Source organism: Passer montanus, unplaced genomic scaffold (genome assembly GCF_014805655.1).
Source record: "Passer montanus isolate IOZ18808 unplaced genomic scaffold, ASM1480565v1 scaffold78, whole genome shotgun sequence".
NCBI classification, from domain to species: domain Eukaryota; kingdom Metazoa; phylum Chordata; class Aves; order Passeriformes; family Passeridae; genus Passer; species Passer montanus.
Window position 1 is genome coordinate 1,802,918 of NW_024373034.1, and position 288,358 is coordinate 2,091,275.

General features: G+C 39.5%; 1 protein-coding gene across 4 annotated transcripts; it reads left to right on the forward strand.

The window, feature by feature from the left end:
- Nucleotides 1–19,089: 19,089 nt before the first annotated feature.
- Nucleotides 19,090–211,989, forward strand: FAM135B (family with sequence similarity 135 member B). Of its 4 annotated transcripts, XM_039731508.1 has the most exons (21): nucleotides 26,955–27,269; nucleotides 83,871–83,966; nucleotides 108,795–108,874; nucleotides 142,803–142,942; nucleotides 149,164–149,234; nucleotides 151,143–151,316; nucleotides 162,171–162,297; nucleotides 186,599–186,752; nucleotides 189,400–189,449; nucleotides 191,693–191,848; nucleotides 193,901–193,974; nucleotides 196,558–196,712; nucleotides 197,839–199,221; nucleotides 199,732–199,897; nucleotides 201,673–201,839; nucleotides 203,112–203,203; nucleotides 205,360–205,457; nucleotides 205,762–205,913; nucleotides 206,710–206,820; nucleotides 209,378–209,491; nucleotides 210,821–211,989. In XM_039731508.1, exons 2-21 carry the CDS (start codon nucleotides 83,890–83,892, stop codon nucleotides 211,024–211,026), a joined length of 3,747 nt encoding a protein of 1,248 aa, XP_039587442.1. In that variant the 5' UTR covers nucleotides 26,955–27,269; nucleotides 83,871–83,889; the 3' UTR covers nucleotides 211,027–211,989. The 4 variants fall into 4 exon arrangements, with proteins under 4 accessions (XP_039587440.1, XP_039587442.1, XP_039587439.1 ...); XM_039731506.1 differs by lacking the exon at nucleotides 26,955–27,269 and adding an exon at nucleotides 19,090–19,186 and having other exon boundaries at nucleotides 197,839–199,897; XM_039731505.1 differs by having other exon boundaries at nucleotides 197,839–199,897.
- Nucleotides 211,990–288,358: the final 76,369 nt, after the last annotated feature.

The window sequence follows — 288,358 nt, forward strand, 5'->3', positions numbered from 1 at the left end:
GTCATTGCCACAGCGAATGGTAATTAGGTTTATAAAAGAATGAACAGTTGCTTCAGATAAAAGAATGAGGGCCCTATTTCTCACACTGCCCAGACAAACATCCATCACTGTTCACTCTCAGTGTGACAGCAGGGTCACACATTTCATACAAAGCAAGCAGGGAAGTTTCCACTTGAGAAAATTAAGGTTGAAATACATCCTTGTACTTTTTAGCACAATTGCTAAGTGTCACACAGTTATCCTGTGCTTGCTTTTAAAGCCAGCTGAAATTTCAACTGCAATTACACGAGAACATGAGATTTACTATGACCAGCTCTTTGTAAAATGAATCTCTGACCTGTCTCCAGGTATTAGCCAACTTTTCCCAGTTTAGATCACCAGAGTGCCCAGAATAACTAATTGATTTTTTCCAACTAGACCACATCAGGTGCTCTGTGCACTGTTAAGCAATTAAACACTGATCAAAAATATTTAAAGACACAAAGTTTATAAGAAGTTCCCAAAATTCTCATTTATAGTTGTGATATGGGTTTGTCATTCAAACATGTATTTTTTTTTAGCCAGTTAAATAAGATGTCCCTGCTTTGTAGTACATCATATACTGTCCAGTTTCTTTGACGGTTTTGAGTAGTACACAAATTTTCAAAGTTCACTGTGTTCTTGAACATCTTCTACTGCTGTGGCTCGTTTATGGGGTCAGAGAAGGGTAATGTAATCAAATAAATTTTTGTATCAAAATAATTGCATCAATTCTATTCGTTGTGTCAAAATGCTTTCAACTTTGTGAAGGTCTGCATTTCAAGGGATAATAGAGCATAAAAAGACCTTTCTTTTTCCCATTGAAAACACTAAATAAATAATGACAAGAATGAAAAATACTGCACTACACTCTAACATTATGCAACCAGCATGACTGATGTGATTTATCAGTCTCTTACAACTCCTTTTGCTGCTAAAGGAACTGTTCCATGAAAAATATTCTGTAGAGTAGGAGAGATGTGAGGAGATTTACTTACATCATATTTTTATGACACACATCAATATAGATTCATTAAAATTGCAGAAAAAAAGCCTGCCAGTCACAGAAACCTTCCCTTTGCTTCCTTCCATCCTTATTTTTCACCAAGGTGGGACTTATTTTCCACCACATGGGACTCTGCCCTCTTCCTTTCCTCTGAGCCACTGAGCCCAGAGTTGTATGCCCACAAGGAACTCAACTGTTTTCCTTGCTATACATTTAATATTTAATATGTAACATTCAGTTCCGTGTTCTAACTTAAATTGTTCAATAGACAATGTATTATTCAACAGATGAAACCTAAAATGTTAAATAAGCAGGAATTTCAGAACCATTTATACAAGTGGGCCTGATTACGTAACATTTCCTTGCTTTATTGCAGGCTCATTATCACTTTTAATTCTTTCACTATTTGATTAAGTTTAAAGCAAAGCAGTTTGCCATCCAGGACACTTCTAGCACTGACCTCTTTTCTTCTGTGTAAGTGCAAATGTGCAGTTAGTACTTAGCCCAAGTGCATAATGCATGCAAAATTAATAGATGGGTGAGATTTCCTTGAGTGTTAAAAAACCAGGACAAATGAACGTGCTGGGATTTATCTTCTCCCCTCCATATAGTTTCTTGCAGAGTTCTAGGGGTACTTTTTGCATTAAATAGGGTGGAGGATTCACACCTGCTGGCACATGTGAATTACTTATGCATTCCCAGCTCCTGTTGTTATCTCACAATAAAGTGCAAGCACATACTTTGACTGAGGTGTCTTCAGTGAACCACAGAGAACAAAACTGAATCTAGAGAGAGGCCAAAGAACAGTAGCACAGGTTGTCTGTGTTATATTTGTTGACCAGGCATTTAAATATGAAAAAAAATTTGGTGCCGTTTTACTGAGGTGTTTGGTTGCCTCTGTTCCATTTAAATAAATGGGAATTAAGTGCCAAATTGCTGCTTAAAAGACTGGCTGACAATGGTATCTAAAAACCAAATTATGCCAGGTCTTGGCTAGAGGCATAAAATGCCCTTAAGTTTGCTGACACCTATTCCAAAACAAACCCATTTTTTAGCACAATCACTGGGATAATTTGATGCCTGATAAATAATGCTAACCTTCCTATCTCCCAGTGTGAAACCTAGAGCTGCTATGATAAAATTCCTCGGGAAGGAGGAGACATGGTTGTTAGTACTTATTCTACCCTCCTGCAGTGGTAGAAATTCAATCTAACAATTCCCCTCTGAGATCTGAGAAAGAAGACAAAGTCAAGTTGCATAAAGAGAGGCATTTTTTTTCTTTCTTCAGTCCATGACAAACCTTATCAATTTTGCCTGGGCAAAATCACCATTCCTGGATTACTAGAAATCATCTTGTAAATTTCCAGCCTATTTCTGAACATTATATATCCCATTGATCTTGTGCCAGTATCATACTTAGAGTTAGCTAACTCTTCCACTGTCTTGACATTCAGCCTTTACAAGTATGAGTCACCATATCCTCCCACAACCTTTATATTCCTGTGCCAAGTTGAGATTTTTGTGTATCCTTGTCCACAATGATCATAGTCACCTTTTTAGTTCCTCCTTCCATTTCCCTACTTTTCTGCTGAAAGCAAGTGCTAAACACAATTCCATCTGATGCTACAACCAGGCATTTTTTACAGCTGGATGGGTAATTCCTTACCTGTACTGACCAAATTTGGAATGCTTTGCCATTTGTACCTGCACTGTGTCCACAGATTAATAGAATTTCTTGAGTTCAAAGGGACCCACAAGGATCATGAAGTCCAGCTTGTGGCCCTGTGCAGGGCAGCCTCAAGAGTCACCCCAAGTGTCTGAGTGTGTTCTCCAATACTTGAGCTCTGTCAGGCTTGGGACTGTGGCCACATTTCTGGGGAGCCTTTCAGTGCCCAGCCACCCTCTGGGTGAAGAGCCTTTAACTAATGTCCAGCCTAAACCTGACACAGCTCCATTGCCAACCCCTCAGGTCCTGTCACTCCCCACCAGAGAGGAGAGATCAGTGTCTGTCCCTCTGGTTCTCTTTGTGAGGAACTTTTAGGGTGCACTGAGGCCTCCCCTCAGTCTTCTCCAGGCTGAACAAGCCAAGTGATCTCAGCCACATTTCATACAACTTCCCCTGCAGATCCTTCACTGTCATAGCCTCCTTTAGACACTCTCTAATCCCTTTATATCTTATATTGTGCTGTGGGGAACTCATTCATGGGCTGAGCTCCCACAGAAACAGAAATGGAGCTCCTTAGGGATGAGCTTAAGGTGAGGCACAGCCCATTGGAATGTGCTAACAAAGGAGACCACTAAGATAAGTTAACTTTGGAGAAGAGACAAGTTGTTTATCTCATCTCTGGGGATGCAGTTTTATCCTTATCAGTACATGACTCAGCATGCTTTGCATTTAGGTCATGGGATGGAGTTCTTGTTTTACACACAGACATGTCACAATAATGTCATATGTCACAGACATGTAACAATAATTTGCTGAATTCACACCAAATTCACAGCTTTGGAGAGCCCCAGCAGGAGCATCAGTCCTGCTGCAGCCTGGGGAAAGGCCTGACCTGTACCAGAGAGACAGGAGAGGAGGGAGGAGCAGCCCGGAGAGGCTGGGAGAGAACCATTGCCCCATGCCCACCCTGTCAGGAGTGAAATAGGGAAGGGGGGGGTCTGGAGAAAAGCGGGGTGGAAGGTGTTTTTTTGTGCTTCTTGTCTTTCTATCTCAATACCAGAATATATTTTAATTGTGAGTAAATGAAATTAATTTTCTCCATATAGCCCTGTTTAGCCCATGACAGGATCTGGTGAATGATCTCCCTGTCTTTACCTCAGTCCCTGAACTCTCTCATCACTCTTGCTTTCTCTCCTTGTACCTCTGGGGAGGGGGAGTGGCTGTGCAGCTGGGTGGGTGTTTGGCCCTTTAGCAGGAATAACTGTATTGTCTGGTTCTTTTAAGGCTTCTCGAAGGGCTTTTTTTCAGGATCTCAACATCCATTTTGTATGGTTGAGAGAAGTGTCTTGGCTCTCCAGAAAACAGGATGCACCAAGGCTGTGGTGTGTGCATTCCTGCATGCCTGGGGGAGCCCACTCTGAGCCAGAGGCTGTATAACTTGGGTACATGTGTCTGCACCCCAAATTAGTAAGTCCTGAGAGCCCCTGATGTGTATCAGTTCAGGATTTAGCCCCACTAATGCAGCTGCATATCTCGGTCTAAATACTCAGAGCCTGGCTATTTCTGTTTGCCCTGCCAAGGGGGAAACAAAAGTCTGCAAGACTCATTCTGGGTGACCCTAGACTGAGGCTTGTCAGGAAAAAAAATGTCTTGAAGAATAGCAGATTTGTTTTTTATTTCAGCTTTTAGGAGAAGGCAGCTTCCCAAGACATCTAGGCATGATCTGCATAGCAGTAAATGTTGTGTGTGTGAGGTACTGCAGAGGCTGTATTTGCATTTATGCTGAAAGAGCAGTGCTGCACAAGGAGGTGTGTTTGTAAATAGTTCTGAAGCATCCCTCTGAATTACAGCAGTCTGCCAGGCTCCTGGTGGTGAGAAGAGACATGCTAAGGATGTGCAAAAGAGATAAGCAGGATTGCTTCATCCCAGGTGTGATTCAGAGGTTTATGTGAGGCCATGACTAACTTTTAAAAAATGTGTTCCCACAAGCTGTCCTGAGATGGGAGGAGAATTGTCTCAAATGTTTATAGAGACTGGCTGTTCCTGGCAGCATGAGGGGTGATGATCAGAGGGATGGGGACTTATAAAATAAAGAAAGAAAGATTTTTTTACATGAGCAGATAGTGATAGGACAAGAGGGAACATTTTTTATACTAAAAGAGGAGAGATTTAGATTAGCCATTAGGAAGAAATTCTTTTCTGTGAGGATATTGAGGCCCTGGCACAGATTACCTGGAGAAGCTGTGGATGTTCCATCCCTGGAAGTGTTCAAGGTAAGGCTGGGTGGAATTTTGAGCAAGCTGGGATAGTAGCAGGTGTCCCTGCCCATGGCAGGGGTTTTGAAACTATATGGTCTTTAAGGTCCTTTCCAATCCCAAACCCTTTATTATTTTATGATTCTGTGATAACCCCTCTTACATTTGTAAATATGTGTGTCTCTCCTGCTGTGTGTGTGTGAGCTCTGCCTCTCCACCAGAGGCTACCAATGACTGGAAGTGATAGAAATCTCATCATTTTCACCTGAATGCGGGAAATTTAGTGTGTGGGGTTATAGGAGGGTGGGCATGTAATTGCACAGAGTGTTTACAGGGGAGGAAGAAACAAAGGACAAGACTGTAGTGAGGAAAAGGGCAAAGAAATGAGAGCCAAGCAGGTGAATCTCATTTTCAATGTGCAAACATGTAGCTCTGGATGCTGGTCACTGTAACTCAGATATGCCTGTAGCACTTGAGTATGTGCCAGTTTGGTTTGCTCTAGAGATCATTCTCTGTATAGTAGATATATTATTGCCATGGGTTATTTCCCACTGCTTGCAGTAACAGCTCTTCAATCTTGAAGTATCAATGTGATTTTTCTTTTCATGAAGTTTCCTTTTTGCTTCTCAAGAAATATTAAGGAGAAAATAAAATGTTATGCAATTATGAACAGTAGCAGAGATATTTAAAGTGAAAATAATCTCAAGTTGCTTGTGGAACGAGAAAGAAAAGGTAAAAATTACTAGAAGAAAATTTTTATTTCAGGGACTGAATGATGAGGGATAAACTTGATGGTTTGTTTCTTATCTGCCCTCTAGTGTTCAGGACTCCTTTTCCTCTGGTGCGTGCTCACTTCCAAGGAGTTTTTTGAGCATGGGAAGTACACTGAAAAAAAAGGGCAAAGTGGTTGAGTTCACGGAAAAAAATAATTTCTATTGTCCTTCACCATATGAGTTCAAAGGATTCAGTTTGTTTAATTGATTTGTAAGTAATAAGTAATCAATCTCATCTCCAATCTCATCTCAAATTTCTCAGTTGTTTTTAGAAGCTGACAAAGTCTGTGCAAGTCTGTGAAACTGGAAAGATTGATATAATCAGAGATCATTGTCCTTGTGATTGAAACAGATTTGTTGAACCTTCATTGGAATGTTCTGGGGTAGTTGAAAATGTTAATTTATGGTAATTTGGAGCTTGAAAAATACAAATACAAAAATATTTTAGAAAACATTTTTTTTTAAACTGAGCTGAATCCTTAGAGCCAGCATTGTATTAGTCATCTCAAAATATTTTTGAAGTTTCAAATTCAGGAGAAAAAGAGGTATTACATAAAAAATTATTAACTTATTCTAGGAACCTGGATTGAACCTTAGTTATGCTAAATGTGCACTAAACCTGTGTGTAACAGGATTAGTTCTGTAATACCTAAAGTTATGCTTGCAAAAGCACACACACACACATAAATATCCTGTCAATATGTGATTATGGACTAATTCATAATGTGTGCAATTATACTCACATATTTAATGTCTGTGTGCTTTTGTATAAATTCAGTATATTTAAAGAAAGAATGTATTTGTGGATGAAGAAAGAATGTGTTTGTGGATGTATGTGTGAATGTGTATATATGTATATAATAATGTGCAATTCTAGGTCATTAAAACATATGGAGTGAGGAAACCTGGACTTTTGTATTGGTTTTGGAGCAAAGTGTTTACCTGAGTCTCCCACTCTGGCACTTAAATAATAATATTTAATAATATTTAATTGACTCTCAGCACCTCCTGGAAACCAGGATGTGCAGTGCTGCTCCCTCTGTCCCAGGGGAGACCCTTTAGAGCCAACAGTGCCTTGATGCCCCCTGGCCTGCAGCTTGCCCAGCCAGAGTCACTGTGTGGGATGAACACTGCTTTTGGTCTCCAGGAAAATCCCCTGGAAACTGGGAGGTTTCCAGGGCAGAATTCAGTCTCCCTATGATGAAGTATCTCAAAATTATTATTAGCTCAGTTCTGATATTTTTCATAGCTGCTGCAGAAGGTAGGCTGGTGATGAACTCAGATGTCCTTTGAATGGAATTTTGGAGACCCCCAGTTCTCTGCAGGAGAGAGAACTCTTCTAAGACTGAATTCCTGCCCGGTTTTATTTTCCCCAGGGCTGCAGGGAAGATCCTGCAGCAGGGCTGACCACATCACACAGTCCTGCTGTTCAGGGCCAGTATTGACAAAGCTTCCCTTTTCAGTCTCTGCCTGAGCAGAGTCACTTCCATCTTCTTGTGGGTGACACATCATTATTCTGCACCCATCATGACTGTTCTTTGTGTCACAGCTGTACCTCAGCAGAGGATTTACTAAAGTTCACCCTGAATTGGGTAATGATGGTGCTTGGTGACAGAACAAAGTTAAACAAAATGGTTTCACTTTTTTCTCCATTTCAAACAAAATACAGGTGGTGATACCTGGCCACATTAATGAATGAACCTGCTTTTGCCTGGAAGGAAAAGGTACAGCTGCCTTCTGAGGACTGGGATCCTGGGGGAGCCCCTGTTGTTCCAAACAAGACAGGCAGAGTTGGGATGATCTCTCAAGGGTTTCCCCACCATGTGTCCAGTGACATGCAGCAGGTGGTTGTGATTTCTGTAAGGAGTCAGTGCTTGCTGTGGGTCTGTGCTGTGGCCACTCAAATGTAAGGATTCTCTTAAAATCCAAACACCATGTGCTGGTTTGAGTTGTTCCTGTAGACTGCAGAGGATGGTACTAAAATCTAATTAACACAGAGGGGCTGTTACCATCCCTTGTCCCATGCAAGAAGGGCAAACAAGGGTGTGCTCTGTGGTGAGAACTGGACAAAACAGCAGATAAGGATTCATCTCTTCTCAACAGAGAGGCTGTGAGAAGAACTTCTGCTGCTTTCACCTCAATCTATCCCTCCTTTCTTTTTCATATCTCTCATATCTGGGTGTTGGCAGGGAACTGGGTCATGCAGGCTTTCAAGGCAGAGGGAAATGTTTACTTTTCCCTTTGTGTTGAAGAGATTGAGCCTCTCTCTTGCCCCATTTAATTTCAGAGCTGGGTAATGAAGTCAGTGCTATTGCTGTGTTTGTGACTGGAGAAGAAAGGATAATAAAAAGAATGTGATGTAATGCTCTGATAAATTCCATTATTATCTTTAGCCTCCTTTCCTTTTCCTTTTTATTGGCCTGACATGTACCTGCTGTGCCAATCTGTTAGCCAGGATGTTGTCACTGAGAAGTACACAAACATATAATCTCTGCTTTTCATTTCACAGACTGAGTGCAAGGCAGGCTACTAAGGGAAGGTTTGGAAACCTGGGAAAGTGACTTCTGTAGTGAGACAAGTCACAGGTATCACAGAAAAATACAGTGGGTCTTTAGCTCAGTTCCCTGCAGAGTCAGCTGTGGGGCCAGCTATGATTGCTCAGAGCTTTATCCAGTCCAGTCTTGAAAATTTCCAAGGATGGACACCACACAACCCCTCTGGACATTGTGCTCTGCTGCTTGACTGTCATCAGGGGAAAATGGTTTTAATCTCTTTCATTTAAGTTTGGGCCTGTTTCTGGTTGCCCTGCCATGCACCACCATAAAAAACCTTTTTCCAACTTCTGGATGACCTGTAACAGTCCATCCAAAGCAGGCTGAAGAAACTGATCCTCCATGCTCTCCTTACTTGGAAAGTTCTTCAGATCCCTTCTTCTCAGTGGTCCTCTATGCTCTCCTTCATCCAGATTCTCCTTCTACTGGGGGGACCAAAGCTGGGTTCAGTATTTAGGTGTGCTCTGAAGAGCACTGAGGCAGGGAGGGATAATCTCTTCCCTTTATCTACAGGCTGTAGTCCTGTTGGTACAGCCCTGGAGGTTCACTGTCTCTGCTGCCAAGTCTCACATCCCTCTCACTGTCCAGCAGGGTCCCCTGAGCCCTTTTTGCAGTCCATCAGACTCAGTGTTTCTTCCTTCCTCCCCAGTGCCCTGCACTGAATCAGGGATTCTAAGGGCACAGCAGTAAGAGCCGTGTTTTGCAGTTCTCACTGGTTGCTGGATCTATAGATAACAATATTATGGATGTGTTGAGATGATGTTGCTGTGGGTAGTGCCTCATGCTCCCATCTTCACAGGCTGTGTGGGCTGTGGTGTGTGCACGTGGAGTTTTCTTTTAGCACTTAGGTGGCAGGGAAGACCATAAAACACACTCTGGTGATGGAGCTGTGCCCAGGGTTTTGGCTCTGTTCAAGGCTTGGTTGCTGCTTGCGTGTGTGGGATTCTTTTTTGCTAGGGTGGAATGGGAGAGGGGAAACAAAAAGATGTTTCCTTTCTCTTCCCCAGATCTAGAAATCTGAGAAGGAAAAAGAAAGTGTCCTTTCTGTCACACATACATCCAGTCTTTTCAGTCATTCCCTGGACTCTGACCATGCTAAGTTATATAAGGTGCTCTGCAGCTGTTCCTCAAGAATAACAGGGGCAACACACAGGCAAAATCCTCAACAAAAAGTTTTCTTTTTATTCCCTTTGGAGATAGATAACATATTTTCTTAACATTTTTGGTAAGAGTATGTAGAATGATATTCTGCCTTGACTGAGCACTGAACATGAGTTTTGTTGGTGGGGTTCAGTTCACTGGGAAATCAAACCCCTCTCCTGTCAAGCCTCCAGCTGAGATGCTACTGAACACAAACACCTAAAACCTTCTGTCTTTCATTCATATCTGTCAATATCCTGGCAGTTTGATCTCTGTGTTACAGACATGCCTACATGGCTGGGACATGTAGCAAGTCCATTGTCATCCTCCCAGATCAGCTCCAACTCAACATCTACCCAGTCTTTGTCCTCCCCATTGAGACAAACCATTTGGTGGCTTGTGTTATCACTGACTTCTGCTGTCATTTGCTCAATGAAGGCATTAATAGGAGGAAATGGTTTTGAATTATTTACCTGTGGACTTTGAGATAAATCTTACTGTATGGCAAACCTCTGGAGTCTGCAGTTGTTCTCTGCACCCGTGGTTCACCTCTTTAGATGTGTAGTAGTTCTCACTCAATAATCTTCAAAGTTATCTTCAATATTCAATATCTGTCTCTTCAATAAATAATATGATTTAAGAACAGCGGATGTCTACACAGGTGCTAAGACAGAGTTCCTTGATTTTTTTATCCAGTGTAGTATCTTTCACCTTTATTTGAACTACCACAGACCCAAGAGCATCATATAACTGGCATAGTGCCCTTTATTAAAATCCTTAATGTTGATTTTAAAGTTACAACACATGTATTTCATAACATTGTTTGCCTTTCATTCAAAGAGGAAAGGGTTTTTTGGCATAAACTCTACAAAGTAGGTTGGTTAATTTTTTCTGATTAACTTTTCTAGCCACCCAGAAGACAGATGAGAACTGGTCCCATGTAGCCACAATGTATAGGAATTCAGAAGTCAGTAAGACTGAAGTTCTTTCCAAAGCAATGCAGACATGTCTCAAAAGCGTCATTACTAAGCTCCTTCTTTCTCATGAATGACCTATTTGCTAAAAGCAAATATGAATGTGAGGTAAGGAAGTGTCCACTAACAACCCCTATCATTACCTAGGATGGTGGGAATGCTGAAAATATGCCATTTTGTTGTAAAGAAGTCTGTAGAGTTGTAGTAAAAGGTGAGACTCATCAATCTGGATAATTAATTCTTAATTTGCTTTTCCAGACTTTAAAATACTGTTAAGAGCTTGACTTTTCCCTCATCTTAATCCTTCATATCATTGCACTTCAGCCTTGAGCCAGGGAGGACAAAATGTCTCTAGCAGTTTCTGCTTTCCCATTTAAATGGGCTTTGGGGTGTCGTTGACCTAGAAAGAAAAACAGTGATTGAAAGTTAAAGGTCAGCACTTAGAGCAGCTTTAAATAGGTGTTCAAATCTCAACCATGAAACCTCCCTCACTGCTCAAAGTTCTGGTTTGTCACTCACTTGGGATTTGCCAACTAATTGCCATCATGTGGTTGAATAATTTGTTGCATTCAAGAATATTTTGGAGTCAGAAGACTGCTCCCCTGTCCTTTTCCCACCTATAATATACCCTTCCTCTCGAATATTTAGCTTTTCTGCACCATGGTTTACCTGGGCACAAATGAAGATGGATGTTTCTCCTCTCCTTGCAAGGCTGAAACATTGTGCTTATTGTAAGTAATGCTAGACAAGTGTTTGGTTCTAATATTTTAAAATAATCTTTGGTTCAGATATTTTAAAATAATCTTTATATGCAAACTCCAGTTAGTAGTTAGGTACTACGAGTACTGCCTGCCAGCTGGTATTTTGCATTATAAAAGACATATATATTAAAAAAAAAACTGAAAACCTCTAGGGAAGAATCTTAAACAAACAAGCCCATCTGGCTGTTTAGTGAATTAATATGTATTTTAGGTGGGAGTGATACCAGTGAGTGTTGTTAAGGTTGTCCGGCATTTCTTATAGTAACACTCTAGCTTTTATTGCTTATCATTTTGCTGTATCTTAATTGCTTGGGCTGAAACATTTTATGCAGGGACATCTTCCTTGGACTGAATTAATTTGTGAAAACTGCAGCCAAAATAGTTTAGATATTTCCATAGAGGAATCTAGGAGAAATAATCAGTTTTGCCTATATTAGAAATAGGTCATCTGCTCTTCTTTGGAAGATTGTACTTATGTGCTTAGGAGCAGATACTCCAAAGAGAAAGAAATTGTCTTTCTATTGTGTCCATCTCTCAGAATTTCTATAATAAGACAGCCCATAAACCTTTGAATAAACACAATTTTTGTGTGCTCTGCAGCAGCAAGACATAAACAGCTAAGTTCCTCTGACATGTTGAATGTACTGGATGTTTTCCAGTCTGTGTCAAAACATATTTCTCTGCAACATTCCTTCCTTTTTCTGTGATGATGTAGGTTAGGACAGACCTAAGGTGGGACACAAGGTGGGTGAGCACCACTCAAGGTGAGAGGAAAGCTTGCACTGTGCCCAAACTAAACAGGGGAGGAAGCTGCCCTTATGATGCACAAAATTGGCAGAGGGAAGTCTATGAGGTAACAAGGGGCCTAGGAAGAGACCAAGTGATTTAGGTTTAGGATACTGTAGGTTGACTTGGATGGAGGAGTGTAAGGTGTGACTGTAGATGTATGGCAATAGGTTTGTGTGTGGAAGAAAAAGGAGGTTGTGTATAAAACCAAGGAAGAGGTTAGAAGTTGTTGAACATGGGAACAGAGATCAGGAATCTCTGGAATGCTTGCTGGGAGCTGTGGGGTATGGGACTTGTTCATGATTTCATAGAATGTTTGATGTCAGAAGTCAGTTCTTGAGGTTACATCATCCCTGGTCCTCCCCAAAGCAGGATCAGCTAGAGCAGGATACAGAGGAAAATATTCAACCAAGTTTTGAGTATTTCCAGTGATGGAGACTCCACAACTCTCTGGACAACCTGTTCCAGTGTTCAGGGAGTTCAGCATAGACCAGTAGAAAATCTCAGCTGCTTGTGTGGGTGCCTCTGAAACAGTCCAGGACTTGTTTTCCATGCTCAAAATAGATGGCAGTGGCAGCCCTTTTTCAATAGGAGCATTTAGAAAAATATTGATTGTGATTCTGTGAGGTACTGCAGTAGTGAGCAGTGCTCTGCAGCTCCTAAGACTGCCTGCAAAATGATGTTTTGGGCCTGGGCTGTGTTATTCACAAAATCCTTCTTTTAGTTGTGCTTTTTGGGTTTTGTTGCTGTTGGTTTTGGTTTTGTTGTTGTTTCTTTGAACTTCTAATACTGCAGTAGTTCCCTCAAGTTCCTTCAGATGTTTGTATCATGTTAAACGTCTGAAGTGTGCTTATTTGCTGTTTCCTATCCAGTATGCAATCTTCCCGAGCCCTGAATGAGAGGACTGTAACCTGAGGTTTCCCACTGCCTTCCAGGTAAGGGAAGCACTGGTGGGTAAAAGTAGGTTTTTGATACTTAAAGCAAGGCTGTTTACCTGGCAGGCTGTCTGTAACAAAATGCTGGACTAAAACCGAGTGGTAGAATGGACAAATTATTGAATGGATGGCAGCTGAATGAGGACTCTGTGGCTTGAGGACAGGATAAGTACAAAGACTTGCAAGGAGAGGTATAAACTTTTCTTGGATGCAACTATTTAAACAAGCCAAGTCTTTATGATAATTTTTGTCTTATTCTGTGTGGGTTTTGTGTGAAATACATACTTATTAAAATGATAAATTATACTTTTTCTAGTACTGTAGAGTTTACCTTTAATTCTTCACTATGATATGTGAAAATCCCACATGATTTTAAATGCTGCATGGTTTAAAAAAAACCTGCATTATTTTAAAAACACCTTTATACTGTGGAGCTAACAATATATTATATTTATTGGAATAATAAAATAGTTTGGACATCATCTAGTTCCAAACTTCTTGCCATGGAAAGCAATAACTTTCACTGGATCAAGTTACCCAAAGCCCTTTCACTCTGACTTTGAATGCTTCCAATGATGGGGCATGGGTGGCAGAGTTCTGACTGTTACCAGCTGCATCAAAATAAATATTGATATCTTTTAGTTGAAATTTGTGGTTATATTTTTCTCAAATAGCTGTGTCAAAGGCATCTTTTGATCCCTTCTCCTGTTTTTCTCCTTCTTTTGCTTAACTGCTTCTCTGTTGCATAGCATGAAACTGGATTATGTGAGACTGTGTAATTCACATTAGAGGGTGTTTCAGATCCTGCTATAACAATATGGTGCATTTTCTTCCTAAGAGTCTTGCCATCTGAATGCTCCGAGAGCACACAGAGGATCCAGAAGTAATCAAAGCCTCAAGACTGAGAGTTCTGTTTGTTTTTCTGCGTCACACTTTCCCTTTGGATCTTACCCTTTCCTGAAATTAAAAAGTAGAGAGAAATAGCCCCTGGAAACTGTGTTGCAATCAAAAGGTAGATTCAGCTTCTCAGTTCACTAAAAGAGAAGTTTAACTTTCTCTGTCCATTACCTACAGAGCTGCTGTGTTTCCTGTCTGGAGCACACATTTAGCCCTTCCTTCCTCTCCCCAGCCACGGTGTGACCTGTTACACACCCACCAGGAGCTTTCACAGAGGTTTCCTGCGCAAGCTGTGTCCCAGAGCTCTAGGAAAGCTGTTACAGCCAGGATGAGATCTCTGCCCACAGCCACCTGCGTGCTCCAGGTGGAAGCTGAGGGTTATGGTCTTTCCTTGACACGAGACACATTCACTTCCTTGCTCTGTGTGTGTGTGTTTAAATCACAAACTTGTGCCTCATCATGTAAGGCTTTATGTGCTGATATTGGGGTGTCAGAGGAGTCACAGAATCACAGAGTGTTAACAGGTTGGAAAGGATCTTAAAGATCACCTGGTCCCAACACCCCTACCATGCCAGGGCCACCTCCCACTAGGCCTTTTCCAACCTGTCCTTGAACACTGTCAGGATTGGGGCATCCACAGCCTTCCTGAGCAACCCGGTCCAATGTCTCACCACCCTCACAGCAAAGAATTTCTTCCCAATATCTAACCTAGATTGGCTCTCTTTATACTCATTACTCATTGTCCTGTCACTACAGCTCCTGACAAAGAGTTCCTCTCCTTGTAGGCCCTCTTCATGTAGTGGAAGATTGTTTTGCATTCTCCACACAACCTTCTCTTCTTCAGGCTGAACAGCCCCAACTTTCTTAGCCTGTCTTCACAGGAGAGGTGTTCCAGTCCTCTCGTCAACTTTGTGGCCTCCTCTGGACTTGCTCCAACTGTTCCATGTCCTTCTTATGTTGGAAGCACAAGAACTGGGCTCAGAACTCCAGGTGGGATCTCACAGGAGCAGAGCAGGGGAGCAGAATCGCCTCTTTTGACCTGATAGCCACAGTCCTTTGGATGCTGCTCAGGATTCTGTTGGTTTTTCATCAGCCATCATCCCTAAGTTCTTCTTCTCAGGGCTGCTCTGAATCACTTCTCCACCCAACCTATCGATGTGTCTGGGATTGCCATGACCCAGGTACAGGACTTTGTATTTTGCTTTGTTGAACTACATGAGGTTTGCACAGTCCTACTTCTCCAGCCCGTCCAGGTCCCTCTGGATCCTTCCCTTCCCTCCAGCTTGTGACTGCACCACAGATCTTGGTGTGGTGAGTGAATTTGCTGAGGGTGCCTCTCTCCCACCGTTCATGTCACTGATAAAGCTGTTGAACAGCATCAGCCCCAGTAGTGACCCCTGAGGGGCTCCGCTCATCATTGGTTTCCATGTGAAAAATTTGCTGTTGGCCACAACTCGTTGTGTGCATCATCCAGCCAGTTCCTCACCTACCAAGTGCTCCATCCATCGAATCCATGCCTCTGCAACATGGAGACAAGAATGCTGTGTGGGACAGTGTCAAATACTCTGCAGAAGTCCAGGTGGATGATGTCAGTCACTCTGGCCTATCCTCCAACACTGCAGCCCTGTCATAGAAGGTCACCAAATTGGTCAGGCATGAATAGGCAGCAAGAAGTTTGTAGTTCTAAGCTTATTTCAGTTATTTGAAGATTTTTTTAAATTTAAATTTGTACAATTGCTATTACACTCCACCACTGGTAATGTAGAGTAAAAGACTGAAGTGGAGTCTACAACCTGTAGAAATGTTTACCAGCCCAATTTCGTGCCCTGCAGCATGGACTGGATGCTCCAGTGAACATCTATTAGTTATCCTGCTGCCTAATGGGAATATCTGTTTCAGGTTATTATTAAATAACCCAAAGGCTCCACACAAAGAATCCAGAATGCAAATTTTGCCGCCTATGATGGATACAGGACACTAAGCATGTCCAAGGATGTCTGTGCCATAGGGATTTCAGCCAGTCTGGGAACATTCAGCAGCTCAACAGGCACTGAGGCATCCTCACTGCTGAAACCTCAGTCTGCTGCAGGGCTAAGATGGCATTTCAGAGACATTTCCAGAAGATATGTTTTGATATAAAACTTTGTTGACAGGCATCAGGGCTCAGATGGCTGGTTTGGTGGGATAGTTCTGAACTGGACTTAGAGATGGGATTTACTTTTGCCTCAGGATGTTGTAGATAAATACAGTTAAGTGAGCCCTAGTGTTTTCCTAACTGCAGGGAGAGAAAAAGAGGCATAAGGGAGAATTTACCTGATTTGCTTTAGAAATCTGTGTTAGGCTGAATTGATTTGCCTGTCTTTAGTATTTAAAGCAAAAAGTTAATGGCAGACATGACTAAACATAGGTGCCTGGTACTATCTGAGATGCCCAGAGGGGTCTGTAATTCCTTAGCAGGTCTGCAAGATATAGGTACTATCTTTAAAAATTAATGCTGTGCTTAAAAACATAGCCTTTCCTCTTCACTCTGTCGAATACATCTGTGATGTGTCCTTTATTGAATCATAGCTACTTATGAAATCAGCATGCTTTACATACAGTAACACCACTTATCTCCCCAGTGAACAATTCAAGTCATCAATCCCATCGTGCAGAACCTTCTTGCATGACTGAGGGAAAATGAAACTATTTAAACTTTTTATTTTTTTCCTTAATTTTTTCCCCTGTGCTTTGTTAGACCTTTGTCCTCAAGTGACACAGGTGAGGATGCCCACTCTGCAGGGTGCAGACAGGGAGGTATCAAAGCCATTTGTTTTAGAGGACTCCTCTGCATCTCCATTAAGGTGGATTTTTCCTTAGTGTTGTAGGTCACTAGCAAGAGAATTAAGGTGGGCAATTCATCAGTGGTATAACATAGCCGTGTTGAGCCAAAGAACCTGAAGCTAGAGGACAACTCTCTCCTGCTATTCTCATGTGTCTTCTTTAAATCAGAGATGCAGCTTCCAAAAAAAAAAAGCCCCAGTAAGCAAACTTGGAAAATACAATCTTGCAAACTGGTTACACACACCTCAGAAGGTACATTTTTCAGTACACATCCTGATTTAGCAGAAATAAGATCTGTCTGTGGTCTCAGTGATATATTCAGAATAACCATGGGTTTTGCTATCAGCTGGTTAATCATGGAATGGGTGATTTAGATGTGCTCACCATCATTACTGCAATGAGATCTTCTTGCCCTGCATTCAAAATTATAGCAGGGAATCTCCTGGGTCACACAGGCAGCAAATATTTTTTAGCTCTTGAGAAGGGTTTCAGGACCCTGTCTAATTTTACATGAATTACATTTTTAAAGATTAAAATAGATAACATATTTCTTATTTCTTTTTAGAGTGCTAGAAAGTAAGTAAGCTATTCCATATGATCTCTGAGCAGACATCAAAACTGTTGCCTAAAAGAAGATTAATTAAAAAATCTTCAGGGATATGGTTTGTAAGATACTCGGAGGCTGTGGAATCAGAAGTTACTCCAAGGATGTCTGACAGTGTAGGCTGGCTGGCACTTTTTCCTCCTCAGTCAGGTACTTCCAGTTTCTCCCACAGTCATGAGATATATAGAAAATGATTTTATATGAACCAGATTATGACTCTGCAAATGAACACAGTGTGGAGACACTGTCTTCTAGAATATCTTGAGAAATGCTGCCAACAGCACACCATCAAATCATAGAATTGCTTGGGCTTGAAGGGACCTTAAAGAGCATTTCTTTCCAGCCTCCCTACTAGGGACACCTTCCACTAAACCAAGTTGCTCCAAGCTCAATTCAACCTGGCCTTGAACACTTCTGGGGCTCGTGCACCCACAGCTTCTCTGGGCAACCTGCTCCAGGGCCTCACCACCTTCACAGCAAAGAACTTTTCCCTAATATCTAACCCAAACCTACTCTCTTCAGTTTGACACCACTCCTCCTTGTCCTGTCACTACCTGCTCTTATAAAAAATCGCTGTCCATCTTTTTTTGTAGGTTCCCATCTTCTATAACCATTTATCCAGGTTTGATACTTTAATAGGAAATACCATCCAGTTCATTTTCTTGGTGCCTCGAGCTCATAGATTCATATCGTCTGTAGCATTCAGGTTGCAAGCAGACAGCTGGCAGCAGGAAACAAATCCCTTTAGAAAGTTTCCACCTGTGATTTTTCTTTTTTTTTTCCTTCAGTATTTTCTAGACAGGGTTTCACAATGTCCTGCAAACAGTTCCAGCTCCTGAAAGAACTGTCATAGCTTATGAGCATTACATAGCTTTGCACTGACATTTTAGGATGGAAGTGACATTTGATTGTTGTGACCTTGTTGTGTCTTGTGATGTTCCAGTGCAAAATGAGAGCCTCACAACATTCTTCTTTGATCGATAAATGGCAGCTGAAAGCCTTGATTTCACATGTTTCTCTCAGTTAATACTCCATATTTTGATCATGTGGCAGTCCATTCACCTGAGGTATTTTTCCTTTCTTATTTTCAGATCATTAGACAAAGGCAAATTTCAGCTTGTTTGCTTCATGCATGAAATAATTAGTGTCCTGTTCTGTGTAAGTGAGTTCCTTTCTGGAGGGTTTTTTTCTCACTGTTTGGTGGTTAGAGGCAGTTCTCTCTCACACAAGGAACTCACTTCTAGGGCTATTTCTCTATGCAAAGAAACCTCTACATGATAAAACAGTAACTTTTAAGTCCCAATTTAAAGGCAAAGGGTTGGCCTTTAGTTTAAAAAAGAAAGTTTAAAATTGCATCACAGCAGCAACTTTGAAAGTCATTCCTTCCCTACCTTTGCTGTTTTATTCAGTTTTTTATAAAAATGCAAGAACCTCCTAAAAAAGGAAACTTCTCCCTCCTGGAAGCTGGCGTTTGACCTTTGCAGGGCAGCGAGCTCTCTGCCGACAAGTGCAGAATGCAAACATTTTGGATGCATCACTCCATCTGTTTTCCCAGAGCCCCAAAACCGTGCCAAGGAGTGACCTCCATCCTCCCGGCTGCCTCTTTCCCTAGGGAGAGGGGCTCTGGGGTGACGTCCCTGTGCCTGTACCTCCAGGGCTGCTTGGCAGCCATGGGTTCGAGCAGATCTGGGTGCTGGGGCAGCTGTTGCACTGAGCGGTGCCGCCGCCGAGTTGGGTAACCATGGCAACAGCATCACCGCCAGCATCCTCCTCCTCCTCACTCGGCTCTCCTCCTCCTCGGCATCATCAGGAGCAGCAGCAGCAGCAGCAGCAGCCCTGGCAGGAGCCAGAGCCCGGCAGCCGAGGCTGCAGCCAGCTGCTGCCAACCCCTACCCGCACCGGCACCCGGTCACAGCCCCGGCCCCACTGCTCCCGGGGGCAATAGGGCACAGGGAGCTGAGGGAGCTGCACTGCAGAGGGATCCCAGACAACCCAGGTAAGAGCTGTGGGGCTGCTCACAAACTCCCCGGGATCGATGTGCTGCGTGCCTGGCGTGTGTTTGCGTGCGGGTGCTGGCTGCGAGTTTTCCGGCTCGCTCCTTCCAGCAGCAGTGTGATGACAATTCCAGGCAAGCATGTTTTCCAGCTCATGTTCCCCATCTCTGCCATACTGTCCCTCTCTCTCTCCTCCACCCAGATACATAAGGAATAATAAATAATGTTCTAAAAGGTTGTTGGAAAAGGGGATGGTGGGGGGGCCCAGTGTGAGCAGAGCGGGGAACGGCTGCACTTCTGAAATAAAAGTGGGCAGCAGCAGCGGAGCAAAGGTTGACGTGGTAATTAATAACCCTTAAAGAAAAAAAATTATGCGACAACGGACTTCTGTCTCTACCCACTCTACAAATAAATCTCTCTCATCATATTCAGCAGAGAGCTGTAAAGCGGAGAGGTGTATGAATAGACAAGACTAGAAACCTCACTGTAGTCCAAACTGTCAGATTCACCTTAAGTGCTTTAAAACCAGGCTAAATTATTACATTATCAGTGCAGTCATACTTGAGAATATATGTATGTATAGAATTGCAAAAATACTGCTCTTAAACCTTCATACCTCCTAAGAAATTAAAAAAAAAATATATATCTTAAAGGCATGCATCTGATGGCCACACAGTAAAAGATGGTCAGTTCATTTGTTGTGAGAAAGCATGCAGTGGGTACATTTCAGAAGGTAGGAAGAATAGTTCTGATCCAAAAGCACATGAGGACAGTCCTTGTCATTTTATAAACAGAAGAGATACAAAGCTGTGGAGTGTCCTTGTGCAGGCTAATAGATGTGGATGAGTCTGAGGAGCATGAAGGGAGGGACAATAAGAAGTAAGTTTAAGCCAAGTGTTTAAGCTGTGAGTGTTTGCTGTATAATGACTGCAGAGAGCTCTTTCCACTTCCACAGAACTATTTTTATTTCTTTGTTTGTTTGTTATTGTCAGCAGTAAGGAGAAAGAGATCTGACGCTGCTGCTGTCTCTGTCTCCTTGTCTAAAACCCATTTCTTCCTCTCTGGTGTCCCTTGTCCTCCCTAAATCTTCCTTGTCTGTGTAATGCTGGAAATGCTTCCTAATTCAAACATGGGGAGGGTCTAGGTATGACCCAACAAAATTACTGGAATACTTGTGTGTGTGTGTATATATATATATCTATATATATATCTTTACATGTAGATTAAGAGACACCTGTCTGTTATGTTCAACCTGATTTGAAAATCAGAGTGTTTTTGGTCCTGGTCCTGCATTTTGCTACGTCTGTAGATCCTTCTAAAATCAGCAGGAGATGGAATATAATTTAAGTTTATAGGTACAGAACAGAGGGCAGAATTGCACCCATCTTTTCTCTATGTTTACAAACATTCTCCTCCTGCAAGCTACAGAACACGGAATTTGGGTAGGCAGGACCTCATGTCCAGTTCTTATGCAGAAGTGCTGTAAAAATTACCTGGGAATTATTTTCCATCCCAAGAGAAACTGATAAAGTAAAGGATAGAAAAAGAAAATATAGGCAGCTATTTGGAATCAGTGCTTCGATCTGAAAAATAATTTCTTGAGGAACTTGACCTCATCACAACAGGTCTTCTCTACAAGGGGGTCTTTGATCTATGGTAATGACAGTGCTCGCAGACACCAAGTTTAACTGAAGAGGGTGATTTTGGATACTTATATTAATTAAACTAAAGCACTGTAGGGCTACAGTCCTTAAGAGTCTGGGCACATTACATGGTGTATTTCTGCATGAGATTTGGTGTTTGCTTCAAATCCAGAGAATATTTAAGTCTTGAGAATTCTTTGTAGTAACAGAGAGGGAATAAAAGTGTCTGTCAAAATGCCTGTAAGAGGAGTGTAACCTGATCATGTGTCTGACTCTTAGACACCAGTAACAGAGCCACAATCCTGTTTACATGTGTTGCAGAGATGTACAGTGCATAATCCAGGGGCAGCTCATGAGGCTCAGAGCATTGACCCTCCCATCAGCACAAGCAGATTGAAGGTCAAAGGGCTCTGGGTATTGCACATTAACACTCTGCAAGTATTCCTGCACAGTCCTGCTGTGCTGCTGGAGGTGGGCAGGTGATTATGGAGAAGCCAGAGTTAATACATGGACTTTTGATTGCTACAGGGCTGAAAACTTCTGTTAGAAATGACAATGGGTAAGGCAGGGAAGCTTGATGTTTTCATGAACACTGCTTGGCCATAGAAATCCTCTATGGAGAGCTGTTCATGGAAGGTCAGGGCACTGGGGCTGATATCAGTGGAAGCAGCAAGGATGTTCCCCAACTCAGATATGCAGTATTTAATTCTCAGCGTACCCCAGTCCTGCAGCTCTTTCCATTCCTTAGCCTGGAAAGCTTAGGAGAGATTTTCTTCATTTTGCCTTATGGTTTTTTCTATTATATTTTATTTTATGAGTTTACTAATGGACAGGAACACCGTCTTTCTTTTGTTTTGTGCACGGCTGTTAAGAGCTGCTCCCTCAATGCTCACTTATTGTTCACTAGCACCGTTCTAAGGGGAAAAAAATTATATCTTATGATATAACTAAGCATATTTTAAAATCTTGCTCACTTATTTTCATCAGTCACCTAGTGTGGCTCTCAGAGCTCAGAACAAAAGAAGACTTATATAGTAGTTGCTGTTCTAAAGTCAGCATTTGCCAACAGGTTGAGGCAGGAATTTTGGAAACGCTGCAGCCAGGGTTTGGGTGTTTTTTGTTGCTATTTTTTTTGTTGTTGTTGTTTTTTGTTTTGTTTGTTTGGTTTTTTTAATAAGGAAGAATCTTTTTTCTAGATCCTGCTCTGTAGTAAGCTGAAACAAAAGATGATTTGAAGAAGAATGTTGTATGCTGCCTTTAGCTTAACAATGCTATTAATTTTATTTTGAGCCTATGTGTACACTGCTGTTTATTATTCTATTCAATAATCACACTCTGTTATTTTCTCTCTTACAATATTATATTTTTTTTTCCTTTACACTCTGTTGTGATTGGCTAGGTTCACTGTTTAATAAGACAGACATTTAGCCATGGAAAAGTTTTCCCAGTGAGGAGGGGGACAATGGGATCTTTGCATTAGAACCTGGACACTGCTCTGTCTGTTTGGTTCCCTTAAAATAATGTTCCAATCCATACTTGATACAGAGATAACCTTTTCTTTGTCAATTTTCATCTTCTTGCAGAGTCAGACTGGTCTTGGCAAGCTCTCTTAGGTCTAAATGTTACCCACGATGATGCAATGGGAATCTTTGTGTCCACTGAGCAGATACCCCATCAGCACTCAGGAAGGTTTTAATTCCTTCCTGGCCTACTGGCTCAGGTGGTGCAAGCTTTAGGTCTCTTTGCTCTGTAACTCCTGGGATCCATCACTTTCCTTGCTCATGGTTTGAAACCTTCTTCCCCCACTGGTGAGACAATCTGAGCGTCTGTGCTTCCCCCCAGCACAGCGCAGACAGAAGTGTGTCCACGAGCACAAACAGTGCAGGTGTCTCACTTTGTGTGTGTTTCCTCTGGTCTCCCCTGTACCCAGTTCCCTCCCTTGCATGCTGGTAGTGCCAGACATGCTGCAAGAGCCTCAGGACCTGTGGTGTAGCACGACCTCTGCTAACACTGCTCCAGGAGGGAATGGGCTGAAACCACCTGGGCAGTTGTGGCTGCTGTGCTGATCCTCCTTCAGAAGGTCAGCACCGTGACATGCCTGATCTCAACTTATTGGGAGAGTGAGTCAGAAGCTGGCTTCCTCCAAATGTTCCAAATCCAAGAGGATATGATTTTATTCTCTCTCTAATCCTATTATTAGTGCCTGCAATATTAAGGACTATGTTATTCAGCAGTTTTATTTCTTCCTCGTTCCACTGCTGCAGATGCAACATCCAAACAAAGTGTAAAAGGAAGAATTTCTTAATTTTGTACACTCACATGCTGCTGACATCCACGTGCTGTCCCATATTGAAAGAGAATACCTTTGGAGGGGAGGGGGGAAGCTCTCTCTGGGCCTCCTACAAATCTGCCAGAAATCTCATGGCATTTCTGCTTCTCTCTTGGGTTCAGACATGCCTTGGTATGGATTCTTTGTTTCTGTAGCCACAACACCTCTGACCTAGGTATGTTTCAGTACTAAGATAATTTTCAGTGGTCACAGGGGGACCCACAACATTTACTTCTCTTACTGCACATGAAGTACTGCAGGTAAATGCAATATCCTGATATTCTCTTCCTACCTGTTGTCTTTTCTCATCCTTAGGATCATGGGAATAAGACAACATAAGCAGTACTTTGATCTTTTTCCTAGTATATATACCCACCAAATTCTTGATTTTGTAGTAGTGTACCTAATACACACACATATATATATGTATATATATGTGTGTGTGTGTGTGTGTGTATGTATCTAGTGGTTATATTATCATAATTCCTTTTTCTTTGTTCTTAGCTATGAGGTATTCTCATGATAGATAAGACCTTGTGCACTCTATTGGAATTTAGAGGTGAAACTGCAGATATTAAACAACAGACTTGTACTGAAAATGCATAACAGTGGTGCGACAGTAAATTGATGTTTTTCTTGTTTGCATGTAAACTTCAGACTCTGGTCACTGGCTTTTGAGGATTCACAGTATGCAGCACAATGACAAGTGGAACTTTCTTTTTGTAACTTGGCTTGGTGGGGACTACCTATGCTATTAGGATGCTGATGCCACCATTTAGCAGTCTGGGGAGGACTAGGCTCTTTTTCGGTCCAGTTCTTTGCCCAGGTTTTTTGGGCAAAAAACCTCCCTGTTGTATTGCTGTGCAGACCTGCAGGACTGGGAAGGAATCTGGTTCTGCACCATCTTTAATGTGTAATTTTGGTTTCCCTCATTGTTAACATTGTATTTATTTCTGACACTGGCAAGCACAGTCCCATTACATTTTTATGGCCCTAAAGAATGTGAGTATTATTTGGAGGATGTCGCTTGAGTGAAATGTTGCTTGTATCTTGGTCAATTTTCAACCCATATTGCCAAAACCATTGTGGCAGAAGGAAAAGCAATCCCGTTTTCTTAAAGAACAGGGCAAAAGGACCAGAATTTCCATCCACTGAATCCTGGACAGGAGAGGTGTTTCAGTATGAAAACTTCCATCTCTGTTAAATTATCTCCTCCTTTCCACTCATAGCCTCTTGTTCTGCTCAGTGGCTTTGACTTGACCTCATTGCAGAGAGATGATGCCTATAGATGATGTAACCTCATATTCTTGCTAAATAGGCCCTTGGTTTGTAAGTGTCAGCTTTGAGGTGTCTGCATGAAACCACTGATTTTATTTGCTAAAAATGTCTCCCATTTATTTCAGAGGTGATGGGGCAGAATGGGGCAACACCCACTTTTGGGAGACTGCATCTCTTTGTATGCCACTTTTCTGGATTTGTGTGTTCTAAAAAAAAAATGTGGGTTCTTACTGGCATTTTAGTTTCTGTAGAGAACTCTGGGCTACAGGTTTTGAGCTGGCATTCTGCCAGTACCTGTAGCAAGTGCTCTCCCTCTGTGTGATTGAGCACCTGAGTGCTGCAGGTACTGGCTCACATCTGCACAGCTCTTCTGCACTATTAGGGCCCAACTATCCCACGTCACAGGACACGAGGATCTCTGTGGGACAAGGCAGATGGATTTCATTAGAACTGAGCAGTGTCTGCTGCTGCAAGTATCTCTTCTTACAGAGTACACTGTCCTGCAGGATAAACCTGTTCTACACCCTGCAGTTGCACAGCGCTATATATTTTCTTTTCCTGCCTGTTGTGGTTCAAAATCTCAGCTGAAAATTTATCTTTTCTGTCCGTGCCTCATTGTTTTCTCTCTGTTTCCCTCTCCCTTTGCAGCTGTGTTTAGGCTGAACTGTGTGAGGGTGCAGTTTGCCATGGTAGATGTTAGAGGAAATAAAGTCTCATTGTGTGATGTTCTAGAGTGCTTTGCTCCACAGCCACCCAGCCCTTGCACCACTGGAGGCTGTGGGATGTTTGCCACTGACCTCAGGAACAGCAGGAGTCATCCCCGTGCACAAAAGTCTTTTCAGAAGGAAAGATAATGCACAAGGCTGTGAAGAGGTTGTTGTTTGAGAAAGGCAAAGAAGCCTGAACCCTCTCTGTTGAAAAGCTTTTGTTGGCTGCCATGGATGGATTGAAGTCAAGCTGCTGTTTTAGCCTGGGATGTCACAACTACCTGAACATTCCTTGTCTTTGCTTGGGGAACCAGGCAGCAAAGTCAGGGGCATTGTGAGGCAGAAGAGGGAGAAGGCAGATAGATATTACTTCAACAAGGCTACTCTTTTTTGAAAAAAGTCCATATGAATGAATGGATGAAATGGAGATGAATAATAATTCCAGAAGGTTATGTGAAAAGCCCTTAGATATGTTCTTTCTTTTATGGCGGGGAAGGGAGGAATAGATTTTGGATTGCATCAATTCATTTGGATTGCTTCAATTCTGTTGGATTGCATCAATTCTTTTGTCTGAAGAGGGAAGAAAGATTGTTAGAAAAAAAAAGAAAAAAAAAAAACCAGAAAAAAAAAAACTAGTGAAGAATGATCGTCATACTTCTGCTAATTTTTACTAGCATTGTAAATTAGGCCTTGTTTTGTTTAGGTGCCTTGCATTGGTAGTGGGTGACATTAGTGCATTATTAAACTTGCTGTGCTGAAGAGCTCATTGGTTTAGTGCAGCTAATAATAATACCCTGATGGAGAAACAGAAGGTGGGCTAGCTCAGCATCAGACATGGGAGTGCAGAAATAGTCTCTGCTAGTTGAACTAAAAATACACACCAGCATAACCCTCTTGCCTACAGCAGCACATGCTGAAGGCACTTTGGACGCTGGCAGTGGGGGGAATGGCTTCCCTTTGTTTTTGGCAGCTGCTGGATCTGCAGTGCCCTGTGGTGATTTGTTTGTGTGACTGCCTAACGCTACCAGAGGTGTGCAAGGCCCATCAGAGCAAGTTAATTAATATCCTTGGAAAGTTAATCGTTATCCAGAGTCATAAACAGACTGTGTAGGGTGAAATGGGCTGCATCAGATGACTTGTTAAGCCAGTTTGTCCCAGGGTGGGACTTTGTGATCACCCAACGACACGGGAGTGACCAGCAGCAGCGAGTGAGATGTAACCATGGCTACTCTGCTCCCTGCTCCTGCTTGGGGACAAACAGCAGATGTCAAGATTGCTGCTGAATTATGAGCCCTGGAGTTATTGCTGCACAATGTGGTCAAGGAGATTGATCTGGTTTTTTCCTACCACCTCCTGGGGTTTACCCAGCCTCTCCACTTGGGCTCTACATGGCTGAAATTCATTTCAGTGTGTACACGTTTTTTTGCTGTGAGCTTCAAAATCTCCATGACAATAAGCTAAAAGTGGCATAGATATAGTGGGGATAGGGTACCCTGAAATAGGTTAGTTAGATGAAATTAGGACACATCTAGTGCCAGAATCAGCAGTGCAACATGGATATCTGCTGCATTGTCAGATGGCAGATCAAAGGTGAGGAACGCCTTGTAGATGAATCACAGAATCATAGAACAATTTAAGCTGGAGAAGACCTTTAAGCTCATCAAGTCCAATCCCAACAGTCGAGATGAGGAAAAGTGCTCCCTGAAAGGAGGGAGTTAAATGACTGTGTTGGGCACAAGCGATGAGACATTGTCTCCACATAAAAGATGCAAACACAAAGTGCTGAGACAGTGAAGACAAGAAGCAAGGCCTGGATGCTCTAATTTGAAATTCCTGCATTATGTGTAATAAAACCCAGCTGTGGTGGGACTCCTTCACTTGTTTGAATACTGAGACCTGTGCCTGGGATGGGAATGGACAAGGAGATGGCTGTAGCTGCTTTGGGCACCACCCCTGCAGGTAGGAGGAATACAGGGGCTGCATCATCACTCCTGCCTTGCTTCCCTCCCAAAGTCAGGTGCCTGCTGTCTGTACAAGCACAGGTGCTTCCCCCAGAGCAGAACGTGCCAGGATATTGCATGAAGAAATGTCAGCTAATAGAACTGGTTTTATAAGATCCAACATAGAGGTAAGCCCTTTGCACAATGCAGCTGAGTTGGTTTTGTTTTTTTGTTTTTTTTTTTTGTTTGTTTGTTTGTTTGTTTGTTTGTTTGTTTTTTTTTTGCTTTATTACAACCAGGAGATCCAAGGACATCAATCTCATTTGTGTATCCTCTGGGACTTTTGGAGTTTGAGGGTTTAGCTGGAGACAGAATAGGCAAAGCACAGAGTTTTTTATTTTCTCTTGGAATAGGTGTTTCTTGTTAAGACTTCTCTGACTTGAGGTTACCTTAATAAAGGGAGCACCAGGAATGACAGTTTTCCTTGCCTGTCTTTCTTAGCCAGTCTTAGCTTCTTTCTGGGACTGCTATTGTACTTACTCTCTGATGAAGTGAATAGTAAAAAGCTATTTTTGTTCACAGGATAGTTTTGTAGGATAATTCTGGTTGGAAGGAACATCTATTCCAATCACCTGCTAAAATCAGCGTCACCTGTGGGGTCAGACCAGCCTTCTTAGGGTTTTATCTAGTCCAGCTTTTTATACTTCTATTACAGAAAGTGAATGGCCTCTAAAATTTTCTGAATTGTAAGGACCAGGGTCATCAGGAGCTTTCGGAGAGAGTTCTGAGAGTGAGGCAGGAGGTCTGGCAGCACGTGTAGTGAACATTTCCATGAGGACTTCTGACCATGGAGATATCCAGGGGAAACTGGCAGCAACTCTGAAAGGAGAGTGGTGTGCAGAGGTGAAAATGAACTTATCAAAAGCCTTCTTGCACTGTCAAGGGCAGGTTTATTCCTCAGCATAAGTGGCTTCCTCTGGGGACCTGTGGAGCACTCAGTGCTGGGGGGAAGGTGCTGATGTTTGCAGTGAAGTGGGGCTGGCTTGCCCTGTGTCTGTACATGGCCCATGCCTGTTCTGGGGGATAATGCCTCAGGTCTGTGACTTAATTATTATGTCTGGTTTGGAGACCTTTTACCACACCTGAGATAACTCAAGGCTTACAGGATGGCATTTGGAAGAATCATCTTGTTCAGCAGCAGTAATCACCAATTACTAAGAAAAGATCACCTTACTTAGTTGTTTCCCACTGCTCTCATCTTCCCACCAAACGTTCTGTTTATGAAAGCTTTTCTTTCAGGACCAGTGCCACTGATAATCAGAACCCTCGCATCACAGGAACATTTTAAAAGAGTTTGAGGGCCAATTATATAAATGTTTCCTCTTTTGTAAAACAGCTTGGGACTTGTAAACATATTAAGTCCACATATCTCTAAATAATTCATGATGATGAATTATTTACTTGTGTAAGCTGTGTTTTAAGTAAGGAAATATTTTTTCCTAATATGAGGGAAATAAAGATGTTTTAGATAATTTTGAAAGAAGTAACTGCCTTTTCACTCTTTGCTCTTTTTGTGTTCCAATTGATTTTTCTTATGAGTGTGTTCTTCAGGAGTGGCTGATATCAGGTCTCTAGTGTGTGAAGGTGACTTCCTCAGCACCAAAACTCACAAAACCTTTTGGCAGAATAAGGCTTATCAAAAATCAAGGAGTGCACTTCATGTTGTAGATGTGTGAAGAGCACATGTTAGAACTTAGAATTTTAGAATCATTGTTTATTTTACAGATGAAATTGAGGATGGCAACTTCAATCCATGTAAAGTAAAGGTGAATGCTGTTACTATGGAGTCCTTTGTATGATGCTTTTTGGTTTGAGCCTTATTTATGAGATTATTTTGAATTTTGTCTCTTAGATATATATATATATATATAATATATATTATAACTATATATGTGGATCATTCAGTTGCATTTTTCTTTTCTCTTCCCTTCCTTTTCCTTCCTCAACAACAGACGATTTTGAAGACAGCATGAATGAAACAAAATGTTGGCATGGTCTAGCTGAATTTCCTGACAAGATAAACATTAAGTTAAATGTGAGACATATGCCTTAGTGTGTGACTGTAATTTTATAGGTTCTTTTATATGTTGTGGTTGGCAACAGCATCTCTGTAGCTTATTCTGGCTAGAAAGAACAGTATTTCTTAGTCTTAAGACAGATACATGATTTAAAAATCTTTATATGCTACCAGCTATACTGTGTGAGTGCTGAAGTGTATCTTGGTTATAGGTGCTGTCCATGCCAGTTCATCTCATAATCAAAGATGGTTATTCAACCATGGTGCATTTGTGATGGGGATAATGTTCTCATCAGAAGTCCTCTTTTCTGCCTTCATCCCACCTCTGGAGTTGAACCGCCTGGAGGTGATGCCCCTCTGTTTGCTCCCACTGTGGAATGCAGGCTTGCATTGGGTGAGAATATTTCCTCTGGTGGCTGCACAGGTGCAAAATTAGAAGGATATTGGCTCTAGCTCATCCTGTGAGTCTTTAGTTTGTGCAGCCAGACTATCAGAGGATAAATGCTGTGCCCTTCCCCAGCCCCCTTAATTTTGGAGTATATAATCTTGGAGTAGTTTGAACTGCAATGAAATTTGTTCCTCCTCCCTCACATTTTTACACAAGGATCCCCATGCTGAAATGACATTGATAATTCTTCTATGGTAATGTTCAAACCTAGGAGTGCATTTTGTCTGAGATCCAGATCATGAGTGGAATTTATTTCAGTTTACTTTAGTAGAATCAGCTTCATTCAAAGTAGCTATCAGCTTTCTTTTTGTGGACAGGGCAGAGAAATAGATATTTCTAAGGAGTTACCCAGATAACTCTTTTAAAATGCATGCTTTAGGACAGAAAAATCATGCTCAAGCTTTGCCTTCACTGTCTGAACAGGAGCCTGCACAAATAGTTGAGGAACAGCTATTTATACTGTAGATGGATATCCTTTTATTGAGTGTAAACTTATTTATTATCAAAAACTGGAGCAGGGGACAGACATCCTGAGCCTTATCCCTCTTTTCCAAACACCCTTCATACTTGTCTTCATGGCATAAGTGATCTTTGGTTTTCAATCAATACATTACAATAGGAATGTGTTGATTGGTTTTCAATCAACACATTCCTATTGCCTTTGGCATTCAGGTTTCCAGTCTGTTCTGGCATTTTGCAGGGCAAGACCACATTTCCTGTGATCTGCCACACGTTCCTCTGTGTGATGCCCCACTCTGGACTCCTGGCTGGTTGCTGGACTAGCACAGGGGAAAAATGGTGAAGCATTCCTATCATTGCTTCACATTATGCATACTAGAGGATTTTGGTTCTAAGATATAATCAGGGAATAAATGGCATATTTGGCAAAAATGTAGCTTATTCAGAAGCAGCATTTGGACTTGAAAGATGCAGAGATCCATGAGTCAGCTTGGATAACAGAGGCACTATAACTTAGCCTGGTGCCCAGCTGCAGCAGGACATCACTGGGATGCACAGCTGTTGGGAAGGGTGTTTAGCCTAAGCAGAGCAGCCTCTGCTCCTTGCCCCTGGGAGAGCTGGCTCAGAGACAGCTCATGCACACCTCTGTAGTGGTTCAGAGATGCAGCACCCTTTGTTAGGAAGAGTAATTTAGCACTTTGTGTGGGTGCACTTATGGGAACATACAGATCCTCTTAAAGAAATAGGCACTCTTCTGGTATTTGCAGAGGTTATGGTTCACATTAAGAGAAAAAAACACTAAAACAAAACACATTTAGTGGAGGAAATTTCCATTACTCACCATCAGTTCTTATTTGTACCTTAATGACTTCTTCTGTGTGGGGAAAGGAGTTGAAAGCTGGTTTCCAAAAGGATGAAATATGTCTGGTACCTAGGAAATCAACAAACTTGTGGAACGAATTGCACTTGAAGGTCAAATTCTTACATCTGCTGTTAGAGTGGCAGTAAGAGAGGCTGAGGATGCAAGGACATAGAGCTATTGGAAATTGTCCAAAGGAAGGATGTGAAGATGGTGAAGGACCTGGAGGGGAAGCCACACAAGGAGTAGCTGAGGTCACTGGGCTTGTTCAGGCTGAGGAAGAGGAGGCTGAGAGGAAAGACCTCATTGTAGTCCACACCTTCCTCATGAAAGGAGGATGAGGGGCAGGCACTGATCTCTTCTCTGTGGTGACCAGCAATTAGGCTCAAGAGAACAGCATGAAGCTATCAGGAAGGTTTAGTTTGGATATTAGGAAAAGGGTTTTCACCCAGAGGGTGGTTGGGCTGGAACAGGCTCCCCAGGGCAGTGGTCGCATCACCAAGCCTGACAGAGTTCAAAAAATATTGGGACAATACTCTTAGGCATATGGTAGAATTCTTAGGACATCCTATACAGGGCCAGGAGTTGGACTCTATTATCCTTGTGGGCCTCTTTCAACTCAGGACATTCTATGATTCTGTGCTTCTGTGAGGCTTAGCCATCACTGTCTCTATGAGAACTCTCCTGGAATTTTCCTTTTGTTACTGTAGAGCCTGAACTTCCTGTGTGTGTGGTTGCAGATTTATCCTGCCTCATGCACTGCAAGTCTTCCTGACTCTTGCTGAAGTCAAGGAGAGCAACAGTGTGGTGCCAGGTGAATACCTAAAGCCTGAAGTGTGTAGAATTGAGGAAAAAAAAATCAAGAATCTAGGGACTAAACTAAGCCCCTGGCCCATGGCTGTCTTCCCCCACTCCACAGACAGACCTGTCACCCTGAATGATGTTGGTAAGACAAGGTCACTGTGCCTCTGTCTGCAGCTCCCAAGGGCCTCACAGCAGCACCTCTCACAGCAGCCACTCTCCAGCTGGGAATGTGCAGTGCCAGCCCAGCCTGGGGTGGCCTCACCAGCTGTGGCTGGTGGTGCTGAGGGTGCTGAGATGCTGCTGCTGCAGATGCTGACATGAGCGGCTGTAGCTATCAGTGAAATTTGTGACCTTTCTCCAGCCTGTGATTAGACCTGCTGCACAACTCTGCTGGTGCTGCTGATCATCCAGTTGTTCCTCCCTGTAGTGGATGATATGTTCTGGAGAATTCCAAAAATGTTCACTCCTGCGTCCTCTTAGGCATTGCTGACAATATGTGAAGAAGACAACATAAATGGTTGTTTCCTTCTCTCTACCACTGGGTAATGCTCTGCCCAGTGCCTGCTGGTCACTTGGTTCTGTGGTTGCTCTGGTAGGATCAACAACAGAATCCTAGAACAGTTGGAGCTGGGAGGGACCTCAGAGGTCATCTCATTCCAGCTCCCCTGCCACCTTCCACTAGACCAGATTGCTCAGGATCTGCAGGTCAGGAGGGTGGGTTTTCACCAGAAACCTGAGCTAGTAATTTAAACATTTTCCTGCTTCAGTCTGTAGCACTGGAACTGCTGAGGTAGAAGACAAACTCCTCCTTTTTAATTTTAAGGGCAATATTTATCTTGGTTTGTTTATGAATATTTGTCAAGTCTCAGCACATCTACTGTAAGCCTCAAATCACTGTTGAATGCATCCTTTTTTTTTCAGATCATTGATTTAATGATCAACAAAGTAATAAAGATGGTAGGAAATACAGAATTATTATGCTTAGGTGAGACTTGTGGCACCTTAACAAAGCTGCCTGAAAAAAGATGAAATTCTCTGTTGATGAATACAAAGTAATGTACAATGGAAAGTATTAACTTAAGTGATTCATAGCACTTGCTGGCTTAAAAATAAATTCTGACTACTTGAGAGGAAAGAAAGCCTTCAGAAAACCTTTCTATGTGTATGGATACCTCAGGAAATAAAATCTTCTGTGAATAAATAGAATACTTGGTGTATAAGAACTGGGATGAAGATTATTTGTGAACAGAAAAATTAATCATGCTTTTTTGTTTTCCCTACAGTGAAATATTTGGCATTTAAAAATGTTTTAACTTCAATTAACATGAACCTGTGGGAAGTATTGATCTAGAATTTGTTTAGGGCAAAATATGGAAATTAAGGATCCAGTTGGAAAGTTCAGGGTCTGTTTGTTTTAAAACATTTTTTTAAATGTCAAAATGCAATTGTTTTAGAAAAAGAAGCTATTTACATTAAAAAAATATTAAATGAAAAATGTTGATTCACTGAGACACAGTGTTTCTGATCCATCAAAATATTTTTATTTCTGTCAAAAAGTTTTGTGGGAAATATAGGGCTTTCATTTGGAGTCTGAACACAAACACCCACCCACTTACAGCCTGAAGATTTCTTGCTAGAGGTGCCATGGGTGTGTTCTCCAAAACATTGCAATGCCTCACCAGAAGCGTGGCCTCTGCTAAAGTGCTGCATTTTAATTTGGTCACTGTCTCCCAAGGGTCCACATCACACAGGCAGGAGGCTCCAGAAGGAGGTGACCAGAATTCATACTGGTTTCTGTGCTTTGGATTTCAGTAACATGAATATGTTATTTCAGCTAAGACTTAAGGAAATGCTTGGCTGAAGGGTGAGGTACTCATGTTCTCAGTTTCTGCAAAGTTAATGGAAAAACTTCCTGTTGGATGAGGAAGTTTTTTTTATCCTGGTTTTGTTATCAACAAGGTAGTCCATGTGGCAAGCTGGGTGCAGTTGTTCTTTGCAGAACTAACTGCTGAGTACCTAGAATAACAGAAAGGGAAACAATTTACCTTTGTCTCTTTTATTTTCCTAAATACAGGGGAAATATAGCATTCTGTGAAAGTCAAAAACATTACTTTGAATGTAGATTTAAACAAAAACCCAAAAACCAAAACATTTTTAAACCATGTAGTTTGCAAAAAGCTAAACCAAATCAAACTAAACCAAATAAAATTCCCCAAAACTAGGAAAGAAATATCAAAGGAAAACTTTAAAAAAGAAAATGGGTAAGCAAGGGAAAAGTGCTGCATTTTTAGTTAGAGAATGAGAGGTTGAGTTTAAAATCAGGTTTTAAACAGAAGCTCAGGTCACAGGGGCTGAGAAAATGAACCCTCCTGGTTCATTTTTGTATCATGCAATATCTGAGAGAACTTATAACAAAACATACCTGCTGGGAAACACATTTTTTAACTTTTCATTCTCACAGAATAGCCCAGATTGGAAGAGATGTCCAAAGTTCATTCAGCCCAGCCTTTTGTGGGAAGGGCAGCCAAGAGGGGTTCACGTAGCAACCTGCCCAGTCACATCTGAAAAGCATCCAGAGATGGAGGCTCTACCATGACCATGCAGGGTTATTCCAGGAATGATTATTCTCACTGTAAAAACTTCCTCTTACATAGGGATTAAACCTTTTCTGGTGTAAATTGTTACCATTTCCCCTTTCCTTCTCCGTGCGGCTCCTCATGAAGAAGCACTGTCCTCTTTTGTAGTTACCCAGGAATAGTGACTGCAAACATGTGATGAGATTCCCCCGGAGCTTCTCCTCTGCAGGGAAGAGATCTCCTCCCTCTGTCATGGCTCAGAGGTCAGGTCATGGCACTCCATGGAGCCTCTTCCTTTTTTCTGTGTCTTTCTTGAGCTGTGGGGACCAGAGCTGGACACACTCTGATCACCACTCTCTGAGTGGAGCCTTTTAGCCAATTTCCTGCCCATCTTGCAGACCACCCATCCAGTCTGTATCCTGCCAGTTTGCCCCATAGATGCAGTTTGTCTAATTTGTAATTTCAGGATGTTTTTCAGCTTCTCACTGAAGCCTCTATCATTGGTATTGCAATGTGGTATTTGTCTCCAGTATTCTGAAGTGAAAAGGTGAACTCCAGCATCTATTTCTTGGGTCATAAACCCCTATCCATATGTAGAGATGTTTCTAGGGTTTTATTTTTTTTATGTTTGTTTCTATCAGTACTGAAATTCTTAGGTCATAGTGCACATAACACTAGGGTTTAGTACATGGAACATGTATTCTGTATTTGCTTTTTAAATGTCACAGTGCCTTCCTTGCTAAAAGCACTCAAAAAATCTGGATTTGGTACTGCATTAGGAAAAAAAAAAAGATTAGGAGAAAAAAAAAAAGAAACATTCAACCCAACCTGTTAATTAACTTAGGATTTTTTTAGGCTTTGGGGTTTTTTTTGGTAAAAATTAATGTTCCATTTCTTCAGTGTGTAAGAAATAAGAATGTTGAACTCTATGTGAAAAATGGAGAGGAGAAAATACAAAGGTACTGCAGAATTCCAGGGCTCAGCATATGCACAGAAAAATGAGATACTTGTGACAGTGGAAAACAAAACTAGAAACATTTTTTTTCTCTTCTGTCTGCATGGTGAAATTGTCTTATAAAAAATCAATTATTAGCAATCTCTTCTACAGGGCTCAGAGGAGACCCATCTACATTGCCACAGTAGGTTAAAACATTCAGTGCCTCTCTCAAGAAAAACCCCCACTGTGCCATAATAGGATTTAATATTTTCCATCATCATGTAGCTGTGATTGTAAAAGGTAATTGTTAAAAGCCCCAGTGTTCATGGTGACAGGTTTAGAACAGGAAGGCTAAAGGTAGCAAAGTTCCAATGGGCGTTTTCCTTTCTTTTTTTCTTTCAGCACAGAAACAGCTCTTCACCACTTGTCCTCCCTCTTTCCCCTCTTTGCCAGTATCTTCCATGCCCCCCCCCCCCCCCCCCAAGATCTCATGCAAAATGGAGGCAAGGTTGTTTAAAATACCCCTCAATATAAAGGACTTCTCGTAGTGCTTGGGCCTCTTCTTATCCCCAGGTCCCATAAACAGATTGCTGCAGAAACAAGGGAAATTGTTTCACTTCTCTGAAGTTGTGTTGTGCCATTACTGCTTTGTGTTAATGTGCCCAGGCATAATTCCCGACTGGAACATGTCCTGACTTCAGTGGTGCTTCAGCAGGTTTGTCCTGCCTGTCTCCAATTTCATGGACAAGTGCTGACCATTGCCTCCTGCTGTCTTGCACTCTGCTCTGTCCTTGTCTCTGCTGTCCCTGCATGGGAACCTGCCACATTTCTGTCACAACTCTGAGTCAATCCCAGCAAACTGCCCTGCTGACTGCCAGCTACTGCTCCCAGGGATTTGCCTTTTTCTTTGCCCTTCTTCCAATTAGACAAGAACAAAAATCTGTGATAACTTGTCTCTGGTTTTGGAGGATAGTTCTTCCTTTTCAAAATTAAATCTCCTTCTCCCCTTTCATTCAGTTTGGGAAGGATGTTCTTGAGTTGGGTCTATCCTTGTGCTTTCTTGTGTCTGAGGCTCAGCTCCTTCCCTCTCATGATTGATTTCTCTGTCTCTGTAATCACATTCAGCTCTGGGTGCTGAATAGGTCTGAAGTGCTGCAGAAATAAACATCATATCTTTACTGAAATCTGCAGCCCCTTCATCTTAGGTGTGCTTGAGATTGCTGTATTTTCTGGAAAAAGAAGCTAGATTGTCCATGTTCTTCTTTTCATCCCCTGCCTTCCCTCTCCACACCTGTGTTCCCTACTTTCCAACCTATAAGCAATTTGTGTGTCTCAAAAATCTCATCATCTTTCTCAAGAAAGGCAGCTTTTCCCATCCTTTTCTCTTCTCCTGTAGAGTTCTAACCATGCAGATCCTTTGGACCCAGCAGTGCCCTTGTGGCCAAGAGGGCCAAGGTATCCCGGGGTGCATTAGGAGGGTCATTGATTTCCAGTAGGTTGAGGGATGTGGTCCTGTCCCTCTACTCAGCCCTAGAGAGGGGCATCTGGAGAGCTCTGTCCAATGCTGGGCTCCTCAGAACAAGAGAGACATGGAGCTCCTGGAGAAGGTCCAGTGGAGATAATGAAGGGACTGGAGCATCTCTTATAAGGAAAAGCTGAAGGAGCTGGGGTTGTTCAGCCTTGAGAAGACACAACTGAGAAGGGACCTCATCCCTGTCTGTCAGTGTCTGCAGGGAGGGCTCAGAGCAGGGACCAGGCTCTGCTGGGTGTGCCCAGCAATGGGACAAGAGGAATGGGCAGGAACTGATGCCCAGAAAGTTCCTGGACATCAGGAATAATTTCTTTTCCTGTGCAGTGACCAAGCACTGAGCAGATTGCCCAGAGAGGGTGTGAGGTCTTCCTGAGTGGAGATATTTCAGCACTGTCTGGACACAATCCTGTGCCGGTGCTCTGGGATGACCCTGCTTGAGCAGAGAGGTTTGACCAGATGACCCACTGTGGTTGCTTCCAACCTGACCCATTCTGTGATTATGGGATTGATTCTGTACTGAGGTGGGGACAATTTTGCCAGGTAGGAACATGTTCTTATCTCTGCTGCCAGCTGCCTTCTGAAAAGACCCCATCCTCTTCTAAGCCAAGGAAAGAAGTGAGAGGAAATGGCATTATTTAAAATTGTTCATCTCTAAATGGTCACAACTAATTATGAAGGCTATAGCTACTGTGAGATGAGCTATTAAATGCCTTGAACAGGTTTCTGAAGTCTGTACTAGAATGGGATGAGTCAGAGTTGCACCAGCTGACTGCAAATGAGTGGGTGGGAGGGGAAGAGGCCCTGTACTTTGTTGGCAAGGTAGGAACAAAGAGCTCTCCACAGGCCTGGGATATGGGATGTGATCCGGGGTGAGTTAGGACTGACAGCTCGCAGCAGTAAGATGGAGGCAACAGAGTGCTCGTCAAAGAGGTAAAGCCTGAGCTTTAAAGTTAAATCACACCTTGAAACCATTCTGTTTGAATGAAGGAAGTAGGAGATTAGCAGAGGATTGGTCAGGTTGTGAGATGCCATGTAGGATTTAGTCTCAGCTTCTTGGTCTGACTGCTTGTATGCAGCTCCTTGAACACCAGCATTAGGAAAAAGAATGTGCTGTGATTTGAGTCAAATTAGAAAACACATTCAAGCTTCAGTGTTTAAGATCAATATGATGGAACACAGGTTGGATGTGATTCTGAGTAACCTGGCCTAGTGGAAGGTGTTCCTGCCCATGGCAGGGGGGTGGAAACTGGATGGTCTTTGCAGTCCCTTTCAACTCAAGCCAGTCTATGATTTCAGTGAGTCTACAAAACTGTCTGCATCTGTGGCCTGTTACAGAGGCTCCAGATGCAAAATTGAATTCTGGACCTGGGTTTTTGCCAAAGATTTGGTGAAGTTATGGCAGAGGTTTCTCATTTGCCACCATGATCTTGCAGAGGCCAGAGTTTGTTGTGTCTGATTTGCAGCAGAATTGTGCAGACTTGTTTGAATGAGGATAATATCCAGACCGATAAAACCCCTGAGTGTCCTTTCCCAGACTAATCTCCCTCAGATGCTCCTCACCAGACTTGTGCTCCAGACCCTTCCCCAGCTCTGTTCTCTTCTCTGGACATGCTCCAGCACCTCAATGTCCTTGTCATGAGGGGTGTGACACTGAAAGCAGGATTCAAGGTGTGGCCCCACTGGTGCCCAGTACAGAGGGATGGTCACTGCTTTGGTCCTGTTGGCCACATTATTGCTGATACAAGCAAGTCAGTGCTGCTTATTTGGGAAAAATCACGCTGCCTAGAGCAGGCATGGTGTTTTCTGCTCTCTCTGATGAGATAATGCAGGAGATAACTATTTTTGGCACATCTTGCTTGAGCTTTTGAGATGTCATCTGGCCTTTTGAGGCGTGCAGATCGACTTGCTGCTTTCAGCATGGCATAGGCTAGAAAAATGGGATTCAGACTTGCAGGTCAATAGACAGGGATGGATGGAGAGTCTTGAGCCAAGTTTAGCATGGGGCTAACAATAAATATTGGGGAAACGGGAAACTGTGGACAACTCATGACAGGAGGTTGAAGACATTATGAGAATGTTGTCTTCTTGTAAGAAAAAGCAATCCACACTGACTGATCTAGTTAAAAAAATATTCTAGAGAGGTTAAAACAATTCAGACAGACACATCATCAATAACTGATTATTTGTAGCTAAAATTAGGCCTGGAATTGGCATTTTGTATCTTAATTAAAACAAAGCTATCTTTTTAATATCTTTTGTTTTATCAATGAGCTATGACAACTTTGAGCAGACATTTCCTAGTGAATGTTAATCCCTCAGTCTCTTTTGATTAGTAGATGGGATTACATTAAAATTGATCCTCCTTCTGAGGTCCATTTGTGTGCTCTGTCTCAGTATTGAATTACATGGCTGGCCCTGTGCCAGGCACAGGTTCCCCATCGGGACAATGAAATCACAGCCACAGTGATGCTCATTTGTGTTTTACAGTATGCCATTTATTTATCACAAAATGCTCAGGAGACTTTATGCCTTGGTGAGAAATTATTTAGGCTTCAGATCTCTGTAAAACCTTATTACTCTCTTCAGTTCGCTTTGTACAGAGATGGCTTTTGAAGATAGGAAGGGAAAGGCTAGGGAAGAAAAACAATGTCATATTTAAAATCTAGCTGCAGTAAGTTTTCTTCAGTTGTACAGGCTGTTCTGAGGGAATTGTTGAGTTTCAGCCTGGGAGAAAAGATCACTAGACAAAACATCACTGGTCATGCTCAGTGTTACAGGTTTGGAAGCTTCAGTTTGGAACTGCGTGGATCTCATTAAAAGATGAGTCCCTCTGGCTCATAACTGAGCTTCAGACAGCCAAACCCTGAAAGAAGCTGTTCCTGAATTGTGCTGACCTGTTGCAATTGCTCTCTGAGGGTCCCTGTGAAGCTGGTGGGAGTCGGGTGGAACATGATCCTTACAAAATTCAGGAGCAGAGAAGAACGGCTGTGTCTTTGTTTTCTGTTTCAATGTTCTTTCTTAGTAATTGAGAGTAATTAAAGCTATGAACAATTCTCCCCAGGGGAATTGAAAAAAAAATCCACAAAAAAATAACAGAGAAGAGCTGTTGACAGTCTGAAAAGCTGGACAGCTTTCCATTGAACTCCCTCCCACCTTTTCCATCTGTAGCTCTTGTCATCAGCCAGCAAGCTGGCCAGGAGACAGTGATAGATAAACGGTGAGCAGTCCCCTAAAGTTCCAGATTACATCTTTCTTTTCCTTCCCCTCCATTTCTTCCCTTATATCCTTTAATAGCCAGCTTTTATAAAGGGTGCTGTGTTGCTTGGCTTGTGCTGTTGTGATCTGGAAGATATTTTCCAGCATCTGACTGGTTCACTAGGGAGTTCCATGAGCATTTTGTAAGAGTGTGAACTGATGCCTTAACTGAGCTAGTAAAGCATCATTCTGAGCCTGCCAAGGCTCAAATATGAAGTGGAAAGAGATATATATATAATTTATATATATAAATATAATTTAGGCAGAAAATATAAAACATTATGGGATTCCATACAGTGCTGTAAACAATATTCTGTTCCACTTTGCTTGTGTGATTTGGCATTTTTCACAGAACTAATGCTCTGTGATAGCAGTAAGAAGGATGCTGTGCTTGAGTGGAAATAACGTGGGATGCGAGTGATTGATGTTGCTTGAAATGAGGAATATAAGAGACTCCGGATAGCAGACTAATTATGTAGCTTGTTTATTTTCCAAGGAAGGTCTCATTGCTACAATTGGTGTCGAATGGAGAAGAGGGATCAGTTATTCACTGTCTTGGATCTGTTTATTCTTTCTTCTGCAGGGTCTTTGAATGCCTAGAGATGGGCTGGTAAGGGTTTCAGAGAAAAAGGGATGCACACAGCACATGGTTACATTTTGTAAAAGTGTCACCTTGAATCCACAAACCCACATTGAATTTTTTTTTAAATTGTGATAGCCATACCTAGGTAGATAGTTTATAATTTTTTTATTGTGCTTCAGCATTATTTCTCCTGCAGCATCTCCAAGTTTTCCAAGTACATGAAGCGCTACTCAGCTTTGTGTGCTTCTCAAAACTATACAAAAAATTGAGAGATGAGGCGTAGGTGCTAGAAGTTTATTTTTTTACTGTGATTTTTCCACTCAGGAAAAAGCAGCCTTAATTAGACTGGTTAAGAACTGATAGCAACCTTTATCAAGTGAAGTTGATGATGATAATTCTGTCTTGGAACTATAACACGAACATGAACATATGTAGCTTTATAACATTCTCCTGCCTTTGTAGTGCACTGAGACAAGAAACTTCCAGAGTGAATCTGAAAAAGAAACATAGGATACCTCCAGTAGTATATGACTGAGTGAAAATAAACCAAACCCACTGATTGTTTTCTATACTTCAAATGTCTCCATAATGCTGTGGGGAACATTCATAACCCAGTTTCTTCTGTTTTATGTGGACATTTCCAACATAAGGAATGACTTCTCCATGCTGCTGTTTTCCTGCAGAATCTGGGCATTTCCACCCTATATCTCCAAAGGCACGATGGTGTCATTTGATGTTATGTTATTTTGAGACACTACCTTGTCTTGCTCTGCTCAGGGTAGTCCATTTTATTGTGATAGCTGACCAAAAAATGAGGAATAGTGATTTTTTTTGTCTTTGCATTTTCATAGAGTTTCTTCAGTCTTATGTGGCCAGATCTCTTTGGACAAAGGATTGATTAATATAATTTAATTTCATTTAATTTCATTTTCCTAGCTGTTAGTGGCTTTCTCACAACATAAAAGAGGCTTGTGCTAAGGAAACCAGTTCTATTTTTTGCCTACCTAAACTGCATGCAAGCAGTAAGTTTCTTCTCCATGCAGCAAGCTCCCTACTGTTTTACTGAGCCTTGGAGAGTCTTGGCTTTCCATCTACCCAGGCTCTGTGGCTATGCTCACCATGCTTGTAATACCAGAACCATAATGTTTAACCATAATGCTTCAAATGCTGTTTTCAGCTCAGTGATTTATTTGTGTGATTGGGAAAAGACTGCAGATCTTTTGACTACTTCCACAAAATCAAATAAAGTAGTAGATCTGTATATATTTTGAAAGCAAACTGAGCTGTTGCTTTAATTTGTTTAATTTTGTTAGCGAGGTAACATGTTTTGGGAGCAATCGATCCAGTGGTGCTCGCTCCAGATTTGACAGACAGCATGAAGACTTACCACAAACAAAACAGAGTGATTTGGAAGATGATGTGGGTAGAGAAGTCTAATCCCCTGAAGCTTTGTTTGTATGGATTTAGACATGAGTTTGCACTATTAACCTGTAGTCTCTCTACCCTGGTTGTTGTGCCTTCAAAATCAGGTTAGACTGCAAATGGATTTGAGCTGCTGTGCGCCCATCATGACCTCAGTATCCAGTTTTGCTTGGAAAAGCAGATTTTGTTTTTATAGTTGTTTCAAACTGGTTCACTATATAAACCCTTTGTACACAACCACTGAGACCAGATTTTGCACATGGTACTGAAAGAGAACATAGAAGTCAAGTCATACTGCCTTTAATTTGGCATTTTTTCATCAGTGGAAAGGTACTTTTACTTAATGCTTTTCTAGAGAGACACCATATCAGTTGAGCTCTCTGGTTCAAGGTAAAGAACAGGCTGCTTTCTTCATGATTTCCAGTACACAACAACAAATAATTCCCTCATACTTTTTTTACAGCACCTGAGCTACAGCAATGCTGTTCTTCCTCTGCTGATGGTGCAAATGAAGTTAACTACTGTGGTAAACCAAGCTGATCCCTTTTCAAGTCACTCCTTGCTGCAGCCACTGTCCTCTGTAGATCAATTCAGAATGAGATGACAGAACTATGTGGCAAATTGATTGCCAAAGAGACTAATGGTGTCAGTGAATATGAGACAAAGCAAAAATTTCAGCACCTGCTTCAAAGCAAAAATTCATCCTGATTTGAAATATGACTATATTCCCATGAACATTAAATTTTGAAGAGTTTTCACTAGTTCTGGGTATTTTAAGCTGTTGAAGCTGATCCCCAAGCACAGAAGCAGAGAAACATTTTTCCATACCTGCCTTTCCCATAAAAAGTTGCTGAAGCCCATGGAGAGGGATTACAAAAGCATGAAGTGATAGGCCAAGGGGCAATGGCTTCAAACTGAAATAGAGGAGCTTTGGATTAGATATTAGGAAGAAATTATTCACTGTGAGGGTGGAGAGGCACTGGCACAGGTTGCCCAGAGAAGCTGTGGCTGCCACATCCCTGGAAATACTCAAGGCCAGGTTGGATGAGGTTCTGAGCAACCTGGTCCAGTGGAAGGTGTCTCTGTCCATGGCAGGGGATGAAGAACTGGATGTTTTTAAGGTCCATTCCAAACTTTTCTGTGCATAGCCAATGACTGCAGTCAAACATTTTGTGCCAACAAAGTGGCTTCTTGAGGTAATTAAAAAAAACAAACAAACAACAACAAAAACCAAACTCCTTACTTAAAATCATCTATTGCTGCCTAAACTGAAAAACCCCCCAAAAAACAAAACCCCATGAAAGCTAGTCTCTGTGCTTATTTTGGCTGGGATAGGGTAGTTTTCTTCCTAGTAGCAGGTATAGTCTGAAGACAGAGACCCTCTGATGCCAGGGCAATGTGTTTGTTGCTTTGAATAGGATTTCACCTGTTAGTTTTTTCAGCATTTTACCTGTTAGTTTTCAGAACGAAGCCTTCTCAAGCTTACTGCTGTGTACAGTCAATAGCTGCTGCAAGAACAGTATCCACAGATGGAGGGTGAACAGCTCTGGAGCAATTTCAGAAATGAAATTTTGGTTTTCAGTTTATCAACATTTAGCAATTTCTTAATTATAGTACCCAGCATTTTGAGCTCTTTACCTTTTCAAAGCACTGCACAATTATTAACAAATTAATTGCTGCCTCATTGCCCTGTGAAATATGATGATAGTTATTTGATTATCTGGTTCTCCAGTAAATAAAAATAACCATATTGCTTATAAGACTACATATTGTATATATGTGTATACATAGTAATATATATGGCCTATATATATATAATTCAAAGTTTTACTGAGTGAGGGCACTGAAGCCACTCATTATGAATTTGTTCATTGCAAAGGTTATTCAGTGCCACAGTAAAATTCCTGTATTGCGGCAGATTATTTGGGGAGAACAGAAATAACAAAAGGAAGTTTATCCTGTAAAGGATGCAAAGAATCTTCTTTTTGTCCATATGGAAATCCACTGTGGCAGGAGTGTGAGTTAACAGGCAGAGGATTATAATGTCTGCAAGCTTCTCCTGACAAATGGGAAAAAAAGGATAGAACGGTTTGGGTTGTAATAGACCTTAAACACCATTTATCTCCAGCCCCACTGCCATGGGCAGGGACACCTTCCACTAAGCCAGGTTGCTCAAAGCCCAGTCCAACCTTGCCTTGGACATTTGGACATCCATTTCGCTGGGAAACCTGTTCCAATGTGATGAAATGAATAATGTTTGAAGTATTGCAATTAGTGGGACTATAATTGGGCAGCAGATCTGAACTTTTATTTTTTTGAGAAAGGGGAGCTTCCATTTTGTTGATATTCTTTCTTTACCTTCTATAAATTTAAGTATTTCCCTGAAAGAAACTATGATGTAACATGTAACATTAATTAAACAGTTAACCACATTTATCTCCTTTGCACAGGAGATCATTCTCTGATGGGGGGTGGGGGGAGAAGGGGGTAAAGGGCTGTTTCATAACTAGTAATGGAAATATGGCAATTTAGGGAATTAACATAGTGTAGTGGCTGACGCAAATGTTTTTTCTATTTATAAGACTAAATATGTTCAGCTGTCTGAGCCTTGAGAGCTAAACATTGGGAATGATGGACCCCTAGTGCTAAGGCTGTACAAACAGGCAAGGGGAAGGGTTGCCTGCTGAATGCAAAGAAGGGATCAAAATGACAAAGGAATTGTTCAGATCCTAATACCATTTCAGTTTTTGTGTCCTCTTTAAAAAGCCCACCATTTTTTAAATCCAGGTACAACATATGAAATGTATTTATCATATTTAGATATCCTTAGGGGTCCACTGATAACTTGTCTTAGTCTTTTTGGGGATTCATGTATGTGTTTAGTCTTTGTGAGCAATGATGAAAGTATATTTAGATTCTTGGCATGAAAAGTCAGCTTCTCTGTCCAGTAGGTTTTCTGTGCTTCCTGTAGTCTAATTTGTCCATGCTGATTTGGCTTAATAAAGTGAGGGCATTAGAAATCACCAGTTGTGAATTATGTTGCCATACATCACTGGAAAGAAATATACTTCTGTTTGACTTCTGAAGTACCAGGAGAAAATGACATGTTCGTGTTTGAAGTTTGCCCTCTCTCTCTCTCTTTTTTGTTTTTTTGTTTGTTGCCAATGTTTTGTATAAACCACAGCTTTGAGTTCCAGAGGTTCCTAAGGAAAGTGCATTTTGGTGGTGCCCTCTCCATTTGATGCTGCTCACACAATTTTATTCTTCATGGTGGTGCAATCCTGTATCATGATATTTTCAGACTTCAGCTTTGTTTTTCTTGCATAGTTTATTCGTGCTTATCTTAAGCTCGTGTTTCAGCACTTTGGGAGCCCCAAACAAACTGAAGATGTAAAGTTTGCAAAGGAACAAGGGATAGGTTGTCTTCCCTGACAGAAAAGTACCTGGAGGTTATGGATATTAGTGAATAGCAAATACCTCCCTAGTTTTCACTGCTTTTGAGATTTTGGGCTCTCTGTGTGAGGCTGTTGGTCCTCCTGAAGAGGACTCTTTAACTCCTTAGCCATTTTTTTGTTCACTGCTCTCATTTCTTGGTGAATTTATTCCACTTCATTGGATCATTTGTGCTGTTTTTATTTTTAAAACCAGGTTATTAATCTCTTTATCCAATAGCATGTCCCTGTTCTCCAGACTTTATCTGGAGGTTTTTTTGCTAGAGAGACTGAGTCAATGATTTGGCCACTAAATGTTCATGCCAGATTTGTCTCTTGCCATTGCAATAAAACTGACAGCATGTGTCTGGGTTTTTTGATCTTATTTTTGTTTCTTTTTTTTTTTCTTTAAATGAATTAATATTCCCAGCTGACAAAACCCTCTAGCAAAAAGGATGGTTAACCTGTGAGCCATGTTTGTGCATATGATATTATCTCATTCTGAAGATGTAATTAATATTCTGCTTCATGGGGTTAGGACTAAAGTCCCAAAGGTTTTATTTATACTGTCACTTTAAAATTTAGCATTTAGCATCTCCTTTCAAAAGATTAATGCAGTGTTGTTGACTAAATGGTTCAGTACATCCTTTTTATATAACCCTTTTGCTGGGCTGGATTCCAGATTTTCTTGATTTCATATGGTTTTTTATCTCCTCAAGAGAGATTAATTCTATGTTAATTACCATATTAGGGTCAGCTAAGTTTAAAAAATATGATTTGTGACTTATATAACCTTAAAAGCACTTTACCTGATAACTTTGTTTTTTTAATTTGATGTTTGAATACATTTGGGGAAAAGTTAATAATAATATTTTTTCAATGACATTTTCACATGTTAATATAAAGATCCAGGCTTTTGTGTTTTTGTATTCTGTGGCACTTTGTTTTAGGGGGACTGCCAATACTGATGAGAAGAGAGTAAGTATTAATTCTTCCCTGAAGCTCAGAGACAACCACTGGCAGATTTTCAAACAATAAAGTTCTGCTTTTTGTCCCATCCTACCAGAGCTAGTCAAATTGTATTGATATGACCCAGAGCAGAATTAAGCCATTCTATGCAGATCATTCTTTATTAAAATTTATCACATTTACCCTTTAAAACTGTCTTTCATTCTTTAATATAATTATTTTGTTTTGGTTTATTTGTTTGTGTTAAATCCCTCGCTCTTTGGCTGCGCTGTCAGGAAGAAGCTGTTAAAAATTACAATTGCAGCAAAAGTTAGATCCCAGCACAGATCTGCCTTTGAAGTGATAAACTGACCAGGACCAAGCTGTTTCCCAAAGCAGTCATGCTGTGTGCAATATTTTGTATTTCACAGAGGAGAAATGCAGCTTCCTGTCAGTCTTCAGTTTCCTCACAGGAGAAGGCAGAGGGGCAGGCACTGATCTCTTCTCCCTGGTGACAGTGACAGGACTTGAGAGCGTGACTGGAGCCGTGTCAGAGCAGGTTTAGGTTGAATATTAAGAAAAGTTCTTCCCCCAGAGGGTGGTTGGGCAGTGGAACAGGCTCCCCAGGAGAGGGTCACAGCCCCAAGCCTGCTGGAGTTCAAGGAGCACTGGGACAACACTCTCGGGCACATTGTGGGATTGTTGGGGTGTCCTGTTTAAGGCCAAGAGTTGGATCCAGAGATCCTTGTGGGTCCCTTCCAGCTCTCTTTCTGTGATTCTGTGAAGGCTTAGAACAGAGATAATCCTTGATCAAAGCAATAAAGATTTGGAAAGACTTCCCTTTTCCACCTGTAATCAGTGCTATGCAAATAAAGTCCCAAAAGCATTCAATGAAAGATTTCAGGTCTAGACTAAAATCATGAGGAAAAGTGTGGGTTCACAGTAATTTGCCAAGATCATCAGCCAGGTTTCCACTTTGCCAATTCCAAAGCTCTTTTGTTAAATATGAGCTAAAAAAGACCACTTGTGGCATGAAGTAGGAATTGCTGGTGAGACTTTACTGAAACCAGTTCAATACCTGCAGGCTGCTGAAATACAAATTGCCTTGTGTGCTGGAGGAAAAAGGAAGCATTTGAAATAGCATGAGAAAAACAGTATGTGAAGTAATCTGACAGGATGTGAGGTTTAATTGTAGCCATTGGGTCAAGTGAGTGGTATTGATTCTGTGGATTTAGGGTGTTTTTTTTTGTTTGTGTCTTTTTTGTTTGTTTGGTTTTTTGTTTTGTTTTTGTTTATTTGTTTGTTTGTTGTTTTTTGTTTGTTTGTTTGTTTTTCTGTAAAGAGAGTAAAAACACAAAGAAACTAAAAGAAACTAAAGAAACAAATACAGATCACAACAAAATCACAAGGTTTCCCAGTGTACATTAAATCATCCCTCCACTTGAGACAGGAGCAGGGTGCCAGTCTATTTTGTATTGAACATCTGTGTAGGAGTGGACTGAAATGAAGTTTTGGAAAGGATACAGGGACCCCTGCAATCACAGATTGGAAGCGCTGATCATGGTTGCTTCAGATCCAGCCAAGAGACAAACAGTGGAAAGGTCCAAGACCTGAACAGATAGGTCATGCCATCAAAATTTTTAGTGGCTAGAACATCCACTGCTGTTTAATGAATAAAAATGGTGCTCGTAGTGAGTCTTTGTCTCTTGACCAATTCTTTGTCTCTTGACCACTTCACCCTGGCTGAAGTGACTGAGGAAAACAGGCAGAAGTCATAACAGGAAAATTCTTTTAGAATTCATGGGAGATCTAAATCTTTATGGAGTTTTATTTGGTTGGAAGTAGTGAATAAAAATGGTGCTTGTAGTGAGTCTTTGTCTCTTGACCAATTACCCTGGCTGAAGTGACTGAGGAAAACAGGCAGAAGTCATAACAGGAAAATTCTTTTAGAATTCATGGGAGATCTAAATCTTTATGGAGTTTTATTTGGTTGGAAGTATGGCTGTTTAATTCTTTGAGCAGTTACCTCAAGTAGTATGAAAATCCACTCTATACTCACAGGCAATGAACAGATATTAATTTAATTTCTTCTCAGATGAATTATGAAAATGTGGCATTTCTGTATATATACCCTAGAAACTCCAAATTATACAGAACAGTAAAATATGTATCTTCAGAGACATCTGGCAACCAACCCCATGCATATACATTATATTTTCTGTCCAAGAATATCTGAAACATTTTAGTCTTCAGTAGCATCAGACAGCCACACGACACCTTGGAGATCAGCTAATGATGATGAAAAATGTAGTTTGTTGGACAGCTCTCCTGATCTGTTTGAACTCTATGGAATAAAAGCTCTTACGTGCATAAGAGAGGAATTTTTCAGTGGAATTCCACATTGACCTTCTACAGGCAGCCAAGGGTTGACATAAGTCTCACTGTTCTGTCTGTAAGAAATATTTGCTTTCAATGCTCTTTAATTCAAATAGTGACATGAATGTCTATTAAGGGCAACTTAAATGAAACATTAAAAAAAAAGAAAGTCCAAAGCAAGAAATATTCCCTGTGATTCTGGAACAATAATCACATTTGTGAGATTTATGCTGGTTTTGAACAATTCTTATAGAGAAAGGCAGAGAGTATGGTACTGACAAGGCTTGCTGCAGGAGCCCAGGCTTTAGTAGGGATGTACTTTGATTTCTAACTGATTTTTATTCAATAACTTGTTTTAACATTGTTCATTTTTGTCAGGGTCATTAAACTTGAGGGTGCCCTTTTAAGGGGTTGGATGTGAGTCACTTTTTAAAGGGCTGCTCCCTCAGTGGCAAGTACCAAGGCTTGGTGAAGTGGGAGATGAAACTACAGACTAACAATTGGCTGCAGTTTGAAATATTTTCAGCACATATGACAATAAAACCCGTTCTTAAAACTGCAGTATGCTTTTCAGTATTGACATACATTTGTCGTGTTTATACAAGTCTTTGTTCACCCTGTGTCTATGCTTTGGGGAAACACTTGGGATATTTTCAGACTCTGTGTCTCAGCTGTGGTACAAAACTAATATTATCACTTCTGTCACGGGGATTGCTATCCATGCTTATAAACAACAGGAATATGGTCTTCAAATAATTTAGATTTTGCCATTAGATATCATGGAAAAAGCAACAGGCATGGAAATGACATAAAGAATTCTCCTGCACTCACATTATATAAATCACCATGGGTGTATAATGTTGTGCAGATGTATTTTTGGCTGTATGCACATGTGTTGGTAGAAATATGGTGTGGGAAGTTGTGGCTGCCCCATCTCTGAAGCTATTCAAGGTTGCATGGGGTTGTGTAACGTGGTCTGGTGAAAGGTATCCTTGCCCATGGCAGGGGGCTGGAACAAGATGAGCTTGAAGGTCCCTTCCAACCATTCTGTGACTCTACATTTCTTCCTTTAGTCTGTAGCAAACATACCTTGAATAAGCCTCATCCTCAGCCATTTGTATTCCCATGCCTGTGGTCAGTTCACTAAGGAAATCTTTAAATTCTAATATATCTTCACATCTTACTGTTGGAACCCAGGACATCCTCTGGCTGTTCTGGAGGGCTCGAGCCCCTGGCAGGGGGCTCAGAGACTCTGGCATGAAGCCAAAGACACTTGTGACTTTGATTTTAACTTATGGAGTAAATTACTAGCTTTGTGTGAAGAATTACAAGTCACAAAAGTTTAAGTAGAATAAAAATTAGTTGTTACTGGGTGAAAAGACAGGATTTTAAGGTTTTTAGAATGGGGGTTCAGGTGGCGAGATGGAGGATTTTGGGTGTGACTTGTTCTTTTTCTTTCTTCTTCTTAGTCTCTATGTTTTGGGTGATGCAGGCACTTTTAGACTGGTTTAGAGTAGAGACACTGTCTAACATAGGTGATAGGTATTGGAAAATAATTGTAAATATAATATATGTAGTTCTTAGTATAAAATGTTGACACTAGCCTAAGGGTGGGGAGTGTGCCACAAATTGACCTGCTAGACAGACCTCTGTGAGCCAGGAAAAGAATATAAGAGATAAGAGAAAATAAACAACTTTGAAAACCAGAGCTAAAGAATTCCAACTCCTTCTTTGAGTGCCGGGCTGGGAAAAAGAGACTTTTAACAATCTCGGGGTCATCTTCACCACAGAAACTCTGAGATCTTACTTCAATTTTTAAATACCCAGCTATTCTGCCTCCCTCCTGAGGACTGGAGAAGTAAACACTGCTCCCTATGAAAACATTTAGCTACCTTTTTGTAGTGACAGAATATTCTGGGCTGCTGGCAGGCAGAGAGGAATGAAGATGTTGACTTCACAAAGTGCAACATGTAGATCCCTCCTGTGTGCATTTCTTGCTGCATTAAAGTGTAATAATCCCCTCACTCCACACAGCTGGAACTTTATATGTTTCAAAATATAAGAACTTTATATATTTTAGTGTGGAAATTCCTGGGAAATGGGAGATGGGAGTTGCTTTGTTGCTTTCAGGTGTTGACTGTGTATGGAAAGATTAAGAATTTAATTATGAATTTATCTAAAACAGCATTATATTGGGTACTTCAAATTCAATACAAGCTCCATGATGTTTCATCTCCCATCTTTGTTGGTTAGATGCTTGAATTCATATCTCCAAATTGGCATTCCAGGTTGACACAGTGTCTGGTGCTAGGGCTAAGCTTGGCCTTCCTTTACTAAAATCCTGGTTGAAGCATCAAGAGGGGATTATTGGGTTTGAAGATGCAGATCAGATGCAGTCCATGGCTGAATATTGATTTCTCACATATCAAATGCACTGAAAAGGGAAAGTCTCTTTTTCCTTTTTTTTTTATGACTCATCAAGCTAAGAGGGGGAATTTTCTTGGGGTGGATGGAGAATTTTACCATGGAAAAAGCGGGGAACAACAACTCATTTCTCCTCCTATACAGAGTCCTGTTCACCCAGTTGTGCCATTTGTGTACAGGCCAATAAAGCACAGCTGCTAAGGTCAATTTTCATGTGTACCAGAGCCAAAGAAGGATGATATCTTTCAGATCTTCTTTTTGTAGCTCATGCTGGGCCAGTATTCACATTTCCTGTTGTTTGCTGTTGTGGCTTGTTGGTCTGAGGGTTTTAAAGTGGAGAGCTAGCAATTTTTCTGTAATTTAAAATATAGTGTTCATATGTAAGGGAAAGGTTGAAGGGACTTGAGTCAATTCCTTTAAAATCTTCATTTTTGGTGTGGTGCCTTTATTCTGTCTTACCAGTTTGTCAAGGCTGTGTGTGCAGCCTTCTTTCTCTTTCCCTGGACATGTCCCTGCCCTCTGAAGTCATCCTTTTCCCTGAGAATATTTTCACTATGCTCGTAAGAAAAGTATAAAAGTGCTCTGATCTGAAACTCAAGAAGGGAAGAAAAATCAACTTCTCAAAATTGGATTCTGTCATGTATTATTTTCACATATATTTTTTAATATTTTTGATTTATAATTAGGGAAGTGGTTGTTTATTTTAATCTTTCACGCAGCAATAGAAAAGAAAAAAAAAAGGACTTAAAATTAGAATGCTTTTACTGCAAACATCCAAAATTAACAATATTTTTTTGCCACATTTGTCACTGGCAATAGAAAATTGGTTTCCTTTCCTCTTTAAAGTTTTTTGTTTTGTTTGTTTCCCATGAAACCAGATCTTTTTAGATCTTCAGATGGCAGCTAAACAATAAGGAAACAACAGTAACAGTAGAGCCAGTACCTCACAACAAGGAAACAAAAAGATGCTTCTATAATCCTGTTTGTAGGCTTAAAATGTAAATACAGAAAGTGCTAGAATACTGTGGAGATTTGTAGTCATACAGTTAGTATGTAGTCATACAGGTGTTAGATCACAGAATCACAGAATTTCTAGGGCTGGAAGGAGCCTGTGGAGATCTTCCAGTCCAACCCCCCTGCCAAGGCAGGGTCACCTGAAGCAGGTGACACAGGAACACACCCAGGTGGCTTTAGAATGTTTCCAGAGAATGAGACTCCAAGACCTCCCTGGGCCATCTGCATCTAAATTCACAGATGGGGGAATGATTCACATGTCAGGATGTGCCTTTTCAGTTTTTCCTTTAGCTTTCTTCACTTTTCACTTTTAATAAAAGAAATAAATATCTCTTTGACTTTACTCATTTCTAAAAAAAAAAAATAAAAAATCCCACCTATTTTAAAATAAATTATTTACCTAGGTGTGTAACATTTTTTATATAAATGTTGCACACCTAGGGAAGTAATTTACTAAAAAGTAAATTTGTATATCATAGCTCACAACTATTTTGATAGAGATGAGCCCCATGATGTTTGCGTTATGCAAGAAAAGTCAAGTGCAACACTCTGCTCTGCATTCTATGGCATTTTTAAGAATACTGGAACTTTCCTATCAACACTAACCACTGAACATTAAAATGATGAGATTATTAAAATGACATCATTTTAATGTCCAGTGGTTAGTGTTGATAGGAAGATGCCAATATTCTTAAAAACCCTGGGGGACTTTCTGTCTCCTTATGGATGCTTCCAACTCAGGTAAAATTAACAAACACATTACAAATCTAAAGTTCTGGAGGTCTCCTAAAGCAGTATCAAAATGCATTGCTAGGTGACCTTGGCAGCTGGGGATACGTGTGACAAGTAAATGTTCCTTCTGAAATTTCCAACAGGTGCCATGTGCAGGCACACACCAGGTGGAACAGGAATTTATGCACCATCCTGCTCTTCTGCAGACACCGTAATCTTGTGTGTGTTAGAGCTGATGTAATCCCACATTTGTTATGTAGGTAACTACAAGCTCGTTATAATGAACATCAGTGCCCGTGCTGCGTTTTGAAAATCATATTTTATTTCCTCTATGAGACTAATGGTGATTTATTGACTGCACTAAAACAGCTCATTGGTGGATTTGTTTAGAACAAATGCCAGTTCAACCAACTAAATGACATCAAACTACTAATGGGAAATTTTAACAACAACAGAAAATAGCTTCTATTGTTCCTTTGATTTAGGCTATGAAGCTAGACAAAAAATTCACTGAAACATTATTCTCTTATTCTCTACCACGACTGGTTCTGGCTAACAGTTGTGTTGATATCCTCTTAGCAACAGCGAATAGCTCCTAAATAGGCTTTATCAGTATTTCAGTCCATTCCTGGCACAAAAATTATACAGAGGAATGCAAGTAAATTCTGAATTGGTGAGCTGTTAAAAAAAAAAAAAAGATGCATTACAATATAATTTGTTTAATAGCTTTTTGAAAAAGCAGATGTGCAGATAGCATATTAAGCTAAATTAGATGTTGAAAGAGTGAGGCATTTGCTTGCTTGGTATTTCAGCAATAGAAGCCTTTCAGGTGGGCCATATACTGGTGGTTTCCAGTAATTATTAGTTATTTAGATTATTAGTGACTTGCTGATGTTGAAGTACCAGAGTGCTTCATTTTAATGCACGTTGTTGTGTGGGCATTGGGGCTGATTTCCAGACTGGTTTGGCTTCTACAAATTGCAGTTAATGTGAGCTGCAGGTGTTCAAAGCTCTTTAAAGGAGAGGTGAGCAGAGACAGAAAAACTCTGCTCTGCCTGCACTGCTCTTACAGCTGCAGCCGCCACACCTCCCCTCACATTTAGAGTTAAATAACATCAAAGCTCAAGTGCCATCCATGAGATTTTGGGAATTCTAAATACTCTATTTAGATGGTTTGATCACTAGAGAAGGGTACCCGGAATGGAAATTAATCTCCCTTCTCCCAGGAGAGAAGTTTGCCAGAGCTGTGGAGGGCTTCAAGTTTTAGATTGGCTTTTTATGATTTACTAAAATGGTCCTGTTTTGTATTTAAAAAAATAAACATTAATGACACTGCAGTTAGAGACAATGTGTCTTGAAACCCCTCTAAATTTATTATTTCATTTGAAATAGAATTCTTTCTTCTATTAAAACTTAGAGAAGATAAAAAATCCACTAGTATTTTTAATCCATTGAGATGTATTTTATATCTATTCCTATATGCATTAGGAATGGTGAAGGATAGGTTGACCATTGGAATAACATTTTCATGTAGGTTGATCTTTATATTACCCTGCCAGGAAACTTCCAGTCTTCTCATTCATCCTTCTTTAGACTCTTTGTTCATCTCTTTCACAACACAAATTTTGAGGAGTACCCAGGAGAAAGGTTCTGATCTTTCTGCTGCCTATAGATGGTACAAGTGGAGAAAATAGTAAATTTACAATTACCACATTTAATCTAAGTTTTTGTTACAGAGATAATGCTTTCCTACAATTTAAAACAAAGTTCCGTCAAGTAAGGAAATGAAAGATACTAATCAGTATTTTCAGGTTTCACCTTCTCTCAATATTCCTTAAATTAGGCTTAAAATGTAAATACAGAAAGTGCTAGAATACTGTGGAGACTTTTTTTGGGGCTGACCCAGTCTGTTAATTAGTCCATATTGCTGCAGTGTATAAACACAGGCATGGATTTAAGTTTGCAGCCCTAACAGTCTTTTTCTTTAGTCAGCCCTGCACCAATTTCACCAAGACTTTCAGTCTCATTTCTTCCCCTCCTGCTCTTCCCCCTAACTTTACAGCATGGATGACATGGAAAATATGAGGCAAGGAACAGGAAGTGTCCCTTGGCTTGGGCATCCTGCAGTCCCTCACATTTACAGCCTGATCCCTGCATCTCCCAGGCCAAAGACCCCTGTGCTCCTCTCCATCCTGGCTGCTCTCCACTGCTTTATTTCCCCTCCTGCACCCAGGCCTGCAGGGCTGAGGGGCGCAGAGAGATTCAGGTGGGTCTGTGCCAGCTGTGAGTCTCTCAGCTGGGAGCAGCTCTGTGGAGGTGTTTGCCAGGGCCCTGCTGTGAAAGCTCAGGAAGCTGCAGCACTTCCACCTACTTCCCTCTTGAGACAGCACTTACAGCCTGTCTTACTTGTCTGATTGTTCTCAGGTTCTATTTGGGATGTTGCAGAGTCCTGGAGTGTAAGGAAAGGACATTGAGGAGGTGGACCTGATAGCCTTTGTGTAACACTTGCTGATTGTTTTTATTACAGTTATGACTGATGAGTTATTAATTTAATTCTGCTCTGAAATATTCTTGCTCCTGTAGAAAAGGCCACAGTAGCTGTGCTGTGGAATTTCTCCACAGTTGGTGAGTTTCTCTACAGTTGATGAAATTTCTCTACATATGCCAGCAAATACAACACAAATACCCTTTCCCCTTTTATTCTTCCAGCTGTAACAACACAGATGTGCAGTTTTAAATGTCCTGATTTAGCTGTGTCTCTTGGGAGGGATCGTCTTTATGTAGATTTACAGTCAGGCACCATGACTAGATTCAGCTGTCTGTCAGCAGGTCATGGCTGCAAAGGACTGCAAAGCTTTGTCATATCATTACTAATTTCAGTTGAAAGGCACCCCTAGAGAACTGGCCTATCCCATGCCCAAGGCAGGGAGGCCTTTGAAGATATACTCCGTTGCACAGGCCCATGTCCTGAAGTGTTTTAAAATATCTCTAGAGATTGAGATTCCATGAGCTCTCTGGGCAAGCTACCAAAGTGAAACCCCCCAGAGTATTTCCCTTTCCTGTGATCATAATTTACTTTGCTGTATTTTATGCCTATTGCCACCTAAACTAAATATTTTCATTGATGTTATCATCTTCTACTTGTATATAAGGTGATTCTCTCTTGTTTATGCAGAGTTCTCAATGGACAGAGAAAACTGTTGTAGGGAAGTTCCTTACTGCAGAAAATATGACAGAACTCATACATCAAGGATTTAACCTGCTTTTTGTATAAATCCTGTGTGTTCTGAGCAGCACCTTAGTTAGACTAAAACTGTGCTGGACCTAATATTGGACTGCTTTCAGCATCAGGTGCAGACCATTGGATTTGCCCATATCAATCAAAATAATATAGACCACTATGAGGAGATATTTCAACTGTTGAATGCTCAGTCCTGCCAAACCCATCTAATTCCTCATCTGTGAACCAAGAAAATCCACTAAATGAGCTTGGGGATGTTGATATCAAAATAGCATATGAATAGAAATGCTTAGATAAGCAGACAGGAAAACAAATGAGAAATTACTCTGCAGAGCTGTGTTAGAAGATAAGAAGGCTTTCCTATTAATGGTTAAGATGTGATTCCTTTAATAGAAAGAAGTGTCTGTTTTTGAGGGCTTGCTAGAAATCTTGGGCATTACAGGTTTGGCCCTAATATGTAATTGAGCATAGATCTACTGATTTAATTTCCACTGTTTCAGGCCAGATGAGCATTTTGTTCTTAGGTTATTTTCATTTTCATTTAGTGTCCATTGTGCAATGGTGCCACAGTGACTGAGCAGGCAATAGAATGCTGTACTGGGTTTGTGGGGGTTTGTTTGGTAGCAGGGGGGCTGCAGGGGTGTAGCAGAAGCTTCCTCCATGCCTGACAGAGCCAGCCCCTGGCAGCTCTAAGATGGATCCACAGCTGCCCAAAGATGAGGCCACCAGTGATGGTGGAAGCACCTCAGGGAGAATGTATTTAGAAGTGGAGAAAAATCCTATCTGACTGCAGCCAGAGAGAGGAGTGATACTAATATGTGACAGCAACAGCTCTGGGAACACCAGGGTTGGGGGAGGAAGGGGAAGAGTGCTCCAGGTGCATCCAGGTGCATCCAGGTGCTGGAGCAGAGGTTCCCCTGCAGCTCAAGAGGGGAAAAATTTCCATGGGGAAAATTTTCCATGGGGAAAGAGCAGAGATCCACCTGCAGTTCATGGGAGGTCCCACTCCAGAGCAGGTGGATGTGTCCAAAGGAGGCTGTGAGCATGTGGAGAGCCTGTGCTGGAGCAGGTTTGCTGCCAGAACTTGTGACCCCACAGGGGACTGGACCCATGCTGCAGCATGAAAGATGTGGAAAGGACTCAGGGGAATAGGGTCATGAAGGATGTCTCTCCTGGGAGGGACCCCACATAACAGGAGAAGGGTGTGAGGGGTCCTCTCACTGAGGAGGAAGGAGCAGCCAAAACAACTTGTTCCTTACTGCAGGAACTTCCAAATGACCACAATCCCTATTCCCCCATTCCCCATCCTCCTGCACCAGGGAGAAATTGGAAGCAAAGTTGAACCTGGGAAGAGAGAAAGGGTGGGGGTGAAGGTGTTTTAAGATTTAGGTTTTTTCTTATTATCTTACTCTGATTTGATTTGTAATAAATGAAATTTTTTCCCAAGTCACATCTGTTTTGCTCATGATGGTCACTGGTGAGTGATTTCTCTCTGTCCTTATCTCAACCCACGAGCCTTCCATCTTAATTTCTTCCTGCCCAGCCAGCAGAGGAGGGAAGTGACAATCTGGCTTTGATGTGCCCCTGCATCCAGCCAAGGTCAACACACCACAAATGTGGTGAATAAATATTACAGATCAAGCTGAGGGAAAAAAAATTGTCAAGAAATATTTTCCTATTGGAAAAATGCTGCTTTTATCACAAGAGGTAGTAATATTGCTAGTGATTGTGTTGAAATTGTGATGAAATTGTCATTTGAGAAGGGGAAATAAACAGTAGAACTGAAACCTACTGAAACAGATCAGCAATGGCAAAATAATTTCTTAAAAAAACAGTAACAGGAAAAAATACTCTGTACCTCTCAAAAAAGAAGAAAAACCTTGTTTAAGATTGTTCCGTAGGAAGCTCCTAAATTTGCCATTGATTTTTATTCCAAATCTAACCTTTTTCTCTCATGAATGACTTAATATTGCTTTTGTGGGATTCAGTCTATAAAGAACATGGTCAGAGGTGCTGCTCAAGATCCCCGTTCAGCCATGTCCTTGCATCTGTCACTTTGTCTCTCTGCATCTCTAAATGCACAGAGGAATTTGGACCTGCAGGAGGGGTTGACCAAATGGGTTTCCTTCTTGGAGATGCACACCATGCTTTGTAATTTCACTGAAGGTTTTCCAAGATGCTTTATCATTTATAGAAATAGATTCATAGACTGATTTAACGTAACTTCTAAAAGTCACCCAAAACATGTTGCTTGGAGAATAGCCACCTGCAAAATTAGGTCAGATTGCTCAGGGACATTTCCAGGTGATTTTCAAGTAACTGCATGGATGGAGATCCCACAGCCTCTCTGAACACCAATTCAAATCTCTGATCAAAATATATATATAGGAGTATATAAACACTTCTCTTACATGCTTTTACATTTCAAAATTATATAATTTTGTGTTTTAAATAATATTTTAAACTTACAAATCTATATTTTTCGTCCTGTTTTGCCTTATGTACCAGAAGGTACATATATATTTCTATATCCTATATATATATATATATATATATATATATGTATATATTTAAATATATAGGTACCTTTATATGATATATATATATATTTTTATATATATATAATATAAAGGTACCTATATATTTCTATATCCAATTGCTTCTGAGATCTGGACTTTCAAGAAAAAAACAAAATATTTGGAAATTGATCACATTTTAACTATTTTACCTTTTCTTTGACTTTGTCCTCTCCTTTTTCTTAATCCAGGGTATGGAATTTATCACTAAAAGAATGAATTCTTTAACCAGAAATGTTTCCAGGTGAAATATACAGATAAAAGAAATTTAAAAAAACCCACATCATAAATTCTTTCAGGCTGGACAGTTATTACCATGACAGGTTACTATTTCCCCTTAAATTTTGAACTTTGGCTGAATGATAAAACAAGCAGAACTTTTTAGAAAATCATTGAATCCTTCTTGTTAAGAGCAGTTGGGCATCTTATTGCAGGTTCTTAACAACTTCAGTAAATATTTAAAATGTATTGTTTAAAAATTAATACAGCAGGCATCCCTGGTGAACTGAAATAATTGAGCCTCCAGGCACCCCATCATAATGCAACTAATTAGAATAATATCAGAGAAATGCAGACCAAAGAATAAGCTTCTAATACTGGCTCCATAGGAAATTATAATCCATTGGTTTCTTTGAGGTCCTTTGATCTTTCCTCAGGTGCTGGAAGTACCCAAGCACTCTGAAAACAACAGGCCTGAAATTTTCCTCTGCAATCATCTTCTGTGTATGCTTTTCCTTTTCTTACATGCAACTAGTGGTAGGGCAAAGGGAAATGATCTCATATTGCACCGGGGGGGTTCAGGTGGGATATTAGGAAAAAAATCTTCACTGAAACAGTGTTAAACATTGGAACAGGATCCCCAGGAAAGTGGAGGAGTCATCATCTTGGGAAATGCTCAAAGAATGAGTAGACCTGGCACTCTGCAAAATGGTTTAGGTCTTTTCCACACTGATGATTTTATGAGTATTATCTGTTTTCTGTTGGAAAATTCCATTTCTCCTTTCATTAACTTGGGAATTTTTTCCATTTCACTTGGATGTGATGGTACTTGGTTGAAGGCTGGACTTGATGATCTTGGAGCTCTTTTCCACCCTGATGACTTTATGCGTATTATCTGGTGTTTGTTGGAAAATTCCATTTCTCCTTTCATTAACTTGGGAATTTTTTCCATTTCACTTCCTTTCATAAAAGATAAAACCTCTCCAGATGTGAAGGGTGCTGGGGTTGTGGGTACTACCCATATTAATGCCACAGGTGCCAGTTAATGTCACTGAGGCTTGGGACAGATTTGCCCCACAATCACCACTGCATGAGCAGACACTGTGAGAAGGACAGGTTGTGACTGTGCAGGTGGCACAATAATAACCCTGGTGATCCCAAATACCTGGAGATTGGAGTGAGCTACAATGAGTGAGGTGCACAACCTCACTGAAGCTGGATCTCTTTGCTAATGGCAACATTTTCCCCATAATTCTCAAGTAAGTATCAGGTTATTTTTCTATCTCTTCTCCAAGATGCCCTCAGCTTCAAAATACATATTTTCCATTGCTGGGAACATGCTGGCCCCAATGTTCCACAGAGGGGAGGAGAGCCCTGTGTTGCTCCACTGCCCTGTGCCTCTGAGCAATTAATTCATTAATTCATCACAGAGCAGAGAGAACTCAGACTGATGGCAGTGTCAGCCCACATTCTGTTTATCCTTTCGGCCATAAAAATCCCACTGCTCTGGAGGCACATTATCTACTCTGAGGCTGGATTTCCCTACCCCAATAATTTTTTAATGGCAAAGCCCTGCTGTCTAAGATGACCTTGCCTAATCAAGGACTGGCGTGGAGTAAATACAGCAATAAATATTGCAAAGCCCTGCTAAGATGACCTTGCCTAATCAAGGACTTGGAGTAAATAAAGCAATAAATACTTAATGTAAACAGTCCCAGTGAGGTGACCCATGATGATTTCTTCTGGCTGCCCTATGGAGGTGTGGGTCTCTGCCCTCCTTATGACTTGGAAAAAGTGAGACTCAACCAGCAGAAAGGGCCCTCTGCTTCCCCCAGCTTGTTTAATCAGGATTTCTGCTTCAATTCAGCAGATTTTCCAGTGTAAGATGGGTTGCATTTCTCTGAAAAGCTGATGTCTCTCCTGCCACCCGAAATTCCAGTCCCATCTGTGTTTTTTTCTAGGGTGGCAGCATTCCCTCTGCATGGTCTGTTAAATGTAAGCTGGGTAGTCGGGAGATAACTGAACGTTTGTTATGGCAAATGAGGCAATAAACGTCTGAGGTTATGACGGGCAGAAAAGTCAAGGTATTTATCAAATTGCCATGGGAAATAGCTTTGCCAAGTGTTAAGTAATAAACTTTCAATTATCATCTTTATGCTCCTACTGCAGAATGCTTCTGAGATCAGATTTGCTTCTGGTGGTTCAAATAGGATCAGAGGTGAAGCTGTTTTGCTCTGTGAGCAGAGGTGATGCATGTCCATGGGTGTGCTTATGCACTGTGCCTCTACATCTCCTGGTAGTTTGTTTTTTTCTTTCCTCTTTATTTTGGTACTTTTTCTTTCTGTGCCTGGGGCTTTCCCTGACTCTGGATTAACTGACCTACATGCTGATAGTGAGGATTTTAGGATAATCCACTAAATGGCTCTTTGAAAGGTACTTACCTTTAGATCCTAAAAGATTATTGTGCTTTGTTGTTGTTGTTGTTATCACTGTGGTAGCATCCTCTGCCTGGTATGTACTTCCCAGCTGTATATTGGCTTCTCCACCATATCTTCCTTATGGAATAAGAGAGGATTTCCCCTTCTGCTGACACCTGGTTTGACATGCTCTCTTGTCAAAACACAAGCTGTGCTTAATGTTCAACCTGTCCTTGATTTAAGTAAAAGTCAAGTCAAGCTCAGATGAACTTTTCTGTAGAAGTAAAATTTCTGTGTCAGTTGATGAGCAAAAATGCTCAAGGGAAAAATAATCCTCAATTAGTAGTTAACAAAACGAATTCTCTAAAGTGAGAAGTGGTTGAGGTCACTTGGTTTGTTCAGCCTAGAGAAGATGAGACTGAAGGAACAGCACATCACAAGCTACAGATTCCTCATGAGGGGAAGAGAAGGGTCTGACATTGATCTCTTCTCTCTGGTGACAGTGACAGTACCTGAGGGAATGGCCTGAAATTGTGTCCCAGGAGGTTTAGGTTGAATATAAGGAAAAGGTTCTTCCCCCAGACAGAGGTTGTGCAGTGGAACAGGCTCCCACAGGGCAGTGACCACAGCACCAGCCTAACAGCGCTCAAGAAGTATTTGGACAATGCTCTCAACCACACGGTGAAATTCTTAATGTTGTCCTGTGTAAGACTGTAAGACTGAGAGTTGGACACAATGATCCTTGTGGTCCCTTCCAACATGGGATATTCTAGAATTCTGTGGTTCTATGAGACTCTTTATACATGAACATTCATAAATTTGCTCAGAAGAGGCCACACATGGGCAGTTGCTATTGACAGGTTCCATAGTCCTTTTAGCCAACTTCCAAAATTATCTGAAGCATGGAAATTAATTTTTCTCCACTTCAGAGTTTATACTGTTCCCATCTTATTTTTATACAGTGATGTTGTAATTTTTAAGACCTGCTATATCTGGAATCAGCTGCACCACCTGGCTGCTTAGCCAGCAGTTCACAAACTAGCCTTGTAAAATCAGACTCTTTGAAAACATACTTATTAAAAAGCAGGCTTCCTCACAAGCTTTCTAGTGTACTGAATTCCCACTGCAATCCAATGTGTTCTTTTATACCTCTGAAATGGCTGGTGATTTCAGGGGGAGTCTGTGATATGCTGGTTCTGTAGAATTACAACTCTAACAGCTGTAACATCACTAAAAGGATTATTCCAGAGAAAGGCTGTGTCGTAAATGAGGTGTACAAAGACTGGAACTTGCAGCTGCAGCTTCCTAACTGTGCCTGCTGCCAAAAATGATACTCCCCAGGAAAGTCCTACTCTGTCCTCCTTTATAGTTTTTCTTTCAAAATAGCCAAATTTTAGAAAGTTTAGGAATAAAGGATATGAGTAAGAATTTTTGTTGGTGTCTAAAGTGGTGGAGTTTCAGATGATGAAGTCCTTGACAGATGAATGGCTGCAGTGAGATGTCTGAGGGCTAAAGACACATTCATGCTCATGTCTCCTCTGTCCCTCCATGGGAAGATTTTCCCCACTAGCCAAGGAGAGTAAGGTTGGGAGGTATCTGTGTTCACTTCAGAGTTCTGTTTGTTAGACCACATATTGATGAAAGTGATTTTTTCACTAAAGAAGTGTATTGGAAACTCCAAGCATACATATCTTCTGCAGCTTGTGCTCCAGCAGGCAAACTTCTGTTTGAGGGCTGGGAGTGACAGACAAGGACTGCTAAACTGGTAGAGCCAAAAGAATTTACATTTAGGAGCTGTCAGGCAAGGCATAGGGTGGGACATAGAGTAGTAAATGAGTGTTGACTGTGTTTGAGCCACATATATCTCCACATTGCTCCTTAGGGTGTTTCCTTCAATCCCAAACCCTCCCCCATTCCAGGGTGAAATCACCCCCAGACACTGGGTTTGGAGTGTAGTTTGCACTTTTTCATGTGTTCTAAGCATGCCCAGAAGATGCTTTCTAGACTATAACAATCAAGGGACATGGTCAGAAGGTTGCATGTTTTGAAGTCGCTCTCTCCCATTCCACTGAGAAATGACAACAGAGGTGCTCAGCCCAGCCAAAATTATGTCAGTGGAACCTCATCCTGAATTGCAACTACAAAGAGAGCTCTGATGGTAAAACCTCAGATTTTACCATTGGACTGCTTGCAATGGAAGAAAGCAAGCAAGTAGACACGTTCCTGAGCTTAATTTTAGCATAGTATTGCTATAAATACCCAAGCAGTTCTGGGCTTCTGAATTTAAAATGTTTGAGAAATCTGTGCATTTTTTATTTAAAAAAAAAAAAAAGAATTAAAAAAATCCATAAACAAAATGAAGTGAGGAAATTTCTTTTCATCTGAATGGAAAAGAAGTTGAATCATGCTGATTTTTCTTCACAACAAAAAAAAAAATTCCTTCAGATTTAAGAGTGTTTTGTCAAGTTCCAAGGGTTAATTACATATTGTTACTCTGTCTCTATAAGCCGTATTACAGTTGGTCTCCAAGTGCAGCTCGGTGCTTTCAAGACAGAAATTAATTTTTCTTCTTCAGACAAATAGAAACTAAAAAGGAAAAAATGCATGTTTTGCAAATTATTATCCAAAACAAATTCCAACCCATTTTTTCATCTATATGTCTCATAGTGGATCCATAACACATTTTGAAAAATAGTGGTTCATTTTAAAATTGTGTGGGTTTATATTTTTCTTAATGCTGCTGTAAGGATTTGATTAAGGAAAATGTATTGTTTCAGAGCACAATTTCAAATTGGCATTGAGCTGAAAGGATCAATAATAAATTCCAGCTCAAACTGTGAATCTTCTGATGCTTTTCTAAATGAAATCTACATGTGTCAAGGGTATTTTTATCCCTTTGACACAGAAATCATATTTTTCAGAAGCCTTGACTGCAGAAATAATGGCTTATTATGCAAGAACAGAAAAGAAGAAGATATTTTAAACATACAGTGGGAAATATCTTCCAGTGGTAAGTAGGTACAAACCCCCTTGATCTCAGTCAAACTGCACCAGTATTCACTGCCTGAACACCTGACTGATGAGAGATATTCCTGATGCCATGTTGTGCAGGTTCCATGCTGTTTGATAATTAATGTTCTTTGTACAGTATCAGCCCACAAGCCCATTCAGCTTGACAGGTTCGTGAGAACGCTCTTTGTAATTTTTCAGAGTCATTTGTATCTCCTGATCTTAATAGTGACATGTAGTCATGCAAAAAAAAATTGAAAATAGCCATTTTACTTCTTTGGATGAGAGGGGAAACCTTTTCTGGAGAAAGTTTTATTGATGGCCAAATTTGTAATGTTTCTTAAGTGAGGTGCAAAATTGAAGTTATTTTTTTTATTTTTACAGACAGACTTTTTTTTTTTGGCTTAGCATGGGTATGAAATAAGATTATGTGCAATGAGTAGGTTTCAGCAGAATCATATCATGTGTCTTAGTATATCCTTAATTTGACTATGCAAATGGAAACAAGCTATCCTGAAAAAATAACAAAGAAACCCCTTTCAATTAGTGGGTAAGTTATTGAAATTAGTTCTATCTAAGGGAGAAACAACTGAAAAGAGAGGTAAATGTGAAAGTCTACATTGTGCCAAGGGTGTACCACGTTAAATGTGTTTATCCTGCAAAGATTTTATTTCTGCAGTCCTGAAGTTGCTCTGAAATTTCACAGGTATCATATCAAAGTTCATTTAATGTTCCGGATGTTCAACAGCAAACTTCTATGAGAATTTAGATCATGAAAATAATAATGCTATTCTGGTCTCTCCAGTGTACATAGTGTTGATGAAATCTTAACAGTGACCTCAGATGCAGCTTTGGGTAAGAAGACAGATACAGTAGTTTCTATTTTCTCATTTTTCTGATATCCCCAAATAGCTGTTTAACATTCACAAAACTGTTCTGTTGACACCAGTACACCCAGAATTTTACCCAACATCCTTACTTTTATTGCAGTCAGTATATTCCAGGAATCACTGGGCTATTACTCAGTGTGTGATGTTGTCTTTGCTGCCAAAATTTTATCTCAGAAGACACACAGATGGCCCATTTCTGCATATAAATATGAAGTAAGGAGTGCTGGAGCAACCTAAATCAGGTTCATCCTGGGAGCTGAGTCCTGCAAACAGGACCCTGCCCCAGTCAACACTGACCCTCCTTTGCAGGGTCAGAGTGAGATTCTAGACCAGGGGAAATGTCAGTCCTGGCCCAAGTTTTATTTTCTTGCCTAGCAGGCTGTGTGGTGCTCAGCTGTTATAAACCATGGAACACTCAGGAATTGCTCTGCCATCATCTGTCTCTGCTGTCAGGGTGGAAACACGACTGCATTTTCCTCATGGCACAAGTGTAAATACTTGGGTCTCCTGTCTTCATCTGCTTCACAGTGATGTTTGTTCAAGTGCAGAAGAACAGAGCATTTCACTACTTGCTATTTATGGCCCAATGGAATCATGTGCCTGCCACAGTTGTGTGTACAGTCTGTTTTCCTCATTTTCAGCACTGTGTGAGAATTACATTTCATGGATGTCTGGCTGCTAATAGGAGGATGAAACCAGAAATCCAGGATGAATGTTTCTTCAATACATCAAGTTCACGATTGTGATTAAAACTCCAAAGATGTGTTGAGGCTTTCCCCTTGGTATCACACTATTTTTCTCAGATTTTTAATCTTTTTTTTTTCTTTTACAAAATAGGGATCTTGTGTGAGGCACTAAAAACTGATGTTGGTGATGATAACATGAGTAGGAGAAAATAACCCTCTATATTTTCTTGCCCAGGATGACAGACCATCACTCCTGGGGAAGAAGTGACTTGCTGCTTTGCTGCTTTGTTCCAACAATAATTCACATGTCTTAAACCCAGAGGAGCACCAAAGTGCTCTTCAGTATACATATATCTGATTACTTTCTATCCACTGAGGAAAACAGATATTTTATAGCATCAAAACCGGAAATTGGTCTGAAACAGACTATGTGGCATTGGAAAATTATAAGCAAAAAATGCAGTTGGGACTTAGGTTGGGACTTTCACTTAGGTGAAAGGAACTTCTACCTGTGAGTGGACAGGAATTAGTTTAATAGCATAATTGCTGTTGAATCTGGGATATTTTCTGAGATTATTTAATCTTACCTTTCTATTCCATTCAGCCCTTAGAAATTAGGAAAATATAAATATGATAAAAATTTCATTTAAACATCCAAGAGTTATCAGTGTGATGTCCATACCCGACATCCCTACAAAAAAGTCTTGGATCAATTTTTAAATCTTTATTATTTATTTTTCTGTTTGAGATATAACATCTGCAGGCCAAAGTTGCATTTAGATTCCTAGCAATAGTCTTTTTTCTGATGAGTATATAATTTGCAATTCTAAGTCCTTTTAGGGGATTGTGTTTAGTTGTGTTTTGGAGAGCAGTGAAATCTAGGAATTTAAAATTTAAAGTTCCAAATGAATCCTAAGTGCCTGGAGATATGTGTGGATATCTGGTGTACATCTGAGAGGCAGGTACCTACATCTTGATCAATACCCGTTTTACAGAGGTGGGATTTCTCATCTCTCCTTGAGAAGCTACATCAGGGATAAGCACTGAGATTCTCCTGCTAATCTGTGGAAACAAGTGCTGTGACCCATTTCAGTGTGGGATGGATGTAGAGAAAGGGGTCAGGGGAATCTACTACTTTTTGTTTTTTTGTTTTTTTCCCCCCTTTTGTGGACAAGTAGCTCCTGTGCATGTACCTAAAATAGGTGAGATATGTTTCAGTTTGAGGATGGGATGAATTCCCACATTGAGGCACCTCCATTCTGTTGTTAAGGCACTGTGTGTAGCCATCCAAGTGTTCCATTACTTCTAAAAGAGATGCAGTCAGTAGAGGCTGAATTAGTTCACTTGGGTGGCTATTTCAGGCTGAGTTCAACCACTTTCTAGGTTCTATTTATTTGCAGACTTTAGAGAAAACACTCAGCTCCTAATCATAAATGTGTGTTGTCATTTGAGGGGCTTTAAGATAACTCATATGATATTGAGCTGCTTCTTCCAAAGAAAGCAGGACTCTCCCACATTGTGGGTAAACTGACAGTTGGGAATAATTGTCCTTATTTATATCTTAGGGAGTGTAAAATGACACTAGATATCTATGTTTAGGCTTTAGAATTTCTCTCTAGCTGTTTAATTGCTGTTGAAAATAGAGCTTTAATAATTTCATGTCTGGTGTTATGGGTGAAAATAGTAATACTTTGACACTCTGGCATTTTAGTCTGCAAGACGTCCTAAATTACCCTTTGCCCAAAGTGTCTTACAGAGATATAAGCATTCTCGGGGGGGCAAAATGGGAGAAAAATGCCACTGCTTTATAAAAGGCAACAAAAAGGTCCTGGAGGCCCTCTGTTCTTTGTGTTTTGTTGATTTTCAGATCAAAACTGAAATGTTTGCTTGCACAGCAAGCTAGTGTCTGAAATTCAAATTGAGATACACACATGAAGGTAGCTTCAGCTCATTTCAGCTCTGCAGGCCCATCATCACTTCTACCGTGAGTTCTGGAAATAAAATTATGCCTCTGACAAAAGTCATATTGAATTTTAAAATTGTCTATACCCTCTACAGCAGAGGTAAAATCAGGCCATAGGAAATCTGAGACATTTGCTGAAGTCTGTGAAGCTGCACATAGCACTGAGTGCTCTGATGTTCTCTGTGTTGATTGTATTTTCTAATACAAAACCCAAAACCAATGAGGGTTAAGAATTTGATTGTGGGACACCAGGAATTATTAATCTGTTGCCAAGAACTAGGCTATGAAAATCCCACAGGAACAGAGAAGATTTGTGCTGTTATTTGTACTAAATAAACATTTTCTGAACAGGGATATTCACATGGCAGGGACTTTTATTTAGATGTTGATGTACCTGTTTTTTGTTACAGCTTTCTGGTTAACTTCATTCACTTGACTCCAAGTTCACACCTGTCTTGTTTGGAGATGGGGGGGAAAATCCTCCGCTTGTTTTAATATAGATGATTGATCTGAGCCTGACATTTTTTTAGTTAATTAGTGCCTCTCATAAGCTGAGTCTTCATTCCTATGAGATCATGGATGTTCCCTGTGAGGTATGTAAATACAAGGAGCTCAAAAATTAGCAATGCCAGGATTTGGAGGCTAGTCCTCTATGGAAAATTCAGTTAATTAGGAAATGCTGTCAATAATTTTCAAAATGACATTTTATTTTAAGATGGAAAGAAACAAATAATCCGATAAATTCCCATGTGCCAATAGAAATCTGATTAGTATTGTTTAACATAAAATTTGGGCTGCATCTCAACCTTGTTTGCAAAAGATTCCTTCTATGAATAAGTGTTTAATCCAAAATGCTGTCCCAGATGGAAATTTAGTGATGAAATTTCGTCTTCTCATAGACAACTTCTCTGTTTCTGGTGTTTTGTTCTTAAAGAGCTCCTGGTCAGGAGCACTAGGAACTGTTTTGTTTTAGTTTTTAGCTCAGCAGCTTGGTGTGAGATTGTGGAATTAGTGTTGCACGAGATATTGGAGCGATACATATTTTCCTTTAGATATTCTTGTTCCTGGATGTGCAGTGTATTAGCAAAATGGGAGTAAAAGTAAGAAAATTACACCTTTGCTGGCTGCAAATTTGTCATGGTGTTGAGTTTGTTACTTCATTTTGCTGAGATTATACCACATAATATAGAATGGTCTAATAGAGAACAGTTTAATTTAATTTTTCCCAGACAAAGTTGCATCTTTCCATCTGATTTTTTCTGAAACTTTATTAAAATATCTGGATGCCTAATCTACCTAATCTAGCTAATGTTCTAAAGACATGAGAAAGTGTGCTGAAAAACTTTCTTCATTCCTGGAGTGACAAACCAGGATTTTAGTGTGGGAAAGGCAAGTAACATGAAAAATTACTCCACAACTTTCAAATTTGCAATATTTTGCCTTGGGAAGAATTTTCATTTGGTGATTTCCTAGAATCTTTTCTCATGTTATGTTTATTTGAGTATAAATATTTATATGGGAAGTGTTGGAGATTTACAAAATTGAAATATTTGGTGTGTTCACAGTCTGATTTGGCTGCTGGTTGAAATTGTGTGTCTGCATCACCTAAACCAAAAAGAAATTAAATAAAGCTCCAAGATCACTAGTTTTAAGCTGTACAAACTAGTAAAAGTGATCATAATGGCTATATTGTACAAAAACAACACTCAGTACTGCTATGTGGCAGTGACCAAAAATAAAAATTTAACATCCCTTAGTTTTTCTAAGTATTTCTTCAATAAGGCATAGAGTGTCTCTGTGAGCATAGAGCTTTGACAAAGGAGGTTAAAAAAACCCAAAAAACAATACAACAGGTTGGCCCTTCTTTATTTTGTTTGTCAGGAGCAACAGTCTGACAACAAAATTACAGTATTTCTTCAATAAGGCATAGAGTGCCCTGCGAGCATAGGGCTTTGACAAAGGAGGTTAAAAAAAACCCCAAAAAATTCCAACAGGTTAGCCCTTCTTTATTTTGTTTGTCAGGAGCAATAGTCTGACAACAAAATTAGGAAGGAAGCAGGAGTGGATCTAAGGGGAAGAACTTCACTGCAATGGCATGCAGCTGTGGTACCAGTCCAGCCTTGTCCCCCCAAAGTCTCCAGATTTCTATGCCTGAATGGGGTTTCTTGTATGAATGTCCACATGAAATTTCTTCTACCAGCTACATCAGAAAACTGCTAAGACCAGTTCCTTGCTGGCTTATGTACACCTGCAGTGTGCCATGGACATCCAGTCTGTTCACAGTCACTGCCAGGAAAGCAGAACTTCAGGGGACATGGAGGTGGCACTGGAGGCAGGATGGTGGTATTGGTGCCTCAGTGTATTGTATTTGCAGGGTTCCCAGAGGAAGGAAGGAATGATGAATCTGACTCCATGTTCTTAGAAGGCTAATTTATTATTTTTATTATTTTATGATACTGTATTATATTAAAAAATACTATACTAAAATATACTAAATAATACAGAAAGGATACTTACAGAAGGCTGCAAAGATACTAATGAAAAACTCGTGACTCTTTCCAGAGCCTTGACACTGCTTGGCCTGATTGGCCATTAAGTCAAAGCAATTCACATGAAACCAATGAATCAATCACCTGTTGGATAAACAATCTCCAACCACATTCCAAAGCAGCAAAACACAGGAGAAGCAAATTATATAATATTGTTTTCCTTTCTCTCTGCAGCTTATCAGGTTCCCAGGAGAGGAATCCTGGGCTTTTTTCCAGAAAATATGACTGTGACATCAGTGGCTGCCTTTCTAGAAAGCTCCCTGTCTGTGTTGCCCAAGTTTACCTGGCTGGAAATACTTGGGCACACACAAAAAGTATTTCAGGGGAAAAGCCCCAAGCTGGATATCTCTGTTTTGTTAAAATCTCACCTTCCTCTTCAGATGCTGTTTGATTTACAAGTCAAGTACCTGTGTTAAGCACAAGCTAACACTCAGATGCTGTTGAGAATCAGGAATTTTCCACCATTAGTAGGTTGCCAGCGCCCCCATACTTTAAAAGGAAACCCCTCTCCATGTCCAACAGAACCTCAAAAGCTCACCACAACTTCTGCCAGCCTTTGCCCATTTGAGAAGGGACCTTAGCTTCCTGAGATGACTGAGCAGCATCCTTTTAGCATGACAGGCACAGCTTGAGGGACAGCTGTTCTGCAGCTGGAATAAGAGTCATGGACTTCAGAAAAAAATGCAGCCCTTCTGTGAGGCAAACTTGCTGCACAAAACCTTCTGGAGGAGTTTGCCAAGATGCTGGGCTGAATTTGAGAAAGAAATATATTTCCTGTTGTTTTGATAGACTCTGCTGGCCTTGCTGTATTCAGCAGCTGTACCTCAGGCCCTGTTGTGTTGACTTCATGTCTAGCAGTGGCACAGTTGGCCCTTTCTATTTTTGTCACAGATCAAGCAGTGCCATGACCAATAAGTCAGTCTTTTCTTCTGTTTGTAAACCACTTAATTTAGCTCTTGCTCTATAGGAGAACCTGATGCAGCTATTTATATCAACATGGCCCCAGGCACTTAAAACTAGTCAAAATTCTGATTAGGGCTCTGCATATTTTATTGCCTGTACTTAAACCACACTGCTGTAAAACAGCACCTGTTCCTCCCTTAATTGCATCCCAGTTCAATAGTTACTGCCTATCCAAAGAGCTTTATGATGGAAAATGATCTGCAACTTCTTTACTTACTATTGTAGTCAATGGCCCCTGTAATAAATGTCTGCTTCAAAGTTTGTGTACAATTTGTTAAATATTTTACAACTGAGGACAGTGATGAAAAAATTGTTTTTAACTTTTTTTTTTTTTGTGAGCCTGAAAGTAAATCCATATTGTATTAATTTCAGTATTGCAAATATTCTTTCTTCCAGTAATACCAAGACACTGTTTCTGCTGATGCTGCTCTGATCACCTCTGTCTGTCAAAGTTTTCTCACCAACATCCTTATCTTTTTAGAATCATAGAATGACTTGCATTAGAAGGGACCTTAAAGATCATCCATTCCCACCCTTTTGCTGCAGGCAGGGACGCCTTTCCCTAGACCAGGTTGCTCCAAGCCCCATCCAGCCAGGCCTTGAACACTTCCAGGGACATTTCCTCACCCTGTCCCAGCCTTTGAGCATTTCTGGAGATGGTAATTGAACCACGACTGCTTGTCAGATTTCCAAAGCTCTGAATTCTGTTCCTGTTCAGTGTGTGAGGGTACAACACCTTTTGTGCTGCTCTTTTTTGGTCCAGCACTGCAAACACTCAATTCAATTGCTCCTTACAAACATCAATAGCTCCACTGACTCCACATGAAATATTAACATCTGCTGACAGTGTTTCCTTTCTAGCAACTCAGATAATTTTATTGAATATAAAGGGCTGCATTAAGAGTCTTTAACTTGCTCAAAACTTGTATCAAGAGAACAAAACAACAGAGAACCTGACTTAATATGCACATATTTTCTTGGATCAGCAGAGTTGTCTCTTTTTTACAATATTGTATCTCCCTTATAAGACGTCTTTTGAAGTCTGAAAAGCCAAAAATCCTCACCTGCAATAACCACATTAATTCCCAGACCTTGTATGTCCTGAACACTGCAAGAGGCAGAAGTGGTTTTGATCATTGTCTGATCATAACAGGATCCATGTGCATTAAGTAAGGAGATAATGGAGACTCCATGGCCAGCCTTATCTGTGACATTTCCTATCTCCTAAGTGCTGAGCACCTTTCCATCCAGTGATAATCTGACTGTTGATTCCAGCTGGATTCTTCACATGTATGAAAGAAAGCAAAATGTTTTAAAGAAAAGAAAGGAAAAAATATTGTATCATCAAGTTTTGAGGATTTGCTTTTTTTTCTTTTTCCTCTTTAAGCACATATAAGAATCATAGAATCATTAAGGTTAGAAAAGACCTCCAATATAAGCAAATCCAACATAAGGTAAAAATGTATATATAGAGATACATACATACTACCTCTCTCACCCTTGCCATGAGTGATTCTGCACACACATTCAAAATCCTGTTTATGTGTGGAATTTGGATATGACTGACATTCATCTAACTAGATGTGTACTTAGCTCTCATACATCTGCACCTAGGAAAGTTGCTTTCAGCTCCCTTGGAAACAGCAATGGTGACATGAATGCTGTTGAAGGCATTTTCTCTATCCCTACTGACTACCGTGAGGCTAAAAACACCTCATATATATAAAGACATTTCTAGTTAGTGAGATTAATCTCATGGGCAAGAGTCTGTGATTTAAATTTTTCACAAACAAGGATAATCTAATGCAGTTGATGCGAAATATGTGCCCACTTAGAACATCCTCAGACCATTTGAAGGAGACTATACCTTGTCCAAGAAACTCTGCAGTGAATTTGATCATGCAAAATGCAAAATAAGCATTAAAGGTCTGACAAGGACAGCTGAGTTTACAGCTCAGTTAGACAGTGCCATGAAATTTTTTATGACCAGAAATGGAAATGCAGTCAAAACAGTGCCAAGAAAACATATAACTCAGTAGGCTTTCCCTGTCATAACTGTCACTAGTTTATTAGCTGTGACTAGTTTGTAGCATCAGGCTGATGTTCAAGTCCCTCTGTTTCCTACCTGGATTCTTTGGTGATGTCTCTATTAACAGTTTGTGCTCCAAAGCAGAGAGCTCCTTTACTCATGCATCAGGCTGTCCCATATCTCTTGCAAAAGGATGAATTTCATTCATCTTCTTACCTCTCCTTTGCAGCCCTACAGAACCTGATACAGGACTTTTTACAAGGAGGATCTTGGTCAAGTTCTGGTAACATTCATAAGACAGACAGAATTGACCTATAGCTTTTGCCAAAATTCTGAATATGGCCAAAGATTCTGATAAACTCCCAAAGAATTCATACACACCTATGTCCAAGCAGTTTTGACTTCAGTCAGGTGTGAATTGGAGTAGAACATAAAAAAAAATTATAAAAATAAATTATGGGGGACTTCTGTGAGTACATGAAAATAAAATAAGGTCAGTCCCCTAAAGAGCCCTAATTTCCTGTATGAAACCAACAAAAGAGCCCAGATTGAGAATAATATATCTCCTTTTACAGGGAAGAAGAGCTCAGTCAAATGTGAGAATGATGGATAATTCTGTCTGAGTGTCCTAAATAGGCTTCAAATAACTTGCTGCCTTTTGATGCATTTTGTGTTTCTAAGACTGACAACAGGAAGATCAGAAAAAAAGACTGAGGTGAACAGTGGGAATAAGATGCAAAAACTGCTGAAGATTGAAGATGATGGTGTTCTGAGGAATCTGAAATTTAAGCTCTCAGTTGTGCACAAAATTTTAAAATATTTTTTTCTTTTGAAGGTCATAAAGAAGAAAAATAAGTCAGAGAAGGAACAGGTAGGGAAGGCATGAAGAAGAGAGGATTATATAGCAGTGGGAAGATAGTCCAAGGGAAAGTTTATATTATCTCCTTTTTCCTTCTGTTTTGCTCTTCCTCCTCTTCTGTCTGAATTTCCCCTGCTGCTTCATTTTTTGCACAATACCAACAGCAGGTTATTATTAACTGGTGTAAGCAGATATTGATTTGTGTTGAGCTGAACTCAGCACTGGTGTCCTGACAGGCACGTGCTAACAGAGGAGAAATCGAGGCTGCTCTTCGTTCTTTTTTTTTTTTTGGAATGCTCTGACCTAAATTTGCACAGCTGTGTTCACATTTAATCCTGTGTAATAGCTCAAAGGCTTTATATCTCATAAGAGCAGCCCACTGGCACCTGACATTTATTCTGTCCCTCTTCATTTCTGCCCCAAAATCCTCTGGAACAACCTGGTGTTTTTGGGTTTTTCTCTTAGTAGATTTATTCCTCTAACTAAATACCCTTTAAATGACCAGTTTATGGTAGGTATAATCTAGACTTGCTTCTCAGCCTTCTTGGACCTGGTGACCTGTACAAAATCTCCAGTGTAGATTGGTCTCACAAACAGAATGTGAAAGGAATTGAAGTAAGTTGTTGACTTGTTTTCCTGAGTAATTTTCTTTGGATCCTGTAGTTACAGTCTGTTTTTACCCCATGTGGTCCATATATTTGAAGCTATTGATCTAGAGTGAAAGTTTTCAGATGTGGGGTTCAAGTGGTTTTAATTTTAACACTAATTTTGTTGCTGGAGGTTGAATGGGCATCTACCTCCACTGAACTGATACTGCTGGTATTTTGTGAAATTCAGTTGTAATGGTAAAAGACAAATCACATTGGAGTTTGTAAATGGAGGAAAAAAAACCCCATAAAATAGCACAGCTATTTTCTTATGTGCTCCACTCTGAATACTCTTTGGGTTATGAGTAATTTTTTAAAGTATCTTTTAATATTTGTGTCTCTAACTCATTACATTTCAGTGGTAGCAATCAATGAAGCTTGGGAAAAGTTACTCATGGTGTTGCACTCTGTGAACATATGTCTAATGCATCTGACAAAATTTTGAATATTGATTTTCCTGAGACTATTAAACAGCAAACTTTTTTTTTTTTTTTGCAATATTGGAAGATTATTCTCAGGGCTTGCATCCAAACTGAGTTAGCTCTTTATAGTACAAAAACTAAATTAGTCTTTATAATTTTAAACCCAGCTAAATGATTATGCACTGGATAACAAGCATGTTACACAGATGTGACTGAGCAAGATTATATGCCTTGTATTTGTTTTGTGCCTTGTACCTGTATCACAAATCTTTACTTTGGTTTCAATACTGGAGAAAATATGCAAAGGATTATAGCAGACTGGAAACCTAAAACCCTTATCAAAAGAGCCGCAAGGGATTATCTGTGATGCTATCTCATTCTGTAAATTCTGCTGGGTAATGTTAGGTGGTTGTAAAGATTGGAGACCTTACAAAGGAATCCCTGACACTTCCATGACTAAGAGAGCATTAGAAGGTTCTCATGGAGGAAAGTAACTTGATTTCCAGGGAAGACTTGAGACTGAAGTCTTAATTGTAATACACAGGAGAACAAACAGAAAATCACAAACATGCATTGACTCAAAAGTCTAACAAGACTAACAAGTCTTTGGGCTGAGTTTTACATCATAAAATCATAGAATCATTTAGGTTGGAAAAACTTTGAAGAACATTTAGACCATCTGTGTGTGTACCATGTCTCCTGTGATGGATTTAGCTGGGAGAGAATTAATTTTCTTCACAGTAGCTGCTATGGGGCTGTGTTAGATTTCTGCTGGAAACAGTGTTGATAACACAGGGATGTTTGCATCGCTGCTGAGCAGAGGTTACACTGAGTAAAGGACTTTTCTGCCTTTTACACCACTCCACCAGTGAGGAGGCTGGGGATGCACAAGGGGTTGGGAGGGGACACAGCCAGGACAGCTGACACCAACTGACTAGAGGGAGATGCCAGACTGTATTTCATCCTCCACAGCAGATAAACTCGGGGGAAAGATGTTCTGGGCTGCTGCTCAGGGGCTGGCTGGACACTGGTCAGTTGGTGGTGGGCAATTGTTTTCATTTGCATATTTTTTTCTTTTTTTGGGTATCAACTCTTTTTTTTATTTTGTTTTTCAAAACTCTAATTACTAATGTTTTTTAATAATATTATATTTGAATTACTAACCATTCTTGTCACAACACATGTTTCCTCACTTTTACACTTCCAGGTCTCTTCCCCATATCCTTCTGGGGCTAAGTGAATGAATTGAGTGTGTTTCCTAGTTGCCAGCTGGGGTTAAATTACAACACTTCTTTTTAGCACCTTTGGAGCTCTAAGAACTTGAGATGATAGATTGATAAGAGCATATCAAATTATACATACTATAAATATATTATACATATAATTCTGCATATCAGAATTATACATATCAGATACTAGACATATACATATAACATTTGTGGATCACAATATTGATTCATCTGTTCTTGATATCAATTTCTGTGATCTGTGCGATCTGTGCCATACTTTTTTTTTTTTTTTTTTTAGTAGATTGGTGTTGGCTTTGCAGTTTGCTGTGCTCTGCAGTCATTAGTGATGTTTTGCCTGGGAGGTTTGGTACTAAAACACCGATCTCGAGTTTAATCTGGTATTTGGACTCTGACCTGAAGGCATGCTTGTACTTCTGGTACCCTATTACAGGGACAATTAACAAGGAGCCTCAGTCTTTGGGAGGAGAATCTTTATCCAGTTTTCCTCAAGGAAAGACTTGCAAAGTCTCAAACGAAATGGATACACATGGAAGGAGATATCCAGGATCTGAGGAAATCAGCTGTGTTGGAGGTGATCTAGAATGACCTGAATCCAGAGATGAGGGTGAATTCTGGTGCACACAGTCCATGTGGTGAAATTATTCATGAGATGCACTGACATCATAGACCCACAGCCAGGTGACAATGAGCTGGACAGACACAGAGGCACCAACTATTGATGAACAGGACAGACAGCTCTGAGAATATGACAATTGAGACTCCTTGGTGTGGAACAGTTTGCTTTCACATGGAGGCCTATCCAGCACACCTGGAATTGACTATTCCGAAGGTGAAAACATAATCCTACCATTTGTCATGGATTGATACAGACTGCACTGGAACAAGGGGTATGTTCCCAACACCTGCAGTACATTGATGACATCATTTGTAGGGCAACACAGCAGGAGAAAGTGTCTGAAAAGAGAAGAATAATCCAGATAATTTTGAAGGTTATTTCTGCTATAAAACTAAATACTGTTTTATATGGACCTGCACATGAAAATTCAAATTGTAGGAGTAAAATAGCAAGGTAGATATTTTCATATCTCAAGGGGTGTGATTAATAAAATAACAACTAACAAACCAGAAGCACAAGATTTCTTAGGTGTCATGGATTTTTGGAGAATGCATGCTCCAGGTTATAGTCTGATCTATACTGGTTATAGTCTCTCACTCTATTTTCTAAGAAGAAAGACCTTAAAAGTGGTGCTGAGAAGCAGCAAACATTTGAACAAACTAAATGGGTGAAAATTTGGGCCAGTCCAGACATGACATGATGTAAAAAATAAAGTGCTTTATAACCCAGACAGGGATAATGTTCCAGATGGAACACCTGGCCAAAAGAGCCTGGAGAGACTCCAGGCTGGCCTCTAGGGCCTGGAAACAGGGGATATGGGGGATCTAAAGCCTGTTACACTCCAACTGAGAAAGAAATATTAGCAACTTATGAAGGAATTTCAGCCTCTTCAGAGATAGTTGGTGCTGAAGCACAGGTGATTTTTGCATCTCAGCTTTTTGGGGTCAGCTGGACATTCAAAGGGAGGGTGTCCTCCATGAAACTGATGCTTCATGCAGCAAGTGGCTTTCACTGATAATGCAACGGGTTCAGGGTGGAAATCCTGAGTGCCTGGGAAATGTGGGTATGATCATGGACTGGCCAGAGGGCACATGCTAATGTACCTAGAACTTGTGACACTGGAGAGAACATGACAACAAGGGGCAGGTGGACCAGGCTGCTAGGACTGAAGTGGCTCTGGTGAATCGGGATTTGGAACATGTGAGTGATGCTATTTATAGCTCAATGAGTCTATGACACATCAGGACATTCAGGAAGAGAGCTAATATAAAAATGGGCTTGTGATCAAGTGGTAGACTTGGCTACTGATGGCATTGACAAGCCTTGTCATTTCTTGTATCTTTAGAGTTTTACTTAGATTGGCTTCTTTTGAAGAGTAAAGGAAAAGTCTTACTGCCACCCAAAATCTTAGAAGAGGAATACTGGCTTGATTTATTAACAAAATGAGGTGTTAACTTTCGACACCACCTTGAAGGCGAAGACCTCACCTCTCTCATTTTGCTGATGTGCTGGCAGGAAAAGCTGACAGGTTCTGTAAAGTGGAGAACAGCTAATGACAGCATTGTAGTGAAAGGACTTACTGACATTTGTGAATGCTTGGTCTCAGGAAATTAATGTATGCTCAGACAAGCCTGTTGAGATGCAATCACTGTCTTAAGGACTGGCATCCAGTTCAGCTGGGCAATTCAAAAGGAAAACAATATGAAAAAGAGATTTTGTCTAAGGAGTTTGCTTCTTCTAATCCTCTCATCTCAGAGCATATGTGTGTGCAAGCCTGTTGAGATGCAATCACTGCCTTAAGGACTGGGATCCAGTTCAGCTGCATGAAACTGGGCAATTAAAAAGGAAAACAATATGAAAAAGAGATTTTGTCTAAGGAGTTTGCTTCTTCTAATCCTCTCATCTCAGAGCATATGTGTGTGTTTACTGTTCTCCTTGTATTGTATTCTTATTTTTCTTACTTAGAAGTACAGTGGGTCAAGGCATTAGTGGAGAGGAAAATAAAGTCATCACACTGTGACTTTATCCACTTAATCAAGGAATTTCTAATAATTTCTTTAAAAAAAGGATATAAATGCCTAGCTTGAAACAAGTGCCAGCTTCTGAAAAAAAAAAAATCACAATAAAATAAAAGATGCTTTAAAACCAGTAAGGACAGTGGTGATATCCTGCAGATAGCATGTGCTGTGTTTCTTGAAAGGTTGCTGTATTCTCCTAAATGAGTGCTTCTAGGTTCATGAGTCATTGCTCTTGGTCACATGGTATTTCATTCTTTTGCCCTTGGTGTATTTTTCCTTTTTTTTTTCCTCTTTTTCTAAACCCATTTCTGTAATAGAGATGCTTAAGAATGGTAAAACAAAAATAGAAAAGAAAAAGTAGTTTATATTTAAAAAATATGGGATTTTTTTGCTTGGATGTAATTATGCAAAGGCTAGAAGGTCTACAAACTGTCAGATTACGTAGTGTCCTGTCCTTCTATCCAATGTGCTCTCTACCCATCTCACCTTCCCTAGCTCCCTTTTTTTTGGGTGTCACTGATTGCTGTTCCAGTGGGGAATTGTCAGATTCATTTTTATCTTCAAGGTTTTTAACAGTGGTGTCTGTGGTACATAATCAACCAATTACTTCCTGGCAGAGGGCTTGGTCAGGTGACTGGATCTCTAAAATGCCATTAAGTACAAATATTGTAAATTAAAAAGGTTGCATTTAGCCGTATAGCTTCTTGAATAGTCTCCAATGCAGAAGGTATTTCCCCTGACAGCAATGGGTATGTGGGGGGTAAAATCCAGCCTTCCTTTAAAAATGCAAGTGAAACAGTCTCCAGTCTTTAAATATATAAATTTTCATAGGCTTTATTTGTATAAAGGATTCTGATTTTCAGTTGATGTGTCCTTGTTGTAAGTAAAGTGACAATTGAAATTGCCTGTCCCTTGCCAGGACACCAACTCTAGCTGGAAGGACAAACTGTCAGACTGGTGACCTGGCTGGTGCCACTGGTGCGTGTAGGACAGCACAGCACAGCCAGTGACAGTGGCAGTGCCATCTGAAGCCATCCAGTGCTTTGGGGAGACCAGGGTGACCATGGCACTGCTTTCACAGGAGCAGATGGCTAAAACACTTCCCATGCTGTTTTATTAGCTTTGCATTGATATTTATTAGTGTTGTCTTAAGGTTTCTTTTGAAAAATGCAAGGAGCTTGATATAGAAACAGACATTTCAGAAATCCAAATATACTAAAGTCTTCTCAAATATGACCTCTATATTTGTCTTTAAACTGCTCATTAGATAACTGAGGATACTTCAATACTGGCAGCATTCCCTATTGTCTTTACAATAGTGATGTCATGGTAACCTTCAGTATTATTTTTAGCAACTATTGCTCTATTTATAACCCAAGGTTGTCCCACACAAGGGTTGATCAGAGGTCCTTCATGAGCCCATTTGGAGAGGTTTGCTAAGGTTCCTTTAAGCAGGCACCTGGTACAAAAGTTAAAAATTAGTGCATCATTTTAATGACTTAATTTTCTTTATTTTCTTGATCCAGCGGTGCCTGCAGCTATTTTGTCAGATTTCATAGCTTCTTTGAAGAATTATACGATGTGTCTAAGCACGATTCTTTGAACCTTGATAAGTGCCATAAAATAAGGTGCACCAGAGGCCCCTTTTTGTACTTGTGAGGTGCTCCCTGCCGTACCAGCCTCTAGTGCTGGGGTGTAGATCTGGTGATCTGATCTTCTGCTGTGCTTCTCGGGGGGATGGAAGTTCTAACTGGTGTAGCAGGTGCCTACACTTAAATTCTGGTGATCACTGAGGGAAATAAAGTTACAGAAACAGGTTGTTTTCTGTTTGTTTGTTGGGGGTTTTTTGTTTGTTTTTGGGATAATTTCTGTATTTGTTTTGGATAGATGTAAAGCTTGAAAAATACTGTGCAAATACAGAGAAAACCTATGTGCATATTTCAATGTATTAAATTTTTCCTTTCCTTAGTTAATCTTAACTTACCTCATCATTTCTGTCTCTGACAATACTTGTAGTGTGTTGAACTGGCTGGCCATACATTCACACCTCTCTTCTCTACACTCGTGTCTTCAAAAGCATGGAGTTTCCTTTGATCCTGAGCTTTTGGTCTAGGGAAATATGCCTTAGCCCAACATGCAGATATATTGCCAAAGGCAATTCTTTTAATTAGCACTCTCCTCAAGACTAAATATGTTGTCAGACTATTGCTTTGTGGTTTGCATGGTTTCCTACTAGCTTCCCACACACTCTGCTTTTTGACTCAGGCAAGACTACCACACACAGGCACTCACACATAACCTGGTGGATGGATATGTCATATCCATGACCTACAGACTGTGTACACCTTCTTAATCTGTGCCAAAAAGAAAAAGGACAAAGTGTGAGTTTCATTCCTGTTGAAATGGGGGACAAAGGGAACAAAAAATATTACTTTTCTTCCCCTGTACTCATTAGTGCTTAGGCTGTAGCTGGAGTGCTGTGTCCAGTTCTGACCCCTCAGTTTAGGAAGGATGTTGAGGTGCTGGAGCAGGTCCAGAGAAGGGCAGCAAGGCTGGTGAAGAGTCTGCAACACAAACCCTAAGAGGAGCATCTGAGGGAGCTGGGGGTGTTTAACCTGGGGAAGAGGAGGCTCAGGGGAGAGCTCATCACTCCACAGCTCCCTGCAGGAGGGTGTAGCACGTGGGGTCAGTCTCTTCTCCCAGGCAGCAGCAGCAGGACTAGGGGACACAGCCTTTAGCAGAACCAGGGGAGCTTTAGGCTGGATATGAGGAAGAATGAGTGATTGGGCATCGGAATGGGCTGCCCAGGGAGGTGATGGAGTCACTGTCCCAGGAGGTGTTTAATCAAAGACTGGATGGGCACTCAGGGCCTTGTTCTGGTTGACAAGGTGGTGCTGGGTTGGACTCCATGATCTCAAGGATCTTCTCCAACCTTGTTTAGTCTGTATTTACTCTGACAAGTACTAGAGTTTGAATATACCTTCAGCACACCCAAATCATGACCTGGCACAAGCTAGAATTCCTTACCTCAGAGGTGTATCAGATGTGTAGCTTAGCAATTTTCTTTTTCTTTCTCATAGTTATAGACATATATTACATATATTTTACACCACATTATTGTCATTCCAAAGTCTGAGGATGGTGAATGAAAAATTAATAACCTTTTAACTCTGGAATGAAATATTTTTTAAAAAATGTAGTGCTTGAGAGGTTAGCCAGAAAAAAAAACACCTTAGTTTAAAATAATCAGTGTAATAAGCCAGTCAGTTGGAAAATTACTAATCAGGAGCAAGCCTTGAGAAATCTAAAGCCTAATGCTTATGTGAGGACTTCATGTATCAAAACCCTCTTCACTCCTGCTTCATTAAAGGACACAGCCAAATCTATGAGTGCCATGAAAATTATTGATTAGCACCTCTGGAGAAATTTTTCATTTTGCATCTGAGCTACATATCCCTTTAATGCCCTGTATGTCACAGAAAGGGGAATTGTTAAGAGCCCTGACATGAGTCTTCCTCAGAGACTGCACTTGGCTGCTGTCAAACAACAACTAAAATGTTGCTTCTGAATGTGTTAATGAAAAAAAATTTAATCTTTATCCTCTCATTGATCCTACAGAAAATTTCCAGGCAGCTTGGCAGATTGCCAGAAGTACATTTGCAGGAAGGGGGGGGGTGGGGAGGAGGGAGATGGAGAGAAGGAAGGGCAAAAAAATAATTGAAAATCTGTCCAAAAGCTGTAAAAGTCCTTGGATTGCCTCTGCTATAATTAGAGAAATGTTAAGGATCTACACTTGTGTATTAAATAGAGCTGGTTTGGAAAGTTGCTTCCTTGAGTGAGGCATGACCTCCTGAAGTCCCTTCCAACTGGAATTATTCTGTGATTCAATAAGCACATGGGATGTACTGTGTAAATGGCTGTAATGCTTCAAAATCTTGATCTGACTGTTGTGGCCTATTAGGTGCCATGACTGTCAGCATTTTCTTTAAAAGAATATCTTCCATTCATTATGATTTAAATTATTCATATTCCCTCAGAAGCTTCCCTTCTGGGACTTTATTTAAGTCATAGGAGGGGTCAAAAAAAAGAGAAATCTGAATTCTGCTCTCATCTATCTAGGGTTCTTGTCTTTTTGGCCTGTGCTTTTACAGAAATGAGCTGTGCTGACCCTGGAAATCTGCCATTTCATAAAATGAGAAGAAAAAAAATCAATTTCCCATACAAGAGCAGCAAGAGAGTTAATTAAAATTTGCTTTGAGATTCTTTCACATAATATGTTATTTACTTTTTGCTTCTTATACTTTTCATAATATTATCATTCTGTCCTCAGGCTTAATTAGACTTCTTACCTCTCTTAATTACTGCTTTGATCCTGCTTTTAGTGAGTTTTCCTGAAGATGGAGCCAAATTATGTTATTGGAAAGATTCCAATTGATATCAGTCAATTTCAAGCTTTGCATGAACCCCAAGATTCCGACTAAAATGAAATCATCCATTCATGGATTTATTAAGTAAAATACTTCAAACGTTTACAATGTCTTTATATATGTGTTATTTAGGTGATGACCTGAAAAAACCATGTCTGAGGTTCAGGGAACGGTCGAGTTTTCTGTGGAGCTACACAAATTCCATAATGTGGACCTCTTCCAGAGGGGGTGAGTTGATGTTTCCATTAATATGCAGCTGACAACAGAGGTGCAACCTACAGAAAAGAGTTAAATTGCAAAACAGGTTCTTTTCTGCCAAATGCAGTTATATTTCATGCAATCTCCAGGGCAGAGGAGGATGTCATTGGGCTTTTATTGCTGTCAAGGAAGATCAATGTACATTACTTTCACTATAAACTCAGAGTGACTGACTTGTTTTTGCAATACAATGTTGTAATGCTCCAAATTATTTTAAGCCCTTGTTCAGATATAAGTACAATGGCTGTTTTAAATGCTTCTGGACTGGTTTTAAGTCTCTGTGGTAAATGATAGTTGCATTGAATTATAATGCAAACAATTTCATTTTAGGGCCATAAATCTAATTACTATATTCTTGTAATGAAAGTTAGCTGAATCCCACCACTTCTGAAGGGAAAATTAATATTCATATTTGTCTAAAGCTCTGCTTCCGGTGGCCACACTGATTTTTCACATCTCCATAAATTAGAAGATGTACGGCTCTGGTCTAGTTAAACTTTTGCCTCTATTATTTTTACACCACTCTTCCTAGTAGATTTTTAAAAACCTGATGTCTGCGAAGAAGCCTGGCCAGGTGTGAGCTGTTGCTCAGCTTGCAGGTGTTCTTCAGTGAAGAAAAATTAGACAAAAAAGCACTTTTGGGGGAGACCAGGACACTCAGGTTAAAAGAAGGTACTTAATGGAAAACAGTGGGTCTAGAAGAATACTGTTTTCTTTCACCTACCACAACTGATATTTACAGAACACTAAATGTTTTCTTTCAAGCCTTGGCTTGGCACAGAGGTGGTTCAGAGCTGATTTGTCTATCTCAAGCACCATTTCCCTCACAAAAACCAGGGAATTGTGTCAGGTATTGGGATGGATTAGGTAGAGCTGTTTCCATCAGTATAGAAGCATTTTGTTATTTGATTTACTTTGATGAACTGTGTGGGAAAAATGCTGGGAACTTGAATGAAGGAAACACAGCTCGATTTGTTTTAAGAGCTGGCATCCGTCATTCTGTTGCTCTCTCCAAGAGAATATCCACCAACTTTATGTTAGAGAGTATGCTGACTATGTCAAGTGCTGGTGTCAAACTGAAAAAGAAACCTCTATGCTTGAGCTGTTTGGTTTATCCAAGCTACTAAAAAAAAAAAATCTCGCGTGCATTCTGGTCCTTATGATAACAGAAGGAAAATCTAACTATAGATATTTTTCTCCCTTGGTTTCTGGTGATCACTGTAATGTCTTTGATCTTCCTCACAGCTGAAAATCCACTCCCATCTGTGGGCTATGTGTTTTTTTGGACTTAGACAGTAGGATGTTCACAGGTTAGCCAGGAATATTTCCATGTTCCAGTGTGATGATCTGCCTGTTTTTTCTTGTATTGGTCTGATTTTGTATTCAGTCATTTCTGTAAAATGCTTTCTTTGGCTTTGACAGTCAGATCAAATCTCTGGTGTGGGGTAAGCCTAGCACTAACACAGATAATATATTCAGCTGTCACACTAATGAGTTCCTAATTACCTTTGCTTGTTTCCCCACTGGTACTTACCTTGCTTTACTGATTAATATTCTAAACACATGATAGTATAGGTTATACTGCATTAAGTTGTTTGCAATAATTTTTGTTTATGTGTATCCTGCACAATATTACATTTGCTTTCCTTCCATCTTTTAAATCTTTGGATTTCCAGCAAAATTCTTGTGTCCCATATTTGCTGGTCACTATCCTCTGGCTGACTTCATCTCCTCAGCAGATCCTTTCACTGTAGCACGAACGTGTGAAAAGAAAGAACGGATGAGCTTGCTAAATTTCATTTTAACTTGGGGACACTTTTAATTTTGACATTTTTATATTGCCATTGTTGATATTGGCTATAGACATCTGGGATGTCTTGGACTTATGTGGTCTCCACAGATAAGAGTATGGTAGAATTAAGAATGATGTGTATTTTCTATTTAACTAACATTTTTCTTCTCTGAGTGACTTGTAAATTGAATCAATATCATTCTGTCCTGATGAAGGTCAGAAAGGTGATTTATGAAGTGTTGTCTATCAGAAAAGCAGAGAAATTGAAATTCATCTTATTTTCTGTGGGAACCCAGCAGCCTGTGTTTTTTTTACCTTAAAAGTATGAACAAAAATGAAGAGCCTTAATAATAATTTATGCCATCTATTTTCCCTCCTAATACTTTAGTACAAAAACACAATAAAAAATCATAATAAAACCCCTGAATATGCCCACAAATACAGAATAGTCCTACTCCTGTATGCCTAACTGAAAAGGCTGAAATTTCTGGTTTGGAACTTGGCAGCTGCAGAAATAAGGGCAATATTTCCCAAAACACTTAGTCTTGGCTAACTGTCCTTCTGAAGGCATTGCCCTTTGGGAGAGTGTGGCTGTGCCAGCCACGAGTCTTTTCAAGAAGAGCACTCCACTCAAATAAAGGAATGAATAAATCAACATGATTTAGGAAGAATCAGCCCTTCTGGAGCCACTGGGTGATAGTTAATCAAGCTTGATTAAGGACATGATCTGCTGTCCATAAGTCTTTAAAGTGTTAGGCTTTAAAGTGCTTTAAAGTGTTAGGCTGCTCGTAATGGCCCTGGTTCTATTTTTGATTTTACTGGATGCTCTTTTGAAATCTGTATGCATGCACAGCCAGTTGCCACCTCTACCTCCCCATGAGAAATGGAAGCTCCTTAAAATATTTAACTATTTTAACTACAACTTGTGCTATTTGAATAATGTTTCTATACCTGTATGAATAATTATTATACAAAAATCAGGAATTTTTTTTTTGTGAACATTTGTCATGGTTTTATGTTTTTGGCAAACATATATCAGGAACAGACAGTAAATTATGTGTTGCAGGTAGTTTGGTCAGTTACTGTTAAATATATCTTCTTCTGCAGCACAAATATAACCATGTCAGTATTTATAGACATCAAAGGTTAAATGCTACAGGGGAAGAAAACCTTTTTTTTGGTCAAACCAAAAGATTTGCAATGCTGTTTGGTGCCAGAGTTCTAAAAGTTGAGTAACAAGTAATGCAGTTTCTGGAAGGAAAAACATTTTTGAGTTTTCCATCTTTAATTCTTTCCATCATGTGCTGCTTAATAACTGGTGACATTTTCTCTAGTGAAATTAGCTAACTGATTCTGATTTTCCTTAATAGAGTAGGAAATAAAATTATCCCTGACTGCCGGAGATCAATTAATTGATTTGTCTGGCTCTGTCAGAAGCAATCCTTCTGCACCTTTTTTTCTTAAAGCTTTTCAAAATCTATTTGACTGAGAAAAAAAATTAACCCCACAACTACTGCATCCATGGAGTGAGTAATATTTGGAGTTTGTGAGGAAAGAGAGGGCACAAAGAAGGTGAAATAGTGCCTGACCTGTGGTAGGATTCTGGCAGCAATGTGTTATAAAACTAGGACCAAGGTAAGTCACTGGTCACTGATCACAGGGCTGAATCAACTGCTTACCACTCTTCTCAATCTTCAAACTCCAGGCTGCAATTTGTAAGTGTCTGACACTTATACTGGTGGTTTGTGTGTGTGAGGGATGGTGGTGATTAAAAATGAGTGGGAAAAAGAAGTCCAGTTTCTTCTAAAAGGAATGCATCATTGCTCTGGAGAAAAGATGAGTAGTTTCAGAGCTTGCAAAATGCTACAAGGACCAGACCAGGGACCAGTAGCATTCAGAGCTGCTGGAAAGAAGGTCCTCTGACTTAATAACTGAGCCTTTGAGTGGCAAAACATCCCTGTTAACTATCAGATGGACAACTGGGCTTCAGTGTACTTAGCCATGAAGTCATTCCTTAAGAGACAAAATGCAGCAGCTCCTTTTCCTAACAAATTAGGGTCCAGCAATCCATCAGGGCCTCTCTTGTCAGATGAGTACCTGAAAAATACACATTGTGTTCAGAGGTTCAGACCTTATTTCTCAAAGCCTTGAGGGACAGTGTCGGAATATATATATATATATATATATATATATATATATCATCATCGCATAGTTTGAAAGTGTAGGACAGAAGTAAATCGTGTTACTTTGTTCATAAAAATATGCATTTCTTCAGACTTCTCACCTGAAATGAAATACAAATCACTTTTGGACTGTAAATCTGTCATTTTGAAAATACTTACATAGTGCATTTATGATGCATGAATTCTCTTTATTATAAATGAAGAAAAAAAGGGGGGGGAATAAAAGGAAGAGGGCTTGTAAGCATTGTAAAGTGATGGAAGTGATGCCTTTTAGAATAATGAGTGCCGTCCCTTGGAACAGATGCATTGACAGAACTGACTTTTTTCTTGCCATGATGACATATTATCTTCACTTTGAGGCAGCATCCAATATTCTAAAAAAAAAAAAAAAAGGCATAAAAAAGAGAAAGCATAAAACCTCTCAGGAGTCAGTCATGGTCAAGATGGAGCTCAGTTTAGCATAAATCTAAAGTCATGAAAGTAGCTGCAGTGCAGGTGTGCATGAAGCTAAAGATCAGTGTCCTGAAGTGTAGCCAATGGCAACTTCATGAAAATCATGAATGATGGGGTATTGTCATGACAGCTGGTGAAGACAATTTGGTTAATGAGTATAGCCATCTTTAATTTCTAGGCACTTGGGTCTGCTGAAGAGAGCTGGTGAGTCCTGTGCCAGTGGTAGGGGGGAAACATTGAAAATAAATGGAGTGAAGCCTCAGAGGTGAGGTTGTTCTGCAGGGAAAGAGCAGCATCTCAGCAAACTCCACTGACAGGTAATTGATTGGTCAGTGGAAAGCAGGGTGCTCTTGTATCTGGAAATTATCTTTCTCCTTCAAATAAGCAATACTCTGGCTTACCCAAGCCTAAATCCATTAGGTAGCTGTTCTGTGTCACTTGGTCATCTATAGACAGCTGAGTCAGAAGCCAACTGCAACTCTCCTAAGAAGTTGCCTAACCAAGGCAATGTCACAGAACTAGTACAAATTCAGAAATGAGGGGCCTGGATAGACACTGCTCAAGGCCTTGAGATAATGCTTTACATCCTAGTTTGTGATTGTTTCCCACACTCTGTTCCCAGCAATCATTAACATAGAGTAAAAACCAGGCATGTGCAATGTCAGAGGGAAGATTCTGGACAACACAGTAATTTGGAACAAACACATGTTGGAGGGCCCAGAAATGTTATAGCAATTTGAGAGCTTCTGAGAACTCCAAATGTCATCTTGCCATTCCTCAACCCATATGGTCCAGCTTCAGCACTTGTTCTGCTCCCATTTGGCACCCATGTCACACAACATGAGGTGACTGAGTCATGTGTTGGGAAAGAATGTGCTCAGTTTGCTTCAGCCACCCTTCACACATGGGATAGCAACTGTTTCTCTCTTGGTCATGAACACTAGTGTGATAACCAGTCATTAAAACAGCTTACTTAAAAGTGCACACTCCACAACATTCAGCAAATTGGCCTTCACGGACACATCAGAGGAAAAAAAAATGTTCTAGTGAATCAATACATTCACTTCCTATCTCTCTTTTTGATCCTGGTCTTGTTAGAATAGTCTCTGGTTTTCCCCACCTGCAGAAAATAAACAACTGGGACTTAAGAAAGATATTTTGAAGGATCAGTAAATGCTGCAAAGCAATTTCTGATCCAAAGATAAAAGGTGGTGATACTTACAGAGAGAACAGTTTGGTATAGATGCTCTGGCATCCAGGTGGAAAGCTTTGTACACACCAGGAAAATTCATAAATCAAAGGTAAGGATACAGACAGAGAAGCCATTCTGCTTGCTCCTGGAAGACAAACATTAAAATATATCATATAGACAGTGCTAGCCAAGAGGAATGTCATGCAAACAGATGGGATCCACTCTCCTAGGAAATAAAATGCAAGCTGTGATGTTAGATTAAAGTCTTGGGCAAAAAAAATAGAGTTAAGAAGGGAAGAAAAAACCAAAATGAAACTTCTGGGATTTAGCCAGCTTTTAATGCTCATCAGCTATTAACCTGGAAGACAGTTCATTCTATCATCTGTAACATTAAAAATTGACTACTATAAGATTTTCTTCAAAGCTCTTGATGTGTAATTTGGCACTGCCTTTCCTATTTTCATGAGTTACATTCATAAAATAAAAAATATTTCTATAATCAAAAATCTTAAATTTAAAGTGTCATCCCCTAGAGTATCACCATAAGGCTTTGATCCCCCTTAAGTTCTGCTAATCAAATGTATTAATCTAATGGACTACATTCATGTCTTTGAGGTGAATTTCTACTTGAACCAATAGATTTTATACAAAAAAGTAGCTTCTCTTTGTTCACAGGTCTTTTAGAAGTAGCTGTGGTCTTCATTGATGCACTTGGATCTAACTGTTTTACCCTCTGAGTTTATCTCCTCAATGAATTGATGCCACAAGCCCCATAAATTCTTACAATCATTGTGTCATTAAGTGCAGAGTTGAAAATTGAGTTCCACCAGGATGTGACACACTTGTTGAGGAACTGGACAGAGTGGCATCAAGACTTAAGCATGGAGTATTACATACAGCTGAAAAGCAGAACCCAATTTTATCAGCAAACCACATTGCTCAGCTAAAATCACATATTAGTGATAATCAAGCAAACCTGTTTTGTGCTGTAAGCTAAACAGCCAGGTGAATAACTGGAGACCATTGTCCTGATGGTACATCACTAAAACAATGTTGACTTCGTGGGCTAAAACTGAGTGCAGAAAGAAGCTGCACAGCTTCTTTGTTGCTTTTATGCTGAGGAAGACTATGGTCATACTCATCCTAGAGTCAGGGAATCATTCATGCTGGAAGGGAACTTCTGTGACCTTCAACCCAAACACCTGCTAAAAGCAGGAATTATTGAATTCAGACCAAGTAACTCAAGGCCATGTCCATTCCCATCTTGAAAACTTCCAAGACAGAAATTCCCCAGACTCTGCACAACAAATTTCAGAGCTTGAGTATAATCAAAGGATTTTACTTTTTCCCTTTCAAGAACCAGGTCTAGCTGTCCTCCCAAGAGCTTGTCCTGTATTTAAAGGGAGTTTTTTGAGGCATTTCATAGTTATTTTATTACCAGACCCTCTCATTCACTAATGTCTGGCACTCTGTCTTGTTAAGAATAATTGCCGTGACACAGTCTAGGCCAATGCCATGTTTCTGGCTTGTTCCAGTTAAGATCAGTGCTTTAAAAGTGTGTCACTTCACTTGTTCTTAAGTAATAAAATGTTGCAGCACATACACATAAATCCTTTCACAAGCCTGAGGGCTTAGGCTTCCTTCCATGACTTGCACATAGAGAGAGCTGAGTGATTCCCAGCAGCAGACATGGGTCCATGTGTAACCCTCTGAGCTGGGAACTCTAGTCAACATCTCAGGTACAATTGTGTATAAATATAAATGATGTGAGGTGAGATTGAAGCTACTTGCTGACATAATTCACTCAGAAAGTCATCAAAGCAACAATATAAATGTCACTTGAACTGGGATGATGTTTGCTTTCCTCAAAAGAGATAGTAAGTAGATGTTAAGGGGCAAAGCTTTAATTTTTAGCTAGCCAAATGCAACATTTAGCCCAGTTTGGGACTTTTTTTTTTTTTTTTTTTTTTTTTTTTTAAACATAAGGGCTTGCAAAGAACATGCTTTCTACTCCTCTATTACTGATTAACTGCAATGAATTGTTTAATAAATGAATGGAACGTGGATTTAGTATTTTTAAAATACATTTTTTTTTAACTGTTACATATTTAATTGTTTTTGGAGCTTTGGGTACAACCTGCCATGGTTTTTGTAGCAACTGTGAGCATTTAAAGATTAATTGTAAATAGTTCAAGACTTTATTGTCAAATTGCCTCACTCCAGGAGATATGGTTTTTAAAGAAAGGTGAAGGATGGGCATATAAAACATAGACATTACCAAAGACTCAACTACAAACTCTTTAGTTACAAACATGCACATAAACATGGGCATAAACACACCAGGAGATCAGCTTTTCATTTTTTTAATCCCATTCTGTGTGAGATTTTTATATGATACTCATCACTAACATCTGAGAATCCCTCAGAAGTATTAGAAGAAAAAAAAACCCAAACCAGTATTTTCTCTCACTGTTATGTCTACATTATTTTCAGAGAGGAGGCACTGCCTAATGTCCAGGAGATGTGGTTTTACCTCTATTTTCCTGTCCCATACTTGAAGCAATTCTGTCCCTTGGCAATACTGTTCATACACTTCACTGCTCTTTTGTATGGTGCATTTTAATGTAACTGTTCCAAGCTGAAATGCAGCATCTGACTGTTGCTATTTGCTGGAATGTGTAGTGACTTTGGGAAATTACCTGAGGTGGGCTTGAATGACCTTTTAGTTCATCAACTATTATCTACAAACATGGGAGTAGTAATAATATCTCAGAAGATTGTTCTTTATGGGGTACAATTACAAATGCTCAGATGTTGTGATAGTAGAAAATATTATTGTGTATGGGAAAGGTTTGTTCTGACTTTCTTTCATTAGATATCTTTGTATTCAGCTTAAAAGGTCCCAAAGTCTAATTTTAAGAATGGAAAACTGCACACAATCTCTTGATCAGATAGTTTTAAGATGGCTTATGCTGTCAACTCAAAATAATTACTCTTTTTTGGACATGCAGTCCTTTAGAGTTTCCTTGCTACATTAACTGGTTTTGGAACTGCTTAAAACTATGGATGCAATTAAGCTATATGGTGTATATGCTGCAGACAGGGTGCACTCAAGATGCAATGAAAAAACCAGTTGTCCTTTGTCCTTGCATTAATGGAGTTCAGTATATTGTGTGTCTGGATGGGAAGATCTCTTTTAGCACTTTAATTACTTAATGTACTTGCTGCAACAAAAGTACATTAACAAACACAAATCAATTTCTCTCATCAATCCACGTCCACTTTGTTACAGGGGAACATTAATTCATTTGTGGGGATAACATCTGCCAATAAAAGGTATTACAAATAAAATGCAGCTGAAAAATGAACTGTTGTTTAGTAATCTCTTGTTCCTGTTTGGCTATGCATGATAAATCTTTATAAGGATGTCTGGCAACAAATGAGAAGTCAGGTCATAATGTGACTTCTTGAAGTGTTGTCTGCAACCAAAACCCACCACAAATACTGAGAAAGCCTTGGATTTTTAATTGATTTTGTAATTTTTTTGTTGACCCTTTTAAAGTAATCTCTTTGGTTCAGCTATTTCCTGGACTCACATGTACTTCTCACAAGATAAACTCTGTGAAGCAGTGGAAAGAGATAAATTGATGCAATAGACCCACTAGAGCTTGAGGAAAGGGCAGGGTGTGAAGATTCTCAGAGAGGAACAGCTTTGGGTAGCTCAATCACATAAAAGTTTACAAAGTATAAAGAAAGTGCTAAATCATAGAATGTTTTGGGACTTTCAAGGTCGTCTTTTTGCAACTGCCCTGCCATGGACACCTTCCACTAGACCAGGTTGCTCCAGTCCTGGCCTTGCACACTTCCAGGGATGGGGCATTCACAGCTTCTCTGGGCAACCTGTGCTAGGGCCTCACCACCCTCTGAGTGAAGAATTTCTTCATAATACCTAATCTAAACCTCTCCTCTTTATTTTAAAATCTCATATCCTGTCACTATCTGCTGGTGTGTAAAATCCCTCACTCTCTTATAAGCCCCCTTTAGGTAATGGAAGGCTGCAAAGGAGTCTCCTGGAGTCTTGTCTTCTCAAGGCTGAACAATTTCTATTCTATGATCTTACCAGTAAAAATTAAAATTAAAATTAAAATTTCCTCCGTTTTTTAGGTCTAATGCTTCCCTCATTGGAAGCAATGCTGAATTACTCTTGACCTGCTGCTCTGCTTCAGGACTCTGCAGAACTTAGTTGATGGTCAAGCCTGTTAGGCTGATCAAATCTCAAGATTAGCCTGGTGATAATATCCTTTACTTTTCAAGATGATATCCTTTACTTTTCAAGATTCTCTTCTAGCCAAATTAACAAGGTACAAAATCCACTGAGTTCAGGCACTGAAAGTCCTGCAAAAATTAAGGATAGTAGAGAAACTCTTAAAGGGAGCCACTTTCATTCTCTGAGGTAAATGGCAAATCCATAAATGTCCTGGATGGCCAGGTTGAGTGAACCCTCACCATGTTGGCTGAGGACTCCAAGCTGGTGCTGAGTTGGACATGTCAGGAGGGTCCTGGACAGGCTGGAACAGCAGGCAACAGCAACTGTGTGAAGTTTGACAGGGTCCTAGCCCTGGAATGACATAACCAAAGACCTGACCTCTGAGGAATGGCAGGAGATCTCTTCTGACTGAAGGTTTCATCTCCCTGGAGAGGAGAAGGCTCAGGGGAATCTCAACACTGTGTCCCAGTAACTATTCCAGGGTAACTGTGAAGAGAACACGCTGTCTCTTCCTGAGGAGAGTTGTCTTCTCCTCATGGAGAAGACAAAGGGCAATTTACACCAGAAAAGGTTTCATCCCTTAGAAGAAAGAAAAATTTTCAGTGAGAATAATCATTCACTGGAATAACCTCAGGGGTTGGGTCATTGTAGAGTCCCCATCTCTGGAGGTTTTCTAGATGTGACTGGTCTAGACAAGGCTGCTGGATGATCTCCTGGCTTCCATTCCCATGAAAGTCTGAATTGGATTATCTTTGAGGTCACTTCCATACTAGCCTATTCTATGACTCAGTGACTCTATGAAGAGTGTTTTTCTGTGGATCCTGGTGGAAAATAAGTGTGGGTTTCACTTCTAGCTGTTTTGGAAAGAAGCCCCCTCATACCAAGAGCAGATTTGCAAGTACCTTGGAGACTTTACTGCTGCAAGATAAGTGGCTGCAAACTCTTGGGGTTTCCAGAGTTTGGTGGCAGCTCAGGTGGACACAGCATCATTTGTCTCTGCTGCTGTGTTGTTCAGTATTGTTCTGATTTTATTTTTTCATCTGTGAATAATTTCTTCTGGGGCAAAATTTCTGAAACACAAGGTTTTGTGAATTCTTACATTATTAATATTAATATTTTTAGGAATAGCTCAAAATGAGATCAGAGCTTGAGCAGAGGGGACAGATTTATGATACAATTGGGAATGAAAACTCTTTTCACCTCTCTGTATAGATTTTCTGTAAAGGAGTGAGGACTCATATTGACAAAAAAAAACATTGTGAAGAGATTTCAGTGTAGTTGTTAGTGCTGAATCCATTCGGCAGAAAATGGGATTTCCATCTCTAGAGCTGTCAGGATTGTGCCAGCACTGAGTGTGCTTTCAGAAGAGAGTATTCATCCTTCTTGGTAGAAGGGGAAGTGTCCCTTCAATGCTGCCAGCATTTCAATGAGAAATATAGGTGAATTTTGGTAAGATCCCACATTTAGCAATAAGTTTTGTTTCTGTGGAGTGAGTGGGTAGACATAGAGATGACCCATTTCTTGGGAAAGGTTAGGAAAGGAAATGTGATGCAGACATTGTATCACAAATCTGTCTCTTGAAACTGTTTTTTGGAAAAGGAAAGCTGAAGTGTCCCTGTGCAGGTACTGGAAGCAGGGACAGCAGGGAGGGGCTCTGTGGGGAGAGCTCAGGGCTGCCCCACCCCAGACACAGACAGTCCTTGGGGCAAGGAGCTGGAGGAGCTGGGAATGAAGGAGCAAGGCTGAGACTAGGGAAAAGGCAGGAAGAGGAGTCAAGAATCAAAGAATATGGCTGGCTGAGCCTCAAAAGAAAAAAAGAAGTTGATGCAGGGAAAGAGGTTTATTTTTGTTTATCATCAGCCTACTCTGCTTTTAAATATAAATAAATTATTTTCCCCAAACCATGTCTGTTTTCCCTGTGATGGTAAGTGCTCTATCTTTATCTTGAGCCAAGAAATTTTTTTTTGTTTTCATTTCTCCCGCTGTTCTTTTGAGGCAGGGGAGTGAGGAAGCTGGCAGGTGACCAAGGCCAACCCAGAGCATCCAAGTCCATCTCCAGGTATACATTCTCTGACCAAAGCTGAGTGGAAATCCTGTGCTTTTCCTGCATCTCTAACTGTCACTTCAGCTGTAATATCTCCTAATTTTTACTGATCAAATTATCTCTATATGGTTCTATTCTCTAATAAGGCTGCAATCTCTCTTTTGTCACTAGTGCTTCCTGTTCTGCCTCCAACAGTTCCTTTAGCACTTAATCAGAGCTGCCTTCTGTAGGTAGCCATGCCTTGTATCATCCAATTTAAACAGTAAGCAGACATCTGAATCTGGTTATTGTACTGTTGCTGTTGTAATCTTTCTTCGTTTTCTTTTAATTCTCTTACCACTTTCTTAATCCTTTGTAATTGCTGTTCCAACCAGTTTATAGCCTCTAAGACCTCATTACTTCTATTCTCCCATTCTTGCATCTACGTTACCATTTTTAAAATTTATTTTTCAGAGGATGTAGATTCTTGATGGCTTTGTTCCTTTCCTAATAAAAACTTATTGTATTCTTCAATCCTCTATTTCTGCTTGTAAAAATTCTACCTCATATTCTGTAAGCATTCCAAAAGTCTGATATTACTCCTAAGTTTTAACTGTTCTTCCTATTCCTTAATTTCTTGCACCCCATTAAATTTTCCTTTTAAAAGTTGGTTTATCCATCAATTGCCACTGTTTTTCAAGCTGTTTTTCAAGGACTGAAATTTGTTTTCTCAGATATACAGGCTCCAATAATTATTTAGCTAAATTCTGGTTTCTATGCAGTTGTTCTCCACATTTTACATCCTATTTTATCATTTGAGAGGACAAGCTCAAATGGTCCTTTCCTCCCTGACACTAAAGCTCTAATTGTCCTTCACTAAAAATTCTACTTCCAGTCCTAGAAAATAACTATAACAGGAGAAGAGGTATTATAGTTTTGTAGTACATTGCTTTCTTTTCTTATGGAGTTGTACAGGCTGTGTGAAACATCAAAAAATAATGTTTTGTACAAATATGCAGTTTTTGCTCTACATTCTATTCTGACACTGAAAAGTGTCCACATTTCCTGGTTGTTCTTTGAGTGTTTTTTTTCTGATTCTGTAGTGAGGTTTTTAGTCTCAGAATAGGAAATGCTGCTTTTTGTTTGTTTGTTTTTCAGTTTCCTTATTTGTACATGTATGACACAGACACATCAATCTCTGTTTACATGTCATGGGGGTTACCCTCATAAATAAATCTGTCTGTCTGAATTAACAACCTAATTTTGAGAAGAAATGGATCATTGCAATCCTTTTCTATTTAACGGGAGGCCATTGAGTTGTAATGAGTTCAAGGAATCAGGGTCCAAAGAGAACAGGATCAAATTCCTCTCTGAAACTCACATGAGACATCTTATGAAATATTCACATTTCCATCTTAGGAAATGGCTGTTGGTGTTCAAGGAGTGTCTGGATGATGCTCTCAGTCATATGGATTAGTTTTAGTTAGTCCTATGAGAGACTTGGACTCAATGATTGCTTGAACCCAGTGATCAAGATTTTTTATTATTTTGTGAGTTACATGTAAAAATATACTCCCCTCAAAATACCGCATAACAAATAAAGCTGCACTTCAGCAGAAACCACTGAAGCAGTGTCCTTGTGCTTCTGAAAACAAAATTTCTGTTTTCTCACCTTAAGAATTGAGCTGGACCCAGATAGAAATGCTGAATTTTGTATTTCTCTCTGCTGTGGTACTGATCAGCTGCCCCTGGGCTCAGTTTCACAGTTCTGCATTCCCTTGGGAATGTGCTGTGTGCTCTTGCCAGATGCTCCCACCTTGCACCTGCTGATGCACCTGAGCAGAGCACAGGCCTGGCGTGCTGGGTCAGTGCTGTGAAGGAGGACTGTAACCCCAAATTGCTCTGGGACAGAGGTGGCACTGAGTGTGAATTCCCTTGGGCTCCAGCAAATGTGGAGTGAAATAGGTTTGGAGATGGTGTTATTTACACCATCTTAACTGAGGCACTTTCCAACTGGAGTAAGGCAATGCAGCTCCTGTTTTTACTGCAGATTGAAATTCAGTCCAGTGCTGGCAGATCAATAACAGAGCAATGTCTGTCTGGGATCATGGACCTGGAGACCATCCTGCAGCTGTGAAAGGTGCAGGCACAGCCATGAGAGAAAACGGGTCTGAGACCACACAGCTTGACCTATCTGCACAGCTTTCTTCCACCACAGCAAGTGTTCAGCCTGTATGAGACTTCCTGGTATTTGAGCTGGCCAGTTTAAGGACAGCAGAATTTAGGGATCTGCTGGATGAACTAAGTAAAGAGACTTGTCTTGGGATTGTGTTCCACTGTGTGTCAGGTCACACTGCATCTCCACTTTGCTCATTTCCCTAAACCTGGTTCTTTTGGAATCTAGTTCAGGGTCATTGGCTAGAAGATACTCAGCTTCTGTATTCATTTGGGATTAGAAAGTTATCAGGCTGTGAATAAAGAGAAAGTCTCTCCTGGTCTTCTGGATTAGACATTGTGTCCCCAGTAGTTTGCATTATTGTTTCAAAGTCACTTTGGCTTTCAACCCTCTGAGAAGTTCTGATATATGAAAACCAATTGTACAATTTATAAAGCAACAGCTTCTGAGAAGTCATTTCATGCCTATCATTTTCATTTTTCTCCTGTTTCTAGGAGTGGGATACAAAACAAAATGTAGTGTAAATAACACCATCTCCAAACCTGTTTACCTATTTCACTCTACAATACAGAAGCACTTTAGAAATCTCATGAGACATGATGTTTGCCTTATTCTACTAAAAAAAACCCAACTTAATAGAAACGTTTGACTTGATCTCCAGGAACATTCAGATAATTTTATATATATTAAATTATTTTTAGAATCTCCTGATTGCACCCAGAACAGGTGAGGGTTAATTTTTTCTCTCATATAATCAGAAGGTAAGTTCTTCCAGGTGCTTCAGTTTGAAAAGCACAAAATCTCTCATCTTTAGCTCTTCATATGATATAAGAACAGATTGGAAAAGGTTACTACTTGACTGTGAGACTGAATTAAATTATGTTTTCAAGGTTTCCTATTGCTTTTGAGACAAGAATATAAGTGCTCCTATCCTTATTGGAGTCCTAATTTTTCTGCCCTTTCCTTTCATTGCCTTTCTTTTCCAACAATAAAGCACATTTTATCGTTTTACTCTTTGTTCACCATTCTGCTGCCCACTCCTCTTCACCCCTACCTTGCAATGATGACTGAAAGGGAAGTAAAGGGCAAATGGCTTTAAAAGTATGGATATGAGACTAAATAAAAGACAGCAATGATACCTTGATGAGCATAAAAGGGCAAGAGCCCCTGAGGTGAGCATAAAAGGAGATGTAAAGAGAGCTGGTTGGTGTAATTGTCAGAGAGCTGCAGGGTTTCATGGGTTGGAGATTTTGTGGCTTGTGGGATTGCAAGTTTCTGCAGAGGAGAGATGATCTGATGAAACTACAAGAATCTGGGCGCATAAAAACAATCAAGGTTGTGGCTTACCTGGATCCAAATGAAATCCTTGCCTGGAAAGCATCGAGTACCAAGTGTAGGCTCTCCTTTGGCGATGCACTGAAATACTTTTGTGGCTCTTTTGCCAGAGCTGGGTATATTTTTTTTCCACATTATGCCCAGAGCACTGTGTTTGTGAGAAATTCCAGCCCTAAATCCTGGATTCAGGACATAAGTATCCATGTTTGATCCAGGGACATTCTGAGCACCTTCTGAAGATACTGAGAACCCATGTGTACTGTTTGCTCAGATGAGAAGGAATCACACCAAGCATTTCTCAAGCCTGCAGAGCTAGGCAGCATCTGGTTTTAAAACAGAATTTTGTATCATAATAGAAATAAGAAAAAAAAAAAGTCGCCATACCTTTACAATAGAACAATTTCATCTTATCTGTATGATGCAGACTCCTGGTAGGTGAAAAGTTTGCTTTCATAGACCCATTTTGTCTTTTACTGAGAGATCAGTTTGTTACTTACTGCACTGCAAGGAGGGTATGGCTCACTCTCCCCACACTATTAATTTTAGACCTCCCTTCATCAAAAGTTAAAGAGCTTGAGAATAAAAACCGGGATGAGAATTGTAGAAACTTGATGTGATAAATGGTTGTGGAGTCTGAATTGGAGCACTGCAGCTGTGTTTGACTGACCTGCCCTGGCACAGCAGCTCTGGGCATCACAGACGGAGTTGCCAGACAGACCTGTCACTGTGTGTGCCACACTGAGGGTTGAGAAAAGCCTTCCTCTCCTATCTCTAACAGCCTCCAAAGTGAGTGTAAGATTCCCTGGGCTGTCTGAGGTGTTCTTCCTAGTTCCAGAAAAGTGAGAAGAAAATGCTAATAGTGGTGATGACTTCTGTGAACAACCACCTCCTGCCTGCTGCTAGTTCCTGTGTCCCACATTCACTCCATTTTTTTTTCTGGGCTATTCTGGAGCCTGGCAGAAGCTTGAGGTAGAGTTAGGTCAGAAAAGCTTCTTGAAATAATATTTAATTGAGAAATGTCTGGATTTTTTAGATATGTCTGAAATATTTTGTGGTCGTATTGTAGGGCTTCCTCATTTACATTCTGTTTGTATATATAACAATGTGGTAATTTTTCTGATATGATTCCACACTCTTGATTTATCTCTCTATTTTCAATCTTAGGCGTAAAATTACCATCTTTTCACTTGCTCTTCTGTTTGAATAGCCAAAGAACCCACTGAAATATTTATATACAAAATAGGGATGGATTTACACTGCACACTTCTATGTGACTCATGCACTTTAGAGATCCACCAAATATGATTGACTCTGTTAGATATGTAACCTAAAACATTATGACCACAAACCATAAAAATTCTACATTGTTTTATGCAAACTTACAGAATTTTTTGGCTACGCTTCTGACTTGTTTCACTAAAGGGAAAAGAGAAATAAACAATGGTCTGCTTGCCTTCCTTGTCCTGGTGTTCTCCCTTCCACAATGGGTATTGCTTTTCAGTTCCTACTTTTTCAGCAGGAAGCTAACCAGATAGAAATCTTTATTTTCAAGTTGTAGTCCCCAGTGTTTGTATGGAAGTGTGTTTGTTTGGCAGATTATAGATTACTCTTCTTTTCTGGGAATCAACCTGGTGGTTGCAGATGTTTACTCTGTCCAGCATAAACGTTTGGAATATCCATCAGGAAGCCCTCAGATGGTAACACACTTGGCAATGCTCTGCTGGGGATCATCAACACAGGACAGAAAGGTCTCTTAATGCAGTTAGAGAGAGAATGAGTTTTTTTACATCTGAAGACCTTGAGTTCAAAGTCCATGAAGTTAAGCCTTGCAATGAAATTTTGAGCTCTCCTCTATTGCTGTTTTCATGAAGACATCCATCTTTTTCCTTGCCTGTCAGGCTTTTAGGCTTTTTCTCACTGACTCTCAAAAGAGTGTGCTGCAGACCTTGGCTCCCTGGAAGCAGTAATTCCATGGAGAAGATTTGCTGATATCCAGGGGTTCCTGGAGGACAACTCCAACATTGATCTGAGGAGCAGCTGGAGCTCCAGGCTGACTCAGGCTCAGCACACAGCTCATTTTTTGCTATATGTATTAGCTTAAGGATTGTTTATTTAAATGCAGCCTAACCTGGGGTGAAATTTTAAACCTTGGAGCTGTTCAGGTATAATTCAAAGCGGGTGGAATTTGAACTTGTCTGGCTCCTGTGACACTGTTACTGAGCCAAAGGTTTTGATTTCCGTGCTGCAGGGATGATCAGGGAGGAGTCTGGTCTGTCAGTGCTCCTGGTGGGACTGATCGGGTTTGGTGATGTGATGCACCAATATTATCTTACAAAATACTTCTCTCAAAGAGTCAACCCTTCTTAACCTGGGCTTAACCATGTCATTACAAGTTAATCACAGGGGAAGACAAGTAGGCAGCAAATAGATGAGAGCTGTGATATTCTGGTATTAATGTAAGAGGAGGAAGGAAAGGAGGGATGGAGTCCAAAGCATCGTTAACAGGGCTGGTACCACCCTGCTCTCTGTTGGCTTTGATGTAAATCCTCTAGAATTAGGTTCTGCCCTGTGCTATGGTTAGATCATAGAGATGATGTGATGAGTTATCTGTGGCAAAAGCATTTTATTATCCTAACATTAGGAAAGGAGGTCTGAGCACCTCAGTGTCAAGAGACCAAGAGGTGTCAGCAGCTCTGCCCTGTGCAGGGGGAGGCAAGGGCAGGGTTTGTCACCCAGCACATCTGTCAGTGCAGCCAGGCTCCTGAGGGAGGCTCCAGAGCCAGCGAGTGAGGACAGCCAGTGCAGGTCAGCAGGGCTTGATGAGTGTCCAGCCACAGGAAAACAAAGAAGCCACTTGAATTGTTTAATTTTAAAGATTAGAAATTCACAAATAGCCAGTGAAGGTGGGGATGGCAAATTCATTGCTACTAGGGTGACCCATGCAGTTTGTCTTGCCAGAGAGAAGGGACTTGGTGTAGTATGTACTGCCTGCATAAATAGTATTGTACTGCAAATAAAAAGGATCCATGTCTTATAAATCATTTGGAAATTTACTGAGTTTCCCCTAAAAACAAACTGGCTTTTTCATTCCTGCTTCTGGTAGGAGCTCCTTTTACTTTTTTTTTTTTTTTTTACAGAGTTTTGCTCCTTTGCCAGCTGCAGTTTTTGCATCTAAACTGGATTTATTCATGGGCAGTTTATGTGTTTGTTCTTGTGCCAATGTTGTACTTTCTTGTACCTCAGTCTTCTTTCTTCCTGATTATTTTCCTCTCAATGTATTTTTAGATGGAGAGAGGATCTGATTGCTCTGTTTTGCTGAGTTAAGTGTACCAAGTTCCTTTAGTTCTTAAAATCAGCTTGCTGTTTCTGATCTTTCCTTCACAGTGCCTGTACCACATTAGCTGGCAATTTTACATGCTCTCTCTACTTTACTGAAGTCTAAATAAGTTTTTCTACACTGCTCTTCCTTTAAAAATGGAAAAAAAAAAATCCAAAAACCAGATGTTTACTCAAAAAGAGGTACTGCCTAGCTTAACTCTAATGAGCCAGACTCAGCTTAATTGCAGTAAAACAGGAATTGTACTGCAGTTTCTCATTTATTCCCTAATTATTCTTTTCCTTAAAATCTACTTTAAAGTCTTATGTATTTCTGGGGCTGCACTCAGGGAGCTAAGTGATGTCCATTCCACTCCCTTTGCAAAATGACTGTTCAGCTTCTGCTCTTTGCCAGCCCTTCTGTATCTCTATGGATTTATTGTATTTGTTGTAAGTCTGTATTACCAAGTATCCAATTCACATGCCATTTCTATCAAGGTTCTCTAAGAAAAACAGCTTGTTATTTTTGGAGGCAATATCTCATTTATCATTACTGTCAGCTCCATATCACTATCAGGCAGTGCTTTCCTACACATTTGTGGTGGAGGACCTCTTGTAAATATTTTGGTGGCCTTTGCAATGTCTACCTCAGTCTGATTCTCCAGTTTTAAGTACAGAAATTAAGTATTTTGATCTCCGCATCGTGTTCTGTTCTTTGTAGTTTTTATGTTCATGCTTCACATGATTTTGGAGAGGGTCACTCAGCTGGGAAGAGATTAAGTTGTCTGTAGGATTTCTCCCCAAGCCTGAAATTCAGAGAGAGCCTCATACACTAAGAGGGAGGAGCCATGCCCCTGGAATTCCCCTCACCCAAGGAATATCCCACCCTCAGGGTTCTGCTGCTGTAGGGTTCAAAGGCAAACGTTCCTCTCAGGTGAGAACAGATTATGCAGACTCTAGGAGAGCTCAGGAGACAAAACTGATCCCTCTTTATCTTGATGAGATTGGAAGAGTCTGGTGAGGATGACCAGACTATGAGGCTACTCCTTGATAAGAGTATTTAGAGCCAGCTGGAGAGAGTTCACTTATTTTTTGAGGAAAATAAGGCACACTGTGTGGTCAGGTGTACCTGTCGATTCTCAGCATGATTTTTGTCATTTATAGCTCAGAGTGCCTCACTGGAACTGATGAGTGGTCTTAAGTATCCCAAAAAACCCTTTTCCTTCTGCCATCCTGTTAGAGTCATAGAAAGGTTTGGGTTGGGAGGGGCCTTTAAGATCATCTCGTTGCAACCCCTTGGCAGGGCATAAACACCTTCCACAATCCCAGGTTGCTCAGGACCACATCCAACCTGGCCTTGAACAGAGAAGCATCCACAGCTTCTCTGGACAGCCTGTGCCAGGGCCTCACCACCCCAAGTAAAGGATTTTTTCCTAATATCTGACTTAAATAATATTCTGTTCAAGTTTGAAGCTATTCCTCCTTGTCCTGTCCCTTAGCAGGACAGTATTCAGTCACCCAACAGTGTGGGTTTTTGCAGATGTACTGAAAAAAAAAGGTTTATTTATGCTCAAAATAACAAATGGCTTAATTTTATATGTTGGTCTCAGTGTCACTCAGACTGGTACAACAAAGAGGTGTGGCACAGTGGGATGGGGAAGTGGAGACATATCTGTGTTTGCTGCTGAAGAAATTGTGTGGGACTCTGCATCTTGCAGTGTATTTTGTAATATATTTGATTTCCTGTGTTTTGATCAGGACGCCCCTCCTCACAATGCACAAGCTATTATAAGTAATATCCAGCTCCACATTGTGGGAGCAAGAACCTTCATATTTTTGGTTTTGTTTGGTTATAAAGTCACTGCTTGGCAATTCCTCCCTGCTTACCAAAGCTTAGAGAAAGCTCTGAGGAGGAACAGATTATGTTTGCCTGTCCTATGATTTAAATATTGATATGTGTCTTAAAAATAGGAAAACAACCCAACCCAATAACTAACAAAAACACAACAGGTACCGGGTTTTATTATGTTTCCTGTATGGAGGTTGCTTATTTTAATTGGAAAATAAGCATTCTTGCGAAACTCAAATAAGGATGTCCTTGGGTGTTTTTGACCACCCAAGGTGAAGCTGTTCTTTGTTTGCATACTGCTTGTGATATTTATCTCTGCTATTTACCTCCTCTGAAGCTGTCATCATTTTGCCTGAAACTCTCACTGAAAATATTTTCAGGAAAAGTATTATTTAAAAAAATAATAAATGGATAAATAATAAACAGTTTTTAATTCATTCTACCAATTTAAGCCTTTAACATTTTCACTGCCATGTGTGTTCTTTACCATGAATTTCCCAGAGGTCTTGGGGGGACCTGAGGTCCTGTACATCTCTGTCCTCTGCCATTAATCCAACTGAGCACCTTGAGGTACAAACCTTTGCAATGCACTCACATGCACAACTAAACCAACAACAGGACATTTAGAAGCCTCTTTTGTCTTTTTGACTAGAAGACCATTCTCCAAAGTCTTTCTTTAGGAAGAATCTATCTAATTCCATGATGATTTATACCAGAACTCCTTTATGCAGTTGCAGTATGAAGGCCAGACTTTTTGGCATTAGGTGCCAAACAATCTGCCATAAATCATTTATTAATAACTGTTTATTGTGATTTTTTTTATTAATAACTAAAACATGCTTGGTCACCTAGAGAATATGAGTTACACTTTTGGCTGCAATCCTTAATAGTGCAGAACTTGCTAGTCTCTGGATTCTCTTTATATCTGGACTTTCAGTCTCAGAGTTTGACCTTAGTCTGAGAGTTCCTTAGTTTTCTATTACTTTGCTATACATTTTTTTACTTTACCAGTTCAGTTTGGTGGAAGACAGCTGCTTGTGACCCCTACAAGCCATCCACATGAATTTACCAAAATTCAGGGGATGAATAAGGAAAGTTTTAAATAAGATGAAGAACTATTTCTTTTATGTCCTTGCACCTAGTCCATTTGGCAAAAGACATAGTGAATGTTGGAACTAACCTTGCTATGAAGTCACCAGTACTGAGTTATCTTAATGTGTTTTTAATATCCAAGGCAGAATTTTCTGGGCAATGAGGAAATAAATATCTGCCCAGCATCCTCCAGGAGCTGGATGTCTCTAAGTCTGCTGAGAGTTTTGACTGCATGGCCATCATTGACCAGAAAAGTTTTGGATGCTGGGAGTGTTCAGGGACAGGTTTGATGGAGCTCTGAGGAACCTGGTCTAGAGGAAGGTGGCCCTGCCTATGTCAGGGGGTGAATGAGATGAGCTTTAAGGTCCCTTCCAAAACCATTCCATGATTCTATGGTTCCGTTATATGAAAGTGTCACCCTAGACACCTCTGCATAATCTCCCAGCTTTAGGTGGCTTAATCAGAAGCACCAGGAAAGCCACTGGAAATCAGTTTCCTACTGGAAATATTGAGGGCTGCATGGGATGATTCTGAACATGAGACACACAATGAGGGAAGGCTGACATTCCCATAATGGGGCAGGAGGTAACCAGTATGATATTCCCTGGAGGAACTGCAGCCTGTGGAAGCATTTGCCCTGGAGCAGGGAATGTGTGAAGAGGAGGGAGCAGCTGAGAGGTGCTTTTGTGGACTGACACAACTCCTGTCCCCATCCTCTGAACTGCCTGGGAGGAGAGGAGTCTCAAAGACAAGCCAAGCCTGGGAGAAGGGAATAGGCTGGAGAGAGATTTTATTTTAATGTCTGGGTTTGTTTCTTACTACTCAATTGTGAATGAATTAAATTAAATTCCCAGAAGTTGAATCAATTTTGCCAGTGGCAGTAACTGGTAAGCAATCTCCCTGTATTTATCCCATCCTATCTTTCAGCCTATTTTCTCCTGCTGTTCTGTTGATGAGGGGGAGGGAGAGCTCATGTGGTTGGCAATTTGGCTGTTAGCCAAGGATAACCCACCACAATTCTGAACAGCAAAAACCTAAAAAGAAGTGGCCAGACAGTTATAGAATATTATTCTTTGGAGCTGGTCTAGTGGAATGGGCACATGGTAAATCTTAAATATCTGCATATGGAGGAGTGTCCTGTTACACTAATGTGTAATATCACTTTAATACTCTGTTACTGGTATTTGGAAGTTTTACGACTTTGTGAGTAGTCCACACACTATTTTTGTCAGTAAAAAAAAATAATTACACAAAACAATAATGAAAATTTGAAGGGTCTTAAGGCATAAGTGTTGTACTTGCTTTAGGAAAAAGCAGGATCAATACCATCAATTAAAAACTTCAGCATAGTGCAAGAACAGCATAATGGAGAGAAAGATCAGGTAGCTTAGATTTGATTGCTGCTATGTTTAACTAGATACTGTGTGTATTTAGAATATGAACTGCTTTTATTTTCTTTTCTGAAAACTAGCATGTAAACAGAGAGTTTTTATGCCCAAGCTCTTGACTGAAACAGATACCTAGAAATGTCAAAGATTTTGCTGAAATTAGATCCCAGTTGGAAAGGAGCTGCCTGCTGAAGCAGGTGGAGTAACATGGGCTTTCAGCCATGCAGGACATGGAACATTTGCTTCTGGAGTGGTGCTTTGTTTTGTTTTGTTTTGTTTTGTTTTCCCCCCATCAAACTCCTTTCTTCGGCTTTTAACCTCAGAATGACAGATTTAGTTCATTCACTATTACACACTTAGCAAAGATCTTATTGGCAAGTGTAGCCCGTGTGGGATGTTCATACAGGAGTTCACAGACAACTTGGTGGTTTCATAAAGTTACAAAATGGATCAGGTTGGAAAAGACTTGCATTTAGAGGCTGGGACAAAAATTGGGCCAAAATTATCTGTAAATACTGGTGAGTTAAAGGAATTTGTAAACAAAGAGACCAAATGAGGGAAAATCCAGAGAAAGGGAGACTTTTGTAACACCAACATGGTGTTAGAGTGGGTTGGTGGGAGGTCTGCAAAGAGGTGGAGGTATCCTGAGCTACAATATCCTGGACTGGGTACTGGACTGGACACTGCCTCATATTTCTCATCCGTGGACGTGGTGGTGAAAGAAGACTAGGATGAGATTTTCCCCCTGTTTAGACTGAGGGAAAATGTTTTGGGGACTGGAACAGGCTCTCCAGGGAAGTGGTCCCAGCACCAAACCTGCCAGAGTACAAGAAGCATTTGGACAATTCTCTCAGACACATGGAGGGATTTTTTGGGCGTCCTGTGCAGGGCCAAAAGTTGGCCTTGATGGTCCTTGTGGGTCCCTTCCAATGCAGGGTATTCTATGATTCTATGTATAACAGACCAGTGAAATTGCTGATGTTTTCTTTTTCTGTCTTCCTTCACCTAACACAGTGATCCCCTACGGGATGGAAAGCAAGCAGAATCCAACTGGTTTAGATGTGATTAACAGAATCAGATTGGCAGGGACCACAGTGGGCCATCTGATCCAACCTCCCTGCTCATGCAGGGCCACCACACAGAACAGGCACAGGATTTTGTCCAGACGGTTCTGGAATATCTCCAGTGAGGGAGACTCCACACCCTCTCTGGGCAAATGACTAATGCTTGCATTTTCTTGATTAGGTAGACTCACCGTGGAACAGCAGAGTTATAACTATTATGCATAATATATGCAATAATGTTCCTAGATGTGAGATTATCACTTTTGTTGTCTTTCCACCAAAGATTTTTTGTTGTTTTTTTTTTGTTGTTTCTTTGGTTTTGTTTCATTTTGTATTAAATTTTTATCACTCCTTGTCTGATATTAGGTCATTTTATCATAGATGTTTCTCTAGGTCTCCTTTTCCTACAGGAGGCCAAGTCCTTTTCACAATCTTTCTTCATTATTCACACATCAGGCCATTCTGTCCACTCTGCCTGGTGTAAAATAGAAGGGGCCAGATTAAACCCACTTTAATTAAAGCTAAAAAGCAGGATAAAAGATCCTGAACATGCCTGTTCTCTTGAGCCCTTTTGGGTGCAGATGCCCAGGATGTGCTCTCACAGAATTTCAGGTTGGATCAAGAGGTCCCTTCTCCAGCAGTTTGTAACTTTTCATCCTTTCTCTCCAGGTATTACCAGATAAGAGCCGGACTGAAGATCCCATCCAGGATTCCCCACAGGCTGTTTGCTACCATTGCAGGACAGACAGGTAAGCAGGTCCCAGAGCAATGTGACATGGCTGCAGGGGGGGTAGGATGGAGAAGGAGACTCTGTGGGGAACAGGTGAGCCTGGATTGAGATCCAAACCTGGTTTTCCAGGTTTTCCCTAATGATCAGTAGTTGTTCATCTCTGTTTGGGTAAGGGTTTGTGTCTGGTACTGGGCTTGTGTCTGTCAGAAAAGCAGAGGAAATTCTCACAATCTGATCTGAAAACATTTCTCTGTAATGAGAACAATTTTCCATTTCAATATTACTTTATGTCTTCAAGGTTCTCTCTCTCTCTTTTCTTTTTTAATTAAAAAAGTCTTGTTCAATTTGGAAGTCTGCTTCAATTAAAATGTAAAACTACTAGACAGGTTTTATAAAACATGAGTAATTATACCAAAACCCGAGAAAATCACCTAAAAAAAAAAAAAGAAATCCCACACTCAAAAGCTGAATAAAGAAATTTTCTTGGAAAATCAATGAATATATAAATAATTTAGTCTAGGTTTGAAAAAACATCCTGTGAAAAATTCTCAAGGAAAATTTTACATTATTTTTTACAAATTTTTTACAACCTTTTGTATTATTTTACAATATACTCCACTGTAATTTGCCCTTAGCATATCCAGAATCCCCTAGAGTTCCTTAGATTTCTGGAAGTGCCCTCAAATTACAGCAGTTTCTGGTATAAGTAGTCTTAAACTAATGAAATAGTGAAGACAGCTAGAACTTTACTTTCTTGGGGCAAAAACCACTCCATAACAAACAACAAAAAAGCCAAACTACTTGAACTACTGTTCAGAATAAACTATGTTTTATATTTACTTTTTTTTACAAAATAGTATTTTCTTCTCCCTGACACATCTTCAGAATCAAGAAAATACTGAAGATTCTTTCAGTTCTTCTGGAAACAACTCACGTGGACACATGGGCAGGGGAGAGGCGAGGCAGGCAGTGCAGTTACAGGATTAGCACTTGACTTTCATGGTGCTAATGCAATCCAGACTGGGCTCTAATAGCTTTATAGGGCTAACATCAAGACAAGGGATATTTAAGCCATTAAGGCTTTAAACAGTTTCTCCTTGGCTATCTTTACAAGTACTTCCTAATTGATTTCATAGATCTGCAAGAGAGCATTATTTAATGGGACTGAGCTTAAAGGTACACAGGCCATAATGTGGGGTTTTTTTCATGCCACTGGTCTCTCTCAGTATGTGGATAGCTGGGATAGGGCTAATTAAATTGCTGTTCATGTTTCAATAAGATACTCCTATTAAAATAGCATTACAACAAAACAAGGGTGATATAAAATAGTGAATAAACTCCTACCTCGCCAGCAAGAATGACTATAAAATAAGTGGAATTCATGAGTTCAGTTTAAAGGAAGTATTTTTAATCTTTCCCTTATCGGGTTCGTAGGATCTGTGAAAACTGAGAATATATTTTGGAAATGATTATGTAAATTCATAAAATAAAATCTGTGAATTTATGCAGTAATAAAATATATAAAATATGTAAGTATACAAAATGAATAGGAGGCAGTATTTATCTTCCAATGCACATGGCTTTTTATTTTTATTAAATGCACAGGATTTACGATAAAACCTTGGGAACTGACAGCATTAGCAATGTTTGCTTCCCACGAGATGTTTTCAGCAACAGAGGCAAAAACCCCCATAGTTTACAATAATTCAGCAGAAGGAAAGCTGCAGTCTGTGCAAGGCAGTCTCTTGGTGGTGACCAACCAAAAGTGAGAAGAAAGAATTCCATCCATGGCATGAGACTGACAGGTTGTGCAGGAAGCCTTGGTGACATAGCATGGTCCACAGTTTATCCATATCCTGTGTAAAATTTAGGAAGAGAGTGGGCTGTGTGGCTCAGTGAAATCACAGGAGAGCTGTGCTGGAGGCCAGGAGCCCCTCTGGTGTGGTCACTCACATCCTCATACTGACCATTAACTTGTGTTGAGGCAGGGTGCATGAGCAGGAATATGCTGTGAACATAAATATATTTGTAAAAAACATATCAATTTTATCCATACTTCTAAGCATTTTTAGCAAGGTGTGTTTCCCTAAAGACAAGACAAGACTGGTGGCTGGGTACATTTCACAGAATCATGCAATCATAAAAACCGGAAAAGACCTCCAAGATCAAGTCCAACCTTTGGGCTGAACACTGCCTTACCCACTAAACCATACAGTGGAGTGACGCTTCTGTTTGCTTTCTGAACACTTCCAGGGATGGTGACTCCAGCACTTCCCCAGGGAGCTTGTCCCAATGCTTACCCACTCTTTCAGGGAAGAATTTTTGTCCTTATATTCAACCTGAAACTCCCCTAACTCAGCTTGAGGTAATTTCCCTTTGTCCTATCACAAGTTGTCTGGGAGAAGAGACTGACTCCCACCTCCTTTCAGGTTGTAGAGAAAAGTAAGATCTCCCTTGAGTCTTCTTTTCTGCAGACCAAACCACTCCAGCTCCCTCATCTGCTCCTCATAGGATTTATGTTCCAGATTATGCTCCTTATTTTCAAGCAATGAAAAGGAGAGAGGGAACAAGGCTTGTTGTGCACCAGTTGCTGTCATGCAGATTTTATACCCCCACGAAATTCAGCTTCCTGTCTTTTAATAGATACCATGACTGAAGACTGCTTTGGGCTTGTGAACAAATTATGCTCCTGCTCATTCATGTACAGCTCATAACAGCACAAACTCCATCGCCCTCAGCACCCCTCCTACAGGGCTGAGTTAATGCAGACATAGCCTGAATTTAAACCCTAGAAATGCTTTTCTGAGTGGATTTATGGGGCTTTGGCCTCTGGTGCTCTTCAGCAGCATGGCTTGTTAATGTCACCATGTGATTGTGTCAGCCTGCAGCAAACAGTGGGCTGAGCCTGTGGGACCCAAGCATGAATAGCTAGAGGAGCAGGGAAGTGAAGATGCCATCTCACAGTAATAATTTGTATAATTATCTCCTTGGCTGAGTTGTCTTATGACCCACTAAGTGTCTACCGTAAGATTTTAAGCTACTATATAAGTTTTGGGGCAAGGATTCATAGAAGTAGTGAACATACAGTCATTCATTGACTTCCAGGCTACAGGCACAAGCTGAAAAACTGCAGGAGCTTATCTTAAAAACATTTATTTAAATCATCTTTTTTTGCTCTTTCCTCAGAACACTGGGAGAGAGCAATGCTCAGAAACAGTTAGGATTAGCTGTTTTATCTTGATGTTCTGTATGAAAGAGGAGGAAATGGAGATCAGGAATAGGACAAGTTAAAGAACATGGTATGCATGGGATAAATCTTGGCAGTATTAATGCCAACAGAGACTTAGAGGGTGAATTACAACACTGAAGATGCCTGATAAATCCAATCTCAGGAAGAATATAAATTTCCATCTCTTCTGTGCAGTGTTTTGCAGTAGTCTACACACAACTTGAGTGCATTACCATTTTGAAACAGAATTATTATTTAATAGTGAAAGATGCAATTGGCTATTTTAGTAAGTTTTCAACCCACTATGCCTCATTCCCATGCACTGCAACCAGCAGTACTCATTTGCTTCCAGCTTGCCTACTTGTTTACCTTACAGGCCAGAGAAATTGTTTTGCTGGGTGATCATTAAGAAAAAAAATCTTTTGCATGGCATAAAACTAAAGAAACTAAAGGACTTTGATTTGTGTCCTGATCTCCTTTTTTCCTCACCAAGAAGTACCACATTACCAATTCTCAATACTCCAAATAGACAAATATTTTTGAAAACTTGACCTGAAAATGTAATTACAAGAAATACAAAGTATTTAAGAAAAATTATCACTGGGTATGCTAATCTTAATTGGAATGTAGGAGTCTTCAATCTCATTTTAGTCAATTAAATTCGGTTATTGTCTGAAAGTGCAGAAAGCCAAGGACAGCCAAGGAATGAGGTTGTTTCTTCATTTTTTGTCATCAAAGGCAGGGAGATAAGATACAATATTTCTTCCTGACAAATCAAGAAAAAGCAGCTGTGTTTGCCATTACACATTGACTCTTTTTATTGGTGATGTAAAATTGTGTACCCACAATTTTATGCTTTTTCATAAAATGGAATGCCTGCCTTTAGGTGACAAGAAGATGCACAATTTCATCTGTGATATGCAAAGAAAAAAGAAAAAGAAAGTAGGAGCATCAGAACATCATGGAATTGTAGAGTCATTTAGGTTAGAAAAGATCTCTTGGGTAAAGTGTTAGGGTAATGGTGTCCCACAATTACCCTAACACATTAAACTCCACCACCAACCCACATCCCTAAAACAAAGAACATTGCTGTAGCCTCTATCTGAACTGTACAAGATCATGATAATCCACATGGAATTCCTTTTCCTATAAATTACATGATTTAATTAAATCTGTGGCTACCTTTCACCTAAGACATAATTTGAAAGGTTATTTGCATTTCTGATATGCTCCATAATTAACTATTTGTGCCTGATTTTAATAAACAAGCAGTGATCTTAATCTCTTCATTAATGTTTGACTATCTCAGAGCAATTTCCAGTGAAGGAATTCTGGTTTGATTATTAAAGAGAAACCTTTTCTTGTAAATGGCTTCTTAATGCAGTCAAAACAAACAGTTGCAGTTAGTTGCTCATTAAAGCAAGGAGAAACAGAACCATGACTTGTGGAACAGTAGGAAATTGCAGTCATTAGTCTCAATAACTTTTTGAAAGGTAATTTCTTCCTCCATTAAGTGAAGGTAAGGTTACTGTTTTTGAAGTATGAAGAAAAGGGGTAGAAATTTATGCTTTAGCAAACAAACTGATTTATTTCCAAAGCTTATTAAAAGTAATCTGAAAATAAATAGGCATTTTCTATATAAAATAAAGCATACCTGATAAATATAAACTATATCCAGAGGGCAGTTCACTGTGAGAAAAGGTGTTTTGGGGATGTCTTAGGAAACTTCAGCTGTGAGGTCATAAGAGATGAGCCCATCCTTGGAAGCATTCCAGACCAGATTGGATGGGGCCCATGGCCCAGTGGAAGCTCTCTTTGACTGTGGCAGGGGAGCTGGATTGGAATGATCTTTAAGGTCCCTTCCAACCCAAATATTTCTATGCTTCTATGATCTGACATTTTAAGACTTGTTAACTCACCATTTAAACAGAATTAATTCCATGATACTCCAAGAGAAAAGGAGAAAGAAACAGAGAAAAAATAATGAAAAGGAGCAATGAGAAGATCTTTCTGAAGACATGATATTTCTGTGTGAATGTCTCAGTCATCTTCCAGTCAAGGCCTTTCATAAATGCCTCAAAGGATGGAAGCTGAAAAGTATTTTGGCTACAAGAATTTCCATTGTAGACCTTCATCTAAGCTGGAAACCTCAATTCTCCCCTCCAGAAGCTGGGTCAGGTCATTCAGATGGAAATGGAGTAGGTCCCATGTGGATGCCATGGGACAGAGAGAGAAAAATGGCATTTCTCACAGCAGCTTGTGAGAATTTTCAGGGAGTTGTAAGAATGCGATAACTTGTAAGTATAAACAATCTGCAGGTGGTGCTTTTCTACTTTGTCTTTCTGTTCTTCTCAAGGACAGTGTATGACAAAGGTGTTTTTGTTAAGTAGCCAATCAAATAGAATGTATTGTATCACTCTATATAAACTGTGTGGTTCTTTGGAATAAAGCCTTCCTTTTGCTCTTTCTACAATACTGCTTCTCATCTGTTCCTGTGTCATTCTTGGCACAAGAGTGGCAGTCCCTCAGTGCTGGAGATGCTGCAAAGCATCCCTACCCAAATTCGAGACCTGGTCAGTGGAGAAACCCAAAACCAGGAAGGGTCTGGAAGCACCAACACAGGCCCCAATCTCTTCGCCTGGAGAGTGAGTCTGAAACACAAAACTTCAGCATCAGTGAAGGCCTGGCTGGGACAGAATCCAGCCGTTCATATGTAGAGAGCCAACCCTGTTTCTGGTGCTTGAGGCCAAGGGTGAACTTCACCTTTGGGGTTAAATCGGCCATGCAGCTGTTTCAGACCTACCACTCCAGTGTGAGCTGGCCTTCAGGGACCTCTCTTCTCTTCCAGGCTCACTTACATGTCTTTAATTTCTCCACACAGTGATTCTTGGTGCCTTCACCCTGATGTAAATTTCAGCCTTGAGGTTCCTTTAAAATCCATCACTGCTCTAAACACCGGCGAGTCACACCAAGTCAGTAGGCAAATTGCACCCAGACAACTGTTGTCTTGTTTTCTGCATGATGAAAAACTCTATGCTATCATAATGTACCGTACTTTATTCAGAGATTTTTCCCACCTGAATTAATATTTGGAATAAATATATGGAGTGGGAGCTACAGAGTTATATAAACACAGTGAATGAGTATTTGCTCACACAAGTTTCTGAAGAACAGAATTCTTTTCAGATATGAATTCTCTAACTAAACAAGGCTCTTAAGGAACTAGCAATGAGTTTAGAAAGAGAAATAAACACGACAAAAAATAGCTTCTCTTTGTTTTAAAAAAGCATTAAGCTTTAATCTTAAAGAAAGAAAACTTTCTGCTAATCCCAAGCAGGTCAGTTATTCTATCATCTCAAATTTCAGCATCTCTGAGAAATGAGCCTTGGTTTATAGAACAAATCATTGATAAGAGACTGTATGTATGTTAGGATCCTTTGTACAAGGAAATTAATATGACATCTTGCTTTTTATCATCACTGAATCTATGCATGGGTAGAGAGGTAGCTTTATATAATTCTTTCCATGAGGCTACTTCAAAATGTCAAAAGGCAAGGTTAAGATAAAGGATTCCTCTCAGAAATGTGCAGCTTTAATCAAAAGTCACACTGAGGGAGAAAACATCCTGAACTTTTTGATCAAGCAATTTTAAGATTATAGTGTCTTCTTTAGAAATATAACATCTCCATTTATTCTAAATATAAATATGCTAAACATAATATTTCAAAATTAAAACAAGTCTCTTCAAACATTTAAATATGAAAATGATTATACATTGAATGAGTTCATGCCTGAAAGATGTTGTCTTTGCACTTTACAAGTAGGCTTATTTTAGCCCTGGAGGGTCTGCATGAGTGTTGCTCTGCCAAAGAATGTACATTTTCAACCTTCAGCAACTGAGTTTTCAAACTTCCTTAAAACCAGATTTGCAACTCGGTGCATGAGGATAAATGTATCATGTTCAACCCTGGTTTGTGGATTTCAGAGCCTAAATTTTCAGAAGTCATTACTTACTGGTTCAGTCTTTATTTATTTTTTGTTCAGTCTGGAACATGACAGTTTCAATAGAAAGGTACTTGCAACTGGGATGTCAAAATGGCAAACTAAATAACAAATCACAGCTTAAAGTCTGTAATAAAATCTGATATTTCCTGTTCACTGAGTGTCAAAAAGGTGACAAAAATGGACAGCTTGCAACAAATTATGAAAATCTTGACAATCAACTGTTACAAACCAACATATACAATTCATATCTATATCACAGGAGGAGAAAACCCCACAAAATGTACCCAGAATTCTATTCAGGAGCCAAGCCTGTTTTATTAACAAAGCTCCTCGAAGTCTGTCATCATAACCAAAATCAGCTGTAAATTCCTGCAAGCTTCAAGTGCAGCAGATTTAATGCTAAGATTGAAGAGCAGGTATATTGTCTTTCTAGAGATATGACAGATAAAACTGAAAGTTTGTCCTGCATCACTTGAAGTCAGTGTGAACTCAGAGCATTATCATATGTAACTGGCAGCTCTTATAACCTCAGATTTCCTTGAGGAAGGCTGTATCAGAGGGACTACGACACACAGAACAGAGGTCCAGAAAATACTAGAAAATTCTGCAGAAGATGCTCCTGTGCTGGATTTATGTTAGCTAGAAAATAGATAAATATCACAACTGAGTGTTTTCATAGAACCACTTAGTTTGGAGAAAACCCCTGAGATGACCCAAGTCCACCACTAAATCATGTTCCCCAGTGCCACATCCAGATGTCTTTTAAATACCTCCAGGGATGATGACTCAACCACTTCCCTGGACAGCCTCCCCGTGCTTGACAACCGTTTCTGTGAAGAAATTTCTCCTAATATCCAATCTGAACACCCCTGGCTCAAGTTGAAGCCATTCCCATTGTGCTATCACTCATTATCTAGAAGAAAAGAGGAAGTCCCATCTCACTACTTCATACAATTGAGGTCCATGGATCCATCCTGAACAGATCCCTTTGTGGAGCCTTCCTACACTCCATCAGACCAACACTCCTCTCCATCTTGGCGTCATCTGCTCTTTTCTACTGTCATCTTTCTGTTTTTCTAAAAGCTGCTTTTTACATATTTTAGCTAGTTAAACTCCTACAAGAAAGGGACAGGCATCTTTTTTGAAGGCTGTGAATCACCAATTAAGGGATGACCTTCTATGGATCTAAAATGCAGAGAGGAGTGAGGGATTATTTGAAGGAGCATGCAGCATGTCTGGAGCCAGTTGTTAGAGGGTTTCTCCAGTAATAAAATAATTTAGCGTGATTATGTTCTCATTTATCTCTGCCTCCTCATGTCTTACTTTCATATTTAGCAGGTAATTCTGCAATAAAGAATTTGCTACGCAACCAAGGTGATAAATATAAAGTGTCAGCATCATCTCAAATGAAAGACTTTGGGGTCTAGTAGTAATTAAATTGTTAAGGTTACAGGATGGAGCAACTCTATTTTTGTATGGGGACTACAAGTATTTTTAAGACTTTCTTTAAAAAAAAAACAAACCTACGAATGGTGAATTGTCCCAGTGTTCTGCTTGGGAAATCATCACAGGTTACAGACGTTGCAGAGAGTGAAGATTCCTTGAGAATACAGGTGGTCAGGATTTCCTACTCACTGTGGGATGCAGAACATGTTAAAAATTAGGATTTAAGTATCCTGAGATCTATAGATGCCAGTTAGACGTCAGTTTAAGTAACAGTGTTATGTAAGAAGTCAATATTCTTTCATTACAACATATCTATATATACTCTTGTCAGCTAGAGGTAATAATGGTTCTTCCCTGGGGATGGTGTATTGCATGATTTATAAATTAGCTTTCTAGCAAACCTTATTTCACCAAGCTTTCTATACCAGCAGAAAGCAGTTGTCCTGTAATGATATGTTAGCCTGTATTCGAAGGGCAGGCAATAAATACTCTGTAACCTGAGTTATGGCTGCGAGATGGAAGAAGCCTTGGAAACCTGTGGCTAAGGGTAAAAATAATCTCATCTAAGTGCTGAAATCTGTGCTGTGGGTGTATCTACCTAAGCTAATCAGTCTCCCTTTATAGCCAGAGGAGAGAAACAGGTAATTTGAGGGAGTAATTTAACATATCTATTTTAAGATGAGTTGAATCACACCTATTTCTGCCCGTTTCCTATAAAAGAAGTTGCAGGAACTTTTGCAGAGAAAGACATTTTCATTCTGCTTGTAAAAGACTTGTCACAAAAAGGCTGTGATTGCAGTTTGTGCCTTCATGTATCTGTGCAAATCAGGCACGTAATAATAAGAGGTAGGAAAGGTGACATAGTCAACATAGAAAGAAGATGGTGCTCTTGTCTTTCTCAGCAAATAATCAAAGATGCCATCTTGATTCGGGATCTTAAATAATGCTCCTGAAGATTTTTTCAGGGTGAAAAAAAGAGCAAGGAGAAGACTCCAAAGTGAGAACAACTGTCTTATTATTGTCTTAGAAATTGTTTCTGGCACTAATAGAAAAAAAAATCAACTGCATTATGGAAAAAAAAAAGAATTCATATTTTCCTTCTATAGTGGCAATGTAATTTATTAATTGAAAATGAAGTTGTGGAAGTGGTGTAGCAGTTTGTTTTTTTGTATTTTTTAAGACTAAAACTATGGCTATATTTTCATCATAAATTTCAAAAATTAACAAAAAATAACACGGGAAATAGAAGCGGGGTTTGAAGTTTGACAAACTGGGAATTTAATTTGAGGTTCAGCAAAGCATTCTGTGCTATTAACAGATCTCTAGGACATTACTCTGTGGTCACTACCTGTTAATCCTAACACTGTGTTTGAGATGTGACCATAAATTAGAAAACTTGCAGAATTTTCTGTTCCTTCCAGTGTATATGTGGATGTTTTAGAAGGATTTGCTTAATTTATTATTCTAGCCAAGGAATGCTACTTGGTTTAATTTCCCATTGATATCACTGTCAGGAAGATCTCTGAAAAATTACTTCAGACTAGACGTTAAAACAGGGAACACTCACAGCAGGAAAAGCTGTGTCTTATCTGTAAAATGATGACACTGCTTAAGAGATGCAAATATTTATATTATTTAATAACCTTCCAAACATGTAAGATAAACAAAAGGAATCCAAATAGCTAGAGACATACACTCTCCAGCAGCTGCCTCAAAATATTCCATCTGAAGAAAAGCTATGTCCCAGGTAAGGTAATGATGCCACAAGGGGGGAAAGTTATGGATGATTTGTGCAGGAATTCTGTTATGTCCAGAAAGGGACATTTTTATAGCTAGTCTGAAAGGCTCTAAACCTAAGCCATAGAACTTTAGCCAGCACTTTGTGTGCAGAGGACAGATCCAGTATGTGAATTGTGACATATCTTTGTAGAAGTATATTCCATATTAATTTTTAAAACAGGCAGGTGCCTGGGAATTATTTGTTTTGGGTTAGGTTTCTCATTTGTTTAAGTTTTTCCTTTTCTTTTCCATTTCCACTTCAGAGAAAGTATTCTCCTGCTTTCTGTGAATATCTTTCTAGTGGAAACAACTGGAACACTCACTGCCTTTCTAGCAGCTATAATCCAAGACATATGATGTCCACTCATGCAGTTTTAATTAGTATTCATCTGCTTTTTCTTTTTCTCATTGCTAAAAGAAGCTAAAAAATTCAGATACTATTAATTAGAGAGGGCTTTTAGCCACATAATCTTGCCCAGAGCAGTGATGTTGGAATTAGGTAAACTTCAAAGGTACTTTCCAACTCAAACCATCCTGTGAGTCTATGAATTTACATATGAATTGCCATGATCAGACTGAACAAAAAAATATGGATTTGAATGCATAATTTTCAATTTTCTGTTTACAATTGCCTTATATACCCATTAAATGTGTGGAGCAATGTGTAAACAAATTGGTCCATTTAGGCATAAGCACTTTTGCTGGATTGAGATTGCCCTTCAAATGCTTACATTTAAATTTGATGTTTAAATTGAATAGATGGGGTGTGTGTGATGGAATAAAACCATGCTTAGATGCACTGGTCAGCCCTGGCATTGGACCATTTGTCCCAGGGGGAAAACCCCAGTTTTGCTTTAGACTTCATTGCCTGGGATCCACTTCACAGAGAGCAAATCTGGTTGGAATGACAGCATTGAGCCCCTTGCTGCCCCAAGACCTGATTTTGCTCTCTCTCTCTAGCAAAAAGATTGAGGAAATTTTTGGGAAGACAATGGAACTGCAACAAACTTGCCAAGCAGTTAGAGGGCTCAGCTGAGTAAGACATCAGGTTTGTGTAACATACTGAGGAATAGAATGATTCAGACTCTCTTCATCTTCTTTGATCAACCTCCTATTGGTGAGACACCACGGAGCCTGCAAACTGTGTTGAAAGTCAGTACCTTCTTTCCTGCAGATTTCACACCCAGAAATAATATCTGTATGTTTACAGATTCACTTAACTACCCTTTTTGCCTTGGATTTCATGCAGAGTTTTCACCCCTTTCAAGAATTAACAGCAAGTTGTATCCTGAGCAGGGATTTACAATTTCCATTGTCTTTGCACTTGCAGAAATTCTTGAAGCACAATGATAAGCCAAATGGCTCAAAGAGGGGCAAGGTTTGAGGGAACCAAACCACATTTAGCTTTTTGATTTCTTCCTTTCTGTACCTAGCATAACGTAAATTTGGCTCTGCTTTCTTATGTCATGAGCAAACAACTTCCTCCACCCTATAAGTAACCTAATATTTATGAATATGACCCAGTCTGTCAGAAGCAGGTACTTTTCCAAGTGACTGATGTAAAGTCATGTGTAGTAAAACGCTGATTTATAGCTTAAAACTTACAAAAAATCCTGTTGCCTTAAACAAGTCCTTGTTATTTATTAGATAAGCTGTTGCTTAAATAACTTATCCTGTTTGATAGACTGGGGAAGAATATTAGGAAAACCCATGGTCTCACCTTGATTTTAAATTGTGTAGCTGGTAGCATAAAAATGATGCACTAGGAAACAGGAACTAAGGAAGTTCAAAATTACATACTTGGCCTTTACAGACAGGTGGTAAAAGCTCACGTTCTACTGCAGATGATGTGCAACTTGTTCTTCCCCTTCCATATCTGTGTGGGAAGTCATAATGAGTAGTAAAATTTGCTACCACAACCCCCTCCACTGGTATGATCATAAAACTCACTGAAATTACACGGTGTCCATTTAAATGTTCCTCCAGGGGCTGCATGTAAAGTGGGGAGTTCAGTGGAGTAGTCGACTCACTACAGCTTTCTGTGTCAGAGTAGAAAGAGATAAAATCAGTCTCCAGAAACTCTGAGCCCTATTTTTTTTTTACTCTAGTATTGCAGGCTATAACTTTGAGAGATCTATTTCACAAGGGCATTTTATAATGCTGTGGATAATTTAGAAAGTATAGAATGACAAGAAAAGCGTGTAGCTGAGGAATGGTACTCTATCTTCTGATTTTTCAGTTTAAAGGAATGATATTGCACATTATCTAACAGGTATCAGCTGTTAGTACCAAAAGCTAATATTCAAACAAAAAATAAGCAAATAAAGTTCATTAGGAAAAGAAATTAGAAGAGATGAACACATTATCCCTTAAGAACAGGATTAAGTCTTTCTCATTGTGTTAGAAGAAACAGTCATGAAATTGTTACTCACAGTTAGGTCCCCAAAAATTGATTCAGCATTTTTTGCTGTTATCAAAAAAAAAAATAAAAATTGAAAGCATGATATAGAGAAGATCCCTACATTACAGGCACTTAATTTATCAGAAACAAAATCCCTGAGTGTTGGAGTGTTTGTATCACAAAGCTGTGTGTCTCTGTGAAATGATAGACAGAGGAGTTGAGGTAGTTAGGTCCCCAAAAATTGATTCGGCATTTCTTGCTGTTACCAAAAAAAAAAATAAAATTGAAAGCATGATATAGAGAAGATCCCTACATTACAGGCACTTAATTTATCAGAAACAAAATCCCTGAGTGTTTGAGTGTTTGTATCACAAAGCTGTGTGTCTCTGTGAAATGATAGACAGAGGAGTTGAGGACACAGGAAGATTTGCTAGTCCTTAGTTCCTATGATTGCTGGGCTCTTTTCTTCTGCTCTGATTTTGAGCAATCAGCTTCTCTCTGTTTTAGTTTCCCCATATGTGTAATGGGGTTAATTAAAGCTGTATCATAAGGGTATTGTGAAATTTAATTACTTAATATAAAGAGCATTTACTTTTTTGGGATATATGACAGTGCAGGAGGGTAGATAATTATTCATGGTTTTGAAACTTTTAATGGTTAGTTTACATTTTAGGGAATAAACCAGCAGATCTAAAGAGGGAAATGTTTGACCTAGTATTTCTACTACACACTGTGTAATGAGTCGCAGTGATAACAGTAATCTGGGAGTCTGTTAATGTAATTAAAACCACTGACTTTCTTCTAGGTGGGAGGTTTTTAAATGTGGCTGATGTCCTAAATGGAATTATGCTGCAGCTTCATCATAGCTGCTGTACCACATCCAAAATTAGGAGAATAATTCTGCTTGTGAACATATTTTTCCCTGAACCTCTACACATTAACATGTCAGAATTTACTAGTAAGCATTTGGAAGATATTCAGCAGTGAACAAACATCTGCTTTTGACAGTCTGAATACAGCCAGAGGCTCTGGAGTTTCACCAGGACTGCAGTCCTTCATGGCAAGAAATAAAGGACTGTGTGGTGGAAGGTGTTGGCCCTCAGCACTCGAGTGTGGGTGACACAGTGAGGGAGGGAAGGGGGGACCTAGGACTTGTTCTCTTGTTATGTGTAAAGGAAAATATAAAACTACTTCTTTTACCTGCCCACTAAAAGTAGAAAGTGATAAAACCATTTGCCATTCTCTGGCACTGCAGCATGGGAGGCTCCTGTGGGAGAGTCTGGCGAGTGATGGACACCTCTGGAGCCAGGTGCAGGAGATGAGTCCCATGCTGAGCACAGATGAATGCAGAGCTCCCTTGGCAGCAGGCTGCACTGCCTCACTTGCTCCAAGACCATCAAATTTTGGGTGCACAATTTGTGAATATGAAATAGACACCAGCTGAGATGAGTGTGCAGTCAAGGGCTGTTCACAGGAAAGGAGTTTTAAAACTCAAGCAGCAAAAATCTCTCCCCCACCAGCTTAGTTACATCCCTTCTGCACGGTGAGCAGCATGACATATGCAGCCAGATACTACTTTAGTGGAAATTTTTCTCTTTAATGCTTTTTCCAGCTTTGGGCTGCTCTCAGTCAGATGTAGACACCTTCATGTTTACTGGGCAATGCTCTTCAGTTTTCTGGGAAACTTGACCTTAATGCCTGTCCTGTGTAAAGGAAGATGCATATTTATGTCTTCAGAAGGGACAGGGCAAACCACTTAAAATGTGGGAGGAAACTATTTAATTTTAAACAGCTCAGATACATTGATTTATGATATTTAGTATTTTTTTATTAACAGCTATGAGGTCTTGCCACTTCTGTCCAACACTTTCCACTTGCATATCTCAGCATGTCTTGTTACTGTGAGTTAACTCAGCTTTGAGGCCAAGTTCTTGTAAGGTAAACAGGAGCATTTGTCTGTACTGCTAAGTTTGCAAAAAAAAAAATATTGAAGATCTTTAGCCTGGCTCTATCCTATTATTCTAATAAATAATATTAAAATGACCTAATGAACACCTTTCCTGTCCTAACTTACCTCATGAGAGCCTGCACTTGTGCCAAATGTCTCTTTGTCATCACATTTTATTCTGTCTCTTGCTCTGAGAGAAGTTTGCTGGTTGTTATCTTAGGAGGACTGGCACCATTCATACTTGCGTAGTTATTGGTATCATGCCAAGTTTATTTCCCATCATTTACACCCTAGAAAAACCCACACAAAGCCCAGCACAGGTGTTGGCCAACAATAATGTGGTTTTGTCTGCAAGCCTTCTCAGGAAATGGAAAACTGCATAACCAGAGGTCAAGTTTTATCCAGGAAAATGATGGAAATTACTGAGTGAGGTCTCCCTGAGCCTTCTCTTCTCCTGAATGATGTAAGGTTTTCCAGGAGCAATGGTGCTTAGGTGAAAGTCTCAGCAAGTTCAGCCAAGTTGTGCTGAGATTACTTCCAGTCGTGGAGAGTAACATCATCCAGTAATTTCCTGGATTTGTCTATTTATATCAGCCCATCTGTCATCTCTCATCTCACACTTCACCTGGAAGCCATTTATACAGGTGAATATCACTTGGCTTTAGGTTTGAGTTCTGCACCTGCAGGCACATTTTCTACCATGCCCCTGATACATTTGAATCATCTCTTTCCTCTCTGTCTGCTGGTCTTGGCATGGATTCCCAATCTCAGGAGGAGGGATGGGAGCTTCTCACATGATCTTAGCAACAATTACAGACTTGGATAGTCTTGGAGTCAGATTGAGTAGCCTAAGGTTGTACTGCAAGTTTCCCTCCCAAGTAACCCTGGAAGGACTTCATTCCACAGGTCTGAAGGATGAATTTTAGGTTACAGTGATTCTTGCTATTCTGTCTTAATTCCTTGCCACTGATATTACAAAATCCAAAAGCAAAACAAAACAAAACAAAAAAAAACCCAAAAAACCCCAACCCAACAAAACAATCTTGCCACTGACATTACAAAATCCAAAAGCAAAAACAAACAAACAACAACAACAAAAAAAAAACCCAAAAAACCCCAACCCAACAAAACAACCCAAAACCCTCCAAAAAACAAAACCAAACCAAACAAAAAAACCCCTAAAATCATCAAACCAAAACAAACCCCAAAAAACCAAAACAAATTTGTTGCTTGCCCTTCCTGTGGCCAAAATGAGATAGACCCCCTAATAAAAATTTTCATTAAGGCTGGTGGGTGCAACCAAAGGGCAGTGCTCATATGAGGTGGATCTGGAGAACCTCATCAAGAGTCTCTAAGAAGTATGTGGAAGTCAGGATTTGAGTTTTCCCCATGTGATCTTCCCAAAAATATCAAGGGTTAATTCCCTCTGTCTTAGGCAACAGAAAGTAGTGTAATAATGCCATTCAAACACTAATAAAGTAGTATTATATTTGTGGGAGGTGAAAAATCTATGGTACAAATAATCCAGTAAGGATTTCTGTGTTACTGGATATTGTAATATTTGATTGAAATTGCACTCACCAGAGTTCAGACACTCAAGGCTTAGGTTGGAGGACACTTCAAAGGATCTCTGACAGGATCCAAGGAAAGGCTGTGTGGCTCTGTACCAGTGTTACACACAGGAAGTAAACACCAAGGTTTAGATTTCTATAATGAATTTATCTTTTGAGCATTACAATTAGAAGGCTAAGGGGTTTTAAAATTTTTATTTTTTGTTGTTGAATTGAGTTTTAGGTTTTAATGAGACAAAATTAAAGTTCAGATTTTTTTTATTTTGATTTCTAGTGATAGAAGTTTCTACAATACTAGGAAGACGAGAAAAAACAGTTCATACTCTTACTGAATTATGAAATGTGATTTCTATTTCTTATTGTCCAACAGGCTTCCTCTCCAATGTTAGGCACTTAGATGCAGATCTTCAATATCCCTCAAAGGCCTAATTTACATTGACTTTAATTGAACACTCCTGAGGAAACAGGAGTCAAGCCCTGCCTCACTTTCCCACCTGTAAAAGAGACATGAACAGTAACTACAATTAGCACTGTGAGGGGTAAAGGTGGAAAATCCACACAGTGAGGATGTGGTAAAGCCATAAAAATGTTCATGGGATGCATTGCCTCTAAGCCTTGCAAAAAATTGGAAGCTTTCATGCTATGTCAAAGAGATTTAACATAGAATGTTGATCACTGTTTACATTGACAGTGCCTGGTTTTGGCAGCTGTTAGCTGCAACAGGAAATTGAATGACTACACACAATGAAGGAAACTCTTTGAGTATTATCTGGAAGTGGTGTTTCACGCACTTATTGCTGTCCTTTTGGTATAAAGAAGAAAGCCCATTTAAAATTTTTCTTTTTCATTTTTTTCCTTTGTCTGGGTAAGCAGTTCTTTTCCCAAACTGAAGCAAAAGGTTTTCAATGTTTTTCTTCTTTTTAATTGTGAGCCAAGTGGAACCAATGGAAGTTATCAGGAACTTCACCTTCATTTACATAATTGCTATGTGGAATGGGAAATTGGCTTATGCAAGGAAGCTGAGACTCATTAGTGACAAGCATCTTTAGGAGAGGGAGGGCTCCCTGCATTTGTGTTCAGCTGAAGGTTGTGGGGGTGTCTGAGGAGATACATCCCTGTTAGCCAGCCAATTAATGAAAACTCAAGTGAATTGAATGGAATTGAGTGTTTGCCTGTTTCTGTGTTTCTGTGAGGTCACTTGCCTGGTGATTGCAAACAGAATCGTGATGCCTTGCACAGCAAAAGAAGATGCTGAATACACGTTTGGGGAAGTGTGGGAGGAGGTACTTCGTTTTCTTACAGGGTGATAACTATAGATTAAATAAGTGCTTTGTAGTCTGAGTTGTGATGTAGAATTTACTCATGGGTAAAAAGGATAAAACCCTCTCTTTGCTTTTAAGATTTTAGGTCCATCAGCAGCCTGGAGAAAAGGAGGACTGTAGACACATGAGGCAGGCAGCCCATTCCTGCACAGGAGTTTGATTGTATTCACTTCTTGATTCAAATGACTCCTCCAACATGAAGGACTGGGTGATATAGCGTGTTGGTAGTGATTTTGTACACATGAGAAGATATCAAATCCTGTTTTGCTGAAAAGGTTCAGGAAGGAGCAATGCCTCTATGAGGATTAGCATACTTTGTACTCCACTGAAAAGTTTATTCTCCACTAACCCAAACCTCACATTTAAGACACTGATGTTGATATCACTCCCATCCTTGTCAGTGTAATTCAGCACAGGCCAAGGGGACCTAAGAAGCATTCTTGATTTAAAAGTTCATTAACTGGGGTTAAGTGAAAAGATAAAGGATTATTAACAGCTGTGGCTGGATGGGTTGATCAGTGTCTCCTTTTCCACCAGATCGTTGTTGTTGCAAGCTTTGAGACAATCTGAGTGCAAGGTAGCCCTTTACATACAACTGCTGCTGAAAGGGACCAGCATGAAGGAAAAAGCCATTCTCAGTTAGGAAGACTTCAGCCTTACAAAACATCTTAGATAACTGTAGCAGGAAAGAAACAAAACCATTCTAGTAGGCAATTTTTGTTTTTTCAGCTCTGCAGGCTTGAGTGGGAAACCATCCCTTTTTGGTATATTTTGAGAGAGTTCCCAGAAGTGTCCCAGTGGCAAATGACTCAAGAGTGTTCTCAAGCAGGAAAGGCACAGCTGCACTGAAGAAAGAGTTGCCATTCCAGCACGAGTTCTCTTCAGAGGTGCTGACCCAGCTTTACATTAAATCTTCTTGAAACTGGTGCACTTGCAGTTCTTGCCTGACAGAGTATTTTCTCAAAAAGACATCAAAGTCCATATTAAAAGTATGAAAGGAAACCAGTTGAATTTGAGTAATTTCAGCCAGAGAAATGTAGAAATGAAGAAAACTGCAACAAGACTAAAAAAACCATTTACCAGGTGTTGATGTTAGCGTGCTTTAAATTATTCATCTGGTTGTAGAAATTAAGATTCATTCAGCTGTTCAGCTGTAATTCTGGCTGATTTAGACACAGTTTCTGCAGGATTCAATTTTGGAAACAACCTCCTTGCCTTTATCCTATGCAGAACTTCAGCTGTAACAAAAAAAAACAACAAAACCAAAAAACCCCTCAAAACAAACAAACAAAAAAACCCCAAAAAACAAAACAAACAAACAAAAAAAAACAAACAAAAAACCAAAAAAAACCCCAGAAAAATAATGTTTTTCAAAGAAAAGATAAGCTTGGTTTTTTTTCCCAGTTTTCTTAACTGGTGACTTTTCCAAAACTCCTAAGTTTCTAAAAACCATCTCTTCCTGCAGAAAGGTCTGCTGGCTGGATAATGCTTCAGAGAACTGTAAGACCTTGCCCAGATTTGGGTATAGAATAGTATGGGGTGATTCTGTGTGTATTAATGATACACCTTTAGGAACATGGAGCCAGGATTTTAATCCAGTCCCTTGTAATTTACTCAGAACCCCAGACCAAGTATCTGGTCAAGCTGGAACAGAAGTGCCTACTGTCAAGTTCAGCGCTAAGGTCACTGGAACAGGATTAGAACTTGGCCCATGGCTTTATGTTGTCCTTAACCCTGTATGTTTTAAAAAATACATAAAAGAGAAGCAAAAAATCCTCTTAAAACACTGGTGTAATCACCTTATCTGACTCTGCATGTCTCATATTTGAAGTTTATTTTGCTAAGGGGTTTCACCAGAGCTCCCACTGTCACCTTCCAGCTCTGATCATTGTTACAGGGCTGGCTCATAAATAGGTAGAATCAACAGGATGGAAAATCTTGAAAAATCTGTCTGCAAAAAAAATTGTCCTTTTTTTTTTTTTCATGAAATATTCCCCTCAAGCCTTTAAATTCTCTTTATTAATTTTGAATAAGTACAAGCTAACTCTTAGTTGTTTCCCAGTGATTCATATCCATGGACTCTTACATGATTTCTCATAGCTCTCATTTTCAAGGACAGCCGACCTAGCTGGACATTGGCATGTAGAAAAGTGCCTTATTCAAAAGGCACTGCAATTTTTGCAGCATCTTAATATCTGTAAAACAAGCTTAACCTAAATCACTATTTCCTGTGTAGTGGAAAAAAACATCTTGCTTTAGGCATTTGTAAAAGTATTGAAAGGAGAAGAGAGATTGTTTTTACTGCCTTTGAGTCTCCCTATCCTGCTTTACATAGGTAGTTTCCTGATTAGTGCAACAATGGCAGTGTGTCCTTGCTGCCAGGAGGGACAAAGGTATCCTGGGGTGCATCAGGAAAAGTGTGACCAGCAGGTCAAGGGGGGTGATCCTGCTCCTCTACTCGGCCCTGGTGAGGTCACATCTGGAATATTGTGCCCAGTTCTGGTCTCCTCAGTTCCAGAAAGACAATGGGATACTGGAAAGGGTCCAGCAGAGGCCACAAAGAAGGTGAGGGGTCTGGAGCATCTTTCTTAGAGGAGAAACTGCAGGGGCTGGGCCTGTTTAGTGTGGAGAAGACTGATCTCAATGCAAACAAATATCTGCAAGGTGGATGCTAAAAGGATGGAGCCAGACTCTTTTCTCTGGTGCCCAGTGACAGGATGAGGAGCAAAGACCATAAACTAAAGCACAGGAAATTCCACCTCACCTCACCATGAGGAAGAATTTTGTTACATGAAAGGTGACAGAGCACTGGAAGAGTCTTCAGAGATGTCATGGACTCTCTCTGGAGACATGTAAAACCCACCTGGATGAGTTCCTGTGCAACCTGCCTTGGCAGGGGAGTGGACTAGATAATCTCCAGAGGTCCCTTCCAACCCTAACAATTCTGTGATCCTGGAACTCTGTGAATATTTTCTATTTGGAATCTCCAGTATTTCTCTCAGACTTTCCTGCCATCAAATTATCTTAATTTAACTGTAACAGCAGAAATTATATTTTTTTCCAAAGTTATATCATTTGAATATATAATATTCATACTATCATTGTTTGAAAGAGTTTAAAAGTTAGGAAGGGAGCTAGCTGTAAGCAGCTGCAACACAGTCTCTCCTGTTATCTTCTGTAAACTTTGTAAAAAGTTATAATGCCTCCAGGAAATGGGCTTCAATTCAAACCTTGTAAATCATGTCCTGAATATTGTCAGCTTAAACTTGTCTCCACGGACTGCACTTGCAGTCATTAGTTTCAAAATTATTGGGAATGTTGATGGATAAATTTAGACAAAGAGAAGTATGATTGTCACTAGACAAAAATATCTAAGGAAATATTGGCACAATTTATCCCATGTGGGGACCATAAAGGACTTACATCCCAGGCTCAGCAGTATTTCTCAGCCAAGGTAGATACAGCAGCTGAAAGCAGTGTAGGAAATACTGAAGAAATATTCAGCTCTCCAAGTGTGACCTGGTTAAATGAGAGACAAAGCAAAGAAGAAATTGATAGGTGGGAAACTGAAGCACAGCTTTGCCTCATGACTGGCCTCATGTCTCCCAAGACAGCACAGGGATCCAGATCACTCTGGAGATCCAAATGCTTTGAGATCCCCTCCAACCCAAACCATTCCAGGAGTTCCTTCCCAAGTCTGCTGTTGATTTTCAGGATTAGCTTGAGCAGCTGACCATAACTTAGAGTGATTACTCTCTATAGTGGCTGTAGGGCCTTTTTTGGCACTTTTTTTCTTTACTTGGGGAGGTAAAGGCATTTAAAAGTTTGAGTGCAGGGGAGGTTATATGAGATTTTTTGGATCAAGAGGATTTGGCCCATCTCAATTTCAAGGTCTTAGATGGGTTTTGTTGTGAAAGGCAGGTGGGGTTATAGATGGAAGGCACTTTATCTTACAGTGATTACTCCATTTAAGAGCTCACTGCAGAACTGTGATGTGTATGCAAAGTTTATGCCAAGTAAAACCCAGACTGCTCAGAAAGAAATAAGTGACCCTTTTCTTGACTGAAGGCAATGAATGCTCTTACAAGAAAATCCAAAGAAAGAGAACAGTTAATGATACCTTTGGCACATCACAGGAAGGGAGAAAAGTAATGCACTTTAGTGAACCAAGAGAGAAACCCAAATGGCTCCTGCCTGACCTGCCTTGACAAAGAAGGATGGTCTCTTGCTGATTTATATCTGTGTGATACAGATGAAGCCTGAGGATTTCAATTAAGATGATGTGCATTACAAAAAAGTAAAAAAAAACCCACCAAAACCCCTCCAACCCCCCCCCAAAAAAACAAAACAAAGAAAAAAACCAAAAAACCAACAAACAAAAAACCAAAAACCCACAAAAAACCCACAAAAAACAACCCAAACAAAAAACACTCCCAAAATGAAACAAAATGCAGTCGTAGAGCTTGATGGAGACTAATTGGGAAAGCAAACAAATAAGAAAAAAAAATCTATTGTAATTTTGTGCTGAGCTGTATAGACAGCAATTAAACCACTAATCAGGCAAGAGTTGGCTGACCTAGGAAAGGAGCAATCTCATTTCTCAGCTGGATGGGAAGTTTAAAAATATCTGCTCAAAGGAGTATTTAAAGGATACAAAACAAACATAAGAATATTTTGGGTTTCAATTAAGTTTATGGCTTATGGAAACAGTTCCTGTGGCAAATTAGCAATATGCTTTACTTACTTAGAAGCTACTTCATAATGATATTGACTTTATTTTTGCCAGAAATTGTTTCCCACCAAAAAAAACCCAAATTTTTTTTTTGTGTTCATGTGGGTTAGTATTTAAGAGAATTTTTTATTCCTTTAGCCTCTTTAGAAAGCAGATAAAGTTGTATTTGTATAATTTTGGTTGACTATCTAAGTGACACCTGTCTGCTTCAAGGGTTTTGGTGACACTTGTGTTGAAAACATGAGGCCTTGACACAACTCACCTGTGCTCTGACTCTGCCAGTCTCCATCATGTTCACTTCCTTTCTGGAGGCTGTTTTGTAATTCCTTTGCCTTGAGAAACAAGCACTGTACATGTGAAATGTCTCCAGGGCAAGGATTGCATTGTGATTTATGGAAAGAACTTGGGTCAGGAGAGGAACATTTAATTTAGAGCACATCATCTTGACCTGGGGCCTTGTAGAGCTCTTCAATGTTTTTATGGGCAAGTAAGGACTGGATGTGTTTCTACTTTTTCTCCCATTATATATAAATATCAAATTTATTTATATATAAGCAATAAGAATCAGAGACCACCTGGGCAGCAGGATCAGGTCTCTCATGAAGGAGCAAGGGATCTGTGCAGGTCCAGTGGAATGTGGAGGAAAAAACTTAATGTGGAGGGATCCCTTTGCAGATGTGGGTGTGACAAACCCACCTTGAACATCACACTGTACATTGAACTTGCAGGCTGGGGAATGAAAGACCCTCAGCTGCAGCTACAGCTGAGATATCAGGTTTCTTGCATCTCTATCTTGTATCATAAGGTTGTATCTTGTATTATAAGGTTTCTTCTTATCTCTAATTACTCTCAAGATTAATCATAGAAAGGATGTGAAATACCTCATTATTGGTATTGTACACAGAGAGAAAAAAATCTGTAGAACCTTGAAGCCTTTTTTGTAAGTCTGAAGCCCTTCTGAATCCTCAGGATTTTTATTTTAGACTGGAATATTAGACACTACATCCTATATGTGAAAAATTAGATTTTTTTCTCATATTTTTATTAGATTGTCATAAAATGTTTTACATATTCAATTCAATTAATTTACCCTCTGTGTAAAGTGCAACTGGCCAAAGTGCTCAAGATAAAAGTTTGGTAAATGTACAATTTCCATCCATCACCTTCTTGAACACAGGAGACATTGAAATAACACATTAGGAAGCATTTAGTTCCCAATCTATACCATTGATGGAGGACTTCAAAGTGTTACAGATATATCAGGGAAATCTTTATTTTCTAGTTTGACTTTTGGTCTGGGATTTTAACTCAGGGCCTTTCTTTTTGAATCCATAGCTGTGTGTTGATGAGAGGGTGCCAGATGTGCTGTGAGACACTAAGGGAATAACCAGTGGATTAATGCAATGCCTATGCTTGTCTTTAAATACACATAGCCACACTTTTATATATGTATTTAAACTCTTACATTTCTGGACCTCTAAACATTTGGGGTTTCCCAGCTGCCAAAGCATTATTGAACAGTGGAGAGAAAAGTGGAAGAGAATCTTTCCATTGGTAGCCAGAGGAAAAGACTAGCTGAAATGAAATTCTTGAAGTGATTTCTTTCTTCTTTGTGCACCCTTCACTTTCATGGGGAGGTTTTTGTGGTTATAATGGGAAATAACTCTCTACCTGATGGGTGGAATGAATTAAAACCATACTTTTTAAATTTCTGTTTTATTTTATTTTCTTTTATTAGTCTCAATTTCTGTTAGAATAATTCTAAACTTCCTGGAAGGTCAGTACAACAGTCTGAAATTGTCAGAGTCTTGTGATGCTGAAAGAGCTATTTAGTATTTGGGGTTTTCAAAAGGCACTTCAACTGTTCATTTGCCATATTTAGGACTGGATTATTTTTTATCCTTCAGTCTTTTTTTGTCTTTTCACATTACACAGCAAAGCAGAATAATGTTGACACTGGAGACAGTTATAAAACATTTGCCTGAATGGTACAAATTGACATTTATACAAATGGACATTTATACAAATGCTCATTGGACATGAAAGTGAAGTCTTGTCTTTTTTGAGCTCATTAGGAGATATATTGTTCTCTAAATAGGCTGGAATCTCTCTTCCAGAATTTAATTTTAGTATGGATCTATCTTTTCTCCAATTCTTCAGTGCTAAAAGCCGGATGATTTTGTGACAAAGTTGTTTCTTTCCTCTCTTTCACTCACTACAACAGCACAGGGGTGGTAAAGGGAAACTCAAAGCTCTGCTCCAGAATATCTCAGTGGATATTTATCAGACACAGCCATTTTCTGTCCCAAAGTCACCCCACCTAATATGCTTGGGAGCTGTACTTTAGCTCTCACTACTTCCACAGCTTTTTATTAATTTCTCCCATGTGTTAACACAGACATGAGTGTGACAGCTTTAATTGCTGTGTACCTAAATCCAGAACACCAGAGAAAGGCAACCTTCTCAAAACCTGGTTTAGATGAATTTTTATCAAGGAGAAATGAAAATTCCAGTTGAAATTTGCAACAGTTACCACTATTTGATTAGTATTGATGGAGACCTATTATTAGCTCTTATTTAAGAAGGCATATGGCTCCAACAGATGGTAAAGGAAAAAAAAAAAGAAAGTTAGACAAACAGGAATATTTGCACAAGGTTTTCTGAACTCTTTGGCTTACATTTTTTCAGCACAGTGCTTGCTTAGGTTCTGGAAAGATGGCCTACTCTCCATATGAGGAATACTTAACATGTCCTAATTTTCTCTAAATATACCAAAATAGAGTGGCCTGCAAGTATTTAAGAATTCTGACAATAATAGAAAACTTGAGGTGGAAAGGAAACTTAGAAAATCAGGTTTGGTTGTTTTTTTTTTTTGGGTTTTTTTTTGTTTGTTTGTTTGTTGTGTGGTTTTTTTGTTGTTGTTTGGGGTTTTTTTTGTTTTTGTTTTTTTTTTCCTGCTTGTGAGGTTAGTGGGAATTTCAGATGGTAAAAGCCAAGGAATAGACAGAATTTGTATGGATGGATGAGGGAGATGGCCATCCTTGAGAGAGATTTGGGTTATATTTATGGCAGTACCAACCAGGATTCTGTGTGCTGTCGAGATCACTCAGATTACAGGTAGGTGGATTTCAGCTAGTCCAGACTCAGATTATGCTTTGGGGAGACCTCATTGCAGCCTTCCAGTACTTAAAAAAGACAGAGAGAGACAGAGAGAGAGAGAGAGAGAGAGACTTTTTACAGAAATAGGGATAGCAGAAGTGCAACAGTTTTAATCTGAAAGCGAAGAAATTCAGATAAAATGTTAGGAAGAAATACTTTAGTGTGAGGGTGGTGAGGTTGCCCAGGGAAGCTGTGGCTGCCCCATCCCTGGAGATGTTCAAGTCCAGTTTGGATGGGGTTGGAGCAGCCTGGTCTAGTGGAAGCTGCCCCTGCCTATGGCAGGGTGCTGGAGCTAGAGGATCTTTAAAATCTCTTCTGACCCAAACCATTGTGTGATTCTGTGATTATTTTATTAATGGGTTCTTTGCTTCTTTTTTGCCAAGGCCAGGATTAAATTGAGAGACAGAATTTCTTGTTCAGATTCAGATATTTGTTAGTTCTTATCCATGCCACAGTCTCACAAGCTGTGAACTCTTCAGTACTTTTCAGTACTCTAACAAAGTACCAAATGGCCATATAGCTCTCTCTACAAGGTATTTTAATGTTAAACTGTACAATTAAGAAATGACACCTCAATTTTTTTTTAGTTATAACCCAGCTCTTCAGTACTTTGCTCTAACAAAGTACCAAATGGCCACGTATCTCTCTCTACAAGGTATTTTAATGATAAACTGTCCAATTAAGAGCTGACATCTAAATTATTTTTACTTTTAACCCAATAACCCATGTCCCAAAATGTGGACTTTTTTTTTTTTTAGTTATAACCCAATAACTAATTACCCATGCCCCATAATGTGGACTTTTCTGTCCAATTATAAAATACCACCAAACCCATGAAGAAGAAGGTGAAGAAGAAGGTAAAGAAGAAGGACCAGACACCGCCCTAAAACCTCCATCTTAGCTCTACACATATTACTATATTCTAAAACATGTCCCAAAATGTGGACTTTTTTGTCCAATTACAAAATACCACCAAGCACATGAAGAAGGTAAAGAAGAAGGACCAGACACCGCCCTAAAACCTCCATCTTAGCTCTACACATATTACTATATTCTAAAACCTTGAACTCTTAATTTCCTTCCCCACCATGTGATATTACACATGTCTCTTCAAACTACACACTCATCAACCCAGCTCTATCATTCAATTTTGGAAGCCTTCTCCACAGCCTCAGGTCAAATGGAGTGCTCTCTCAGGGGTCAGTGCCTGACAGCACAGAAAGTGTGAAATTCTCAGCATGCAGGGCTCCAGCATTTTATGATGCTCTCTCTACCTGCTCATTGTCACCCTCCCTGCTCACCCCTCTTTAACTGGCTGTGCAATTGCCTCCAAGTGGCTCCAGGGCGAGGTCACTAGCTGGGTTCAAGCTGCCTTCTGCTGGGATTTGCCGACAGCCGGCTTTCCATAGAGGCGGATCCGGAGAGATCCCATGAACTGCTGACACCACATGGCTGTGTGGGCAGCAGCATAAGGTTTGTGGGTAGGAAAGTTTCAAAACGTTCACAGCTCATTCTCAAGTGAGTGCCTTGCAGCGCCCTCCCTCTGTCTGTGCACGAGTGACCTGGGAGAATGAACCCATCTGCCTTTAAAGATATCATCTGCCTCTGAGATTTTCATATGTGGAAACACAAGTATGATATGCTTCTCGTGGCCATGGATTAGGCTGAAATGCAAATGTTTAAGTGTGTACTAGTATCTATAAAGAAACATTTACAGTAAAGCTCTTTTTACAGTTGCAGTATCTTGATTTCCCTATATTATTGAAGAACATCTCTTTCATTAAAGCAAAACTTAGCAGAATCCTGCTTTTCCATTTATCTGAATAGCAGCATAATAATACTGCTTTTCCCAGACAGCAAGAGAGATTCAAGAAGTTGCCAGCATTTGAGTAATTATCTAATTTCCAATGCTATAGTCATAAAGACAATAAAGAGGCTAGATCTGAAGTTAGATCTGTTTTCCATATGGATTTTTCCTGACTGTTAAGCACTCCTTATTTATTTTAAACCTCTGACACAGTGCTCATGAAACTGCAGAGAGCTAATTCTAGAGAAAGCTGGTTGTACACCTGAAGTTGTCCTTCTCAAAGACCTGCAGTTGTAATTTTATATTTAGAATAATAATAAAAAGATTACTTTCTTTGTTCTGTGCCTTGCATTGGGGATAGGAAGCAATGTAATGTTTTCAGCAGCAGTGTGTAAGGACAGAATTGTCACAATTCCTCCTTCTTCACTTTGAAAAAGTATTAATTAATAATACTTTTATGTATGCAGAATAGAGGAGAGAGTTAAGATAAATACTGTCTCTTCTCTTCATTTGTTAACCTCAGAAGTTAAACTATACTAAACAAAAAATATGCAGAGGGGTATATCTGTAGCCAAGACCTACAGGTCTAAACGACAAGTTGTGTAGGATATAATTCTCAACAGAGGGGTATAAGAGTATTGTTTCCCCTGAAATTCTCAGCATTCTGTAGCCAAGACCTACAGGTCTAAACGACAAGTTGTGTAGGATATAATTCTCTGGGCAGGAGGTTTTAATGTGTTTCCTTTGGAGAAACAAATTTTTCACGTTTCATTTACGTCTCACATTCCTGGTTGTGTGGAGAAATCTAACATTATTAAAAATTATTCTTAGTATGATAGTAACTTTAAAATAAATCAAAGAATCAACTCCAAGGTTTTTTTCATGCTTCTGGTGCCTGTTGGAAGAAGAGCTAGAAAGTAATGTGAAGTGAGGTAATGAAGGACTTTTAACTTTTCTAACCTCTCCAAAACAAACTCACTCATGGCTTTCAAGGTATCCTCCTATCAGAGGAACATTACCTCATGCACTGATTCTTTGATAAGGGCTGTGCCACAAGGAATTTATGTTTTAAAGCCTTGAAAAAATAAATATGAACAGGCCTCCATGACTTCTTAAAGATTAATACTGCTGGGCAAATCTGGGTTTGCATACTGGAGTGCTTACCATCCTTGAAAAGGTTGTTGGTTGACATTGATTCCAGTTTTCTTTGGCAGGTAGAGAGATCAGGAGGAAGCACAATCAAAAATGTAATTATGGAAAGATTCTAGCTGGTGAGATTGGAGCACTCCAGTCACTGACATAGCAGAAACAACACAGAGGGCACAATACCCAGCCAGTCCTATTGCTTTGCAAACAGCAAGGGCTCACGTGACTCTGGTGGCTCTGGGGGAATACTTTATCTCAAGTTTCATCAAGCTACTCCAAGACTTTGCCATTTCAGAGTCTCTCCTTGGCAGAAATCAGAGGTCAAGATATGCATGTGTCATTGTTTGCTCCGTGGGAGAGTTATTGATCTACAACAATCATGAAACTTCTCAAACCATTTTTATAGCAGTTAAAAAAAAAAGAGTAAAGGAGTGATCAAATAAAATAATTTTAAAGAAAAGTGATATAATTTAGGCATGATGAAACCAGATAAAGAATGCTATAAATACTCAGAGTTGAAAAATGTATAATTTGGATTTCCTGGAGTGAACAATTTGGAAAACTGACCATTGGAATTTGGGAGAAGGAGTGCTAATCTATCTGGTGTGTGCATTAGGATCTTAGAAATTTCAAGGGAACTGTTCTGCAGAATATTGCCACCACCTTCCATTACTTTTCTCTACAAATGTTTCCCTTTCCTCACCTGAATGAGAGTAGTGTGAAAGTTCTCTTGGGGAAAATTACACAAACAAGAATATTTGAAAAGTAGCAAAATTTGAGTCCCTGTCACAGCTTGGCACCAGCTGAGGGGCACTGCCAGTCTGTCCAGCAACACTTTCCATGTTTCTGAACTTCAATTTCAGTGAACAGAAGTTCAGAGTTCAGAAAACACTTTCAGTGCTTTCAATGAGAAATGCCAATTGTTCTGGCACATCCATATCACACTCCTTCAAAACATAAATAGCACAACAGTGAATAGAAGATGATTTCATTATCTACTTTATCAAATTATACCTACTGTCAACATCAAAGCGGTGGTTAAGTGGGTTTGATTGGGGTTTGTCACATGTCTCTGTACAAGACTAAGATTTCTGGTGGTCCTTCCCTTCCCTTCCCTTCCCTTCCCTTCCCTTCCCTTCCCTTCCCTTCCCTTCCCTTCCCTTCCCTTCCCTTCCCTTCCCTTCCCTTCCCTTCCCTTCCCTTCCCTTCCCTTCCCTTCCCTTCCCTTCCCTTCCCTTCCCTTCCCTTCCCTTCCCTTCCCTTCCCTCAGACATTCACCACCCCAAGCCACCTCAGTGCCTTTGTCCTGGCAGTGGTTAGAATTATATGGTTTCTATTCTCACTAAATTAGGTTTTAAATATGTAACAAAATTGTTTACAGGTCACATATCCATCAATTAATATCTGATAAGATTTTCTGGAGAGAATTTTTTGAGGACCTCCAGGATGTAAATAACCTCTCTCTGAATCTTTAAAGAGATGAGTAATTTCTGTATGATGTGCTGCAATAATATTTAGAAAGCTCCATCTATAGAAACACCCAGATGGGAAAGTTAGGTAGACTAGAGTGTATCTGGGGACACTTGGAAGATTTGTATTTGGGAGAGAGGGAAAGCAGGACATGCTGTAGTGACTGGTCTGTGCCAACATCCTGTGCATGAAAGCATCCGTAAGTGCAAGGAGCCTTTTCCCCCTTCTTCTTTAAAAATGCTATTGTTCAATAGCCTGTGAAGGAATTTCTAGGAATGATGGTGGGATGGCATGGAAAGAATAGGAAGAGAGGGATGCATAAAAAGGCTTTTCTCATTCTCTGAATGCCTGTGGAACACAACTCTCCTCTTCATACTTGCAATGGCTCTCACAGCTCTGAGTTCTTTTGCTTTCCAGATAAACAGAAGAACTATTCAGCCCAAAGATAATAGGCAGTAAATGGAATAGACAGCTAGGAAGAGGAGACAGGAATCTCTTCATACTTGCAATGGCTCTCACAGCCCTGAGTTCTTTTGCTTTCTAGATAAATAGAACTATTCAGCCCAAAGATAATAGGCAGTAAATGGAATAGACAGCTAGGAAGAGGAGACAGGAAAACAGGATTCTTTCTAGCATAAGGAATACTGCACATGTCCCACATAAATAATCTGACAGATAAATTTACTAATCAAAAATTCATTACCACAGAATTAGACTTTCTTCTTTGAATTCACCAAAGCTCAAGCCTTTGAAACTGTAGAATAAATGCAGGTCAGTAGAGTTTTAGCTCCAGATCTCACCTGGGAGTGGAGCAGCTTCCACACAGTGTGTCTGTCTCCTTTGGGCTGTTGCGACTGCTGGGATTTTTGAACAGCTGAGGCTGTACTAGAAAGAGATGTGGGAAAACCCATGGTGCCAATCTTCTCTCTCACACCTCCTGAGCTTTGTGCCAATGGACAGAGGCCCTTGTGTGAGCACAGAGATACATCTGCTGTGTCTCCTGAACAGGGGGTACACCTGCTGTGTCTTCTGCCACCAGCCCTCTCTGAACAATGGCAGCTGTGACAAACGCCAACCTCAGTGCCACTGTCTGCCAGCAGACACACCTGTGGTTTAGAGAGACACTGGTTTCAGAAGGAATCACAGGAATTAGGGGAAGTTTGGAAAAGGTAGCTGGATTATGATGTTTTCATGGAGTAGACTAATGAAGGATATGTTTGGAGCAGCAACTGCTTCTAGTTAGTGCAAGAAGCTCAAGCAGAGTGAGGTCCCTGATCCCTGCCTGTACCTGAAGCACAGAATACACCAGCAGGTGCTGCAGCCTGAATGAAAATATCTGTGGGGATGTTGTCATTCCCCTTTGGATTGAGAGGCAGGATCCCTGAATTGCTGTCAGCACTGCCAAGACTGCCAAGCTGTCCTCTGAGGAAATCCCTGCTGCAGCCTTAGGTCACTCTCTAAGAGGGGGAAAAGCCACCAGTGGCCACTTAAGTGGGCAGGGATAGATGTGTTTAGGGGAGGATCAGTCACTCATCTGCTGTAGTTCTCTGCCAGGTGTCTGCAAGGGAGGTCTCCCTGCTTAAAACTGGGTGAGTTTTAGCCCTGTAACATCATACTGTGATTGGAGGCAGCCCCAAACATTGTAGCATGACATTGACTTTGACCTGTCCAACAAGAGAAATTATTCCTGGTGCCACCTTGCAAATCCAGCTCCTAAAGCAATTACACATGAGGAGTGGTCTGCTCAGGAGTGTGTTTGAAAAGAAAATGAGATTAAACTTTCTATCCAAGAAGAGTGCCAGTATATCAACATCTAAATCAAATAACATAAAGTTTCTTTTGTCTGCCAGCTAGGACTAAGAATGCATTATATCTCTAATATAATTTTTGCAGTGTCTGTAATATCATGAGGTTTAAATTAAAATAAATATGACTGCATGCTTTTGAAGAGCTAATCAGGCTGAAACATTCTAGCCTTACTGGTGTAGCACATGAAAATAAATATGTATTTATCCAGGCTGCCTGGATTTATGCATAACTAGTGTGCAGATTGGGGGTGGGTAGACAATAGCAGGATGAAATACTTGGACTGCTCCTGGGTGTGCTTGATAAAAGTCAGTCATGGGAAAATTATTTGAATGTAGCCTGGATGACAGTACTATGGTTGTATGCTAATTAATCAGATCAAGTTTTATTTGTCTTATTGTCATTTAGTCAATTCTGTCCCATATGATTTTTTCTTTTTTGAGATATTTCAGTGTCCATGCTATTCCAGTTCCACCAGACTGGCACCACTAAGCTAATTTTTATAATGAAAAAACCTCCATTCACTAGTCTACTTCTCTTCAGTACCTTTTTATTTGGGTCTTTTGGGTTGTTTCAAAATCCTTTCTGTTATTTTATTTTTATATAACCCAACTTGATCTCATAAAATATTTAATCTTCTGTCTTGACTCACTGACCTATGATAGCAAATGATGTACAAATCTCAGTAGAACAGACCTGTCCTGATTTGAAACTTGACAAAACAATAGCCCCTGGACTTTTATCTTACCACAGCTTCTGGTGCCAAAACCAATTCTGCAAAGGGTCAAATTCCAAGAAGTACCTTCTGAAAAACTATGCTTTCTAAAAAGGATTGCCTTCTGACTTTTTGATGATGATGACACATCTGTCTCTCTCTGAGACTGAGGAATAATCTTGGAACACCTTTTTTAAGCACCCCTTCTCAGAAGAGTTCCAAAATACCATTTGCTAAAGAACTATATTTCAAAAGCTCAGATTCCTACAGGACTGAGTGCTGGAAGGGGACAAAACCAGCTCTGAATAAATTTCATGACCTGTTGTTGCTCTGGGGCTACGGAAGTAGAATTAGCAGGGGATTCTGATTACCAGCCAAGACAAACATGAAAAGTTCCTAACTCTGATGCCCAGTTGTTCATTTAAAAGTCACACTGTCATTGCAGGCTCCTCTGGAAGGCATTCACTGTAGTACAGTGAATGTTCCCTCCAATGTGAGTTTGTATAGCTCAGCAAGCCACAGGTTTTTTTTCCTCTTACTGAAAAGGGAATTGCTTAAAAAGTAGTTGACTTGAAGCAAAATTTTTCCTCATATAAAGCATGCTTTTTTTAAAAATTATGTCCCAAATTCCATAGGCCCCATTGTAACCAAAATAAAATACAGACACTGGAGGCACCTAAAAGTTAAAAAGGACAAATCCCACCTCAGTTTATGTGATGCTTATTTGTGATCATTTGATACATCAGCACACAGGTGATGCTATTGGCTGAATTTGATGTGGAGAAGCTTAGAGTTTTGGTTCTAGAGTTCCTTTGATTTATCCAATTTTTTTTGGACCAAATTGGCATCTCTTACATGTGCCAAGGACCTGAAGGATTACACAGGAATGTTGAAAAAAAGACTATATTTTTATGTTTCTGTATTTTAAGATGCCTGTCCACTTCCAGTTTCTACATACAAGATCTGCTATTGACTATTGTTCCCCCTCCCATGTAGTAATTTCTGGGAGTACCAGAGATGACAAGAAAAATCCCTCTTCTGAAAGATGGCCATTGCAGATAAAAGATGAAGTTTCACAGGTGAACTCCCACAGACCTCATGGTGCTGGGTGCACAGAGTTAAGCATTTGATGCTTTAACTTTTATAAGAAATAAAGTTAATAAGTGCTGTGATAGGATCAAGTATTCTCACTTTGAAATCCAGCCTGCCTACAGTTTAACATTTGTTTTCTTTAAATATCATGTCTGTGAACCTGCAACCCACAATAACAGCCTGCTCTACTACCATTAATTATTGAGAATGCAAGTGTTTAATTACAAGTACTACTTAGGTAACCCTGGAGTGAAATAATAGGATACAAATTAATCTCCCTGCTGAAATCACACCAGGAGTATGTCTGTGTTTTGTGCAGGTGATTCCAGCCTTTGCTCGACCTGCGTTCATGAAAACAATGTTTACAGCAGAATATTTCAGATTTTGTACAGAAATGAAGAGATCGTTCTTAATGAGACCATGAACTTCAGAGTGCACCTGCTTCTGGATGGTGAAAGGGTGAGTTGTTTTGGGGTGCACATAAAAATCAGCAGGGTTGGAATTCCTCTTACTTAACTTTAGGTGTGCATTGCACAGGTATCTCCATTTCAGAAGTCCCTGTGCTGCCAGAAGTCTCATGAATGCAGCAGCTGGAGAGAAAGGCACAGTTTATCTGACCAATGCACCAGCAGCTGCACTGGAAGGAGATCGACTGTCCTGTACCCATAAATACCTATGATTTATTTGTTTGTACATGCTGACACTGTAAAACTCTGCATGAGGTCAGAGAGAACCTCTGCATTGTGCCTGTTTATAAGGAGCAGGCTACACCTTGAATTTCCAGTGGAATAAGATGGTGACATACTCTGGTAAATTATAATATCAGAAACTCAAGTGTCTCAACCATAATTTGTCATTTTGCACTGGATCACTCACTTAATACAACTGTGCTGATCAATCCCACCTGGGAAAACTGAGTCTCCTGCTTCTTTCTAGGACCAGCTACTATTATTATTACTCCATTATTATTGCTCTCTTCTCCTCCTCTCCCTTGTGACCGAAATTTTCTACAGCTCCCCAGTCCATTTCCATCCTTCAGAAGTCTCCTGGCCTTTGTCCTTTGTGCTCCTGACTGCAGGAGCCCACGGGAGAGCTGCTGGAACTTTCCCTTCCTTAGAGTCCATGTACAACCCTTTTGCTTTCTGTGGTACCTCAGCAACATGTCCATCCTGAGACCCCTGTCCCCTTTTTCCATCCATTCCTTCAGCCAACAGGAGCACTCACACAAGGTAAAAAACCACAATCTGGGACACCCAGCCTGCAGAGCACTTTTGGTTTAATCTTGCTGATGTGAAACCAAAGTCTTCCACCAGCAATTCCTGTTCCCAGGAGCTACAAGGGTGGAGCAATCCTTGTTCATGGAGAGCACTGTTTTGCTGAAATCTTAAACAGGAAGGGAAGAGAGTGTCACAGCAGAATGGCATTCAGGCATGTCCCATGTGCCATCACTGTGCTTTGCCAGCCCAGGGACTGGTACAAAAGGCCATACAAATGGCATACTGTACCAATGCCATACAAAATGTGTGGCATTGCTACTTGGCCTCGGTGGTGACAAGAGACATGACAGCAGCATCTTTGCCAAGTCATCAAAAGGAGGCACTGTGATTCACACAGCCAGTGTGAATCATGTGTTGTGTGTTGAACTCAGGGCCAGAGACATTCACCAGTCCTTTGTATAACTCCTATTATCTCTTTTTTGTCCTATTTCATAAAGTATATATCTATATCTAGATCTATGTCTATATCTATATATGTGCGTGTGTGTTATATAGAGATCTAAATTAAAACAGCTTGCAAACCCAATTTAAGCTTAACATGCCTCCTTTTCTCTCCCACTTTCCCTTCGCTGTTTTGGTTTGGTTTTATTTCTTCTTTTAATGATGGTGTCACCAATTTATTCCTCCCTAGAATTACTGATTTGTGCTTATGTGAAAAATTACTAAATGCAAGTCTATCAATATTTGTTAGGAAAATGTCCCAGCATGCTTTATCCAATATTAATTTTATCCTTCCTCTATGGAGTACCTCTGACTAAATATCCCTCCCCTCAAATTACAGCAGTTTTCATTGTGTTGAGCAGGGATGATTTCTGATGATTTTTGCATTGTTATTCAGTAAAACTGTGCACCTCATGAAGTGGAAAATAAAAAACAGCCTACAACATGCCTCACAGCTAAAACTCATTGTAAGTCTTGATGTGCTGTGTGCAGCACCACTTGGCTTTCCATTGGAAATTTCTTGGGTCGAGGACAGCTGCCCAGTTCTTACAGACTGGATTTGCACAGATAAATTCAATTTTTCTGTGTGATGAAGTAACTTTGGGTTTTCGTGAATGTAGAATAAGAGGATAAACAGGTCTGTTGTTCCAGATGAGTTGCTAAAGGCACTCTAAAGAGTCAAATACAAAAAATAAAGATCTGTAAAAATTTTTTGTGTATTGAGCAGATTAACACAATTCACTTCTGTTTAATATTTTTAGGCTTCTTTTTCTGCTTTGATGTCTTGTCCTCTACAGCTTTGCAAATATGATATAAATGTGGGAGACTGAAGTGTGCCACTACTACATCCACAACTATTCAGAGACAGTTTTGTATCTTTATCACATAATCTCCTGTGTTGGATGAAATCCTTGCAATGTGGTGTTGGCAAGTCAGCTAGAGATTTTTAAAGTGTTTTAAATATCATCTGTGTTCATAACTCTTAATTTATTTAGCACACAACAGATGTGAATCCTTTTTTGTGCCTCTTGTGTGCTATGGTAATTTTTCTTGGTTGAGGGTGAAGGTTCTGTTCACTGTTTTTATCTGTGGATGGAAGTTATGATAAATAGACAAAGGAGTTAGTCTGGGTAATGCAAGTATTGAGTTCATACACTCTTTGCAGTTTGTGTTGTTAGAGCTGGAATTATCCAATATTATATTAGGGGAGCATTGTTCCTCCTGGTGCTCAGGAAGTTTTGCTGATATCGACTCAGACAAAAAAAAACCCCAAACAAACAAAAACAACCAAATAACAAAACCAATGTGTATGTCCAAATTAGATTATTTGTTTGTTTTTTTTTTTAATTCTCCCCCTCTTCTTCTAGCATAACCTAAAATACACTTAAATATGCAAATACTACCTTTTTTTTCCTGATATAAAAAGGAAGCACTATTATTTGTCTAAAAGTGGAACTGAACACACCTTTCACCATATAAATAGTGCTTTAAAACTCTTTGGTTTATTTGATGTCTTTTTCTGTATTGTCCCAGCATACAGCATTTTTTGAATTTAAAGGAAACAGTATTGCAGGGCTGGGGCAGAATTTATTGCTACAAAGAACTCTAATTTATTTTCATAAGCTTTTGCTTTATTTTTTTTTTTTAGAGAAGAAGCTTTGCCTTTTTCATCCTGCAGTAGAATAGATAACTGGTCTGGCTTCTTCTTTGCTGGCCCTGTTCAGAGAAAGTTTAGTAGCAGGGAGAGAACAGAGTGAGGCAAGCTGGAATAAGACAGTATATTAGATTCTGTATTTTCCAGAGAAATTTAAGTGATCTGGGACATCCAGATCATTCAGTTTGACATTCTGGCTAAATGGTTAAATATTAGGGAGGGAAAAAAGAAAACATTACCTCTGTAGTGGGAACTTTGATCAGTTTTGTGTGGGGTTGTCTTGGTTTGAAAAGGCTGGTGTCTGCCTAAGGAAGATAGGAGCCTCTCCTGAAATGGAAAATGGAAACACCCTCCCTCTGAATTATTATGATTTTGAAATTAAAAGGCTCTCATGCAAAGATATGGGAATAGAAATAACAGTTCTTTACTAGGAAAACTAAAAACTAAAAAAAATTTTAAAAATGTAATAGTACAAAAAAACCCCAATCCCTATTGACAAAGTCAGAATATGACCTGAGAGCTGTGGGTCAGGGTGGTGGCAGCAGTCCCATTCCATGGTGGCTGCAGCCCTCCTGCAGTGACAAGTGTGGTTCTGCTGGAGCAGGGATCCTGGACAAGGGTGGAGTTTTCCTCTGAAGCTCCAGGGGTGATGTAGATGGGCCTGCTCTTCCTCTGGGAATGCAGCAGAGAAGAAAGCTGCTTCTCTGGGATTGCAGTGGGAAAAGGCTGCTGTGGTGTTCCAAACTCAGATTATATCCAGGTAGGAATGCTTGGCTCCTCCCCCTGGGCAGAGCTTCTCCCAGTGGGATGGTGGAATTTTATCAGCCATGCAGGGACACTCACTGGCCATTAGCAGCTGATATCTCATGGAGGGAGGATTGGTTGTGGAACAGATAAAGAAAACTGCCCAATTAACAGAAAATAACTGCCCCACCTCTTAACAGATAGGAATAAAATGCTCCTATTTCCAGCCTAATACAGGGGTTTTGCACTATTCTGATCAGTCTGGTTTCAATACAGTTTTGGGATTAAAAATATCTAATTTATGCAGTTTACTGATGACTCCAGTGAGGAGTATCTCTTGGTCTCTCAGACATCTGCTCACTGCCTCGAGGTGTTTCCGGTGAGTGTCACCAGCTACTGAACTTGTTTGGAGCACAGACTCAGATCTCAGTGCCTGTTGCAGGTGCTCAGCAGTGCTGGGCACAGACTCAAAATTTCATCCTGTTTATTTGGAGGAGGAGGAGGTTTGCTTTGTCTGAAGCACTATACTGCATTCCTAGTTTAAATTCAGAATGTAGCTTCAGTAATGATTATTTTTTTACCACTGCCAGCAACTGATTTTTAGTGATAGCAACGCATTAAAAAGGAAAAAGGTGGGGTGGTTTTTTTTTTTTTGGTGTTATTTTTGGGTTCTTTTTCTTAATGAAAGACATAGGTATTTAATGAAAGGCATCTCAACATATTTTGAGACAATCACAAAAGAGAAAGCACATTTTCAGTATATTGAAGTGGGAATTTTCCCGTCACATCTCTATGCCTGTGGCCGTGCTAGAAGAAATACCATATTACTTCAGAAGGAATGAAATTTAACATCTTTCAGAATTTCTTCAAAGCACAACCAATCCTTGACTCTCAATGTTCTTACTGCAACAGGAAAAGATTTCACATTGTTGATGAAGTTTCACCTTTGGAAAACCTGGCTAAACATGGTTTATGTTATTTATTTTATGAATCCTATCTGTCAGAGCAGGATAGATGGCTCTGATGTTGCCTTCAGTGCATTTTTAGTGTAGTCTCTGCTCTGTTGTTAAGATCACATTTGGAAAGCAGAGTTCATCCTGCCTGTTTGAAGCCATCTGAAATGCAAATGTATCTAGACCAAGATATTTCTCTAAGCTCCACATATTGTCAATGGAAAGAGACAGGCACAGACAGAAATTAACTGTCCTTCTCTCCAGTGGGTAGCTCAGGATGGAGCAGGTCACTCTCTGTCTGCTTGCTGCTTGCCACTGACAGAAGGCAGAACCCATACATCTCACCTTTCTGTGGCAAAAAAAAGGATTGTATTTATAATATCACACCTCCAGTGAATAATTTCAATTTTCCACATTTATTTCTGTGCACCTCCTGTTGTGTTCTGTTGTGCTATAAAGGATGTTTACATTCACACAAAATAACTATTTTGGTTATAAAATGTGTAAATCTTTTTTGTTCATATGTCCTTTTAGGCTGTTAGAAATTATTTTTTTTATTCTATTAAACCTGTTTTTCTTGGGGAAGAATTGACATTTCAAAGGAGTGAATAAGAAAGTGCTGGACAGCTTAATCCTCTTCTATTCTAATTTATTTATTTCCATTGATTACAGCTGTGCCAAGCTGGGATGTGTTATCCAATTTATTTCTTTTCCGGTGAGGATAATGAACTACTAGCTCTAGCACTGTCTCCAAAAATCCAATAAGACTATTTTATTGACAATAAAAGATGGATAATTTTACTGGGGGGACCTGTTAGATGAGTTAGAATGGAAGTACCATCACACAGGATTTCTTCACTAGTTTTGGTGAGCAGAATACTTCCACATGCGGACACACTCAGCCATGTAACAAGTTAAACTTCTGTTTTAGTTTTTAAAACAACCAAGGCTTTTGAGTTTTGGAAAGAAAATGGTCTACACAAGACTCAATGACAAACTACCTCCATGAATCTGCTAAGGGCCTGAAAGAGTGACCATGGGGCAGGAAAGCCTTGGTTTGCTGAGCCATAAACTCAAAGATCAATCATGAGTGATCAGAAATTTCCAGAATTATTTGAGCCATTTCTGAATGATTTAAGCTGTAAAATTTGAAATTTCTATTAGTTACAGGTAAGTAACCACAGAGATTTGTGGCTGTTTCTCATCCAGGAAAACCTGGTCCTTGTTTTTTTTCAGCTGATAACCCAAATAAAGGCTCACCCAGTGAGGCAGAGCAGCCTCAGAAACGCTCTTCTGGCTTTCAGTGTGCAAGAGCAAGGATCCAACAAACGCAGAGCTTGATGCTCTCTGGTTCCTCTTGTCTGGAGTGATTTTTTTGACATGCCATGGCACCTGCTGGCAGATAACACCTCTGACTGCTCTGGTTCCCTCTGACTCCTTCAGCAATTACCTCGACTCACTGTCACATTTGTTTCTTTCTGCCTCTGTGCTGTCATGCTGCTGTTGCTGTGTGGTTTTGCCTTTGTTCTTATCAGACAAACCCACCCACCTTTGCCTTCTGTGTTGTAGGTGCCAGTTTACAAAGGTAACCTTGTCTCTCTCTTTTTGCAGGTGGAAGATGCATTAAATGAGGCAGATTTTCAGCTCAAGCTGGACCTGCACTTTACTGATAGTGACCAACAGTAAGTGCTGATTTAAAGCTCAATTGCTAATGTAGGGGTCTGTTCAACTGGAAAATTACTTTGATGAAATGAGTCCTTTTTTTAAAAAAGAGACCTTTGATAAGGCTTCCATTTGCCTCAGTGGTGAAGTTTTCCTGTTTCTTCTCTCTGTATTTGAAGTGCTTAAAGGGAGAACATTTTTTTCTCCTAGAAGTGTAAGTTTCTCAAAGGTTTTAAGTGTTGGTTTATCTCTGCTGCTGTTAAAGGGAATATCATCACTGACCTTCATGTGGTCAGGGTCTGTGGCTCAGGAATACATTTATCTCAGGAGGCAATGAAATATTTTCTGGCTGAAGACAGGAATTATGAACATGCTAAGCACTCTAAGCACTTTTCCTCTATTTAGAAAATAGCCTCTGCATTTTAGGAGGAAGTAGTTTTCCTATTGAATTTGATTTCTTCTAACTGAATTTGATTCTGTAATCTTAGGTGAAGGGGGAGTAGCATCCCTTCCTGAGACATAGCGGAAAGTGTGATCCCAGATGTTTTTGAGCCTCAGGGAAACAGGGAAAAGGGTTCCAGTGACTTGAGTCGCATTTATAGGGAGTGGGAGGGGGTGTAGAGAAATCATCTGAGCTGTGTTTCATGCTGAGACTGTCCCCGTGGGATTTTGTTCATACCCACAGAGCACACAAACAAATTTCAAGAACATATTTCTGTTATCTTCAAGATACAAAAAGAGAAAACTTGTTCTCTCAAGCTGGGGGAATTTGACTATCAAGTGCTTGTAGGTCTTGAAGAGAGAAAAAGCAAACATTAAGTTACAGCCAAAAATAGAAAGAACTGAAACATTTAGGCTATGGAATTGTGCTCTAGCCCCTACACCTAATTTCTGTTATCACCTGAAAGATTAGTGTGATTTATTATAAACAAAAGTAGTGATTTTTAGAAAATTATATTCTGCAAATATCATTGAAACATTTCTTGGAACTAACCATGCACCACTCAACCATCTATTCCTAGGTTTTCTGAGCTCTGGGACACAATTGGTTTCAGAAGTATCTTTAATGCCTTAAAATAATTCCTCTTTAGAGGTTTCACTTGCATTAGGAGGATTTGTTTAGGCATCCTTCAGGTTTACAGCTCAGTCTCCTGTCCTGTAGATGACTCGGATGTCATGTGGTTGACTGCATACTAGGATAGTTGTTCTGCATACTAGAATAGTTATAAACAAACTTTAAATTAAAAGTTTTGACTTTTGTTTACTGAAAAAAAAAAGGCAAGAAAAAAAGCCAACCCAAAACCCAGAGAAGTTAACCCATCTTGTACTGTTTCTCTGCAGTTACTTCAATTTCTCTTTTGAATTTTGGCCTCTTCCAAAAAGTTTTTTTTCAGATCGACAAACAGGAAAGGTACTCTGAATATTTTCAGCTGTGTCTGACACAGGACTGCTTCTAACTCTCACAGATTGCCTGAGCTGCTTGTTCTTACACAGAAGAACACAAGCAGTATGGTGTCCCATCTATGAACACTCAAAAAAACTGAACAGTTTGCTAAATACATTTGCTTCTGCTGTTCAGATCTTGATGTGCCTACTAGTGCATAGCTGGACATCAAGGGCAATCACCAGGGAAAACCAGAACTGTGTCAAATCTGTTCTTCTTGTATACTGTATATTCATATATAACTCTGCATATGTTCTTTATGTTTTTGTATTTCTATTTATATTAATCATATCTACATTAGTATTAATATTTATGTTTGGCACAAGCACAGCACAAGATGCTCTTTGGTTACGTTAACACTTACGAAGATGGGGAGGGATAAAATTTCACCTCAAGCCGCCTCTGTCTGCTGCCTGTAGCACGTTACAGGATGTGCCAGCTCAGCCTTCCCCTGACCCATTTCATACACCCCTTTCCCTTGCAGGCTGAGGGATGTGCCAGCCATCCCCATGATCAGCAGCCGCACTCTGTGCCTGCACTTCCACCCCCGCAGAGGGCTGCACCACCACGTTCCCGTCATGTTCGACTACTTCCACCTCTCCGTGGTCTCCGTCACGGTGCACGCCTCCCTGGTGGCTCTGCACCAGCCTCTGATCAGGTAAGGGGCACAGGATGTTAGTGGGAAGGCAGAGGAGCTTCCTCTGCTGAGTTTTCTCTTGCAGTTTGCCCATTGGATGGGAGAAGCAGAGAGGATAATTTAATTTAAAGGTTTTTTGGTCTAGGGCTGAGAGGCTGGAGATTGGGGTTTAGAAACAAACTCTGACAGGCCTCTTCCCTTGGTAAGACACTGGGGGTCTGGTCAAAAAATAACAAAATTTTGGGAAAGAGGTTAAGAATTTGGGTTAGCCTTGCTCTCTATTCTCCACCTGCAATGGGGAAAATGCAAATTGTGTTTTCCTTGGTTGTTTTTCCTCTTTATCCTAACAGCAACTAAAAGCATTTACGTTTTTCCTCTCTGATGATTTGTAAAGCATTCAGGACAGCTGGACTCATCCATGGCCTCTGTGCATGAGCATAATTCATAAAGTGGTTAGGAGGAGGCATGCAGGAGTCAGTGCTGGCTAAGGCTCCACTGGATTTTCCTTTGCAGCTTCATCTGATGCAGCACTATAATGCCAGCTGCCATGGGGTCTAGGTGTGGTTTATGTTATCTGATTCATAATGACAAGAAAATAATTCAGAACTCCTTCAAGTAAAACAGAGCTGGAGGTCAATATTCTCTGATATTTAGAGCAGGTGAAGGGAAGCAAAGGTCTTTCTGGCAATTTACTTAGAGCCCAATCGTGTCAGTGCATGAGATGGAGAGGGCTGGGAGGGAGGGAACTCCTTTGGCTTTGAAGCAAAATGCAGCATTCAGATTTGTTCAGTTTACCTTAACTCCAGCAAGGTCTTTTTTTCTGTAATGACCAAGAAATCTTAATGTTGTCAAATACTGAACGAACAGCACAGTGTGAGAAAGGAAAGATGAATCTGTAGAGTTTGTTTTCCTCAGGTTTGGTGTTTTGACTAAATTCTTCTTTGTTTCAGTTGTCCATTAGTGTAAAGGCATTGCTTGAACATGATGCCACAGAATGAATTGGGATTGTAAGAGGCTGAGCCTGAGATTGTGAGAAGTTGAGAAGTTGTGGATGCCCCATCCCTGAAAGTGTTCAAGGTCAAATTGGATGGGGTTTTGATCAGCCTGGTCTAGGGGATGGTGTCCCTGCCCATGGCAGGAAGGTTGAAACAAGATAACCTTTAAGCTTCCTTCCAAACCAAACCATTCTAAGGCTGAATGATTCTGTGAGAAGTGACAGGGATGTGTCTCATACCAGCAGATCAGACTGACATGTCTGTGTTCTGCTGATGTGATACAGGTAACTGCTGTATCTCTGATTTTCTGTCTGGTGACTTCTTAAAGAGTGAATTAGATTCTAAGAGACTACTTCTAACCAGAGAGTTTTGATCAGATAATTTGCTCATTGTTCTCCTACAGGAAAGGATGAAAGAACAATAGCTTAAGAGGCTTAATGACTGTTTTCAGCTCTGTGTTATCCTCTAATGAATGGGGTTGCACAGCCTTGTTACTGGTATTAGGCATAAATCACATGATGAGCAACTGTTCCATAGTCAGATTATTATAGCTTTTAAAGTACTACTATTTTGTGGACATTTGTGAAGTAAACAATCTATTTACTTAATGTGGTGGAATGAAGGTTTTTGGCAACACAATATACAGTCTCATTTGCTTAAGCCCATAAAATCATTTTAAAGTGTGATAGCAAGGATTTATCTTCTTCTTGATAAATATTCCAAACCCAAAGAGTTTTTACGTCATGCATTCTCTATATATAAATCAGAAAGAAGACAGTAATGTAAAATAAATGGCACTTCTAAGCACTCTAAAACAAAACCAGCTAATTAAAACTTATTTGGGTTTCCCACCACTCAGGACTTTGCATTTCATAATTTATCACTGGAGTATATTAGGAGCATAAAAAAATTAAGCATACAATCATATTTTTATTTCATAACACAATAGCAGCTGAATGACTATATAGTATTTTTTTAAAAATCACATTATAGAAAAAATAAACCCCAAATCATACAACCACAGAATGGATTGGGTTGGAAAGGACCTTAAAGATCAGTTAGTTCCCTGAATGACTATATAGTATTTTTTTTTTAAATCACATTATAGAAAAAATAAAGCCCAAATCATACAATCATGAAATGGATTGGATTGGAAAGGACCTTAAAGATCAGTTAGTTCCAGCCCTCCTGACACTCCTCCCACTAGACCAGGCTGTTCAAAGCCCCATCCAGGCTGGCCTGGAACACATCCAAGGATGGGAATGATTACATTATGAAGGAAAAAAAAATCCAACAGTGTTTCACTGTGGTATCATTTGCTACCTTGAACTGCCCTATCATGCTATATACCTTGTGTGTATATACACATTATTCCTACACATATCTGCAGACCCATATGGAAAACTGCAACAGTTCGAGACCTACCCTGAAAATAATTGTGTAAAATTGAAATTTACTGCTGTATTGAAGTTTTCCTGCAACACCACTTTGTGTGAAGCACATCTATCAGCTCATACATGCCATGTGGACTCAGCTTTTTATATTTTGTCAGCTCTGATGACACATTAGATGCTCTTGTTCAAGTTTTTCCATGTTGTTTGTGTTTAAAGAGGAAAATCAGCAAGACCAATCCAGGCCTTTCCCTTCAGGGTAATGTATACTCACAAACAGCTCCTGCTGGGAAAACTTTTCCAGGGTGCCTCCATTACCCCCTGCTTCTTTAACAAGTGAACATTTTGATATTGATATTTGTCCTGGTTAAAAATTCTGATATAATAAATATTACATTAGGTTTGAGACTTTGAAGCCCTCACCTTTTACCAGCCTGAGAATGAGTGAAATTCACATGTCTGGGATCTTTTGCAGGCTTCTGGATACAAATTTTGTAATTCAGCTTTTCTAAAAAGTGTAGCAGAGCTATTTGATAGAGTCCAAGTTCATGGCAACTGCTAATGGTTTTGTGGATTTACTGAGAAAGTGAGAGGCTGAGTAGGAAGGTGGTGAGGCAGACTTTGAGTGAACTCCTCTCCAGCTTTGTTAGCACAGAATCATAGAATGGTTTGGGTTGGAAGGGGCCTTAAAGATATTTTACTTCCAACTCCCCTTCCATGGGCAGGGACACCTTCCACTATCCCAGGATGCTCCAAGTCCCATTCAATCTGGCCTGGGACATTTCCAGGGATGAGGCATCCACAGCTTCTCTGGGCAACCTGTGCCAGGGCCTCACCACCCTCACAGTAAAAAAAAAAAATTCATCCTAAAATCTGAAATGCATGTTTTTTTCAGTATTTAGCCATTTCCCCTTGTCCTATCAGTACATCCCCTTGTCAGACATCTCTCTCCTTTTTTATAAGCTACCCTTAGGTACTAATGTCCCTCCAGGGTGACATTAGTACCTAAGGGTAGCTTATAAAAAAGCCTTTTCATCTCAAGGCTGAACAACCCCAGCTCTCTCAGCCTGTCCTCAGAGGAGAGATGTTCCAGCCCTCTGGCCACTTTTATGGCCTCCTCTGGGCCTGATCTGAGAGGTCCACACTATCCCACAATGTCCTGTGCTGGGGATGCCAGAGCTGGATGCAGCCCTGCAGGTGAGGTCTCACAAGGGCAGGGCAGAAGGGTCAGAATCCCCTCCCTTCACCTGCTGCTCATGGAGCTTTGGATGCAGCCCATCGACCAGAACCTTCAAATTCTTATTTGCAGGGCTCCACTCAATGAGTCTCAGTCTGTACACTCACCTGGGAATATCCAAGCTCAGGGGTGACACTACAGCCCAGGATGTGGTTGGCTTTCTGAGCTGCACATTGTTGGCCTCTCTTCAGTTTTCCATCCACCAGAACCCTCGAGTTCTTCTTTGCAGGGCTCCTCTCAATGAATCTCAGTCTGTACACTCACCTGGGAATATCCAAGCTCAGGGGTGACACTTGGATCTCATGAGGGTCTTGTGGGCCCACTTATCTCCAGAGCAATCGTATTTGCTGTACCTGTGGGATGACTACAGGCATGGTGTGATGCTTTGGTGCTTGGATTGCGTCATCTCTGCTCCTTGGGCAGCTGCATCTCTCTGCAGCAGAGAAGGGACTGCTTAGTTTGACTTGTTCTTGCTGAGCACTGGGCCAGAGCTTGATTAAAAACTCTTTCTCTCATCCTTAGATATCTTTGACTTCTCTGAAAAGCACCCCAGGAGTGGCTCAGGAAGCTGGACTGTCAGGGACCAAGTTCAAGACTTTTCTTTCCAGGCAGAAGTGGAATAATAGGGGAGAATTGCCATGTAGGGCTCAGCGCCTGTGATAGCTGTTGTCTTGACCTGAAACGCTTCTGCCCTCACATGTGTCTTTCCCTAAACCCAAACCCTTTGACAAGGCACAGCAGGACACTGTGATACCAGGGCTGGAGCTGTGGCAGAGCAGTGGCAGCTGCTGTGCTGGCTGTGGTGTCTGCACTGAGTGCTTCTGGCACCTGCAGATCATGGGGTAGTGTTTCAGACTTTTAGAGAAATAGAGCAGAACCCACAGCAGGAGCTGGATTCCCCATCCTAATATTACACAAGAGGCAGTTTTCTTTGAAAAGTTGAGGGTTTGCCTCTGGCAACCTCATTTTACCCAGGGTGACGGGAGATGAGCAGGTGAGCCTGTAAAAAGATAACCAAAAAAAGGGAACAATGTTCAAGCTTAAGTCTGCTCCCCTGCTGAAGCACTGGCCTCCTTAAACACCGAAATACCTTCCATTCTCTTACCTAAGATCCACTTGTAAGAGGAAGGTGAGGAGGAGGAGGCGTGGGGGCTTTGGACTCAAGTTTTCTCATTTTTATGGATGAGTTTGGTTTCTGGCCCGAGGCACTGATTTCTCCCTTAGCTCCCTGTCACTAGCCAGGGCTGTAAGTGCAGCCAGTGCTCATTAACCAGCTGCAGCTGTTAGGAAAGACACTTTGCTCCAGCATAACTCAGAATTCAAGAAATATTTCACTTTTTCCCCAAAGGAAAATGTGGTATGTGTAGTCTCAGGCATGCTGCAAGCACTGTGCCTTACACTGGACTCACTTAGGAGGCAAACACAAGAAACATGGCTCATTAACTTTAGAGAGCTCTTCACTGCTTCCCAAAAAATAAAAACCCAAACCACCAAGGAAATTAAAAAAAGCCAGTCTTGAAATTGCTGCAGATAAGCAGATTCTTTGCCATGGGCAGCTGGCAAACCTGTTTCCTCTTGCTTACACATGAAAGGGGTTTATTTTTCCCAGCTTTCTGGATTCTCCTGAATTTTCTATTCTTTTCCCCAATTCCATACATAAGTTTATGTGAAAAAAACAAAGTAGGCTTTCAGGATTTTACTTGTTAACATTGAATTCTTAATTGCTCATCTCCAAATCACTGTGGAAAACCAAGAAATCTTGGTGGAATCTGACATGGGGAAATAATATAGTGTAAATTTTGTTGGTGGAGCAACCAAGACACAGATACTCATTTTTTCAGTGCCTTTACCTTGTTCTTTCTGGAAGAGGAAACAGAATCAGAGGGACACAGTGTATTTAAAGATTTCTGATCTAGCCCTGATCTTGTTCTCTGCTTCACTGCACTGAGGAGTTAGGCCAAGCCTGGCCCTTCTTGAGCAATTTTATCTCACCTACATTTGTTTACTTCCAGGCATCCTCCTGTTCCTCAAAAGCACAACTGATCCATCTGTAAATGATGCACACACTGTGCTGCCTTGTGTACCTTGAATCTGGGTACAGATTATACAGGTCCATTCTCCTACAGCTGGAAGTGTTGCTGACTCCTACCTATGGGCAGCTTGTGTTTGAAACTGTAAAAATATTATACTGGGGACTAAAGTTCTTCACTTATTCTCCCTCTCAACCCTGTTTGCAAATAAACTATTCTGTAGAAAGAAAATGGAATTTTTATGCAGTTAGGAGCTATTCCTTCCATAGTATGTTTATTAGAATCATACTGGTTTATATTATTTTCCTCTAGGAACTCACCTATAACTGGATGATTTTTCCTTTGAATTTTCTTTTATTTCGTAGTTTGTTTCATATCCGCAAAGATAAAACTTCACTTTGGCTGCCATTCTCCTGTGCTGCCAGCTGAGAAATCACATAAGAAAAACATGACAATTTCTGAGTCAAATTTAAAAAGAAAAATCCCACTCAAAAGTAAATTAAATATCACCACATGGCTTTATCTGCTTTCAAGTTTTATAGCAACTAAGGTTAAGTTCAGGACAAATGAGCCAGCATTTTCCAGCAGTCAAAATCAAAATTAAAGATTTCAAACCAGATTCCCCCTTGACTCTGTTTGGTATCTAAGGAGAGATATGTATTTTCATTAAAATTTAATTTTAATAAACCTTATCAGTTTTACCCAAAAAGCTCAGAATGTTTTATTGATTATAACCTTAGTGAAACTCCTTGGGTAAGAGAGGACCATGTCTAGAGGAACACAATCCGTAAACATCCAGATTATTCTTAAAAAAAATAACAGATCACCCATGTACCCTCTGGCCATGTACCAGTAGGAATTTGCCAAAAGCTGTATTAAAGTTTTGAGTTAAAACAGTGAGGGAAATTAGTGTTGTCACTACAGCTTTCCTGTCTGTGGGAAAAAGAAGTTACTGGTGAAAGGCAAATAGATGGCAGTGGGGACTGTGAGGGTTTAATTCTGAGTTGTGCTATTTCTATGGAACTGACTTATATTTTCAAATTTTAAATCAGTAATATTTTATGTATAAGGGACTGAGATATAAAGAAGTGGTTTTTCCAAGGATCTGGTCTAAACGGGATACAAGTTCATTTCTTTAGTTTTCACTCCTATTTTACTCACAAGACTGAAATTTCTTGTCATTAGAAATGTAATGACTGTGTGTGTATGGAGGTTGTTTGGGTTTTTTTACAGTTTGATAATTTCATATAGTGCAAGACAGGTTTTTTCCCCAAGCAAGAATCAGATCCCATTTTTTCCCCCCATTCTGCTGAAAACTTTGCTTCATGAAAAAAATTGTTTCAAAAATTCAAAACAACTAAACCCTTCTCTGCTAAAAAAAAAAACAAAAACCAACAACCCCCCCCAAACAAACAAACAAAAAAATCACAAAAACAAACAAACAAACCCTCCCCCCCCAAAAAAAAAAACCAAAAAAAACCAAACAACTAAAAATGAAAGAAAAGTATTTCTTTTTGGGAAGGTGAATCTGAAAGAGAACATGGTTTTCTATTAAACTACCCTAAAGTAATTTTTTAAATTTACTTCAATAACACATCTGAGTTAACATTTATCAAGGCCTTTCAATTTCTTATGCTCAGAAACTGTCATTTCATTTATATGTAAGATAATTGTCCATAGAAGAGAAAAAAAACAGGGAATGATAATTTAATATTTTGTGCTATACGAGAACCTAGTGTTACCACATTGAATTCTGCAATAGCAAGTTCAAAAGAACCAGAAAGTTCAGCACTTATTACAATGAGCAATTCATTTCAAAAGATGTTACAGGGGCCAAAAGGATAAATCACAAAGTCATGGGCACAAATTCATGGAAGGTAACCATGACTGCTGGAAATAATTGCTTGAATACAACCTTTGAGTCAGAAAGGTCTTAAATTTTGATTGCTGGATTTTGCAGGCTGTAAAGAAGGGAAAAAAAATTTGACTTTTCAAGGCAGTTTACTGTACTGTGTGTCCACAGATGACTGCTGTAATAATTGGGAGACTCCTTTGAAGGATAAGGGCATAAAATGATAGAATTATAGAATGGTTTGGGTTTGAAGGGACCTTAAAGATCATCTTGTTCCCTGCCATGGACAGGGACACCTTCCACTGGACCAGGCTGCTCAGGGCCCCATCCAACCTGGACTTAAAAACTTCCTATCTACAAATATCTACAAATTCTCGTGGTAACCTGTGCCAGGTTACCTGGGCCACTCATGGTCTCATGGATAAGGTCATCAAAATGCCAGCTCAAAAAGAACCCATAAAACATTTCACTGAGAATATTCATATTCCTGCACACACTTTAATCCTCTTGGGCACACACACATGTTACCTCTTTTGACCTTTTTTATCCTGATTCCAATTAAAAGCTGAGGTTATCATACTGGATAAGGATCTAAATGTTGATATTAAATCAGTGCTATTAAATAGATAGTCAAAATGGACATACAAGTAACCAAGGTTCATGATTGATACAATTGATCAGGTTTGCAGAAATAATTAGAAGAAATAAATACAGCGAAAAAATAATTGATGTAGCAAATGAACCTGTTATTGCTAATAATTTTTTTTTTCCATCATAATGTACTTCAGACAACATTAGAGGGACTCAGCAGTTTGTAAGCCTTCCACTTAAACTTTCCCTCAGCAGACTGATGATGTTTTGGCATGTTTCCCAAAAAAAGGTTTTTGTTTTACAGTGCTATGTGAAATCAATTTCCATAAAACCAACAGATTAAAAACCCTTTTCTGCTGTAAAAGCAAAAGATAAATAAAAAAGGCATTAAAAAGTGCTCTTCTTTCCCGTTAAACCTTTGAAAGCTTTGCTCATATTCAAATGAGGAGCTTTTCATGTGCACAGACCATTTGTTTAAGCTTCTCTCTCTGATACCAGAGCATTCATTTTTTATTTTGGTTTCTTGAGCCTTTCCAGCAGACCACAGCCGACAACATCATTCAATAACAGCTGAAATTATTCAGAGCAGTGTATTGCTTTTGTCTGTTGGAAATAGCTTTATTTATTTGTTATTTATTTATTGCTTTTATCTTAAATGGTGCATGTAGGAAATACATGGAAAGACTTCATGCTGCTTAGAAACAAACAGCTGGAAATTGCTTTGATAACATAAATTAAAATATAGATAAGTAAGAATAGATATTTGCTGATTTGTTCTACCCCATCCTACTTCTTATGGAATTATTTTTTTGCCAGTATTTATCTATAACAATCTGAAGTTTTGTCCTACAGACAAGACAGGGATTTGTGTTTAACCTTCTGAAACTGGTCCAATTTGTAATTTTGCTTGAGATTCTTTTTCCAATGTTGCAAAACTGTTTCACACCAGAACTTCACCTTTTTATGGCTATTTTTGTTTGTTTGTTTGTATCTTTAATATGAATCCTTCCAGAGTTCAAGAAGCATTTGGGCAATGCTCTCAGCCACATGGTGTGTTTCTTGGGGCTGTCCTGTGCAGGGTTAAGAGTTGGATTTTGGTGATTCTTGTGGATCCTTTCCATCTCAGGCTGTTCTGTGATTCTATGATTCTTTGTTTTCTGTGTGTTTCTGTACAGCACTCAGCACTTTCACCTGTCCTTAAAAACTGAATCTGGTGTAGATATCAATTCATTAGTTTTATCTGAGCTGATGTGGCCACATGATACATACCTACATAGAGGAATAACCTCGGATTGGAAAGGCATTGCAGCAGGAGTGGCACTTCCCTGTGGCTTCTAGTTCTGGCACATTATGTTTTTAAGATGTTTTTTGTGTTCTCCATCTTGGAAGCTTTTATCCTTTCAAGAAGACCAGGTCTCCTGTTTACAATAGGATTTGGGATGCTTGGATGGGCATCGGATACCTGTGGATGGTGATCCCAGTCAGGAAGCTGTAGCACAAAGCCAGTGGCATTACCTCTGCACTTGGTACAAACAGCAAATGTGTTTCCCCCTTTTCTCTACAGTTCATTATTTCAGTTCCACCTCTGCCTGCATGTTTGTTAAGAACCCTTTTGGTTACTTTCATTGCACTTTAGTGATCACAGTTGGTAATTTGACTCATTGAATTCCCCACAAGTAGATTGATTTCCCTCTTGAAATCTTGATGAAGTTTGTGTACAGCATGTGTTATCAGAGGGACTAACAGTATGGTTATCTCATCTCCAGTTGTTGATGAGACAGTCATCCACCCTCTCTCTACAGTCCACAATTAGAATTAAATACTTGGAGGGTAGAATTCCTCTGATCTGTTTGATATCACTCTTCAGCAAAAGATGACTCATGCTGGAAATGCCAATTCCTCTCCAATGAATATAAAGGCAGCCCACATCATTAACTGGGGTCTAAGTACTGCTCACATTAATCCAAAGTATGAGCCCTGGCTGTGCATCAATTCTCTCGTGGGCTTGATGCTGAGTAAACTCTAGACAGGTTATTCCACCCTTAATGGGTTCTTGGTCTTCAATAGCAAATGTACAAATATAGCCAGAAGGGAGCACTAACCACAATAGTCAGCACTGAGAATAAAACAACTTACATTCTGTCAGTTCTTTGATGAAGAATTTGGATAACAGTGAAATCACATTGCACCCAGAAAAAATAATTTTCTTTGGCTGAAGTCTTATCCTTTTGGTGCTGAAAGCTAATGCCATGGGAGAGTGCGAAGTGGCAACCAAACTTCCAATCTATAAGAATAAGTTTGGGATGAGCTAGAAAAGATATTGGTAGTTAGGAGAGATCATGCACAACTCAAAGAGGAAGGGTGATGTGGTTAAAGCCAGAGAGAAAGATGTTGCATCCAATCAAGGTGCAAGCTGATGAGAGGTTGCATAAGAATGTGATCCATGTGGATAGATGGAAAGGTTGTGTTGGTGAGATGTTATGCTGGAAAAATATCTGTAAGATAGCAGAGAAGGGAGTGAGTTAGAGATAACACACAAACCACTCGACTGAATGCCTAGAAAACAAACTTCATTCACATTGCTTGAGCTACTACACACTAGACAAGGATAATTTTCAAGGAAAACATTAATTTACAGTGCAACTTGAAATAAACAAAAGCACAACTCATCAAAATTGTAACTCTTTTCTAAGCAAGGAAATAATACTGGGAGAACAATGATTCTTCTCTAAAAATGCTCCTCTGATTATTTTTTTCTTTTCAATTTTTCTCTTTCTAGTTTTGCTCGTCCAGGGAAAGGTTCATGGCTTGGTAAAGGCAACCTGGAGGCGGGACCAGACCAGTCCAGTATGTCATTAGAAAATCTGGTGTTTGGAGCTGGCTACTGCAAACCCACTTCTTCTGAGGTAAGGAGGATGACAAATGATATCTTACTTCAATTCCATCACACACAGTCCACATTGTCTGTGGAGAGCATGTCATGGTTTTATATTTCCTGTAGAGGGATTTTTTGGATGAACAACCCTTCAAACATTTCTGCATGAGCCACCTGGCACGGGGCTACATAATTCCTGGGTGTTCAGTCCCCACCTGCATGAACCATTTCATGGTTCAAGATGTAGGGATATACATACCCCTCATGGACAGTGACACTTTCAAGACAGGATTCACCTGACCAGGTGTCTGCTGTAAGGTGAAATTAATTATTCAGGAAAAGGTCCTGACTTTCAGTTCTTGTGTATGCAGTCAGAGGACATGAGTCATTACTAAGGATGCTGTGAAAGAAAGTTTTGTGTCCAGAGTATTGTGTGTGTTGGTGACAGGGTGTTACACACAATGCAGGTCCCACAGTTATTGTGTGTCTTTGATCTTGCTACTTACCACAGGTAAAAAGGAAGCTCTTTGTGCAATTTTTAAAAGAAAGTTGGTTGTTTTAAAATGATGAATTTATTTTTTGTTGATATTTTTCTAATTTCTTTTTTATGTTTTTTAAAGGCTGGTTTGGGTTTTTTGGGTATTTTTGTTGGTTTTTTTGGTCAAAAATGTTTCCTCAGCTCTGGAAACTCACCCCAGAATATTGTAACCATTAACCTATTAAGAAACTTTGATTCAAGGATTCTGATTAACATGCTGCCCTCAGCTTCCCTCAACCTTTTCTGTCAAAGCTTTTCTGTATAAATATTAAAAATATGCAAGCCTAGAGCACTTGGTGCAGAGGAACTACCAGGGAATTAATAAGGGCTGAGAGAATGTTTGGCCCGAGGCTGCTATCCCAAACACTGGGGCAGTGTATGCTTTTGGCAAACAAACTGACCTCAACCTCTGCCTCTCTGGTATGCAGTCATATCACAGACATTTAAATAACTGTTTGTACTTTAGGCCAATCTCATCACATCAGAAAGAATCTTCTTTGGAGAGTGGTGCCTATTTTCATTATCCTCTGGACAAGTCTCTGTTGAAATAAGAGAAATGGAAAGCTCCGCACTCCCATTTTTGCTTTTAGTCTCCATGGAAAAATCTTGGTCCGTTGTAATTAGAAAAAAACCAAAAACCAAAAAACAAACAACAAAAAAAAACCACCACAAAAAAAACCAAACAAAAAACAAACAAACAAAAAAACCAACCAAACAAAAAAAACCTACCCTTGTTTCCTTCCCAATTTTCTTCCTTAGCTGAAAACTCTATCTTCTACCTATCTCTGTAGACTAATTTTTTTTTAATGTCAGGATAATTGTGAGTTGACCTTAACTTGAAGACAGGTGCTCACCAAGCCATTCTGTCATTCCCCTCCTCAACAGGACAGGGTGCAATAGAGAAAAACTGTGGGTAGAGTCAGTTTAATGAAGCAAAACCAAGGCCATGTGTAGAAGCAAAGAAAAACAAATGATTAATTCTTTCCTTCCCATCAGCAGCTGATGTCCAGTCACTTCTTGGGAAGTGGGGCTTCAGGGCGTGAAGTGATTTCTCTGGAACACAAACATTTTAACAGATTCTCCCCTTTCTCCTTCTTTTCCTCAGCTTTTATTGCTCAGCCTATTTATTACACATTCTATGATATGGAATATCCCTTTGGCTAGTTTGGGTCAGCTGACTGGCTGTGTCCCCTCCCCTCCCAAGTGGGATCTTGCCCATTCCAACCCTGTTGATGGGGGAATATTGGAGACAGTGCTGGTGCATGATGCCTTGTGAAGGCTGATCTAGAATAGAGACCAAACAGTGTAAGAAAATAAAACAGGGATTTATTAAAAGGTCTTCATGGATACACCTTGGGCAGCACAAGAGCCCAGCCAGGGCTACACCTAAGATGAACCCAAAATGGTCACAAAAAATGGATGACCAGTCACAACGTCCCTCACTTTTATAAGTTCTGGTCCATTAGCATATTGGAGTTAATTGTCCAGTTATAACTGTAGCTTATGAAGTCCCATTCTTCCTGTTTTTCTCTCTTCAGTTCACTCTTGTTTATGCTCTTGGGCCTGAAATTTGTATTATTTGGTCCCCAGCTAGAGAAGAATTTTTTTGTCTACCTGCTCTGTGAAGAGAGCTAACTATCCCTTAATATGAAGCTCAGAACTACACCCTGAAGCAGTACAGAATAAGAAAAATATAAAAGCTAAAACCTGAGGCATCATGCTCAGCAGGAGCCAAAGCAGTGCAATGCCACCAACACCTCTGCAGCCACCAATGCCCAGCACAGCGCTGGGAGGGCTGCCATGGGGAAAGTTAACTCCATCCCAGTCAGAGCCAATACAATTATTATTATCCTAGCAGATGAACTATGAAATACCAAAAGGAAATTGCTCTACCAAGACCTGGCTTTAGCACACTGCTACCCTGCAGGCTCTTGGGCCTGAAATTTGTATTATTTGGTCCCCAGCTAGAGAAGAATTTTTTTGTCTACCTGCTCTGTGAAGAGAGCTAACTATCCCTTAATATGAACCTCAGAACTACACCCTGAAGCAGTACAGAATATGAAAAATATAAAAGCTAAAACCTGAGGCAGCAGGAGCCAAAGCAGTGCAGTGCCACCAACACCTCTGCAGCCACCAATGCCCAGCACAGCGCTGGGAGGGATGCCATGGGGAAAGTTAACTCCATCCCAGTCAGAGCCAATACAATTATTATTATCCTAGCAGATGAACTATGAAATACCAAAAGGAAATTGCTCTACCAAGACCTGGCTTTAGCACACTGCTACCCTGCAGTCATCAGAATACCACATGCCAACCATTATAAATATAATGCTGCACAGTCCACATGGGCAGATGTGCATTTGCTTAGCTTCAGAAACCTCCATAAGTCATGACATCTGTTCTTGAGCTGAGTGTTTTAATTTAATAGACCGTGATGGCCTTTTTGCCTATGCATGATGCATGATAATGAGCAAAAGCTATTTTCTCTTGGCTTAACATAAAAAAAAAATAATAAAAAAAATCAGAGCTAGAAAAGAAACTGTTGTGGGGCTAGACCCAACTCCAAGCAAAGGCCATGTGACTGACTGCTGGTTTATATGGAAGTTTATATCAGGCTGTTAGGGATTGAAGGAAGAGAAGTAATATTAGTTCTTTCTGTGCTGTAGTACTTAGCACTGGGTCAAGTTTTCTTCCCTTTAAAAACTTCTAGATACTATTCCAGGTTGTTTTAATGTATTTGTTAAACTTCAAATGGTTTGGAGACTTTTGCATCACTGCCAGTGGCCATGAGAATGGATTCTACCCTTTTCATTAAATAAAAAAACCCAAAACATGCAGACCTTTCTGATTACTTTATGTATATTTTTGTTTGAACCTTCCCTATTGCATGTCTGAATTAATAACTGTTGAATACCAGAACTTAAAATATACCACACGTATTTCTGTTTGTAAATTATTCTGATTTGATGCAACTGGCTAAATCTAGGGTGAAACATAAATAGATCTGGTCTTTTAAGGCTGGCAAAGCTTCATTGAGAGGCAGGACATGGGGAAATCAATTTTATAGGGATGTTGGTTACTTTCTTTTTACGTCATAAGCTGCCATGGAACATTTAGTTCATGGTTGGTCTATGGACTATGGACTATGGACTATGGACTATGGATAGAAGCACTATCATGTTTTTAATTTGTTTAGTTCTGTTTCCATCTCCTACATTTCATGTGCATTTCTGTGTTTTTCTTGATCTAAGAAGTCTCCAGGCTTAAGGTCTTAAAATGCATCTCCTGGGCAAGTGCCTTCTGTTTGGTATCTTTTCTAGGGAACCAAATGTGATTATTCAGTTTACTGTAAGACTGAAAACAGTCAAGACTTTCTTTATTTTAGCCTTAGTTATTGTGAGTAAACCAAAAAGATCTTATTTTTCCCCTGACAGCTGCAGATAGATTATTCTTCCAGAATACTTTACCAGGATACTCCAGAATTCCAGTGCAGGAACTGTAAATCATTCCTCTTGTACCCTTTCCCCCAATCTAGGCATAAAACCCCAGGAAAGGTGTTGTTTATGGTGTCTGAAGCTTTATTAATTTCAAAATTTATTTATTTTTATAGGTTTGGTATAAATTCTACAAATTCAAGAAGCAGATTGGATAACAAAAGTAAATTTCATTCTTATTAGTGTAATCATATGCAGTAGATGGATTAGTGTCATGGTGTTTTGAGTTTATGTTGCAAGGTTTTTGGTACCAGAGGGGAATGGGACCAGGGGTGTGATGCCTTCTGTGAGAGGAAAGAAGAACCTTCCCCCACATTAACCAAAGACAATTCACCACTCATGGTTCCGAAGAGTAGTGGCTAGATTTACAGCAGTTTTAAACTCGCAGGAAAGCCAGAAATGTGCTGAAATATGATATTAAAACTGCCAAGTTATGTTTTCCAGATATTTCTTGAATACAAAGTAGAAGACTCTTATCTTGGTATGCAATATATATGTCATATTTTCCATTTACCCTCTTTTTTCCTGATAAGATTTGGCTGCATCAGAGAGTTAATGCTCGTTTTAGGCCCACAGGTTGACTGTGGAACTGCTTATCTAGTTTATGTCACTGATTTCCTTTTTCCTCACTGAAAAGGCAACTGACTGCCTTAATTTTTAAAGATAGTCTGCATCAATCAGCTCTTCTTTTCACTTCCTGACCTAAACTTCTGCATTTGGGCTGCTGAGGTGCCACTGCTTAATGACAGATCCTGAAGGCTTCTTGTTCTGCACTTCTGCCTTCTCACTGTGGAGATTAATTAATGCCAGCAGCTTTGGATTGTACTTGTGCATTTTCCCTAGATATCACCAAATGACTTCTGGACATCGCTGACACTTTCCTCATCTACTGGCTTAGCAGAGTAGTTATAATAATGAATTCTATTTAAACCTAGGTGGTTTTTCAAAAGTCTTTCTGTCTCTTCCCATTTCCCTACCTTTTCCCCTTTCCTCCTTTTCTCCCTCTCTAATATTTTCTCTATATCTACACTGCACTCCTCCCTTCAAGTACAATTAAGGCAACGAAGATATTTGAAAGATGATATTTTTGGCTGTCAGACAAATACGAAGAAAGACAATTTTGTGATCAACAAACTAGAAGAGAATAATCACAGAATAATAAAATCTATGACATAAGAAGCACTAGAACTTTTTCAAGTTATTTTTAGCCCATAATCTATGCTTGCAGGGAATATATATCACTGTGTTCAAAATAGGATCATATCTACTGCAGTCTTGGGAGATGCCAGTGGGGTGAAACAGCTTCATGAGCTGTGTGTGACTGGTGTCCCTTTGGGGGACCTGAATTCCCCTTTGTGTCTGCTAAATTGCTTTTTGCTGTGAGGAAGTTCAAGGGGCTCTTTTGGATGTTACAAGGTCTGTGTCTCAACTCCACACTGACTCACTCTTTCAGGTGATCTCAACTGTCCTAATAGCTGGATACTGGAAATTACAGCAGCTTTATTTATCTACAATAAAATAAACTATTCCTTCCAGATCTGCAAATTGAATGGTCACTTACACTTCAGGATTTCTGTGCCTTACCCAGTAGCATAAACCTCTTCTGTATTCACTGTTGTCAGGCTGGTTTAATGTCTTTGTAATATTGTGCATCACATGCCTGCTGTGTTATAATCAAGTTGAATCAATGGCATACTGGGGATTATTAATAAACTGTACTCACAGTAATCTTATTTTCATTTGGCTAGCAGTTGCACTGCGGATAAATTGACCTCTAAGTAATCAGATTGATTAATCATATGATTTCTCATTAATAAGGTACTGGTGTTTGATGAGAAGTGTTCTTCTTTCATCTAGCATTGATGTAGCAATCCCAAAAGACATGAGGTTTATGCCTGGCATAACACAAGAACCAGGAGTGTCATTCAAATAAAATTTGTTGATGATAAATGTTCTTTTCCACAGACAGTTTGCTAATATTTTCATCTTTTCAGCAGCATATGCAAAACCTGAGCTGTTCTAGCCTAGCACCAAAACATTATTTAAACCCACATTTTTATGTCTCATAGCAGTTATCTGTGGTTTAGTCTTATTTTTTTCTCTATAGTTATGGCTCTTTGGCCAGATACATAACTTTTTCAGCTCTTGAAGTAGGAAGACCCTGAGATTATCTCAGTTCATTAGAGCACAGGGCTAATTACCCCAAAGTTGTGGGTTTGATCCCTCTCCAGGCCATTCACTTAAATGTTCAGCTTGATGATCCTTGTAGGTCCCTTCCAGCTCAGAGTATTCTTTGATTCTGTAGTGATTGTGCATCAGAGAGGAGCCCAAATAGGATCTATTGTGGGAATTTTAATATATATTATAATCCTGTGGTTCTAAGACAGCAGATACATATTTTTAAAATCAATTTTTTAAAAAATCCCAGTACTTAAAATAGCTTTTATTTATAATTGCTTAATGTAGTTTACATCAGAATTTAATCTAGGATTGTTAATTTTATATGGAAATGCCTTTAGTTTTCATCTCGGACTTCTCTTCTGGGGTGTGAGTGTTTAATGGCAAACACTTCTTTCATGTGTTAGAATGCATTTGTAATGGGTGGTTTTGAAAGATTCCTTGGGTGTCTTGCTGATACAAATGGTGATTAGCTGTGACTGGGACTCCAGCAGATGTCCAACACATAATTATTCTGAAATACTAAGACAGCTGATATACTGCTTTTTATAAGGTAAAATGACAAGTATCTTTAATCAGTATGTTCATGGCACCATTTGTGATAATTACTAATGAAATCTTTAATCTTTGGTTGCCTGAAGATAAATGGCTGATCTCTAGAAAGAACTAAATTATTTCCTAGCTGTAGCAGAAAATATGTAACTAATAATGTGACAATAACTAGTTTCTTTAATCACTGGCATATTTCTTTTCTGTGGTTCTTACTTTCTGATCCGACATATGCAGCGTATAACAAAGCAATGATCTGCATTTTTATGGAGTTCAAAACTGAGATTAATTTGGGTTTAGGCCTGAAACATGGTGTTAAAATAGCCTTGCAATCTTTTTGCCATGTGTGTTCAAGGAAAATGTCATGAAATCAACTGGAGATTCTTGTGAGGATGATGGTGATTTGTTCTGGAGAAAATCTGTGGGAATTGCTCATATTAGACTGATAATTTATTCCTTTTGTTAAGCAATAAAATTTTCATAGGAAGTTACTCTTTTCATATGTACTTTTTTGCTGGTTTTCTGCATTTTTAATATATTGGAAATATTCAGGCTGCTGCAGTCACTTTCCAAATCTCACCTAGATTTATATAACTGAAAGGATTTTTATCATGGCTAATTTAGAGAGTTGTGAGTAGTGTGGTAAAAGGCAGACTAAGCATGGAGAACATATTTCTCCTTCACATCTACTATTACAGTTGTATACTGAAGAATTTATTTGGCTTCCCTCACCATAATTTCTCACCTTGTCTGAATCCATTTATGTGGTTCACATGGCTGACATTCTATCAGTTCAAGGTTTTCCTTTCTGGAGATTTCAGCATTGATCTTTCAGGAATTTTATAGGAAAGGGCTTGTGCAATACCTTTTTTTTTCTTTATTCCCTGAAGCAAGGTGCAGGAGCAGAGGGAAAAGATTTTTTACTCCTCCCTTCAGCAGCTGGACTTGGCTGCTCTCTAACTTTTGAAAGAATGTTTTATTATTCACTTTTTCTCTCTTCTCAGTATTATTTCCAGTACTTAAAAATGATGTTCATATGCCCTAAGGAGCACTAATCCTTAGCTCCTAAGGAACAATAGTTCCCACTGACTCTGATGATAAGAGAGCTCCTGGAGGGAGGGAGACCAAATCAGCTCTCACAGCATTTGAGCTGCTGGCCTTTCCAGGGTGGGCAGAGATGCCAGCACAGCACAGTGCAGATCCATCAGCTGAAAGCCAACCCTTTGCTATTGGCAAGTGTCCCAGACAGCAGGGGACTGGGGAATAAGGAAAGAGATTCTCTCTCTTTCCAACCACTTTGGCTTGTTTTGTGGAAACAAATCTTCAAGTGGCAGAAAAAGCCTACAGCTCTGTTCACAGCTATCATGTCAGTCATAGTGACCCAAGAAACAGCTTCACAGCTGATGAGAATTATCAGTTTTGGTGCAGTGCTAGGCAGGAACTCTTAGAAGGGCAGTCCCAGCAACATCAGTTTGTGCAAAACCAACTGACCCCATTCAAATGGTCTAATATTTTCTCCAAGGATCAGACAAAATTTGGCAGTGCGACAATCAGATAAGAATGGGCTAAGAGAAAGAGATGGATCAGTGTATTGTGATTCTCAAAAGCACTGACAGACAGAGGTGAATAGCATGAGACAAAAGTTTAGCCAACAAAGCATTTTTTTTTTGGTAGCTTTTGTGGCAAAATAAGAATATTTTTGGAATCTCTTCAGGTCTTGAGTAACTTCTTCTGAAGATGACTTAATCTCATAACCAGCATCTGAACTCAAGTGTTGGAATGAGTGTCAAAAAGAAAAGAAATTTGGATCAAAATTGGTTAATGCTTCAAGGAAGCTCTTCGCAAAACCAAAAAGCATATGAATATACATGCAGTTACACACATGAGTACTTGAGTGAGAATATGGGTCTAAAAACTTATTTAGGGTAAACCAGACACAGTCAGAGGCAAATGAGCTTACACTACTTTTTTGACTGACATAAACCTTTAGAAATCAAGCCTCCAGTCAGCCCAGTTTTAGCACAGTATTTACCTCTGCTGTTCCCATCTTCACAGTATGATATTTGAATAGGGTCTAATGGATTGTTAATATCTGTGCACTCAGTCCCTGGGCAATCCCAGCTCAGCTGGGTGTCTCATGAAATGTGGAAGAGCTGCAGTATTGTTCATCTGCTGCCTCTGGTTCCAAGAAGATCAGATAAGGCCGAGAGAGATAAGCCTTTACTCATCCCTTTCTTCCTTGTCTTCTTCATAGACTCATAGAATGGTTTGGATTGGAAGAACCTTTAAACATCATCTAGTCCAAACCCCCTGCAATGAGCAGGGTCATTGTCAAATAGAACAGATTGCTGAGAGCCCTCAAACCTGGCCTTGAATGTTTCCAGGGATGAGACATTTACCAGGTCTTTGGGCAATCTGGCCCAGTGTCTCAGCACCCCCATCACAAAACATGTAGTCTAAATCTACCCTCTTTTAGTTTCAAACCATTACCCCTTGTCCTATCTCAACACACCCTGCTAATAAAGCCTGTCCCTGTGTTTCTTATAAGTTGTCCTTAGGTATTGAAAGGCTGCTATAAGGTCTTCCAAGATATTCCCAAATTCTTTCTGTGGGTAGGATAAAACCATAAAGTCAGCTGAAGGCACCATATATCTACTCTTTGATGACCCGAGGCATCTCACAGGTTTTTGTTAGGCCTAGATGTAATCTGCAATATCTCTGCTGGAATTGGTTCCTCCTGACATTGGCAGACAGAGCTGGCTGATGAGAAGCAGAGGTGAAAGTCTGAGCAGGACACCCCCAAGGCAGTGTTAAATAATATTCACGTGGGTGGTAAAGCTCTGGTTCTGCTCTACTCTACAGAGTAGGGTTTCTTTTGTAAACAAATACAGTTCAACTCTCTAGAGCTGCCAATCACTCTCTTTCTCCACTACTGAACTCATTAGAAGTATTTTATTTAACACCATAAAATTATGGCCCACAGAATAGATGGTAAGCTACTCATAGCTCATGAAATCTGATTGTCTTTGAGTGTAAATTACTTGAGGGCTGGTATATGTACTATGCATAATACAGGAGGTATCTATGGGGCTATGAAAATGAACCTGTGAAGACGTAATATTTATGCAAATTTATACAGTTCCAGCTATTCAAAAGTTCCCTGTTTTGTTGCAGTAAATTATAACATATCAGTGTAATTGCCTTAAAGTAACATACCCAGGAAATATTCTGATTAGCCATTATTTGTGTTTCAGTGTTAGAACAGAAATTGTAGATTTCTGCAGTGATAAAAAGAAGTGTATATTATTTTATCATTGGCTTTCCATTTGATGTATGTTTGCATGCATGTGAAAGACCTATAAATGATTCATTGCCTGAGAGTGTCATAAGTGAAGACTTCAGGAATGTGGCATAATCACAGGATTAGACATTGAGCTGTTTCCTGGCAGCAAAAGGCATAGAAACCACATCCCCCACATCGAAGAAACAAGACCAGCATTACAGCACCTGGGCCAAAGAGGAGCAATTTTTGTGCGGAGCAATTTTTGGCAAGAAGGAAAGTGCCTTTAATATGGGCTGTAAATGATTTTTTTCTCAGTGTGATTTGAAATAAAATAATAAATTAATATTAATAAAATAATATAATACTCATTAAAAAACAGGGTTTGAAACATTTCTAAAAGAAAAATCTAATGGGTCTCACTGGGTCACTTTTTCAACTTCAATTATCTGGGTGATGGGACTCTGAGCCTCAGAATTATCTTCAGCAAAATAAGTAGGGAAATAATGAAAATTGACTTGGTTTTGCTACAGACCTTGTTCTCACAACAGATCTGCTGATTATTTTTCACAATACAATAATGGACAAAATTCAGGTAACCTGAAAAATGGCACATTTAGACCCAGTAAAAGGATCCTTTTTCTCCCTGTTTCTGTAGCCCATAAGAGAGTGGGTATAACACATTGCCAGAAGGTGCTTCTGTGAACTGCGTAGGATTTGACACAATTGTGCAAAATGACAGCACTGACACAGCCCTTGTTCTGAAAGGATGGGAACTGTGAGGGCTGTGATATAAACCAATATTTGGGTAATTTGAAGAAGACTTTTGCTGGAAGGCATTCAATTTCTGAAGCTGTCAGGGCTTAGGCTTTTATTTTGTTCTCTTTGTTTACCTCTGTCTCCTCCGTGAGTATCAAATTCTTGACTGTGATTGCTTGCAAAACACAGGACTTGTTGGATTTCTCTGCTGATCTGGTTTGACAAAGACTATAGAAGTCAAAATCTTTTACTCACCTCTTTGGGGAAAAATACAAGTCAATCATGAACCAAGTAGAAAGTCTGGGATATGCAGGAGCATTTGTAAATAATAATAAAAAATAGTCCTGTCAATAGAGACACGATTTCTTTCCACTTGCATATGAATCATAGGAACCTACTTGGTAAGACTTGTGGCTGAAGGAAACAATAAAACAAAAACTCTGCCTTGGAAACGAAATGTCAAACTGCTTAAAAAATTAACTGATAAAGGTTAAAGTAATTTTTCACTGTCAAAAGACAGTTAAATATTTCCTCTTTAGCCATTATTTGGCATTGTTGCTAATGTTTAAATTTACTAAGATGAGGAAAAGATCAGAAATAGTGTTGTGATTGCTTCATTTTTTTATGTCCATTTGTGAAGACAAAGGTAATTAACCAGTGTGCAGCAACTGCTCTGATTATAGACATTTCAACAGTGAATTCTGGGCAAAGCTCTCAATAAATAGATTTGGGTGGGCATGGTTGGCACTGTATCTCTTCCCTCCTATGAAAGTCTGTGTGATCAAGAACCAAAATACCTGCTAGAAACTTATTTTCAAATCATACCTATAATTTCAGAAGCCAAGCCAGTGGTAGCAAAATGAAAGGGTTCAGTGATCTTGGCCACCTGCTGTAGTAGCCTGGAAAGCAAATGGTGCAATTCATAAATTCCTGCTAAAAGGCACTCATGTCTATACCCTTGTTATTAAAATAATTCACAATTCTTCATAGTTTCTTGACTGCACCATGCCACGTTGTAAGACAGGAGGTGCATGTTCCCCACAACTAATTCCAGTGAGTGTTGATAAAAGCAAAGGATCAAAGAAATGTGGAATATAGTCAAATAGACTTTTATTTTTTTAAAAATATATATGGCCTCTTTGAATTTTAGGTTTCCCAAGAAAAATAAATATATCCTATTTCTTATTGTATTTTTATGATGTTTGAATAGTGTTCCTCAGATTTTGCTTGTGGCAGCATCTAGCTCATAAGCATCTTTTCTACAATATGTGAACAAAAATCAGGAAATTCACTACCTCCTTGAAGTGAGACCTAAATTTAATAATCTCTTTATTATCCTTTCTACACTTTTTTTTTGTGCCTGTTTTTTTTTATATATTCCTTTCTTTGGACAGATGAAGTTCTCCTCCTTTGGAGTATCTTTGTCTTTGCCTTTGAGTATTTCCTTCTGTACAAATAGTGCTCCAGTGTTTGAAGTAAGCAATTCTTCCTCCATACACAGACATATTTGTAGCTGAGAATAGCATTAAGAGAGTAGCAGGAAGTGAAGTTTTTGGGTTTTTAGGCTTGAAATGGCAACTTTGCGTACTTCATGTGCTCAAGATCTTCACGCAACTCAAGCACATCTTGTTGGGAAATTTCAAGTAGCCCCAAATAAGTTTTCATTGGCATGACCTTCTGCATAAACAGAGCAAGAGTGATTGCAATAGGGACATTTCATTAATGAGACGGTTCAGTGCATCCTGTGCTTAGGGGCAGGGTGTCAGTCAGGATAACCAGTCTGACTTCAGTGATAATACTGTTCCTTAAAGATAGAACTCATCAAATATTTGATCACTTTGATATTTAATTTTGGGGCAGTTCCTGTCAACATTTTTGAAAGGTAAAAATGAACCCAAATTTCAGAAAGCCCAAATGCAACATCAGTGGACAAGTGCAGTGAGACTTGGGCTATTTCTAGAATCTGACTGATGTGCAGACAATGCAATGTCAGCATTGGTTCTCCTCCTGTATATTTTAGCCCACTGACATGCCATTTTCCAAGCAGGAAAGAAACCCCAGACTCTGTGGTCAGAGACAGGAAGGAGTTGTGTGACTGCTGAGTTGAGTCCACCACCTCTGTGGGAAGCTGTGAAATAAGCATATAATATAGTAGGTTGGAATATATTTTCCATATGAATATCCTCTCTGCATCCTAATGTTTACTGCCCCTCCACATTAAATAATTGCTATGGTGTCCTGTGCTAAGTTACATGACACAGCATGTGTCAGTTTATCTAAATGCACTGTGAACAGGTGAGTTTAAGGTATGATTTAATTTGTATTTGTAGCTCATTATAAGGTTGGAAAAGGTCTGTTGTGATGCTTAAGTGGCAGGTCTTGAAATGTGAAGTCACAAGGACTGGATAGCTTGCAATCACTAAGGAAAATCTTTGGAAAAAAAAAGGAAAAAAAAGAAGGGCGTTTGATTTCACTTTGAAGAAGGAAATACTTCTTTCTAAGTTGACTTAACATGTTTCTTTTTTTCCTGTTTGGGCAGTGAACTGTAAAATCAATTATTCCTGTAGCTCTTGTCATACGTGAGCAGAGATCCAAGCCTGAAGTCACTTTCTCTCTGGCAGTGACTGTCAGCACATAATAGAGCCTGGCATTTCTAAAGAGGAAGCTGCAATCCTTGTTGTTGCTTTTATTACATAAAAAGCATGTCAGAGTGACCATTTGCTCTGTGTCTGTGCTTCAGAAGGCAACAGAGAGCCAAGTAGTTTGGTACATGGAGTTTGATAAAACTTGACTGTGTTTAATAGCATATTCTGTCAAGAACCATGAGAGAAATGGCACCTGCAAGAGAACTGAATTTAATTTGTTTGTTAGGTCTACACTGGCCCACATGCATTGGCAAATTGTCATCAGCCAGTTCTTGTATCAGCTGTGGCCATTCTCCCCTGTGAGGACATGATGAGACCTCCACTCCCTGCACACCTCTTCACTTCTATTTCAGGTCCTTTCAGTTCCTAATTTTTCTTAAGAGGATTGCCAAGCTGACACTAGACCCAGAAATACACGCTTTGGGGCTGATTGGCAGCTTCTTGGAGTCAGCAATTACTGCTGAGTGAAGAATCCAAATTATGATGTCTGAAACATTTATCCTCTCTGAGGGAAGAAAAATCTTTAATTCAGGATGCTCCACATATTTTTTCCTGTGTTCAAAACCATATGAATTAGGTTGGTGGTTTTTTTTTTTGGTTTTTTTTTTTTTTTTTTTTAATAAGCACTGGAGTGGAACTTCTCTGCATAACTCTGAATTGTCTGCCTCTGAGCTTCTAGTTTAATTTTCTTCATACACAGTCCTTTCGTTTCATACACAGTGGAAAGCAAGGAGCATTTCTAGGGAATTGTGCATTATAAAAATATTGAAGAGGGACTTTTTGCAAGGCTGTGGAGTGATGGGGCAAGGGAGAATGGTTTTAAGGCTAGATTTGTGTTGAATAATTGGAAGAAATTCATTCCTGTGAGAGTGGTGAGGCACTGGAAGAGGTTCCCAGGAGAAGCTCTGGATGTCTCAGTTCTAGAAGTGTACGAGGTCAGGTTGGTTGAGGCTCTGAACAGCCTGGGATAGTGGAAGGGGTTTGGAACTGGGTGACCTTTAAGGTCCCTTCCCACCCAAACCATTATAGGATTCTGTAAAAACAACATTTGAAGTGGAGAGGATGAACTGTGCTCCAAAAATACCTGTTTCTCTCTCTGTGCTGTGAAGGGAGTCCAGGATGATGACCTGAGCTGGACAAGTTTATGATCTAAATATAAAAGTTTTGCTAGATACTAATCTCACCACTCTTATGCAAGCAAACTCTGACATGTATTAGAGCTTTGGTCATTAACCCCTATGTAATGTAAATGTTTGTAGATAAATCCAATAATAATCTATAAAATTCTAGAGAAAATAATTTAATTACTTAGTTCTTTATTCATATACTTAATATCAGACAGAATATAGCATTGATATGAGGAGAAATACTCTTCCAGCTGCTAACCTGTAAAATTACACAGCATAAAGCCAGCAACACCCCTGCCAGAGCCACAGCTGAGCACATCCTTCTCTGTTGCCAGGCATGCAAGTTGAATCAAAACATTTTTGACATTTTCTGACATCCTGAATGCCAACTGTAATGGCACAATTGTGTTAATATCACTGAACAGGGTCTCTTTTTCCGTGTGTGTGTGTTTGTACATAGAGGTGGGAGAGACAAAAAGATGTTAACAAGCATTCTTTTAAAAATTTACTGGTTTGTGTTGCTGTCTGCAGAGATGAGTAATAACAAGGCAGCTCTTCAGCTAAGGGGTCCTTGTTTGATCACAGAAACAGGAGTGGATTTGCTTTCCTTATCTGTGAGTAGGCAGCATGGACTCTCTTTAATCAGAAAAGACAATGTATTAAGGTCCTTTTTGATGTCTCCACTGTGTTATTTTTTGTTAGGAGATCAGAATTGGCACCATAAGTATGTATGTATTAATAAATATTTACTTTGAAATTTCATATAAAGACCAACTTTAGATAGCTAAAAAGACACAAAAATATATGTATAAATCTTTGTATCCTATCTGTCTCCCCTTCTTCATAAAGTTATTTTTGAATATTTTGGGGTTTTTTTTCCCAAAATTATTCAGTGTTGCTCTGTCATCTCTTACCCAAAGAACATCACAGTGTGCTTTGTGAATGTTTCCTACACAGACTCTTAGTAGTAGCAATATGAAGAGATGAACTAATATGTCATTTTCAGACACAGATGTAACAGAGGGAGATGAAAGCACACACACAGGGTTGTAATGGAGAGGGTGTTGTGGGCAATAGTAAAGGTAAGAAGATTTTTAGAAAGCTGAGAAAGCAGGCGTTAGAAAAAGCACAGAACTAGCTGCAGCTGCAAAGTCTGAGAGCAGAAAAAGTTACAATGGTATAGCAAGCAAGGACATTAAACAATAGCTTGAGTTTTAGGCTTGGCTGAGATAGACATTAAGACTGCAGGAAAACATGCCTAGCAAGATAGTAGAAGGTTTTATGCTTAATAATGGTTTATTGTGTATTGTTAATAGAAGGCATACCAGCAAGCATTGTGTGAAGCGGGTGTACATGTACTTTTAGTAATTGGCTAAAGACAGAGCAACTGTCTGTAAGCTTTAGCAATATGCTGTTGGCTAGAAGTTTTTAAAATGTTCTGTAACAAAGAAATCCTTGGCTGCTGCTGGCTGTACGTGAGCTTTGCCATCTTTCTATTGTCTCAGCCATGTAATGAGGCTGAAGCTGCAATAAAAGCTCAAGGAATGTGTCCCAGCAGTCCCGTCCTGTTCATGAAAACAGCTCCCCAACACAGGGTGACATCAGGCTGGTAATGTAAATGTTGAGATTCTGCACGGCTCCCTCCTTTTCCCAATTCTCCTCAACATCATTAACATCTTGGATGCAGAACTTGAAGAAATACTAAGTAAATTTGTTGATGACACTAAACTGGGAGGAGCTGTTGAGTCCCTTGAGGACAGGGAGGCCCTGCAGATAGATCTCAACAATCAGAGAAATGAGCAATCACCAACAGTATGGAGATTAACAAGGGCAGGTGCTGGATCCTGCACGTGGGACAGGGAGCCCTGGATGTACAGAATGGGCAATGCGGCTGGAAGCAGCTGTGGAACAGGATCTGGGGATCTGGGGGTCCTGGTCAGTGGAAAGTTGGATTCAGCAAAGCTTTCAGCCAGGAGGATCAGCCCTGTCCTGGGGGCATCAGGCACAGCATCACCAGCTGGGCAAGGGAAGGGATTGTCCCACTCTGCTCTGCACTGAGACAGCCTCACCTCCAGTGCTGGGGGCAGTTTTGGGTGCCACAACATAAGAAAGATATGAAGGTATTTCAGAGTGTCCAACGAAAGGTGATGAAAATTGTGAAAGGCTATGAAGAGAGTGAAGAGTCTAGAGGGGAAGACATATGAGAAGCAGTTGAGGACTAGGAATTTGCTGCAGTAATCCTAATGGATCCCTTCCAAATCAGGAGATTCTGTGATTCTATGACACATGATTCATACAACTTTTCTTGTGCCAGATGATTCAGTGCTCATCTTAGAAGAAGGATGCCTCAGGTCAGACACTGCTCTAACTTTCATGAGACACTTTCCCCAGTGCTTAATTTACTTCTAAAGCAATGTTTCTGCAGCTTTAATTTTCTCTGTGGTGATGTATAACCCTAGTGATCAGATGGAGGAAAAGGATTTTTCCCCTTCTGATTTATCATAATCAGAATTGTTCAAGAACTTCTATAGAATACCCTGTATGTGCTTTTACATGAAGAGCCATGGTGACTGGAGACACTTGTGATAATATAGAGGATGTAACAGCCTCCAATCACTAAGTTCAGTTTTTAAAGTGAGTGGGAAACAGACCTAAAATAATTGCATAGAAATTAAAAAATTGTGAAATGCCCCGTAAAAGGAAAATCTGGGGAAAAACCCACAAGAAACCAAAATGTCTGTGCATGAACTAAAGTACTTTGGGGGTTTTTTTGACCTTTAAATTCTAAAATATATTGCTATATGAACTTTTTCATGATGGAAAAGAAAATGAAAAAAAAAGCCAGAAATCTTATTTTAAATGAGAAATCTTTTTTCTTTTTTTTCTTCCCCCCTAAATGGGTCAATATGAGACATTCAGAACATTGTCAGTGCTTTTTCTTCTAGAAGAACTTAAAGGGAAATCAGTGCAATCTGTGGAACACTTTTGCTTTACTAGACTGATATTTTTAGATGGTAATTTTCCTAAAAATACCTTCCTGGCCACTCCTTCTTCCTTGGCCAATTGCAAGTGATAAACCTACAGCATCCATTTAGAACAGTGACTTAGATTCACTGACACAAATGAGACAAATTAGAGCTGTCCAGGAGAATTCTCCTCTATCTGTTCAGAGAATGCTCTTTTTCAGGCTTGATGGCTTCTATTTTTTAAGGGTCTCAAGTCAAATACTTTCCAACTGCTAATTTTATACAATGTAAATTATCACTGAACCTGTCACTAAATCTGACTGCAATGTCAAATACTTTTTCTACTGTGTTATTATCCCAGGGGTTTTAACAAAGTGGCTCTAATTTTTAGAGGTAATATAAATGTCAAATTGCATTTATGAAATACCAGCCTATGTTTTCTTACATAACAGATTTAGTGAGAGGCATAACATAAATAGTTCCATATATTGTCAATGCCTTTCTAATTATTGCCCATTATTGAAGCTTTGGATTAGTGTAATTAGTGTAACTGAAATAGAATTTAAATAAAAAGATTTTACTTTTATTTTAGAGCGCTGGATAATGAACCAACGTATCAAATACAGACTAATAAATTAATACAAAAAAATCAGTTTATTAAGTTGATAGAATATATACATCTTAGTCCAATATTTCTATTTATCTTATATGTTTTGTCCTCAGTTTTACTTTTTTAATGGAAAATATTAATTTTCTCAGTTTTCCATAGCTGTTCTTCCTATAAGCATGCTGTCTTCCTGGTGGATATTAGAGGAAAGAGATTTACAGGAGCTGGCTTATGTGGGTGTCACCTGACCCTCAAGAATGTTCTGTGTTCACATATCTGCTGCTGTCAGATGAAAACCAGAAATGCATTGTTTTCCTGCCAAATAGGACCAAGATTTGTGTCCCATGCCTGTTATATGTAGTCTCTGGTTGCTCTATTCAACAAAAACATTTAAAAATGCAAAACCAGGCTGAAAAGAAACAGTGTCACCACAGAATGGCATCCACAATCTGGCCTCTGTGGGCTGCCACGATTTAAACTATGGGGTTTTTTTAGATTTGCCAATAATTTTTCACTGCCTGGCACAGGGATGTAAAAGATGTTTGTATTGATGAATGACTTAATGAGGGGGAGTTGTTTGTGTTTGGCAGTTTTCCATAGCTGAATGGAGGTGTAAATATATATATACACACATGCAGAATCCTTTAAGATTATCGAGTTCAACTGTCAATTCAGCACCACCATCATTTATACCATTAAACCACATGCTCAAATGCCACATCCAAGGAATTTTTGAACACTTCCAGGGATAATGATTCCTGCACTTTTCTGGGCAACATGTCCCTATGCCTGACAACATTTTTACTGAAGAAATCTTTCTTAATATCCAATCTAAACCTCTACAATGTCTTTATGTGTATACATATGGGTTTTTTTCTGTATGTACCATTGATATGTATAAACATATTCTTAGTCAATCCAGATGCAGAATTTTTCCTTTTTGTTGTTGTTGGTGGTTAGTTGTTGTTTTCCTCGTGAGATATTATCATTCAAACTTTTTTATTTTCCATCCTCTAGATTCTTTTTTTCTCTTTAAAGTGCATATAATTTCTGTCATAACAATAGCTGAAAAGACACTCTTTGCCTCTTCAGTCTTCCCTAAGCATTTGTTTTAGTGTATTTTCATTATAGCCTCTTTAGGACAAAAGTAGTTTCTGATATACAACCAGTTTCAGAAAATGGAGTAAAAACCTTGTCCTTCTTCCACCACTGCTCAAGCACGTTCACAAATAAAGTGGAAGCACTAAAGTTTTAGCTCAAGACATAACTATAATTTAATTTCCAACCACCAGATAACAGGGAATCTCCTATCTTAGAAAACAGCATCCAAATTAGAGAGTAAAGCCTTGATCCTTGAGTTGAAGCCAGAGTAAAATTTCAAATTAGGAAATCAAAATGGGCTTGCAGACAAATGGGCACACACTGTGAACTCAGAAACTACATTTATCTTGGGGTGCTGAGATTTATCCCTCAGTTTCAAGCAGCTCTGTAAATCTTTCCCAGAAGCAGGTAAGGTAGGATAGCTCTCTCTGCTCCTGGAAAATGCTTGGAGACTGCAAAACTTGTCTATTTAGTCTGGAATGCCTTTTTGGTATATTAAAATTCTTGACGAGCAATTTGAATCTGAATTGTGAAATGTATTGAGTTAGATTAAACATAAAGGGTCTCATTTACTAACTGTTAGTGCTATTGTTGAACGTTGCACGCAGTTAACATAGCTCATGGAATTGCTTTAATACAAAACAAATACAAGCTACTTAATGTACATTACAAAGCATAAAATTCAGTTGGTGCCTTTTGATATTAGATAGACATAGTACAGAGGTAGTGAATATCTGCAAATTGTGCTCTGCATTTGAATAATGAATTGATATGAACATTATTTGATGAAGGTGTTTGCTTTTTGCAAGTAATTTTCCTTTCTTTTATTATAAAGGAAAAGTACATTTATAAAGCAATACAGTCTAATTATAGGAGGAATCTGTTGACTGATAAGAGCATTGCACAGGGAATGTATTCATTTAAAAGGCTGATTTACTTTAATGTATTCAACAGGGATATTGCAAAAAAGCTTGGTTTGTTTGGGTTTGTTGATATTGAAAGCTATTTTACTTGGCTGGGTAAATCTAGCAGAAGACCAGCTTAGAGGGCAGATGGACAAGGGCCAGTGATGGTCCAGTGCTGGGGTCCAGCTTTGCACATCATAATCAAAGTGAGCTGAAGCCTTTAGATTTCCAAAACACTAGTTTTTATCTCACATTTGTCTAGGTTTTTCTTTATAAGGTCATCTAGTCTGAGGTTGCCCTACCCTTGGCTGGGGGTTTGGAAATAAATGATCTTTAAGGTCCCTACCAATCCAAACCATTCTATGATTCTATGATTGATAATTATCACAGTAAAAAGGGAAATGGAGAAATTTGGCTTATATACTTAGGGTTCTTTATGAGGAAAGATCTTCAGACCTCCTTAGATGGATAGAGTTTATGACCTTTGGAAGTTGAGCAGGACTACAAGGCTGTTGTAAGGTTATGCTGGGAGAAAACTAGAATAGCCAAAACTCAGGGAGAACTTAATTTGGCTACTGCTTAAAAATACAAGATATTTGTATAAATACATTCAGAACTAAAGGAAGGCTAAAGAGAATTTTTTATCTGTTTTGCCCTAATGATGTTGGCACAATGGAAAAAATAATTTTGTGTCAGTACTGTTGGCTTCTGTGTGTCACCCATCTTTGCTATCAGAGTACCTTTAGGTCTTAAGTCTTGAAGTGAAATTTTTCAGGAATTCATGTCCTCCCAAAATTTTCAGAAATGGAAAAGGGCAAAAGACAGAGATGCAGTCTGCCGCTACAGACAAAGAAGGCCTTGGGAAAGGAAATCAGCACAGATGCATGTTACAAGCAGTATAGAAGGATCTGTCTACCTACAAATTAATGAGACTGAAATAACAGCAAGCCAAAGGAATTCGTTCAAAAGGTCACAAAAATCTTTACAAAGGAAACCAACACATACTTGTACAATAGATATTACAAGCCCAGAGCAGCCATCAGGCTTTGTGCAAGGTGGGATTTTCAGCTTCACTATTATTTTTTGGTTTGAAGAGAAGTTTGCCTTAACCAGAAGTAAACCAATATTTTTCATCCTGAGTCAAGAAAGCTGGAAATCTGAAATATTCCTAGTCAATCCAGATGCAGAATTTTCCCTTTTTGTTGTTGTTGTTGTTGGCGGTGGTGGTTAGTTGTTGTTTTCTTCGTGAAATATCATCATTAAACACTTTCTAGCTGTTTAATGGGTCATAGCCAGTGTTTTTCCTGAGAGCTGGTTTTGCAGCAGTGTTTTCCCTTAGAACAGCACGTGACATATTTGTTGCCAAACTTGATTTGCTAGTGTGGTAGTCTGAATCCATGTTTCAAGCTATTGGCAAGGAAATAGGAAATCACCTGAATAAATGCAGAGAAGAGGCAATTAAAATAGCAAATGTGAAAGGGCTACAATCATTAGACCATCCCAAAAGAAGACATTTCTTGACATTTCTCAGCTTACTGAACAGTGATGGATAAGCTGATTTAGCTGCAGCAGTTTATAATGGCATCATCTGATAGATGCCTGCCCTCTGGGGTCCTGCAGATGAAGATGCACAGACCTTAGTTCACATTAGTTTAAACTGTCCCTGAGGTGGGTTTAATAATCTCTGTGATGTCCTGCTCTGTATCCTGTACGTGTGTGACAACTTTGAGAAGAAGCAGAAGCAATCCTGTGAGAGCAGTAATATCTGAAGAACCAGAAATTTGGAGCTTGTCACCTTTTTTCCTGTCATGTTCACTTTCCACCTCGACAAAAAGATTTTTCAAATTAGGATGGATGTTCCCATTAAACAACAGGGTTTCAAAGCCAGTTGCCATTTAATAGAATTTAATCAAAATGCTTAATGATACATTGTCCTCTGAGTCACGCACAGCCCAGCCTGGTCTGTGCAGAGCAGTTCCTCTCGTGCAGTGGCATTCTCAAAGCACAGCACCTTTGCTTGGCACAGACACCCTTCCCAGAGGGCTGGCTCAGGAAGAGAGCAGAGAGCTTGGAGCAATCTTTTCAGCTCTCTGTTCACACAGGTATACCATCCACATCTTGGAGTAATTTGAAGAAAGTTTACATTGCAATGGAGAGAAATGCTGGAGAAAATTTTACTTGCCTGTTGTGGTTGTACTGAGTGATCCTAATTATTTTTCTGCAGTTTTGAACATGTGATCAATTGTCCAGTGTAAATCAGCTGAGGACAAATTTGAAAAAGCACCACAAGATAGGAAGACAAATGCTAAAGAATTCTAAACTGGACTAATTGAGTAATATTTTAAACATTAATTCATGCAAGTTTTAAGCCCACCTGCAGGTGCATTTTTCTATTACTTTTTTATATTTAGACTGTAATCTATGCCAAGGAATGGCTGAAAATAGACATATTAAAGTGTAGTCATGCACAACACTACGTCATAGCATTCATACAAACTATGAAATTAACTCACTTTCTTCCCTCTTCTCAGCAGTGTAGCATTTAAATGCCAGACTAATTTTTGCCTAAAAAAAATCAGCAGTGGATAATAAGGGAGGGCATATATTCATGACATTGTGACATTGTACACCAATCCACTTCCAATTTTCTATTGTTTTGAGCAGCATTTCTTTCTGCTCCCTTTTTTGTTTTGGCCATGGTAAGAGTAAAAAATATCCATGCTGAGGCTGGAGATTTTGAAACCTTTGAAGAGCAGCCAACTCTCTCAATTATCATCTACTGTTTCTCTGCAGGTCTAGAGTGCAGTTCTCTTTGTGCCTTCCACAGAATTCTAGTTAACTCCTTGAAGATTGGCATGAGAAACTGCAGGGAACATCCTGGCTCAGGCCAAGATTTGTGAAATACAGGTTTTAGGGAAATCAAAGGGAGAAAAACACAGGAGATGTGCTGGCATGTGGTTGGCTCTTCTGTGTTGCTCCTGGAGATATGCAGAATCTGGGACTGTCCAAAGGCAGTCAGCACCTAGCTGGCCTGTAAGGATTGTATTCTTACCCCAGCTGTGGTAAGCAGTGGACTAAGTTGTAAATTGCCCATGTTTCCCAAATCCAGGGATTAATAAATTGTTTTGCTTTAAATCTAAGCAGTTCAAATTTAAAATATCAGTGATTTATACAAGCATCTTTGACAGAACTGAAAACTTCTGATTTATGGCGCCCTAATGAAAACTCAGCTTACATTCTAAGTCTAAAAGTGTTGTTTGGGAAATATTTGTGGTGAACATGCTGTGATCTGTCCTGTTCCATTTTCCCCCAAGAGATACACTAACACAGACATTGATCCTGGAGTACAGAGTGGCTCATATTTGTTGATGGGATAGCAATGCCATCTGCATTTGTTCACTAATACAGATTAGAAGGCACCTCATGCTACCATCAAGCTATAACCTTTGCAGGAGGCAATAAGGAGGGACAAGGAAAGTGAATGTAGACATTTTTATAGTTATTTCCACCCCTCCTCCTCCAGCAGAGAGTGTGTTTTTCACACAGGACTCTGTGTTGTGGGGAGAGACATTGGATCCACTTTGGGGTACATGGGAGGATAGAGGTAGATTTCTCTGTTGGATTGTTTGGTTTCAGGGTCTTCTCGTGTGACAGCCTTGCTGAGACCTGATAGTTTTGTTATGGTTTGGGCAAAATGAGCATGTAGAATGAGACACTCTTGGATTACACATCTAGCTAGTTGGGTGGCTGGGAGGTTGGGATGGTTAAAATCTCTCTTTGGTGCCATCTGCTTGATTACAATTGAAGACTCATGGAACGGCTTGGGTTGGAAGGGACCTGAAATACCATCTAGTTCAAATCCCCTGCCATGGGCACGACCTCCCACTAGACCAAGTTAATCCAAATCCCATCCAGCCTGTCACTGAACAGCCTCAGGGATGGGGCAGGCACAGCTTCTCTGGAAAACCTGTGCCGGGGCCTCACCACCCTCACAGTAAAGAATTTTTATCCGAATCTCCTGTCTAAACCTACACTTAAAGCCATTACCCCTATCACTATATACTTTTGTAAAAAGAGATGAATGACTGTCCCCAACTGGGTTTTCTGTGGAAACCTGCCACAGAAATGGAGACCATGAATTTTAATTTCTCTACTTTATTTTCTTGATACTTTTGCTACACAGGGCAGCTTTTATGTCCCATCTGAAAATTGCATGCAGCATGCATACAAGTGGCATAAGGATCTCTGTCTTCTGCTCCTGAATGCTCAAAGGGGTCTTCACACCTACTACACCCTCATAATGAATGAGATTCCTGATTTACCACAACTGAAGTTGGGTAAGTGAAAAGTTGTTTAAAAATCACTGAATATTTTATAATGCTGCATTTTTAAGCACATCTTTTAGTACCAGAATTCTTTGGCTGTTCAGAGACTCCAAGGGATTTTCGTATGTGCTTTCTGATTAGTGTTTATTTTTCCTGTTAAAGATGATTGACTCCTCAGATTATGTGAATCCTTTCATAGAGTGTGGCCTGATGTGTAGATGGATAAAATATTTTGATACATTTCTCAGAATACTTGCCTTTTGGTGATTTTTGGCCTCATTTGCATTTTGAAAAGGGTAACTTCTAGTTGTGCATGGCCATGACATTTTGGGAAGACTCCTAACATTTTTTTTCTCTTGAGCAAATATTTCTTTATAGTTGAAAAGAAAAACCTGAAAGGTGGTACAAGTGGGTTTAAATTATACTCCCTTCTTTGTAACTCACAATAGATTCCTCCACTGTCAATTATGATTTGCTTTTCAAAATTGAAGATTTTCTGAATCTGATTTTCTTCTTAATTCAATTGTTTAATAGATTTTCTGGTTTTTTGGCAGAAGTTTTTTTTTGGCTGGTCAGGCCCATTAGGTCTAATAGGCAAGTGCTGGCTGGCTGGATTTACAGGATGGAGTTCTGGAATTTGTGTTTAGTCATCTTTGTAATGACAGCATGAGGTCCTATGAAAATGAGACTCAGTCATCTCATTCAAATCCTGCTGTCTCACATGTTTCTTTGAATTCAAGGAATGTGCCTCATAATTTCACATCTGTGTTTTTGTGTTTCTGTGGTGTGCAGGTTTTGAAGTTTTGTTATGTTGCAGAGATAATCACATTATGAGGGTCTATTGCATTGGCCAGCAGGTTTTAAAAGGGAGTAAAATTTTCCAGTATAGTCCTTATACATAAGAACTATCAAACACAATACATTGTGCTTCACACACTCGTGGACTTGATAGATCCCATTTTCCACTTCATCTCTTGTCCCTGAACATATATTTCCCTTCAAGACATTCTAAAAGTCATAGGTAGGTAACATAGTGTATTATTCAATCCAACTACAAGAGAAAAAACAAAACCAAAACCAAAACCAAAACAAAATGAAGCACCATTTTAATTTGCAGTTCATGAACTATCAGACAGAAAACAAGCAACAAAACTGCTTCATGGACCTTGGTTATAGTTATAGATAGCAGAGGATTTGTGGTTCACCCAGACAGGGTTATAGGTTGTGAGATGGCAGAACTCTGCATGGATGAGTGACCACAACTCCATGATCTCCCCAGAGCACATGCTTATGTTCTAAACAACATTTTCCAGGTTTTGAAATAAATTCTGGTAATGAAGCAGGAACTTCATTTGCAAATGTACTTATTGTAATGCATGAAAATTTGCAAAATGCAAATACCCTTTTTAGCCTCTTGAGCAGTGTTATTTGCATCATTTTATTCACAGTCTGAAAATCTACTAAAAATTTGGTTTAAAGGCTGATCTTCTGACAACAGTTGCACAAGTCAGTAAAATTATGGGGTGTAATATTCCTGCAGTAAGATGAATATAAATCAAATTTTGTCTCTGTTTCCTTACATTCATTGAGGTGAAACACATCCAATTAAAAATATGTCATCTGACACAGGTAGTGCTTTCTATTTTGGGATGGCATAAAGTGCACCTTGTATTTGCTATATTTCTCCACTGAGCAGGGGAAGAATGTAAATGGCTCGTTCAGTTGTAACATCTATATTGGTCATATTAATCTCATAGGTTTTTACTGAAGGTTAAGATAAATCCAATAATTTAAATCTCTGCACATTTTCTTTATTATTTTTCCCTAGCTTCCTTAGTAGTATATGTAAAAAGAAAGTAGCTTGCTTTAGAAATTAAAAGTGGGAATGGTTATTTCCCAAATTTTACAAGCTCAGATTGAGTCTTTTCAAGGCACAACTCATCTTGGTCTGTCCATTCCCATTTATCAGTTCTATCTGGGAAGAGACACTTGGGAATTGAAGAGGGGATTGGTCTGTGAGTTGTTTTCTTTTGTTCCTGCTTTGTTTCTTTATGGACACCATTACAAAGTTCCGCATTGCAAAATGAAGCTGCTAAAGCTGGAGAATTGATTGATGTCCTCCTTTTCCTGATAGATTGTGGTGCATTTAAAGCAGTGTGTCCCTGTGCTGGATTCTCTCAGGATTAAATCAAAACACTGCTGCTTGCAGTAATTCCAACTTCACAAGGCAGTACAGAGATGCCCAATATTTTACTGGTCAGGAATTTGATGTTGATACACAGTCCTCTGTAGCACACCAGGGACAACCACTCCTTGCTCATCATTTGTTCAGACTCTATATTCAGTTCTACAGTTGTCTATAAATACCAAAGGCTAAAAATCAAACTTCTAGCAAAAAAGAGTCAATGAAAAGTAAAATTCTGTTGTCTTTGTCACCAAAAAAACTAACATTTTCTACTGGTTTAGTGGTCCAGATTGCACAAGCAGAAGTTGCACCTGCAGGAGTACAAAGTGGATTGTGGAGTGCCCACACCCAAACAGAAACGTGTCTGTCAGGAATTCCAAATGGCCAACTTCTCTCATGAATAAACAGCAGAGGATTAATATTTAACATCCACTGTTCTCAAACCTGATATCTTTCTTTGTGCTTTTTCCCCAGAGGAGCTATCTGTGGAAGAGACAGTATCCCAGCTTTGTATGGAGCTGCAGGTATTTCCTTCATCAGAACCTGCCCATAGGTTTTTCAAGTCCATTTTTCAAGTGCACTGAGACAGCCCAGTAATACATCAGAGAAGAAAAAGAAGGGAATTTGGTGCCATCAGAAAGTTTGTTTACTGTTTGTCTTCCACCAAATATTTTGCATAACTTTGATTAGTTGCTTATAAGGTGTTCCTGTCACTTTTAACAAGCCACCAGCTGGATTATTCTAGCATGCTTCAGTGAGCCTACCCTGAGTATCAGGATGACAAAAAAAAATTATTTGGGGTAGGTTGCAATTATAGCTTTTCTGCTGACAGGAGAAAAAGTACTTTGGCAGGTTGTTCAACCATATATTTTCAAATAAAAATACCTAAATGTGTTTGGAGGTTCATGGGAGCAAAGAAGTGATTTTGGCACAGAAGTGACTGAACTGTTCTCTTGAACTTGCTTCTGCCAAGTTTGTTTCAAGTGAGACAAAGACAAGACATCGAGAGTGCCAGGAAGAAATGCAAGTGCCAGCTGATCACTGGAAAAATCAGAGATTTCAAATATTTTATTTATCATAGGATCATAGAATCTTTAGGTCTGGAAAAGACCTCCAAGATCATCAAGTCCATCCTTTGACCCAATAGTAAACCACACAAATAGCCATCACACACATATTATTCCTAAAATGACTTGCGTTAATAATGCATCTTGCTTGAAGACTGAGCTTTCAGTTTATGATGTAAGAAACAGCATACTGACAGCCTATAGAATTGGATGCCATAAATAAAGTAGTACCCTGACTCTGCAAAGGGAAATGTTTGAGTAGGATCTTTTTTCCTGTACCAGAATGGGTCCTGGAGCTTCTCCAATTTTGGACAAGTCATTAAAACAGGGACGCATCCAAACAATGTAAACACAGTGACAAAATCTGGTTCATCCACACACAATTTTTCTCTGCTGCTCTCATACACAGACAATTTGTTTTTAATCATGGTTTAGTTTGCAGTGTCACCAACCTGGAAACTACCTGTATAATAAAATGCGAAAAATAATCAGGCTTTCAGCTAGAGTGCAGTCCTAACAAAAAAAAAAAAATCCAGTGAATAGCATGGAGGTAAAATGCAATGTCCGTCTCTCATTAAAGAAATTAACAAGTTGACAAGTTAAGAGAGCTGGGTTTGTTCAGCCTGTAGAAGACTCCAGGGAGAGCATTTAACACCTTCTAGTACCTAAAAAGGCTACAGGAGAGATGGAGAGGGATGTCTTACAAGGGTATGTAGTGCTAGTGGGCATGGTGTTAAACAGACAGAGGGCAGGTTTAAATTAGATATAAGGAGGAAATCCTTTATTGTGAGCATGGTGAGACACTGGCACAGGTTGCCCAGCGGAGCTGTGGATGCCCCATCCATGGAAGTGTTAAAGGCCAGGTTGGATGGGGCTCTGAGCAACCTGGGATAGTGGAAGGTGTCTCTGCACATGGCAGTGAGTTGTAAGAACATCTTTAGCCCAACCTCTTCTGCCACTCTATGATTCTATGAAACTGTGAAATGAGGAAGTTTGGCGTGCAGAGACTTTGCTTCCTTGCAGTGCTTTAGCACAGAGCTGGAGGGCACACAGAGACCCAGCGTGTTCTAGTGTGGGACATGGGCAACAGCACACTCTGGAATGTCTGTTTTCACCATGTGTTGAGGACACAGTGTTTTGGTTTGAGGTTTCTTGTTTGGTTCCCCCTCAATCACCCATCTGTATTCTAATGTGACATGGCTGACAGGCCTCCTTTGGTAACAGTCAGGCCATGGTTTATTATTTCAGAGCATCCAGCACCATCTGGTGGATAATTTGGAACACACATTCTTTTTTTTTTTTTTTTTTTTTTTTTACCCTCAGTTACTACACCTGCAGTAAACTGTCTGCAAAAAATTATTTGTTCCCACTTCTTGCTCTTTCACTGCGTCCCCTCAGTTACTACACCTGCAGTAAAGTGTCTGCAAAAAATTATTTGTTCCCACTTCTTGCTCTTTCACTGCGTAGCTGAGACCATTTGTACTAAAATTTCTGATTTTAAAGAGAAAAAGAAAATGTCTTACCAGCTTTATTTGGGGTAAAAGGGTAAAATAACTGAAAATGGTAGCTTTAGTAAAAATATTTCTAAATCAAGAGAAATTTTTCTTGTTGCTGTTGGTCCTAAAAGGACTTAATCTCATGTATGAACTGGTTCTTTTCTATAACATTGTTGATCTCATAATTTCCTTTCTGTCCTTCAGCTGCTGAGCAATCCAGAGAAGATAGCAGAACAGATAAGCAAGGACCTCGCCTGGCTTTGCTCTCACCTCCTGGCCCTGTGGACCCAGTTCCTAGAGGTGGCAACGCTCCATCCAGAAGTCACAGCTTATCTGACTCAGGAACATCACATGCTAAGGGTAATCTTAAGAAGTTAAAAGCAAGTCCAGTAATGGTCAGGTCTCGATTAACATTAGAGATTTATTTGGATGTATATTTCCAATTCAATTCTGCCTCTATGACTATTTACATGAAATGGGATGAGCACAGCAAGAGTTGAAGAGGAGGGGAAGAAAAGGTGAAGCCCAGGATTTGAAATTACAGATTTCAGTTTCTGGAATGAAGATGGTTGAGTTTGTGTGGCTCAGGATCCTACATAAAATGAGTAACTTTGAGCACCAGGATTAGACATAGAACAGGAGGTGGGTGGGAAGGAGTATATGTCACCTTATATCCATAAATCATAACCACTTGTTTTAAAAAAACAAAACATCCCAGTGACAAATTAAAAAAAAAGAAATACAATTTCATCTCAACTGGTTTCACAAAACTACCAAAAGGAATATGGATTTGTTTTCTTCACTGTCATATATATAAGTATTTTCCATTCTCACAATGAAGTGCACACAGCAAAATATTAATATTGTTGATGTTGAAATTGCATCTTGTACTTGGTAATAAAGAAGGCACAAAACCACTTGTCATTTGAGCAAATGTTGTCAGATCTGCTTATCTGATTAGTTCAGCAAGTGCTCTGTCTTCCATCAGGATGTTCTTGGTTATTGACCAGACAGCAGCTCAGTACATCACCTGAGCTGAACTCAAAGTCTGATCTCATCCTTAGAGCAGGGACAGGGGAGAAAAGGGCAGGATTCACCGTGCATGCATGAGGAGTGTGCAGTGTAGGTGTTCACACCTCAGCTTATGTTCTGCTCCTGTCAGTCAGTGGAGGTCAGAGTGACCAGAACAAGTCTCCTCTGGAGCTTGCAAAAATGGGGCATAAAATTCAGGTGGCTGAGTGCCTGGTGCTGAAACTCCTCCGGTTAGTCTGTGAGATTTCCCTTGACTCTGAGGGAACCTGTGTGGTTTTCAATCAAAGAACCCAACTTTGTGTGCTCCCAGCTCCAGCAAGGTGAATCTCAGCCTCTGAGTTGTTCCAGCCTTGACTGATGTCAACTGTCTTCTTGATCTTTGTCAAATTACATAACTTTGTATGCTCTGGGTCCTCTCCATGTAAACTGTGTGTGATTATACTTTTTCACCTCTGGAAAATTGTTTGAGAGCCCTAAATGAAAAGTCCTACTGTTAAGACACAGTCTTTTTGAAGGGATGCCTATCCTTTGTTTAGTAAGGCCATTTGCTAAAGCACAGCTGGGATTTAGGGAAATGCTGAGATGCTCTGACATATGCTTTTCACTGCCATTTTCTGTCCCTGTAACAGAGGTCACTTTTACAATTATTATTAGGAATGTATGGGCTGCAGTTTAACAGCTCAGTACGTTTGATTGCATATTATGCTTGATTCATTTAAACTCAAAGCTTATTCCAGGGCAGATGACAGCACTGAATTTTTAATAGCTTATTTCACACTCTGTGCTCTGCCAGCCACTTCAGATCCATGGCTCTTTTGTAATTGATTGTCCAACACTGAACATATCTAATGTCCATGAAGGGATTTGAAGAGCTCTCAGTTTGTAGGTATCATGACATAGGCAGGTGTGTTTCTACTGTGATAGGGCTCATTCTCCTCTGGACTGATATGTAAGACTATGCTGTTGTCATAGTTTGAGAGTCACTGTGGAAGTTCCCATAGAAGAGAAGATAAATTATAAATTGTTCTAATTTAATAAATCACTCCACTACTCCTTTTCACAGTGAGAAAGGAATAAATCTTCCAAACTTTAACAACAGAGGGGAAAATGGTAAATTTGACAGCTTTTAGAAAAGTAGTTAGAAGATGCAGATAACCAAACTTTGATTTATTGTCAAGGGAGTCTTCTTACCTTGCAGCAAAATATGCTACAATAACAGCTGCTTTGTGCTGCGCTGGGAAAATGAAGCAGAATTGAACTCTTTTTTAATGTCAACACTAATGAATCTGGTCCTGATAGTCAGTGCTGTGTTCTTAGACTGATGGCATTTGTCACATTTCAGCAGATCTTAGGTTTAATTTGTGCATCTCTCTCTCTCAGGTGAGAAGATTCTCAGAAGCCTTCTTCTACACTGAGCACCAGAAACCTGCTGTGCTCATGTTCCAGGAAGGCCTGTAAGTAACCCATTAACACTCCCCTATCTCTGGAATGACTAAAAATTTACTTTAAAATATTTTGCAATCAAGAACAAGATCTTTTTGTGCAGGGTATGAAGGAATTTGGTTTGAGAGAGGTCATTGTCTCTGTTTTAGCTCCATATTGTAAACCTATTGAAATGCATTTCAAAAGTAAGTGACTGACTAAGCTGGCCCCAGAAATAATTAATTTCAAGCATACATACATACATAGACATAGACATAGACATAGACATAGACATAGACATAGACATAGACATAGACATAGACATAGACATATATATATATTCTTTGATTAATTTCCTAAATCAAATGCACCAGATTGAGCACTGGTACTTTTAGTGGGAAGTAACTGTTGAAAAACAACAAATCTTAACATTTACAAATTTGCTTTTTACCAACCCTAAACCATTCCAAGGTAAGTATTTCTTTCTGCTGGGTAATTTCTGCTTGTAACCAAACTGTGAAGTGTGAGGAGCCAGACTTAAAGCTGTGCCAGGGCAAATCCTGCCCTTGGTTTTAGCCTATGAACCTAAGTGGAGGACATGGATGATACTCAGGACCTGACCCTTGAAGGCAGAGTTCAAAGAAGGATGCTCAGATTTGAATTTCTGAGTAATGATGGTTGTCCAGACTATTTGTCACCATGGGCAGACCACAACATTACCAGTGTGAAACCCATCCTTTAGAAGGGGCTGAAAGGCCATGACATCAGGTTCTGTCAAAATGATGATTTTTAAGTGAGACATTTGCTTCTGACCTAGTGCAGAGGAGAAAATTGCTTTTCTCAGAGCTGTCATTGGGGACATTAAGGCTGATTCAGTGTTGATGGAAAGGGCCCTGACTTCATTAGTGGATGGGTTGTACAAGGCTGCCTTGTTCTGCCAAATTAGAGCAGCACCATAGCTGCAGGGTCCCAGCTGTGTTCATTTGGTTCTCCCATGTCAGGATTTTAGGGAGCTGTGTACCAGGAAAACCCCATGTCAAGATCCTGGGGTGAGGACACACACACTCATGGCTACATTCTAACAAACATAACCCTGCACAGGGGAAAGCCTATTGCATGAAGTGCTTCTGTTTCTCCAGGCAGTCACAGGAGTAGCCCATTTCCTACAGATAAATATCATGTTTTTCTCAGTGGTTATCAAGAAGGGTAAGTAAAAAAAAAAATAATTAATTTCTCTGTGCAGAAAAGAAAATCTGGTCTATACAGGCTGCATGGCAGAGTCAGGTTTTCTTCCTGAATTTGCTCAATTATGTAGTTGGAAAAACAGGGTCTTGGCTGTCAGAATATTACTGATATTGGGAGTGGTAGTAGAGCCTCTAGGAGGTCACATACCCTCAGAATTTACAAACAAAAATATTTCTACTTTCTCACTTTAATATTAATTATTCATCTTTTTCACAAGGGTAGGTAATAATCAGACAAGGGATAATGGCTTTAAGATGAAGAACAGATTTGCTTTCAGCTGACCATCAATGAAAATATTTTTGCCTTACTCTCTGTATTTCATATTTTCCACATTTTTCAAAACAGATATTAAAATAGGAAGGCCCATCAGAAATAAAAATTATTGTATTGATTATAGCTGAATGCATATTAATCTGCCAGTTTAGCATCACATTCACTGAGGAGAACCACATAGCATTTTGAATGGCCTAAATGATGGGAACAGATGTGGGGCTACAAAAAAGCTAAAGAGGGACTTTTTATAAGGACACGTAGCAATAGGACAAGGAGGAATGGCTTCTAAATGAAAGAGAGTAGGTTTAGAACAGGTATTAGAAAGAAGTTCTTTGTTGTGAAGGTGGTGGGGCACTAGAATGTTTTATTCAGAAACTTTGTGGCTGCCCCATCCCTGGAAGAGTTCAAGACCAGGCTGAGCAAACTGGTCTGGTAGAAGGTGCCCCTACCCACCTCAAGGGGGACAGAACTAAATGATCTTGAAGGTCCTGCAAATCCCAAACCATTCTATGATTCTGTGACTCTGTCAAGAGAGAGTGGCTGAGTAATTGCCGTAGCTCTTCCAGACTCGTACATGTGTGACACAGCTTTCTGTGAGTGCTCTGAGGTCTGATATAAGTGAGATAGATAGAGGACTTGCCAGGCATCCTTCCTGGCTTTGTTCCTCCCTGTACTACTCAACCAAATTTTTGATTATTGTTTCCTGTATCTGGGTTTTGAAACCCTGAGCACAGCCAGAGTGACAGACCTCATTTCCTGACCAGAAAGCAGCTGAAGGATCCAGCCCCAGCCAGCAGCTGAGGCCCTTGGGAGGATAGCAATGGGTTATGGCAGCTAACAGGAACCCATGACAGTGGGATCTGGAATATTTTCAAAAATATTGAGATTTTTCAGGAAGGGATTGTGCAAGTTGTAGATATCTCTAACTGAGAGATGGAAACCTTCTAAGAGTTCTGGGTACCCCCCATCATGCAACACTGCTTCCCTTTAAACACATTGACTCTGTCCTTGGCCTGCATATCTGGGCTTGCAGGACTAATGGAGAAACAGCACAGTAGCTACTCAAGCACTCAATTTGTTTTGTATTTTGCTGCCAGGATCCAGAGCCACGCACAGATTTCTACAGAAATTCGCAATTCGGATTATTTCACCAGCATGCCCCCGCTGCCGGCGGAATGCCTGGACATCGACGGGGACTGGAACACACTCCCAGTTATCTTTGAAGATAGGTACACAGACATGCCTTGCAAAGGTGAGCGAAACTCCACAGGGCACAGCTTCATAAAACAGCTTAAGCTGAGGGAGGTACTTCCCCAGCTCAGGATAAGTGATCTCACATCCCCTGGGGTTATGAACTTGGAAGAGAGTGTGACTCCCTAAGTAATGCATATGACTTTTAGTGTTTTCCCTAACAGCAGAGTATTTCCTTCACACTTTTCATCTTTAAATTAAGCTTTCTTTAAAAAAGAGCTGAAGGAAAAATCTAGAAAGAAAATCAGATCTTTTGGATTTTTGTTATAGTACTAATTTAAAGGAAAAACACTAGACTGATATCGCCACTATGACATCTAGTGGTAAGAAAGCTCAGAACAAAACCCACAGTTACAATATAAAGCCCCACACTCCCCTGAAATGCAGCAATGCCTTCCAAAAAATATTATGCAAAAAATATTTTTTGAGTATCCAAATAAAATTTTAATTAAGAAATTATTTAGTTCCATAGTTATTTAGTAAAACCTCACAGCCGTTACTTTTTTCTTTTCACTCAACCTTTAAAATTACCAAGGAAGCAACATGCATTAACACTATAGGTGTCCATAGTCTAGTGAATATAGCCTGTGATACAAAATCTTCACTCTTCCACAGTTTTTCTACTGCCTAAATTGTGACAATGCTCATTAAAGATATTTAAATTATTAAACTGAGTATTAAACTGATTCAAAGTAAGAGCTATACTATGAACAATATTGAATAACACCAGGAATACAAAGAAGTATCCATTTTGTTTTGCTTACGTACACTCTAAAAGCTAACAGTATAGGTACAGTTACACTGAGGAAAGTGTATTTTATAAATATTATCTTCTTTGGCCTAACTATAACTGTCCAGTGAGTGTAATTCTAGCTAAATGTAGTCTGGCATGTACATTTGTAATATGCCTTTAATACATGTATAATTTTTATAATGTAAAATTATCGAATAATATTTTGTGGTTTAAAATCCCTTTTCAAAACCTCCAATCCTTTGGGCTGGTTTGTTGTGTTCTTACAGGTAATACTTTTCTTTTCTTTTCTTTTCTTTTCTTTTCTTTTCTTTTCTTTTCTTTTCTTTTCTTTTCTTTTCTTTTCTTTTCTTTTCTTTTCTTTTCTTTTCCTTAGATCCGAATTTGGAAGTTTTCCCAGATTTTGAGGTTCCTGCAAATACTGAAGTGGATGTAAAAGTGGAAAATGAAGTCTGTGGATCAGATGATGCCACTGCAGTAATGAAAGGAGACTTTGAGAAGGATACTCCTCTAATACACACAGACAGGATAAACAGGAATCTCTCATGCCTACACAGCAGTACTGAAGCTGCTGCTAAGGGTTTAAACCAGCACTCCACATCTCAGGTATGTACAATAAACAAAGAAGGCCAAAGGAAACCTGAAAATATTTTTGTTTCAAGAGAAGAAACTATTTCTGACTCACAGCCAGGCAATACAGAACACATGTCAGAAGACTTTAAAACATCCGAGGAAGTTTTATTAAAAGATAATAGACTTGAGGCGGATGTTGTCTGTGGAGACATGGAACCCAGCAATAAGGACTCTCACAAATGTGAGCCCATGCTAATTGTCAGTGCTCAGCATGAGTGTGGAGCATGTGGAGCTGATGGCTTGGAAGACAGCACTGACATACATGAACTAGATGAATTTGGTCATCCTGAAACTAATTTCACTTCATCTGAGCTTGCACTGAATGAATTGACCAGTCTTGGAAAACCAGAGGATGCAAGCACCAAGGCTCATCTCCCTGTTTTGAAAGCTTTGCCTTCACACAGCTGTGAAGCAAAATCAGTCACAAAGGAGCAACGAAGTGAGGAGAGTGAAGAATTTACCCTGATGTCAGGGGTCATAAAAAGATCTTCCTCTATAATATCTGATTCAGGCATTGAAAGTGAGCCCAGCTCCGTGGCATGGTCTGATGCTCGCAGCCGGGCCCTGGAGCTGCCCAGTGACAGAGAGATCCTGCACCACTTGGTCCGGAGGCACGCCATCCACCGGAATTCCCTGGAGGGTGGCCACACGGAAAGCAACACCAGCTTGCCCAGTGGTATCCAAGCATCACTCACATCCATCAGCTCTTTGCCCTTTGAGGAAGAGGAGAGGGAAGTGGAGCTTACCAAACTGACGAAATCTGTCTCTGCCCCTCAGATCAGTAGCCCAGAAGAGCCCCCAGAGGAGGTGGATCTATCAAAACACAGCGAAGCCACCTCAGAAGATTCAGATCACAACTTAAGAAGCTGCATGGAAACAGAGGATAAAGATGGAAAAATAATCATGGACTTTTCCGAGTGTCAAATGACCACCGAAAGTGGACAAATAGAACACAGAAGACATCCCAATCCCCTCCTCAAACGCAGTAGCAGTAACACTGAGTTACAAGGGAATGAGGAGAAAGGTTTTCCAGAGACTTGCTGTAGTTTGGAAAATACAAGACCACCCAGCTGTCCGAAGCAGCTCCAAGTTAATGTCTCTGAGTGCCTGTCACTGGAAAGCAATGGTGAGTGTAGCTTAAAAACACCAAAGGCTTGTAATTACTTGGACAAAAATATAGATAAGGTTGATACATGCATTGAGGATCCTAAGGATAAACTTAAGCCGGACAGTTTAAACGTACAACAGGGCTCTTCCAATAGTAGAATTTCAGGAGAGGAGAGTTTTTCACAAAGCATAAAGGTGGTACCAGATTTTTGCTTGCCTGTTACAGCTCCTTCAGACACCTCCACTGAATTTGGCTCACTGCGAGGAGAATGTGGCAGCTCTCTCACTGAGGAGAGCCCAGCAGTGTATGCAGAAATGCAGGGCTTGCAAGAAATTGAGCTCAATGACTCACCTGCCTCAGCAGACCCTGCATCAGGGGCCCACCAGGCTGAACATCCTCAGGAACCCAACAGCCAAGAGAATAAACTTGTAGCGAACGGCACCGGGTTTCCTTTGGCCACGACAGAGGGAGTAGCCCTGGAAAGCAGAAAGGCTGCTGATGTGGTTAACATGTCCATCTCTTGCACAGCCACCTGTCTTCCCTTTTCTTCCGTGCTCAAAGAGACCCCTGCCATGGCGGGCTCCTCGGCAAAGCAGGCTGCGTTCCCCATCACGCGCCAGCCGCTGGGCTCCTTTGGAGTTGTCTGTCCTAATTCAGATGAGATGGATGAAGAGACCAACGAAAGGATGCTGAAGTAAGAATAACTAATTACTTCATTAATGTAGCCATAATGCTGAGAGACCCTGACGCAGTTCAGGACCCTAATGCACTAGGCATACAGGAAGCTTGCATTTGAGACAGTTGCCTGAGGAATTTCAGTATAAATAATCCAAACAGACAAATGGCTAATATAGAATGAATAATCTAAATAGACAAGAAGGATGAAAACACAGAGAGACCATGACTGCCAAAGATATCAGGTCCTTAATTCTCATGACAAGCAGTGAGATTTAGGTATCTAAATAATCTCTGAGAGCTGATCCTCCTTCCTGAAATCAAGGTTACCCATACCAGAGTATTGATCCCTGATAGTTCACTGTGGCAGTGCCACAGACTGTTTTACTCCTCTGCTTTAATAATTTTCCATTCAGTATCTAAACTATGAAATGGGGAAATCAGATTGGCTGATATGTCTCAACTTCACCTTCTCAAACTGGAAAACGAGGGAATTGAATCCATGGATAGCTGGAGAAGAGGCATTATTTTTGTTTCTTTCTTCACTGCCCAACACTAAAGTGCCGCATCGTGACCTTGATGTCACAGGGGCCCATTTCACAGATTGGCACACTAGCACCTATATTTTTCCAATATAATTTAGTACCTCTGCTGTGCTGACAATAAACAGTAGCACTGCAATTTCTCAATCCATTCAGCTGCCCAAAATGTTGGCTGTCTGCATGTACATTCATTTTCAACACAAGACTTTACTTTTATTCTTTTGAAAGCATCCTGAAGTTTTATACACCATGGTTAAGTCCTGACAAATCTAAGCACAGAATTTGTTTCTTCATTGTGAAACAGAACATTTGAGCATACATTCATGCACATGAATTAAAGGCTTCCAGATTAATGGCCCAAAACCTATTTTTTTCATTGTTGTGTCCCTTAAAATTAGTTGGGCTGATGTAAGTAATTAATCACTGTTGGACTTGAGTATCTTAGAGGTTTTTTCCAATCTTAATGATTTTATGATTATATCACATTGCCTTAAGAGATGCCCAAGCTTTAAAGGTTATATCTCCAAAGCTTGTCCTTCCTAGTTTTCTATTTAATTCTACACTTATGTTGTAATTATTAATTCCTGAATTTTCTGGATAAGTTTTACTGAATCAAAAAGCCATTGAGGAGTTTGGCATCTTCAGGCAGCAGAATGCTTCAGGGTGAATTCATCAAATTTTAGACCTCTAAGTAGGAAAAGTGTTATCTTAATTCTTTCAGAAATGTTCTTCTTCTAAATTCTACTAAATTGTTTTCAAATTAATCCAAAATCAAATAAACCCCAAAAATGGCTACCACATGAGGTGAATCCCTTAATTCTAATGTGAGCAAGAAGGATAAAACCTTCTACCTAAGTGTATCTGATGGTAGCAAAATGATACATTTTGTATTTCAGTACCTATAAGGTCAATGCCATTGTCAAGAGTCAGAATTGCTAATTCTGTGCCTCAGTCTCATTTTATGAGGTACCAGAAAATTACTTTTTGCTACTCTTTCATTCCTCTGGCAGGTGTGAGTTGCTAATGCACTTTAGTTCTTCCCTGTATGTAGACAAATTACAAAGAAACAGAGTTTATTCCCTTCATTCTGACTTCCCCCAGTCCTAATAGATAAGGAATTGCATCCAGGTCTCTAGTCTCTACTTGAAAGGTGAAAACATAATTTCTTGCAAAGACAAGCCTCCTCATTTCTAGTTTGAAGGTTTTTTGCTGACCACCAAGTTCTATTGTGATTAACTAATGTATTCTCCAGTTTTTATCAGGCCAAAGAAAAATTTAAAAAAGAAATGAAGATTGAAGGATTACTGTACAGTGACTTATCTGTACTAGCTTCTGATATCCCATATTTTCCACCAGAGGAAGAGGAAGAAAATTTGGAAGATGGAATTCACCTGGTTGTCTGTGTCCATGGATTGGATGGTAAGGCCAGGAAGAATTGCTATTTGTAAGTTATTTCAGTGTAAATTACAAAAAAAGGACAGATGTTCTGCAAGAATGAAAGAATGGAGAGCCTAAGTATTTGTTTTAGCTAAGTATTTATTCCTTATTATGTTATTCAGTCCATCATAATAAAGTATCTATGAGAATATTCAGTATTGTTGCTAATATATGGAGTCCTGCTTTCTGGTTCTTGTTTTATTTTCTGTTTGGTTTTGTTTTTGTTGTTGTTGTTCTTGTGTGTTTTTTAAACAGCAATCTACACCAAAGCACATCAGTCCTCCCATGCACAGGAAGAGTGCATTGCAGTAACTCATTGTCTTTCCACAGAAGCTTTGTTGTTTTGCAGTATGTCTATGTCCCCAGGAGGAAAATGTTATTTAAACCCCCAAAACACTGTTATAGATTAAATAGTGCTTGACTTTATAAAGTGAGAGTATAAGAATAATTCTTCACTGCAGAGGAAGCAGGTCTTGGGATTTTTTATGTATATGCTTTCTAAGCAGGAAACAGTTATGTTAAATGTAAACTTTCTCTTGGGAGATTATTGATATCCATTATAAAGGTGTAGATGTTAACACTGAAACTATGGAGAAAAAGTGGTAGAGGCTCTGATATCTCAAAAAAAAAACCCTAACAAAACCCCCAAAAAACCCCAAAAACAAACAAACACTGGCTTGTGCCAGGACTGTTTGCCATTGAATATCTCAGTAGCAGGAATGCCTTTCTGGTGAGGTACTGGTAACTTCTTCACCAACAAAAGATTTGAGAAGACTTTGGAATTTCCTAGTACAGAACGAGGCATTTCTCAAAGTAGTAGGGGTCTGATAGTATTTCAGCACCATCTCTAATTGTGAATATATGAGATGGGCCATTCTGCATCTGAAGGTACAGCCCTACAGCCCAGCACAGGAATGGAGGCATCCCTGGCGGCCTCACCTGAGCTTGCTGTCTTTCTGTCTTACCTCTGCTGTTGAGCAAATAGAGGACAGATTTTTTCTGGACCTGATTTTTGCCCTTTCTTACCCACCATTTCTGTAGTCCCCCACAGCAGCAGGTGAGGTCCAGCCCACCTGGAGCAGGCTGTGGGAATTCCTGTTCTCTTGCTGTTTCAATGCATGATTGTGAGGTGTGATAATGTTCTTAGCAGCACTTAGCAAGAGCTCTGTGGTGTCAAGGTTGTTGTGTTAAATTGACTCTATATTGGTTGTTTTTCTGTTGAATTGCATCTTATAAAATATCATTTGTTCCTAGGTAACAGTGCAGATCTGCGGCTGGTAAAGACTTTTATTGAACTGGGACTTCCTGGTGGAAAACTGGACTTCCTAATGTCTGAAAGAAATCAGGTAGTACAGAGCTAATTTCTGTCTTCCTTTCTATTGCTGAAATAGTGCCTTCAGCAAATGCCTTTCCACCAGCTGAGTGAAACAAAAGCACTGGGGAATTCAGGGAGTTTTATGTAGTATTTACTGCAAAGGCTTGGTTCTATTCCTGTCTAATTTGATAGGGTGTTCAAACCTATTGGAAAATATTACTGGCATTAAAATCTAAGGCAATGACATTAGCAGTAATAGGACTAGACCTTAGAGGAAGAAAATGGATTTATCCTGCCAGTTTGCAAACTTGGCAGCCTGGTTCCTCTGCAACACAGCACCAACAGAAAACAGCAAGTTTAGTGATGCTGAATTCTCCAGAGGATGTGGAATATCCAGCAGGTGTTGTCAGCTCCCTTTGCTGCATCAGCCATTGTTTCTCCTGTTGCAGTGTTTGTTGGGATTTATTTCCTTGAATGATAAAGAAATGTCTTCCAGAAAAATTGATTGCTGGTCTAGGCAGAGAAACAGAAATGAATCCTGTGCTTTGCTTGGCAGTGGAGCCATATTTACGACCAAAGGCCTAACTTTATGCACAAGATAAGGATTTCCATTGTGCAGTCAGAAACATTATTCTGATTTATGAGCACCTGAGAAACCTGAGTTAAAACTTTCTAACCTTGTTTGGTCAAAAGCTTTTATATTTTGAAGTGGCTGGTTGGTGTATGTGTGTGAACTTGCCACTTCAGTGCACAGCTCTGTCAGTAGCAGACCTGGAGAGTGAATGTAAGCAAGGTGAAGATAGTCAGGAGACCACTTTACACTTCCATCAAGGCCTCTTCCAGAAGATGAGAATGTTTTCAGGGAATGAAATATCCTTCAACATCTGTATTTATCCAGAGACCATAATGGAAACTATTTAGAGATTTTATTGTCTGGGAAGGTGGGGAAGTTCTCACAGCACTGGAAGTGGAACCTGGGTGGCTTGATGGCTATTTTAATATTGTAAAGCATCTCATCACTGGTTTTTTCCCTTCTCTGAGAACCACACTGAAAATGACCCAAGAAATCAGTCATTTAGCTGGTTTACTTTATAGAGGAAAATTCAAATCACTTTTTTGGGCATTCATTTGTTATGCGTTTGACAAGCTCAGTCAGGTTGAAATGATAGTAAAGAATGGAGATATAATCAGGTGAAATATGACACTTGACATATTTTGGTTATGATTAACATTCAGACTGATATTCTTGCACTTTTAAACAACCTGAAAGATTTGGGATAATGAGCCTAGGAGGAAATCATTAATTATCAATGCAGACAAAACAAACAGGCAGAAGGTTACTGGACTGTTTTTAGTTTATGAGAACATTTATTTTAAGTCTGTACTGCAAAGTGAATATCGACATGTTTTCCTGTGCAAGAGCTGCAATTAGCAAGATGAGTTGTGTCACAAAAGCATTAATTACTCATATGTTTCAAAAGCATTAATTACTCATATCTTTACTCTGAATAGCTGTTCCAACATTTGATGATTGTTTTGTGGCATCTCATTAGTTAGGAGCTTGATTTAGAGTCCTGTTGGATTGCCAAATTACGAAGTTCTGAATAAGATCTGCCTGTAATTGTATAGACTGGAAATATATTGCTTGTTTTATTGTCTCACAACTGGCAGTACTGTTGCAAGCAACAAATTATTCGTCTGTCTCTAGCACTCAATCTCCTACTGATGACTGATGAATAACAAACACACAGCATTTGATTAAGATAGCCAAATAATTTCGTGATGATATCCTTAGCATCAGCATAAACCTCATGTCAATGTATAATCTTGTACAGTATTTTATTGCAGTAATCTGCTGAATCCTAAATGCCAAAAGCTTTTCTTCCATATGCAGACCTTGGCATCTAGAGCAGCTGAGCATTAGCTGTTCTCTCCAATGTCAAGTCAGGCTACTTTAGCATCATGCTTATGATTCTGGAATCACTCAGCAACGTCTCTCAAAGGAGAACTTCAGTTTAAAAGAGGACCTGGAGACTGAGAAAAATCTCCCTTTCCCCCCGTTGAGCATGTAAAAAGAAAATTTACACTGGTTGTTACATTTCTGCTTGAATTTCACTTTAAAAATAACATCAGTCTGCAATAAGTGTAATATATTTTAATTCATGAACTCATTTAATTTTTCAACAGACTGATACTTTTGCTGATTTTGATACAATGACTGACCGATTATTGGATGAAATTATTCAGCATATCCAGTTGTACAACCTCTCCATATCCCGAATAAGGTAAGCTTTATTAGATAGCAAATAGTGTGTAACTGTTTAAGCTACAGGAGCAATATCCAATGAAATTAGCTTTTCCCAAAGTGCCCTGTATCAAAAGCCATTGAATCAATGAGATTAATTTTTACATTATTATAGATGAGAATGAAAGATTCTTATGAAAGAGGATCTTGGAGGCTGAAATAAAGAATCTTATTGAAAGTCCCGACAGAGTCCTCCCTCCAGAACCATTTGTGCCATCTTTATGTTTATTTTAAAGGAAACACAGATGGGTTTCCTATTAATGTAATTCTTTCTTTCCCAACAGTTTTATTGGACATTCCCTTGGTAACGTCATCATTCGATCTGTACTAACTCGCCCCAGGTTTCGCTATTACCTCAACAAGTTACACACCTTCCTGTCCCTCTCTGGGCCTCACCTGGGAACGCTTTACAACAACAGCACTTTGGTTAGTACAGGTAAGAGTTGATGGGAAAGCTTTGACTGGCTGTGGTCCATGGCAGAGTGTATGAGAGGGCAACAACTGGAGGTAGGAATTTATTGTAGCATGACTTGTACCTTGAAGTTGTGGAAAATATTTGCTGAAGATTTCAAACCTTCAAAATCCAGATAAAAATTGCAATTTCAATATCTACAAGGTCCATCATATTGCTCCCTGGAAAGCTCAGGGGTGTGCAGCAGTGAGAGATCAACCTTAGTTTCCACTTAGTCTCCCACTTCTCCTCTGCTGCAAATAAAGAGAGGCACCTCCACGGCTGACAAAGAGACATTATTATGGAAATAAAATGTCCCACATTTCAGTCTTCCTGAGTATTCTTCTGACTACCATGAGACAACCACAGAATCATTAATAGTTTGGGTTGGAAGGGACCTTAAAGATCATCTAGTTAAACCCCTGCTGTTAGCAGGGACATCTTCAATTAGATTAGTTTGCTTCAAGCCTTGTTCAACCTGACCTTGATTATTGCTAGGGATGAGACATTTGCCACCTCTCTGGGCAACTTCTTCCAGTGTCTCACCACCCTCATTGTAAAGAAATTTCTTCCTTCTATGTAGCCTAAATCTACCCTCTTTTAGCTTAAAACTGTTGCCTCTATCCTGTGACACCTTTAGACTTTTCTTCCTGTTGATTAGGGGTACAAGAACAAACAAGACTTCTAGAAAATTACAGTGCTATCCATATTGTAGGCACATCTTTAACTCTCCTTCTGATGATTTACAAAGGATAAAAATATGCACCAATTTTCATTTCAGGTCTATGGCTAATGCAGAAGTTAAAAAAGTCAGGGTCGCTTTTGCAACTGACCTTCAGGGACAACGCGGATCTACGCAAGTGTTTCCTCTATCAGCTCAGCCAAAAAACGGGTGAGTAGGGCTTGATGTTCCTTGTAAATACCAAGGGCTATTCCATGGGCTTGTGCTGGATCGGCCTGTTCTCCAGGGAGATAAGGAAATCTGCATTTTGTTAATGATCTTTCTTCAAACACTGTTTTTAGAATGGCTGTCCTGTCTGAAATCTTATATCAATTTCACCTGTGCATTTTTTCTGTGAAAGTTATCAGATAATGTCTTTGCGAAACTGTTAGCATTAAATAAGACCTTTGTGCTGTAGTAAACATACACCTGAGTTTATATTCTGCAAGCAAGAAACATCATTCTTGACAAGCCATCATTCCTTAATTTATGCTATGAGATGAAAACCATTTTTCCTTTTTAATTATTTTTTTGTAAGTTTAACATCTCTTGTCTCTAGAAAATATGACTCTGTGAGATGAAGAGCAAATTTTATTCATGTCTATTCTGACACTTCTCTACTATAGAGAAAGATGAATGGCCTCACACTAGAAAAGTGATGTCTGAATAGAGAATCTTTTTTCCTATTCTTTAGTCTGTCATGAATAAATTAAATAAATCTGACTTAAGAAAAGAATGCAAGCATGATCCTTCTGTTGAAGCAGTTGTTTTCTTTTAAGAGTTATTTTTAATATTGAGTGTGAGCAAACTGGTGCTAAGTAGGTAGTGACAAGGTCACTACTTGAAGTTTAATTCTTTTCTCATACTTTTGTACACTGCTAATAGGAAACAAAGACTATGTTAATATGAATAGAACATCTAAATCTTACAGATATGCTACATAATCAATGACAAGAAGTCAGTGTAAATTGGTGTTATTTGAATTTTCCCTTTGACTCCCTAGTTCCTATTTCTATGGAATACAGTTGATTACTGCTTTACTACTGTTAAGTTAAAATAAAATTAGGTCTGCACAAAAAGCTCATATTTTAACTTCCCAAGCAATGAATTCCCAAGCATGTGTAGTGAGTCAAAGCAATTTGCTGCTTGTTAGCTTGGTAAACTGGAGATATAAGAGGCTATAAATGCAGGTGTTGTCCTTGAAAATGGAGAAAGAAAAATTTAAATGGGGAGAGAGTTGTCTGTAAAGTCAGAATCACCTGGGTAGATGCTTAGGCAAAATATCTGAAGATACAGACATGTCCATATGTGAAGGTATGAGCTGGCATACTGATTCAATAGATGTCCCTACCCTGGCACCCTGCTCCCAAAAGAAGTGGGGAGGACCTAGAGAGGGAGAAATGCCAGAAACGGTGTTGTGCCTACATTGCCAGATAAATGTTTAAGCCTCCAGCAATTTCTAAATTTCTTATCAAAGTACAAGTCCCTGCTACCTTTCAATTTCTTTAACAAATATTCCTCGTACTTGTGAAAATAAAAACCGAAACAAAACCCACAATAAAATATTCTTCACTAATGAACCTCTTCACATAAGGTTTTAGTTATGGTAACACTCACTGGGGCTTCTCCTATCTTTGACTTCAGACTGAAGTTGCAAACTCAGTTGGTTTGACTTCACAAGAAGAAAATGATAAACACTTTAAGACAGGTTTTGGAAAGGCAGCCAGCAGGACTTTTCATTGCGGTGGTGATGGCCAGATTTTCTCTGAAATCTAGAAATCATAGTTGTGGAATCATAGAGACATGGATGGGCCTTTGAGATCATCTGGCTCCATGATGGTGATGGCCAGATTTTCTCTGAAAGCCTAGAAATCATAGTTGTGGAATCATAGAGACATGGATGGGCCTTTGAGATCATCTGGCTCCAATCCCCCTGCAATGGGCAGGGACCCCTTCCACTAGACCAGGCAGCTAAAAGCCCCATCCAACCTGGCTCTGGCTCTGGACCACTTCCCCATAAGAGGGAGGGAAAGATGAAGGACAAACCCACAGCTCTTCTGTGCTCAGGATATTCTCTGAATAAGTAGGTTACGCCATCAGTATCCATTTTCTTACTTTTCTGTTAAATGTGGGTGATGGAGAACTCAAGTGACCATAGAGAGGTCAAAAAGCAGGAGCTCATCTGTGGCCTCATTAGCTCCAGGGAAGAGGCAGGATTTGGAGTTTTCAGTTGATGTACCAGCAGCACGGATTTGTTAAGTGACTGATGCATGCAGGGTCTGGATGGACCCTAAGACTCACTCAACACCAATGTAAAAATATGACATTATAGCAATTCCTTTTCTTCTCCTTCTCTCTATTTTGTTTGAGAATTTTATTAATTTATTGTGTTATTTTGGAACTTGATCCTGTTTAGAGGTATAAATACTTGCAAGAATAAGGTTTTAATAAAAGTATTTTTTTTAAAGACAGTTCTTACTTTTCCTTGTTGACATAAAATTAACATGTGTGAGTGTTGATAAGTAACAAATTGTTCACAGAAGCAACAGAAATGTGTTTAATCTGTTATGAATATTTCTAATATTGTGTTGCATGTTTTCATAATTATAATATATTTTGCACTGTAGATTTTAAAAAGCCTTTGAACATGAAATAATCATGCTGACAATGTATTCATTTTCATCGCTGTGCTTAATTGTGATTAATGTATTTAATATGTTTGCAACAGGTCTTCAGTATTTTAAAAATGTTGTGTTAGTGGCCTCACCCCAAGACAGATATGTACCTTTTCATTCAGCAAGAATAGAAATGTGCAAAAATGCACTTAAGGACAGACACACAGGTATGTTTAAGTTCTTTTATATATTCCCAAGGCTGTTGAAGAATTGCATTTCTGTGCAACTGAGGTCATTACATTAGAAGGGTTTTTCATCAACATGATGAAAACTCAAATGTTTATTTGATAAGGAAGAAAGTATTCATTTCCCACAGGAAATTACTGAAATCAATAAAATAAGCTTTTCAAGAAGCTCTTTTCCTGATGAAAACAAATTTCAATCAGGTCATAATCAAAGGTTTCTTACTGCTTCCTCTCCTTACCTCTAATTTTATTTTTTTAAGTGATAATAGAACTAGCTCCTGACAATGTTTTTCTGTAGTCTAGTGATTTACTTGTACTGTCTCCCCTTTCTTCCCCATAATGAAGTCTTTCTCAACATATTTAAAATAAGGAGGGTTTCCCTTTGTTTTCAGTAGTGCTTGAATGATTGCAAGATAATTTAAGGAACAGATCTAAAATCATATTTTGTAATAAAATGTGTAAAACACATCAGGACTCACACCACTAGAGGCCCTCTTGTGATCTCAGGCTGTTGTATTGCTTTTGTTATTAGCAGTTTTGCTCATTTATAAAATGTGTCATGGCTTCAGTTTGATGTCACATCCAGGAATAATGTTCAGTGCAATTTCATCCCCGTTTCACATATATGATTACCTAGAAATTGAGATATTCTTTGGAAACAGAAGGAGACACACAGGCCCAATAGTCAGCATGGTTGCCTTCATACATCTTACTTAAATGACAGCTCTTTCTAGCCTACCTCAGACGTGAATTAAAAGGAAATTCTTCAACTCTCCTACAGTGCTTGTTCCTTGGGGACATATTGGATCTAGCAGGAGGCAGATCATTATATTTATCAATACATCAGATAATTTATCTGTAAATGTTTCCTGAGCCATTGTTTCTGCCCCTATAAACACCTCAACTATCTCTACGTTATGCTTTTCCTGCATTAGAATCAATCACCAGAGAAACCCAAATGGACTTGTGTCCTGCCAGACTCTCACATTTGAATTCATAGGCAGTGTGAGTCCAACCCCACTCCCCTAAAAGAAACATGAGCATTTTGTTCCCTGACAGAAGAAAGGCTGAGGATGTCCCAGGACTCATGCTAAGCATCTTCAGCAGATCCCTCCTCATGGCCAGTGCCTCCATTAGATGAGCACCACTCTGGTACCTGGCAAATCTTTGAACTAGACTGCTGTCTCTTACATTTATTTTGGCCTTGCTTCCATTTTCCTTCTCACTGAGACTATAATTAAATGACACTGGAAGAAAAGAGAGGGTCTGGGAGCTTTGGCATGTAGTTGTGATATCTCAACCCTTTTTCAGGTCCTGTTTACGCAGAAATGATCAACAACCTGCTCCAGCCTTTGATTGGGGCCAAGGACTGCACGTTGATCAGACACAACGTGTTCCACGCTCTGCCTAACACCGCCAACACGTTGATAGGCCGGGCTGCCCACATTGCCGTGCTGGACTCCGAACTTTTCCTGGAGAAGTTTTTCCTCGTGGCAGGACTCAACTACTTCAAATAGTGCCTGAAGTACAGGGTAACAGAGGCCAACCTTTCCATTGGGTGGAGGAGATTTCCTTAGCCAACAGAGTGCAATGTTAGAAATGAGATCAGGTGGGACTTTCAAACTTTCCATTTCCATTTCTCTTTCAGAGAATAAAGTGCTATGGCTTTAAGGCATTCAAGCTTCCAAGTATTGGTGCTTTTGGAAGAAATAAATATTCCTCTTCAGTTTCTATTTTTTTTTGTCCACATAAAGACGTGAGCCACTTCTGAAATACAGAATCAGAATAAGAAGGTTAATTCTCTAAATGTGATTGGACCAATATAATTCCCATTTCTCCTGAATATTGAACCAGGAACTTGTCTGTCCTTGATTTACTGCTTATTTATGTATTAACAAAGCTCTACATTTGTAGCACTTTTGGGGTAGTTAACACACAAGGAAACAAGTGTATGTGAACTCAGGTTAAAACCTTCTTTGTGATGAACTGAAAAGTCTGCAAACCATTTATGACAGTTTCAGTCTTTCTGTTGGAAGAAAATATTTGGATGGTTCCATTACTGGTAATAATTTGTAACATACAAATTGTACATTCAAATAATGGAAAGGAGTAAAATATTTTACATAGAATGAACAAATGTTGATATTTGTCTTTAAAAAGAAGCCCCAACTTTAGTTTGGGAAGAATTTCATTTGAGTTACAAGCTGCCAAACCAAGAGGACTATATTGGATTATTTGTAAAAGATCAGTGGCATCTGTTAACATTTCTTCTGTTTACGTTTATAGAGGATCATAATTGACTGTGTTTGTTAGAACCTTAAAGGTACGATTTTTATGTTTGCATTTGTACCTAAGTCCATTTGTTCCAACAATTTTTTTTTAAATTTATTACGCTGATATGGAATTCAAAGTCTACCCAGTTATACCCTTGAAAACCCCAAATATTTGGAAAAATAAAGGCTGGAGATACAGAATGGTAAGGATTGTGGAAAGCTTAAAAAATATAAGGATGTCTTAAGATTCTCTGCAATACACTCTAAATGCTTTGTCAATGCCCATTTGCAAAGCTGTATACAGTCCTAATTATTATATTGTTACAGCTGGTTGAACTATTTAAAACTTTATTCATGCAATGATATCTATGTTGTTTTTAAGAATTTGAAAAAAAAACCCATATTTCCCATTTTTTCATCAAATTTACAGTAAGATTTTTATCACAAAGTTATCAGATGTAAAGTGAAAAATTTCAGTAACTTTCTACACATTTTCATAACATTTTGATGAATTTTCAATGTCACAGGAGTTTTTTGGAAAACGAGAAAGTGAATAATTCTTCACAATTCTTTTTGTTTAGAAGGCAGGCATTTTTTTAAGCAAATACAGTTTGTTTCAAAATAGAAATGAACGAGTCTCCATATCTTGTAGCAATGACTGTAAAAAAATCACAAAGTTTGGTTTAGGTATCAAGACTCCCATCAGTAAACTAAGATGAATATGGTGAAGATTTGTGAAATAAGAGAATACAAAATGAAAATAAAAAGTATCACAGCCACAGGGAAATATTTGTAGTTGCAAAAGGTAGAACTAATTTTTTCTCAAAAGAAAAAAAGTGAAAAAATTACACAAAATTAATTCAAGAAAAGAGTTCTAGCAGACTGGCAAGTGGTGATAAAGGAAAAATGCTGGCTTGATAACTGATGCATTGTTTTTAAAATAGGAAGGACAAAGAAGGTATATACCAAAGGGTGAGACTAAAACACCTAAAAAGAAGTATTACACATAAAACCCTTGTGCCCTCATAGGGGCAGAAATTCCATGGGAACAATTCCATGGTATGATTCAATATTGACAAGTTTCTTAAACAATACCTCAGTACTTGAATTAAATAGGTACATACTATTTTGTCTCGCTCTCTCTTTTTCTCTTTTTTTCTTTACAGATTGACTGCTAAATGTTAGCACTCAGTTTTACTCACTTAAAAGAATAGGTACATACTATGGTGTCTCGCTCTCTCTCTCTTTTTCTCTTTTTTTCTTTACAGATTGACTGCTAAATGTTAGCACTCAGTTTTACTCACTTAAAAAATTAATTCAATCAGGAAACCCGAGTTTTTCACTTCTTGTTTGGGAATTCTTTCCCACTTTTTGCCCTCAGCAGTCTAGTTCCAGCTGCACGGACATATCACAACTTCTTCCTCAGTAAATTGTCTAGAGAATTTTAAATATAATGGGACATGGAGGTCGAGCTGTTATATAGTGCAGCTCTTTTGAGCCAGGACTAGTACTTCCATATGGAAAAACAGGAAAGAAACCAACCTCTAACCATAAGCAACCTCCAGTGTGCTGCATGAGGGTCTGGTCCACTTGTGGAAAATGTTCAGGACTCTGCAAACTGAAGATTTTCCAAAACATTTAGAAAGAAGTGACTTTACACTTATATACAGGCCTGCTGTGTGAGTGGACATAGTCTATACAAAGAAGTTTGCTTATTTCCAGGTCTCACTCGCTAACTGTCACAGTCCTGGGTCTGACAACAAACCAGTGTAGCTGTTCTTAGATTGGAGGTTCTTGCCCTGCCTTGGACATTGGACAGCATTCCCAGCCTTCTGTGTGTATGACTGTGAGAGAAAAGACATGGGAAAAAGTCTCTGCTTTGCTGAAGGAGTTGGTGGGTCTTTCCAAGTTCACTTTGATGTTCTGTACTCCTACCAGTGCTCTGACTGATGGATAAATATACCTAAAGGTGTCAGTGATCCTATTAATATAGAATCCTTTGATGGCTCAGTCTGGTTTCAGAGTTGGAGCTGGATTGTTTATAGACTTGGATCAGGTCCACATGACTTACATCTTGTGCAGTATAGAAGAAAGCTCCTGTGGAACCTCAGAAAAATCTGGGAAGTATAATTCCTGTGATAAGACAGAGATTTTATCATCCTTGGCAGAACATTGTGGGATATATTGGCAGTAGTGGTCTAGTTGAGTTTCCATTTCAAGTTCTCAGAATAGCCTCCCTCACTTTTTATTCTCTTATTCTTTTTAATGGGGCATTGTCTCTAAGTACTATAAATCCACTCAATTGTATAGAGAATATGGCAAAGAAATCTGCATTGTCATTATAATATAAATAATATCTAAGTTTTTGGACTTCATCAAAGTATAGTCATCAGCATGGACTTATTTTCAGATTTGTATTTACATGGAAAGAAATATACAGCAATGTTTATCTTCATAAAAATTAGCAAAGTGTCCAATTAGCATCTTTATTTCTGTCACAACCTTTGGAATTTCAATATATTGTCCTTTCACATAAAATACATTTTAAAATACATTTAAGTACATTTGCAGTATTTCTGCAAGGATTTCCCCCACAATCTACACAAGTCCCCTTTGCCTTCCTCTATCTATGGGGGCAGGGCTTAAGCTCTTCATTGAAGCTCTCACATTTGTAGGGGATAAGAGAGTTTTTTTAAGACCTTGGACAGAGGGACAAACCTGGGTTTTTTTTAATAGCATGTCAATATTAGTGTCAGTCGTATTTGAAGTGAAACTCCTTTCAATTCTAAAGGATTCTTCAGTTAAGTAAAAAACAAAGCCAACATTCCAAGGTTGTTTTTTAACATCTAAAAAGCTCAAAACTGACAAGGAGGATCTCCACCAGGTTAAGTGAATTTGGCAATTGAAGTTTTCCAGCGTCAGAGGTGAAGTGTGAGCTGTAGCCCAGATGAGCAAGTTCTCTGGGGGGAAGGTGATAGGCCATGTGTAGAAAAAGAGGAACAGAGCCAGCAGATGTCAAGTCTTTGAAAGACAGAGACAAAGATAGGGTGATGGAAGAAAGACAAGAAGTTCCTGAAGCAGAATATAACATTTAAGAGAACTGACATTAATTGTTTTAAAAGAATTGAGGCACTTGAAAACAGTGTGGTTATAACAGTTCAATGGATATCTATAATTCTATGATCATACCTTTATTAATAGCTGGATTAAATTTTCTTTGATATTCTGGGTCTCCTAAAGCCCATTTCTCCCCACTTTTAAAGGAATTTAATATCTTCTGAAATGGATTTTTGTTTAAGTATGGATGGAGAGAAATTGCAGTATTGACTAAGAATGTGTAGATGAGAGACGGAATAGTAATTTCTTTCTGCATCTGGCCTGAGGATTTTCAAGGAGTTGGTTTTCAGTCTTGTGAAAAAATAGAATCCAATCTCCTGAATCCTCTGGGAATTCTTTCTTCTTGGAGAATTGTAGAATTTTCCCTGTTTATTTTCCTCACCTAATTTGTGCTTAAAAACTTGTTGCAAAATGAATTTGTTCTACTAAAATAAAAGGCCTAATTTCTATCTGTAGTCAGTGAAGAGAGTTAGATGGTACTGAAAATCTGCAGGAGTGGTCCTGTTTTCTGCTTTGGTAGCATTCAGGGTTATTTATCTCTGTTTCTTATACAGGTAACTCATTATAAGACTCACTTTCTGGGTGTCTAAGACATCAACAAAAACTGGAAGGTCAGCATTTGTGGACTGGATTACTTTAGTTTTTCATACATGTGTGCAAGTTTTGACTGCTCACTTTGACCAAGAGCAAACATTTAAGATATGAATAAGACTCCTTTAAAATATGTCAGGGAGTGGGTCTTTTTCTGGCCTCCAATGAGTGCTCATTTTCCCTTTAATGAAATTCAAAATTTGTTTTCAAAATCAGGTCTGTCCACTGACAATAGAAGAAGTTGAATTTTTTTAGCTTTAAAGGATTATTTTCTAAAGACATGAAACCTTAGCACAGAGCTTTGGAATTACCTACACAAATTCTGAGCACTATTTTACTTCAAAGCATTTCATAAATATCCACTGACCAATCCTCTTCACTGTTCCTTTGCCAGAAAAGAGTCACACTTGAGAGAGAAAGCTATCACAAGACCGTGTGAAAACTGGGAATTCAAGCAAAACTTTCCATGAGAATTTGTAGTTTTCTTTGGTGCGTTTTGCATGTTAAAAAAAATTCTCTTGCTTTCTACCTCTGCATTTGAAATAGTGAAATTGGTGATGAAGGAGAAAGATAAGAACTTCTAATAATAGGGTTAGACACTTGTGAAGGCTTATGCAAATATCCCATGAAATTTAATATATAATGAATAGTCATGGAGCATTTCTGAGGCAGTCTCAGCATGCCAATATGTGTCAGCCTAGCTGAATGATTATTTTCTTTATGGACTTAAATTTCCATTTATAAATTATTATCAGAACAGCCTGACATATTTCACTCCAGCTGGTTATTTAGATGCTAAAGGTCATGTCCTTAGAGAACTCTTATGGAGTGCTATTCTTTATTTCAACACATATGCTCAGCAGTTTTGTTAGTTAATGTTATCTAATTTACAGTTTCTAGCTAAATTTACATCCTCCTCCAACTTTTCAGTGTTTATTTAATCATTGAAGTGTTTTCAAATTATAAACCAAAATAAATCCAGGTCTGTTGGAGTTAGTGTTCATCTTCTTTAATGTAGTTGGTTTATGGCTGTAGTACCACAGTCTCAGGAAAAATAATCACTGAATTAAAAACTAGACCATTAATATTTGGAGTAATGAAAATCATAGTGGGGGTTTGATTGGCTGCAGTTCACTCTCCTCTGGTTTGGTTTTGCTTTTGGGGTCAAACATAACCACAGCAAGGTTGTGCCCCTGGTTCTGTTCATGGTTCCCTTAATTTGCAATTCCTTTGAGATGCCTAAATTTCCCTAAACTACTGTTCTTTGTCCAGACATTCCCATATTTGCTTGGTCACCTTTCCATGACCATGCATCTCTTTCATATACTGTGAAGTCTGTGCAGACAGGGATTCACAAATATATCCAGCACTGCCATTCCATTTATCCAGGAGTGGGAAGTCGTGCTCACACATTCATCCCAGTCAATTTTCTCAGCCCTTTATGAAGACTGCCATGCACCTATCCAGACATGTTACAGATGACAGAATATTTTGTTTCAGAAGGAGCAGCTGGAAGTATCCCTGTATAATTCCTGTTCAAAGCAGGATTATCATGAGCCTCGTGGTAAGGTCAGCCATATATTTCTCTTGCTAGATTTAAAACCCTCTGGTGATGGATGTACTACAGCTACTCTGGAATACCTACTTAACTGCTGTATATCACTCCCAGGGAAAACAACCAAGCACACAACAAAAAATTTTAAAAAAATTTCCAATTTAAATTTTCTGAGCTGCAGCTTTTTCTGTTACCTTTTTTTTTTTTTTTTTTTTTTTATCCCGCCTTTTTGTTCAATGGGGTTGTTTTTGCTTCTGGTACAGTTGTAACTTCCTTTTCCATGCTTTCTCTTAGCTCTTTGTCACCTGGTGTTTTTTGTGCCAGGCTAGACAAACCTAATTCAGTCTGTCCTCAGAAGCTGTGTGCTTAGACCCCCTCAGCAATCTTTTGTTGGGCCCTCTCAAGTTTTTCAACCCTGAACTGGGTTTAAGAGGCACCAGGAACTGGCAAAATGTGTTGGATGGTTGCTCTGCTGCAGACTGGTGCCTTTTTCCTCTTCAGGAGGGCCTCTGGCTGCTGGGACTCATCACATCTCCCTGTCTGAGGCTCTAATCTGAAGAGCTGGAGCTGTTCTCCTGTTGCCACAACTGGAATCTTCCAGCCCCCTCTGAATTATTTATACTTTGGGCACAGATATTGAGGAAGCCCAGTGTGACCAGGGCTGCTGACATTTCTTCTCTGTTTTAGGAAGACTGTGTAATACATCTGCACTTCCCCAAGAGAAATCCATGCGCTGAATAAAAATGCTTATGAGAAGAGTTTAATCAGTGTTAAACAGTTAGAATGCTTTAAATGCAGATGAGTCAGGCCTTCCTCTCATAGGACAAAAGCATAAAGGATAAATATGTATAAACTCGTTTTATGCAAAAGGTCAGACTAAATTAACTTCTGCTACAACCTTGAAACTTGAGTTCTCTGCTTTTGAAAATTCAATTCTCTACTTTCACCCAAAGTGCTGCAAAATGCTCTTATCTGAGTAGCAACCTAAACATATCTTTCTGAAATGGATTTGCACACGTGCATATATATCCTATAAGTCCAACGTCTCTATGCTAATTGTATGGAGTTTCATGTCTTCAAGTATCTTCTGCCTCTTCAAATATGAAACTGTGATACAGTGAACTCTTACTACAATCCACTATGCCTTTCAGTCTTTGAAAGATATCAGCTAAAAACACAGATAACTTATCCAAAGGAACAAAAAGGCCCCTCTTCTCCACATGAAACTCCAGTCTTCAATAATTGTCTTTTATTTTGGAGTGGGTGGTTGGAATATTGTGATGGCCTTGCTTTTTTTATTCATCCTGTAAAGGGGGTTACACTAATAACAGCTTTTGGTGCTGAAAACTCCCATATTTCAAACAACTAATTTAAGAAGTTTATCATTCCTTCCTGAAAGCATAAGTGCTATTAGGAATCTGCCTGTTCCAGCACTTACTCTTTGCTACTTTTATATGGATCTGACTATGTGCATCATTCCCAGCTGTGCAAAGAGGCCAAGACATTTCTGATACTATTAAATATGCAGCTACATGCATGGGAAAGGTTAAGTGGGAATGTTTTTGATGTAAAATGAGTCATCACTTTCAGTAAAAATGCTAATATAAAGTATAGTTCTTATACGTAATCTTTCCCGTAGGACGTATACCCCAAATACATATGTACACATCTTTTCCCCTAGGAGCTGTATTTTATTCCCATAAGAGGCAAACCTGTGTTCCCATACACAGTGTATCTATACCATACCACAGCATCCTTAGGAGGAAGCTGGTGTTCATTCTAACAGGTATCATTTCTTCTAGGGGCAGTTTATGTTGGTTGTCCTCTAGAGCTTCTGTGAAAGAGTAATTTCTTGTCTTCATCTAGGTCCTGTGAAAGAGCCATTTCTTGTCTTCTTCCAGGTCCTGTGAAAGAGCCATTTCTTGGCTTCATCCACCTCAGTGGTGGAGAGAGGTTGTTTTGTGCAGTGATTTGTCAACCTCTTGGCACACCATTAGCTGACAAAGCTTATCTAAGCAGCCCTGAGTTTGATGTGTGTTATCTACCAACCCCATGGTTTCCATGGTCAATGCAACATGTCAAACTGAGCTGCCCTGTCTCCTAAGACAGGAAGCCTGTCACTGTCTCTTAATTTTCCTTGACATCCATCCTCTTCAACCAAGCATTCATTTTTTAAGCTGGTAGATCAATGAATTATCAGCTTTGCCACTCTTCTTACTAATTTTAGTCTTCTATATATTTGACTATGCATCCAGTTTGGGAAATTAGCTATTTCCTTTTTCTGCAGTTAAATCTTCTTATGAAACATGAAGGACATCAGTCAAGAAGTCTGGACAAGCCGTGGAATTCCTTTGCCACTGCATGTCTGGGAAAAAACTCACACCACTGACAACCCACTAGTATTTGTAGAGTATCTTGTGTTCATTTTCTATTGTGTTTGTTTTGCCAAGAAAAAACATACACTGATGTTTTGTCCCATTCCTTTTTGGGTCTCCAGGTGAGTCAGAGTCTAGATATAGCTCTGACAGACTGAGGAGAAGGCAAAGATAAACCCTCCTTCTATCTAGGATGTGACAGGAATATACCCCACTGAGATGGCAATAATGGCAGATAAATTGAAAAGAACACATTCCAAAATCCTAGCCAATTCATCAAAATAAATCACTCCAGAATATTATTGGGCTTTTGGTAAAAGTATCAGGTCAAAACACAGATCAGCATATTTGCAAACAAAAAGTTCAGAAGTAAATTGAAAATTATGTTGATTTTTTTTCTATTTGGATTTGTATCTAATAATAAGATTCCTTAAAAGAGGAATAGTTTCACCTGAAACTTGTTTTCCTGGACTTGAACAATGAATCTATTTATTATTGTCTTAGACTCTGGCATCAATCATCTTTATAACTCCCTTAAAATCTACTCAAATCCTTTAAAATAATAAAAAAACCCTGATCTTATGTCTCTATCTTTCAATTATACTTAGACAATTAGCCACAGCATCTGAGACAGTAGAAAATTAAACTTCCTATATATACAGAATTACCTTCAATGAACAGCACAAGCCTTAAGTGGGAAAGACTTGTCTGTTGGGAGATCTTCTTTCTTGTTTAGAGGAAGTTTATGTTGATGAGTCTAATTTAGCCAATAAAGAAAGTTAGGTGAATTCTGTTCTCTTTCTTAGCCCTCTGTTCCATGCTGCAAATTCAGGCACTGAAGCATTCTAGTTTGTGTTACAAACAAAAGGCATCTCTGAGGCAGGCTTTGATTGATGTCTTATCTTTCCCTGTATGAAATGTACAGACACAGTTACTCTGGTTTTGACACTGGAACCATATTCTTGGTTTAATGACACTTTCTTGAAAGTGTGTTAAAATTGTAGGTCTCAAAATCAGACTTTGACTTTTTAATAGTTAAAGTTAAAAATGGCAGCAGAAGTAACCACATTTTTGCAGTATCTATTAAAATGGAACACCTTACACTGCTGGATTAATTCCCAGCTTAATGGTAACACCTAAAGTTGGACCTTCACTATTCTTCAACTGGCATGTGGACTGGAATTCAATGGACAAGAGCACAGTTCTGTGAAGATCTTTAGCCTGTGTTTCAGAGTTACCTTTTATTTATTTATTAAATATTTAGAAAATACCTCTTGGAATTAAACCCTACCCTTTCCTGTAAATAATTAGCTCTGAAAGTGGTTTTCTGTATGCACACTGTTAAAATTTTTAGTTAACAAAGACAAGGCTAGAAAATTTTTTGAATTAAATAATATGGTGTGAGGTTTTTTCAGATAAGCAACTGCCAAATAATATTGGGCTGAGTTTCAAATGAGTAATTTCAGCTTGAAGCATTTCAAATTTATGGGGGTTTTAATCATAAAAAAACTATACAAAATCAAGAGGTTGGCCCCTGAACTTGATAACCATTTGTACTCTTGCAAAGTGGATGTAAAATACTAGCATTGGATTCATGCCCATGTTTGTGCACACAGGCTGCAAAGCAAAGCATCAGAGATATATCCTTCTCCAAGTACTTCCTTTGGGGCTGATTGTTCAAGGCAAAGCAATATGCATGATATAACTGGTGCATGTAACAGTAACTACAACATTCTGCAAATTTGAATTTATACAGTAACTTGATATTGAGGCTGAACTTTGCAGATGAGTAGTCTATGGTATTTTTAATTATAACCCTTTCTGTGGTCTGAATACAAGTACAGCGAATTCCATCATGTGACACTAGAGGTTGGAGTTTTAAATGAGACATTATTATATTTGATTGAGGCAGTTGTGTTTCTCAAGAATTATTTCAAATCAGACAGAAGCAGCAATAATTAGAGGTTGAGAGCTTAGAAAATCTGTACTTTTTTTTTAGACACCAAGATTTACAGCACATGCTCTGTCTGCCTCTGTCTAATTTACTTCCCTTTCCCTAATGAACATTTGTCAGCTGCCACACACTTCAATTTTCTTTAACTATGTCTGTCAAGATTTAAGTGAGACTTACATCAAAAAACCAAAACTAATCTCACTAAGTGGAAACATGTGAAGTTGAGTCAATTCTGTGATATTTTAAGGAAAATGGAAATGCAAATCAAGTTTCTTGGAATGTAGGTTCAGACTCAACAGCATACACAAGGTCTTTATTAAAGGTCTGATCCTGAGAAATGCTGGTCAAATGCACTCTTGGTACAATGGATCAAATCTGCAAGTGGATTGACCTGGTGAAGAGCTTTATACAGCCACAAGATCTTAACAAATGGCAACCAGCAGCATCCATGGCATCTCAATGTCAGACCACCACAAGATAACAAATGTTCTGCGTTCTTTTTAAGGCCAATTTTCCAGTTGGTCAAATGTGTTTTAAAAGCAATGTCTTTTAAGACCACTGCAGACCTCTCCAAGGGATCAAGTCAATGGATTACTGTGGACAGATCCTTATAGGTTAAGGGAAAGGGCTTTTAATTTTTAAATCTACTACTTTGAATCATGACCATACAAAAAAGCTGGAGAAATCTGACATGGTCCCTTGTATAAATAAGATCATGAATGTAAAGCTTATAATGCCACTGTGAAATTTTAATGCTTATTTATTATGGTTATGATGAAATCGAAATCTGTATAATAAGATGATGATGATAATAATAATAATATAATAATAATAATGAATAGTCATCAGTGCCAATATGATTCTACTATTTTTCTACATATGCTTTATTGTGGCATTTTGTGTAGCTTGTGTTCTGTGTAAAGAAATGTCAATAAAATCTTTGCTTCCTTTTGTCTGTACTTTCTGTGGTTCTTGATTGTTAGGAAATTTCCTAATCCCTTTTGTGCATGTAGCTCATGGAAAACATGATGAGAGTGATAAAGAGAAGTAGAATAAAAGATGCTCAGTTACAAGAAAATAGATGAGCTGTATGAAGGGCTGTGGCTGGTGCCTTATCCCTGGAAATGTTCAAGGCCAGGCTGGATGGGCTTTGAGCAACATGGTCTAGTGGAAGGTGTCTCTACCCATGACAGGAAGATTGAAACAAGATGGTTTTAATGTCCCTTCCAACCCAAAATATTTTGTGATTCTGTTCTTCAGACTGTCCTTCTGTTTAAAGAACGAAAACCATCTCAGAATTATTTAATTCATAATTATTAAGTAAAATAATCGTGGTCTAAAAGGCCTTACACATGGAGCTCTTTTGGACGAGTGAAATGAATGAGACTTGAAATAAGGTCTTGAAACAGAATTCTAGGACATTTTGAAGGTGGTTCTGTGTTCAATCTTTAAGAATGAGCTTGACAAATGTTATTCATAAGTAGATTTGAGTTTCTCTGGCCCCATATATTGCAATTGTGAACTTCCTTACACCTGGCTACACACTGTTAGCAGGAGGTTATGGAAATTGGTGGGCTGGTGTTGGAGGGATTTGCTGTTTCTTCATGACTCCGTGGCCATGTCTATGCCAGTTAACCCAACCAGTAAAGGTTTTACTGCTTTTACTCTAGTCAGATAGAAAGGGACTCTAGCTATAAATTCTGGTCTTAATTCACAATTTCCATTAAAATACATTGTGGCCATGTCTGTACCAGTTAACCCAACCAGTAAAGGATATTTCTGCTTTTACTCTAGTCAGATAGAAAGGGACTCTAGCTATAAATTCTGGTCTTAATTCACAATTTCCATTAAAATACATCTGCACTTAAAATTGGTCACAACTGTACATCAGCAACACAAGCATCTGTTTATCATTCTATCGAGGATATATCTCTCTCCATCTGTTTAATTTTTCTGCAGATATTTACAGACTGTTGATGGCAGGGGTAGTGTGGTGTTATCTAATGGGATACCCATGTTATCTAACTTGGGAAATTGAAAGGATAGAAATGAAGCAGACCAGAGTCCAGAAGTTTCCTGGTCCTAACTAGTGCTTTACACTCTTTCAGGCAATTCTTGAGGAAAAAGCATTATTCAGAGTTGTCATCCCCAGAGGCTCCAAAACAGAGCAAATACGTTGAGAAGTTGATGGAAGCTCTTAGAGAACCAGGGAGGGACTACACAATTTAGGACACTGCTGCCTTCCTGCTGCAAACTGATTAGCAGTCAGCAGGAGCTGTGTTGTTGTGTCTGTGTCTGTATAGATAGTTTTTTCCCTAACTCATTTCACAATCATACCAATTGGCAAAGGGGCCAGCAGAAGGGAGGGCATCATTAGTGCAGTGGTTAAATGCATTTTCCTTTTGATTATAATTACATTCCACTCTCACAGGCTGAAAATGAATTGACCTCACCTTAATCCCAACAAGTTGTTTGTCCACCCTTGAAACGTTACATCCAGGAGTTGGCAAATTCTCTGTGATTTGGCAGAATGCCCCTCAAAGCCATCAGGATAAGCAGATAAACAGGTACTGTGGTCAATGCCAGGGAAGACTCATCACAACTGTGCAGGAAAGCCACACCAATGCCAGGCTTAGGATGTCTGGTCCAAATTGGTATTTTTAGTGCATTATTTTAAAAATTGTTAAATAACCCTTACTATTCTCCTGAATCTAATTGTGGTAATATGGTAAACTATATCCTCACCCAGTTTTGTGCTGGGGACTCCTAGTGAAGAAACACCATAATTTGGTGTCATGGCTGTCTGAAATGAAGTAGGTGCATTCAAAAAATTGGTGGCACAGTCCACATCCTGGTTAGGTTTTAGTCATAGACATGTGGGATTCCTAGACCAATAAAGAGCAACACTTTTAAAGAAGGCCTCTATTTTCTCAAAGGCAATAGGTAGGTACCTATGAGGGGACAAAGGCTCAGTTTGGCCCTTTGAATAACTTCTCAGGGGAGTGTAACAGTGAAGGATACATGTGCTCTTGAGAAATGGGGAGATGCCAGGGTCAGAATTTCCCTCTGACCCCCACAGGGAGAATCACAAATAACTCCATGACAGGCATGAGCAATATGAAGTAGAGCTTTCATTTTCTTTTCAAGCATAGGGACAGTCTGTTTTTTTCCTTTATGGTTGGAGACCCAAATGCAAGTGGGCAATCTGGTAAAATAGTGCTCTGTGTAGCCCAAAGGAAATCTGGTGTAAAGCCTCTTCAGCACTTGGAAGCACACTGTGTTCCCTGTGGTTCTAGCTTTTGGATGGTTGGGCTTTGGTTCTGTTCTTCCAGATGTAACGCATACCTGTAGCTGCCACCTGTGTCTCTTGCCATAATATTTATATTCCATTTTCCCCCTCCTTTACCTCTAGCCAGTGTTTCCTGCATAAACAAATCCTCATTCCCAGCCAATTACCAAAGATAGTACCCAGTGTGATGAACAATTGACTTTAAAAATCAGAAGGCCAATTCAAAGAGACTGAATTAGTGAAGACCCAAGCACTTATTTAGACAATTTAGACTGCAATTAACAAAACAAATAAGCCAAAACTGGTCTGCTGGACTTTGAGTTAATTATTGAGCTGGAATTAATTACTGAAGAAAAGTGTAAGTGTGGATTTTCTGCATTTCATCCTTCAGGGTGTCGTTGTTCAGATGCTGATAAGCACAGAGTGGTGGTTGGTGGCCTTAGCAGCCTGTTCTTCAGCTTGAATGGCTCCTGAGAGCTTACATTGGCTTGATCAAGTTTTTGTTATTGCTCTCCAAAGAGGTTTTCCCTCTGATTATGAGTCAGAGAAGGAGTGAGACGCATTCATGCACTTTCTGTCACACACAAACACACACACATGCACACAGAGCACTACAGCACATGCACAGAGTAGAGCAAATATGGTACAGAGAACATATAATACAGAGTACATATAGTACAGAGCAAAGATAGTACAGAGTACACATGATACAGAGCACAGACAGTACAGAGAACATGCACACTGTGCCATACTTACAGTTAATTCTACTGTAGGCAATTAATAGCTTCATATTCATGCAAAATTGCCTACATATGGAGACAGATGAATCTTGGCCTGTGCTTTTCTTCCTTCAGCCGTGACATTGCAAATAAGAACCAACACCCAGACTGAAAATGCTATATCTTTCATCATTGCTTGCCTTTTCTCCCTCTCATTATGTCTTCTGCATTTTCCATTCAAATTCACCTATTTACTAATAACTAGCAGCAATTTTTGCACCTGTGTCTAGGATATATTCATCCCATAAGCACCATGAAGTGTTCATTGCACAGACTGAAAAGAATGATGTAGAAACACAAGAAGTCTGCCTTGCACTGTGCAGTAGGATAGATTAATTCAGGAATCCCTGTCTATGCTCCATCAATTCGTTTTACACAGATGTGGTGATTTCTCTACCAAGTTTCAAAATATTTTGGTGGACTTGGACATCAAATTCATAAAATTGTTTCACTTTAAATAGCACAAACTCTTTCCACAAACATGCATTTTTCCTGGTTGTATAATCCAAAGCTGTCACAAGCTTTTTAGCTGCAGTCTTATTTATGGATTACTCTGTCTGATCTTAAAGTGGGACATATACAGCAATACCTCTCTAGAGCTGTGCTCTACTGTACTAACTGTAAAGAAGCAGCAGGCAGCTCTGAAAGAGCATCCTTAAGAAGCTTTGATAAATCATAAAAGCAATCTGTACATGGCAGGGAGACATAGCTAGCCAAAGAAAGTTATTTTAAATCACCAGTAATAGTAACTGCAGACTCTCCCTGTCTGGTTCAGTCTGGGTTAGATGTGAACATTCCCAAGAGCATTTTGTGGTTGTGTAACTGCATCCTGCCTCATCTCCTTCTGAATATCTTTGACAAGTGAGAACTTTGGCAGGGCTAAACAGGGAGGATATCTTTGCTCCTATTCTCAATATTGAATTATGAGACCAAGCTAGCACCTTCACATCCATGTCATTTCCTCCACAGTTGAAATGCCACTGACTAGTGAACAAGTGGGGTGGCATTAACAGTCCCAAATAATCTGCAAACTAATTTCATACACAACAGGAAAGCCTTTGCCACTGGAAGTATTCAGAAGGAAAACAGGAAGGATGATTCAGATTTTGTTACTTTTATCTTGGCTTCCCAAGCTGACAACATAAAAACCACAAGGATTCTTAGTCCTACAGGCAGTGGACAGTCCCAAGGGAAGTCTGAGGAAGAAGTATCTTGCCCTTGCCAGCAGCCACACGAGGTCAGTATTGGCTCATACAAATAGAATGAGCTGTGCATTCCTTTGAATGTCATTGTACACCTGCCAGGACTGTCACAGGACAAGGATGTGATGCTGGAAGTAACCTCAGGTAAGTGTAACACCGTGGCTAAGCACAGAACTAAGTTCAGGTAGAATGGACATAAAAGCAAAGCTGTGTGTTCTTCTGATGTGAAATGCTGCTGCAGGTAGATAATTTCTGTTTTCTAGACTACCACCATGTATCCCTGGGGACACATGAATCACAGTTTCCTTATGTTTTTCCCATTACTGATGGCATAAATTGGAGATTCAGACCCAGCATGTGGCTTAGTGCTCATAGATTGCTTCATGCTTTACATCATGATGTTCTCAGAAGATGAACACTGAGTTCTCACAAATCTGATTTCTTTTACAGGCTGTTCAGGACTCACTGCTTCTTATTAAAATAATTGAGCAAAGATTAGGATATTTCACTATCAAAAAGAACGAGGGCACAGAGCTTCCTGAAATTTAACTGGAACATTTCAATAGATCAAGCTCTTAATACAGAAATTGCCATGAGGTAGTAGTCAAATACCAATTTTGTGCTTCTTACAGTTTTCATTAAAATGTCCAGTGAAGCTTTGGTATTAATAAGTTCTCCTAGAAATGACAACCACTTCTTCAGTGGAAGGGTTTTCAAAGACTGGAACAGGCTGTCCAGGGGGGTGGTGGAGTCACCATCCCAAGAACCATTAAAAAATGTGTGGATATGGCAATTAAGAACATGGTTTAGTGGTGGACATGGTGGTGGTGCTGGGCTGATAGTTGGACTTGACAATCTTAGAAGTTTTTTCCAACCTCAATGGTTCTATGATTCCAGAAGAAGAGAATATTTTTTTGCATGAAGTTAAATCTTGGTTGTATTTTTCCAGTGGAGATATGCAAATACAAAATTTGAAATGGAAAAGATCTGTTACTTGGCTGAATTTCTTCTTCAGTCTGAACATCCTGAACTATTTTAAGGAATGACGCTCTAGAGCTTGTGTTGAAAAATTTAATCCATTCTACTGGTGACATGTCAAAGCTCAGCTGAAAGCATCAGCCGGGTACATTCTGGAAACCTTTTTAGGATTCTGGCTTTCTTGTGTTCTACATTTCCTTTTCAATGAGATGATTCATATACAGAGACAGATTAGCTCTGTGTTAGAACAACTGTTTTCTCTGTTGCCATACTTTTGGCAGTATAAACACAAACAACTGCAAAAAGACAAATCATAGTTAAATACTAAAATCCTCTTAAACCTCTTTATCAGGAAGCCAGCTGTTGGTGGTGCTATAGTTAATAAACAGGTTTCTATTTTTGTTTAATTTTAGATTTTGTGTTTGTTGTCTTTTTGCATGACATTTATTTAGAAGACTTCCAGTGTGAATGTCTCTGGAAAAACAGATGCAGGAACTGAACCTACTTTTTACTGTTCCTCTGCTACACCTTGGCTGTTCTCTAAGGATAGCAGAACAGTGCTTGCTATGTGCTTGCTTCTCTTTTTGTTAAAATGGATGGAAATTATTGGTTGATAGAGACACTGAGGTCTTTCCGAGCTAGGGTTCTCTTGAAGCATTCTAGAAAACCCTTGATAATTCTTTAGCTTGAGATGGAACAAGTCCATTTGCCTACTTGCTTCAGCTCAGCTCAGATCCAAATGTCACAGTAAATAGTTCTGCTCCAGAAACAAAATCCAGGGTGAAAATGTGTCAGAACTAAAGTAGAAGTGCTTCAGCCCTTCTGGCTTCCTCAGCAAATGTCAGGGTCACATTATACCATGTTCTTCCTCTTCCATTCCTCTTAATCCTGAGAGAAGGGAGGATTCAGGGCACAGACATTACTCTCATTATCCTTGGATCTAAATGTAGAGTGAAATTAGTTCTATGAGGGTGATCCTTCTTTCAACCAACCTAAAATAGTGAATGTCACAGCCCCCCTTTGAAAGGCTTTTGTTTGGGCTTTTTTCAAAATTGAATACAAGGAAAATGGAAGTTCAAGCCATGGAAAACATCCTCAGACAGAATTCTCCTACCTTCCTTCAAACCCCCTGCAATGCCATTCAGTTTCTCTTGGATGAAAATTTCCATAATAAAGTTCCCATGGCACGGACCCAAACACAAAATCATTTCCTCAACTCTCTCTTCCTTTTTGGGACTCTCACCAGTAGCATGTGTTGAATTCCCTCCTGCCAGTGCACTTCCCACAGGGATGAAAATTATTTATTCATTGTCATGGTTTGACACCGGCACAATGCCAGGGCCCCCATGAAGGGTATGTTTCTAAAATGGTTGCTGTGAGATGTGACCCGGAAACAGAACAAAGCAGGCTCCCAATTGGGGATGGAGGGAAAACACAACACATTAATAATCTACAACACAGAAACATAAGGGAAAAAGGAAAAAAAACAACAAAACAACACACACAACAATCCACAATGGAACTCCCAAAACACTTCTCCTCCCCCCAGTTCTCTAACATTCAAATCCCCTCTAACACACCTTGCCCCCCCTGCTTCTCCTCCTGGCCGTGGTGCCGGCACGAGATATCACATTCCAAGCCAGCACAGTCTCTGCCATTCTCTCCCAGGGAGGATGGCCAAACCATGTGTTCCTCCATCCCTCCTCCTGCAGGAGCCTCTGGCCTTCTCCACACAGGCCGCATGGCCTCCCCCTTCCCCACCCAGACGCAGCTGGGCAGGGGAGGAGGTCAGACCAGCTCACCTGCTGCCGGATCCGAGAGGAAGTTCTTCTGGGAATGCTCTGCTATTAACCCCTGTGTGTTCTCAGAGGCATGTCCAAATCTCAGTGGCCAGCACGGGTGCCACTTTCAAATCTGGCCACTGATTGGCCTGACCACAACCCTTCCAAAGACTCACTTCCGGGTCAAACCAAGACATTCATATACATTTTCCGAAGGGGCACTGGATCAACTAAGTCAAACATTGTTTTTTGCTGTCGACGGGTTTGTCAGTTTTATTCCCATCCTCTAGTGCAGTTTAATTGGAAAATTTGCACCAAGAAGTGCAAAGTCTTCATGGTGGTCCTTGGCTCATAGAAGTTTTTGTGCTACAATTTTAGATCTGCACTGAGAAAACACAGTTTTCATTTATTTTAATTTTTTTTTTTTTTTGATGGGATGTTCCTGTAGATCCAACTAAGAACATCGTCCTCAATGGTGTAGTCCCCGAGTCAGGTGATAAATGGCTGAAATAAGATATCAGAGGCCAGACCAAGTACAGTCCTAATGTAGAATGAAACACACCAAGATAAATTAATGAAGAACAATAAAAAATAATAATTTTAAAAAAACCTTAAAAAGGATTTTGTTAGAAAACACTCAGTCAAGACTCTGTCAGAAGCTTTTAAAGCTTCAGGCACATTTATAAAAACTATTGCAGCTATCTCTGAAGTGCTCATCACTCACAGAGGAAACAGATACATTGTTAGGCTTAAGTGCTAAGAGAAACAAGCAGGAACAAAACAAACCAAACAACTGAAAAACCCTGAAAATGCTCATATGATGTCACAATGTTTTAACGACCTGATTAATCTTCATCAGGACAATTTTAAAGCAATATTCCTAGCAGACAAGAGTGCTTATAGTATTTGCAGTTTTGAGGCTTTTAACAGAAATTCTTCAGTGGTTCCTCAATTAGAGCAAATATTGACCTCCCCTTTGAACAAGACAAAACGGAAGAGTGGAATCAATTGAACATATCCTCTGACTGCCAGCCCAGGGAGAAGAGGTTTCCAATTGATCCTAAAGGAGTAGTGATTGGTGAAGAAGTATCACTGTTCCACTTGTTCTCTCAGCATAAAGGAGTTTCAGTATTCCCTCAGCTGTTTTGTAGACTATTTTCTTGAGGAAATTATGCTTATGCTGTCCTGCTAAGCATTTCAGCTGGAGTCCAATTTCATTTAAATTTGATGGGGAGACAGAATTCATCTAGGTATTAAATTCTCATTGCTGTGCACAGGGGAACACATCAGAACAAAAAACCCAAACCAAAACAAACGCTGAAGTGCAAGTTTGGTCTTTATTAGATATGTTAATTTGCTTATTTTGTTTTAGCAGCAGAGTAATTCAGCACCTGTATAGACTTAATTTATAATGGTTATTTATTGCTTTTGAAATTAATGCCTAACACTAAGAAAATTAAAATTATTGAGTAGTTCCTGGAGTTCTTAAGTAATAAAGTGAACTGTTAGTTCTCCTCTTACTCTCACTTCCCCTTTTAAATTTTAAAATACATTTACCCAGTCTTGCTAGCAATCAGGCAATATTTTATTTTACTTTCTGAAAGGATGTAACATGAATAAATGAGTGGCCATTGTGCTCATCTGAACACTAAACCAACCTTAATCTACACTAGAAATATTTAGGGGATTAAAATCTCATAATGTTACAAAGATAAAATTTATATGTCATGAGGAAAGATAGAAGACATGAAAATTACAGGTAAAAGACAAGATCTAAAATTTTTCTCAGATTGATATCCTACATTGCTGCATTCAGTTTGGGCTCACAAGTGGCTGTGTCTCAATCTATAGTAAAGAGAAGGGTAAAAAATTCACCAGGGGTCTTGTTCATCCACTCCATCTTCACTAGTGGCAGAGGTGGAGGATGTTCTCACTTATCAGTGTGCCACATGCACCTCGTGGGGTTACAAACAATCAAATGCAAATAGTAACAAATAATTCTCAAGGTGCCTCTCCCTCAGTGTACCCACTCTCTTCACTGCAGTAGCAATGTGCTTTCAAATACAAATATTAAATTTGTATTGGAGAAGCTGATGGAAACAAAATCTCATCTCACATCTGGTTTCACCACAGACAGGTCAGTGCTGTCAGACTTATATTTTTATTACTTAGCCTGAGGTATTGTCCCTTCCCATTGGGTTGAGCAGGTTTTGTCCTGGAGCCAAAGCAGAGCTCAGTGACAAAACCCACTCTTGTTTTGTTGTTTGGTGGATGTCAAACTGTAAGTGATGTTTTTTGACAAAATGCCTGTGCCTGTTGGGGCTTCCAGATGCAGCAGACTCCTGATAAATCACAGCATGGGCATTAATAGAGTGGGCAGTTAGTTCAGCTTTCCTGGCTTTTCTTTCTGCAATACCATGATGTGATGAATAACCAATTGTCCATGTTACTCTCTCTCTTCTGAGACTTTTTATGCTTAGCAATAACTACTCATTCTGGCAGAACTAGCTGGGACTCCTCTCAAATGAAATATTATTTCTGGGGGGATTGTAGGTGTCTCAGTGCTGGATCTAAATTATGTAGCATGCTTGATTCAGCAGGGCAGAATACGACACCACCTGCTCTGGCCAGGAAGCAGAGTTATTTTGTCCTGTCCCTGCTGTTACAAGGACCATGTAATAATTATAATGTCTAATCTGTTCAACAATCCAAGCTGGTCCTGGGCCTCATGCTGTTAAGCTTCCTGAAGTCTTAACCTTTGAATACAATGGGAAGTTCATAAGTCAGTCAGTGTCTGAGGACAGGTAAGACATGACTGTGGAGCCAACCAAACCCCAAGCATTTGCTCAGTTCAGCAGTTCCCCTCACTGGGGATTCATGTACCTGATCAAAACATCTTTGCTTGTCCACACCTATTAAAAAAAACAAAACAAAAAAACCCAAACAAACAAACAAAAAAAACTATTTCAATGATTTTGGCAAAGGGTTACAGAGGAAAGGAAGAAAGAGAGGGATAGATGAAGATGAAGGTAATGAGGAAAAGCAAGCAGATATAAAGGGTTATAACAGATATTCAAGGGATCATGGAAATACAATGGTTTGGGTTGGAAGGGACCTTCAAGATCACCTTGTTCCAATCCTTCTGCCATGGAAAGGAACACCTTCCACTAGACCAAGTTCCTGAGAGCCCCATCCAGCCTGGCTTTGAACATTTCCTAGGATGAGGCAGCCACAACTCTGTGGGCAACTTGTGCTAGTGTCTTACCACCTTCACAGTAAATTTCTTCCTAATATCTAAAATGAGCCTGCCCTTTTTCAGTTTAAAGCCATTCAATTTTGTCTGGTCACTAGATGACCTTACAAAAAGTCTCTCTCCAGCTCTCTTGTAGACACTTTAGGTACTGGAATGTTGCTAAAAAGTTATCCTAGAACCTTTTCTCCTCCTATCTTGTGGGTACTATATTATAAAAAAAAAAAGTCTAGAAGGATGGATGAATAAAACAGTCTTTTTTTGAATACTCAGACTGGTTTTGTAACAACATTAGGTTTTCCTTTTTAGAACCTTTTCTCTTCTTATCTTGTGGGTATTATAAAAAAAAGTCTAGAAGGAAGGATGGATAAAACAGTCTTTTTTTGAATACTCAGACTGGTTTTGTAACAACATTAGGTTTTCCTTTTCCTGTGGGAACAGAAAGGCAGTGGGTGAGAAGCACCTGGCCCTTCTCTTCTGTTTCCTTTCTGGCACACTCTAGAGGAGGAGGTATGAGCTTCTCACAGACTGTACATTGTTGATGCAGAGGACAGAAGTGATTCTGGAGAAAAAGTAACTTTGAATAGATATAGATTCATCCATTGCATCAGATTAGCATGCAATATCTTAAGGATTAAGAATAAAGACTGTGGTTCTTGAAAATCCAAGATAAAATTCAACATAAATCAACAAAAAGTCAAGACAAAATAACAAAACAATTAATTTAAAAGACAGGGAAAAGGTCATAGATCTTATCTGGCAGACTAGCTACCAGCGAAATCTCATTTGAAGCTTAATGTACACTGTTGGCTACTCTTGTCCAATCAATGCTAAAAAATGATTAATTGACATAAGAGGATGAAGGAATATATAAATAGGCTAATATGAAAACAGAGTAGAAGAAATACCTTTCAAAATCTAAAGAGCTTGGCTTTAGTCTAAAAGAAATAATCATGGTTAAAGGGCAGAAATGCTGCCTGTAAAAAAGAAGGGTGTAAGAGGGAGAAGAAGAGAAAAATAGAACACAAAAACCCCCAAACCCTTATAAAGTAGCTGTGAATATAATTTCACTGAATATAAAAGGTTTCCAGCACCAAACACTATGGTCTGAAACAACCTTCTGGTTGTATTAAAGAGAGGTGGAAGTTGAGCTTGCCTCAAGGTGTTGGTCAGTGATTTTGTAACTGAGGTTACAGGACTCTTCTCTGCAAGCTAAGATATCCCTTTCAATCAAATATCATAGTTTTGAATAGACCTGTGTTTCCAAATCAAATTTTGAGTCTCATCATGTCCCAGAGCAGTGACCTTTCCTCCTTTCAACAAATCTTGTCCACCTCTATTAAAACAAAGGTGAAGAATGGGGAATAAAAGTGAGAGTGGAAGCTGCTATTGACTATTTACAAAAATGGTCGTGGTCTGCTATGAGTGAAGAAAAAGGAACAGAAAGATTCACACCTGTAAGCACAAAAAAATTCACAAGTAAGTTGAAATCTGAGAGCTGCTTCCAGAGAAAAGTATGATTTTTTTTTCTGCTAAGATATTAATGGCTTAAGTTTGCAAAATACATGTTTTGGCTTAAGTTTCATCTTCAAGTGACTTTGAAAATCAAGGTTCCTTCAATTTGCCTTCAAAAACTAGAAGCCCACATCATTCCAATGTCTTAAAAAGAAACAATTTCTCATTTATGCTGCTGTTTCTAAGAGCACCTTGAATCAGGGACAAAAATATCTGAATATGATTGAAATATTCCTAATCCTTTGCCACTAAGGAAAATTTCCATTTCCATTATTTTCAACCCAAACTAAGGCAGTTCAATATACAAAGAAGAAAATTACTATTCTTGCTAAAACATGTACATGCCTGCATATTGTGGTTATTGTTTTGTCACTTAATGTAGACACACTGGACTTGCAAGTTTCATTCTTTATCTCAGGATCTGAAATATTAGCTGCCTTTCTAAATCAATCACCACTGAATATATATGATTTACTGCCTATTCATACATGCAATGCCGTTAAATTCAGTCTCCAAAGCTGAGTTTTGGACTCATAGTAAAATATTATGCCCAGAAGGAGCCATGTAGACTGCTGTGTATATCCTACCAACAGCAGAATTTCTCCTGAAATTTCACCTACTGAAATTAATTATCTCCTAATTTCATCGTGCCTTGGACCACACCGTGTTAAACACTGCAACTTCACAAAGTTACAAAGAATATCTGGCAGTTTCTGCCCATGAGCTCCTTCAATTTCAAGGTACGACCGAAAGGTAACTGGGAACTTTCAGAAGTGGAACAATCTGCCCAGTTGAAAACTGTCAGCTTTCATGTGCTAGACATGCAATTGAATTACCTTCTTGAATTTGATTTCACTCCCCTGAGACCAAAACAGGATGAAATCTGTAGTTGTTGAGAGAAGAGCCTCATCAGCACAACAAAATGGGAAAATAACCCTGAAAATAGTGCTGAGGTAAAAGCCCTTCCACTCCTGCTTATCCTTCCAAATGGCTGGGGGTGAGAAAGAACATGTTGCTAACTGTGTCATGAGGCACAGATTGAAAATTGCTTAAAAGCCTGTGCACAGTAACAGGGTGGATTTTACCCAGCGGCACTCCGAGAAAATTATTGTAATTGCACTTTTTAGTTATTACCAACTTGGTCTCCAGGACCTTGGTAAGTGCCATTAGACATCTGCTGCGGGACTATTCTCAGCAAGTAAAGAAGACACAAAGTCTTTTAAAAATATAAATAAGTGTGGAACAAACTGGGTGGGTGGTTTTTTTTTTGTTTTTTTTTTTTTTTTTTTTTTTTAAATTCTTCACAAATAACATTCTGGGTTTTTTTTTAAACTTAAATATTATTATTATTAGTGCAGGTTGGCATATGCTATTTGCTGTAATAAGTACTGAGTTGGATAGCATGTGTTCTACTCATTTTAATACTTGCAACAGCTGAACTTCTGATTAAGATGCATTTTCCAAACATCTAAAGAAAGGCATGCTATAGGTTAATAGAAGTTGAATATCCAGATTCCTCACTTTTCACATTTCAAAACCTGTATTTGCTTTACTTCTGGCATAATTCTGCAGGGTTACTCTTGTAAAAAGAAGGGGAAATAGAGAGAAACAGGATTGGATCCAGAAAACAGTGGATGGATTTAGAGAAAAAACCCATCTATTCCTGATGTGAGAGGAATAGATAGAATAGAGGAACCCACCTTCACTGCGACAGCAGAGGCAGAAGCAGGAAAGGCCTTGGTGATATGCAGACACTGTTCAGCAATAGACAAAATGTCAATGTGTTACCAGTACAGGTTTAGTCATGAATGTAAATCACACCTCTGTACCAGCTGCTAGGAAGGGTATAATAAACTCCAGCCAGACTGAGCCTTTGCAAACATCTTTATAACAAAGATCTCAGAGGGTCAAGTCCTGAGTGAGAGGCCTTCTTTCACTGGAGGTCTCTCACATCCTTAAGGGGAATCCCAAAGATGTCCTGGAACCCAGGATGCTGCCATCCTACCTGTAGATGAACCTGTGCTGCTGCAGGCATGGGAATGCAAAATCTATGGTTGCACGAGGAAAACAGCATGAGAGAGCACAAGCTCCTAGTGAGGGTAGGATGGGAGCAGTGTTCACCCAGGCTCTTGGGTTGTTCCTGTTTATTAGCAAGTGCTTGCATAGCAGAAATGAGTCAAGGCTACAACTGGCACTGACCCTACTGGCATGACAGAATCAACATCTATCCTATGAAACTCTCTTGCCTTCCAAAAAAGGGTGGATGCATCTAATGCGCTTCTTGGAAATGCCCTATGACCCCCTCATTGACTGGTTAAGTGCCTGGGACTTCTCTAGGGAGTGTTGGCTGGTCCTGACCAAAACCGTGCCAGGCCCTGTTTTAACAAATCCACAGTGTTTTAGAGCAAGGTGATGTCAGAGCCTGAGTAGGACATAGACACAGTCAAATGGCCCAACAAGCAGATGTGTATGTGCCCCCAGCAGCTTGATTATCCTCTGTAGCTATTCAGAATTGCCAGGGGTCTGTGGCAAACAGAGGTTATTTTGCCCCAGATGGACACACCTCAGTGGAAGTGGCTCCTAGATGGACCCAACTTCAACAATCCTTAGACTTCTAATAGTTCATCAAGCCAGTGTTCAGCACAAAATAAGAAGCCTCTCTTGCAATAACCACATTGTAGACAATGCAGAGCTGGAAAGGAAGAAAGCCAGGAAGGGATCCATCCTTCAGAAAAGTCTTGTTTCCTCCCCATGTATGCTCTAATTTTTGCTTAGGCAAGACAAAAAGGTAGGGCAACAACAAATAATAAAAATGACATTGGCAGGGATCCTTCTTTTGCTCTCCTGTGCTCTACATTGTCTCTGTTTTCACTTCTTGTTAAATTAGGACACCACATGTAAACAGAGAGCTAACTCACTCTCTTGCAGAAGCAGGCCCTCAGCTTCTTGCTTATTCCTTGCATTTTTGTTTTCCATAAGGCCTTACCTTGGAATCAAACACAAAGCTGCTCATCTCCAGCATTTGAATCTTGGTAAGACAGAAGGGACAGCCTTGAAAGCAAAGGTAACTGCAGAAGAGCAGGCAGATATTCACTTCACAGCAAGCCTCTTGGGCTGTTTCTGTGCTTTTACTTCTCAGTTTCTCCCTGATCAAAGAGCAGGCTCCACTGCCTGCATAATGCATGAAGCCAAGATAGCTGACAGCACCTCTGGCTCTGAGAGCTGGGGAGTGTTGGGGAGACTTTGATGTCTGCATGCTCTGAATGGCCCTAAAAAGGCTCTTCCCCTGATTGCCCACACATCCTTCAAACCCCTGCTCAGGGATAGAACTGAAGAATTACAGTTTCCTAACTTCTTTCACTACATTGGTGCCTTTTTTTATCCCCTGAAAGAAGCCACCCTGACTGGCCTATCTGGGGCCTAAGGAAGCAAGCAGAGGACAAGATTGGTATAAACCTGGTGAGGAATAAGAGGAGGAGGAAGAAAAGTTGTTCAGTGACAGTGACAGAGATGGGTAAATACAGGGCAGTGTCTCAGAGTGGAGAAAAACCATTCCCCACTGCTGCACAAAGGAAAGGGATTAGCTCCCAGCACTGAAGCCATGCTTTATGCTAGGCTTCTACATGCTTTGAAGCACAAGCCTGAGAAATTGAAAAGGAAACAATCCTTAATCCTGCTTTTTCACGATTTAGTGATAAAGTCAAATCCACTTTGCTGTAAGTAGCTCAGCTGTTTTCTAGAAGCCAGGCTATTTCCTGAGATACAAGGCTTTGCTTATATAAAGAGATCGACATTGTTACTGGGGCAAGGGGTGGGCAGGAGCAGGGAGAAGTGTGTGGGAGAAGTTTGGATGTCCTTTGGAGAAGGCTGCCTTTTTTGATTTTGTTATTGACATTGTTACTATTTGTTTTTTGTATGACGCAGGGAATGGTGTGTAAAAAAGGAAAAAGATATATGAGGAAAGAAAAGCACTTTTGTCCATTTTTACCAAGACATTATTCTGAAATCCATTCAACTGGTCCAATTTTTTTACTTCACATTACATGGATTTTTTTTTTTTCAGAAAAGAATAACATCTGCTGTTTTCATGCTGTCCAATATGAATGACGTAGTTTGAATTACATATGACCCATCCAGCTAAAAAAGACTATCCACTTATTCCCTGAATGGCTGCTAAGCACACAGGTCTTAAAAGCATCATGTCAGTGTATTTCAAGGTCTAACCCAATGAAAAAAACTATCTGCAAAAGAATAGAAAGCTATAAACAATTAAAATTCTGCATAAACACCATTAACAATAATGGATCTTTTAAATCAGGAAGCTTTTACTGATTCATCTTGAGACTGGAGGTTTCAATAAAAGAGAAAAGAGCTTCCAGCAAATATGAAAGGAAAAGCCACTAGAATAGATGCATCCCATGGTCATTCCACTCAAAATTCTGCAGTTCTACTGATGGCACTATGCTTATATTAGTCATCCAAGATTACATATGAAAAAAAACCAACTTTATATTGGTTAAATAATATAATTTTTGTTAGCAATAATGATAATTTTTTTTTAAAATACAGACTGAAAAGATGGGAATTAAATAGATGGCATTTTGCCTGGCTGAGAGCAGTCTGCATTTATAAATATAATAAAAGATTAAGATATAAACCATAAATATGGACATCAGGCATTTTCATATTTTGTCAAATGTTTTTTATTAAAAACCCCTTGCAGTTATTGTTTTCATTTTGTAATTTGCAAGGACCTTGGGTGAAGATTTCTTTCATATGCACGAAGCAAAGCATTTTAAATTTTCTGAAGTACTGAGTATAAAAAGACCCAATTAAATGAAATATGCAATTCCTGCAGTCACTAAACTGCACCTGATGAAGTGAAATGGCAACTTTTTATACAACTTTGTGTAACTATTTATTTCTATCAGGAAAATGTAGTCCGGGCTGTTTACAGATACAGATACTGCAAATATCATATTGGGGTAATGGCTCTAAACTGAGAGTGCAGGTTTAGATTAGATGTTAGGAAAACATTTTTTACTGAGTTTGGTTGCCCAGAGAGTGTGGATGCCCCACATACCTGGGGGTGTTCAAGGCCAGTCTGCATGAAGCTTTGAGCAATCTGGTCTAGTGGAAGTTGTCCCTGGACATGGCAGGGGAGCTGGAATGAGATGATCTTTAAGGCCTTTTCCAGCCTGAATCATTCTGTGATTCTATGAAATAGCAATTCATTAGCTTTGTCCAAACCCCTAATCAATTTCCACTCTTGATGTTACCCTATCAATGCACTCCTAATTTCTCCCTTCCCTCCTGCCACTATGGTGCTTCATCTCCAGGTATTTGTGAATCTCAGGAAACCTGAAAGACCAAGTGGAGCACATCATGCTCTAGACATCTGTAGCTCAGAGCAAGCCCTTTCACTGCTCTTTGCATCCCTTATGTGCAAGACAATTTTGCTTTGTGAAGTGGAGGCAACAGATTTCTTCTTACCCACATGCCCCATGGCAGGCAGGCAGACAATGCACTTTTCCTCTCTTGTATTACTTCCTGAGTATGGTGTGACCTTTTCCCAATGTTGTTCTAGTCCTTGAAGTCTCTCTAAGAGGGTGCCTTTTCTGTATATTGCTTTAAGGCAACCTGCTTATCTTTTACTGAAAGTGTTCCTTACCCTTTGTTAAGGCACATCTTAAGAGAAATAATCCATTGCGACTCTGCAAGAAGGATATATGCCATCAAAAATAACTCCAGAAAATCACAGGACTCACAGAGACAGTGTAAATACAGCAATGGAAGATCTTTATTATTTTCTTGAGAATTCCCTCAACAGGGATGGTGAAATCAATAGTGATGTAACATCACTAAATTTGAGTTGTCATTTTTAAATGTTAATAAGAGGTATTCTATACTTCTCTTTTGTCTTAGGAGTAAGAATCACCCTTAGAATGACCTCTCATTACTATTTTTATTATTTTGATGGATTTACTAAATAGTCTACTTTAGGATGAAAGCTCAGTTGCATTGCATGAAGTGTGCAGTGTCTGAAATTCTGTCCTTGAGGCACATGAAAAATCAGTATGTGAGATGTATCTGTAAGCTGATATGCACACACCAAAAAATGCCTCAAAGAAAATAAAACTACAACACAACAACGTGAAAGGAAGCAAACAAAAAAGCTGCAATGTGGTAATTTCTTCCTTTTGACAGAGAAGAGAAGCAAATGAACACAACAAAAAAGGCAGTGAGGGAGAGGGTGCTTCTATTGGAGACTGAATTTGCTGGTAAACTTTTTAGTGAGTCAGCCAAAGAGCTGAAATGAACTGAAATATGTCAATACAGTATGTGGGCTGTTGCTGTGGATGTTTCATTTCCTGAGGGACTGGGAGAAATCTATTAAAAAACCGAATAGTTGAAACAAAGATGTTGACCAGGCTGTTCCATTTTATTTTATTGATTCTATTTGTTGTGGTGGGCTATAGAATTCTCACTAATTAAAATAAATGAGTGAATATCGCAGAGAGAAATTTGCTGAAGAAAGATTTAAAGGAAGATGTTTTGGAAATCAGACTTCATATAATCATGGAATGGTTTGATTTGGAAGGGCCCTTCACAGATCTTCCATGGGCAACCTTCTCCTGTGCCTCACCACTCTCACTATAAAAAATTTCTTTCTTATGATCTAAATCTACCTTCCTTCACTTTAAAATAATTCCTCTTGTTTTATCACTAAATGTCTTTGTAAAAAGTCCCTCTCCAGCTCTGCTGTAGACACACTTTATGTACTGGAAGGTGATAGAAGTTTCCCCTGGAATGTCCTTTCCTCCAGGCTGAACACCACCAACTTTCTCAGCCTGTCTTCATAAGAGAGATGCTCCAGCCCTTTGGGCATCTTTGTGGCCTCCTCTAGAGCTGGTCTAACAGATTCATGTCCTTCTTCTGCAGGGGACCCCAGAGCTGGACACAGTACTCCAGATGGGGCATCACCAGAGTGGAGTAGTAGGGGTGAATCACCTCCCTTGACCTGCTGGACAGCTTCTTTCTTATTCTGCCCAGGAAGCTCGTTTTGTCCTTAATATTTACCTTCAAGATCTGTCAAGAGAAATTCTTGATAGGGGAAGGAGAAAGATAGAATGAAATAGGACAGATAAATTAATTTAATTAAGGAGACTCAAGTTGGACCTTAAATATAGGTCAGAGCAGCCCTGTTGAGCTGTGCATATTCAAAAAAGTAGAGCTCTTTTATTTCATTTCCTTTTTTTTCTGCTGTCAGTCACCATCCCAATCTAAAAGAAAATATAAGGTTTTACTGCAGATGAGACCACAGTAAATAACCCACCCCATCAGCAGCAGTTTGTTTTAGGTCCATATTAGACTTAAATCATTAGTGTCATTGGTTTTTTTTACTTGAACTCTTTTTCTTCTACCTAAATCCTCCCATCATACATTGGTCATGGCAGAGGACAGAGCTCCACCTCAGTGTATGTTCTGGATCTCCATATAAACTTGGAGGATGTTCCAGGGCAATACTGATCACAATTAGAATCCATATTCTACATTAATACAGAGTTAAGCACATATTAATTTCTTCAATCATTAATAATGTATTTTCTCATACTCTGATATGAAAGGACAAACAAAATCTCCTTCAATCTGATAACACAGAAGTCAACCAAATCTGAGTGTCAGCTTCAGGATGGTTTGAACTGACAGCTAGGTGGTAGTGGCTGACAAGGAACAAAACAATTGCACATTGATTATTTTGAAATAACACTAGAATGAGATAGATGTGGTAAATACATCTTTAGACATGCTTCATAACTGGAACGTGTTAATTTCTGAGCTAAAGGTAACTTCTGGAAAAACTTCAGCCACTGCCTATAGGAAAAACATAGAAGTAGAAATTCATAGAATAAGTCAATTTTAAAGGAACACATAAGGGTCATCTAGTCCAACTCCCTGCTCTTTTCAGGCCGGGCAATTGCTGAACCATGTAACTAAGAACATCATCCAGATGCTGCTTGAATCCTGGTAGGTTTGGTGCCATGACCACTTCTCTGGGGAGCTGGTTCAAGTGACCAAGCACCCTTTGGGTGAAGATCCTTCTCCTAAAGTCCAGTGTGAACTTCATCTGACACGATGTCACCCCATTCCTTCAGGTCCTATCGCTGGTCACCAGAGAGAGGACATCAGCTCTTCCTCCTCTACTGTTCCTCTGGAGGAAGGTGCAGACTGTGAGGAGAACACCCTCAGCCTTCTCTTCCCAGGCTGTAGAAGCCAAGTGACCTTGGCTGCTCCTCCTGTCCTGCCCTGGAGGCATTTCACCATCTTAGTCTCTCATCCCCTCTGGACACAATCCAAGACCTTTATATTCTTCTTTTACTGAGGCACCCAAAACTGCCCCAGGACTCGAGATGGGGTCACCCCATCCCAGAGCAGAGCTGGACAATCCCCTCCCTTGCCAGGATGTTGTGTCTGATGGCCCCAGGACAAGGTTGGCACTCCTGGCTGCCAGGGCACTGCTGGCTCATGTTCAACTTGCTGTAGACCAGGACGTCCAGATCTCTTTCTACAGGGCTTCTTTCCAGCCTCTCCTCCAAAAATTATGTGTTGTGACATCTGTATCATTAGATGACATCATTATGCCAATGTCTTCTCCATTTCATACACAGAAAGTATGCAGCAAAACTCAATAAATAAGTTTTCTCATATCTATGCCAGAAAATAATGCATTTTACAAATGGCATGCAGCAAGCCACTGACCTAATCCCTGGTCTATTCAATTATCTTCTTTTTAAAGGATAAAAACCCTGCAATTAAACTGAGAGCTATATAGTGCAAAAAAAATGCATTTTCACAGCACATTTCCTTAAGATATAATATATAATATTTTCAGGCAGGTGTCAGTGCTATGAAACCTGCAATTAAACTGAGAGCTATATAGTACAAAAAATGCATTTTCACAGCACATTTCATTAAGATATAATATATAATATTTTCAGGCAGGTGTCAGTGCTATGAAATGTCAAATACTTTTATTTTTTTCTTTTAGAGGGCTTTTAAATATTAGCACAGCAAAACTGCTGTTTAATTGAAATTCCCTTTGCTGTCACTCAGACAAACAGAAGGATTAAAACATCAATTAAATAGTGATTTACTGTGTTACTTTGCAGAATCTGAAATTAAATGTTTAAGAATAAAATTTTGTGGAAGAAGCTGTTGAAGAACTCTTTGAGGAAACAATCCCAAGCTTAATATCTGAAAAAAACTTTTTTCTGATATATAATTTTATATGTATTTAATGAAGAAAACGAACACTTTTTCTTCAATTTTTGAGAGTACCAACTAAATATGATAAATTAAATAAGGAATAAAACTGAGGAACTAAGTTTTCCCCTAAAGAATCTATGCAAATTCAGGCTCTAGCCTTCAAAACAGAGCTGAAAATAGATGTTCATCTTTCCAGCTCAGGCCATTCCCTGGGAGTGCAGGATAGCTACCGGGGACATTGAAGATGATGAATGTCTAGTACAATTTAAAGTAGAATTTTTTTTGCTCAGTACACATAAATGCATGTTTTCATGTTCCATCTCAATGCAAAATAGATGTGGTCACTGCAGTCCTGGAATATAGATAATTATATAATATAGATACAGTCCTGGCAGATATAGAAAGGAAATCAGTCTCTTCCTGAGCCTTATGTGGTTACATCTGTGATGATTTAGTCACAATTTCAGAAGATTTTCCTAGAGGTGGCTAACTCAGGGCTTGAAATGTACCTTCTCTGTTTGCCAGGCTGATGCAAGGCAGGCTTTCCAAAAATCTGGGAAGCTCACAACCACCAGACATTTCCAAAATTTGCCATGAATGGTCTCAAAAGCTAAAAGTAGGGAAGAGCTGGGGGAAGGTTTCATATTTGAGTGAGCTTCAAGAGACATGTAGCAAAAATTTTCAGTGTTGACTGCCAGCCAAGAAGAGTCATCCAGTCATGCATTAAGTGTTGTGTCATTGCAGTCACATGATAAAGGACCAGCTTTTCAGCACTTTTATCACAAAACTGTGGATAAAGCAGCATTTCCACAATGTGTTAACTGCTCTAGGCAATAACCCCTTTAGTTTGCACAGCTTTTTGGGGAGAGACTGGCACATCATGGTAGGTTCCTGACCAGGAAAATGGGCTGGTTCAGTTCTTTGATGGGCTGGTTCAGTGCTCTGGCTCTCCCTGGTAAAGTTACCTGTGTTCCTTCACCTCTCCTTATTCCTCAGTATACTTCATTTACTTAGCCTTTGGTCAGACAACAATATCAGTGCAAACTCTGAAGAAAGTACATCTTGGGTATCTGGCAGCTAATGTTGTTACCAAACTGCACTCCTGACAAATGCCACAGACTTTCTGCATATTCTTATCAACTTCTTAAACAAGTTATTTCCATGTCTGCTCTCACCTGATAAAAAGTGATGAATACAAAAGCATGTAGTTTTCTTAATGAAGTAGCTCAGTTTCTAACCCTTTACTAATGTGCAAACATAATTACTAAGGTAAATTTCTAATGTTTTGAGGATTGAAGGCACCATCTTTTTTATTGCTTTTGCTTCTATATCAATATCTCAGGCTTGCATTGTGCCACCCATACTATTTCTGTGCCACAATAAAATAAGTCAGTTGCTTTTCTCTAGAATTCTACATCAACTTGTGTTTAAATTTGATAAGCACTCTCTCATAACACAAACGTTGTGTACTGCATGGGTGACTAGAGGTATGAAAATTTTCTTCTTGCTGGAACAAAACAGGGGTGTATTTCTGATATGGATATGATAATAGAGTGGGGTGCCTGCAAGTTCTTCTGCCTTTCAGTCTATCCACACTGTGTCTGATAACTGTGAGAAAACAAATAATTTGGAAGCTTCTACCTCAACTTTATTTGAAAAGAAATGCTGCCACAGATGTCTTAAGCTTAAAAAGAAATGTGCCATAGGGCAGAGTGGCTGTAGTCAAAGACTTTAATAGCCTAAAAATTTAGCATGAGGGTCCAATTCTCAGAACCAACTGTGAGTCTAAAACAGGATAAGGATAAACAGTTGGTGGGGAAGAAGATGGGCTCAAGGGGGAGCATCCAGTCCTGTGATTCCTGTAGGGATTTCAATGACATAAATAAACGAGTCAGAGACATTGCTGCAGCAGATTCTCCCTGAGGGCATGGTCAGCTCTGAGGAACTTTAAAGGAATGCCTGTTGTTTTTTTTCCTTGCCAACACAATTCATGTGCCAGGTATGGTGTTTCTATAGCAACACAAATTTACTTCAAGAGACAGTTTGCACAAAAGGAGGCCAAAGGCTTCAAGTCTCTGAGTACACTGATTTAGATAACTGCGTGGGCCATCCAGCATCTACTGTGGTGCTGGGCTGACCACCAGGTGCCCAAAAAAGCAACTCTGTCAGATGGACAGGGGAGAGAAAATACAACAAAAGGCTTGTGGCGTGAGATAAGGGCAGGGAATGATCCCTTACCAGTAACTATAATAGGGAGACTTGACTAGGAGAAATTAATTTAATTAATTACCAATCAAATCAGAAATCAAACAAAATCTTAAAACATTTGCTCCCCAACCCTCCATTTCCAGGTTCAGTTTCACTCTCGAATTTTGTACCTCTTCCTCTGCAGCAATTCAGGGTGACAGTGAATGGGAGCTGCAATCAGTTAATCACATTTCTGCTGCTCTTTCCTTTTCAGGGGGAGAATTCCTCACAGTTTCCCTCTGCTCTAGAGCAAGATCCATCCCACAGGGGACAGCCAGCCATGAACTTGTCCAGTGTGATCCCTTCCCACATGCTGCAGCTCTTGATGAACTGCTGCAGTGGTGTCCCTCCCACTGGGTCAGTCCTTCAGGAACAGGCTGCTCCAGTGTGGGCTTTCCTTGGGGTCACAGGTCCTGCCAACAAACCTGCTCCAGCCTGGGATCCTCTCTCCATGGGTTACAGGTCCTTCCAGGAACCTGCCCCAGGGTGGGGTCCTGCAGGGGCTGCAGGGGGATCTCTGCAGGGCTGTCTCTCTCACACACTGTCCCTCCCCTCTCTGCCCACAATTGCAGTTTTGCAGTAACTTTACCCTTGTTTAAACACATCATCCCAGAGTTGTTATGGCTGTGACTGAAGGGCTCAGCCTTGGCCAGTGCTGGGTCCATCCTGAAGCTGTGCCTTTGGCTCTGGTGGACATGGGAGAAGCTTCTGGCAGCTTCTTAAGAAGTGTCCCCTTAGGACTGAATCCTGCATGGGGCCTACAGTCACTTCCATAGCCACAGACAAGCAGGCTCCCACATGGTTTGGGTTCATTCTCTTTGTCTGGAGCATTTTCAGCTGTTTTTCAAATGGCAGAAGTTGCTCTCAAGCAGAAGAGGATTCCATAGCACACAAAAATCTGAAGTTAAACAAATACATTGTTTGTTATCTGGAAATACACAGGCTGCAGAATTTAAGGAAAATAATTTACTAACCTAAATTAGCAGTTACCTGTGAAAAGAGAAATAATTACCATGCTCAGCAGAGCATAGATGATTGAAATATGTTAAATTCTAATATTTTTTGATGATTCTTTCACAAATAATGTCCCATGAAGCCATAGAAAAAAAGTTATGTCAACAAGAATTCTGCCTGCCTTCTGCTGTAGGAAATCAAGCCTTTGGATCAATGCAGAGCAAAGGCATCCATGTGTGAGATCATCCTGAAATCCATCTACATGGGTTCTCCATTTCTTTTGCTTTTTTTTTTTTTTTGGTTGGTTTTTTTTTTTTTTTTTGGTTGGTTTTTTTTTTTTTTTTTGGTTGGTTTTTTTTTTTTTTTTTGGTTGGTTTTTTTTTTTTTTTTTGTTTGTTTCATGACTTATTTTCCAGTATTTACACCAAGAACAGGCCAAAAAAGTTTTATATGAAACTATTACTCCATACTGTAAGTGACAAATGCCCAGTTTTACCCTGTTCCTATTGAGACAATGCTCTTGACTTGGCAAACCGTTTTTAGGGTTTTTTCCAGGTTACAAGAAGGAACATGGGCACTGATCAGAGAAGATATCACCTCCTGGGCAGCTGGATCTGAAGATGAGGAGAGAAAAAAGAAAGATATGAAGCCCTGGCTGGGTCTTTTATTACACTTCCTTTTATTTTATTGGGTCCTAATTCTCTTCCACTGGCTTGCTGCTTTTTTAACAGCTTGATTTTCCTCACTAAGTGAATGATAATGAATGCTTGGTCTTCTGTAACAACTGGCCCGATTCTGTCTAAACGTGAGTCTAAATCTGTAATTGCATTAATGGTGTCCTTTTCTTTGTTCGCAGTATGCTCTTTCCTCTGTTTTAAATTAAAAAAAATTGCTCTCCAGAATTCCCTTATTTTTAAACTTTATGCATTTTTTACTCTCTTTGTCTGTTTTTCACATTCAGTTAAATAATTAGAATTCCTCCCTTCTGTGTCATTGGCTCCCTGGTTCTGAGAAGTTCTCAGTGCTTTTACAGAATTTTAGCTCAGCAATGGATGTGTTGAAGGGCATTGCCATCACCTCAGTGCTGCTCACACATTTTGTAGATGCAGGTCTCTACCTTTGTTATTCTGTTTTAAATGCTCATCATGGTCAATTTACCACATCTTCACTCTAAAATGAGCTTCGAAGTCCATTCTTGTAGAGTTCTCAAGTATGATCCCAGTTAACCCATGCTGCCCTACTTGTATAATTTTATATTAAAAAAATTGCTCTTCAGAATTCCCTTATTTTTAAAGGGCATTGCCATCACCTCAGTGCTGCTCACACATTTTGTAGATGCAGGTCTCTACCTTTGTTATTCTGTTTTAAATGCTCATCATGGTCAATTTACCACATCTTCACTCTAAAATGAGCTTCGAAGTCCATTCTTGTAGAGTTCTCAAGTATGATCCCAGTTAACCCATGCTGCCCTACTTGTATAATTTTATATAGATATATATATATATAATAATAATGCTATGAAATTTCTTGGTGACTTCAGTGGCAGCAGACTATATTATGAACCAATTTTTTCTTCTTATATGCTGTTTGGTTTTAATTTCCCTCTATCTACAGCTTTCTTTGGTGAAATCATTAGAATTTGGTGATCTTTATTTCACACTGTCCTTCTCTTCTTCTCTGTCTTTTATTTTGTACTGTCTGAGGACTCAAGGAATAATGTCCTTTACCATCCCAGCACAAGGTTCTAGGAGAAATGTGTAGGTTTGAATTATGTGGTGTCACTGTAACTGGATGTGTTTGTGCACACTTTTTATGCATGATATGTGTCATGCATATCATACTGTTGGACAATTAAAAACCTAAATACCTGATTTCAGTTTGCATGGATATTTTAAAGATATATTGGCCTAAAAGCATCACTAGTCTGCAACACAGTAAAAAAAAAAAAAAAAAGACCAAGCAGATTTGGCACAGACACAGACTGCCCAGAGAAACTGTGGATGCCCCATCCCTGGGATTGTTCTGGGCCAGGTTGGATGGGGTTGGAGCAACCTGGTCTAGTGGAACATGTCCCTGCCCATGGCACAGGGTTAGAATGAGATAATATTTGAAGTCTCCTCCAACATAAATCATTCTATGATTCTAATAGCAAATATTAAGTTCTTTTTCTGCATTTGTGATCTGTGTTAATTCCCACCACTGCTCTCTGTTAAGTTCTGTACAGCTCCCTCCAAGCTGCTGGGACAGAGTTTGAATTCAGGCAGCTGTTACCCTGCTCAGCACAATAGCTGAAAATGAGAACAAGAGTCTTATAAAAAGCAAGACTTCTGTTTGTAAATGCTCTCTTTTAAGAGCTATCAAAGCATAAAGAAATTGTGATATTTGTAGTATTTTTTAGTTCTGGGCTGAAGGTGTTTCCTATAAATGTAGGCAGGAGTAGAGACAATGAGACAAGGTAATGATGGTGTGAATATATAAATATCTGAATGTGACAAATACTGTTCCATGTAGATATCTTTTTTTCCCCCCAAATAATAAACAACAGTATAAGTTTTATAATTGTAATGGCACATACAGCCTTAATGAGCTCAAACAAAGGCAGCAACTTTTTAGAATGCATTCTTTTCTGAATAAGAGGGGAATGTGATAAACCCACTACTAATTAGACCAGCCATATTCATCTGAAATAGCTCCAAAGAGGGTTTCTTTTCAAAAACTGGATTTGGTAATCCAAAGATACTGCATTATTAAAAGGACCATTACACTTCCAGTCATAAAAACACATTCTGTGTTTATTTAGGTTTTTACTTATTTACAATTCCACTTCGGTTTTTTTGGTTTTTGGTTTTGATTTTTTTTCCTGACATTCTTGCTGTCTCTGAAGTCAGTGGGAAAAGATATGTCTCAGCATTGTGATACCTTTGTACATATGTTATGTACACCTCAAACTCTCCATAAAGTATATGAAGCAGTTGCACAGACTGAAAATGGGAACTAAAGACCATTGTCCTGCCTAGAGACTTCTAATTTAAATATTTGGAGTCTTAGACATCGTTGCTGGATGACTGTGAAGAGTGTGTGGGATCCTTCTCATGTAACAGAGACTGATAGAATGATTTGTCTGGGAAGGGATCCTAAAATCACCTGCCCCAATCCTCTACCCTCAGCGAGACCTGCAGGGCATGGAGCACTGGTGGCAAAGCCCAGGCTAAGACAGGGGTGGGAATGTTTGAGTTTTGGTCTTTGAGATGCTTCACTGCAGGGGTGTGTAGAGAGCTCACATTCATTCTGTTATCTTTTGATTAATACAGAAGGCAACAGGCTAAACACAGGCACAGAGGGATCCAGTGTTCTGTGCTGTAGAGAAGTGACTTCATCTCTGTGGACGTGTTTCACATCCACTGCTCCAAACAAGAGCATCATCTATCTCAGTCCCATGATAGCACAGCCCTCTTCTGAAACCTGACACAAGTGCTTTGAGACAGGCAGGGAACAACAGTTCCTAAGCACACATCTATTCTCAGGGACAAGGACAATGTATGTCACAGAGCTGACATGATACAGGCTGTGCCTACTAACCTATTAGTCTGATGTTCTTTTTGAAGAGCAAACAGAAGGTGAAAACACATCAAAGAACCCTGGATAACTCCAAATCTGACATAATGGATTTACCAATGATGTTAAAAAAATAGATGGAAATCTGAGAATGGAATTCTCAGATTTTGGGGGGCAGGGGATGAAGTCTGTTTCTCAATTTAGACTCCAAATTAAAAAAAAAAAATCAGCTGCAAAAATCTGCAGGAAATACAGCCATAATTTAAGCGGTCAAGATTGACTCTGGTTTTGAGGAAACTGATCTAATAGAGGGATTGGAACTAAAATACTTTTGAGGTCCCCTGCAACCCAAACATTCTGTGGTTCTCTGTGGCCTGTTCACTTGGGACAGATGCAATGCTGAATCATATTGGGAAGGCAAAGAGAAGGCAACCAGTGCATGTGTCACCACAAGGCCTTTGCCATGACCCACAGCACTACAGCACCTTGTGCAGATGTGATCTCAAACAAGTTCCCTCAAAAGAAAAAGTCAGGAAACTTATACCCAAAGGTTGCAGAAAAAAACCAGATATGAAAATCCCAGATACTACTGTGGGATCTACCTTCTCTGCTGTGCAAAGGCAAACAAAATCCTGCCTGACATCTCCGTGTCGTGGCAGGTCAGCCCGTTCATAATTTGCTATAATTGGCACAGTGAGGCACTCCACCTGCAGGCAAATGGCAGCTCGGAATGGTGTGAAATCCTCTGCCTCTTCTGACAGAACATCAGAGCTTTCAGACTGCTCTCTGCATCCAAAAGACCCACTGATCAGGATAATTGAGAGGCATTTCCTTTGGGTACACATAGACATTAAAAAACCCAAACCCACAGTGTAACAAATCACATGCATCAGGGTGCGTGAAGGTTCTTCTGCAGGATCCTTAGGGGCTGCAGGGCTGTAGTTAGTCTTTGTGTGCCACACATATGCGTAATTTCCCTGCCTGAATCATGCAAAGAACACTTTGACCCTGCAGCTCCTCTCTGGAGTCATGTGCTGTTCCCCAGATGAGCCTTTCAGACAGAGTCTTCCAGGACTACATCTACTTTCTGCAGTTTGGGGCAACAAACGGTGAGGGGAGAGAGAGAAATCAAGTCCCTGGATCTATATCTCCAGGCTTTCTTTGATCCTATCCAAGTTTTTCGACTTGATTTTAAGCTAGATACTTCAGCTATTTTAAGATTTAAAGAAAAATATACCTCAGAAAAGATTAGGAAAGGAAAACAATTTTAGGAGTACAAGGTGACTTGTGGGGTCATAAAGTCCAGTCCTTAAACTCACAGGAAACGATGCAATTAATGTTTGTTTGGCAAAACATACTTCAAACCCTGGGGCAAAAAATACTTTCAAAGAGTCTATGTGAATCTTAAATTCTACAGTGTGAGAACAAAATCTCCAAATATGATGTGTCAAAGAAAAAGGCTGAAAGAGATGTTGCCTGTTGCCAGTGTACTCACCTCCTGCAAAGCCAGCAATGATTTAGGAAAAAGATTAAATAAGCAAACCATACTTTACAGGTCTGCAGAGCTTTGTCCTATGAATTGCCTTCTGCCTTCAGCCTGAAAAACATTTTCACTCTGAGTGCATGCTGAAGAATTGCCTTTCAAATTCTGGAGGAAATTCTGTTTTGTTCCCATCAGCAGCACATCCCAGCATACACCTCTGGGTAAACTCTCACTTGTCAGAGGAAAACAAGGAAACAAACAGACAAGTACCACCTGTAACTAAAATCAGAAAGAAATAATGAGCAGGGAAAGGAAAATAAGACTGTTTTTACCCCAAGTATTGGAAGTCACTAAGGGAAATTGCAAAACATGAAGTACAGAATAAACACAAGGCAAGTAGAGAGCAGCCAGGTCTCCTTTTAGACCTTTGACACAAGCATGTTGGTTCAAGTCCCTGGAAACCTTCTTTCAAGGCTCACTTTTCCTACTTTTTATTCAGGAAACTGAGAACACCTTTTACTTCATTTAATTCCCTCAGCTGTAAAAAGGCACAGAAATGTATCATCCAGCATCCTCCTGTAGCAGCTGCAATGAAAGATTTGCTTGGAGTCTGGCTGCATAATAGTGCTTTGCCTTCTCATTAAAATAAATCACACAAAGTGTTGTCATTGCATGCTCTGGGCTTAAAAAGAACTCCTCAGGCCCTTCATATCTTAAGGGACAGGCATGAAGGCAAACTCTGAAAGGCACATGGAGATTGAAGAGAAAAATGTTCACAAAGAGAGTGAAAATAAATGTTCAGTGTACCTACTTTTGAAAATTCAACCTCTGGGGTGTGTTAAAGAGTCCCTAAGATTTTACAAGAAGTTGATTAATTTGCTATAGTGAGAAACTTCAAATGATCATGCATTTGGGATTGACTGCTCTGTGTGTGCCCATCTTCTTTTTTCCCCTATATGGAAACTGAATAATGAAATACAGCCTCTATGAATGGGGTTGCTAAATTTTGAGGATTCAACTGATATTTATATCTATCTATTTATATATCTATATCTTTCTATCTATCTATAGCTATATTTAAATATATATGTGTTGCATATATATATATATATGGAAGGTAAATGTATATATATGCCAGAAATATTCAAGAACATCACAGAATCATATTCTTTACCTTCTCCCTTCCTGTAATTGTTAAGCAAAATATCCTAAAACCTCACACACAAATCTCAGTGGGTTTTCTTTTTTCCCCAAGGTCTGGATCCTGACTCCTGCACCTTTGCTCCCATTTCCAGGGCAGCTATTAGCAGTGTCTGTGACTCTGCCTGCTCCAAGCACAGGTCACCCTGAGATATTATTAAATATTACACAAGATATTTATTTCCTGGGGAAGCCCTGCAGCCCCGAAACTGGTGGCTCTGAGATGCATTGTTTCCCAGATCACTAGATGGCACTATTAACTTAAAATCATGGCATAGTTCACCGGGAATCTGTCTCCAAGCCTCAGACGAGGAAAAGAAATAGCAAAGGGTCTCTCTGTGTGAGGAAAGGGAGGAAGAGTGGAGGCCATTGACAAAAGAGTCTAGATTTTTAATTTTCCCAGCTTCTAAAACAGTTGCACTTCTGAAAATGGTCCAGGGCACTTAAAACCACATGAGAAAAAGCCCCAGGCTAATTTGGCTAATTTGGATCTGCTCACAAAGAGGTCCAGGATGCATCCTTGCTCCTAGGTGGGCTGGCTCCTTTCTCACCTCCTGCCTGGGAGCCCGTGGAGTGTTGGTACCGGTGGCAGGAGGATAAACACAATATAAGTTGTCTCATTAAGTTGTTACTCTTCTTAAAGCCTTGAAGCCTATGGGATCAGCCCTGGGTCCATATAGTAATGAAACATCCATATAGTAATGAAATAGGAAAAAAAAGGTGCTTGCACAGAAAATCACAGTTAATTAAATTATATTCTGAAAGCAGCAGCCGTTTTCTGTCCTTTAGTGAGCTGATATTATCTGTCTCTCATGGTTGGTTAGTGGGAGAAATTACTATTTGTTGTAGGATCCTTTCCTGTTTGGGTCAAAAAGCAAGGGAATGCGCCAATGTGTTTATGTAATTGCACTGTCTGCTCCTCTCCCTCTGCCTGTGGTACATTCAGTCTCTCCTGCCCACTCTGTGGTGCGGGGCTGCTGCTGGGGTCAGTGGAGCTGTGAGAGTCCCCTCGTAGCCCCTGGGCTGGAAGTTTCTCAGCACTGAGCACAGGGCCAGGACAAGATGCTCCAGGCAAAAATAAATTCAGCAGCATTCATTGCTTACTTCTGGGAGCCCAGAATAGACAGGCTGATGCTGGTACCTCCTTATATAGGACAAGATGCTCCAGGCACAAATAAATTCAGCAGCAGAATTCATTGCTTACTTCTGGGAGCCCAGAATAGACAGGCTGATGCTGGTACCTCCTTATAGTGGTGCTGGTGGGTTAGCACCCAGAGTGGGAAGGTTTAGTGGTTTGACTTACATTTCTGAGAAGTTTTGAGTTGAGTCCCATGCTCAGTGCCGCCTTCTAGGCAGACACCACCATAAGGCATCTTCTCTTTTCCCGGCACTGCTGTAAAGCAGTAAAACTCTGACAGAAATTATGGATGAGACAATAAATTGTATTACAAGAAATACTTTTGGAACCCTCTGAAGTCTTAGCAATGGTTAAACTGGTGTGTGTTTCTGGTGAGGGCAGAGCAAAGGTGGAATCACTCCTCCAGGATTCTGCGTAAGGAAATGAACACTGGAAACCTAAGAGATTCAGATTCCCCAGCTCCTAAATCAATTCACAACCCTGAAGGAGATGCTTGGATTCCCTGCACAGTGAAGATGAAGAGGTAGGAAAATAGAAATGGGACCTGCAAATGTCCCATCTTGAACAGAGTGTGGCAAAAAGCAGGTTCTGGGAAAGGGGTTGAAAATACAGTTCTCTCAAAGATTTTGGAGCTGACCTCTGGACTGCCCAGAGATTTCAGTTTCTGCTCAGGGTCCAATTCTTTTGGCAACTCAGTTTTAAATCCTCCAGCATACTGCATACTCAGTTCTCCTTGTTTCCATGTCTAGCAGATAGAGATTCCAGGAATTCCAGAAATTCTGCTTTGCCTTCTCATGGAGACAAACACACCTTTATGATTGGTGTTAAGACTCACCTTGTGAAAGAGGGAATGCAAATTCAATTACTATGTAAATATTTCCACATAAAATGCAAGAAATGAAACAATTGAGTGGTCCATGTCCTTCTCCCTTCTCCCCCTCCCTTTCCTTCAGGATACTTCATTATCTGATGATTACAGCCTAATCTTAGGGGATTAGAGATGAAATATTGAAATACATGTAGTCCTTTTCCATCCAAACTATGCTAATGTCTGAGGGAAGAACACTGTGTGACAGTGAATTTCTTGTGGGGGGAATATGAAAAGTTTTATATCAATGGCTTTATTTGCTGTTTTTTGTTAGTTTTTCTTTTCTCAAAGAAAGCTCTTTGAGATGCTGGAGGTTTTGTGCTATTTCTGTTGAAAACTGCAGACCACAACCAGAGCAAACTGTGAGGAAGTGAGTGTGGGAGGGAATGAATAATAAAAAAACCCAATAGGATTTAATAAAATGGGAAGATATTGACATGGTAAAGGCAGCAACTCAATAAGGAATGGACAATGCATGATTGATGGTGAGTGCTGTGTTGGTAAGCACTAATTCTGAGACCTCACTGTGAGGGAAAAACATTTTTCTTACAAGATACCAGGTGTGTGGGGAGAAGTACGTTTTCAAAAGTCATGTTTAAAAAAAGCTTTAAGCAGAAGGACATGTCTTTTTATTTCCTCTCCACCCCTTGTACACACATGCACACACATACACAAAGCTGTGGTGAAAACAAAAACTGTCTGTTATCCTCCTGCCTCTAATTCCTTCACAGATTCCCCCCACTTGTTTTTCTGCTGTTATTGCAGCCAAAGTCTTCTGACACTTTTGTATGGCTGTGACACCTGCCAGGAAAGGGGAGAAAATAACAAATCCTGCCTTTCCCTTCCACAGATCTCGTGTCAGTGGTGGCTTTAGGAGAGCACAGCTGCTGCTCTTATGGCAGGACAAATCAGCCTCTTTTACTTTCCTCCTGGAGGAGAAGCCACCCTGATCAGAGCAGTGATGTCTGCTTTTAGGAGTAGGTTGACTTTTGGGCGTTTTTCTTCAAATTAGGTTAGGGGTGGTAACTCTCAAAAGGAAGGAGCCACTGCAGAAGGTGAAATGCATTAATACCCTGGGTCTGTCATCAGCCCTGAAGATTTTCTTGAGCTCTGTTTTACCTAAGGAGAGTTACATTTCTCTTTTGTGCTTGATTGAAGATTGACCTAATGAAGCAGCTGCAACTATCATTGGACTAGTTAATTTCCTCACAGTCCTCACAGAAAGATTTTGAGAGGAAAAAAAAAGCAGGAAAAAAAAACCAAAAGAGAGGGGAAAAAACCAACCCATCTACATCTCCAGATTCACATCCCAGTCCTGCATCATTTAGCAGAACTTTAATTAGAGGTCTCTGTTTGGGGTTGTTTGTCATTACCTTGCCCCATATAACACTAACCATACAATAACTATGTGGCAGTTGCTTTCTATAGAGCCTCAGCAGAGAGCTTGCAGCAGGATTTGCAGGTGGAATAGACAGTGCAGCTCATACATGTACATGTAGGAGGGAGAGAGGGAGGGGAGGGCTGGAGGGAGGCGAGTGGGGGAGAGAAACAAAAAAGAATAACTTTTATTAGTAGAGTATAATTTTCTGTACACTAAATACAAGAGTAGAGATTTGTTTCTGGGAAATGATGAATCAAGTCAGATCTGGTGCTTGTACAAGGGTGACAGCCTGGTTTTCCTCAGACAGGAGAACAAAATGGAAAGCAGCCGTGTGACAGCTGCTAATCCTCCTCTGGAAGGCATCCAGCTGATGTGGTGACAGGGCTGGCATGGGCCCTGTGGAAAAGAGAAGGGAATAGCCCCAGGGAAAGTGCCCAGAGGGTACAGTGCAGCACCAGTAGAGGTTTCTCACCATGCTTTAGCTAAGCTTTTATTTCCACCCACAACACTAAAATCCACTGGAGCAATAAGTAAGAGTTTAACGTGCTCTGGTTTTTATGTTAAAGGAAGGAATCAAAGCCACCTTTTCAGAGTCAGTAAGCTTAATGCTCTAGGAGTGAGGTTCACTGAGCCATGGAAATGCTTAACTTTTATGTTTCTTGCCATGTAGGGGAAGGCATGAACTAGGCATTGGAGGCCTAAAATTGCTCTACAGTGGGGGAAGAACCAAGTCAGTTAAAAGGAAGTACTGATGAGAACATGCAGGAAAGCCATTCCTTTTGTATATATGTTATCTTTGACTTAAAATTAAGTAGAAATTCCTTGTGGGAGCATCTGGCCAGGGATGCCTACTTAATTGATCTAATTCCAGAGCTGGGAGCAGCCCAGGGATGCTCTGCTCAGCCAGGGTAGTAATGGCTCTGGGACAAGTGTGACAAATCATGGCGAGGCACAAAGTGGTTGGGATGGGACCAGTGGCCTTGACTTTGACTCCAGGAGGACATCTGGTATCTAAAACTCCTTTGGAGCAGGTATATGACAGGGATGATGTGAAATCTCCTGGGAATGTTACAGCTCCTTTTTAGACCAGCCTGAAACTGCAAAGTGCTGATGTCTAAAGTTGAAGTCATAGACACACATAAAAATCTGGCACCACAAGGAGCCATCACTCCCACATTTTCTCAAGGGGAGCCAAAGTACACACTGACTTTAGACCAGACTGTGGGAACCTCCTAGCTAAACCCTGCTCTGCATGAAGGAGAGAAGACCCAAACCCAATGTAACCTGCTTTTAAACACACAAACATTTTCACATTAGCTTATCTTATTATTGACTAAGGGAGAAAGAAGGCCCAATATTGTGCTCCCATTCCAATGGAATTTTTGACAAGGTAAATCAGAGCCACTTCCATGACACGGTGGAAAAAGGATGAGGAAGAGGTAAAGGAAGGAATAGGAAGAGAAGAGAAGAGGAAAAGGGAATTAAGCGACGTTGCAAAGTGGTTTTACCTTCAGTAGAGGCAACATCCAGAATTACTTTGAAGAAACTTTGTATTTTGTCAGAAGGGTTTTGTTCCATTGACTGAGGGCATTTAAGAGCGTGGAATTTTTGACAAGGTAAATCAGAGCAATTTCCATGACATGGTGGAAAAAGGAAGAGGAAAAGGAAGGAATAGGAAGAGAAGAGGCAAAGGAAGGAATAGGAAGAGAAGAGGAAAAGGGAATTAAGCCACATTGCAAAGTGGTTTTACCTTCAGCAGAGGCAACATCCAGAATTACTTTGAAGAAACCTTGTATTTTGTCAGAAGAGTTTTGTCCCATTGACTGAGGGCATTTAAGAGCAATATTGACTGAATAGATTTCAAATTTCTCAAAAGAATTTTTGAGGCTTTTTCATAGTAGGAACTTGATTTTATCTTGCATGGGGTTTTTGGTGTTTTTTAAGGAAAGCCCTGTGTTTGTGTGCAGTGACAGATGCTGCTACACCCATATACAAAAACATGAATTCCTTTTAACAACTGTAGGCTGTGCCAGTGTGGGATGCCATGCAGGTATGAATGGAGGGATGATCCATCAAAATACACATTCCTCTCACACTACAAAAAGCTCTCCCACCATATCAGGAGTGCTAATGGAAGGAACTACATTTGCTATGGCCACCTGGGAAATCCTTTTAACTAGTCATCAGTTTATATAAAATCCTGAAATAAGCTATTGTTTACACAAAACAGATTTTTTTTTGGTAAATTGTTACTTCTGAGTTGTTTTTTCTTTTTTCTCCAGCAAACTCCATCTGATACTATTTAAATTACTAAAACATCACTTCAGTATCAATTTCCCCTGTGAAGGAAGATGAATCTGGGAGAAAGACTGAGAACTGTTGTGTGAAAATCACATCACCCTCTCTAAGGGGTGTTAGTATAATTTCCTACCTTGAAATCAGGAAAATAAAAAAGTTATGTTGATTACAGAAAATGACAGTAACTTATCTGGAAACAGTAAAACAAAACCAAAACAGATAAAACCAAGCATGGTACTAGATAAATGATCACCTTTTCTATTGCTCTGGTACACCACCCTACCCTCAAATTGGAGGCCAGTGGTGTCATGGGATATGATGGTCTTTTCTCCCTAAGATCATGCAATAGAACAAGAGGAAATGGCCTCAGCTTATGCCAGGGGAGGATTAGAGTGGATATTAGGAAATATTTCTTAAGTGAAAGAGTTGTCAAGCATTGGGCCAGGCTGCCAGTGTTTGAGTCAACAACCTGGAGATATTTCAAAGGTGTGTAGGTGTGGCATTTGGGAACATGGTATAGTGATGGACTCTGGCAGTGCTGGGTTAATGGTTGAGCTTGGTGATCCTAGAGGTCCTTTCCACCCTAAATGATTCTAAGATTCTATGATTGACTGATTGCAGTGTCTCCTTTCAAACTCCTACAACCAGTGTCTTCTGGTCTTGCTGTAGACTTTGGGACTGTGCAGGGGGGGAGATTTTTCAGAAGGCTCATCAGAAATCCTCCACAGGGAATCAGTTTGCAATCTGCAAACATCCATCCTGTGGAGGGCTGCATCCCCCAAATGCGATGGCAAAGTGCAACCTCCCTAAATTATAATAAACTTTGATTTAACTGACAAGTCATCTGGTTTTAAATTAGAAAATAGGAAGACAACCTGATTGTTCTCTAAATTTTAATTTCTTTGGGTAAGAAATGGGTGATCTTATAAAGAGCTGTTAAAGGAAACTAGAATGAGAGATGGTCTGGTACTCATGCAAAGACTTAACAGCTGATTGTTTTCATTTTAGAGGTAAGAAGAGCTAAATGAGCCAGTATAAAACATAGTTTCCAGAAGCCTGAATGAGACCAAACTGATCTGTGCCCTCATTCACTTTGTCAGAAAAGAGGTGTTTTTCTACATATTCAGAAGATGGCTCATTTCCTCCAAAGGAAGATCTCATCTGCCTGTGGAGCATCATAGCATCCTCAGATCTCATTTTTCTGCTCTGGTGTTTTGCCTCAAGCCAAACGCAGATGTGAATTTAATTTGGATTGTGCAATTACATGTTATGCACACTACAGTTTTTTGCTGTGTTCTGTAGCTACACTCTTATATCTGAAGTATCATAATACTGCTAACCTTTACAAATGTCTTATAAAGTAAATTTGTTTTCATCCCACGGTTGCAGAGATGCAATTGTAGCAAATTGCTGGCATAGTGAGTTTGGTGGGAGTGATGGGAAGGATCATGCCTTTCAGTGGAATGTCTCAAGATGGCAGAAGTCAATCCACATTTTCAGGTCTGCATCTCTGATGACACCAACAGGGAATAAAATGATCAGTGTCTCATTTTGATGATGACAGGTTTTTATCACACAAACAGACAGCTGAAAATAAAACAAAACAAAAGCCTTGTGGAGCCATCAATTTTAAATGTATTGAGTCTGCATTGAGAAAAATATTTTAATATCTGCAAAGCCCTTAGTAAGGATGTTTACAAAACTGCATTTTTGAGACAATTAGCTGACTGGTAATAAGTGTTTAAAAGCCATCAACACTCCTTCTCTACTACCATTAATATTTACCCTTGGCCTTCCAGCTAAAAGACACTTGTCATCTATGACTAAAAAATACAGACAAAAAACCTCTTCTGAAAATAGATATTTGTGTTTCCCCTTCAAGAAGTCTTTCAAGCTCATGTTGCAAACCCAGGTAGGAGAAGCATGAACTTCAGCACATCCAGAAGACTTTAGCTCACATTTTTTTCTCAGAGCCCTCACCTTTTTATTGAACTGAGGCTGTTGAGGAATATATCTTGTCCAGGTATCTCAGCTCACAATCTGCACAAGAGGCCAAGAGCTGTTTGGGATAACAAAGGGCGAGAGGGTGGGTGATTGCCAGCCAGGAGAATGCATGCCGGGGTTGCAGCAGAAGCAGGAATTGCTGATCTTTTGGATAACAAAAAGGATGAAGACTGGTGATGCCAGTGAGGTGGATGGATGGGGAGAGGGAGCTGGAGCTGAAGTCACAGAATGAAGAGCAAGACTTACACCAGGAGACTGTGAGGGTGTAAAAGCCCAAGAATCCATTTGTTGGTGACCCTTTTTGGAGGTGCCGAGCCTGAACTGTTTCTGTATTGTTGCACCATCAATAAATGGTTTTATGGAATGAGACATCCGAGACTGATGTGGGAAACCTGGGGTTGAACTGGTAAGGAAACCTGCTCTGGCTGTGAGAGGGGCATTTGTAGGGAGTCAAGCAGGGATCCATGGGCTCTCTGCAGCTGCCCACTGTGCAGGGGCTTTGGTCCCTACAGTTAAAGTCCCTGGCATTGGGAGTGGGACTTCTAGAGAGTCTTGTGAATGGGCAGGCTGGTGAGTTTCCTTAACAACATCAAGACCATATGATAAAGACAACTTCTGATTGTTTTTCCTTGGCTTTAGTTTGTTTGCTTCATTTTTGAAGGATTTGAAAGCAAAGCTTTAAACAAACCTGACCCGGCTGTTCATTCCACATTTTCCAAAGTTATTTTGATCTGTATTACCCACACTAACAGGAATAATTGTACAAAATGCAACAATGTTGAGGTGTCCTGGCTGTTTTTAGAGAAATAAAGAGATAAATTAGTTTCCTTTGTATTTCAGATTCCCTTGGAAAACAAAAAATAAAAATCCTGTGCTATAAGAAAGAGACTTTGAACATCCTATACCCCTGAGAATCTGCTGCTCTTGTTTGTTTTCTCACTTAATTTCTGGAATTAGGTCTATTAGGCAGTAAAATCATACACCCATTAGATGGCACTGTTAGTTTCCACTTTTCCCTCCATCACACCTGATGAGTTTTTAGAAAGAAGTGGGTCAATAAAAAAAAAAAAGAAAAGAAAAAAAGAGGAAAGCCAATCTGAAACAGATTTGGGCTGTGTGCAAGTCCTTTAGAGTCAGGAACAAACAGACCAGTCTGCACAGAGCTGATTTTCACAGATGCTTTGGGTTCCCCTGGCTGGAGCTGGGACCGCTCCACACATCTAATAATAACCCCCTATGATTGTCACTTCTGTCTGGGAGCTGTTTAGCTGGACAAACACGTAATTTCAATGGCAATTTCTGCACTCCTGGATGTATAGACATCTGGCATTTGCCAGGTACAGAATGTACTATACAGCCAGCTCTTAGCTAGGCTCAGTGGGATTATTGCTGCAATTTTCTGTTGTTTCCCTCGATGTGTGGCTGCCTCATATGAAAGGACAGTGGTTATAGTGTGGTTATGGAGTGTGCTTAAGAAGATATGAGCAATTTCCTGCTCTGTCCTTGACCCTCCCACATCCCCCCCGTGTTCCCAAACAAATAAACAATAGAAATCCAGTCTCAATGCCTCTCTTTTCCACAGGAGTTTTTGCCAAATACTGCCAATACATAGCTTTGTGAAGGAAAATTGGTGGGCTAGAACAAACATCTAAAATACACAAAAGCAGATTGAACAGGAATATTTTTGGCAGCTGCGTGGAGGTAGAATGGGCTCTGTGACAGCTGATTTTAAAGCCACTAAAGTTAAGCACAAACAGGAAAATGATCAGAAATAGAGGGCCATCGGTTATCAACTTTTTTGACAAAGAGATATTCCTTTGCCCTACACTTTTAAAACATTTTTCCTTTCCTTTATCTTTTTTCTTTCCTTTATTTTCTCTTTTTTTTTTTACTATATTTACCAGAAAAAGAAAAAAAAATTGAAAAATGGAGAAATAGCATGCTCTAGTATTGCTGTTTTGCCATACAAAATCAAGCAAACTCCAGTAGTTTGGTAGTTACAGTGTTAATGTAGCTGTTTTGGATTTGTGTTTTTCAGCTGACCAACCATTTACAAATAAACAGTTTCTTCTCATTTATACCAACTCCTTAATGCAGAGTTTGATAGTACATTCAGGCTGCCATGTTTGATTACAGCAGTTAGCACATGAAAGATTCTAGAAACAAAGTTATGAGTATTTGAACTGCCTTCTTTGCTCAGATTGTTAGTTTTGTGAAACTTTTAGAAAAGTAAATATCTCCGTGATCTCTGTTTCTCAAAAGGGTTGTGAAGCACTGGAAGGGGCTGCCCAGGGAAGTGATGGAGTCACCATTCCTGGAGGTGCTCAAAAGCCCTTGGGATGTGGTTCAGTGGACTTGGCAGTGCTGGATTCAAGATTGGACTTGATGATCTTAGAGATCTTTTCATACCCAAATGTTTCTATGATTCTTTTGAGGGGAAACAATGCCCAAAGAAGAGAGAAGGGACTTGGTCTACTGAAGTGATTGACCCCTGGGAGAGTTTCCTAATCTAAGCAAATACTTGTTGGTATTATTCCAGGGGTGACATTGCTTTTTCACAATTCTAGATTTGTCATAGGGCTTAGAAAACCCCTTTCTAGCATGTTTTGTAAATGTTGATGAGGTGAGTTATAGGAAAGGTCACGCCTTTCCCTTGTTTTTTCCTCAGCCTTTCCACTCAACAGCCTTGCTCATGAAAAAGCAATGCTGCCTTATACAATATAATCTAAAATATTGCTCCTTCTACACACTTGCACTTGTGACCCAGGAGCTATGAACTCTGACCAAGCTTTTTATTTCCATATAAGCATTTAGAAATTTTTATTTTTCCTTTCCTTTATCTTTTTTCTTTCCTTTATTTTCTCTTTTTTTTTTTTACTATATTTACCAGAAAAAGAAAAAAAAATTGAAAAATGGAGAAATAGCATGCTCTAGTATTGCTGTTTTGCCATACAAAATCAAGCAAACTCCAGTAGTTTGGTAGTTACAGTGTTAATGTAGCTGTTTTGGATTTGTGTTTTTCAGCTGACCAACCATTTACAAATAAACAGTTTCTTCTCATTTATACCAACTCCTTAATGCAGAGTTTGATAGTACATTCAGGCTGCCATGTTTGATTACAGCAGTTAGCACATGAAAGATTCTAGAAACAAAGTTATGAGTATTTGAACTGCCTTCTTTGCTCAGATTGTTAGTTTTGTGAAACTTTTAGAAAAGTAAATATCTCCGTGATCTCTGTTTCTCAAAAGGGTTGTGAAGCACTGGAAGAGGCTGCCCGGGGAAGTGATGGATTCACCATTCCTGGAGGTGCTCAAAAGCCGTGTGGTTGAAGCCCTTGGGATGTGGTTCAATGGACTTGGCAGTGCTGGATTCAAGATTGGACTTGATGATCTTAGAGATCTTTTCATACCCAAATGTTTCTATGATTCTTTTGAGGGGAAACAATGCCCAAAGAAGAGAGAAGGGACTTGGTCTACTGAAGTGATTGACCCCTGGGAGAGTTTCCTAATCTAAGCAAATACTTGTTGGTATTATTCCAGGGGTAACATTGCTTTTTCACAATTCTAGATTTGTCATAGGGCTTAGAAAACCCCTTTCTAGCATGTTTTGTAAATGTTGATGAGGTGAGTTATAGGAAAGGTCACGCCTTTCCCTTGTTTTTTCCTCAGCCTTTCCACTCAACAGCCTTGCTCATGAAAAAGCAATGCTGCCTTATACAATATAATCTAAAATATTGCTCCTTCTACACACTTGCACTTGTGACCCAGGAGCTATGAACTCTGACCAAGCTTTTTATTTCCATATAAGCATTTAGAAATTTTTGTGTTTTATTCCCAGCTCCCTGTAAAACCTGTAAGACAACAGACATTTATGAATCCTCTAGCCTTTATTATTGGGAGTGGGACTTCTAGAGAGTCTTGTGAATGGGGCAGGTTGGTGAGTTTCCTTAATAACATCAAGACTATGTGATAAAGACAACTTCTGATTGTTTTCCTTGGCTTTAGTTTGTTTGCTTCATTTTTGAAGGATTTGAAAGCAAAGCTTTAAACAAACCTGACCCGGCTGTTCCCGGTCTATTATTCCCAGCATTACTACCATTATTCCCAGCATTACTGCTGAGATGAGACTGAAGGCACACACACCCTTTACATAAACATAAACTTTGGTAGTGCACGTAAACTGTCCATGTAAACTACAGATTTGAAGCCAAATGTTAGAATATAGTTGGGGAAATTTTCACTCAAGTTAAATGCCTTCTACCATTATTCCCAGCATTGCTGCTGAGATGAGACTGAAGGCACACATACCCTTTACATAAATTTTAAGTACTTTGGTAGTGCACGTAAACTGTCCACGTAAACTACAGATTTGAAGCCAAATGTTAGAATATAGTTGGGGAAATTTTCACTACCTTCATGCTCATTTATCACTTGTAAGTAAATTTCCGGTCTATTATTCCCAGCATTACTACCATTATTCCCAGCATTACTGCTGAGATGAGACTGAAGGCACACACACCCTTTACATAAACATAAACTTTGGTAGTGCACGTAAACTGTCCATGTAAACTACAGATTTGAAGCCAAATGTTAGAATATAGTTGGGGAAATTTTCACTACCTTCATGCTCATTTATCACTTGTAAGTAAATTTTTTCCTTTCCTGGTACCACATTTAACTCCATGGTCCTCCTGATGAGAGTCAAGATTTAGACATTTACACATGATTCTCCTTCCATGCACTTTCAATCAAGATATTTTTGGTAAATCTTTGAAGGATTCTTAAATTTAACTCAGTCTGCATCCACTGGGTAAAATCTCTTCCTGCAGCAGCTGATGCAATAATAGACCCTCTTCAGGGACACCTTGAGACAACAGCATCCTCAGAACTGTGAGGTTGGTTTAAATGATAGGGTTTTGATTTCCTGAGTATCTCTGTGATAGTCAGGATAGAAATGTCAGTATTCCCAGTCTAATTCCACAGGGAGCAGTCATTGCAGCCCTAAAGGTGGGACTAGAAGCCTTTACAACTGCTTTCCCAATTGCTGTCAGTGGTAATGATCCTGGTGGTCAAACCTGGCCCTGTCTGGGAAATTTTCAAGCAGAAATGTACAGAGTCACTGGCACAAAAATATATGAGAAAACATAATATATTGCTAAGATAACTTCAGAAAATTAATATAGGTATATTTAGAAGCACTGGGAATATGTAAATATTCACTGTAATTGCTTTTCGCTACAAATTCATTTCAGGAAGATGAGAAGGTTGAAATGAAGGGGTCTTGTAAAGAGCCTCTTCACTGAGAGTAAAAAAGCTAATTTTGCAGTAGCATCTTATCGCTACACTTTCTGTCTTCAATATAAATGTTTGTTTGTTTGTTTGTTTTGTGGCTAAGGAAAATACAGTGAAAAGTCCCAGAACAATACCATGGTTCCTTTTTCTGCAGTAGCATCTTATTGCTACACTTTCTGTCTTCAATATAAATATTTGTTTGTTTGTTTGTTTGTTTTGTGGCTAAGGAAAATACAGTGAAAAGTCCCAGAACAATACCATGGTTCCTTTTTCCATTTTCTCTAAAATAAGCATGGAGGATCTGTGTGTAATGGACTGCTCCAGAAGCAATGAATATTTCTACTGGCTTTTAAAACAAGCAAGTAGCCATCATCTCTATTCTTTGGAAACCACCAGAAACATGATAGTTCAATGTTCCTTACTGTGGTGATGAAAACTTAGGTTTAGAGTAAGTTGTGGAGCTGATTCAAACTTTATTTTGTGCAGGCAGACACAAAACCTGTGGCCATCTCAGAAACTCCCACACTTCTTCAATTACAGTAAGTAATTGAAATTGATCTGGTGGTACAGCTTTCAAACACCCATGGCCACTTTTAATGTCATCTTGATAACAGACATAGAGAACCTCAATTCAGGAGACTGCATGTTTAAAGCTAAATATTTGCTGTTATCATTAATATGGCAGAATTAAACCCCAAAAAATCATTATGTCCTTTCACAAAGTAATTCACAGGGACTAAGTTCCTTTCATAAACTCTTCACTATTGTGCAGATTTAATTATTGATGGCTATTCCTGAATGTTAGACATTTGTGGAAAAGTGCAGATATTTGGGAGAAACACAGGAAACTGAACTAATGGTATAAAATTGTACAAAGGAAATGGGCGGCATTAGGATCAAGGTTTTGTTACTGTGTGGAGCCATTGAATGCAGCATGCACACATTCTGCCTGGGAAGATCAGACAGTTGCAGCGCAATGACTGGGGAGTTTCCCTCTTAGATTCATGCCATTTTGTGGTTCCAGTGGGAATAACCAATGCCCAATATAGTTCCCACAAGACTTTGGAATCGTGGCATGGATATCTCCAGCCTGGGTGGGCAACTCCTCAGATACATGTATGATCTTTAGGTGCTCTTCATCCACATCCATGAAGAATGATCTGGCATGTCTTAGAATGTGCCGAAAGCCAACAAAGACCCCCATGTGCCCCCAGACTAATTTCTGAGGCTTTCCACCAGAGAAGTGAAAGCTGCCCCTCCTCAGGGGAGGTACCTGGGCATTTCCACTGAGCCTGAACATATTTTAACCCATCAGACTTTGTGTTTCTTCCCCTGCCCCAATAGATCAAGACCATCAAACCAACAGACAATCAAATTTTCAATTACAGTAAGTAATTGAAATTGATCTGGTGGTACAGCTTTCAAACACCCATGGCCACTTTTAATGTCATCTTGATAACAGACATAGAGAACCTCAATTCAGGAGACTGCATGTTTAAAGCTAAATATTTGCTGTTATCATTAATATGGCAGAATTAAACCCCAAAAAATCATTATGTCCTTTCACAAAGTAATTCACAGGGACTAAGTTCCTTTCATAAACTCTTCACTATTGTGCAGATTTAATTATTGATGGCTATTCCTGAATTATAGACATTCATGGAACAGTGCAGATATTTGGGAGGAACGCAGGAAACCGAACTAATTGTATAAAATTGTACAAAGGAAATGGGCGGCATTAGGATCAAGGTTTTGTTACTGTGTGGAGCCATTGAATGCAGCATGCACACATTCTGCCTGGGAAGATCAGACTGTTGCAGTGCAATGACTGGGGAGCTTCCCTCTTAGAAAAGGGAAACTCCCTTTCCCTTTTGTGGTGCCTGTGGGAATAACCAACGCTCAATATTGGTTTTGTGTTTGTGGTTCCATTTGTGGTTCCAGTGGGAATAACCATTTTGTGGTTCCAGTGGGAATAACCAATACCCAACATAATTCCCACAAGACTTTGGAGTCATGGCGTGGATATCTCCAGCCTGGGTGGGCAACTCCTCAGATACATGTATGATCTTTAGGTGGTCTTCATCCACATCCATGAAGAATGATCTGGCATGTCTTAGAATGTGTCAAAAGCCAACAAAGACCCCCATGTGCACCCAGACTAATTTCTGAGGCTTTCCACCAGAGAAGTGAAAGCTCCCCCTCCTCAGGGGAAGTACCTGGGTATTACAACTGAGCCTGAACATATTTTAACCCATCAGACTTTGTGTCTCTTCCTCTGCCCCAATAGATCAAGACCATCAAACCAACAGACAATCAAATTGCAGCAATCAAGACTTATAACAAGATCCACAGGTGTGGATATGTTTTTATTCTTCAGGCACTTGATCAGTTGTCTCAGCCTTGGGAGCCCTGGATGTTTGTGTGGATTTTCCTAAATTGTGTCCTGAGTCATTCAGTGGAGGTGTCCAGATCTTTCTATCATCTATACAAGGAGTTGAAGCCCCAGCATTTCTAAAGCATTGGCTTAATCTAAAACAGTCTGAACTTGTATTTATGCATTCTTTTACAATATTTAATTTCCTTGAAAACTTAAGCAGCCACCTCAGACACCACCCTTTAGCCTTCAAATTAATAACAATCATATACTCTTTCCGATGAGCAGATATACAGTACCCTCAGAGCTCCACCTTCATTTTTCCTCTCTCAACACAGAGAAAAGATGCCTTATTATTATCCACTGAGGAGGAATGGAGCCCTAAAACATCCAGAGACAGAATATTAAGTAGATGACTGGGGACAGCTTGGTACAAATACTCACTCACAGTCAAGACAGATGAGCTGATAAAATACAGAAAATCACGTGCTCAGTTTTCACAGTGGGACTACAATTTGCTGATACTTCTAGAGAGAGTTCTTGCTGCTTGGAGATATTTAAACAACTACTTGGTGTGAGGCATAACACAGCTTTGTTACCATACTGTGGCAGTAATTAGTTATCCTGTTTGTGCTTGTGTGGAGATGAAGGGATTGACACACTAATAGGTAATATTTATTCCTATATTTGTGCTGAAAAATTTCATGAAAGGAACATGAAAAATCAAATTACCACCTCTTGTGCTTGCTATTTGAGGATGTGGGTATGGCAGGAGATGGAGCAGCAGATAAATTCTTTCAAGAAAAACTATTTTGCTGATTTTGTTATGAAACATGATTTTGATTTCATCTTTGGACAAATCTTAAAAAAAATAAACCACAGCAAACAAAAATCAGTGAAAAACAGTCAGGGTTTCTTCTTTCTGTTTTTAATTTTATGTCTTGACAAATTCACTAGAAACAATATGGCACTGGAGTAAGTTACTGCAGGGTGTAAGCTTAAAGATGTAAATGATGCATGTAATTTTTGATTTTTGCTCAAATCTGCATCCTCTTGAGTTTAATGATAGCAGAAGATTAAGACAGTTATCCTGCCCAAGAAATCAGTAGATCTTTGGACTGCTAAATTCAGACCTCCTATATGCTGATATTTTGTCCTACCTAAAGAATCCCACAGAAACAAATGTGTGTGAGGTCACAGAATCACGGAAATTTTAAGGTTGGAAAGGATCTTAAAGATCCCTAAGTCCAACCATCAACCCAGCACCAGGATGATGTTCACCATTAAACCATGTCCTCAAATGCCTCACCTAAATGTTTTTTGAACACTTACAGGGATGATGACTCCATCACTTCCCTGGACAGTGTGCTGCAATGATTTACAGCCCTCTCCATTAAAAAAAATTAAAAAAGAATATTCCTAATATCTTATCTAAATCTACTGTGGTGAGATATTATTTCCAAAGTGACAGGGGCATTGCAAAAAAGAGTGAGACCAAGGAGATGACCCAGTCCTTACTGACAGCCCTGGGATCATCAGGAACAGAGTTGTGGTCACAAAGGCCAAGCAGTGCTGATGTCCCTACAGTTTCATACAAAGTGTGTTCTTTTGCTTAATACTGATGCACAATGTGAAGGTTGTTTTGTAAAAGGTCCTCTTTCACCTAAACTTAGGTGCACAGAAGTTATTTCTGGGGAGCATTTGGAGCCTTCCAAATACAGCAGCTAGAGAAATCTTGGGTAAATGTGTAAAAAAAGTTCCTGTGGAATTAAATGCTTCCAAATCTAGAGTAAAACTTCTGAAGGTAAAGTTCCACTTCACCTTTTGTGGAGAATCACCCCACATGGAGGAACAGAGTTGTGGTCACAAAGGCCAAGCAGTGCTGATGTCCCTACAGTTTCATACAAAGTGTGTTCTTTTGCTTAATACTGATGCACAATGTGAAGGTTGTTTGGTAAAAGTTCCTCTTTCACCTAAACTTAGGTGCACAGAAGTTATTTCTGGGGAGCATTTGGAGCCTTCCAAATACAGCAGCTAGAGAAATCTTGGGTAAATGTGTAAATAAAGTTCCTGTGGAATTAAATGCCTCCAAATCTAAAGTAAAACTTCTGAAGGTAAAGTTCCACTTCACCTTTTGTGGAGAATCACCACCTCTTGTTTGCCTGGAATCTAACAATTGCATTTGATGATTTGCAGAATTTTTGCTGAGAAGAGAGAAAAGGAAACAATTCCCTATTCATCTTTTCAGCATCTACTCACATTTAGACTATTTTCTTATTTATAAAACATTTGCTGTGCAGGTGAAAAAATCAATTTGCAAACTGCATTTTCTGTTAGGATAAATAAATCCATAGGAATTACTGAAAATCCAGGGGCTTGGCATATTCCTAAGCTCCTAGGCCCAAGAACAGAATTCTGTTCATAGCTGCACTACCACCAAAGTGAGCTGAGTAACCAAATCAGGATTCAGTCTGCTGTCATCTAAACCCTACCAACAAGACAGTGCAATCATGGGTTATTATTATGTGCTCAGTTAGAGTGATTATGTGTGGGACTGAGTCCAGTTGAACAGCCAAGGCCAGATTTTGTTTATTTGCCTGTAAAGCTTCTAGCACATTTCAGCCATGGCATAAAGAAGAACTATTACCATTTCATTAAAGAAGTCTGACAGTAAAAAATCCTGTGCAAATTGAAAGTGATATGATTGCTACAGCATTAGATTGTTCCAAAGTCCACAAATACATCTACAAAAAATAAGGAGAAAATAAAAGATAAGAGAAAGTCAATAGTGAAATGAACCTCAAATCCTCAAAGTACTTGTTTATAAATCCATGACATCCGTACTTATTAAAACAAAGGAGGATGCTAAAAGTACAAAATTATGATGTGTCAGTTTATCTGGCAAACAGCTGCATGCTCTTTTCAAATTCCTTGCTACACACAGATTTCTGTGACTGAATCAAGAGCAAACAAAACCCATCAGGAGCACAAGCATATGAATCTATTAACAAATGAAGGATGTGTCTGGAGCAGTAAACAAGAGAACATATGTGTATTAAAACTGGTGAGCAAAAGTTCCTGGGAAAAGAAAAGAAGTGGAAGGAAGAAAAGCAAATCAGCAAGTGATCTGACGTGCTGGGAGATATATAGATTAAAGGAAAGAAATATGCAAGCAATCTCATATTAATTTTAGCAGATTCTGTTTGAAATATATTTCTACCCTCTCAGGAGAATGGCTGGAATTTCAAAGGTGTTTCAGTGATACTCTGGCTGAGGCACAGTCAGAAATATTGAACTGTGGAGTTGCTGATTGTACAATTGTATGTATTCCAACTTGTACTCCAAATAAACCCCCAAAAAACAACACCTCAATGGTCACCAACAAAATCCAAGCCCCAAAACTGATTATTGCCCTGCATTTTCATTTGACTCTACTTCTCGAGTCCACCTATGTCTTTACCTATACTGGAAATTCCTTTAAGTGAAGGCTCTTTCTGCATAGTTTCTTTCTCCATTGAAGAAATCTCTGCATTTCTGGAATGCTGTGACTCCTGTCTATCTTTCCTGAGCAGTTGCTGGACTTGGATTAATTTTTGATTTTTAGTGGAAAGTTGCTAGCCATTGGTATGCCCTGTGAACCACAATTCATCCATTCTTCCATTTTATTTAGATTCATCTGGGAAAAAGTTCATTATATTACTCAAAAAAGCACCTGTTTCTTCCATTAGTGAATATGCAGTTAAAATTGGAAAATAATCCCTACAATCTCCCCATGCTCTTTCATACAAAGAAGAATACATTTAGACAGAATTTGCCTGTGAAATCTGTTCAAATTTTAGTACCAGGTATAAAGTATTAGTAAAGGCTGCTCATTCTTGAGGACAGAGCTTCCTAATCTTATGAATAATGGTACTCAGAAAACTCTGTCAGAGGTGATGGGATATGACTTCTCTACAAACGTAAGGAACACACTGCCTGAAACAGTGAGATTTTTCAGTTAAAATAGGAAGTCTTTGGGGCATCTACTGACTGAAGCTGGAACACTATTTTGCTGTAAGTACAAATGGCAATCTACCTAATTCATAGCTTAGAGAGAAAGGAACCAGCTAAACCAGATGAAATTTTTTAAAGGCTTTCTGTTTTTCCCCTAAAGACAAATTTTCTTAGCATATCCTTAGAAATCACCTATCATTCTGAAAATGCCAATTCAACATTTAAATCACTTTTCATGTCATGCTTGCTTTAATTCTGTTGCATTTTCAGGCGAAGTGTCTGAGACCACAGTTGCACAGTGCTGCTGGAGGCAAATAGGTAGGAAAAAGTTGCCCAGAGAAAGTCTGGATGCACCATCCCTGGAATTGTTCAAGACCAGGCTGGATGAGGGGCTCTGAGGAACCTGGTTTAGTGAAAGGTGTCCCAGTCCATGGCAGGGGATTGGAACTAGGTGATCTTTGAGATCCATTCTAATCCAAACCATTCTATGATTTTATGGAACATGAAGCCTGCGGAAGTCCTGTGGAAGTGGAAGGTGTTGGTCAAGCACAGACAGGTCCTCTCTAATGTTTATTGGACAGCAAAACCCTCAAGAAAAAAATATATACATAATGGTGATGGAATTCACTCAGAAATTCAAACAATTTAGTTGGCTACAGTACGGGGGTCTCTACTGGAAATGCTTGGGAACAGTTTTGCTAGTTACTGAGGATAGATATCCTCTAGATGTTATGAGTGTTGCCACAATGGTAATGAGGATGAATTTGGGGCATTATAAAGAACTTGAGTGCTTGGCAAGGGGGATTTCTTTAAACAAAATACATTTTAATACACCAGACTGAAAGATCAGTGTCGAGGAGCAAGACATTTGTGCAATTCTACTGCACAAGTAAGTACAAGGCAAATTAGAACATGACAATGCTTCATTCTGAGATTAAATAAAATAAAATTAATCTTTTATTGTGAAGCACAATAAGTATTTTTCTCCTTCTTCCTTCTTCCCAACCAACATTTTTCAGTGATGCACAAGTTCAAAACTGCTCACAAGGTATTCTTCCTCCTCAAGCCCCTTGCTGTGGAGGATTTTCCTACCACAGTACATTCATTTTCTGCATTTGTGTTGCAGACCTACCCAAGGTATGTATCATTCCTTGTCTGCACAGCAATTCTCCAACTGTTCCAAGGGAAAATCTTCTCCCTCATTCCAGCAGTTTCTGCAGCAGGCAGAGTACAGACCCCATCAATATTGTGTCCTCCTTCCAGGCACTACCTTTCAATAGACTAATACGAGTAGTATTCATTCTACCAAATCACTTCATAGCAAATCAAATAGACCACTCACAATCTCTGTTGAGAAGGTCATTTGTGTTCTGGGATCTTCTAATACCTACACACTATTGAGCAAAAACGGTTTGGAAGGTGAAAATGCTTGTCCATAGACAGAGGGTCCCTTCTGGTTTTGAGAGCACTTATTCAAGAAATCCTGCCTACATAAAGTCAATCAAATCAAGATAAGGACAAATATTTTGCAGTGTGAGTTTACAGTTACAGAATTTTCTTTTCAAATGTCTCTTCAATTCTCTACACTTCACTCCTCCCTGCTTACTGAAATATGAATATTAATACTTTTGTTCACATTTACCTGGCACATGTACAGCAGAAATCAATTTTCTACTTAGGGCAATTGTTCAGCAGGTATAAATGCTTCTCCATACTGCTTGTATCCATTTTCTGTTGGATTTTTTTTGTTTACAAATTGCAAACCAGTAGGAAAGTGTTACAACTTCAATCATAGTTAACTCTTCAAAGTTCAAAAAAAGAGAAGAAAAAAAAGAAATCATTGAATTACAATAATAGAAATCTGAATGTATGAAGTGCTAAGTGCAAAATTGAGTAGGATGTTGTGTGTGTCTGTGTGGAGAAATCAAACTGGTGTTCTATTAAGGCACTTTGCCTCTGTCACTTAAATGACACAAGGTGATAGAAAGAGAAAGCATAAGCTGTACTTCTTCCAAGCAAAATAAATATTTTTCAGAGCTCAGTGAAGCCACAATGGTCACTGAAATTCTTACATGAGATTAATTTTCTTCAAGAATAACATGCTTCCATTTCAGCATAAGATGAGCAGTAAACAATACAACAGGTGGCTTAAAACAAAGAACACTTCTAGAACAGGGATCCAGTATGCTTCCTGTGAGAGCAGACAATATCACCCACCAAGAGAAGAAGCCTTTCTCTGCTATCAAAATGCTAAATTTGAATGCCAGCACTTGAGCTTGATTGTTTAAAATTTTCTCTCAGCACAACAGTCCAACTGCTGCTCCTTTTTCAGAATTCTACAGTAGTAATATTGGAAATCTTTGTCCTCTGACATCATTTCTTGGGCCAAAAAAAATATATATTCTGTGGTGCTTTCTTAGAAAACAGAAGGGCTGTCAACTCATTCAGACCTAAAGGTGGTGTCTTAAATCTCTAAATCTAAGATTTCCATTCTCCTTTCTTCCCAAGAGAGCATTCTGCTCTATAATCATCTTTTCAGGGAAACAGAATATTTGTCATGGAAGAGATAAAAAGTTTGAGATTAGTTCTTTCTGCAAACTTCAAGCAGATGTACTCTATTCTAGGTAGCATGAGAAGTCAGCTAAGCCATGCAAAATAAGAGTTATGCATATGAGATATTTGTCGCATTTTCCCTGATCTTTGGTTAGAGGGAAGTCCAAGACAATTCTTTTCTATCTGTTTCCACTCCAGAATTAATTTCGAGTTCTTGTCTCTGAAATGGCCAGAACAATTCTTTTCAGAGGTGTCTAGTACATAATATACAGCTTTCCTACCCAACTTCAATTCATGTCCTGCAATTCATTTATATAATCCAGACTTGAACTACCTTACCTAGACCAATAGCACTTAATTCAAGATGTTCTTGCATTTGAAAGATGGATATCAATGTCTAATACAACACCTATTACTTTTAGATCTTCTGTTAGGTATGATAAAGTCTTTGACTGTTGCAGGACGTGAGGATTAGGTTCAACATGGAGGTTACAAAACTAAAAGTAAAGGACACAGGTCTATTAAAATAACCCCCATCATTCCCTCTTGTCCTAAAATATCCCATTAAGAATGAAAACACTGGTTCCAGCTACTCATTAACCTGTTTAATTTCCTAAGTGGAGGTTAGGGAAAAAAAAAAAAAAGCTTTAGTCAGAGAGAAAATTCCTGGTCATTCATCTAAATGTTTCTAATTGCAAAGCCTAGCTTGACCATTTAAATACAGACAAGTTGGAGTAATTTTTTTTTGTATAAAAGGTACTTCCAGCTTTTGTGACTAAAAATAAATGATGAAATAATTTATCTCCTAGACTACAAAACACTTATTTATAAACTAATCCCAAAGGAGAGTACATTAATACTAATGACTATGAAATTAATTGGTACTAGCTCAAATTGCTAGGAGAGGCCTACACTGAGGTGTGTTATTATTAAATGTTTTGGCTTGTTTCCCTAATTTTTGAATTATTGTATGACCTATCTTCTGTATTTCACATGTTGAAGTAATATAGCTACAAATTAGTTGGCATTGGTAATAGAATAGCCTCTCATGGAGGGACTCATTACAACAGCATCCCACAGGTCTCTGATAGATACCCCTATTTGAAGAGCAATTATATAGCAAGGTAGAGAAAAAAAATTCCCTTTTTCTTCTCTAGCATGACTGTGTGATAAGTTTCTGCACACATGGCTTCCTTTCCTTGACTTCCCTTTTTCTTGGTTCCCCCTGGGTCATAAGCCTCAGGAACATATAGTTGTTAATGAGATTTTGGAATTGCAGCCTGCTGTGGTTGAGGTGGCATTTGATGGTTACCACCCTCTTCAGGACCTCAGGTACTACCTACAGCCTTCTTAAACAGGTAAACAAAATAAATCCATTCTGCTTAGTAACTGAATTATAGAATCATGGAATGATTTGGGTTGACAGGGATCTTAAAGATTAACTAGTTCCATCCTCCCTGCCATGGGCAGCGACACCTGCCCACACTGGTGCACATGATGGTGCAGGCTGCTGACAGGATGCAGACATTGCTGACCAAAAAAAGTCTCCAGTGGAGAGAATCGAAATACAGAAAAATTCAAATACTTATATTCCTTTGAATGTTAACAACCTCATTGTCATTATTGTGTTCCAAAAGATAGGAAAACCCCAATTTGGGAATGCCCAGGTGCTAATAATGTACCACTACCTACAGCCTTCTTAAACAGGCAAAAAAAACCAAATCCATTCTGCTTAGTAACTGAATTATAGAATCATGGAATGATTTGGGTTGACAGGGATCTTAAAGATTAACTAGTTCCATCCTCCCTGCCATGGGCAGCGACACCTGCCCACACTGGTGCACATGATGGTGCAGGCTGCTGACAGGATGCAGACATTGCTGACCAAAAAAAGTCTCCAGTGGAGAGAATCGAAATACAGAAAAATTCAAATACTTATATTCCTTTGAATGTTAACAACCTCATTGTCATTATTGTGTTCCAAAAGATAGGAAAACCCCAATTTGGGAATGCCCAGGTGCTAATAATGTATGTGTAATCTCTACATATATCTTAGGGATATATGGATGTATATAAATGCAGATGTATATAAATGTGGATAATTATGTAAGGAGAATTCATCGGTATGTGAAGCTGGGAACGCTGGAGAAATTTGAGTAAGTATTGTGGTAAAAGGGAAAAGCATTGATGACTACTGCAATCTGGTTTACCAGACTAAATTGAGAGAGGAGGAGGAAGATCAGAGCTTTGTTGGCACATCCATACACAGGATAAACTTCTGGAACCAGCTGTCTTGTTCCACAAGAGATGGGTTTGCAGTTTACCCATTATGCCATAGAAAAGCTAATTCTGGGATATGCTGAGGAAAGCAGACTAAATCTTCATTGTCACTGTCAGCCTGCCTCAAGAAACAATTGCCTTGACCAATATCACATTTTGGGAACAGCAGAGGAACATCCGGCACTGTCCTTAATGAAATTTAGATTTTCTTCACGAATAAAAGCAAGAAGTGAACTCTGCTCTGCTTTTTATTAATTACTATTATTTACTGCTTGGCACAATACATAATAGGAAGCAAAGCATTTGCTTTGCTTAAATGAGTTCAGAATTGTATTATCTTGTGTGGTAAGAAAGAAAGCAGCACATTGAAAGTGTGTAATTAACTTGTACCATGAATGATGGGGTGGAAAACAAAGCCCAGTGTACAGCTAATGTGGTAGATGCAAAATAATGTGCTCTCCTGCACAACATTCTGGAGGTGCACATTATCCCTACCATTCATTGCTTCCTGAGTCATGGTGTTATTTGGAAAATAATTTCAGCCAAAACAAAGACTGAGCCTAAATCAAATGCTTTTGTGCAGGAAAAAAAAACCCCAAACCAAAAAAACCTCGGTGGGAAGGAAAATAGTGCTGTCCCCACCCCCCTTCTTTATCTAGCAGTGCAAAGAATGTCAAGGACCACAGCATAGCAAATAGCCCATCTGCAGCTGAACTGCTTGACAGTCCCAGGAGCCTCTTTGGAGCCATCAGCACAACCACCCTGGCTGCATCCCCTTGGTTTTCTGTAGCCCAGTCACTTCGTGTTAGCCATGTCACTCAGGGTGTGCAGCAGGTCAGACAAAGCATGATGCTTTGTGTCATGTGAAGGAGTGGAGGAAAATGTTCTCTGAAAAGAGTGGTGATTTTGTCCTGTCTTTAAGTATCTCAAACTAAAATATCCTTCCCATATTTAGCCTTTTTTTTTTTTTTTTTTTTTCCGGGGGGTTTCCGTGGCGGTTGTACTGTATCCCCCCGCCTCGCTTCCCTGTTTTCGTGAATATGGGCCACTGAAAGCCGTAAGAGGGCTGACTGCTCCGGTCCCGCCTGGGAACGGGGCTCCTCCAAGGGCGGACAGCAAAGGGCCACAGCCAAAGTCTCTCCCTCCGAGGGCGAAGGACTTTGTTTTTCCCTTCCCCTTTCTCCCCGGTTCGGGTGCCGAGGAGGAGGCTCCCGCGAGCGCTGCGCAGGGCTGGAGCGGGGCGGCTGCCATTGTCCCTGCGGGCGGGGCGCCCAGCGGCCCCGCGCTCCGCCGAGCGCCGGCGGCCAGGGGCGGTGGCGGCCCCCGGACCAATCTTCATTGTCACTGTCAGCCTGCCTCAAGAAACAATTGCCTTGACCAATATCACATTTTGGGAACAGCAGAGGAACATCCGGCACTGTCCTTAATGAAATTTAGATTTTCTTCACGAATAAAAGCAAGAAGTGAACTCTGCTCTGCTTTTTATTAATTACTATTATTTACTGCTTGGCACAATACATAATAGGAAGCAAAGCATTTGCTTTGCTTAAATGAGTTCAGAATTGTATTATCTTGTGTGGTAAGAAAGAAAGCAGCACATTGAAAGTGTGTAATTAACTTGTACCATGAATGATGGGGTGGAAAACAAAGCCCAGTGTACAGCTAATGTGGTAGATGCAAAATAATGTGCTCTCCTGCACAACATTCTGGAGGTGCACATTATCCCTACCATTCATTGCTTCCTGAGTCATGGTGTTATTTGGAAAATAATTTCAGCCAAAACAAAGACTGAGCCTAAATCAAATGCTTTTGTGCAGGAAAAAAAAACCCCAAACCAAAAAAACCTCGGTGGCAAGGAAAATAGTGCTGTCCCCACCCCCCTTCTTTATCTAGCAGTGCAAAGAATGTCAAGGACCACAGCATAGCAAATAGCCCATCTGCAGCTGAACTGCTTGACAGTCCCAGGAGCCTCTTTGGAGCCATCAGCACAACCACCCTGGCTGCATCCCCTTGGTTTTCTGTAGCCCAGTCACTTCGTGTTAGCCATGTCACTCAGGGTGTGCAGCAGGTCAGACAAAGCATGATGCTTTGTGTCATGTGAAGGAGCTGGAGGAAAATGTTCCCTGAAAAGAGTGGTGATTTTGTCCTGCCTTTAAGTATCTCAAACGAAAATATCCTTCCCATATACAGCCTTTTTTTTCTTTTTATTTTTTCCCCTTTTTCTTTCTTCTTTTTTTTTTCTTTTTTTTTCCTTTTTTTTTTTTTTTCTGAGGATTCCTGTGGCTGTTGTCAACTCTGACTGTGAAGGAATCACTGCACTCATCCATTTAATGCACTTCAGAGTGTGGCACACAAGAGGCAGCCACAGCACAGGAGCTGGAGAAGGAGCTCTGGGACAAGGACACCAGGGCAGCTCTCTGCAGAAAACTTCCTACAGAAGAATTCAAAATACCCTGTCATAAATAGTTTTTTTTTCCTTTTCTAGCCCTTTTCCTAAAGGGACTAACTCATTTTCTGCAGTATATTGGAATGGGAAAAAACAGACAGTTATATACACAGCCAAAATATTTGAAACTTTGAGACTTTCAGTTTGATAAACACCTTCTGTCCTCACACGCCTTATCTCCACTTCGGTTAGCAGAGTCTGCTTTGCATGTGAAAGGTGACTACATAGAGATCAAAATGACCAAATTCATAATGTTTCTTATTAAAGCATTGTTCAAAAAACATTAAAAAGCAGTCAGAAAATATTCTTCAGGCACTGACAGGAATCTCCAGAGTGTATGCAACCCGAAAGACCCACACCAGAAACAAAATGAAAAGCTACAACTTGCTTATCTCATTACCAAAATACTCCCTGGAGCTATCAAAGTACCAAATATAAACAACGAGAACTGGGCCATTCAAAATAAAAAAATAAAAAAACCAAAACAAACCAGCTAATTTATTATGATACAAGACCAAGTAGGAGAGGAAAATAGGGATAATTCTCCTTTTTTCCTTTTTAATAAAAATGGCAGTAAGGTTGTAGCTGCCTCATCTACTGTGAAAACACTTGAGGCGGAGCAGAGATAACCCTAAGCCGGTTCCTTCTCTCCATTTCTCACTCAACAACAATTTTTTGTCTTTGAGACCAGACATTCTTAGTATAAAACTGCTGGTACCATGCTATTATAAATAAAATCTGAGCCCCAAAAAGGAAAGGGTCTGTCCTTCCTGTCATATTAGATTTGTGCTATGGAAGACACTACTTTGATAAATAGAGGCAGTTCTGTGTTAAACTTCAACAGAAATGACAACTTGCACACTGAACCCTTATCAAAATACCCCTTCAGGTGAGGAACGAAAAAACCCAAAAGCCCAAACTAAAGCTAAAAAAAAATAGGCTCTAAACTAAACAGCAGATTTTCACCCTTGATCCAGATTGTGTCTACATTTTTCATTTTTAACAGCAAGTAGGAAAAAAAGTGAAAAAAACCAAACCAAACCAAACAAAAAAAACCCCAAACAAACAAGATGAAGTCCAACACAGCCATCCTCATTAACAGTATGTGTCCATTTTCTGGGTGGAAAAGCTGGCTGTGTGGGCCCATACTTTTCCAGTCTTTTCATCTGAAATAGTCAAGGACTGACAGACTTTTCAGACCACAGCCAAGACATAGTGAGCAGCAGGACAATCTTTCTCTTAGCTTTCCAGGGAAACAATCCAGGGCTTTCCATCATCCTCCACCTCAGACTGTGGATCAAATAACCCTCAGAAAAGTCAATACTTTTTTGTTTACTGGGGGGCTGGTTGAAGTGAAATAGGCATTGTGCTCAGCCCATTCTTTATAACCACATATGGAGGGCAGCACACAGCTCTAATGCATGGCAGAAATACAGGAAAATGTATCCAGATTTCTTTTGCATGTTATGACCTCAACCTGTATTCAGAATTTAAAGGATAGGCCTGAAAACCTCTACACAGACATGCTTTCTTTATACTAAGAAAATATTTGGTCCTTGCTACCTAGACCGAGTTTTTCAGCACCAATTTTTCCAAAGAATTAATTGTCTTCACAACGGAAATTTGGATTGCTGAGAGAAACTGAGTAGAATTAAAATTTGAAGTCCATCTCTCTTTTTCCTTCTCATAGAAAAGTATATTATCTATAAAAAGATCAGTGATCCAGACAGTTCATTCTCTCCCTTTTTCATTAAAAATTACTTAGAATAAGACAGTCTCAAAACCTCAAATGCAAAGAAACTTATTGCTTGTCAATCCTTATACATTAGAACAGATTTTAATCTCCAGACAAACAGTCCTCTGGCATTTTTAGATGCAAAATGGAGTGTGAGTTTAAGTGAAAAAAAAAGAGCCTTTGCCTGAAGGATTGCATTTGGTCTGCCTACTAATGCTACTTTGCATTTACTTCATTACCAGCAGGGCACAAATTGGGTCACAGGCTGTGTGTCTGTACAGCACACTGCTGGCACCGTGGGTCTGGCTGCTTTGTTTTCCTCTCCATTGAGTCACACCTTTCCCTCTCCTCTCAGTAGCTGGGCAACCAAGCAAAAAACCTGCACAGAAAAGGAGCAGGATGGCAAAGCACACCCTTCCTAACTAGGGTTGAGTTGTTACCCATGTTTTCTCCAAGACTTCTAAAGAATATTTGTCCAGACTAGAAGGCTGGCATTTTGTTTTGCCAAAAACTTGAATATCTAATCATATAACATGAGTTAGAAGAAATGCTGATTTTGGGTCCTTCTTTAGCCACTGAAGGAGTGATTCCTTCAGAAAGATATTCTTCCCTTTGACTGTAAAAGGAACCTTATGTTCTTCACTTAAGTGAATATAATTAAACGTTTTTGGGAGAAACCTCTGGAGATCTTTAACACAACTCCTCCATCAGACAGAATGTCTGTCTCCAAAGGTAAGTTGATTTCTCACAATCTTTTCCAGACTATCTTCCAAAAGCTCCAAAGATGGAGACACAGCATTTATCATTCTACTGAGGGAAAATGTTTTCCTCATTTCCAGTAAGAATTTAGTTTCTTGAAGGAAGCCTGCTATCTCTAATTCTCTAATCTTCCCTAATACGTCTAGGAGTTTCGATCTGTCTTCTTTTAAAGTGTTGTTTTTTTTTTTTTTTTAATTTTATTTTTTTGTTTTGTTTTGTTTTGGGTTCTTTTTGTAATGGTGGGGGCCCTTACAGCCACCTTTACCTTTCTCTTCTGGAGGCTGAGGAGAAATTTCTTTTCCAGCTGAAATTCCATTTACCCCACCCTGACTTTGTATACAGTACTCTGTAGACCCTGATCACCTTAGCGACTCTCCAGTGGATTGCCACTGGTTTAGTCACAAAAGTAAAGATAATAAGCAGCATGAGATGACCAAAGATATCAGCATTACTCAGCAACTCCCATATATGCAGGCAAGTTCAATGGCGCAAATGGAAATCAGCATTTGCAGTTGTGCAGTTTCTTCCATTTCTAAGCCACAGCTCAGTACTGATCAAATTCTGTGAAAATCACTGCCATTTAGAGTCACACTAGGGCAGCCTTGCCAACACTATCCACTTTATCCTCCAGAAAATTATGCCTTAAAATGAACAAAATTATTATTGCTAAAAACAAAATAAAATCCAACTAAAAAGTAGGCAACCTATTTTAGTAATACCTACAAAGTGCAACAGAGCTGGAAATCTCTAAACATTGACTTTTACATAAATCCTTTGTGCATATCTAATCTGATTTTTCACCATAGGTATGCCTGCACAACCAGTGAGTAGTAAGTTTGCAAGGCATGATAAGTCAGGAAAAATCTCTACATCTGGATAGGGATTTTCTAATTGCTCCTTAAGCAAGTCAGCAGAAGCCCCCTCAAAACATATGATGCAATATAGGTCAAGTATGGCCAAGCAAACTCTTTTCTTTCCAGGCTTTAGTCTTGAAATCATGGTTATCCAAGCACATTTTACTTATCCATCCGGTTGCACTCTATTTAATAAACTTAAATGCATGAGAATGAGTCAATACAGGAAGAAATACAGGTTATGATAGTGAAGATTCAGTTAAGATGGATTCTAATTCCTCAGTAAAATCAAACAGTAGTTCATAATAGAAATAGAATCATTCATGAAGAAAAGAGCATTGCAAAAAGGGAAAGTTATATTATCCAGTTCTACATATTTTTATTTCTTATCTTGCTGAAGGACATCGTCTCATGTGTATGTTGTATATATTATTGCTCTAATTTGAAATAGAAGCATGTTGTGAACTCTTTAAAGTACTTTGGAAGGACAGTAATACCCAGTGATTTTTATTTCTTTAAATGTCTTGTGAGTAGCGATTCTCAGCATATTTTTTATTATTTTTCACACAAGAAAATAGTTTTGCATGTGGTTTTGAGCTAAAAAAAATGCAGACATGCACTGACACAGACATGCACGTGCGTAAAGACAAAGAACTGAATATATTGCATTCTTTCCCTCTCTTTTGGATTTCAGTGTCAACAAATAGAATCTCAATTATTAATATGCAGACAAATTTCCCTAAATTACACCTTTAACTATTTTTATGACAGTGCTGACAGTGTTATTACTGAGCAGAAGAGAACACCCTGCTGAACAGTATTTTCCTGCTTTTAGCACAAAAAAGAGGAAAAAGCTAGGGGAAAAAGAAGAGCTTTTATTTTTCTATATTTCTTTTGGTGATGTGCTTTTTATGCAAATATCTCATAGTTTTCTACAGTAATGGTACCATTAAATGCCTTGAGATTATTTGTAAGAGAAAAGCGTTACCTTGAGATTAAGACATAAAGTACTAACTGCATTTTTAAGAACAGAGAAGATTTCTCTGTAAAGAAGTTAATGTTCCAAAGAAAGCTTTGTTTATTTGAAAGGTTTTATGGTTGTGCTGTTTTCTTCACTTAGCACCTTAATTCTCACGAACCATACGGCTGTCCAGATGTTTAAAATAAAAAGCCCATTTGGGTATTATCAGAGATTACTGAGGAAAGATATACAGACATGATGTTTAGCCTTGCAACATAAATTCTCAGGGCATGTAGTACCCAAAAAATGCCCTATCCTAGATCTGATGAAACTGAACACATAAATCATAAAAAAATAGGGAAAGGTCTCATAATACTATTTACCTCTAGCCAGATGCTTTCTGAAAAGAATCTACTAGCCAGGGTGATAATCCTTTTCTATTTTCCTATTTATTTTTATTTCTTCTCACCAAGGCATTACTGGGAAATGTGCTTACCAGGGGTGAATATGTTTCTGCCCAACCCAGATGCACTTTTCAGATGTTCTTGTTGCTTGTAATGCCTTGAGAATAGGGTTGCCTAACATCTAAAATACATACATTCTCCTTATTGCCTGAATCTTTCATCTCCTCTCCTCTGGGGTTGCCTAATATGCTCACCAAGCTATTATTGTTTTGCTTCAGATAGGTCGGCCCTCTTGCCGAGTTTCATTTGCTGTCACACAGTCACAAATTACAGCATTTACTTCACGCTACCTCCATTCCAAACTATCAGTTTGTGCTTGCTGAACTGGAGAACATGATGATGGATCAAGGCACATTTGTGCTAATCCATTGCAAGTTGATTCTCCAAAGAATGAAGCACTGTAGTAGTTTCTGGCATTTTCTTTCCATTTTAATTTGCTTATGCTGTTTTCTAGTAATAGTTTGCTATCCCTGGCTTTTTTTCTTTCTTTTTTTTTTTTTTTTTGTTTCACGTTTCTTTGGCTTTTGACAGATGATAAAAAATAAGGAAAGAAAAAAAGGAGGAAAACAGATGGAAAAGTGTTTTTTGTTTTTTAGGTTTTTTTTTTTTACCTTCATAAACAAACCTTTAAAGCAAGCCAGCTTTTCTGCAGGTGTAAATCACTCTGGCTCCATTGTGCACACCATTTCATGCCAGCTGAAGCTGTAATACAGTACTTGGAAAATGCCTGTGCTGTAGCTGTTGTCTAGACTTGAGTTTCAAATGGAGACGTGTATCTCCTAAAGGACTCAGTTGCACCACATTATCTATATTCACTGACAAACTGCTTCTTCTGTGTCAAATCCTTTCAAAAATATTTGCTTCTTCATGTATGAGAATTCAAGGCTAGAGTGGTCAATCAAGGGACATTACATCAAAATCAATTAGTATGTGTTCCAAGAATGCTTCAGTAGGAAAATTCTGAAGGAATGGGCTGGCATTTATATGATTCCTGAGTGAGTCAGGGTCTGGCTGTAGCTTCTGGATCTTCACAGGACAACAGGAGGGTGCTCCCTTCTTGAAGAATCCATTTTAACTTAACATTAGGAATATTCAGTCAAAGGATCATGGGTAAGTGTTGTGTCCTGCACCTGAGCAGAAATAACCAGCACAGGTTGGGGCTGACCTGCAATAGTGCAGATCTGCTGAGAAGGACTTTGGAGTCTTGGTGGGTGACAGCTGACCATGAGTTGGCTGTGCTCTGGTGACTAGGAGGGCCAATGTAGCATTTATATTCTCTAGAAAAATCCCTTTGCTTAGGATTTTTCTTCTAGGAAGCTGAGAAGCCTCAGAGAAAAAAGAAAACAATTCATATTTCATTTATTTTTCTTCTGTTTTGCTCATGTAGAATGTGTTTAGAGATTGTTTACCAACAAAAATCCATTTTCAATGTTAACTTAACATTAGGAATATTCAGTCAAAGGATCATGGGTAAGTGTTGTGTCCTGCACCTGAGCAGAAATAACCAGCACAGGTTGGGGCTGACCTGCAATAGTGCAGATCTGCTGAGAAGGACTTTGGAGTCTTGGTGGGTGACAGCTGACCATGAGTTGGCTGTGCTCTGGTGACTAGGAGGGCCAATGTAGCATTTATATTCTCTAGAAAAATCCCTTTGCTTAGGATTTTTCTTCTAGGAAGCTGAGAAGCCTCAGAGAAAAAAGAAAACAATTCATATTTCATTTATTTTTCTTCTGTTTTGCTCATGTAGAATGTGTTTAGAGATTGTTTACCAACAAGTAATTGTTTCATTAGTTTCTCGTGTGAGTTATTTTAACTCATTAACCAATCAGTGCCAAGCTGCATCGAGACTCTAGAAAGAGCTATATTCTCTAGAAAAATTCTTTTGCTTAGGATTTTTTTTCTAGGAAGCTGAGAAGCCTCAGAGAAAAAAAGAAAACAATTCATATTTAATTTCCTTTTCTTCTGTTTTGCTCATGTAGAATGTGCTTAGAGATTGTTTACCAACAAGTAATTGTTTCATTAGTTTCTAGTGTGAGTTATTTTAACTCATTAACCAATCAGTGCCAAGCTGCATCGAGACTCTAGAAAGAGTCACAAATTTTCATCATTATCTATTCAGCATTCTGTAAGTATCCTTGCTGTATTCTTATTATATTTTAGTATGGTATTCAGGAATATTCAGTCAAAGGATCATGGGTAAGTGTTGTGTCCTGCACCTGAGCAGAAATAACCAGCACAGGTTGGGCTGACCTGAAATAGTGCAGATCTGCTGAGAAGGACTTTGGAGTCTTGGTGGGTGACAGCTGACCATGAGTTGGCTGTGCTCTGGTGACTAGGAGGGCCAATGTAGCATTTATATTCTCTAGAAAAATCCCTTTGCTTAGGATTTTTCTTCTAGGAAGCTGAGAAGCCTCAGAGAAAAAAGAAAACAATTCATATTTCATTTATTTTTCTTCTGTTTTGCTCATGTAGAATGTGTTTAGAGATTGTTTACCAACAAGTAATTGTTTCATTAGTTTCTCGTGTGAGTTATTTTAACTCATTAACCAATCAGTGCCAAGCTGCATCGAGACTCTAGAAAGAGTCACAAATTTTCATCATTATCTATTCAGCATTCTGTAAGTATCCTTGCTGTATTCTTATTATATTTTAGTATGGTATTCTTTAATATAATATAGTATCATAAAATAATAAAGTAACCTTCTGAAAACATAGAGTCAAGTTCATCATTCCTTCCTTCATCAAAGCACCCCACAAATACAATAGGCCAAGAGTATCCTGGGCTGCACTGGGGTGAGTGTGGCCAGCAGGTTCAGGGAGGTGCTCCTTTCCCAATTGAGGCAATTTTTAGACCTTAAAGATCATTGAGTTCCAGCCCCAGACACAGGAAGGGACACCTTCCACTAGAGCAGGTTACTCAGAGCTAACCTTCTGAAAACATAGAGTCAAGTTCATCATTCCTTCCTTCATCAAAGCACCCCACAAATACAATAGGCCAAGAGTATCCTGGGCTGCACTGGGGTGAGTGTGGCCAGCAGGTTCAGGGAGGTGCTCCTTTCCCAATACTTGCCCCTAATGAGGCAATTTTTAGACCTTAAAGATCATTGAGTTCCAGCCCCAGACACATGAAGGGACACCTTCCACTAGAGCAGGTTACTCAGAGCCCCATCCAACCAGACCTTGAACAATTCCAGGGATGGGGAGCCCACAGTCCCTCTGGGTAACATGCTCCAGTGCCTCACCACCACTAACACAGTAAAGAATTTTGGTTTTAATATCTAATCAAAATCTACCCTCCTACAGCTTAAGGCCATTCTCCCTTTTCCTATCACCACATGCACTTGTGTACATGCCCTTCAAGCCATTGAAAATTAAAGAGTTATTTACTTATCCAGAATCCCCTGAAATATCACATGTAACTTAGCTCTTGGTGCTTGGCTTACAGTCCCTGAGGTCTATCTTAGGAATGTAAAATGTGTAAGAGGGGACCTTGTTTCTGCTGGCAGGGTGGGATTAATTTGGATTTGCTGGACTTCCTGTGTGGTTCTCTGGAGTCTTGTTTTACTGAAGCATTTCCACTGGATTCTAATGAAATATCTCACCAAGTTGAACTGATCAGGAATTGCAAACATTGTTCTTAATGAATAACAATCTGTGTTTTTAATTTAGTTATATATTTGGAGAGTATCCTTATTTTTTTAAACAAGTGTCAATAACTATAAATTCACCCACTGGACAATATAAAAATGAGAATTACTTATTAGAATAAATTTTGTTAATTGTAAGAGAGATTGATAAAAGGACGTTGTGAGTTATGATCTAAAAAGAAAAGTTAATGATTCTAGAGATGAAGAAGACAATAGAAATTATTTTATTTTGAACAAGGTTCAAGTACATACACAAAAATAGCAGGATGTGTGGTTCAATTAGCAGACAAATTAGTTGCCTCTTCAAATCCATCAGATAGTTTCACATGGGTTTGAGTTTGAAAAGAATCATTGCCATAATTGAACAAAAAAAAAAAAAAAAAAAAAAAGAAAAAAACCAAAAAGCAAATACTTCAAGAAAACTTTCCCAAAAATAAA

Coding starts and splice junctions, on each gene's coding strand:
- FAM135B (XM_039731506.1), top strand. CDS start 83,890: ATGTCTGAGGTTCAGGGAACGGTCGAGTTTTCTGTGGAGCTACACAAA. Junction 186,753..189,399: donor TTTACCACAACTGAAGTTGG/GTAAGTGAAAAG, acceptor CTTTTTCCCCAG/AGGAGCTATCTGTGGAAGAG. Junction 205,914..206,709: donor CAGCACTTTGGTTAGTACAG/GTAAGAGTTGAT, acceptor TTTTCATTTCAG/GTCTATGGCTAATGCAGAAG.